This window comes from Toxotes jaculatrix, chromosome 4, assembly GCF_017976425.1.
Source record: "Toxotes jaculatrix isolate fToxJac2 chromosome 4, fToxJac2.pri, whole genome shotgun sequence".
Taxonomy (NCBI): domain Eukaryota; kingdom Metazoa; phylum Chordata; class Actinopteri; family Toxotidae; genus Toxotes; species Toxotes jaculatrix.
This window is the reverse complement of record NC_054397.1, coordinates 8,736,422-8,998,108: the sequence shown is the minus strand read 5'-3', so window position 1 is coordinate 8,998,108 and position 261,687 is coordinate 8,736,422. Positions and strand designations below refer to the sequence as shown.

The window sequence follows — 261,687 nt, the reverse complement described above, 5'->3', positions numbered from 1 at the left end:
ATTCTTTAAATTTGTGGGTTTCAGCAACCTGGGGTTCACATTTCCCCATTAAAGACTTATTGATGGTAATTACCAAGCTGATTACAGTATTTTTAAAGTACATGTTAAAATTACATCACCTTCAGGCCATCAAAATAATAAATTAATAAAAGTTTAATATTCTCTTCTCTTAGAACTTTAACCTGGACAATCTGGCAGTGTGGAAGTTCAATCAGTTAATTTGTATAGCACCTTAGTTCAATTCAAAGTTCTTTTCAGATAACTAACAAGTTGATAATAAGCCCGTATGCATGTAAAAAGTAAAACAACTTGAGACTAATGCAGATGAGATTCTAAAAATTTTATAAAAAATGATCAAAAAAATTTTTTTATAAAATATTAAATAATTTAATATAAAATCATAAAAACCAGAGTTTCAGTTTAAAGATTGTCAAATCACTGGGCAGACTGAGAATCTGCTTAAAGCTGTCTCATCAAAGGTTTTTGTCCTGCTCCTTGATTCCAAGGACTCATGATCTCAGTACTTCTTCCTGGCTATGGCAGTGGCAATAATAATTATCTTGAGAAACTGTGGACCAAGGTAAAAGGAGATAAAGGTTTAGCTTGATCAAGACCAAATTTTTCTTTTACAGACCTAGAACAGTTCATTTCTGTGTCTCACACAAATATGAACAGGTAAAAAAAAAAGAGGATTCACTTCCTTTGCAGTGTTGCAGACAATGCAGAGTGACATGGACAGCGCTGTTTCAAAAGTATCGAGGTCAGAGGTAATGAGTTTCACAAGGAGGATCTTTGTCAAATCTCCATGCAAAGATGCTCGATTGGGTTTTATCAGAATCACCTCCTGGATTCACTTTGGATGTATTCGAATCTGAAGCAGCAATCTGTCTGTCTGTCTCCTTTAACACTTCATTTTTTGAGATAAGGACTTTCCCTCCAATTTCTCTCTGTGACAAAAGGCAGTGATGTAACAAAAGCTGCTTGTCTCCCTACGGGGATGCCGAAGACAGGAAAAACAAATCTTTAGGCAGTATGATGGTCGAAACCTATTGTTTAAGACACTGACACACTATGTCAATATACACAGGATATTGATGTATGTGTATGAGTGCTTCTGTGTCTGTCTGTCTGTGTCTGTCTGTGTCTCTTTCTGTCTCTTTCTCTCTCTCTCTCCCCTCCCCTATTTCTCTGTGTTTCACCTTTATCAGTGCTCAGTTTGTTTTGGATCTTCTCACACCACCAGGGGACCTATGATTTATGGGCACATCTGTCAGCCATAATAAAGCAGTCTCTAATGAAGCCAGGGAAGGTGACCTTTGTGTATATGTATGTGTGTACGTGTGTGCTTTTTTTCCAAACGTGCATCTCTGTTATAAAGGTTAGAAGGGCATGTGTTTGTGAGCTGAATGGTAAGCAATCAATGATGAACTCTAAAATGCTGGATATACGCTTACATGTATGTATGAGAAGACAGAGAGCAAAAAAGAAAGACAAATAAGACAGTGTGTAGCCACAAAACAGTGAATGTTTTAGGAGACAAAAGGGGTACGCTGGAGAAAACTGGAATTGTTTGATAAAGCAACACACTCACACAGCCCAACGCTGCACCACAAACAAATGTAGGCCACATATTCCACTGGGAATGGAGCGGCCATCAGGAGGACGAGCTTCTCTTCCAGCTATCTGGTGAATGCAATACAAGGATAAGTAAGGGAGAGAAGCAGCAGTAGACCGTTTTATGGGAAACATTCTGCAGAGTGGAGGCCAGCAGAAGCTTTAATCACCTCACTGTTACTGGCTTATGCTTCATTATGATATCATCATCGTACAGAGAAAGGAACGTCTGGGACAGAGAGAACTAGAGGCTTAGAGAGAAAATGGGGAGTTGGAGTTGAGGGGGAAGGTGCAGTGAGAGAAAGAGGCACAGAGATGGATGCAGAAGAAGAAAGGTGATTGTGAGAAAACAGCACAGAAACGGTTGAAAATGGAAATATTCAAAGCTTCCACCAGTGAGCAGCCAAATCTCCAGAGCAGTTTCAGATCCTGAGTTATGTAGAATTAAATGGCAACACTATGTTCACCAGGCGCCTCTAATTATCCACTTCACAATCTCAAAATATGATCTGTAAATAGTAATTAACACTCATCCCCATGATAAAAGTGTATCTAATATGCCACAAATGATCTGTGAGTGGATAGATGTTATCCCGACGATGGTCTGGATAATTGTAATGGCATCTGTCCAAGTGCTGTAACATCTGCAGGGCTTTCTATGAGAGTATCTATATGAGCTAAAGAAGCTCATGTGTTTATGAAGCTAACTGGGTCACTGCAAGCAGATCCCAAATCCCAATACCAGGACAGCAACTTATCGTAGGACTTCAATTATAGCTCAAAAATGTTGCTGCTGCTGCCCTGAATTCCCCTTGAATCTGAGGATGCTATTACTGAGTTACACATGGTGGTGTTTACTCTTGGAAATGTTAAAAAAAAAAAAACTGCAGTGATGTTCAAAATAGGCTAAGCCAGGGCAAGAGAGTGTTTAATCTTCTCCACTCAAGAATATCTAATTTGGTATTTCAAATTATTAATGATCCAACTGTAGATACACAGCCTCTCATAAACTGAAACTAGAAATCACTGGAGATCTGTAGGTCGGAGCATATCTCTTTCTACAAATTACAAAATAAATAAATATACAAAATATTTCACATCACACAAACACACATATATGCATTGCACCACAGTTTCCCTTACAGCCCATATGCACGTCCAGAGTACCAAAACCATTAGTCTCAGCATGAGTCAGGGGAGGCCCTTGGGCTGTAACAGGGGGCTCCTGCTTCCACTCATGGACTATCAGTCTTTAATTTTAGCTTCAGACACAGCCTGGGAGTTTCCTTATTAAGTGGTAACACTTGAGAGATTATTATTTCGCTCTCAAGCTGGGTGTCACTGCTGTACTGTCACCGTCATGTTATCAAAGATATGCATGCACCAGTGTTTTTAACAGCACAGTGTTATAAGTTTTGTTATTTAAAACAGAAAAAAAAACAAAAACATATTTGTTGCAAAATGGAGACACAACTCTACACCTTAGTGTTAAGCTGTGACAGATATTATGAAATTATGGCATCACCAATATTTGCATGTTATAGAAAGAAAATATGCAGCATTAATGGTGAGGTGGAGCTAGAGGAATTCTACATAATCACTTCTTGGCTTTAGACATAAAGCTGTTGATTCTATATTTTTCATATTTCAAATAACTCCAATGAAAATACCAAACCCAACAATGAATTGATTCCACTGTCTATCATCTGTGTAGCCAAATCCTGATAGTTACCTTATTCCTCTGCAGAAAAGAACATCATCACATTACCAGTGAACAAAAATATAGAATATCATCCAACTTTATACTTTGACAGTTGACTGCAGACACAGAATCATTAGGAGAGAGTGGGAGGGATATGCCATAGAGGTCCCAGGCAAAATTCAGTCCCAGATTGTTTCTGTTTCGCTGTGATAAACTGTGTGTCCCTTTAACCACTGGGTCAGTGGTAGTGGAGTTTTCCCTTACAAAAATACAGACTGCAGTTATGTGCCCGAGAAGTATGTTCATTAAAATATCCATGGAGGGCAGGGAGTGCACAGTCAGTGAGGTGAATATTGAAAGAAAGCTGAATGCTGTCCTTTGGTAACTATGGCAGTAGGTGTTATATGTACACGTGCCTTTGAAATCCATTTTTAAGTTTTTTCTCATTGGAATGAATCTCCCTCTGTGCCAACCACCGCCTGTGGTCAATTCTAGTTTGCACTTCCAAATGGGAACCAGTCATAACGACATGGTGAGTAGGGAGTTATTAAAAATCGAAACACAGCTGATTAAATCTAGGGTTAGAGAATCAGAATTAAGGTTGGTGATCAGGCTTTCAAAAATCGACAGAGTGGATGTGTGAAGGGGAAACTGACCTAAACTGACAGAGGAGAGGATGGACAGAGGATCTTAAATAACAGAATAAGTATGTAAAGAGGCCACGGGGGCACTGCTATATGCACAAGCTCTTGTTCTTACACAATTCTGGGCAGGTAGGATGGGACAGATTTAAGAAGGACTTGGTGCCAGTGTTCTCTGATCCCAGAGGATCCAAAAAAAAGGTGCAAGGATTAGACATTTCAGTCTGCGTTGTTCTTTACAGGTTGTGACACTTCACAGCACAGCAACTACGAGTACAAAGGACTTTTTTCCCCTGTTATCACTTCCTGACGTTAATAGCAAGTGACATGCTTGTTAAGACAATAACAGCAGTCGCCTGGAATCAGTGTTACACCAGTCAGGACAGTAAATTCACACTGAAAGGAAGTGTCCACCATCATAGAGTGGTTTGCTGAGAATATTCCTTTGTGCATATAGACACAAAAGCCTTTTTAAAATAAGTTGTTATCATGTTATTATACCCTGGCCAAAGCTACCTGGAGGCAGAACTGGTCCTAACTCAGACAGAAGAGCCCTACAATTAACCTCAAATCTTTAATTAAATTAGATGAGCATTAGATGATCTTACACTGAGATTCTACTGAATTACACACTCAGTGTTGTGTCTATAGAGCTGCAACTAACAGTTATTTTCATTATAAGTTACTCATTTTTACCTATACAACATCAGAGGCAGTAAAAATTACCTAGAGCCCGAGTTGAAGTAATCACATGCCTTGTTTTGTCCAAACAATAGTCCAAAAATATCCAATTTGATATGTAATGTAAGACAATTAAAAGAAACACATCTTCATATTTGAGAACCCAAATCAAATGTCTGCCGTATCTGCTTGAACAGTGACCTAAATGTTTCATTGATCATCAAAATCGTTGCCAGTTAGTTTTCACTTGATTAACTAGTTGATCAATTGGCTTATTGTGGCAGGTCTAATTGTCTAAATACAATCAGAAGCATATAATGACAAAACAGCTACAGAAAACTAATTTTCAAGATGTAGAATTTTCCCAAAGATGTGACTTTTGCAGTAAGATCATCTATCCTAAGAGCTGGTGTTGATTTGGAATTTATCCTGAGCTGTTTGAAGGCTCAAAGCCTCATATCCTCAAAGCTGGAACCAGCAAATGTTTAGTTTATCTTTTGCTTGGAAGAAGAATAACGTGAACAAATAACATGAACACATTTACAAGTTGGAAACTTATAATTACCAACCACAGTAATTGAAAACACTTGTGAGGGTGTGTGGGACCTTTATGTTCAGACAAAAATACAGAATCCTCTAGTGCTGCTTTTGAAAACTAGGACCTATGGCATCTTCTCTAGAATTTAGAAAGTCATGGCATTCCCAACATCGTTCTCACACTCATCACTATTTTCATTGTTAGCTGCTCTCATGTCTGCAGGTGACAAGATCTGTTTAGTGTCCCTCAGGTTTAAAGTCTGCCCTGTTTTCTCTGTACCTGCTTCAAAATGGTAAAACCAGGTGCAGTTCTGGCACTCTCTGGTCCCTGGTCTCTTATCCACATGGTGCACACTTTTATATAACAATAAATCCTTGAAATGATACCTCACAGCTGTGTGTAGCTGAGATCACACAGACAACAAAATAAACAATCGACAAAAGACAATTTGTTCTGTTCAGTGCAGATGAAAGTAAAACTGTCCATTCTAGGCCCTAAGCTGCAAATAACCAATTTTCTCTCATGACTCTGCACTTACTGCAAACAATCTGTTCAATATCTTATGTTTAATTCACCACAAGAAAGCAATGTCCGAAACTGTACATCTTGCTCTTGCAAATATCTTCAAGACTGGATCTCTCCTGTCCTTCATTGACCTTTAAAACTCTTTCACACAAATGCATTGATGTTTTTTTCCCCTGACAAACACAACCATGTACTTGGAGATCATTTGTTGACAAAAAACTAAGCAATTCTGACCACTGCATTCATGTAAAACAATGCATTACTTCAAATGCAAGGGTGTGAATCTTTCTGTCAAACCAAAGGAAATAGCTGAGAGTAAATACCTTTACTCTCAGCGGCACCAGGTAACTCCCTTACATCGCCTGTGGACAGCCCTGATGTTTCCTGCTGCTCTCACATCCCTTGATATACTCACTTGGCTTAGAAACATCCACAAACACGATCTCCTTTGAGCTACTGATGTTTTGAGTTACTGATCTGTTTTTCTAATATTTAGGCTTTTATTTCTTTTCATGGCTTTTAATTTCTGTATCGTCCCAATGCCTTCAACCTTTTTCTCTTGAAATAAGCCTGAAAAACATGAACTATTCTTAAAATGACCAAAAAAAAAGTGATATATAGTTGTGTAAAGAATATGTAAAGTTCAACTTAGTTTTTTGTTGTTTTAATAGAAAACCAAAGAAGAACAGAGATTAAACAGTGCATGTATGCATACGGTCCCTTTTTTTTTTTTTTTTTGGACAACATAATCACTCACTAAAAATAAATGTGCATGAAAAGAAAATACAGCAATCTTATTAATACAGGGCCCTAAAACACCTCAAAAACATATACCAAATGCACCAAATGTAATGAGATGTTTGTTTAATATATTTGCACAAATATTCTGACAGTAAGTAATATGTCTATCCCATGATCAGTGCCATGTACTGCGACGGTCTGGACTTCATGTTAGGTCATACAACTGTCATTGTAACTAATATACATGCGTTTCACTATTATTGCCTTTGTTATTTAAAAACTGTTAGAAGTTTTCTCTCTTTTTTTATAATATCTATTTCTAGAAAATAAGTCTTGAGTTGTTCATTTTATATTTCTATTTCCTACCTTCTTTGATCACAAACATCACAAATAGTTTGACTCTTTATGCTACAACATTCCAGTATACTTACTTACAGGGATCGTCGCCCCATTAATGTTTCACTTGGCATTGCAGTCATGATGAGGAGAGGACAAACATTTTGACCTCTAGGAAAAGGGAGGAGTCTGACATTGGCTACCTCTGTGCTGTGCTACTCGAGGACGGAGGAGGGAGGGGGACGCATGCAGCAGTTGGGCCGTCTGACATTTTGCAGCATTGACCTGAAAATGTTCTGCTGCCTCCTTTTGTTCTTCCTGCCATGTCGCGGCGAGTCAACACCAGAGATTGACTTTCGGAAGGAGGTCTGGGCCATCAGTTTCCTCTCTTGCTCCTTGATTTTGCACTGCAAGTGGCTCTGAATGGCAAAACCAAGGGACTCTGGGTCCACAGAAGCCCCATAAACCTCCCAAGTCATCCCTTGTTCGTCCCAGACAACATCATGGACACTCTTTTCTTTCTGCTTCCCTGACTGGTCATCCTCTTCTTCGCTTCTCTTGGGTTCGATCTTCTGTTTGCCAGAATTGGACTCCTTTGACAGGGCTTTACCTCCAGCTTCTTTATTCTTTTCTTTTGAACTCTCAGCTTTGTTTTTAGTTGGATCTGTCTTGGATGTGGTGTTTGCTGCTGATGTTGTTGGCAGGGCCTGGTTGGGCTTGGTTGTAACAGCAGCCTGAGACAGAGCAGCATTGTGACTGTCAGCAGATCCAGACTTGGAAGCGCCGGCTGTCTCGGGGGGTGCTCCTGGTTTGAAAGAGTTGGTTTCAGCAGTGGTTGTTTTTGCTGCAGATGTCTGAGCTCCAGTTTTACATTGGGAGTTACCTGTCTCTCCTCCCTCCTTGTGGTTGCTGTGCTCAATGTTGATTTGATAAACTGGCTGGATGTTGCATAAAGCTGCCCCCGGTTCTTTAGGCTTAGCCCCTAGCCTGGCATCTTGTTGCTGGGATATAGAGTTAAAAACCATGCTTGTGTTTTGGTTGTGGCACATCTCTGCCTCAACAGTGAGCCTCTCTGACCTCGGATCAGTAGAAGTGGATAGAGAAGTCATGTTCATCTGATGGAGACCTATACCCCCGTCCACCTGACATACTACAGCCAGGCTTTGCGCCTCTTCCCTGGAGACTGCACCACCACTCGGCCTACGAGTCATAGCGAAGGGCAGCAGGCTCGGACTTGTTGCCACAGCCTTACTGCAGGTGTTAGCCACAGCCTGAACCTCCATATCATGACACCGCTTGACTGGGGTGGATGATGAGGATGAGGTCATAGTCGAAGCCTCCCTGTATAGTTTGCAGTGCTGCTGCTGCTGCCCTTCAAAGACAGCTGTGTCAGTCTGGCTGGTTTCCTCAGCCACCTGCCCATATGCCGCCATGTTTTGTTTAGCCTGGGGCAGAGTGGAGGAGTCCTTCTGTGAAGACACTGGCTGATGTTTATCTGAGGAGACTTGTGGTTTCTTTGGTGCTTGCAAATCCTTCTCTGTGAGTGTTGAACTTGAATTCTTATGTGTAGACCCGGCCTCTGCTTCTTTGCTCTTAGATGGAGGTATAGTAGAGCTAAGTGGAGTTATAGTTTCCATGCTTTTTTTCGGTTTGGGAGTCTCTTGCACACTGACAGAGCTTTGTGAGGAACTTTGTATATGATCATGCTCTTTAGATTGCTGTGTTATAGCAGTGTCCTTGTTTTTGGGAGCTGATATACTCCCTTTATTATCCTGTTGGGGTGCAGACGCTGTTTGCCTTAATTCAAAGGCACTGTTAAGATTTTTATTACTTGGAGAAACATGTTTATTACTGTCCTCTCGAGCTGTGGCTTTAACTGAGGATGTCGGCTTTGCACACTTCTCCTCAGTTGTACTTGGCCCTTTCATTCTGCAGTCATTGGTTTGCATGTCAACCACTGACGCTGTAACAGCAGACGACAAACCAGCCTTACAGATATCCTTTTCATCGCCCAAACTTAACATTTTCATATTAGCGTTAGAATCCCTCTGGTCAACTCCTGCCTCACCCACACCTTTGCCTGTTGGAGACAGGTCTGGCATCTGTTGGTCTCCACCAGTCACATGCTCAGATTTTGTCTGGTTTCCATTGGCTGAAACTGGCTTGTCTGACACAGTGCTGCTAACTGGTTCACCTCCCTTGGAAGCTGTTTTTTGGGTATTTGGGATGGTGTTAGTGGGAGCAGTAGTCAGAGCTAAGTTATCCTGTTTGTGGTCAGGGGATGTGAGGGTGGGTTTTGGACAAACCTGAGAGAGTTTGAGGTTGGGATCTTTAGTCCAGTTGGCATTAGACTCCTTATTGCCCAGTGTGTCCACCACAGCCAGCTGAGGCACCATCTGGACTGTCACTGTCCTTTTTGGGTTAGTTCCCATGCTTGATTCACTGTTTCAGTCTTTAAATATTGTCGTAATCCAAAGATGAAAACACAATATGCTACCGGTCACGTTGTACAAGTTCCTAAAAGAGGAAAACAGACATATATTTAGTTTGTTTTAAATGGTTGGGCTTCACTTTTCACTACATTTACATCTTAATTTAGACAAAAATAATCAGACCAGACTCATAGTACTCCGAGTTTAGATTATCATTATGTAAATTTCATGTAGTTTCTTTGAATAGTCATTAACATGCATTTAAATAATCATTGTTAGAATAAAGAGCCAAGCCCCACAACAATCAGTGACTCATATTTGCCTAATTTAATCAGTGCTTTGAATTAAGATTTATATATGTCATTTCGAACCTAATTCTCAAATTAATCACAGCATACAATCTTAATAACAATGATGTATGTCTAAATCATGTCAATGTGGAGTGTATGGAACCATGTCTTTTTCAACAAGCTATGTTTCCTTGTGATGTGATTGATTGTTTTTCTATCTTGTTCTGCCCGCCCGCCTGCCCGCCCGCCTGCCTGCCTACCTGCCCGCCCGCCCGCCCGCCCGCCTGCCCGCCCGCCCGCCCGCCCGCCTGCCCGCCCGCCCGCCTGCCCGCCCGCCCGCCTGCCTTGGGTAACCCCTACAGAGCATGCAAAAATGCTGTATCAGACCAGTGCAAAGTTTACAAACTTGGAAGGAAAGTACAGAAAGAAGACTTTGACGTATGTAGGTTGAAAATGCTTACAGATTAAGGATATTTTTGATTGAGAACTGCAGATGTTCCCCATTTAATGGAGTTTCATCTAACCTACCAGTCTTGTCTGGTTTAAGAATGCCTGACATATGTGTTTGCTTGGCAGTATATCATACAAATCCCATCTGAAGTCATCTTAAATACCAAGAATATTGAGTGTTACAGTATACAAAGAGATATGAAGTTAGCCAATGAATGCTTCTATTATTGTTCACGGAGGGGCTAAACCATGTGACTCTGGTGTCTTGTCAGTGGAGTTGAGTTACTGTGCTCACTGATGAAAGGCAAACTGAATCTGAGACACTGTTATTATGTAAATAGCAATCCTCTAAAAAAAAATCTTGTCTAAAAAAATCCTATAAGAATTCAAATATAAAATATCTCAGCGTATTATATACTTATTTGGGACAAAGTAATAACAATTTCAGTTCCTTTTTTAAAAAATAATCCTGAAAGATGCCAGGCGAATTGAAAGTGTACCCTGAAAACAACCACAATCACTCATTTAAAGTTTAACTATCTTTTCTTTGTCACACACCCTTGCGTGAGAAATGAACAGAAAGGCTTTGAAAGCCAGAAAGACGTGTCTTTTGATCCTCTTTTGCCCTGTAATCAATCTAGTCTAAAATCCAAGCAGTGACCTACAGTTTCACAAATCTCTTTATCCTAGGCCTGATGAATGACTCCATCTCAGTCTGTCTCCTAAATGTGTTAAAGCATCTGGGCCAATTCTGCAAGTAATGTGCCAGCACTCAGCAGACGACTGATATATCTGATCCTTTGGAGTCAGACAAATCAATTGCACTGTGATCAAGACTTTCATTATACGTAACACCCTATAAATATAAAGAGGAAGCTCAGACACCAGTGTTTACTTCAGTGCTCCAAGGCGAACACCAGTTGGCCATTTCCATTTCAGTGGCAGTACTGATGATCATCCACTCTGCATAATGTGCACTTCATCTCAGTGAAACTAATGTTAAACTTAGCCTTGTCTTTTGAGTTAATTCCCTTTCTCTCAACAGCAAGTCATCACAAGTCTCCGTGTTGCTCCTCTTTGGGAGGGAAACAACAAGCATAATAGATTTTATACCAATCAGGTCACATTTATGTCTGGATTACCTAAAAAATAAGAAAAATAAGTCCTTCCAGTTACCAGTTCAAACGATAATAATCGATCCCTCATTGTACTTGGATCTTAAAACATATTTCTTGAATGAAGAAAACAGAATAATAGTGTTTTGAGTCATGGACAGGTGTAGCCCATTTGCGTGTGCTCTCCCGCTATGCATCTGCCTGTCTGCTGTCAAAGAGCAAATATTTATGGAAAGCATGTCCTGACCGTAATTAGATATTGTACAATTAAAACGCCCTGGTGTCTGGGCTTTTATGCCTGCGGCAGTTTAGAAATACCAAGAAGAGTGTGTGCAGAATGTGTTTCATGCAAAACGGTAAAACACAACATGCACTGAACTGGTGCACACGACCTATTCGGGCCAATTAAGATCTTTGTCATATACCATAACCTACGTTTGCAGCCCTGTCCCACCCCAACATCTCAGAGGCCACTGATATTTTCTGATTTGATTTGACCTTGCGAACGAATCCGACATCTGACACGAAGGAAAGCACAGTCTAATGAAAAGAGGAGGGTGGCTTACCTTCGGAGACGCTTTATGTCCCGTACCGTGGGGTGCCGTTTGCGCGTCCGTGTCAGTGAGATGAGGCTAAACCCTAGAAATGAATATGGAAAAATCAACCCTGTGTCGGTGACACCAAGCCACGCCTTCCACCAGAATATGGGTCTTGGAGGTATCGATCCTGCACAGCAAAGCGCAAAATTCAAGCACCCTGACTGACGGATCGTGCGCAATGAGTCATCGCTGTCCGACCGATGGATGCTGCCTCTCAGGTCTCTATTAGCGTTGCCTCATGCTTAGAAAAAGTGAACCTTTCACAAAATGGACCTTTCGTGGTGTGTGCTATCCCACACTGAACTGGTCCGGGAAGCGCAGGCAGCGTGGTGCGGCAGAGTAAACCAGATGAATGGATGAATGGGGGAGAGGATGAGAATGGAGGCAGTGCTGTATCAGCCGCAGGCATCTATTGGACGGTCACTTGCACTTGAAATTGATTACTTTTAAATCCTAACACAATTATTTGTCTTTCAAGCAAGCCTATAATATTCCAAGAAGATAGATAGTTTATTTTGCTGTGCCATTTCCTGTCATTCAGAAATGGATTTATGACTGTAGACCCAAGCCTGTGTACTGATTTGTATTTGTTTGGAGGGCTGCATTAAATCAGGCTATGTTTCCAAATAGGATCAGGTACCCTTATCACATGAATCTGAAATATGAATATTAAGAAAATTTCCTCTGTGATTTTAAGTGGTCTTCTGAATAAATGACCTTTATAATCAGGACATTTACAGCAGGCTATTGGCTTGGTGTCACAAAGCGTTCAGTTCTCCCTGAGGTGCAGCTGAGTATCTTTTGACATCTGATAGATACAAAGGAGACATAGCTCACATATTTTGACTTCAGAACAGAAAAGCTGCTATAAAAAAGGTGTTATGTCGTTGGACAGAATTATTTATATATTTAAGCCTTTTCTCTAATCTTTGTTTTTATCTGTCATAAAATACTGATAATTTGTTCCATCAGGCTTCTGAAAATGATTCAAATATAAATACTCACAGACATGCACTCACTGTGATGATGGGTTTGTAAGCAGACATTGCTTTTCTTAAGAAGTCATAAACCCAAAAGGTTTGGATCTACTGACATATACCCGACATGATGATATCCAAGCTTTCATGGGTCACCTTGGGTAGTGATAACAATCTATTTTGTCATTAATTTGCATGACATTGATTTGGTCAGAAAAATTGTATTTACTCATATGAAAGGATCCTTGCTTTGCTTCTCCTACTGAAAAAAAAAAAGTGGTGGTCTGAGGGTCCAGGTAGCCTTTATCAACTCTGGCCACCCCATGGACACACCTCTGTAGGTAGAAAAGCTGGAAGAAAAACAACAACACAACATTTGGGGTCTGTATTAAAGTACAGTGATTAGTTTTAATGTTTCCTGTGGTGCTATAAAAATGATTTGTATCACACCTATCACTGTTATTATAACTGATTTAATACCAGCATTATAGTCTACTTCCTAGCTCATCCTAAGATAATCTCTCTCACTGTTATTATAATCTAAGTGGTTACTTTGGGGATTCAGTTTTCAAATATAGCCTGTGCCTGAGACAGGAGCTTCTCTTGGAATGCAGTAACTGTATGGGATAAACCTCCTGCCTTTAAAAGCCCAGAGGGACTGATTAGGTGAGAAGGTAGACTGTGACTTAATTACAGTCGAGTGCACCATTGGTGAGCAACTCCGCATGGGCTGCATGGCCCATTGCTGATATGCCTGACTTCTGCTTCAGAGTGAGGGCTGGTAGCCAGTTTGGAAAGTGCCACAGTGGAAGGAAATAAATATAATTTAACAGCAAAGATGTTTGGTCCGCTGTCACTATTTTAAGCAGCAGCTAGATGTAATGACACAGAGAGTGTACTATATGATTTCATTTAATGGTATCTATGGAATAATGGAGACATAACGCCAAATATAAGTAACATAATATGACTAGTGTGTTTTAAAAATAGACTTTGAAATCAATTTAATATAACACAGTCATATTGTGGATGTGGGATCATCTTGTGGTTAATTTGGGAAAAGCAAGCACTCTGCTTCTTCTCTGGGTTACATTAGGTGAAACCGACCTGAAACAGACAATGATCAGTTTAAACCTATCAAAACCTATCGCCTATCAAATAATTAAGATACACAACCTTTGAACAGCATGCTGTCTGTATTCCTATGTAGCTGTGAAACACACTCTATGCGTACTAAAGCACTGAATGGATGGGCACCAGGTAACAGCTCAAGCACTCCACATCTCCTGTTCCACCTCCAGACCCCTCAGATCTGAATCCACGGCTGACATTTCATGTTGTTGGCCCCAAATTGCGACATAGTTTACCACTCACTATTAGATTTTCTCCTCTCTCCTCCAGTGATATCTTTAACTATTTAACCGTCACCATGAAGGCATGACTGGTTACTGTTTTTTATTTGTTTGTTTATCTTATGGTTCTCTGTAGAGTGATGTTGGGATTTCATGATTTCATGATTTTATCCACATATTCTATGTATTTATTTACTCACACCCTCTCAAGTTATTGTGTTTTTATTTGATTGTAATCATCAATCAAATAATCTCGCAATTTCAGAATTAATGCACTTTGTCATTTTTTAAACATGCTCTATATTTACTTGTATCTGAGGACAGATAACATTTTTCTCATTAGTCGATGAGGGTTAACAAGTTACAACAGACTGTTAAAATTCATTTCTCAAGAAAAACGCTGTTATGTATGCTTTGTGTTGTATGAAAATAATTCTACTCACATGCAATTGATAGGTAATCCAAACAATTACCAGCGACCTATTTAATTTATGGTTAATTGTCAGCACTCTTTGTATGTTGTTTGTATTTGAGATGCAAAGCGTTGATTATTATTAGATGTTATGGTGTTCGTTGACTGGGATATACCCTGTGTATACATAAGACAGATTCGTAAAAATGTTTTGATGCGAACTAGAAAGGAGAACACTTCCCCTTTCGTTGGAGGGTCCAGTATTGTCGTTGCGTTGGATTTGGCTCTCGGGCCGCCAACTGCCTTCACACTGGTGTATATACTGCAGAGGTGAGCAGACTGCAGTACGCAGTGTGGACAGTAGATGGCGCCACAGCAGCGTCCAAAGCACGCACTATCACTGAAGAGCTGGCGTGTGGTATGTTCAAAGACGTCATGTCATTAAACATTACACTATAAATTCAACCCAAGTTTCTCGGTGTGTGTCCGCCATTTAGGCAGATGTTGAACGACTCGTTCTTAAAAAAAAATCAAGCAAAAATCCACATGTAATGGTTAAGTGTAAGTATACGTGTCATGCTTAGGTAATAAAGTGTTGGCATAGGGACCTCTGTGTGGCCGACGCGAACGTGAACGCATCAGAGCCAGACTGTTGTCAAGAGAAACGTTGCTAATCTCTCCACACGGCTTATAGCTTCAAAGTGAAGCTAAGTTGTGGTTTATCTTTGTCCAGCAGTGTTGTGTTTGCGACAGTACGGTAAGATTGACTTAATCTTCTTGCTAAATACCATCAAGCACATTTTTGCTTGCGACTTAACCTAATCGTGGTTAACGTAATGTAGCTAGCTAACAGTTAGGCGAATACAATGACAACCTGTTGTATGAACGGGTTATCTGTCTGCTCGGAGTTTTGAAGCTAGTTCACTGAATTAGTTTATCAAAATCAGAGAGGACTATCTAGTAGTTAGCTAGCATTAATATATAGTGGTCAGGGCGCTTCCTAAAGCGCCACTAAACTCACCAAACCCTTGTAAACTGAATGGTCACGTTTGTCTGAAGTTAGCATTAGCGTTAATGCTAGCTGCTACAATGCCATTGTTTTGGCATGTTTGAATGTTCGCCAGTTTTCTCCTTTTTTCCCATTGACTCGATGCTGTTTTAGTGTAGGCTTTGTATTTGTATCTTAATGGCAACTTGCTGTATTTTAATTGTTTCAACTGCCCAGAACTGTTGCTATTGTCATTAGAACACAGACAAACCAGTATCAGCCTCATTCATAAAAGTGACAGTGGCGGAAAATAACCAAGTACATTTACTCAAGTACTGCACTAAGTACTTCTTTCAACACTGTACATTTTTGTTGCAGTCCTGTGCATAGTTGTTCAACCTGTATGCAAGCCACAGATATATTCATTGGCTTTGATCACATGCTAACTTATAGTTTATGCCGCTGGGCAGTTTACTGATTCATAGATTGACAGGACATTTCCTGCAACATGGAATAAAAATCGAAGGGGCGTTAACAGTTAGGCCTCTGATGCAGGACCATTCACCAGTGATGCTTTCTAAGTCAAGCACCCCTTTCAGGCATGTTAACAAACTAGCTCATCAGACTGTTAGAATGTTAAAAATACATGTGTATGCATTATTGGACTGTCAGATTTTTCTTCTTGAATTCCTTCAGGTGATTGATGTCTTTTCATTTTTTTGTGTTCTAGAAAATGTTGGGGTATATCTGGCAGTATGTCTACACATCCTTCCTGAGGTACTGGCTGAAGTGGCTCATCAGACAGGCGACAGGGAAATGTGAGCTGCAGAGAATATGCTCTGGATACAAGCCAGGTGCTACAAGGACAACAAAAGCAGGTGAATTAAATCAACTTAAATCTGGTCTCTGGTCTACTTTTGCTGCTTAGTCTACATGTTTTCCCAATCTATTAATCTCCCTCCTGTGTCCTATTGTAGAATACTCCCTCCAATCATCTAAGAATAAGGTAAGAAAATGTTCACATTGTTAACTGTCAGTTTCTTTGGTAGATAATGATTTATAGGTTTAGTTTTGTTTCTGATACACTGGATTGCTACTGGGAAAATGCCAGGGTCAACTTCAGTAGCTGTGGTGAAGAATAGCTTAGAATCGCTTTCAGTTTGACTGTTTATATGATTTTATGAATTCAAGTTCAAGTTTCTTTATATAACTGTTAGACATACATACAATGGCTTTAGAACAGACTTGCTAATCAACAGCACATTTTGAAGAACAACTATGATGATCTGTCAGACGAAATAAGAAATGTTAAAATGTTAAGGCACCACTTGGGGCGCAGGGAATTGGGGAGCATTTTTCTTTTGGCAAATGTGCAAGATAAACTTTGTCTGGAAGTCCTACTTTGATATCAGGCATTCAAACATCACATTAAATATGTCAGGTTTTATCTCTCATGTCTCTCGCGTCTTGTTTTGCTGTGGTATATGTGATTGTTGTAAACGTATGGTGAGTGTTCCCATGTAATTATGTGACACTTATTTTATGTTGCCATTTGAGCCAGGTCTCGCTTGTAAGAGAGACAGTGTATCTCAAGAGACTGTCTGGTTAAATGGATAAAAAATAAAATATTCATTATAAATAATGTAATACTTAATCATACTGGGAAGTAGACATGAGTACTGAGAAGACACACCAGATGCTTTTCTTTTGTCATAGTCTCCCTATGATGTCTGCTGTGGAAAAATATCTTTCACCAGACTGTAGGGTGGCTAGATTGGGTTAACGTGGTCCCATTTTTAAGTCTGGAGCTGCAGCAGATGGGAGATGGAAACCTGATTAAATGGAGGTAATTTTTAAACTACGTGGGCTCACAGAGATGTTTGAAGGAAACACCCTTTGCTTTACTACTGACTTCTTCATTATCTTTTAGGCTGTTCTATATGTGAAGCCCAGTAAAGACATATCATGTGAGCTTAATCAGTCTTTATCTTTCACTGCACTTGCCAAGCTTAGATGAACTGACTCCACTTGTCATGTATGATTATTGCTAGGTAAGCATTTTCTAATCAACAGTCCAGTTGAGTGTGGAAACAGAAGTGCTCGGTCATCTTTTTCATTGTTTCTGAGGTTGCCTTTTTTTTCATTGTGGCTGACAGCATAGATAATATATCAGCTACTCTGCCAGTTTGCTGTCTGGTGGCTTTCTGTATCATTATTTTTCTTTGGCTGCCTCCTCATTCTCCTGTGCTCTCTTCCCCTGTAGGTATTACGAGGGGCTTTGGAAACCAGCAAGGATAAATTAGAACAGTGTGTGGATCAAATTATGAAAGAGAAGAATGTCAAACCCCAGAAAGATCCCCTGTAAGGTTACGCCTTATCTGTTAGTTTGAATTTGTCACTGCAGTTGTTTCATTGTCATCATATTCAGTAAAGAACATTTTTTTGCCACTTTTGTAGGTTTAAGGAGAGCCTGCACGTCTGTCTGTTACAAATAACGGGATACAGCAGTCTGTATATATCTGTGGAAAACTTGAGAAAAGAAGTTTTCAGCTCGGAGAATGCAGATCATGAGGCCAGGCTTTTGAAGGTATGTGTTCCTTCTTCCTTATTAATACATCAGTAAAAATGGAGCAGTATCCTGTATATGTTTTAGCTGCATGGTTACTGTTCCACAGAACAAATAAGAATGTGTTCAAGGTATACAGACACTCACCAAGCATGACCATATAAATGTTTGTATCCTCAGCTGTGGGATCTGTTGATGCCAACAGTCAAGCTGGAATCAAGGATAACCAAACAGTGGGGAGACATTGGATTCCAAGGAGATGATCCCAAGACTGACTTTAGAGGCATGGGCATGCTGGGGCTTATCAACCTTGTGTGAGTACTCAATGAATAGCCATGAGACATACAGAAAAATAAAGAGAACAGTTCATATCAATCCTGTCTTGGCATCCGCTCTGCTCTGCCTCAGTATTGTCAGATGGGAAGCAGCAGAAACACTGTCACCATTAATCTATCATGGAAATGCAGCTGTTGACTTAATTTCATTCATATCAAAGCAATGTAACATTGTGAAGTACAACTGCTGATGTAAATCTGACAAAGGTTAAGTGATAGGGATTAAACTAGCTATGAGAGAATTGATAGTTCTCTGTAAATGTAAATTTATGGGTAGGCTTCTTCTGATCAGTCTTACTTATGGTCCTTTGCTGCAAAGAGGGATAAATAATGGTTTTAAAAAATCAAGACAACTAAAAAAAAAAAAAAAGAAAGAGTGAGACAGCGCGCGCACACAAAAAGCTGTCCAAGCAAGCTAAACTTATTCCCTAGCTATGTGTCAGAAGGGGCCTACAAATACAATCATGAAAAAAATCCACGCAGTCAATTTGACCTGAACATACATTTACCCTACATACAACCAAGCAAAACTGCAGCAAAGGCAATTACGTACATTACATTTCTCTATCACTATCACTATATTGGACTTTAACATTTGCCAAGCCTAAGTATACATCCAAATGCATATTTGCATTGCTTGCTGTTCCATTGTTCCAGGCTCATTGATGATAAAAAATAACTTCTTCTATAAAAAGCAGCATTTTCAAAACTTGTAGGATCATTGTCTAAAAATGAAACTGGACACATAAACAGTGAGGCATCACAGATAATTTACCTGTGTGGAGTCATGCATGTGTGTTTTACGCCTTGTTTTCCAGCTCACAGTCACCTCAGAATATAGGCTAAATATGTCATTTTCCAAACAAACCAAAAATATCAAAAACTTTCCTGAGTTTTCTCACTTTACAAACAAGCGTACGTTGTATTCAATGAAATGACACCTCAGCAACTTGAACAAAAAGTAAGTAGATTTTTCTTTGTAAATGGTTGCAGTTATCTCCTGTGAGTGCATAGACAGTGAGCAATAATGACACTATAATGTTTTTGCTGTTTGCAGTTTTTTCAGTGAAAATTACACAGAAGAGGCTCGTCAGGTTTTGTCTCATGCAAACCATCCTAAACTAGGGTAAGAGACATTCATAAATGAACATCAGTGTATTTTCTGTTAGTATTGTGCGAGTTCAGTCTCTTTTAAATCGCTGCCTTATTATCATACAGAAATAGACTGGAATAATTTCCCCAGTGTACACAATGTACTGTCACTTTTAGCAACCACTTTGTACTCATTTTGGGTACTACATGTTTTAGGTATTCCTATGCTATAGTTGGGATCAACTTGACAGAGATGGCCTACAGCCTCCTGAAGAGTGGTGCTTTGAAACCACATTTCTACAATACAGTCCAGGGCACACCTGAGCTTTTGCACTTCCACCAACTATATTGTGAGTAAACCCAACATCATTATTATTATTATAGAAATCCAGAACAACATTTTGTAGTGGATGGAGAACGTTTTTTCTTGAAAGAACTCTCTAAAGGCATGTTGCTTCTCTTCTAGGTTACCTGGCGTATGAATTTGATAAGTTCTGGGTGGCAGAAGAACCAGAAAGCATAATGCAGTTCAATCAGTACAGAGAAAAATTCCACAACATAGTCAAGGCACATCTACAGGACCCTGATGTGTCTCTCACATTGAATGTCCATTCTAAAAACTAACATACATTAAGGAAGGACTATAAAGGATTAATATGTCCCTGAATTCTCCATAGCCCCTGACATTTTCTGATCAGGTATGGGAAGGCAGCAAGGCTCAGCGTAAGCAATGCTGAATATTAAAAACATAAAGACAGGCTGAAGCTCATCTGCAACTCATTCTCCTCAAAAAGGCAAACAAGTAAATCGTCTTATATTTGGTTTTGTGATTAATTAGTCACATTTTGTTCTTGTCATAGTCATTCATTGTTTTACAGTAGAGCACAAATCTACCGCCCTATACCTCAGAAACCATTCCAGTGGTTAATTGTCCTTCATAAAGGGGAAATGAGACCAGCTGCAGAGGACTGTAGTGATAACAACAGCTCTGTCTTTTGTGAGTGTTGAAGCACTTTCAGTAAGCAAGCAGCCAAATTGTTGCAGTTTACAGACAGCTATTGTAAAATGGTGATTAACTACCAAATTTTTAGCTGTCTTGTTTGTTTTTCTTCTCACAATTGTCCTGCTCAGGAATTTAATATTTATGTCCAGAGACCCAGACCATGGCTGACATTTAATGTAAAAGTAAGTAAGTAATGAATTCCAGTGTGGTGTTCTCATCTAAAAAGTTGTGCATGGTTTAACATGTCCCCGCTGATATTATTAATGTTAACTGTACTATGTAATGGTAATGATGTGGCACTCAAAATAGTTGTTTGCCTGCTTTTCATAAATTTGTATGTCTGGACTGAAATTTGCGTTTTTGTTACCTGCTATTTCTATGCTGTGATTTGCTTTTGAGGAAGTTATGTAATGATTAACACATCTTGCTCAAAGTTAATAAATACACAGTTTGATGTTTTGAAATATGTTTTGTGTCCATGTGTCAAAGGGCGAGTCAAAGAAGCAGGTACAGTGTCTGTATTTACATAAACATATTTTGTTTTTTATTTTTGGCACCAGTCTTATTTTCAATATAAATGTGCACTGGTTTAAGCTGCCTGAAATGTATAACTGGCAGATTTACAGGTCTTAAAGTGCTAACTCAACTTCCCAAAGGAGGTTATTACAAGCTTGTTTTCATATCATGCACTCCCACAATATTTGGAATGGACTCATTATGACAAATTATAAATATAAAATTAGCACTGCATGTCTTCTTAAACACAAGTTCAAAGTCACATACAAGGTGGATTGTCCAGTACTCTTTTTTTTTCAGAAAAGGACTGTCTTCTTTGTTGCCACAGGACAAGAAGATTGTTGAATAAAGTTTAAATAAGAATTGATATTCATTAGGCTTCTTCATCCAGTGGTGGTTCAGGTTTTTCAGTCAAACTTTGAAACGCTAATCTCAATTTGGAACCTCGATGCTCTTCTTGGTGACCATCATGGCCCTCTTGATTTGCTCGAATGAGACAAACATTACAATATTCCATGATCCCAACCTCAGAAATGAGGGTACAAATCTACAAAAAAAAAAAAAAAAAAGATAAGAGGTCAGATGCTTGTGAAGAACAAAGGCTTATGTATATTTATCTGTCATTATGGATTTACCTCAAGTACAGATGTTCCCTAAACAAATGAATGTGTGCTTGGGTCAGACAGAAAGTGCTTACCCTTTGTAGAAAGCCGTTGGCCCCTCTTTAGTCAACATGGTCCAGGCACAGTTCATAGCGCTCTTGTACTGCCCTGGCGGTGAGTTCATGTACCTGGTCTTCACCACATCCACTGGTGAGGCAATCACTGTGGTAACAAAGCCGGCACCAAACGCAGATACAAAGTGGCATGGCAGGTTGTCTGTGGAGAGGGTTGGAAAAGACTGTGACCCAAACAACTGAAAAATGACAACAACTAGGAGGCCTTTGTTCTTAGCTGAGCAGTATAGAAACTGATGTCAGCAGATTATGTAATTGTGTGAAAGGGGCAATATAAACGATCGAGATAAATGTCCTATTAAGTACAAATATACGCCATGTTCTGTACCAGCGTGTGTGCTGTTATCAGCTGTGGAGGACTGGAAGGGGTGAGAGGGTGTGTGGATTTCTGCCCAATCAGCCTTCTCTTAGGGATGGCATTGTATGTGTGTGTGTGTGTGTGTGTGTTTTACTGTAGATCAGACACACGTGCATGAGCGCTCTCCCTCACCTGACATCAGGTTATGTCTAAGGATGGCCTCCTTGATCAGGTCGTATGTAACAAGCTCTGTGCAGTTGACCAGTGCGTTTCTTGTGATGTTGGGTAGTGTGCCTATAGAAACCAAAAAAGAATAAGCACAAGATACTTTACTAAAACAGCTCTGGGTCTTATTTTCATGGCAGATGACACCCAAAAGAACAACATATCTTGAAGCATGCTTTCTAAATGGCACCTTTCCAGAGTCCACGTAAGCCCTCATTCTGGAAGATATGTCTGTAGGCCTGCATGGTGCCACTGTAGCGTCGAGCCATGCCATCCAGGTTCATCTGGGCTTGGAATCGAACCTTGACCACATCAGTGGGTTGTGCAAAGGATACTGCCATAGCACCTGTGGTGCAGCCAGCCAGGATGCGCACCAGTACACCTGGGTCTGGACAAGAGTGGACAAGAAAAACCAGTGACAGACTGTAACCCAGTACATTTACTCAAGTACAGTAATTAAGTAGAATTTTGATGTACTTGTTCTTCACTTGAGTATTTTCATTTTATGCTATTTTACACTTCTACTCCAGGACATTCAAAAGGAAGTTGTACTTTTTTGTAATCATGATAGCAACAAGACTTTTGATTCTTCAAGTGCTTAAACTTTTCAGTTATTTCCCAGATGTGATATTGATACTTAGGTAATCTAACATTTATTGAATGTTACACATTTATTTATTTCTTCACTATTGTAACTGCATCTCAGTAATAGATTGCCTGTAGTGGAGGCACATCTGTGTTGTAGCACATCACAGATGTAGCTTAAAAGGACTGTTATCACTTACTGTCTTTTCCACCAGTGTAGAAATTTTTGACGTTGTCGTAGAGGCCGATTCTGATGGAGGCGAAGCACAGTTGTCTCTGCAGACCAGCTACCAGTCCATTGTACAAAGACCTGGGTCCCTCTGTTCTGATCATGGTGCTGATTGTCCCAAACACCCCTCTGTAACGGATGCCTTCTACTGATTTCTTCTCTCCCTGAATCTGGGGTCACAGATTGTACTCAAGGCTAAAACCAGCTTTACAGAACAAAAGTGGAAAACCTTTAGAGTAAATGGTGCAGCATGTAGCTACAGAAGTGTCAGTGAGTACAACTGATTTAAGGTGTATTGAGGTGGTCAAAGTTGAAAGTCAAACCGGGTCAGTCAATAGTAATTAACATCACACTGTTCTCAAGTAGTTTATAGCTAAATTTGAGTAGCTAAAGATCATTATCGCAGTAGAGTAACTGATGCATTTCAGTTAATGTGAAGAAAAGGTGTTGTTTGTCTTCTGATACCAAAGATTAATGATTTTTTTTCTTTCTTTGTCAGTATTACTGAACAGATACCTGTAATCTGACTTTGGCTGTGTCCAGAGGAAATGTGACAATGTCAGCTATACAGGCTGCGGCTCCAGCACTCGCCATCTTCACCCCCAGAGGAGGAGGAACATCTGAGGGTTTAAGTCCTACCATGTTTCCAGCTGCTGGTGACAGGTACGCACAGAGACACACACGCAAAAATCACATCTACATCACTTGTAGAAAACCACAATTTAAACTTTAAACTCATATACTAAACCTTCACCTTTTAAACTGAAAAGTCAGTGAATGATGATTTTTTTAAATGAGCCAACACTGAAAGAAGATAAATGTATAAAAAATTTAAAAGATACTCACATTGTCTAAAACCTAAGGTTCCTTTTGATCCTTTATTGTTTCTTACTGGGTAGTATTGAATAGGACAGGTTATAATCCATGAAGGGCCCCACGACACAAAAAGGAACGAAGCATCTTTTGCTCTGTATTTATATATTTTCTGGCTGGTTGTTTTATGACATCCACAGAGAGGCGTTACTATATACTCCTGTCTGCCCAGGTCAAACCAAAGTCCACAGACTGTCAGAAAGTCAATGTTCAATTTACCCCACAGTGCAGGCACTTTTCAGAAAAACAACTATTTTACTTGTCCATTCTGTGACTGTAACCTCTGTATATTTTCATCCAAGTTGTGGTATATTTCCAAAGGTCTCTATGAATGTCACTAATATTTCTAAATGTTATTTTCTTGCCTTCAAAAAGAAACGTAATATCAAAATTCACATTTGCAGTCAGTACAGTGGAAAGATTAGCAGATTTTCCTTCTGTCTTGTGTCTGCCACTGACTTAATATTAAGAAATTATTTATTTTAATAGACCAAATGTCTGTGCTTAACAACAGTCATAATAAAACACCATCAGTCTGGTTCATTGGAGGCTTGTCTTTGCTCTGAGCCAATGACAGAACAGATGTGTGAACAACTGGGAAAGTGTTTGGAGCTGATTGGCTAAATGACTTCACAGCCAAACCTCGCGTTGCCCTTTCACTTTTGTAGCAGAGGTGTTGTATCATGCAGTGTGTGCCCGTGTTTTCGTATGAACCTGGTTATATGCTGTTGTTTATTTAAGATAATTCAAATTTACAGTCACAGTCAAACACTTTTCATATTTTTTTAGAAGCGCACACAGATTTAAAGGAAAATAGCTCAGGGGGAATGAAGGTGGGAGAGGTGTGACGTGAACCGGTGACCAAGGGTCATTATGGAGCAGATAAGAGTTTTGCGTCACACCATGTTTGGCCTCTCAGCAGTTTGGCAGCGGTTGTACCGTTTCATAATACCTTGCTCTAAATCTGACCTTAGACTCTATGGGGATTATGGAAAAATCAGATTTTGGGAAAAAGGAAAAGTGAATCAGTTTATCTAGGTGTGTCTTATAGTCTGTGTTAATCTTGCGGTTGAGAAAATTAAAGCACCTTTGCTAAAAGAAGCAGCTCTAGAGCTTCTTAGTGTGCCATAATTTTTTTCATTTTTCATTTGTAATATAACAATATTCTCTAAAAAATTAGAGGACACTGACATCCTTTTAATGTTGCCATGTTGTTGTTCCCTTTAATGTAATTACTAACTACTGGAAAACATAATGAGACAGCATCATGGTTAAACCTGACAAGGGTTTCATTAAGAACACCACAGTCCTTCATTTGAGCTGTAAGATGTGGATTTCTGAAAAAGCAGGGTGTGAGACGAGGGATGCAAGCAATGTTCCATTAATCCTAGTTTGACACACTTCGTTCCTGACTGATTAATCATTGCTAGTTTTCCATGTGTCTGAGAGGGGATGCCTCTGTTTAATCTGCTGAGAGTCCTGTAGTGAATGAGCTCACAACAGGATTGGTCAACTCGAGCCACAACCCCAGTGTGTTTGGTGCAGAGAGAGAAAGAAAGAGACGCCTCATAACCAACTGCAGTTATGTACGGTTGTGTGTAAGGCTCACGTTGTAGTCTTGGTCATAAAGGGCTTAAAACACTGTCTTCTGCACTAGCTAAAATTCTCATTATTATATTAAGAAAGTGAAATGTTTTGAGCCCAAATTTGTCTGAAACAAAGACAGACAAAAAACAAAAAAAAAGATTTGTTACTGTACTTTATCATCATAAAGAGGAAATGTAGTAGAGAAAAAAAAATCCCTTTTAAATGTAGTGGATTGTAAGTGTAAAGTAATATGAGATTGAAATAGTAAAGTACATCAAAATTGTATCTGAGCACATTACTTGAGTAAATGTACTATTCACTGGCACTTATCAGCACTGACACTGGTGGGAAAGAAAGCTCAGCTTTACCTCCCAAAATTGTAAATTATTGCAGGTTAGGCTGAACTAGAATTACAGTAAAGAACTAACTATAAAGCGTGATTTAGTTTAATTAAATTAGAGACATTTTGAAACTAGATGAAACTGAGCAAATGGTAGTTATTTTTTTGCGTCTGTTAAATCATATTTTATTGCAGCTAAAACTCATGTCTTTAGGGAGATTGGTAGCCTAAATGATATTCCACCAGATGGCAGCAATGTTCAGCACTGCCCTTGTTTATAGCAGCACTTAATCTGATTAGGTCAATAAAAAAGGCTTGAGGCAATGTACTGTGCAGCATTGAATCAATCAAACTGTAATTTTAATTAGATGGAGTGATACACAATGCATCAGAATCCAGAGTAATAACACCTGGACATTTAAAATAAAAAAGTGTTCACATTAAAAAAAAAAACAACAACAAATTCAAAACAGCAATGTAAAAAAATTACAGAATAAACAAGTAAAAACGTTAAAAAAAAGAAGAGGAAAAGGGGCAACATTTTAGTTGGAAGAGCAGACGGCAATAGCTAGGCAAAAGGCAAGCAAATACATATTAGTGGATCACATTTTTGTAAACATAAAGAAAGTGCAGGCTCTTCATTTAACAGCATTTTCTTAGTGTAATCATCTTAGAACATACCTACCTGTGAGTTCCTGAACCATCAAAATGATTTTGACAAAACTGTGGTTCTATGATTTTTTTGTGCTCTTCCCATCATTGTTATTATTAGAAAATAAACTGGAGCAATTATTGGGAACATTATTTTGGGAAGCTAATATCCGGGAAATCCTAGGTATGTGTGTGAAAAAGAGTTTCTACCAAAGTGACACACTGCATTAAAGTGATGTAGAGCTAAAGAGAGTTTACACGATAACACATGAAAATTCACTCTACCACTGAATTTTCACAGCCTTGTTTTGTACTTTTCCATTTTTTTCATATTGTCATCCAATGAGAAAGAAAAAAATAGCAGCAAATGGAATCGTAAAGTAAGGAAGCAATAGTTTGACCAGATATAATGTTAGGTGATCGTACACACTGTAGACTATCAACATCCCAGTTTGGAGCCGTATTTGTGGACATTTACATCTACATAGCCTAAGAGTGCTAGAGATTACAATAATAACACCTATGCATAATGTCTTATAAAGTACAGCTACAACATTTACACACTGATTTCAACTGAGCAAACCTTAATACTAATGTCCTGTTCCCTCTTAGCTGGACAGAATCTAGTGATTGTTATAATAAAAGTCTTTCACATCTGGTAAAATACATTGCTAAGAGCAGTTTTTGGTCACATTCATTCAACTATCATACACATACATTTTACATTTACCTTCATTCTCCTGTAAAACTCACTGAGACATTTTTACACCGCCAACAGTAATCATGTTTCCCTTTTAAAACAGTCTTTGTGTGAAATCTTCTGTGAGACTTCAGCCAGACAATGAGATCTCATAGTCACTTGTTGACAGCAGGGGGCGCCCAACTTTACGCACATTCTTGGCATTAGTTATACGTGCTGCCACCTCCACTGGCTTCTCAAAATAATGCACCAGAGCCTGCTCTGTGAGCACAGAGGCGAGGAACTGCTCAAACGTGATGGCCCAGTCTTTGTCAATGCTAGTGCTGTGAGGCAGGCCTGTGTCGAGGGGTCCGCCGCCCGGAGGCCGGTTACTTCTTTCACCGTTGGCACCGTTGTCACTGCGCACCAGCACCGTGTCATCTGCAATGTCTTCGCACTGCAGCTTTTCATCCAGCTCATGGGAGCCTGCACTCAGCACTGAGTAAGATGACATTGAAGTGTCATCTTTGGTTTCATCATCCGAGATGAGCATGGCAGAGGATGTGCCTATGTCTTTGGGAGATGAGTCCTCCAACTTGATGTCTTGCATAGGTGGCAGCTGCTCGCTCCCTTCATCCCCTTTCCCCTCCTCACAGGGGCTTGGCTCCAGACCTGTGTGGACAAGAGCGTCTCCCTGGTCCCTCTGCTGGAATATGCCATCCAGTCTGGCCTCCTGGGTAGTTTTGGGATCTGTGGTGTCTCTCATACACATGCTCGACTCTGATTTACCCTCCATGTTGTGGTCCTTTCTGCCAGAGAAGGAGGAGAAGAGCTTTCCCACCTCTCCCATTTCCAGCAGCAAACTGGTGACTGTGGCTGTGGCGTGATAGAGCTCCTGTTCTGCAACATCCTCACTGAACATGCTGTAGAGGGTCTTGCAAAGCTCAATGAACTGGCTCTGAAGGAAAAAACATTAAGTCAGCTGTGCTCTGTTCTTGACTACTGAGTTTCTTAAAAACAAACTGTGCATACAAATCAGAAGAGGGTGAAATCTCACCTGATTCAGTTTGGGGAGGTCTTTTGTGTTTTCTAGTTTAGGCTTGGTCTCCTGGTTCCATAGTTTCAGGTAATGGCGGTAATCAGGAGTGTTCAGTTTCTTGACTGAAATATGTAAAAAGAATGTGTTATGTATTCCAGTCAGAAGCTAAAATTATGTTTTGTATGTCAGTGCCACCATTGTCTGCCTGAGTCTGTGCAGCCATTTACAACATACGTATATTATATTGGAGCTATACATTCTTTTTTTGTAATCAAAGTAGCTTACCTTTTTCAGTCTTAAATGTAACTCTGACAAAGCCGTCGTCCTTCTCACTTCTGCACTTTGAATCATGACCTGGGGAAAGAGAGAGGGTGACCAAGATCAACATTTGCTCAACTAATTCTATATTTCCAGAAACTAGACTGAACATTCAGCAGCAAACTTCTAGTAGTATTCTGCGTACCTTCTATCTATCTATCTATCTATCTATCTTTAGTGCCTAACTCCCACTCTGATGCCTGACAGATATCACATTTGATCAACACCACCTACAGCCACATTAACACAGATGACACTAGTTCACAGGTTTAATTATCCAAACAACAACTGTCAGATCAACAAAGACATTTATGGCTTTTGAAGTAGTTTCTCTTTCCTCTGCGTATTCAACACAGGACCCTCCTGCAGGCTCCTGCCGTACACACATAATTTAACCTGTGTACACATCAGTTATTGTGACTGTGCTTTCATCACTGTCAGGGTGCACAAAGCAGGCTGCACACAATGTCTGTGGTTTCAAGGTTAATACACCCTCACTTTTCCCCTACAAAGCACCGGACATGCCCACAACCGCAGAAAAACAAAGCAGATTTCACTCATGCAAATTTCGTGATGACAACCTAGAGTCCTCTATATTGTAAAAATCAACATTTGTGTTCTGCACACCATCAGGAAAAAAAAACACAGCAAATGAATAGACATCTGGCAGTGGTCAACAACAAGTAAAGAATAAAAAGGCCTAACACTATGTTGAGAACAGTGGAGATTAATACTCTCAAACACACTGCAGCTGTGCAGTGTCAAAGCAGTCTCGTTTCAATTTATAAAAATGTTTTTTTCTGTCTTCAGGTTTAGGGTGGGGGGTGATGGTGTGGATGGTGTTAGATGAGTTGAGAAGGTGAGTTGAAGGATTAGGGCACACTGTACAGTGTGGAGAAATGAAGTACAGTTCTATTACATAATTTTCCTTCACCTGCATGGTGCATATATGGAAACAAAAACACGAAAAAAAAAAGTTTATCTTAGGTCCTTACCAATTGACGTTTCTGGAGTAATGTCTTCAAAGAAGTACTGAGTGGCTTCAAAAGCAGAGTCAGGCTCCTCCTGTTCATGAGCAATTTCTGGGAGAAAACAGTATTCAGTTTGGATTGTGAATTCACTGAGTGAGCAAAGATTTGTTATATACTTATGCTTTATTTTCATTTAAAATGGATTTTATTGTCAAAATTTTATAATAGTTTTCATCAAGTTCAGAGCTGAATTTAAAATACAGTGAAGAGTTTTTTGTAAGGTTTTCATTTGTCAGTTATCTCATAAAAACATGCTGACAAATGGAGACCTGGGAAAGTTATTTACCCACTGAAGTGAGCACAATACCTAACATTTATTTTCTCAGTTTAAACTGAGTGACTTCTTTTCTGTATGGTTAATAATCCTGCTCCACAGAAGTGAAAGATTTTCTCTAACTCCCTAATGGTGACTCCCCAAGATCACTGAAATGCATCAATGCACACTCACCGGGTAAAACGTGCATCTTGTAGAGGAGCTTCAGCTTCTCTGTGAGGTCCCCGTGACACAAAACACCTACAACACAACAACAAGCTTTAGAGACTGAACATATCTGAACTGTTTCCAAATGTGATACATCATCTTAAATTAGAATCATCACAGCGTAAAACATCCATTTGTCAACTGAACAGTCACTATCATTATGTTACGAACCATTACTTCCAAAGAATATTCCCAAGAACACACACATCATCTTTCTCTGCTTACCCAGGCCGCTGATGAACTCCCTGAAGTTGATGAGAGCATCTCCATTTTGGTCAAGGAGACGGAAGAAACGCACGGCCAGGGGGTCTGAGTGGGCTCCGTTGGCCCAGGGGAACAGCAGGTTGAACAGGCCCTTAAACTGCTCCACATCAATGCGGTACTGCTCAAGGTAGGGCAGGCTGGGGTCATGACGCTCTGTGGGGTTGCTGCTGCCACCCCAGTAACAGCTGGTCAGGTGCTCGGCCTGCGGAGCGGAGGAGAGGGTTAAAGCTGACTGAGACCATCTGAAAATCAGAAAAGAACTCTAAAAGAACATGAGGACTGAGCTGCGTTTTACTGAGTTTGAATTAAGGGACTGATGTGGTTTGACTAGTAAACAACAACAACCATTAGCTGCATTCTGTCATGTTTGTGAAGTACAACACAGACTTTGACAGAGTGTTTGGAAAACAATTTCACTCTTGAATAATCTGAATCATTATGAAAACTGTGCCATTAATAAACTGGCAAATTAATCTCCACAGTGTGTTTATACAGGCTTGTGGCACAAGAATAGCTTATGCTAGAGGAAAATAGCTGTAATGCCAATGCAGAGACTCCAGGGCTATCAGTTATTTTGTCTGTCTGTCTGTAGAGATCAAATAACTGTTTGATTTCCTGTCCATATTTCAGCTTTAGACTTGGCAGCGGGTAAGTGGGAGCTGGGGGGTACACAAAAAGGTGAGTAGGTTCTGTTAGCACCAAAAGTCCCACAACATGAACATGATATAACTCACCTTGAAGAGCACGTAGAGTTCCTCCAATTCATCAATACTGAAGGCAGTCTCTGTTACAATAGTTCTGACCTGAAACATAATACGATTACACTAAGTAAAAATAGAAGATAGAGAATAACATTAAGTGTAAAGGAAGAGCAGAGTATCTAATAATGACTTGAATGTGCTTCTTTCTGCTTCAAACTTTAAATCTAATTTGACCTGGAGAACTGAGAGACCTAAAGAGTTGGCGCGTTGCCTGTTTACTGTTATGCTATTTGCATGACAAGGTTCAGCAATAGCATTCCAGTAAGTGCAGTTGAAATTGACTGACTGACTGACTGACTTCCTTTTTGAGTTTTGTGTCCTTACCACATTGCGTTTAGTTGTGTCTTCAATGGTCTGGATGACCCTCAGTCTCTGTTTGAAACGCATCTGTTCAATCACATCTGCACGGATAGAGCCAAACTTCTGATACGAAAGGAGGAGAAACAGAGCGAGACATAGGTCAACCCGACTGTGCCGTGAGTGAAAGTTAAATTAAAGTTTAATCGTATCATTAATCAAATCATATTAACTGAAAACATACTGCAATTCATCCAAAGCTTTAACATTACAGCTTCCTTAACCCTGTGAGCCCGTACGTATCATATATGATACCCACATTTCTGGGACTCATTGCATCACCATCAAGCATAAACTTTGCATTTAACCCTTTTAGATGAACTCTTATGCTCGTATACTAACTCCTGGTGGACACTCCTCACTTTCCAAATGTTTTGACATGTGTTTTTTCTTTCTTTCAAAATGGCTGCCTCGCACTAGCACACATTTGTGTTTCTCAGGGTCAAGAAAGTTGATCATTTCATGGTTTATGGTGAGAATTTCTTTGAAACACTTACAATATTTTTTAAATGAATAGTTAGTTTGTCCTTAAAACGTTGTATTACTCAGTTTTATAATTACAGTTAGTAGTTATATCGAGCAGAAAATCGGTGTATAAAATATAAAATATACTTAGAATTTATTTTTTTAATTATTTTTTTTTACATTTTGTCAAAGGGACAAATAAAGAGTTCATATCTGAAAAATTAGAATTTTCTGACCATTCTTTCATAGTTCAGGTCTCACAGGGTTAAAATAAAAGTTCAACAAATGAATGGATGAAGACAAATGGTAGGATTTTAAAGAGTCACACACTCATAATCATAAATCTGTCTTTTAATAAATCCAATTAATATATGGGAGAAACTTTATAAATATTAGATTTGTACTTTTTCCTCTGTGTGTCTCAAACCAGAACAAGGCCCAACATGCAGGAAGACTGTGTTCATCACCCTGGTTAAATACCTCGTAGGAACTGCGGACCAGTTTGAAGATGTCGACCTCTGGATGTGGTTCTCCATTGTCTGTCAGTAAGGAGTGCAGGTGGGGGATGGGAGGTAAAGTGCTGTCCTTATTGGTCACACTGTCTAAATACCTACAATACACAAACAATTAATCAGAGAAAATACAGTATAGTACAGACCGTTGAGAATTCATACAAAAATGAAGTGCCTTTTGCTTCTCCTTACCTGCCCAGTACGGTCATGGCCTCGCCGTCGTCCTTGCAGCCGAGCAGCTGGTGAATGTTGGCGTGCAGCACAGAGAGCGCCAGCTGAAAGATAACTTTGATGCCATCGTAGAAAAAGCAGTCCACCACCACCACTGCGCTCTCAAATGGCATGACAGACAGGAAGAGGGTGAGGAACCAGGAGAGAGAAATTGTGGAGATGACCCCCAGGTCCTGCATGCAGTCGTACAGCTGTGGAACGTACTCCCGGGCGAGTTCCTCGAACACACCCTGATCAACTAGGGCTCCTGGAAAAGAGGGGTAAGCAAGTGGTTAAAGATGTTAAACAAGAAACTTTTTCTTTCTTTTCATTTATCAAACCAGGTAAATGTCTCAGTGACATTTAAATCTTTTTTCAAGACAAGACAAACCTGGCCAAGAAGGAAGCAAAAAAAAGCATTATGGAAATAAATACTAATAATATTGTCACACACTACACAAAAGAGCAGATGCAACTATTTTAATTTTTCAAAACTATACAAATGAATGTGAATAACACAAACACACATGAATACACAACAAAATGGACATACTGACCTACAACTCTAGTATTGTAGTAGTCGGGCAGCATCCTCTCACAGAGCGCCACTAGCAGCCAAAAAGCCTCCTCTTCTTTGGCGTAGAGCAGCAACACAGATGTCACAATATTCATGGCCTGTGGAATCAAGGTGGAGAAGAACAAAAAATCTTATACCGTCTTATTGTTTCTGCCAGTTCACGTGGAAACACAAAGAAGAGTTTGCGTACCTGACAGTATCCGATGTTGGGATTTCTGAACGCGTAGGCTGTAAGGACCCTGCGGAGTGCGGCGATGCCCATTTCGTTCTGAAAGGCCGGGTGCTCAGGCAGAGAGCGGTGCAGGTCCCTCTCGATCTCCTCTGTTGCCAAGTTGTACTTGCCCATGGACTTCTCCACCAGGTCTTCATAGTATCCGGGGTGAGTGGCCATCTCATTTATCGCCCCTATGAAAAAACATGAGATTTAAATGTTTAAAGCAACATCTATGTAAAATCCCCTCCAAAAACTATTAAATGTATGGATATTTGAATATTTAAATGTTAAAGCATAAGATAATATAAAAAAAGGCAAGAGAAATTCAAGTGTCACAGCAGCAGTAGTACAACAACAGATAAATAACTAAACTAACTTTTTTATTTTAATTGTATTCCTAAACATTTTATGTGATCATTTAAATCTTTTGGACATGTCTTCTTCTCTGTTGGACCTTTCATCATTATTTACAAAACCTTAAACATGATGCATTAAATGATTAAAACAGTATTAGTGGGATTAAAACACAATTCTTCCACTTGTCTAGGCTGCCCTTACTCCAAATTATTCCAAGTAACATCCAGACACCAAATTAAGTTGCAGGTGTCTTAGCATTTTCATAGCAACCAATCAATGTAAACCTAAACTATTTTTATTTCAGTTTTATTATTATTTTACCTTGTATTTCAAAATGTAAGCGTCAGTGTACACACTTGTCAGCAACCACCTCCCTGAACTGCTGCCTTTACAATCCTTATTGTTACATGTCTTCTAAATTTAGTATTTCTTTATTTATCAGAGCAGTATCTAAAAATAGTAAAAATGTTGCAAATGTTAAAAAAAATGCAAAATGGCTGAGGGGAAATGAAAGTAAACAGTAGACAGTAGTAAATGGGCTGTAACTTGAGTTACATTGGTATTCACACGCCTTGGAGGTTTGTTTGCAGGTTTGGCAAGTTATCAGAATCTGAACTTTTCACAGTAAAATCTGGAGCAGATCTTTTTAAATTAGTCCATGTCCAAGGTTTAAAGGGGGTTCCTTGTTTTACTGAGCACAGATATCCACATACTTCAGCACCCGTGTCTGTTAAAACATGCCCCAACACAGAAGCTCACCGAACTAGTTTTTACAACCTTTGCTCTAAAAGGAGACATCAATCAAGCAACAACTGAATGTTTCAAATAAGCTCTGTAAATACATTTTCTTATTGGACATAAGCAGGAAGGGAAACTCATCTCAGAGGGCACAGGTGAGTGTGGCTAAGGTCAACACAATGTAGCCATGACAACAAGCAGAGTGAGCCGTGAGTCGGTCACTGGAGAGAGGGAGGAGCTGTTTGTAACCTGGCTCTGCTCATGTAAGGATGAGTACGAGCTGCTGCTGGCACATAACACATGACTGTACCTGTAAACAGGAAAGTCTGGAGCCTGTGCATACCTGAATATGTAGCATGCTGTTACAGAGCAAAGGCACATGATACACATGCTTTGAATAGTCAGCACATATCTCCTATTGAGCTACTGTTCAGGCACTCACGGAAAATAATACACGTATATGTTGTCAGCAGGATCATTACTGAATATACTATGCAATACATGTAACTATACATTTACAACAGTTTGAGAGAAACTAAAAAATTTAGCTTTATTTCTGAGTATTTATGTCTCACACTGGCTGTTGAAATTCTTGCTTTGACAGTCTTTGTCTGTAGATGTCTGTAGATAAATTATACCTGCATTAAATAGGCGTCGTAATGTTGTGTTCATGTGTAAGCATGGAGTATGCAGGGTGTGGTCTTGTTGGGAACAGTGTATGACTGAATGAACTGCGGTATTGTATGCTCAAAGTGTGCCGTGCCCGTGTTTATTTCAGGCCTCACTGAACATTTGCTCACCGGAGAAAAGCAGCCAGAGCTCCCCTCTCATGCTCTCAGGAATCCCCTTAAGGACCAGCTCCTTCGTTTTCTCAGTGCGGTACATACACACACCCTGTCCATACTCGGCAAAGTGGTTCTTCCACGCCTGCTCCTTCATGAACTCTTTTGCCTGTGCAAACACGGGAAACAATTTCACAAGGCGAAACACATGTAAACTGAAATTATCTATACTACAGGGTCAAAGTCCCATTGAATTAAGGTTTACAACAGGTACGTCTGTGAAAGAAAGACATCTTGACACGTTGCTGCTAGCATCAATTCTGCATGCAGCGTAATTTCTATCAGTGTGAAAATCCCAATTACAGAAAGAAAAGCAAAAAAATTTACAACTTACAATCCTACAAATAGCCTGTCATGGAAACAAAATGTATTATTAGATTGGAGCAGTATTAGATAAGGAATTAAGGCAAGATTAAATGCTTTTGATTGTATTTGACAGAGTGTAATTGAACTCACCAGCTTGGGGTTGAACTCCTCAGGCGAACGGCGCCGGTACATGGTCATGAGGGCTTGTGTAGCTGTTGGCACACTGCTGTCATTGAGGTTAAATGTTCGCTCACTCTCTGATCCCAAACTGTGCTGTGGGCTGCTGGAGAGCAGGGATCCATGTTGGGAGTAAACCTGGAGGAGACACATGCTATCAAATTATTTCCCAAACCTTGTCTATAGTCAGTGCTACGTATTTTAGAAAAAGAAAAAGAAAACAGAATTAAGGAAATGTCCCAATAACCAAGCATTTAATCTCTCAGGTAAAAATCACTCAATAATTCCCACCTCGTCGTCTGAGCTGTTAAGGCTGCCAGTAAGTTCCCTCTCCAGGTAGATCTTGGAGGTGGTCTGCTGTAGGAAGTCAGAGATCCTCTGCACAAGAAAGTCTCGGTCTTTCAGGTTTGCAAACAGAAAGGTCATGCGATTCTTGGTACTGATGGAGAGGGGGCTGGGCAGCACATTGGAGCTGTCTGCTTTCTCCACAATGGTCACCTGGGGGACATTGAGGAACATTCACAGTCTCAGACACCATGAAATAATAAATGACAAGGAGCCGTAACAATGGAAAAATAAATGCATTGGAAATATTTTTTAACGGGAGTTGGCTGTACCTGCTGTTCATGATAGAGTAGTACTCACTTATCAAGTGAAGATTTACAAATCACCAAAGTAAAAATGGGATGCACCAAACTAGACCTTAAACAGAAATGAGTTATGAGGTAATATATACACCCAGTAACTGCCAGGAAGATGATCAACACTTTTCACCTGACACTTAATCAAAGTGCTGTTTAATAATCATGTAAACTGAAGATGTTAAATTACTTCACAAAAACATAATATACCCAAAGTTACAAACTAAATGATCAAGTAATAATAGGACGTGTGGGCTGGAATCCAGTTTGTTAACATTTACAACTGCTGACTTGATGGATTATTGTAGAACCCTCTATTAATGATTTATCGACATTTATAGGTGAATGACTTTCTCTGGTGGGTTATTATAAATTGAGAAACCATTACCTTTTGTTAATGACTCACTAACATTTAGAACTGCAGACTTGGAGGACTCTCCTTATTGAATTTAAGTGCTAGCAAAGTGTCAAGCAAAAGGAGGATTTTCCACATCCTGACAATCCAAAATGTTTCATAACTGTAACTGCATTATCTGTAAAACATTAGTAAAAAACATATTAACCATTAATGAGGTAATTAATAACAGCTTATAAAGCCTTTATAAATTATACCTTAATCAGAAGTGGTCCTGATATTTAAGCTTAAATGGTTCAACACAATCTAGTAAATCACTAATGTGAAACAATTTGACTACAAGACTTTAGGAAGGACTTTACACACAAACTTGGGAGTGAATATAGAAATAGCTGGTGCAACCTAATCTAAAACAGTCAGTGAATCTAAAATGGATAAATGTGATTTAGAGTGACAGCTGTATTTTGTGTGTTTCCATGTATGGCAGATGGGCAGTGACAACCCCCTATGAGACAACACTATCACGTCTTCGCGATTTACTTCAGCTACTAGTGATTGACTGCTGTTTTGATGGCAGTGCTGTCAGTAAAAATGTGTCTTCCAAGTGTCCAATTTTGTCCAATTTTTTTTTGCGTCTTACAATTTTGTAAAATGCTAATGAACAAAGACACATTTTTAGACTGACTCACCTCACGCAGCGGGATGATAAGGCTACACAGCGTCTCCTCCTTGCTGGTGAAGCAGATGTAGTTGGTGGAAACAAACATCTGTCCCAGGATGTGCATCTTGTTAAAGGGAGTCCACAGGGTGCAGTCTGTGTGTCCGTCCAGTTTTTCATCTTTGGGCAGGCGGAAGAGTGCCCGGTAACGTTCACTCTTAGCTCTCGCATCCAGATCCCTAAAAGAGGCAAAGTTCTATTAGCTGACTTTTGTAAATATAGAAGGTAACAGCTTGGTTTGAGGCAGAAATCCATTAGCATGATGGCATTAACATGATGAAACATATTAATGTTCAATTGACCAAATGTCATAAACATGTATCAACAGCGTTTATTATTGATGGGCATAAGTGTTCCTGCTCCGCTACACATCACTTCTTTCTTACCTCTTGAGCGCCGACACCTTCTTGGGTGACTTCTTCTTGAGCTTGGGCAACGAGCGGTCCTGTTCGAAACCTTTGTTGTCCAGGAGCTGTCGCATGGCGATGTTAGCCAGCTGCTCCGCCAGTTTGAACGTCTCGTTGATGTTGAGGAAGACGGAAAAGACGTGCTCGTTGGCGCGCGTGCTCACCTTAATCACATCAGGCAGCAGGAGGGTGGCGCTCTTCTCCAGCTGGGTGATATCTGCCCAACGCACCACCAGTTTGGCTGATAGGGAGAGAGAGAGAGACCGAGAGACATTAAGATTGATATATCAGCATAAGTTGTAAAGATAAGACAAATCATTGCACAGCTTACTGCACAATGACTAGTCTGGAGTCTCAAATACATATAGCCTGTACAATTATTGTATCAAACCACCCACCAGGATTGGAAATATTACTAAAAGTAGGAATAAGCATAGGTAATACATAAAGATAAGCTAACAGACACATTAATTTGGGTCTTTTGAAGATGAAATGGTCTATAGCCAACCTTCTTTTCCCAGTAAGTAGGAATAGAAGCAGAGGTGGTTGATGCTGAGGTAGAGCCATCCCTGCCGAGGCACCTTGCCCTTCCAGTAGCTGCAGGAGTAATAGTTGACCAGCTTCTCCTCCTCGGGCATCCCAAACAGCTTACGAAACTTGGAGCTGGCCTCCTTGAATTTGTCTGTGTCGTCGTCCTCTTTGACATCGTGGTTCTTGTTGTACTCTGCAATGATACCCTTCAGCGAGATGCAAAGAGAAAGAATGAGGTCATGAGCTGAGACATGAAAAAATAAGGGACTGGAAAGTAAGAAGCAGCAGTAGTTTAGAAAATGTGACTGATGCATCAGATCAGAAACGGGCTCATAGAGTTTTGTCTGAAGTGACTGTAAATGGGCAAAACCTTTTCCAAGAGTAGATCAGTATTGTTTAAGATGCAGACCTGAAGCTTCTTATACCTAACCCTCTCTGAAAGCCATTTTCAGTGCAGTCTGAGAAGTATAATAATATCTGTGACTTTTTTATTTGCTTTGTTTCTTTCTTGAATAATTTATGTGATTTATGTAGTGTATTCTGCTGATTTTTTGTGATGTAGTAGATTCAACATGTTGCTAACTATTTTTTTTATTGGCATACATATCCCCTTAGAAACTATCATCACTGGACGTTGACTGACTATTAATCAAGCAGATCACGGCCACCTGGGTGACGGATGTGTTTAGATGCATTTACTAAATAAGACTGGTTCTGCTCTGCTCTGTTTACCTCATGATATCAGGAACAGATGTCTGTTAGACTGAAATGTTTCTGTCAAATTCAATTTATGGATGTGCAGGCTTCACACTGTGACCAAAAGTAAAAATGTCATGGGAATTACAGATAATGGAACAATTATGACTTGGTTATTTCACACAGGAAATGTAAGAACTTGGAAGTCCAAACATTAAACTACAGTTTTAGTTACCTGGACCTTTCCTTTGACAAAGGTGGTAATATCATTCTCGTTCTCAAAGATGGAGAGAGTCTGCAGCAGGTTATGTTCCAGCCACTCCCAGTGCTCTGTGATCTCTTTACGGGAGGTTCCTGCAGAGGAGGGGAAGTCAGAGCACTCAGACAGTGAGTTCACAGGAGGGGCAGGACGGTGTAATGTTTCAGACACGATGAGAAAACTATTGTGCCACAATGCCACGTGTGAATTTGTCACTTAATGCAACAACTCTGTTTTTTCTTAAAATAAATTTTCAGGGTTTTTTTTTAATTAAAACTCTACAATTGTAGAAGGCAAAATTATTTTTTTGTGGCCAAAGGAGAAATTCATTGCCATAATGGCTGCCATTGTGGACCATTATCCCTCAATACTGCTGCAAACAGCCCTTGAGTGAGTGCACATTCACTGCATTAGCAATGTCTGCCAGACTGCTCCACTCTCTTGCTATCTCTGGGTTGCAGAGTTAAGAACTGGGAGGGGTGGGTAGAGAGGCGAAGAGGGGAGCCAATGCCATTTCAAAGCCTGGCTCGTCTTTAGTAGGCCTCCATTTCAGATAGGGAAGACAAAGATTACATTATGTATTTAGTAGGGGACTGCTGAATCAAATACATGGTTACATATATTCCCAAATAAATTCATATTTCCCTGTGTTTCAATAGCATCCATAGCGTCTTCCTTAAATTAAATTACAGCAGTTTGAGCCTTCCATTTCTAATATAACCTAAGTGTCATCTTGATTTCTGTGCAAAAGATACTTTACATGTCCATATGTAAATGTATAGGAGTTCAGACTCAAATTGTTACACAGACGAGATTGAGGCACTACAAAGCCAAAAATAATAAAAAAACAGGCTTGGCTTGCAAGAATGACTTTTTATTTATATATGTCTTCAAATCTGTCTCAGATTCTTCTCTTTTTAGTCTACAGCATATATTACTGTTATTCTATTTTTAGGCTGGCCCAATGCGGAACACCTTCTTAATCATTCTTCCACTAAATGGTTTATATAGAGACTAAATAATTTGTCAATTTACTGATCAGCCAATCTGAAAATTACTCAGCAACAATTCTGATAATCAGCCTCTCAATTTCTATGACAGTAAATTGAATCCTTCTGGGGTTTCGGACTGCTCATCAGACAAAACAAGCAGTCTGACTATGTCATTGAGGCTTTCATTATAATCTTATTCATCAATAATGAAAATAATTGTTAGCTCAACCTAACATATGGCTGGGATAATTTCACATTAAATGGCAAAGTACAACCGATGCTGCTCTAAATCAGTCCGGAGTATACCTGCTAATTTGCATGATTTACTGCCACAGACTACACAAAAACACTGTAAACAACAGCAGATGACAAGAAATCCTAATGAAACTGCGATGAAATCATAATGAAAGTGATTAGCTGAAAAACATCACATCCACTCATATCTGAGCATCAATTTTTGCACCCGTCCCTGTAATCCTGCCCTTTAAAACCAGCGAGGCATGATGTAATGCTTGGCATTCGGCAGCTAACATGGGAAAAGGCAGGATATTAGAACATCATGTGTTGTGTGGAGACTGGGGGAGGGATGTGTGGAATAACCAAGAATAATATCACTAAATTGGGCTGATAAAACCACCTTTAGTTACCCGAAGTGGTGTAAATCAACCAACTAAATTCAAGTAGTGGCTTTCTTGTGTTTCCTGTGTTACCTTAGTTTTTGAACCAGAAATTAAAATGCACGTACCATGAGCAATGATCCAGTAAACTAAAGAGTCAGGTGTCTGGTAGAGGATCCTATATGGAGCCATTCGCGCACTTGAGTCCAGGACGACATCCAGGGTCCCAACCAGCAAACCTACAAGAACCCAGAAAACTATTATTCAAGACTGAGAAGCAAACACTTAATAGGAAACACACAAGTAAACTTAAGACTTCAGATAGTCTTTTCACGGCGACAAAGAGATCTCATTGTGTTCTTTCAAAAACTCATACAGGTTAGCCATAAATTTGTTGAGCTGTGAAAAAATAGCCCTTACAGACGTGTAACAACTGCAACTGACCATGTGAGATGCAGGAGAAAATAAGTGCATTAACACTTCCAGATCATTTTGTTATGTGTGAGCAAAGAGGAAACCCATGAGGTCTTGTAGCTAAACATCTGAATATATAAAAAAAACATCCTGTGGCTTGACTGTCAGCGTTCTACATTAGATGCATTTTGTTTATTTATTAGCGTTGTTACACGTTAGACTGGTAATCTGCATAGAGTATGTATGACTTTGGGTTAGATTGTTATGAAAGTGTTGTATTGTGGACATGATAACAAAATGTCAGCAATAAACGCAGACAGATTACCATCACAGTGAAACTAACTGATGGGCTGAGAAGGTAATAAAAGACACAAAAGTCACCAGAGAATGGATGAATGGGCTAATGTGATGAAGTAATGAAGCGCAATGGTGCATCTAAAGGTTTAACAGATGTCAGAGTTTCTGAGTCCAGAAAATGACTGCTGTTTGCATAAGCAACAATGAATGAGGCCATATTTAATGCAATTTAAAAAAAAAAAAAAAAAACTATCTTGTCAAGCATGTGGCTCTGGAAATTGACATTGATACTTGACACACTGGAGCTTTATGTTTTGGACCTGTGGCCCTTTCTACATGACTCATCCTTCATAAAGCACTATGAGCTGCAACTAATGGACTTATAGTGAGTAAATCACTAAGTAGTAGTAGGTCAGTTGTAACCTTTTAGCATGAAACTATCTGGTTTGCTAGGTTGTAGAAATGCCTAATATATATTTGCCTAATATCAGCTTTGTCTTTTGAACTTCCAATGCTCTTTAAAGGGGATTTTCCCTTTAACAAGAGGGGGAAGATATCACTCAGCATCTGAAAACAGTTGTATGATTTCTCCTGTGAATCTGAAAGAGCTACTAAATCTAGTCTGAAAAAATGATCCTGTTGATACCATCAGAACTATTTCAGTTTAGGCTTAGAAACCACAATACATTTTTTTTAAACTGAAAGCCTACTTTAGAAACCAGAGGAGTAGAGTTTGAAGGAAGTGGGTGTTTAACGGGAAGGGATACCGTTACCGTCTGCTACCATCATCACTGTAAATGCAGGATTCAGTGTTTTTGAAGGCTGTCCCATGCTACAAACTTTAAGTCTTGACCTCTGTCACATCATTCCACTGATCTACCAGTGGCAGTAACATGGCAAGAAATGCAGAATTGCCAGTAAAGGCAGGAAAACACTAGACAACAACCTGCAAGTAAATATGGACCTAACAACACAGGTTTTAAAATTTTAAGAATTAAATTTTAGAATTAAGATTTTTCAAAGAATTGTGGGGCTTTTGGTAGCAGTGAATATTCTACCCTGGTTCAGAGTAGGTACGTTCAATTGCCATGTGAGACAGGTTATTTTTGTTCTGCAGCTCATCAGGGCAAACACTGTGTGAGTCACACAGAGAGAGAATGGGGGAGGAGGGGAGAGAGAGAAGGCAAGACAAGTGAGGGAAGTTGAGCTTCTTTTTCTTATTTTCAACAAGGAAATAAAGAAAACAAGCCTAAGGAAAGACAAAAATATTATAAGAAGTACATCCGTGTGACTTAAGACTCACCGACCTTGCATCATTTGGACTATAGTTAGAATCTGCTCTAATTGTCTGCCCTCTACTCTCTTTCCTCATGTCATTTCCTCTCTGCCTTTTTTAATATACCTTCCATTTTTCCTCTTACATTCCTTCTTATCCGTATCTCTCCCTGCTTTAAAGCATCTTAGGCCTCAATAAATACGTGGCAGAGCTAATAGATGTCACTAAAATTGACATACTGTTAGATGGTGATTACTGTGCCAAATGTTATTGATTGCCTTCATGCCATGTCAAAAGAAGAAATAAAATATTCACATACAGTATATTTATTACCACTCAACCCTTTTCAAGGGGGCTGAAGAAGTCAATAAACAACAGCAATCAGCTTGTTGACTAGAGCCTTAATCACACTGGAACTAATGAGATAATGCAGCCTGACAGTTTGGTTTAGCCCCTTTGTAAGAAAGAAACAACTGAGTGTGAAGACAACTTCCTCTTTGAAAAAAGAAAATCACAAGGTTAAAAACAGTCTTACCCGAAAAGCGCAATAGTTGCTCGCACATTTACCTCAGAGAGGGCTGTCACGTGTTACCCAAATAGTGTTTAAATCTAAAAGTAGCTGTAAGGATACATAACATAACATACCTAAGCGATACAGCAAATGTAACAACGTCTTGAAGTAAAAATTCATGAAAAGCAATGAATTTGGATCTTAGTTGCACTGCATGTAATGAGTGGTTCAGCCTATGACATGTGAGTTGAGGTTTAACGCAGGAAACTCAGGGGTTATGCACAAGAAAGGAGACCACCGAAGGTGTAAGACCACTTGACATTCACCCTTTCGCTGCTCTTGTCTGGCAGATAGAAGTGAAATCCCAAACAAACAGGAAAAAGGACAGTTTTTGGTCATGACATTGTACATTCAGGTGTTTTTGTAGAAGAGGGTTTTGGCAACATTTTGCTGATGTTTAAATCTGAGAGAGTAGGTATTTATTTGTCTTTCAACATGTGAGTCCAAAACTGGAGTGAAGGTTTGTTGTTTATGCAACGTAACAGGCAACCCCAAACATCACATGTCTGTGCAGGATTAGCTCATCAAACAAGAGTCCATGTTCCAACTCACACCTCTGCTTTTACAGTGATAATTTCCTTCCAACACACTGAATGAGTGGGTGCACCACCTAAAAAACAAAAACAACACACAGCTGGAAAGGCACATGTTCCATTTATTATTTCTTGGTGGCTGGAAAACTCCTCAAAGCAAGCAATCTCCTTCTGAACACAGCCAGAAATAAAATCATGTGATGCTTTGTGCTTCTCTGCTCAGAAACCAAGACACAACCAGAGCTCTCCTTTGTTAAAGCAGAACAAATCACCCCCTCAGAAACATTAGTGTTTTTCACTCAGTGGAAGAATAAGAAGCCAAACCAACAGCATGAGAAAAAAGCAACTTGTTTTCTATTGTTTATGTCCTATCTGTGCCAGAAAAAACAGCTTGGGGGGAGGGTTGCTAGTGTAGGATGTTTGAATAAAGCACACAAAAGAAAACCATCTCCCCCAGACTTAAAATCAATAATGTTTCAGATAACAGAAACCTGAGACAAGCCTGGCTCATCATCATCATCGCATGCAAGTTTCACTGCATCCACTTATGCTATTATATGCTGTTTATTTTACTGCTTTCCCGCCATTTCTCAACATTTCTAGGTGCACTGACATTAAACACTGGCCATAAAGTGCATGATAACTGTGTGGCCTATAAAGAACAGCGTCAGTGTCTGTCTGACATGACACACTTTGAGAAAAAATACAATAATTACCATACAGATTGTGAAATAGTGTGCTGTACTCTGTACCATTGTGCAATTTTATTCTACAAGCACCATTGTGTCACGTTGTGCAACAAGTGACATGATGGCCTGATTCAGAGTTTATTTACCATCTAATGAAAATAGGTTTTGTGCATTTTTCATTTTGCTTCCTGTCTGAAAGATACTGTCAACATATTATTTAGAAAGCATTCGATACTTGTATGTGAGACTTCCTTTACAGTGTCCCTCCAGTTGTGCATCTGCAGTGTCCAACACTTGGTTGTAAAATAGGACAATAAGTGACTGTTAGAAGCTGATAGCCTAACAGGTTTAATGCTTCATGCAAATGACATTAAACACACAACAGAGCAGGCACATCCCATTTTGCAGGCATGTATTTGCAGTGTTGTTAGGTTAAACACTATTTTTATGCATCATTCAAATCAGTGGTTCCAAATCATTTTGGCGTCTGACCTTTTAAAGTGATGCAACGTCAGCTTGTGACCCCTTGCCACAGGTTGTGTATGTCTGCGAGTTGTGGGGATATCCAATGTGATGTTCCCTTCTCCAATTGTTTCATTTTTACAGTTTCAGGAAGTTTTACAAGAGGCAAAAAAAAAGTCTTCATTTCTATGTCGTCAATAACCTTGTGATCCCTTTGTGACCCATTAGAGGGCCCTATTTTGGTAACAACTGACAATTGCATACTACTTTCAACTACTTTTTGAATAAAAAAATATTCTTAACTGATTCAAACACCAGTTATGAGTGCCAATTCATCTAACATCTATTCTAGATTATCTTGCAAAGTTGTTGAGTTTTAAAGGAAAACTAGAGCAGATACTCTTTGAGGCTTTCAAAGATAAAGAAAGATAAGATAAAAAATAAGTTGAGCACATTTGGAGTGTGTAGAGGATGTCGAGTTTGACTTGTCAGGTTCAGAGGTTTTTGGTGGAACTACGGATGGACGGCCACCCAGCCTTCAATTAAAATGTGTTGAAAAACCAAAGTAGCAGTACATCAGATCCTTCACCCTTTCCTCACTTGACAGGTTCACAGTTTCTCGTTGTACACAGTGATTAAGTTCTGCAACTGTCTATCTCTATTCTGGCAGCCATTGTACTGATGTTTTCCAGTGGAACCAGTGAGTATCAAAGCAAACACACATTTGTCACTTTTTACTGAACCTCATTGGCCCTGTGCCAGCTCCAACATCGGAGCTCAAAACTTGTTAAGTGGAATGTGCAGATTTATGCCGAGCTCTGTAAAATGCTGTGTCCTGGTGCTGGTGATGGTTTCCCCTCTCCCTGGAAGAACTGCTTGAGGGCAGTGCCAGTGTCACTGGGCACCGAGCGCCAACTGGCACACAGTACAAGTCAGCAAGCTCAGCATTTACATAACAATGACATCATCCCCTAGCACCACTTAGCACACTTTGTGTTGCCACAGCAAGAACACACCAGAGACCGAGAAAAGGAGACTGTAGGTATAATTGTGAATTATTAGCATCAGAGGGTCAAATGCCCAATATTATATTCACAATTTGTAACCAGTGTATTGTATTAAGTTGTATATCAAGTCTAAAACTGACCAAAAACGTTAATGTTTACTTCATGCTTTTATTAGGCAGACTAGGGCTTGGAAATATAACTAAATACTTAGTGAGGAAATAGAAACTTTTCTATCAGCAGAGAAATTTGACATATGTTTACTATGGAAGATATCCCTTTAACAACCGGAGTGTATTAGGCAACAATTACTTTATGACAGTACTAGATTTAAAAGAACTTTGCTTCAGTTTGTTTAAGTACATTTTTTGTCAGGTACTTTGTTCACTGGATTATTTAGTAAACAGATATCTTCACCTGATTATTTTGTCAGTGAATGGTTTTTCAGTTGTATTTTGGGAAAGTCTGGGTCCTGACCTAGGGGCCGGGAATTGCACAAGGACTAGAGAAGAAAAACAATTTTTAAAAATAATTTTAGCCATTGCTTTGTATTATGTGGTCACAAGTGTAAAAAAGGTTGATAATCACAGCACTATATCACAATGTATGTCTATATTGTGACCAGATTAGAAGATTGGCATTATTCATATTGTCCAATCTTGGGTCAGATTGGTCTTCAGTGGCAGAGATTTTACTCTTGGTAAAGTTACTGGTGTTAAAGCTCAATGAGCAGTTACACTGACTGGCTGACAATGTGAGAATCTGTCAGTGGGGAACTGAAACTGATCTGATCAACACCAATCAATTGGTGATAGAGACATCAGTTTCACTTCACGTCTGAATGAAAAGCAAAAACACCTATTATACTGAAATAAGACTTGTGCTTAGTGCTATAATTTGTGATACTTGACTACAATTACAGCATGTTAATGGCTATCACTGGTTACCAGTTGGAGGGGGTAGGAGGGTGGGTCACTTCCTAAGGGCCCCAGACAACCAGGGAAAGTTGAAGTTGGTCCTGCTTTTTTACTTGATCTTGAAGCCCTGTTTCTAATTTAAAATTAAGACCTTTATAATTTTAAGTGACACTAATCTTATATGAAGCATATTACTAAATTAATTTGTCTTTAAACAAATTAGCACACAGCAAATTTGGGGCCACATAATATTCAACCATGGGCTGTGGCAATAAAGACCCAAACAATCTCATCTTCTAAAGTTGTCGTGAACCAAATTATGAATACTTTCCTGTATTTCTGCAAAGATGTTCAACAGTATCTTATTTGTTATACTTGAGGTAGTGCCACACTTTGTGATAAACTGCAACCAGCTGAATTCAGGTCAAGGAATGGATCAAATTTCACAATTCTGAGAAAAACAAAATCAGGACAGCAAGCTGTTTAACTGTGAACCATAGCCAGTCATTTCCATAACCTGTCCCTCCTCCTCCTCTTCCTGCTTCTCCTGCTGCTGTTTGACCCATTTTGGACGGAATAAGCAAGAGGGAGGAGGAGTGAGAGAAGGAAGAGGGAGAATGATTCAGCATGAGCAAGCAAACAGACCATGTCTCTGGTTGGTGGTCAAACAGACTCAGTGTTGTTGAGGCTCCACAGCCATTAGCAGCTGCACAACTGAAACCACAGTTGTTATTGTTTGTATTGTTGTAATGGCTGAAATCTAATTTGCCTTGCAGGGAGGAACAGCCTAAACCACTTTTACCATAATATCACCTAATCTGGGGGGTACGGTCAGACCAGACAGTAGATACGTGCTGAACTTTGCCCTTTGGTGATTTTGTTTGATGTCAGCACACTTGGCCAAAGGTTTAACCTTTTTGTTTACAGCTGAGAGACAAGAGGTGTGACTCTATTAGTCACGGAAACCCTTAGTCACAGAGACCCGTGCAGGTGGAAGACCTGTGACAGCTGATTGGTCATGTGATCCTCCTCACATTATTCGCACACACTTCATATTTGTGCAATATAGCACAACATATGCCAGCATTTCTTTCAATTCACATATGATGGAACTGATGATGGCGATCATCATCAGTTCCATCATATGTGAATTGAAAGAAATGCTGGCATATGTTGTGCTATATTACAATAAGACAGCACTCACCAGCCAGTCCTCCGCCTCCATCCCCGTGGCCCTTCCGTTTCTGGAGGATGAAATATGGATTTGCTCTCTCGGTGATCCATAAGGCGCCCGCCAGTAACACATCTTCGGGACTGACCCACATAATTGTCCTGTTTTTTTTTAAGGGATCATTGAACAGTCAGGACTGCTGACGCCGACCATCAAACTGGTCCGACCGGGATGTGTGATTGTGTTCAGAGAAGATTATTAAATTATTTAAACACCGATGAGGGCCCGATATGATCCTGAGCGATTCTCGACCCTTAAAATATCGTCTACTATTGGTTGTCCGAGCGAAACTAAGACGCGCATGCAAGTGTTGCTATAATTAAACCTGCCCGCACGGATCGCTTAGGAAGTCCAAGCACCAAATCGCGTGCACACAAACCCTCTCTTGCAGCACCAGTCTCCTGTGTGCAGCGCAGGCTTTCACATAAATGAATTTCTTGGAGGTTTCGTAGGCAGCTTGGCTCGGTTTGCTGCCGCACAGCGCAGTGCTGAGATCAGTCTTTGTTGTCCATTCTGCGTGTCAGGTGCGAACCAGTCTGTGCGGATGTTTGCGTTGTTATTTTGCGGAGAAAACCGCGTTGCGGCCGATCAAAACGAACAGTAAATAGCCTGTAAGGTCTCCCAGCTGCGACATCTATCCGTGTTGTCAAGCACAAAGACGACACCTCTGATGTTAACCCTACAATAACGCTGCGGTCCTCTCCACCTCCTCCTCCTCCTTCCTCCGTTGCCGCACGCCAAATGAGGTGAGCGCGTCAAGGGCTGGCCATCGCGAGACGTCGAGAGAGAGGTGGAGGCGGGGGAGCGTGAGGAAACAAGGAATGAAATAGTTAAAATAAGTTATCCACATTAAAAAAAAAAAAAAAATCTAACATTAATCTCGTCCTTTGTGTTAGGTTGGCTTATTGATGAGGCATTATGGAGCTATGGGCCACTGAAAGTCTACCAACACGGCAGTTTGAAAAATACAAGGTGCGTATTCAGGTGTGTACATATGTCTCCTTTGAGTCTTTAAAATATCACCGGGACCAGATCAGCCCGCAACACACATTTTCCCACCCTATTTTGCCCAGTCTCAAATGAACTAATCACTGTTTCTATGCTGAAATACTGTCCTTTCCTAACTTTGAATTATGTCAGTCAGTTTGTGACTGTTAACACAGATCCGTTTAAAACACTGATAAATAACACACTGACAGGTCAGTCAGTGCAAACCTATGCTCTGCAGCCAAATACTGCTGGAAATCCTGAAGCTTCCGAAGTAGGGAATGGCAATAGTGAGTGATGCAGACCATCACTGATACTGATTTTTGGCATCAATTGAATGAATTTTCCTGACTTCCTCAAGTGTTTAATTCACTGTTTGAGACAAAAACAGAAATTCCCAGCTGTTTTTTTTTTTTTTTTTTTTAAATTTCATGAAACAGTTTCTCAGTTGTTTTAGGGACTAAAAGTAAAGTGAGGATCCTTTAAAAAATAATGGCATGAATAGTTCCATCGCTAAACTACATACAAAGTGCAGTAAACAGGAAAAAAACATATTGGGTGAAGCCAGCCTTTGTCTTTAAAATAGAACCACTTCTACTAAGTACACTAGCTTACAGTTTTTCAAGGTAGGCAGGTTGTTCCAAGCATCTTGGAGTACTTGCCACAGATCTTCTGTGGATTCAGGCTCTATCAGTCTTCTGTCTCTTCATGTAACTCCAGTCTGACTCCCATGATGTAGAGATCAGTCATCTGTAGGGACCAGATCATCTGTTGCAGGACTCCTTGTTCTTCTTGTATGATAGATCGTTTTTAATGACTCTAGCTGTATGTTTGTGGTGACTGTCATGCTGCAGAATGAATCTGAGACTGATCAGATGCCCCACTGATGCCATTGTGTGATGGGTAAGAACTGAAACATCTAAAGTGCCTGAAGCTTTTGTACAGTACTGTAAACTGATTTTGCAACATAAAATTGCATTACTGTGATAGAGGATTTTATCCATGTCACCCACTTCTGCTCCAGAAATACTACATACAGCATGTCAGGCTGAGTTTTGAGTGGTGCAGCCATAAAACAATAGGGACTTGTTTTATATCTACGTGTTGAAAAAAGCCAGTGCTGTGTATATGATACTGTTCTGAATACTAAAATAAATGATGGCTGAATTCCTTCTAGCTACTTTATATTCAGGAGACATCTCAGAGCCTGAAACATTTTAGGAGGAAATAAACTTATATGACTTCTAAATACCACAAACACAATGACATTATGATGCATCTGTGAAAGAGTCTTGTTGGGTTTCCTGCTCTTTTTGTTCTTTCAAAAACAGGATGCAGAACGTGAAGGAGCAGATTGACTCAGCTCAGCTGAAACAAGGCCTCAGGTGGTTGTTTACAAACTTTCCCCTCCGAGAAACCACTGCACACTTACAGGACTGACTCCCCTACACCTGTTGTTATTGCAGATGCAAGGTCAGAAATGACTGTTTACAGTGCCTCCACTCTAACCAGTATGGTTTCCCCTTTGACTTGTACATGAGTAGACTGTACTGCAAGTAGGGGGGGGGGGGTTACTCCATAACCTCTTAAGGGTTAAATGGCTTTATTAATGTCAACCTGTTGTACTAGTCGACACACAAAGATGAGCATGAGATGAAAAACACATTGTGAAAACACAAAAACAGCTTTGGTTACCTTATTACAACTGTTAGAAACATACAAAAAATGTGGTAACTAGTGGAAGAGATAATGATCAATAGGAATGTAATGATAAAGATAATGGTCATTTAGAATGTAAACAGTTACTACACTGTAAGAATATGTCCTGCCGTTTATGAGAAATCTGTAAGCCGGATTTTCCTCTGCCTTCAAGGAAAGAAGATTTATAGCTTCCTCAGTGGCTCTGAAGAGTATTTATTGTATATGAAAAGGGTTATAACATTCCCTTTAAGCCCTCCAGTCCTGTCAAACAATTAGCAGCAGACATCGTGTCTCGGACAATCTGTTCCACTTCTTAGTTCCTGAATCACATCCCCATTCTTTACGTGCATTTTTTCAGTTCTTCCTTTAAAATAAGGGAAGAAGAACACTGCATGTTTGTGTTTTTCCTTTTTTAGGCATTTTACAGACTTGGTTTTCTCTCTCCTCCTGAATAAAAATAATCAAAACAGAGCTTCTTTTAAAATCAAAACAGTTTGGTTTATTTTTTGCTCTTCCAAAAAAAAAAATTTTTCTTAGGAGATAAGCAGCCTTATTAGCAATCATATTGGAAGCTGAACAAACAGACACGTTTCATGAAGTAGGATATTATAAATTAAGGTTTAACTAACCCGTCACAACATCTAAAGAGTTGAATAATGGTTTGAAGTAGCAGGGTGGATACAAAAGCTATTGGATGAAGAAACAATAAAAAAAAAAGATCCACTTTTTACTTTTACACCCAAATCACAGATTCAGAACTGTCAGTTTTCAGTTTTCTGGGGAACTGCAGATAAACAAAATCCAGATCAGTGAAGAGAACACTGTCTGGGTCTCAGACATTAGACTGTATTCGGTACGACATATATGTCAAACAGAACTTTCCACAGGCTCTGTGCGTGTACTGATACATAACAAGCTGACTCATTTCCATCATCTGCCAGCACCAGACTTACACTGAAGAAACACAGAGAACTGTCATTGCAGAACAAAAAACTGACCTTATACGATAAGTAAATTAAGTCCTTCTGAGCTTCATTTTCATACTGTCAGAAGAAAGTAGAACTGTGAAGTGTCCCCCACTTCAAAGGGATTTCTGCACGGTTGAGTTTCATCCAGTTCAGTGGAAATAACAGCTATGTTGTCATGGGAAAACTTTTATATTTTATCAGATACTTCCCAGTTAAACGGGATTCTTCTGAAGAATTTCCATTTCCCATTTCTTTTAACCACGCTTGGTATGAGTGTGTATGTTCTCATGTCTCATTTCAACAAATCCCCAACACACACACACTGTACATTACCATGGGTACTGTACTGCCCTCCTTTGACAAAATTCAGAACTACAGTTTTCATTTTTTTAAAAATGTAACAGTAATGTTCTTATCTGTCCAACAGAGGGTAACATACTCTTCACTATCATTTTCCTTGGCTTTTATTACAAAAGTATGCAGACACTCAAATATAATACCCATGTGATTGTTGGACACCTCACTCCACAACCATGGGCATTAATATGTTGCTACAACAGCCTCCGCTCTTCTGGGAAGGCTTTCCACAACATTTTGGCTGCAGGGATTTACACTGAGCTATTTTGAGCTGTGCCATTAGTTTATTTGATTTCACTGTCGCTCATGGTTTGGGACTTGCAAACTCCCTTGCCGACAACTTCAAAGGCAGCTCCCTTGTAAGTTGCAACACACTGTCCATCCGTGCGAAGGTCCGGCTGAATCTGTTCCCAAATCTTCTTTTTGGGATTCAGCTCTTTATCTGGTTCACCTGAAATAAAGATGTCAGTTTGATACATTAGAGGAAATTCTTCTGTTCTCTACTGCCCCATGACACATGCAGGCTTTATAATGTGAGGACTCATACATTTTTTTGTGATATGTAATGACCTTGCAGAACCTACTCAAAACCACAGGTTGTAATATGCTGCTGTAACAGCTTCACTCTTCTAGAAAAGCCTTCCACAAGATTATGGAAACTGGCTGCAGGGATTTACTCCCATTCAGCCACAAGAGATCAGTGAGGCCAGCAGTGGGCTTCAGTGATGAGGGCTTCTCACAGTGTGCATTCCATTTCATCCCAAAGGTGTGTGATGGAATTGAAGGAACCCATTTCTTTGTGGACTTGGCTTTATGCATGGGGGAAATGTCACGTTGAAAGAAGAAAGGGCCTCTCCTAAACGGTCAGCACAAAGTTGGAAGGACACTATTGTATGCTGTACCACAGAGATTTAGTTCAGTTGGATATTAAAGGCACCTATAAGTATTAACAACAATCTTACAGATGCACCGTATGTCATACTGTGTGAGAAAGTCGCAGTTACAATCTGAGTCAGACTGTATGATATTAACATTGAGGCATGTCAAACTGTGCCATAAATGCCTGATGAATTGTAGTGCTACAGTGCTGAAAAAAAAGACAGAGCATCCATCTGCATCGCTCTCATGTTTTGAAAATGCAGCAAAACAATAAACAAGCTTGCACCTCTGTGTATACAGGGTAGAAAGAGAGCAACATAAAATACCACTTTCGCAGAGCCTGAGGTGAATATGGTTTTGGCAGTAGCATTAAAGTAGCACCTCAGTGTACTCTGTCATTTCATGACACATCCTGATTGGTCAGTTAGTGGGTTGTAGCAGGCACTTTGTGGGATTTTGACACAAATTTCTGGCACTGTCAGAGTGTGGATGCAGTCTGTCTTCAGCCACTGAAGCTCTACAGCCGTTGGTGGAAGTGTCTCATGGTGCGATGTGGGACCACCGCTTCTGACTGAGAACCAAAAATTTCACTGTTTCTCTCATGACGTTCTGAGAAATGAATGCTGAACACCTCTGTTGTCTCTAGTAGCTAAAAGGTTCTTTATTTCCTTAAGGCCGTATTTTGAGGAAAATTTTCTTTGACAAGTCACTCACTGGTGAGCACACATCTCTAGTGTCTGCTTAAGGACTACTGTAACATTTAAGCTAAATATGTATGTGTCTGTGAGCGTACAGTAATAAGGTGATGGTACCTGGAAAGCCCTGGAAAGTAACCCTGTCCCCTGGTACTGCTCCACCTGGAGGCTCAAGGATTTCGACCTTGTCTAGTGAGCTGGCACACATGACCATAGCCTGGGAGACCACTCCTCTCATCTTGACTGGCTTCATGTTACAAAGCAGGACTACCATGCGGTTCTGCATCTGCACGGGTGACATAAGATTAAAAACATTTTTACAGCTTGTATGCCTTACTCAGTAAAGAAAAACAAATTATACCCAATTAAAAAAAAAAAAAAGACACAGCTTCAACTGATGTGGTTTGTTTGGCTTCCAATATAAACAACAGTTCTAATTCTAATCTCTTCATACAGAATTACTGTGTCTGAGGGTTTATGGTTTGAGACCTCTGTGGCTGACCAAAATTCAAAAAGATCAGTGGCAGATTCTGCCAAAAGCTGAGAAGAGGAAATACAGTATTTCATGAGACGATGCAGGCCAGATCCAAGAAAATAACCATACCATCACCTGAAACACATCCCCTCTATAATTATATGTATTTGCTATAAGGATTGAAAATCGCTCATGTTGTGACAGATTTTGGTTGGAATTTTGGGCATTGTCATGTTCAAACGGGAAGGGCCATCCCAAGACTGTTGTTGAAAAGTTTGAAACTTAGACAGGGAAATCTTAATGTTACGATATACAATGATAAATGAAGTTGTATGCTGTAAACAGTAAGCAATCCAAACCATGTAAAACAACCACAGACCAAAAGTTCTCAAAAGTATGTGGACTAATCAACCAGCAAAAAGGCGGCAGTACCAAGAGGAGTGTGCTTTGCCTTTCCAGCTGCAGTTTGATAGCACCTAATATAACTCTGCTACAAAATTCCATCACTGCAACTCCACCAATGTTTAAAGAAGCTAATGTCTAATATTTGTCTTTGTGCATGGATAGATTGTTTCTTCAAATATTTTTTCTTAGGTTTTACAGCTTTTTTGGCAAAATCACACAATGTTTTGCATTTGTGACCTCGGCAGCCATATGTTTCCATTTAAATTACACAATATATGACCAAAAGTATGCATCCACACACTCTTTTTTTCATGGTTTGGGCTAGGCCCATAGCTGAAAAGAAGGGAAATATTACTGCTACACCATACAGTAACATTTTGGACAATAGTGTGCTTCCAACTTTGAGGCAACAGTTTAGGGAGGCCCCCTTTCCTGCTTCAACGTGACAATTCCCTGTGCACAAAGAGTCTGCCTGCACACTGGAACACTGACTGTGAGCCAGGCCTTATCACCTAAAATTGGTGTCTGACCTCACTAAAGGTCTTGTGGTTGAATGGGAGCAAATCCCTGCAGCCAACTTCCAAAATTATGCAGAAAGTCTTTCATGAGAGGAAATGGAAGGAGGGGGTGACAGCGTTCAGCACTCAAACCTAGGTGTAATGTGTGTACATGGCCAAAAATATCTGGGCACCCTAAGTTAAAATAATGATTAGCTGAAGCCCTAATAATTATATTTAAAAATCACATGATATTCCAGAAATTATTTAATCCCAATACACAGATTATGTAATGGTATAATAATGTACCTGGTCCACTGGTATGTGCTTGGCCAGTTCGCTGACCACTGTCCTGGGTGAAGCCTCTCCCACATCGACCTGCTCCACATACAAACTATCAGTGTCTGGAAGCTGCAGGGCTGTGATAATATGTCCAACACGCAAGTCCAGACGAGACACATCTACATTGGCATCCTCCTGGCTGGGAGATGCCTGTTTTTTTTCCACCTTTTCCCCTCCTGGCATCAAAGAAAGACAGATACTGCCATGTCAGTTGGGTTACATAATCACACTGTGGATTGAATCTCTAAATGATTTATCATTATAGTGTTTGTTCGCAACAAATTTGCTTGATGTAATGTGAGTCAGATGTATCGATGTGCTAGGTATTTGCTTGCAGCTCCGTGAGGCTGTACTTGCATACAAACAGGCTCTCAATGACAAGGATAGCATGTTGTTTAACATCTGTAATGTTTACCATGTTAGATTATCTTGTTAGCATGCTAACATTAGCTAATTAGGACTAAACACAAAGTACAATTGAGCCTGAAACATCATAGATCTGATGGTACTTGGTCATAAACCAAATTACTGAACAAATTAATAATTTGACTTGATGATGGTGCCAGAAGAGAAGTCAAGATGGCACAAAAGTTATTCTGAGTAATGCTGAGGGAAATGTGGTACCAAATCTTGAGACAACTGTTGTTGAGACATTTCACTTAAAACCACAAATGTATGAGACCCTGATGATGGCTCTAGGTCCATAAAGAAATGGTCTTGTTAGTTTGGTGTGGGAGAACTTGACTTGTCTGCAGAGAGCCGAGACCCAAGTCGACAACTGGGATGAACTGGAATGCAGAATGTGAGCCAGGGCTTATCACCCAAAAATCAGTGTTGGACCTTACTAAAGCTCTTGTGGCTGGATGGGAAAAAGTCCCTGCAGTCAGGTTCCAAAATCCTGTGGAAAGCCTTCCGGTGTATTAATGTGCAAGGTTTTGGCTGAGACTGAGATTTCTGAGGTACTGTAATTATAATGGAAAACACAGAGTGAAAGAAGTCTGTCTTTCTCCTAGTTTACCCCTTTTCTCCCACTACAGACAGTACACTACAAGTGCTGCTTCACACTTCTGATTGCAGCCTTGGGAAACCAAACATATTTATGTCCTCACATCTGCGTGGAAAAGAAGGTGACACACAGCAGACAATCAGTACAGCTCTTTGTGTCCAGGTCCGTTTCTCCTTAAAATACTGTTTCCGGTACCATTGTCCTGAGTTCAGAACTACCAACCAGGTAAGGTGACCCAAGTTCATTAATCCACAACTTATTTCAGCTCTACAGTACTGGCTGGTTTCTGGGTGTTGGTGGGCGTCAGTTCGAGCCCAAGAACAGATTTTCAACCAGGGGCCCCTCAGGAGGTTAATCTGACCATTCAGCCATGCAAAGCAACCTCAAAACAAAGTCACCATGAAACAACAATCTACTTTGACAGTTTCTCTTATACTCTGAGGAGATTTAGAGAAGTTCGGTTTGAGTTTTGAATTACAGCTGAAAAGAGATGGGTCAATTCTAAAACTCTCAAAAGCTCCTGTGGCTGAACGGGAGTAAATTCAGTAAGAAGCCAGGTCCCAACATCTCTCACATGAGAGGACTTTCACAGGAGCAAATAGAGGGAGGGGGTGTCACTGTTCAGCACTCACACCCTAACACTCATATGTGATTGCTGCACTTCTCATTCCCACACCTCCTGAACGCACCTTTAGGCTTGTTGTATGTGGACACTCGTCCACGGAAACCCATCTCATGGAGCTCCCGGCGCACGGTCCTGGAGCTCACACTGGCTCCAGAGGCTGTCTGAAACTCGGTGGTGAGAGCTTCCACCGAGGGCAAACACTTCTCCAGCGCTACTCTCTCCAGCACTTGACGGTCCTCCTCTTTGAGCTTGTGTGGCCGGCCGCTCCGGGGCAGAGCCGTCGTTATTCCTCCACGTTTCCACTTCAAAATCACAGCGCTCACAGTGGATCGAGGCAGGTTTAACAGGGCGGAAATCTCACGCACGGACTTTTTACACAGGTGGCATCCAACAACAGTGCCCCGCTGAAAGTCACTGAGCTCCTCGCCACGACCCATTCTCTCAGGAGTGTTTCGAGATTGCATCCCGCATTGATCCCTATCCTCCTCCTCCTCCTCCTCTTTTCCTTTTTCTTCTTTGGTTTTTGGCCTTTTAAATGCTACCGGGATTATTACTGCCATCTACAGGAAAAACAAAATACTACAACAACAATTTATTGAAAGCATGTTACTGGCTTTTATATCGGCTAAGACTACAACATCAACAATCACAATCATAATCATAATCATAATGAATACAACTAAAAAAAATCCTAGATTTAAAATTCTCATGCAATACTGGTCCGTGTATCTTTTTGAATTTGAATTTTCCTTCAAATGCTGATATTAAAAAAGTTAAAAAAGAGTGCTTATTTGATTTTTGTTTTAAAATGCAAGAAACAAAATTGAAATACGAAGCATTTTACTTTTTTGTGGGTCTCAAGGGAGTCCTTGAAATTTAAAAATTTACTTAGATTTTCTTTCTAACAAAATACAAAATTATATAATTTCAAAGGTGGTTTGTGTGCTGATGCTTCCTGTTTGTTTCTCTTGCAGGATGGCAGAGCTTATTTGGAGGGTCATGAGAGACCAGGCGAGATGTTGCCTGTTGGTAACATTGTTTAGTGTTTCTACACATATGCATGCATTTGATCTCTCTCTCTCTCTCTCTCTCTCTCTCTCTCTCTCTCTCTCTCTCTCTGTGTGTGTGTGTGTGTGTGTGTGTGTGTGTGTTGGAAGTGCAGGCTTGTCTTCAACTCAGTTTAGATGGGCTTTGTTCTGTATCCAGGTGCATTGGAGTTTGGGTCTGGCTGAATAGAGTAGAAGGTTTTGCAAGATGCAAGGTTAGACTTTTTGTTTCTTCCTGTGGCTCATGTTTAGTTTCTTTGTGCATTGTGCAGGATGGAGCAGCTGATCAAGAGGACCACAAGAGACAAAGTAAAAGCAAGCATGTTGGTCAACATCGCTGTCTTTCTTTTCTTTTCTTTTCTTTTCTTTTCTTTTCTTTTTTTGTCTGTGCTTATTCTGTGATGTATGAACTGATTTCAAGGCTGCATGGAGTTTGGAGAATGTGCCATGTTTAAACTTATTGACTGGCTCCACACTTTAGGTTAACATTTCAACCTTAGGTTTAGGACTTTTAGTTAATTCTTTGTTTACATGGCTAGAGTCATCTGTGAGGACTGTTAGAGTGTAAATGTAGTTTACACTAAAAGACTTAAAAGACTTTTTGAGTTGTACGTAACAAAATTTTTAGAAATCTAGTTAATATGCAGATGAAACGGTGCAGGCTGTGCTGTGTGGATGCCAGATTCTCAGGCTTTAAACTGTGAGATGTTAGATGTGCCACTTAGGCTTGACAGTTTTACAAGCTCTGTTTAAACAGACCAAACCTATGTTAGAGAGCTGTATGCTTTGGCTGTTGGCCTGTGGTATCTGGGTGCCATAGTGTAAGAGTTTAAACTGAGGTGTTGGATGCAATAGTAAGACCTATGGGTAACCGATAGCTGTACCACTTTGACTTTAGACATGAATTAAATAAGTAGGTGTGTGTAATAGTTTGCTTTATATATCTGACTTGTTTGGTATGACCACATGTATGTTAAAGTTTTTGAATTTTAGACTGTGGTGTGTGGATGCCAGGCTGAGTTTAAACCGATATCTGATAGTGACAAATGTTCAGTGTTTTTACAGATATCCATGAATGTGTCTCTCTTTCCAGTTGTATGTGGCTGAGTGGGGCTCCGGCTTGGATGAGGCCATATCCAGGGTGGAGCTCAGGTACGCCCCCTGCTGAATGTGGAAGTGTAGCAGAATTTTAGAATAGGTTTGACTGTTTGTACCTGTATCTGATGTAGAGTGTGTTTGTCCTGTGTGGGTGGACGAGGTGACCCAGAGGACCACGAGAAACAAGGTGAGAGCAAGTATGTTTGTCAGTATTTCTACAGATATGCATGCATTAATTTCTCTGTGTGTGTGAGCGTGCAAGCGTTGGATGTGCAGGCTTGTCTTCAGCTCAGTTTAGATGGGCTTTGTTCTGTATCCAGGTGCATTGGAGTTTGAGTCTGGCTGAGTATTGTCAAGGCTTAGTTATGGATGGATTCAGTGCGTGCGAAAAGCATTGGGGTTGGTGTAGGTTTAGAGTGTTTATGGTTGTCAGTGTTGTCTGTAGGTGGAAGCATATATGCTGTTGTGATCCGGACACAACTGTGTATATGTGGAAGCCTATGGGCTGATTGTGTTGGAAGTGCTGGCTGAAGTGTATAGCTGAGTATTGTCAGGCTTATTTGTGGTTATTTGTCAGTGTAGGTTTAGTGTGTGTTTATTAGATGTAGTTGGCTCTTGATGTTGAAGCTGTCAATAGTTGTATATTGTTGATGTAGGTGTGAGTTTGTGTGTGGCTGTGTTTAGCAGGTTGATGAAGATTGACTGACCTCCTCCATGACCTTCATGCCAAAGTGGAGCTCAGGTAGGCCTCCTGCTGCAAAATGTTTAAAAATGCAAGGTTAGACTTTTGCTTTCTCCCTGTGGCTCATGTTTAGTTTCTTTGTGCATTGTGCAGGATGGAGCAGCTGATGTTGGTCAACATCGCTCAGTCTTTTGTTTTTTTACATTTAAGGGTTCATTTGTGTCTCACTGTCTCTGTTTCTGTTTTCAATTCAGGAAGCGTCCGGTCAGAGGCAGTTGGGGTGTCCCCTGGGCCATGAAGAGGAAGAATTGCATCTGGGGTTGTGGAGGGCGTTGGCAAATTAAAGGCTCAATTTCTACCCAACTGCAGTTGTCTACTTGTTGGCTGTGCTTATTTTGCAATGCACAAACTGATTTCGAGGCTGCGCCAAGACTGTGCCGTAGGACTTTTCCTTGTTTAGGCTCATCTGTGAGCAGTGGCAGTTCTACATTGAATTAGGTGAGAGCCCCTCCGAGCCCCCCCCCCAAGCCTAACCCTAACTCCTAACCCACAAACACCCCCGTTTTATTATAACAATATTTATATTATAACAATCTCCAACTCCGAACATTGCCAAAACAATTTAGAAATAAAGTTATCAGAAATTAAATAAACTCTATATACATAAAAGTGGCAAAAATATACACTATCACAGCAGAGAATAACAATAATACAAAATAAAAATATATAATTTTATTATTTTAGAATAATGAAAAAAGGAGTAGTATACATTTAAAATATAGAATAAATATTCTGAATAGCACAAATCCATCCCACAAATGAAAACACAGTAAAGGAAATCTAATTATAACACTATTGCACTAAGAGCAGCAAACAAAAACTAAAACTAAAACCTGACCTTTCTGACCTTCCTTGATGCAAAATCATCAATAATATCATCATACGAAACCTGCTCCCCTATTGAGTGATTGATACTGATGACAGCAAGGCCAGTGAGTCCTTCCTGAGACATGGTTGACCTCAGGTACGACTTGATCTGGGAGAGACCCAGAGGTGAACTGTACCCCGTGCCCCCCTCCCCTTTCCCCTCCTCACACAGCTTCTGAGCACGGCACCTTCTCAGCAAGCAGGTGCTCATTCCCCACACAGTAATATGACAGCTAACAGAAAATTGCTTAGCGGCGCAGATTATTAATTCTCACGGTTGTGCCGCCCCCCATGTGATGCCGCCCTGGGCGGCTGCCCGGTTCGCCCGTGCCAAAAACCTCCACTGTCTGTGAGGACTGCTAGAGTGTAAATGTAGTTGTAATAATTTGAGTTTTTTGAGTCAATTTTTAGACAAATAGTTAAGATGGAGATGAAATAGCGCAGGCTGTGCTGTGCGGATGCCAGATTCTTAGGCTTTAAACTGTGAGGTGTTAGGTGACTAGGTTGAGTTTTAAAAACTCTGTTCTTTTTTCATTTGTTTAAAGAGACCAAACCAATGATTTTTGTTGTTGCAATAAAGTGGATTTGTGTTTGCGTTGTCTTTTTTGTCTCAAGCTTTACATGTACCAAATAGGAGGAAGAAAAAAAAAAGAAAATATAAAAAAGATGACTTGAGTCGCCATACAGGTGTCACACTTTACAACTGAAAAACTTACACTCTGGCATCTGGACCCCACACTCAAAGTCAAAGTGTCACTCTCCATAACACTCATTTGGTCTTGTGTTGCACTGTGTGGGCTGATGTACGCAATTACACATTAACAGTATAGTGGACTTTCACTGTCGAAAATGTACACCCTGTTTAAATAACTCATGTGGTATTTAGAATTGATTGTCCGATTTTGAAGCCTTACTATACTATGACGTTTTTTATGACATTTTGAGGTCAAAAAAAATTTTGACTTTTTTTGTCCGATTTTGACGCCTTACTATACTATGACGTTTTTTATGACATTTTGAGGTCAAAATTTTTTTTGACTTTTTCTGTCCGATTTTGACGCCTTACTATACTATGACATTTTTTATGACATTTTGAGGTAAAAAAAAATGTTGACTTTTTTTGGCTGAAAAAAACGACATACTATACTATGACGTTTTTATGACATTTTGAGGTCCAAAAAAAATTTCGACTTTTTTTGGCCGAAAAAAACGACATACTATACTATGACGTTTTTTATGACATTTTGAGGTCCAAAAAAATTTTGACTTTTTTGTCCGATTTTGACGCCTTACTATACTATGACGTTTTTTATGACATTTTGAGGTCAAAAAAAATTTTGACTTTTTTTGTCCGAAAAAAATGACATACTATACTATGACGTTTTTTATGACATTTTGAGGTCAAAAAAAATTTCGACTTTTTTTGGCCGAAAAAAACGACATACTATACTATGACGTTTTTTTATGACATTTTGAGGTCAAAAATTTTTTTGACTTTTTTTGTCCGATTTTGACGCCTTACTATACTATGACGTTTTTTATGACATTTTGAGGTCAAAAAAAATTTCGACTTTTTTTGGCCGAAAAATACGACATACTATACTATGACGTTTTTTATGACATTTTGAGGTCAAAAATTTTTTTGACTTTTTTTGGCCGAAAAAACGACATACTATACTATGACGTTTTTTATGACATTTTGAGGTCAAAAAAAATTTTGACTTTTTTTGGCCGAAAAAAACGTCATACTATACTATGAAGTTTTTTATGACATTTAGAGGTCAAAAAAAATTTTGACTTTTTTTGGCCGAAAAAAACAACATACTATACTATGACGTTTTTTATGACATTTTGAGGTCAAAAAATTTTTTGACTTTTTTTGTCTGATTTTGACGCCTTACTATACTATGACGTTTTTTATGACATTTTGAGGTCAAAAAAATTTTTGACTTTTTTTGGCCGAAAAAAACGACATACTATACTATGACGTTTTTTATGACATTTTGAGGTCAAAAAAAAATTTGACTTTTTTTGTCCGATTTTGACGCCTTACTATACTATGACGTTTTTTATGACATTTTGAGGTCAAAAAAAATTTCGACTTTTTTTGGCCGAAAAAAACGACATACTATACTATGACGTTTTTTTAGGACATTTTGAGGTCAAAAAATTTTTTGACTTTTTTTGTCCGATTTTGACGCCTTACTATACTATGACGTTTTTTATGACATTTTGAGGTCAAAAAAAATTTCGACTTTTTTTGGCCGAAAAATACGACATACTATACTATGACGTTTTTTATGACATTTTGAGGTCAAAAATTTTTTTGACTTTTTTTGGCCGAAAAAACGACATACTATACTATGACGTTTTTTATGACATTTTGAGGTCAAAAAAAATTTTGACTTTTTTTGTCTGATTTTGACGCCTTACTATACTATGACGTTTTTTATGACATTTTGAGGTCAAAAATTTTTTTGACTTTTTCTGTCCGATTTTGACGCCTTACTATACTATGACGTTTTTTATGACATTTTGAGGTCAAAAAAAATTTTGACTTTTTTTGGCCGAAAAAAACGTCATACTATACTATGAAGTTTTTTATGACATTTAGAGGTCAAAAAAAATTTTGACTTTTTTTGGCCGAAAAAAACAACATACTATACTATGACGTTTTTTATGACATTTTGAGGTCAAAAATTTTTTTGACTTTTTTTGTCTGATTTTGACGCCTTACTATACTATGACGTTTTTTATGACATTTTGAGGTAAAAAAAAATTTCGACTTTTTTTGACCGAAAAAAACGACATACTATACTATGACGTTTTTTATGACATTTTGAGGTCAAAAAATTTTTTGACTTTTTTTGTCCGATTTTGACGCCTTACTATACTATGACGTTTTTTATGACATTTTGAGGTCAAAAAAATTTTTGACTTTTTTTGTCCGATTTTGACGCCTTACTATACTATGACGTTTTTTATGACATTTTGAGGTAAAAAAAAATTTCGACTTTTTTTGGCCGAAAAAAACGACATACTATACTATGACGTTTTTTATGACATTTTGAGGTCAAAAACATTTTTGACTTTTTTTGTCCGATTTTGACGCCTTACTATACTATGACGTTTTTTATGACATTTTGAGGTCAAAAAAATTTTTGACTTTTTTTGGCCGATTTTGATGCCTTACTATACTATGACGTTTTTTATGACATTTTGAGGTCAAAAAAATTTTTGACTTTTTTTGTCCGATTTTGACGCCTTACTATACTATGACGTTTTTTATGACATTTTGAGGTCAAAAAAAATTTTGACTTTTTTTGTCCGATTTTGAAGCCTTACTATACTATGACGTTTTTTATGACCTTTTGAGGTCAAAATAATTTTTGACTTTTTTTTGGCCGAAAAAAACGACATACTATACTATGACGTTTTTTATGACATTTTGAGGTCCAAAAAAATTTTGACTTTTTTGTCCGATTTTGACGCCTTACTATACTATGACGTTTTTTATGACATTTTGAGGTCAAAAAAAATTTTGACTTTTTTTTGTCCGAAAAAAATGACATACTATACTATGACATTTTTTATGACATTTTGAGGTCAAAAAAATTTTTGACTTTTTTTGGCCGATTTTGACGCCTTACTATGCTATGACGTTTATTATGACATTTTGAGGTCAAAAAATTTTTTGACTTTTTTTGGCCGATTCTGACGCCTTACTATACTATGACGTTTATTATGACATTTTGAGGTCAAAAAATTTTTTGACTTTTTTTGGCCGAAAAAAACGACATACTATACTATGACGTTTTTTATGACATTTTGAAGTCAAAAAGTTTTTTGACTTTTTTTGGCCGAAAAAAACGACATACTATACTATGACGTTTTTTATGACATTTTGAGGTCAAAAAAATTTTTGACTTTTTTTGTCCGATTTTGACGCCTTACTATACTATGACGTTTTTTATGACATTTTGAGGTCAAAAAAAATTTCGACTTTTTTTGGCCGAAAAAAACGACATACTATACTATGACGTTTTTTATGACATTTTGAGGTCAAAAAATTTTTTGACTTTTTTTGTCCGATTTTGACGCCTTACTATACTATGACATTTTTTATGACATTTTGAGGTCAAAAAAAATTTTGACTTTTTTTGTCCGATTTTGACGCCTTACTATACTATGACGTTTTTTATGACATTTTGAGGTAAAAAAAAATTTCGACTTTTTTTGGCCGAAAAATACGCCTTACTATACTATGACGTTTTTTATGACATTTTGAGGTCAAAAAATTTTTTGACTTTTTTTGGCCGAAAAAAACGACATACTATACTATGACGTTTTTTATGACATTTTGAGGTCAAAAATTTTTTTGACTTTTTTTGTCCGATTTTGACGCCTTACTATACTATGACGTTTTTTATGACATTTTGAGGTCAAAAAAAATTTTGACTTTTTTTGGCCGAAAAAAACGACATACTATACTATGACGTTTTTTATGACATTTTGAGGTAAAAAAAATTTTCGACTTTTTTTGGCCGAAAAAAACGACATACTATACTATGACGTTTTTTATGACATTTTGAGGTCAAAAAATTTTTTGACTTTTTTTGTCCGATTTTGACGCCTTACTATACTATGACGTTTTTTTATGACATTTTGAGGCCAAAAAAATTTTGACTTTTTTTGGCAAAAAAAAACGACATACTATACTATGACGTTTTTTATGACATTTTGAGGTCAAAAAATTTTTAGACTTTTTTTGTCTGATTTTGACGCCTTACTATACTATGATGTTTTTTATGACATTTTGAGGTCAAAAAAAATTTCGACTTTTTTTGTCCGATTTTGACACCTTACTATACTATGACGTTTTTTATGACATTTTGAGGTCAAAAAAAATTTCGACTTTTTTTGGCCGAAAAAAACGACGTACTATACTATGACGTTTTTTATGACATTTTGAGGTCAAAAAATTTTTTGACTTTTTTTGTCCGATTTTGACGCCTTACTATACTATGACGTTTTTTATGACATTTTGAGGTCAAAAAATTTTTTGACTTTTTTTGGCCACAAAAAAACGCCTTACCATACTATGACGTTTTTTATGACATTTTGAGGTCAAAAAATTTTTTGACTTTTTTTGGCCGATTTTGAAGCCTTACTATACTATGACGTTTTTTATGACATTTTGAGGTCAAAAAATTTTTTGACTTTTTTTGTCCGATTTTGACGCCTTACTATACTATGACGTTTTTTATGACATTTTGAGGTAAAAAAAAATTGTGACTTTTTTTGTCCGATTTTGAAGCCTTACTATACTATGACGTTTTTTATGACATTTTGAGGTCAAAAAAAATTTTGACTTTTTTTGTCCGATTTTGACGCCTTACTATACTATGACGTTTTTTATGACATTTTGAGGTCAAAAAAAATTTTGACTTTTTTTGTCCGATTTTGAAGCCTTACTATACTATGACGTTTTTTATGACATTTTGAGTTCAAAAAAATTTTTGACTTTTTTTTGGCCGAAAAAAACGACATACTATACTATGACGTTTTTTATGACATTTTGAGGTCAAAAAAATTTTGACTTTTTTTGTCCGATTTTGACGCCTTACTATACTATGACGTTTATTATGACATTTTGAGGTCAAAAAAAATTTTGACTTTTTTTGGCCGAAAAAAACGTCATACTATACTATGAAGTTTTTTATGACATTTAGAGGTCAAAAAAAATTTTGACTTTTTTTGGCCGAAAAAAACAACATACTATAATATGACGTTTTTTATGACATTTTGAGGTCAAAAAATTTTTTGACTTTTTTTGTCCGATTTTGACGCCTTACTATACTATGACGTTTTTTATGACATTTTGAGGTCAAAAAAATTTTTGACTTTTTTTGGCCGAAAAAAACGACATACTATACTATGACGTTTTTTATGACATTTTGAGGTAAAAAAAATTTTCGACTTTTTTTGGCCGAAAAAAACGACATACTATACTATGACGTTTTTTATGACATTTTGAGGTCAAAAAATTTTTTGACTTTTTTTGTCCGATTTTGACGCCTTACTATACTATGACGTTTTTTTATGACATTTTGAGGTCAAAAAAATTTTGACTTTTTTTGGCAAAAAAAAACGACATACTATACTATGACGTTTTTTATGACATTTTGAGGTCAAAAAATTTTTAGACTTTTTTTGTCTGATTTTGACGCCTTACTATACTATGATGTTTTTTATGACATTTTGAGGTCAAAAAAAATTTCGACTTTTTTTGTCCGATTTTGACACCTTACTATACTATGACGTTTTTTATGACATTTTGAGGTCAAAAAAAATTTCGACTTTTTTTGGCCGAAAAAAACGACGTACTATACTATGACGTTTTTTATGACATTTTGAGGTCAAAAAATTTTTTGACTTTTTTTGTCCGATTTTGACGCCTTACTATACTATGACGTTTTTTATGACATTTTGAGGTCAAAAAAATTTTTGACTTTTTTTGTCCGATTTTGACGCCTTACTATACTATGACGTTTTTTATGACATTTTGAGGTAAAAAAAAATTGTGACTTTTTTTGTCCGATTTTGAAGCCTTACTATACTATGACGTTTTTTATGACATTTTGAGGTCAAAAAAAATTTTGACTTTTTTTGTCCGATTTTGACGCCTTACTATACTATGACGTTTTTTATGACATTTTGAGGTCAAAAAAAATTTTGACTTTTTTTGTCCGATTTTGAAGCCTTACTATACTATGACGTTTTTTATGACATTTTGAGTTCAAAAAAATTTTTGACTTTTTTTTGGCCGAAAAAAACGACATACTATACTATGACGTTTTTTATGACATTTTGAGGTCAAAAAAATTTTTGACTTTTTTTGGCCGAAAAAAACACCTTACTATACTATGACGTTTTTTATGACATTTTGAGGTCAAAAAAAATTTCGACTTTTTTTGGCCGAAAAAAACGACATACTATACTATGACGTTTTTTATGACATTTTGAGGTCAAAAAATTTTTTGACTTTTTTTGTCCGATTTTGACGCCTTACTATACTATGACGTTTTTTAGGACATTTTGAGGTCAAAAAAAATTTTGACTTTTTTTGGCCGAAAAAAACGACATACTATACTATGACGTTTTTTATGACATTTTGAGGTCAAAAAATTTTTTGACTTTTTTTGTCCGATTTTGACGCCTTACTATACTATGACGTTTTTTAGGACATTTTGAGGTCAAAAAATTTTTTGACTTTTTTTGGCCGAAAAAACGACATACTATACTATGACGTTTTTTATGACATTTTGAGGTCAAAAAAATTTTTGACTTTTTTTGTCTGATTTTGACGCCTTACTATACTATGACCTTTTTTATGACATTTTGAGGTCAAAAAAAATTTCGACTTTTTTTGGCCGAAAAAAACGACATACTATACTATGACGTTTTTTATGACATTTTGAGGTCAAAAAATTTTTTGACTTTTTTTGTCCGATTTTGACGCCTTACTATACTATGACGTTTTTTAGGACATTTTGAGGTCAAAAAATTTTTTGACTTTTTTTGGCCGAAAAAACGACATACTATACTATGACGTTTTTTATGACATTTTGAGGTCAAAAAAATTTTTGACTTTTTTTGTCTGATTTTGACGCCTTACTATACTATGACCTTTTTTATGACATTTTGAGGTCAAAAAATTTTTTGACTTTTTTTGGCCGAAAAAAACGACATACTATACTATGACGTTTTTTATGACATTTTGAGGTCAAAAAAATTTTTGACGTTTTTTAGCCGAAAAAAACAACATACTATACTATGACGTTTTTTATGACATTTTGAGGTCAAAAAAATTTTTGACTTTTTTTGTCCGATTTTGACGCCTTACTATACTATGACATTTTTTATGACATTTTGAGGTAAAAAAAAATTTCGACTTTTTTTGGCTGAAAAAAACGACATACTATACTATGACGTTTTTTATGACATTTTGAGGTCAAAAAAATTTTTGACTTTTTTTGGCCGAAAAAAACGCCTTACTATACTATGACGTTTTTTATGACATTTTGAGGTCAAAAAAAATTTCGACTTTTTTTGGCCGAAAAAAACGACATACTATACTATGACGTTTTTTATGACATTTTGAGGTCAAAAATATTTTTGACTTTTTTTGTCCGATTTTGACGCCTTACTATACTATGACGTTTTTTATGACATTTTGAGGTCAAAAAAAATTTCGACTTTTTTTGGCCGAAAAAAACGACATACTATACTATGACGTTTTTTATGACATTTTGAGGTCAAAAACATTTTTGACTTTTTTTGTCCGATTTTGACGCCTTACTATACTATGACGTTTTTTATGACATTTTGAGGTCAAAAAAATTTTTGACTTTTTTTGTCCGATTTTGACGCCTTACTATACTATGACATTTTTTATGACATTTTGAGGTAAAAAAAATTTCGACTTTTTTTGGCTGAAAAAAACGACATACTATACTATGATGTTTTTTATGACATTTTGAGGTCAAAAAAATTTTTGACTTTTTTTGGCCGAAAAAAACGCCTTACTATACTATGAAGTTTTTTATGACATTTAGAGGTCAAAAAAAATGTTGACTTTTTTTGGCCGAAAAAAACGACATACTATACTATGACGTTTTTTATGACATTTTGAGGTCAAAAAAAATTTTGATGTTTTTTTAGCCGAAAAAACAACATACTATACTATGACGTTTTTTATGACATTTTGAGGTCAAAAATTTTTTTGACTTTTTTTGTCCGATTTTTAAGCCTTACTATACTATGACATTTTTTATGACATTTTGAGGTCAAAAAAATTTCGACTTTTTTTGGCTGAAAAAAACAACATACTATACTATGACGTTTTTTATGACATTTTGAGGTCAAAAAAATTTTTGACTTTTTTTGGCCGAAAAAAACACCTTACTATACTATGACGTTTTTTATGACATTTTGAGGTCAAAAAAAATTTCGACTTTTTTTGGCCGAAAAAAACGACATACTATACTATGACGTTTTTTATGACATTTTGAGGTCAAAAAATTTTTTGACTTTTTTTGTCCGATTTTGACGCCTTACTATACTATGACGTTTTTTAGGACATTTTGAGGTCAAAAAATTTTTTGACTTTTTTTGGCCGAAAAAACGACATACTATACTATGACGTTTTTTATGACATTTTGAGGTCAAAAAAATTTTTGACTTTTTTTGTCTGATTTTGACGCCTTACTATACTATGACCTTTTTTATGACATTTTGAGGTCAAAAAAAATTTCGACTTTTTTTGGCCGAAAAAAACGACATACTATACTATGACGTTTTTTATGACATTTTGAGGTCAAAAAATTTTTTGACTTTTTTTGTCCGATTTTGACGCCTTACTATACTATGACGTTTTTTAGGACATTTTGAGGTCAAAAAATTTTTTGACTTTTTTTGGCCGAAAAAACGACATACTATACTATGACGTTTTTTATGACATTTTGAGGTCAAAAAAATTTTTGACTTTTTTTGTCTGATTTTGACGCCTTACTATACTATGACCTTTTTTATGACATTTTGAGGTCAAAAAAAATTTCGACTTTTTTTGGCCGAAAAAAACGACATACTATACTATGACATTTTTTATGACATTTTGAGGTCAAAAAATTTTTTGACTTTTTTTGGCCGAAAAAAACGACATACTATACTATGACGTTTTTTATGACATTTTGAGGTCAAAAAAATTTTTGACGTTTTTTAGCCGAAAAAAACAACATACTATACTATGACGTTTTTTATGACATTTTGAGGTCAAAAAAATTTTTGACTTTTTTTGTCCGATTTTGACGCCTTACTATACTATGACATTTTTTATGACATTTTGAGGTAAAAAAAAATTTCGACTTTTTTTGGCTGAAAAAAACGACATACTATACTATGACGTTTTTTATGACATTTTGAGGTCAAAAAAATTTTTGACTTTTTTTGGCCGAAAAAAACGCCTTACTATACTATGACGTTTTTTATGACATTTTGAGGTCAAAAAAAATTTCGACTTTTTTTGGCCGAAAAAAACGACATACTATACTATGACGTTTTTTATGACATTTTGAGGTCAAAAATATTTTTGACTTTTTTTGTCCGATTTTGACGCCTTACTATACTATGACGTTTTTTATGACATTTTGAGGTCAAAAAAAATTTCGACTTTTTTTGGCCGAAAAAAACGACATACTATACTATGACGTTTTTTATGACATTTTGAGGTCAAAAATATTTTTGACTTTTTTTGTCCGATTTTGACGCCTTACTATACTATGACGTTTTTTATGACATTTTGAGGTCAAAAAAAATTTCGACTTTTTTTGGCTGAAAAAAACGACATACTATACTATGACGTTTTTTATGACATTTTGAGGTCAAAAATATTTTTGACTTTTTTTGTCCGATTTTGACGCCTTACTATACTATGACGTTTTTTATGACATTTTGAGGTAAAAAAAAATTTCGACTTTTTTTGGCTGAAAAAAACGACATACTATACTATGACGTTTTTTATGACATTTTGAGGTCAAAAAAATTTTTTGACTTTTTTTGGCCGAAAAAAACGACATACTATATACTATGACGTTTTTTATGACATTTTGAGGTCAAAAAAAATTTTTGACTTTTTTTGTCTGATTTTGACGCCTTACTATACTATGACCTTTTTTATGACATTTTGAGGTCAAAAAAAATTTCGACTTTTTTTGGCCGAAAAAAACGACATACTATACTATGACGTTTTTTATGACATTTTGAGGTCAAAAAATTTTTTGACTTTTTTTGGCCGAAAAAAACGACATACTATACTATGACGTTTTTTATGACATTTTGAGGTCAAAAAAAATTTTGACGTTTTTTAGCCGAAAAAAACAACATACTATACTATGACGTTTTTTATGACATTTTGAGGTCAAAAAAATTTTTGACTTTTTTTGTCCGATTTTGACGCCTTACTATACTATGACATTTTTTATGACATTTTGAGGTAAAAAAAAATTTCGACTTTTTTTGGCTGAAAAAAACGACATACTATACTATGACGTTTTTTATGACATTTTGAGGTCAAAAAAATTTTTGACTTTTTTTGGCCGAAAAAAACGCCTTACTATACTATGACGTTTTTTATGACATTTTGAGTTCAAAAAAATTTTGACTTTTTTTGGCCGAAAAAAACGACATACTATACTATGACGTTTTTTATGACATTTTGAGGTCAAAAACATTTTTGACTTTTTTTGTCCGATTTTGACGCCTTACTATACTATGACGTTTTTTATGACATTTTGAGGTCAAAAAATTTTTTGACTTTTTTTGGCCGAAAAAAACGACATACTATACTATGACGTTTTTTATGACATTTTGAGGTCAAAAACATTTTTGACTTTTTTTGTCCGATTTTGACGCCTTACTATACTATGATGTTTTTTAGGACATTTTGAGGTCAAAAAAAATTTCGACTTTTTTTGGCCGAAAAAAACGACATACTATACTATGACGTTTTTTATGACATTTTGAGGTCAAAAAAAATTTTGACTTTTTTTGTCCGATTTTGACGCCTTACTATACTATGACGTTTTTTATGACATTTTGAGGTCAAAAAAAATTTCGACTTTTTTTGGCCGAAAAAAAACGACATACTATACTATGACGTTTTTTATGACATTTTGAGGTCAAAAAATTTTTGACTTTTTTTGGCCGAAAAAAACGACATACTATACTATGACGTTTTTTATGACATTTTGAGGTCAAAAAAATTTTTGACTTTTTTTGTCCGATTTTGACGCCTTACTATACTATGACGTTTTTTATGACATTTTGAGGTCAAAAAAATTTTCGACTTTTTTTGGCCGAAAAAAACGACATACTATACTATGACGTTTTTTATGACATTTTGAGGTCAAAAACATTTTTGACTTTTTTTGTCCGATTTTGACGCCTTACTATACTATGACATTTTTTATGACATTTTGAGGTAAAAAAAAATTTCGACTTTTTTTGGCTGAAAAAAACGACATACTATACTATGACGTTTTTTATGACATTTTGAGGTCAAAAAAATTTTTGACTTTTTTTGGCCGAAAAAAACGCCTTACTATACTATGACGTTTTTTATGACATTTTGAGTTCAAAAAAATTTTGACTTTTTTTGGCCGAAAAAAACGACATACTATACTATGACGTTTTTTATGACATTTTGAGGTCAAAAACATTTTTGACTTTTTTTGTCCGATTTTGACGCCTTACTATACTATGACGTTTTTTATGACATTTTGAGGTCAAAAAATTTTTTGACTTTTTTTGGCCGAAAAAAACGACATACTATACTATGACGTTTTTTATGACATTTTGAGGTCAAAAACATTTTTGACTTTTTTTGTCCGATTTTGACGCCTTACTATACTATGATGTTTTTTAGGACATTTTGAGGTCAAAAAAAATTTCGACTTTTTTTGGCCGAAAAAAACGACATACTATACTATGACGTTTTTTATGACATTTTGAGGTCAAAAAAAATTTTGACTTTTTTTGTCCGATTTTGACGCCTTACTATACTATGACGTTTTTTATGACATTTTGAGGTCAAAAAAAATTTCGACTTTTTTTGGCCGAAAAAAAACGACATACTATACTATGACGTTTTTTATGACATTTTAAGGTCAAAAAAATTTTTGACTTTTTTTGGCCGAAAAAAACGACATACTATACTATGACATTTTTTATGACATTTTGAGGTAAAAAAAAATTTCGACTTTTTTTGGCCGAAAAAAACGACATACTATACTATGACGTTTTTTATGACATTTTGAGGTCAAAAAAAATTTTGACTTTTTTTGTCCGATTTTGACGCCTTACTATACTATGACGTTTTTTATGACATTTTGAGGTCAAAAAAAATTTCGACTTTTTTTGGCCGAAAAAAAAACGACATACTATACTATGACGTTTTTTATGACATTTTGAGGTTAAAAAATGTTTTGACTTTTTTTGGCCGATTTTGACGCCTTACTATACTATGACGTTTTTTATGACATTTTGAGGTCAAAAAAAATTTTGACTTTTTTTGGCCGAAAAAAACGACATACTATACTATGACGTTTTTTATGACATTTTAAGGTCAAAAAAATTTTTGACTTTTTTTGGCCGAAAAAAACGACATACTATACTATGACGTTTTTTATGACATTTTGAGGTAAAAAAAAATTTCGACTTTTTTTGGCCGAAAAAAACGACATACTATACTATGACGTTTTTTATGACATTTTGAGGTAAAAAAAAATTTCGACTTTTTTTGGCCGAAAAAAACGACATACTATACTATGACGTTTTTTATGACATTTTGAGGTCAAAAAAAATTTTGACTTTTTTTGTCCGATTTTGACGCCTTACTATACTATGACGTTTTTTATGACATTTTGAGGTCAAAAAAAATTTTGCCTTTTTTTGGCCGAAAAAAAAACGACATACTATACTATGACGTTTTTTATGACATTTTGAGGTCAAAAAATTTTTGACTTTTTTTGGCCGAAAAAAACGACATACTATACTATGACGTTTTTTATGACATTTTGAGGTCAAAAAATTTTTTGACTTTTTTTGTCCGATTTTGACGCCTTACAATACTATGACGTTTTTTATGACATTTTGAGGTCAAAAAAAATTTCGACTTTTTTTGGCCGAAAAAAACGACATACTATACTATGATGTTTTTTATGACATTTTGAGGTCAAAAAATTTTTTGACTTTTTTTGTCCGAAAAAAACGCCTTACTATACTATGACGTTTTTTATGACATTTTGAGGTCAAAAAATTTTTTGACTTTTTTTGGCCGATTTTGACGCCTTACTATACTATGACGTTTTTTATGACATTTTGAGGTCAAAAAAAATTTTGACTTTTTTTGGCCGGAAAAAACGACATACTATACTATGACGTTTTTTATGACATTTTGAGGTAAAAAAAAAATTTGCCTTTTTTTTGGCCGAAAAAAAACGACATACTATACTATGACGTTTTTTATGACATTTTGAGGTCAAAAAAAATTTTGCCTTTTTTTGGCCGAAAAAAACGACATACTATACTATGACGTTTTTTATGACATTTTGAGGTCAAAAAATGTTTTGATTTTTTTTGGCCAAAAAAAACGACATACTATACTATGACGTTTTTTATGACATTTTGAGGTCAAAAAATTGTTAGACTTTTTTTGTCCGATTTTGACGCCTTACTATACTATGACGTTTTTTATGACATTTTGAGGTCAAAAAATTTTTTTACTTTTTTTGTCCGATTTTGACGCCTTACTATACTATGACGTTTTTTATGACATTTTGAGGTCAAAAAAATTTTTGATTTTTTTTGGCAAAAAAAAACGACATACTATACTATGACGTTTTTTATGACATTTTGAGGTCAAAAAATTTTTAGACTTTTTTTGTCTGATTTTGACGCCTTACTATACTATGATGTTTTTTATGACATTTTGAGGTCAAAAAAAATTTCGACTTTTTTTGGCCGATTTTGACACCTTACTATACTATGACGTTTTTTTATGACATTTTGAGGTCAAAAAAAATTTCGACTTTTTTTGGCCGAAAAAAACGACATACTATACTATGACGTTTTTTATGACATTTTGAGGTCAAAAAATTTTTTGACTTTTTTTGTCCGATTTTGACGCCTTACTATACTATGACGTTTTTTATGACATTTTGAGGTCAAAAAAATTTTTGATTTTTTTTGGCAAAAAAAAACGACATACTATACTATGACGTTTTTTATGACATTTTGAGGTCAAAAAATTTTTTGACTTTTTTTGTCCGATTTTGACGCCTTACTATACTATGACGTTTTTTATGACATTTTGAGGTCAAAAAATTTTTTGACTTTTTTTGTCCGATTTTGACGCCTTACTATACTATGACGTTTTTTATGACATTTTGAGGTCAAAAAATTTTTTGACTTTTTTTGGCCACAAAAAAACGCCTTACCATACTATGACGTTTTTTATGACATTTTGAGGTCAAAAAATTTTTTGACTTTTTTTGGCCGATTTTGATGCCTTACTATACTATGACGTTTTTTATGACATTTTGAGGTCAAAAAAAATTTTGACTTTTTTTGTCCGATTTTGACGCCTTACTATACTATGACGTTTTTTATGACATTTTGAGGTCAAAAAAAATTTTGACTTTTTTTGTCCGATTTTGAAGCCTTACTATACTATGACGTTTTTTATGACCTTTTGAGGTCAAAATAATTTTTGACTTTTTTTTGGCCGAAAAAAACGACATACTATACTATGACGTTTTTTATGACATTTTGAGGTCAAAAAAAATTTTGACTTTTTTTGGCCCAAAAAAACGACATACTATACTATGACGTTTTTTATGACATTTTGAGGTCAAAAAAAATTTTGACTTTTTTTGGCCGGAAAAAACGACATACTATACTATGACGTTTTTTATGACATTTTGAGGTCAAAAACAATTTTGACTTTTTTTGTCCGATTTTGACGCCTTACTATACTATGACGTTTTTTATGACATTTTGAGGTCAAAAAAATTTTGACTTTTTTTGGCCGAAAAAAACGACATACTATACTATGACGTATTTTATGACATTTTGAGGTCAAAAAAAATGTTGACTTTTTTTGTCCGATTTTGACGCCTTACTATACTATTTTTTTTATGACATTTTGAGGTCTTACAAAAATATTAATTTTTTTGGCCAATCGTGACGCTTTACTATACTATGACGTTTTTTATGACACAAAAAATTGTTTCAGTATGATTTATCTAAGGCCTTTAGCTTTAACAAAACCCTCTTTGTTTGAATCTACAAAGCTTTCTCATATCCTTTATCACAGACAACACATCAACATCATCATCATAAAGAGGAGGAATCCAGTTGGGTTTTCAACATCTGACAGAAGACAAGTCTCAGCCAGAGAGGCCATCTGGTGTGTGATTGATCTATCAATAGACAATGAGGCTTCTAATGCAGGGAATAATACAACATCCAATCAGACTGAACATGCTTGCACCAATAAGGATACCAGTGATTCCTTGCAGTAGTGATGAAGGTCAGAACTGTATATCAGCCTGTATGATGCATATTGTTAGAACTCTGTACCGCTGATGTGGGTGATGCTGACTTTAATGTGGTATTACACTGATGCAAATGGTAAAATGCATATTTCACAAACTCTGATAAAGGTCATTACCAGTGTTTTTATGTAGCAAAACATACTTTTTATTGAGTTAATATAAAACAAACAGGTTTACCAAAGTTGGAAAAACCTGATTCAAATATATTATGAGTCAAAATCATGAACATTCCTACACGTGCATCATGGTACAAGAAAAGGACAGAGACACCACTAATCATACATACAATTGTTTTTATATTACAAAATAGCAATGCTGTTTTTTCTGCTGGGTATAGTGTACAATATATTGGTAACCCTGACACCCCCCAACCCCCCACCACACATACACAATAGTACAGATAAAAGAACAACATTATACATTAAGCAACAACTGACTCATGGGCTGTGTTCAATACTGTAGCCCTCTTTCTTAAAAGCTCTACATAAAAAAGGCTTTCTCAAGTCATTCAGTATAGCCACTCCCCATTCACTGGAGGGATAAAGTGCAGTATAGGAAGGCTTACACAATCAGGAAAAAAAGAAATGTGACCATGAGAGGGGAAAAAAGGGATAACTACCTAGAGTAAAACAATGTTGGGAATGCTTAATCTTAAAATTATTCTAATATAAGACATTTCCTGGAAAGAACTATGTCATTTGTTACTAGATATAGGGAGAATTGAGACAGTATTAAAATTGGAACATTAAGTTCAATTAACTAATTCCAATTAATTGAAAAATGTGTCTGGCATTTAAGTTTTTTTTTCTTACTTATTTAGTATGGATTGTACTGTACCATGTATTAAACTGTGGCATTATGTGTGATATGTTGTTTTATTCATTTTTTTAGGCTGAAACATAAACATGCACAACTGATGAAAACCAGCCTTTTCTCATTTACTGTTTCTTTTCCCCTACTAAGTGAGCACAGTCCCTGTCATATAATAAATTAAATGAACAGAAAATAAAATTAACAAATAAGAAGAATAAATTTTATACTAATATATGAATAATGTTTTATGAATATTTTAGTTAAGTTTAAATGGAGCTTTTCTTTTAAGTACAATTCTGTTTTCCCCAAAATTAGTAGAGAATTACAAAGTTCTTTCCAGGAAACTTGTTGGAAATTATTAGGAAATCACAAAATGCATAAATTAAATGTTATAAATTGTTGCAGGTAGAATTAGGGAGAACAATCTTTCTTCATAAGTGCATTGAATGTCATTACATCGAGTACACTCATGTCTTTTGTGTCTTAAAACTCTTTGAACTGTAGAGAGTTGTTATTGAACTGAACACTGTAAAAAGACAAAACTGTAAGATGACCTAACAGCTTAATCGCATATTTCTTAAGTTGCTCTGTAAAAAGAAGGCCTTAATCCACCTTTAGACAAACTCGTTTCATTAGGCAGTACAGCCAGAACGGAGCAATCTGGCACTGAAAACGCATGTGCTTTGCTTTATCTTGTTGCTTGGCCGGCCATCAGATGATCAGATGGAGACAGTGTTTATGTTTGTGTGTGAATGAGAGAACAAGAAGAACCCGTTAATTTGAAGCACGGGAGGGAGAGAACAAGCCAGAGAGAGGTGAGGAGAACAACAGACACTGATGCTGTTGGGTGTTTGTGGGTTATCTCATGTATTGTGCTGTTAGATTATAATGTGAGCTGATGTAACATACAGAGGCTTAAAGGTCCAGATTAGGAAGGTGGAGACTTAAGCATCTGCATCTATACTGAGCTGGCAAGAATCACACTCTTTCTCCTCCTTCATATCCACAAAAATGACACATAACTCGAAGTAAACTAGGTTTTCTAAAAAAAAAAAAAAAAAAACTACTATTTTACCACCACATTGTCTAAAAGTATATGAAAATGAAGAATTCCTCCATAATGCCACCACACATTTCAGTCATGCTAAAATTGTAGGTTACATGCTGTCAGTGTGTGCTAGTAACTGAAAGTAAAGTGAGGTAATCTAAAACCTGTCAAGCTGTTTCTCAGATAATGAACGGCAGACAGTATCTCACAGTGAAACACTGCCGTCAGAACAAAATATTCTAACCTTTTATTTTAGGGTCTAATAATGCCTACAATGTAGCCTCTATGGGCTACAGCTTAGAACATACGATCTCATGACACACTTACAGAAATAAAAAAAAAATACAGTCTACCCCTCTTAATACCTAAGCTTTCATAAAACACCAAAGCATTTTCCCCATACACCCAATGATCCTTCAGTGGCTGACACAAACAAGGGGATTGTGGACATGTGTGTGTTACATAAGAGAGTCCCGGGTGGCTCCAGGACATGATGGAAACAGTGACTGGTGGAGGAAAACCACCAGTTAAATTCCACTGGCTCCATCGATTGAGTCAGTGGTTCTGTGCTTCATTAGTGTGCAAGTCAACAGGAATGTGAGAGAAAACGGGTCCAGTCATTGAGTATTAGATTGTGCTGATCTTGTTCAGCATGACATTACTGAAAAAGTAATGAAAAGGTGATCGACAGGACAGTAACAGACCAGTGAGAGTGAAAGAATGATTTCTACAGAAGATTGCAGCAGTTTAGAAATGTTAATTAACAGTCAGAATCACCTTGGGAGTCTGTAGCTGTGTCCCAGTTCCATACTACATACTATCTGCACACATTATGTACTTCACACTTACCATTATAGTATACGGTTTTTCGTAAACAAGAAATGAACATACAGTATTTTATCATTTTATACTAACAGGAAATGATGGATTCATGATGTGGTGACAGGCACCATACTGTGACTACACAATGTCACTGCCAATTAAACTTCACAAAGAGAAAACAAAATGTCTTTGTAAAGATTTAGTAATTATCTTTTGATTTTCGCAAATATTTTGCAGGTACTTCACCGTCATTCATTTTTTTCAGCTGTGTGCTTTTTTCAGTTCTTTACTGCAATCAGAGAGAGACAATACACTCAAAATCAAGTGCACTTGATGTTGTTACATTTCCAATGTAAACACACCACATACTAAAACCTGTTAGGATTAGATTATAGTATGAAATTGGGACGGCATCAAATTTCAAAATGTATCTTTTTCTCTCTGTTTCAGCCATCCATCCACATTAAGCTGGCATTTTCTTGCCCCAAAACTGAGTTTTCAAAACCCAGAAATTACAGAAACAACACAGATAGTCTGTGTGGGAGCAAATTAAGAAGCCAGCTTTCAGCTGCCTCTGTCTCTGTGCTCACTCATTTTAAATGTCATTACAGATCAAACAAATAGATGTTGCCTTGTGAGCATAAACACTCTAGGGTGAGTGCACATTTTCCAAAATTTGCCAGCTTAGTGTAGACGTAGTCCAAAAAAATCTTTTCAATTTTCCATTACTGTAAACATTTTCATGCTGTAAGCTTTTCATGCCATAAAAAAAATCCTGTGCTTGGAGCATCAAATCTCTTAAATGAAATCCCTCCTCTGACCAATGAAATGAAAAAGTTCCTTCTTTCAAATAACAAATTCTATGTCCTCTTGTTATTTCTTCAGTGTCACATGAACAGATTTAGTGCCATTCGAGCTTGACTGACAGCCAAGGGAATCAGTGTACACAAACAACAGCAATGTTTAAAATACAACTGATTAAACTTGGCACAAAGACTTGTTGAAAATATTTATATTGGCTGGCTTGACAAGACTAGGAAGTTTGTCTACTGTATGCACACACTGCCAGAATTTGGTAGTAACAACCACTATAGCCAGCTGTACTCAGCAGCAGTGTGAAAATGAGTATTTCCTTCCTGACAGACAGCAGGGGCCAGCATCATGTGTTGTGATAACTTGTGAATCAGCAGCAGTTTCAGTAGGGCAGTGGGTGACATCACTTCAAACTGCTTGTGGCAAGCTATGATTGTCAAATGTGAGGACAGAAATATCTACCATGTGTTTGGTTATTTCCTCTCTACTACAGGAATATTCAGTTGGTAAAATAGTAGTTAAAGGTGAAGGTCTCCTCACAATAATAACAGAAACACTTACAGTTAGAAATTACAGCATATTGTGTGCATACATATTTCAACTCCATAATGCCACATGGCGGCATAAACTTAAAGACCTATGCTTCAAGTTTTCAGGGGATAATAACATGTTATCAAAGTCTGAAGTTGAAAAGTTGCTGGTGAGAATTCACACCAACTGTTAGGGACTCCTAAGAGATTGATGATATAGGCTCTATATGTGCTATGTATCCATCACAATACGTTGGCAGTGATCTCATACCACGAAATCCAACAATCTGCTCATAGTTTCATACAATTAAAGCTGCAATCAGGTGTTAAAGAGGCTCGGCTGCCCCCATGCTCATACTATGTGCAGCAGCAGGTTCAGCTTGCCAGAGTGAGGAGAAAAAATATTTTGCCTTCTTAGTACTGTGAAGGCCGCCAACATCTCACTTACTGTGTGTGTATTTCAACTGCTAGGTTTAGGGATGTGAAAAAATTACGTGGACAGAAACTGGACCACCACAATATGAGAGCTGTGTTCACCAACAAAATGGTGACGTGTGACTGCAAGAAAACGAGCAAGCAACATGTCCACAGACACAGGGACAAGTCTGTTTTTCAGGTAGTACAGACAGAACAGGGTGCTTTGTGCTGCTATGGGTTGTATTGCTCATTTGCCCATCTCACGTCCTCCAGGGGCCAAAGACAAATCTCTGGCAGCCCCCCGATCACTCTGTCCTGCTCTCGTCGTCCCTTTCCTGGCGATTCATGCTTTTTTCCTCAGCTCTAACTGGCTCAGGATTTGGCCTGGTCACATTCCTGCTCCGTGGACAGGTCTATCTCAGACATACCCACCTCCATGCCCGTGATGATAGAAGTGTCTGAATCACTGCTGAGCGGGGGCTGGTGCTCACCTGATGGGGGAGAGAGGGAGGTAATTCATTATTTAACGGGTCACTGTGGGATGAAGTCACACCAATACCTCCAAACAGGTACAGTCATGTCATGTCCGGAAGCTTTAATTCTTTGGGTTAGTGCTACTGTCACATAAAGACATAGTGTATAGTGGTTGTGGATGGAAATGCTCAATCATTTGCATTTTCTAATGCAGATCTTTTGGTAGGTTATTTAAAATGTGCGCTACCCCACCTTTCAGTATTGCTGTTCTGAAAAACCAGAGTCAAATTCCTTGTTTGTATGCACAAACTTGGCCAATAAAAATTGACACCTTTATACTGCTGAAGCCTCATATGAGCTTTGATTCAACTTTATCTTTTACTAAATGGATTGCGTTCCCCTTCTCTTTTACTAAGAAGTTATCTTTTCTTGACAGTAGAATATTTACAGCAACTGATAATTCTTTCAGAAAGACAGACAGACAGACAGACAGAGAGATAGACAGATAGATAGATAGACAGACAGACAGACAGACATATATAGATAGATAGATTGATAGATAGATAGATAGATAGATAGATAGATAGATAGATAGATAGATAGATAAATAGACGAAAACAACATGCAACATTCACATTCCAGCAACAACTCTGTCTTTCTCTGGGACCCCGACTGCAACACACACCCAGTAGATGGTTGACTCTGGAAAGAATGATAGCTGCAATACCATTAATGACAGCGTCCATTATTCAGGGCAAAGAAGTAACACGACTGGCACTCTACCACCGTCAGAAATCCTGACAGATCGGCTTGTTCAGGTCATGCTACCTGCCTGTCAGTGACATTGTCTGTGGAAGCTCATTAGTGTGCGACATACGACAAATCATCTCTAATTTACATTCTAATTAGTCTCAAGGAGAATACCTGCTTGTGGCGAGCTGATTTACTGCTTGTCAAGCGCACAAAAGTAAACATAACTCTTTGTTCTAGCAGCTTCTGAATGCCTGGAAGCAGAGTCCCCTCAAGGGAAACTGGAGAGTACAATGGTATAGATGGGGATTTGTGGCCAGCAAAAAAAAACCCAACAAAACAAAAGTGAGTCTGTGAGAGTACACACAAACACTCTATACATTTGTAATAGCTAGCAGGTGTTTAACAGTCATTAGTTAAAGCAATAGCCGTTAGGCATTTGCACAAGGTGCTAAAACGTGTAACTTCAGCAAACAGGGTATTTGAGTGTATGTAGGTTAGGTTGTGACTTTCTGGAACACTGTTCTTTTCCCCCTGCATCACCCAAGAGGATCTGAATTGGGGAACATTGGGCAGGTGGATGCTGGCCTGGTTTAGGCCTTAGAATAAAACACACAACCCTGGACTCAAAAACTGACAGAAAACAGTAAATAACAGCGTTACCACGCTGTAAGAAAACTGATTCCTAACAACAGAGTCCTGCATTCAAAATCATAATTAAGTAGAGGCAGAAAAGTTTATATCTTAATCTGAATTGTAACATGTAACTTATAGCTGCAAAATAAAGGTTGTGGAGTAAAAAGACTAAATTAAAATGTAGTAAAGTACAAGTATAAAGTAGCAGGAAATGGAAAGTACTGTACAAGTACCCTTAAGCTGCACTTTAAAATATTACTTGCATAAATGTACTTGCACAAGTTCGACCACTGGCACAGACTGCTGTCAGTGTGATGCCTGTACTTACTGCTGGCAATGATGTGGCTCTCCATTGCATGAAGTGCGGTTTCTGTACCAGGATGGAGCTGCTGCAGGCCTATGGCTCTGTCTGCAGGATCCAGCGCCACAGAGCTCTCGTTAACTGTGATTTCACTCGCCCCACTGATGGGGTTGGTGGGTGGCCCTCCGACAGACATGTCATAGTCTGGAGGAATCTCATCTGAGCAGTCTGCATTGAGCTGGAACATGCCAAAGGTGTCTTTAGAGTTGTGTTTTAATCACTTCCATGTTTTGCACTTTTAAGTTAGATGTAAACAAGAGCAGTTATATAATCATCTTTTAAAAATATGTGTACAAGTTGACAAACAAAACCAAAATAAGTTAAAAGGAACTTACTGGGACCCCTAAGGCTTTTAGGATGTTCATTTTACACATGGGACACGTCCGGTGGTCTTGTAGCCATGGGTCTACACAGTGTTTATGGAAGACATGCCTGACAAAACAAAAAATGGCACAGCACAATATAATTACAAATAATTAATTTCACACCACAAACAATATCTTCAAACATGGAACATAGCAAAAGGTCTAGTATACAGGATATAGAGATACCATCAGTTATGGTAAATGTTCTTTCTTTCTGCCAAGTAATAATAATCTAACAGACAAATGGAAATGCCTCATTTTTAACTTATGTACAGCAGTGATCAAACAAACCTTACCTGCATGGTAATATTCTTACAACGTCATTAGGCTTATAACCTTCAATGCAAACTGCACAGTTGTCAAAGTCTGATTCAGTCTCCTAAAACCGAAAAGTACAAAAATGGAAAGAAAAGTAAAATGACAAACCAAAGAATTTTCATATATATAGTAAATTCTTACATGCTTTCGAAGTCACTATTTGGCTAGTGTGGGGAACATCATTTACCTTGTCTCCTTTCTTAATGGTGCGTACTTGAAGCTTGCTGATGGCTTTTTTGGCAGCATCTCCAAGACGTCTCTGTAAGACACACAAAAAAAAACAACAAATAAAAATCTGACTTTATTACTGAAAAGATCAGCAGGCTTTTAATAGTGGACAAAACCAGTGGATGACTCGGCAGTATGAGGGTATGGAATTAGTATGTTCATATTTAAAAACTGCTGGTTTTAGTCTACGCCAGCTGAAAGTTATTTCTGAAGTCTGTTTTGCCTTTTTTGTCAGGCTGCCTTGGACATAAATTGAAAGCAGATTTGTTCTATATGGCCGAATTCTTTGTGCAACATAAATCAACATAATTCAAAGTGAAAAAGCAAACACTGGTTGTCACGGCACCAGCTCCTATCATAACAGGCACGGTGATGTATCGTCATTACAGACGTCACAAGAACGTCAGAGGCGGCCATTCTTAATAAAGAGATGGCAAAAGCAAGTATTTGCACTACCGGCTCAAAGGGCCAGAAAGCTGAGCTGGTTGATGGTTCACCGGTTTGCCACGTCTCTGTTCGGCCAGCTGTCAGGCTAATTCTGCCCTCGCCTTACAGCCTTTCAGGGCCCATACCAGATGGTAAGATACACAGACCAGTTTCAAAGAGTGAGACCACAGCACCACTGCACTATCACTGTCCCTTTTAGACAGATATGCATCATTTCAGAGAGCTATACATTGATTTAACAAAGCGCACACATCCGTACCTGGTTGCGGTCTCGTGCGTTTGCGTAGCGGAACCTCTGGATGTAGTAGAAGACGAGCCAAGCAAGAGAGATGATCATGAGCACGATGAAGGAGATGGAGACAAACACTACCGATGTCCTGCTCACGTACTTCTGCAGGTTGCGGGTTCCTATAGTGATGTGCAACATGACCACAATGTGCTGGTCCAGCAAGGCCACAATCTCACGACCTTTAGGCTCTGGGATCATGATGGCCACAATCTCACCTGTGCCTGCGCACACACACACACACAACACAGGAAGCACCAGTTTAGATATTCAGAGCAGAATCAGGCCTGCCACCATGGTCACAGAGGGTACACAGAATTGTGTGTTGGATTTCAGGATTTTTTTTTTTGACAAGAAGAGGAACTTAAATTCTAAGGGTGGTTTTGATTTTCTTTTTTAGACTAAACATCTTTTAATTAGATGTTTTTAACCATAAAATATTAAATTAAAACATGTAAAAGATATGGAGTTTTTCCTTCTCTGGCTAATATCCTGTGTGAAGAAGGCTTTGAAACAGCATTTGATATAATTTACAGGAAATAAAACAGTTTAAACAGTTTAGTGAGTAAAATGTTTGTGATGTATTTCTGCCCATCAGCGGTGCAAATCTATTCACCATCAAAAGTAATCAAAAGCTGATTATCCTTTCCTTACCAGTGCCTACGATTTAATACAGCTTTGGTTTCTTTATAATTACAGAAATATGCAAATACAAAAATTTAAGGTCAAAACCCTGATGCAGGCATGAAAACTTCAGACTCAGGTGAATAGTAATGAGGGAACTTGGGCAGGTTGCTGGGATCTTAGAGGGAACGGAACATCAAAAGCCTCACTCTCAGTGTCAGAGGCTTCCTGCCAGCAACCATCTGTTGCTTTGCTCGATGTGCATGATAAAGGAATTTATACAACAGAGTCACCATGCATCTTTCAACTTCTGCACCTGAATGATGTTGAGGAGGAATGCCAAGTTTTATAGTATGCGACTGCATGATGTATAAAGAAAATAGGGGCTCCTAGCATCAGCATTATCTGAGAGAGTGTTTGTTTTCACTCTCTCAGCTACTCCCTCTCCTCTCTTTGCCTTCTGCCTCTAGGGCTAATAGACACACATCTCTTAATACAGACACTGCTGCAACTACTATATATTTACCTTTAGAAGAAGTTTAAAATCCTTATACACTGTGACACAATGCCCATATCATATGGATGGTACAGGTACAGTAAGCTCCTTACAATGAGAGGTGGCTGCACAGCAGTTTTGGTTATTGCAGACTTCTGTGCTGTTTTGTCTGTGCTTTTCTCTCCACTGGTTTGATGCAGATGGGACTCAGCTGGGAAAAGGAGAGGTGACATACTTCCAGTTGTGGCGTTGTTTGCAGTTCAAATATGATTACACCACACCCACACAGTTCTGATGAAGCACATCGGCAGAGTTTTTGAATATTAAACCCTTATAAAAATAATAAACCTATGGATTTTTCCCCCAAGTATATATTAGATTGTTGCTTATCTAGTTATGAATATTATATGAATATTGTTGTAGAGGAATTCTTAAGCTTTAAAACCAAAGTTTCAGAGGCTTTAAACTCAAATACTAACATAACAGTCTCAAAAATGTCGGGCTCTAGCATTTATCCAAAGTTGCCAGCCTAAACATGTCAATAGTTTCTAGACACATAAGGAAATAACAACTCTCTCATCTGTGCAGGCAATGGTTGATGATTCCCAGAACTGCATCAACAGTCTGAGCACTGTTACATCATATTCCCTCTGTTGCCTGTTTATGGCTGTGGCAGCATGGAGTCAGGGTGGCTCCCTGTGGTGCTTTACTCCCTCTATCAGCTACCATAAACAGCGCCTTTATTCAACCTGCCATCGCCAACAGCAGCTCCTGTGCAGTCTGCCAGATACACAATACTGTGACAAATATTTGTGCACTAAATAGAGCTATTTTAACATCATAGACTGGGGTGATTCTGTCACAGAGGTACTAACACTGACAGAAAAGACAGTGTTTTGTGTTTTCTAGGGGAGTTAAAGGCTTTGAATCCAACAGATACACTACATTTTCAGAGTGTAGCTGCAATGCATTATTGCTGTCATGCTCATAAATCCCTTTATGTAACAGGTCTGTTGTAAAATCTGCACAGCTGCTATGTTTTATATGACCAAGGCCTAGGAGTAAGACCAAAATTATGGCTTACTGTCGTGCACATGCAAGAATCAGTATAGACAGAGTGTCTTGGCTAAAAAAAAAAATATTAGTGTATAATAAAGATTTAAAATCTCCTAGGAATGGTATCCACGAGTAAGGTGGTTATTTTTATTCAATAATACATGAATAAAAAAAGTATTTCAAGGCAACAGCAGCCTTTTAAACAATGAAACCCCTCAATTAGAGGTAGCAATGCATCGTGGGTAAGGTAGAACTGGATAAAAAGCTTGTGTTTGGACAGCAAACAGATTGTAATACACCGCTGAACACAACATCTATTTAGACTCTGGCCGCCACGTCTTTTTTCATGTTTGTACCGTCAGTTACACACAGTTGTGACACGCCGATTTATGGTTTTATTGAGTGTGACCATATGGTGCAGAGGGCAAATCGCAGTGATATAACAACTGGCTTTGTAAACACACAATAAAACCACACCACATCACGTCAAAAGTCAAATGAGTTCAAGAGTAAAACTGTTGCGTCTAGACTTTAAAAATTGCCTGTGTATGGCCAACCTCAACTTCATAGCCAACAGAAATAAGGAAAGGGCAAAATGAGGCATGTAAGATTTCCCTAAGCTTGACTCTTATCTCCTTCTGTTCACTGTGACGCAGTCAGAGTGGACAAAAATAGCTGCTTCTAAAACAGGAGGGCAATGTCTGAGACTGAGGCTGATCTTGTGAAGAGATCCATGTCTTCAGACCCACTAGGCCAAAAGTAAATCAGTAGAAAACAGCCCATTCAGTTTCATCTGGATAATGCTGTGGCACAGATTACCACAGAATGAAATAGTAGCCACTTTATTAACAACGGTGCCTGACAGCTACACAAAGCTGGCAACACTGTGGTTTAATATACAAGTATTAATGTTTCAGAATATTTGATTAAAGGAATAGTTTGACATTTTGGGAAACATGCTTATTCACTCTCTTATCCAGAGTTAGATGAGAAGATTGATACCACTCATATGACTGTGTGTAAATATAAAGCTGAAGCCAGGAACTAATTAGCCTTGCGTAATGAATGGAAACGGGGTGAAACAGCTAGCCCAGCTCTGTCCAGCAGTAATAAAATTAATCCACCGGCACCTCTAAAGCTCACTAATTAACATGTTTTATCTCATTTGATTAAACCATATAATCTGAAAGTGGAACACTCCCTTGTCCAAAAACTTAATGTGCCAGACTATTTCTTAACACTGAACAGTCGCCAGACAACCAGTGAAAGTTACTGGTCCTTTGGACAAAGTCAGGCTAGCTGTTTCCCCCTGTTTCCAGTCTTTATGCTAAGCTAAGCTAACTGGCTGGTGTGCTGATATGAGAGTGGTGTCTATATTCTAACGTAACTCTTGGCAAGAAAGCAAATAGCGTATTTCCCAAAATGTTGAACTGTTTCTTTCATTCTATTCGACTCATCAAGGAGATTCAATCTGATTCAGTATTTAAGTTTTACTAAGTTCACTGGAGCTTTGACAGGAAAAGGGCTCTGCAGTTTAAAGCCTCATCGAGACCAACAGGGTGATTCAGGATAAACCCACACTTTCAGAACTGATAAACCCAAATTATCTGACCTGGGTTTATGGAAACATGAGTCTGTTCAGCCTTGTGAAAGAAGGATTAAATTAAGACAAGCCATGAGAGGTTTCTGGCTCTGATAACTGTGGATTCTGCTGCCCAGCTGTGTTGGTTCTGGAAAGGGAAGCGCTCCATTCTTTCTTTGGCAGCCTCACATTCAATCTACACATTAAGACCTTTTTCCTCTATGACTGCACCCTCTGTTACCTTCTTCCCCTTTACCGGCTTTGCCATCACACCTCTCCTGACTGCATTTTCTGACTCTGTAAGTATCTCAGTTTATATCATGGCTCCAAGCAGGGGAAGTCTTTTAAAATAGCCTGGTGTCTTTTATTGCAGGTAAACCAGGGATCTGCATTGGAGCTTTTGTTTGCTACTCCAAGAGCAGAGGAATAGAGGAAGATTATTGGTCAAATACTGTGGATCCCTCAGCAAATACACTGGCAGACCCTTCACTCAAATGAAAATAGCAATACATTAATGGAAAATCTTAAATTCATTTTAAAGTCGTGTTTTGGATAACCTCATGAATTTAAGTTCAATATTCACTCTCCTTTTTAACCTATTTTCATCTCCACCAACTCCTGAGGAAAAAATCATCTTTAACTGCTAAATGCTCCTGTGTTCACTTTGTTGGTCTGCTGTTGGTGCTGAGAAGGTAGCATACACTGGGTTTTAAAAACTTATTTGCTGCAGCAGAAAACAAGATTTATGTAAGCGGTGAGAGTGAAATTGCAGGCCACAAAGAGACCTGAGAGCAACAACTGACTCGTCTGACTCATTTGAGGTGTCAGACGAGTGAAAGTTTTAAAGGCTTTGCATAGAATTCAAATCACCTGCTTATCTTGACACTATTATACAAAAGGACCTTTTGGTTGAAAACAGATTTGACTATTGTGTCGACTATGTGTATTATGTCGACAGATGTTCAAACACTTCATGTTTGAACATCTGTTTTTGTGCAGATCCTTTTGTCAAACACACTTCAAGCATTGTGCTGTTGTCCGGCACAGATGTGTTGGTCAGGTCAGCCACGCCTTTATGAAAACTAGCAACAGACTGAGAGCACATTCCCAATGGAAATACAAGTCAAGCGGAAAAGGAGGCTTTGCTCTGAGCTACTGCAGAAACCCTAAATGTCAGCTTTTATTCTCACAAATAATACATCTCATCATATTTTTAAAAATGTGCTTAAGATAGAAAACAGGTCTGAAACATCTCAGATTAAACTTTAAACTAGCAAGCTTGAAAGAAAAAAAGGTTTATTCCAACTCAAGGAGAGCTGTAGAGTTATAACAACACTAGATGAAACAAAGGTACTGAATCTATTCATGATAGCCTGCTCTGTTATGAGAAACAACACAATATTAAATGGTAAATCGACTGCACTTATATAGTTCTTTTCTACTTTAAAGGACAATTTGACACCAATGGCGTCAGAACTGTCATGCAAGGCGCTGGCCTTGAAAAGGCAGACCACCTTAAACAACAGAACAGGTATTCAAGCGCCTGTGTCAGAGAGTACCTGTGCCGATGAAGAGCATATGAACAAAAAACTGATTATCTATGAGCTCTGGGCTCAACAAACCAATAAAAAACTCCCCAGGAAGATCAATCAGACATCACATCACTCATAAAAACATCTCCCAACATCTTACAGCAGGGTCATGGACGTGTACACCACACATCCTTCTACCTCAACAGTTCTTACAGTTCATTTGAAGAGGAATCTCCCCAGTAACATATGGAATCTGTGAAAAGCCTTTTTATAAGCCTTCTAGTTAAATAACCTACGCCCCATCTTTGTCTATGATCAATTTTTAAATAAGATTTCTAGATGTAGCACATCAAAACATGACCATGGTTTTAGTTGACCCGAACAGGTAGAAAACTCTGCCTTATGTTATTTAAACAGTAAAGTGTTTGTCCAATTATCTATGCATCAGCCTACACTGCCTTCAGTAAACAAGGAAAGGAAATGTGACTCTCTGTGGAAGAACTTCAGGTTTAATCCAGAGTCTGTGTTTTCAGGACATTTTTGATGGATTATCTCAAGATGTTTGTTGGGTGTATTGTTTATACAGTAAGTATTTACTCATTTCACTTACTAAAAAAGTTTTTTTGTTCTCTTTTTCAGCTTTGTCTTGAGGAGTCATTTACTTGTGAGTCTTCAGCAGGTGCTAGGCTGCAGCGGTTCCTCTCTTCACTCATAAATTCATCTCTTTAAAGAAAACATGTAGTTGTGAAGGGGAGACTTTCTGTTTCACTCTATGCTCAACAACTGAGTGATGTTTAGCTGTAGTTACTTATTTGCAGTCTGGCACAAATCATTTCCCTGTCTGTAATAATTACAGACAACACTTTCATTTGGCAGAGTTCTGTACTGAACAGCATTTACCGTTTTACATTTCAATTACAGTACTTAAGCTCTATAATCGTTAAAATAATTTGTACTTATCGTCTTCAGTGACTGGAAACACAGAACGATTTATTGCTTCATAATAAATCAGGACAAGTACTGACAGAACAGTCGCTTTGACAACTGCATCTGCACTGTCACAGAATAAAAGGTAAATCACACCAGTGGGTACTAGACACATGGTAAGACTGCAATGAAATGAAAAATATTTGGTATTCTTATTTATCAGTTACTGGGAAAATTGGCACTGTGCATAGCTGTCAGCATTTGTGAGTGATTTCATTAGGGTTGTGTTAAAGACTCATTCACTCAGTCTGCTACAGTCTTTGTTCTTCACCTTTGTAGTTGTTCTTCTTCAAAAGAAGGTGATTATTCTTCTTTACATTTTTTTGTTTGTTTTTTATATTAAAAATTTACAAAATGTTTATTCCATTGTGTTGTTAGAGGTAATATTTTGGGTCGTCAAACATGCAGTGTAGGCATGGGAAATAAACTCAGTGAAAAAAGTTTCAACAGGACTGGGAAGTTGTGTGTTCAGAGATATGAGGATTTAAGAAATTATTAGAAAAGGTATCCTTGAGTGTACACAGTAGGGCTGGATATCAAACGTTTGTGGAACGTTTGTGGTATTAACCAATAGGTGCCTGTAGCACCATGTATCAAACACTGTCAAGTAATGGAGGCTGAAAGAGACCATTTGTGGTCAAAACGTTGTCATGGCCATGGCCAGAATCAAGAATGAAGTAGCAGAGTACAGGTATTTTTTTCATACTTCTGTGCAGATAATAGCTGGATGTGTCTGCAACAACACTGCAACACTGGCTTTTTATATTTCCCAAAGCAAGGCATCCAAAATAGTACTGTGTTGACGTGTACTTGAACTTTGCATGATAATGACAAAAAAACTTAATCCCACCCTAGTAGTATATTATCTCAGAGCCTATAAAGGTTTTACCTACAAACACACTTCAATAAAGATCTGCAACCAATCCAACAGCCGCAAAATTCAGCAGCTCTGTCCAGTGAATATCAGTACATCTGCTTAGGGGGTCAGCTACTACCGGTTTTCTACTTTACCAAGAAGCCAATTGATTGTTCAGGTGATTACACAGTTGCCTAGGACCCCTGAGGCTTCAGCAGGGGTAATGAAAACCATTCATCTTGGACAGTGGCGTCCAACACTTAAGAAGCAACTGATTAGTGACATTTGTCCTCACAGGCCTCGGTGGCACATGACTGGACACCTGTGGTGGGATGAATGCCCTGCTTGCAGGAATAAACACAGCCAGTCAACTATTTTGAGAGCGATGTCAGGACAGAGAATAAAAATAGAAAAAAGGGGGTAAAAACAGGTTGTGTCTTACCTGGATGGGGCATTGTTATGGTGTCGTTGGCACTGCTGGAGCCCACATTGTATATGACAACTGCAGAGGCATTGAGGTTTGCAACGTTACGGATTTTCTCTCTGTATGTACAATTTCCCGCAGCCACCAACGCCACCCAGGCGGTGTTGTGAGAGACAGGAGGGAACCTTACGTGGGGGTCGCACGCCTGTCTGTCCTGCAGGAGGGACGGCACCAGAACCAGACCCCTGGCTTCCTTCTTAGGCGAGTGCTCACCGTACCGACCGCACTCGGTTTTCTCTGTCTTGACCTCCGAAGTGACGGGGTCCAGATAGGTGATGTTGACAAAAGCTGTGTACCACTCCTCCTTCTCTGCGACCGTGAAGTCCAGACACAGCAAGTGAACGAAGCAGAACGACAGCAGCCACGTCGAGAGAGCCAGACTGCGGCAAGCTCGGATGAGGGACGGTGCCATTGTGCGACTGGATGGGGATGGGATGACGAGCACCGGGCGTCCTCCTCGCAGGAAAACCTCGCAAGCACGTCCCTCTTTGAAAAGGAGCTACACGTTAAACATGCATTAATCTTGCAGAAAGGCCAGGGCCAGACAACAGGACCTCACAGGTGAGGTGCCCAAAGAGTTTGTGAGCTACGTGCAGGAGCCCACTACACACCGCCACCTGCAAGAAACGACGACGCTGTATGTTGTTGTTCACCGTCAGCTGTTTCCCGTCCTCGCTCAGGATTGGCTGCCCGCTCATCGACACGTGACCTGGGCGTGGACAAGGTTCCTCTGACGCCCCGTGGCATGTGGAAAAACTAAAACAGCCATAAATCATGTAAACCACTGGCACACACACAATACAATCATTACAATTGCAAATTATAGCATACGAAAGCGATCATAAAACTGGTTACTGGATGTTTGATTTAGAGACAAAAGCCAAGAAGAAATTGGTTAATTTTATTTTATTGTATTTATTTTTAAATCAAAAGTAGCCTGGGGTTTGCCACCGCAGTGACTGGTTTGTACAATGTTCGAATATAATTACTGATGCATTTTAAAAAATAACCTCTTATTTTATACGTTACATAATGCAATTAGCATTTAACGTTATTGAGCACAAGCAACAATAAAAAAACATCAGTGAAAATGTCACTAAATTTTAATCAATCAATTAATCAGTATAATTAATTTTTGTTTTTACATATAGAATGAATAATTGAATTTTACAATAGAACTGTAAAATTATTTCTGCAGAAAGCAGCAGAAATCGTTATGAATCCAGTAAACACCATGCAGGTATGATGCCATAGATGCTTGTACACCTAAAGTTGGAAGTTGTTTTCAGTGTTTACGAAAAAACGCCTATGCGTGGTTATGTTTGTTTGTAATTTCTTGTTGCACTGATTGTATGCCAGTGTCACTAACGATGCTCACATCTAGGGTAACAAAAGTAGTTATTTAATAGAGACAGTAGATCTACCAACTTCCCCACAAATAGCTGCAAGACCCGATCTGCATTTGATTGAAATTAATTCCATTGTTAAGTTCAGAAAAAAAAAATGTATCGTTACAAATAGAATCAGTTAAGGCTCTTCTTTTCAGCGCATGGACAACTTAAGGTTAGCAGGTTTATACAAAAAGTTATAGTGAAAAAAGAAAATCATCAGAAATTACCTGTTATATATAGTCTTTCTATCTGAATTTGACTTGCATAACAGGTTCCCTGTCTTTAGCTATTAAATTAAAGGCGTATTAACATTTATAACTTACTTACAAAGCAATCCTAAATGAATATTTATTTAGGTACCGTTACTGATTCGCATTTAGAGAGCACGGAACTCAGATGTGGGAACGAATCGTTCAGCAGTGTGTTTCAGTCCGTTCACTTTTTCAGATCGGACTCAACCGCTGTCGCAGTGCTGATCTTTTCGGTAAAAATGTTGCCAGTCATACTCATAAATGTGTTGTGACTCTCAGGACCATTAATGTAACTGCCAGGCAGCCTAAATGTTATATATAAACTGTTATTACTAAAGTCAGTTTCATTACTTCACCATGTGTCTCTGCGTGTTTTAGTAACTGGCTGAACAGCTAACCAGCAGTAACACAAACGTTCTAAACTTTTCTTTGCCGTGAACGCCTCATAATACACCACACACACCACAATCTACTTTGCTACCTACCTAAACGCAACGTGTACTTAATAAAGACAGAAGTCAACTTAACAACAAAAAAAATAAATAACTTGAATCCATTCTTGGTTAGCTGAATCGCTTACTGATTAGCTTTCAGCGTGTCCACCATCGGTAGTTTGTGTTGTGCGTTTGCAGGTAACCTGAAGTAAAACCTGCCGTCAGCTCAGTGGACGTCGACCCGCTGAACCAGAGATGCCCAAGAAGAAAACCGGTGCACGGAAAAAGGCCGAGAGCCGTAAAGAGCGAGAGAAACAGGTCCGAGCCAGCCGGGAGCATGTTGATGTGGCCAAACACCCCTGCAACTCCAACATGGTGAGTCGATGTATAATACATAATAGATAATGTCAATGCGACTGTTTCATATCTTCAATACTGACATAGTTTATTTCTGTGCAAATATATTTACTGTGATCTGTTTTGTAGGAATGTGAGAAATGTCAGAGGTAAGTCATTTTATTGGTTCTTCTAAAGCCGTTCAGATGCAAGAACAAGTAGACTGTTACTGGTGAACCAGTTAACAAACATATTTTTCTTTGTATTGTCACCGGTTAGAAAACAGAAGAACAGAGCTTTCTGCTACTTCTGTAACTCAGTGCAGAAACTGCCTGTCTGCGCCCAATGCGGTGAGTAACCTGTGTGAAGTTCATATGTGTGTTAATGGATGTACTTTCTCTTATCTGTCTGTCATCTGTGTGGCACTCAGCCCCAAACCCATGCATTCATCCTGAAGATGTAAACCTTTACAAACATGTTAAAGATATATTCATTAATTTACTTTTTAAAAAAGGCTTAGTAATTCCTTTAACAGCTGGGCAAATTCAGCCGGGTACTGTAGTAAGTATTCATTTATTATAATAAGGGAAGATGTCAGTCAGTGCAACTGTGTGGCTCTCTGATGTTCTGTTAATAAGTTTTGCACAACAATGGAGGTCTGTGATGAAATTATGCTGTTGAAAGATCAATGGTGAAAATTTGCTGCAGCAGAGGTCAAAGTGTCTTTACTATTACACCCTAAGAACAGGTCAAGTTTGAAAAATGCTGGATCCTGCACTTCCCGTAGTGCTTCCTGACCTAGTCTTTTGTTAGACCCTCTCTGACAGGTCTTGTAAATAGCCATGTCTTTTGATATCCATGCCTGCAGTTTGTAATCCAGCTTCTCTATTATAAATTTGAAGCCTCAAGGCCAAGCTAAGTTAACTCTGATGGCATCATCAGGGGATTTATTTTCTCCAACACTCCACTAAACACATTGTACATCTGTTCTCACAGACAGTAGTATTAACCGTGACAAGTAAGCTGATCCTTGTGTAATATCTGTGCCTGCATAAACTTTTATCATCATAATTAAATGAAAGATACTATAATCACATCAGAATTTAACATATAATGACATTAAAATATGCTGACACCTTATTAAACTGTGAAATGTTCAAATGTTCATGTTGTTAGGCAAAACCAAGTGCATGAAGTCATCAGATTGTGTCATCAAACATCCTGGGATCCACAGCACTGGAATGGCCATGGTGGTAAGGTTGCAACATTTCTGAACTGATATACTCACGCAGCAAGTTTTCCTCTTTGGTTATTGTAGCAATGCAAGACCAGGTTTTTTATGCCTTCGCTCCAGCGACTGCCATGGCTGAACTGAGGAACAGAAGGGCAGATTGTTACCATAGTTCCTTCAACTTGACTAGTTGCATTTGTTGTGCAAATACAATCGGGACCTAATAAGTAAGGCCATCATAATAATCATCTGTGAAAAGGAAGGAACACATTGTCCAAGTAGTATCAGATAATGCACCAGAGTAATGATATGAAACATATTCAAGATGTAAGTGATGAATGATCTGTGCACGTCTTACTTCAGCATTTTGCTTTCATAATTCAGCATGAATTAAAAAGCTCTTTGCAAAGTTTTAAATTAGCTGCAAAACAATCCTTTCTTGTTTAAGGTCAGTTTATTTATGCTTTCACAGAGGCCCTTGAAAAAATGTGTTTAAACTGTCTAATTTTTGTCTTTATAATTCTCATCTTGGCCATAAGGGAGCAGTATGTGACTTCTGTGAAGCTTGGGTGTGCCACAGTAGGAAATGTCTGAGCACTCACGCCTGTACATGTCCCCTGACTGATGCAGACTGTATTGAATGTGAGCGTGGTGTATGGGATCATGGTAAGAACCCACCTGATTAAATTCACCAAGTCACATCAGCGCCACACCAGAAATCCCCACGGCTGTTTTAACTTTTTGAACAGGAGGACGAATCTTCCGTTGCTCCTTTTGTCAGAACTTCTTGTGTGAGGATGATCAGTTTGAGCACCAGGCAAGCTGCCAAGTCCTTCAGGCAGAAACATTCAAATGTGAGTCATTGAGTTTTACTTTCACATAGTAATTCATTGACCTTTTGTGGTTAATGGGGAAAGTAGTGTATGTATGCTGGAGAATGATATCTAGAGGGTATGTGTGCAGCAAAGAAAACTTGATTGTTTACATTTTCTTTTGCCTTGTCTCACATTCCGCTTTAGGTGTTTCATGTAATAGACTGGGACAGCACTCCTGCCTGCGCTGTAAGGTGAGGGAAACATACTCAGTTGGCAGTTTTCTAAGCCTAAATAAAGTTTACTCTTACATTTGCCTTCAGTTTTCCTGATCATGGAAAATGTTTCTGGAACACAGGAAATGAAGAAGAAATTAAGCAATTATGTCTGAGGAAACACAAACATTAACAAACAGTTTAGTAAAAATAGAATACATTTACATAACACTTTTCACATCATAAAATAGGGATCTGTTAAATAAAAGAAACAGATAATCCACTGCCAGTTTCATTGAATGGGTAAGGTTTGATTTTTTGAAACTCTGTCTTAATACAATGTTTAAAAGTTTATTTTTTGGGTATAATCACTCCTCCTCTATATACTGGCCACAAAGAAATCTCTACCTAACATGACCGTACCATAAGAGACAGAAGACAAAATTTCCTTTATCTGTGTAAACATGGATTTAAAGTTCAGCTGAAACTAATTTAAAATTCCCCTGAGACAGCTAAAACTATTGAGAATCTCTGTGTGGTGTCACTGCTGTTTTGTGTTCGGAAAAAAAATATTAAATGACAACCAGTATCCCCCTGACACTGCTCTTAATGGAAAACACCGGGACTAACTTTTTTCTATAAATACCCTGAAAGCAGTGAGGCGCTCTGTAGGTGATGCAAGCAAAAGGGAAGAATGAATGAGTGGGTTTTTCTTGTAAGATATGGATGCATGACAATGACTTACTTGTCTACACAAGCCTGAAGTCCTTAAAATGTATCTGTGCATTCATTAGAGTCAGGGAGAGAACTTCATGTTTGCACACTTCACTGTGATGTATATTTCATTGTTAAATAAACTTTCCTTTTTGCTCGTCAGACTTCACTAATGACAAAGTGAAGTTTTTAGAAGTTCATTGAAAATGATAAACTGAATTCTCTTGTTTACAAAAGTATTCAGACCTTCAGTATTCAGTACTTTGGCAGCACTATGAGGTTTGCGCATCTGAATCTGGGCAGTTTATCCCACTTTTCCTGGCATATCCTCTCAAGCAATGGGATTTGAGACTGGGCTTTGGCTGGACCACTCCAGTGTTGTCTTGGCTGTGTGCTTTGGGTCATAGTCGTACTCAGGTGTCGCCCCCAGTCTCAGGTCTCGTGCACTCTGGAGCAGATTTTCTTCAAGGACCGCTCTGTATTTGGCTGCACTCATCCTTCCCTCAGCACTCCACCAGTAAGTGGAGTGCTGAGGGAAGGATGAGTGCAGTCAGTTTAGCAAACAATCAGTTTAGTTTACCACAGGTGGACTCTCGTCAAGGGACAGACACATATCAATGATAATTAAAGTAAACAGGATGGACCTCACCACAGTTTGAAGCACCACAGCAAAGCGCCTGAATACTTCTATAAATAAGAAATTTCAGTTTTTGACTTTTAATAAATTTGCAAAAAACATTTTTCCACTGTGGCTTAGTGAGTATAGATTGTTGGGTAAAAATGGCAGTTTTATCCATTTAAATGAAATCTACCACATGAAGTTCTCAAAAAGTGAAGGGGTCTGAATGCTTTCTGGAGCCACTGTATGTGCTGATTATTTTCCATGTGATGATTTTGACTCTGTCCTTTCAGGCCTGTTACTGTGATGACCATGCCAAGAGTAAGGTCTTCAAACAGGAGAAGGGCAAAGCTCCACCATGTCCCAAGTGTGGCCACAAGACGCAGGAGACCAAAGACCTCAGCATGTCCAGTGAGTCTTATACAAACCTTAAATACACCCAGAGTTGTTCTTGTTCCAGTAAAGCTGTTATTTGGAGGAAGTTGCATTAGCCTCAGCATACGTGCTGAGTCATGATTTTGAAAATGAAACTTACAGTTACACAGAAAGTGTGAAAACAGGGACATTTAGGAGAAATGAATTTATTTCCCATAAAAGAATTTCCTCAGAAAGTTTTTCGTCTATTTTAATACAATGTATGCTAATTACATTTCTCTTGTTTCTTGGCTTTGTGTCCTATTTTCCTCATTTCAGTTTTTTTCAGTTTATTGTTATTTATTATATATGTTATAAAATATAGATATTTTTATAGTTTATAGTTTTTATAGTTATTTTGACACATTTTTCTTACTAAATAAAAGAGGTGCATCTGCACCAAATGGCACTGGTCAGATACATGTAGATCTTGTGTGATTACTTCAGTTATAGCATTGTATTATAGCAGTGTAACCAGTGTAATGGGTAATGTGATATAAGTGGTAGGGCTTGATGGTTCTTCCTCTATCAATAGTAATCAACACACAGTGAAATGTTACAAATCACAGACTCTGTTGGCTGCATGATAACACAGATATTCTCTCAAATGCATCATTTTCATTTGATTGATATCAGTTTGGACTTGTCTGCACAGGAGAGTGTAACAAGAGTTGAGACAAAAATGAGTCACACAAAATTCCTCTGACAATTCCTGACTTCCTGTCTCAAGGAGCTTTACCAATGAATTTGTAGTGACTTGCAAAGTTACTTTTTTAATTATCTGAATATTGAGTACCAGAGTTAAAATAACAGTCAAAACAGGAAAAAAAAATGTAGTTTGATGATGATTAAATGCTTTGTAGTTTAAATGCTTTCTACAGTAAGCTGCTACTCAGCAGCTTCACATGTTCAGTGTACCAAAAATCACATCATTCAAATCAGTAATTTGTTGTAGTAGTATTCATTTCATTTTTTCTTTCTGTTGAAGTCACTCTATAACCAATTTGAGTGCGTGAACAGCCATAATAACAAAGTTTCAATGATTTACAACCATGTGTGTCTGAACCAATTTGTGTCTCTTGTAATGTGTGAGTATTACTATTACATTCAAATCACAGAGGTAAATGTTTGATTTACCAAATAAATAAATAAATAAATAAATGATCTTTTAAAAAACAAACCTAGAAGGTAATTTAACAACACTGGTCGAGGTTATGAAGATATTTACAGAATCCTCAAGGACTCTTCAAGCATTTGGATGAAAAAAATATTGTCCTCTGAATGATTAAAAAAAAAAAAAGATTTTTGACCTATTGTCAATTCTCAATTTGCATAATGTGAAAGAAAAATTAAAAGGTTATACTGTCAGTATCAGCAACAGGAAATGTAATTTCCAGCTTCCTGAATAAGAGGGAGAGTCACAACTCGAGAAATGGGTTTAAAATGTTTTTCTGTCATGCAATGGATGGAATATTTTTTTCATTCAGATGGTTCAGAAACCCTTTTAGGATTCTGGAAATACCTTTAGAAATGCAGTAAATGTTGTTAAATAACCTTCTGGGTTTCTTCCCGGGTGATCTCCGGGTGTTTATTTCACAGGAAAACAGAGACTTTGTGACTCATCCTATGATAATACATAAAAAGCCCAAGTGGGCTTTTTATCCTAAAATAGGTTTGTGTCTCGTGACTTTTGTATCACTGTTCCAGTAAACAAATCCAGAGCTAATTACAAGTCTGTGTTTTCTGCAGCTCGCACGTTGAAATTTGGCCGTCAGGCTGGCGCCGATGATGATGACGATTATTACGATGGAGCATCAGGGTACGACTCCTATTGGAAGAACATAGCATCTGGCGGCCGAGACCAACAGGATGACTACGGAGAGGATGATGACTGCGAGGAAGACGAGTATGAGGAGGATGAGGATGAGGAGGAGGAGGAGGAAGACGAGGAGGAGGAGGAGGAAGGGGAAGAGGAAGGGGGTGAAGAGGAAACAGCTGCTGATTCCCTGGCTGGTCTTAAATTAGACGGAACTGCTGCCTGAACTAAGACAGAAACTGGAGAGCTTGTTGGTGGAAAGCCCAGTCCCATAGATCCAAATGATCCTCAGTGGATGTTCTCAATTGTTAACTGTGGAATTAAGGGACGTCCATGTAAAATGAAAATTCCACAAGAATTTAGCTGGTATAACTAAGGATGGGTATCAAGACTAGAGTTGGAACAGTACCTGAATTTCTGCTCAAATGTTTATTCTTATACCTAATATAAATGTTTTTCAACACAACCCACACAAACCACTGTGCAAGGAAGTAAAAGAATAAAATAAGTTGCCATGTTTCCATTCAAATCAGAAAGTCTGTTTGTTTTTTTTTTAAACAAAATTGTGAATATGACCAGACCTTCACTGTAAACTGTTGCTACTTCACAGATTTTTTTAAATATTAAATGCTTATGACACATTTACTTGACAAAAACAAAATTGAGGTTTCTATATCCAGGTCAAGAGACAGCTTTCCCCCTTTCATTGTCACAGTCGGGGATGAGTTAAAGCACTCGGAATTCCTGGGGCTAAAATTAGCTGTGAGACTTTTTTGCTTTTCTTTCTTTTCTTTTTTTTTTTTTTTTGTGGTAATTTGGTAAATACTCTGGGGTCCCTTCTATCAGACAAGTAGCCCTGGTCTTTGTAAGGAGTTGCATTTGTTGAGACCTGTTTGTGTTAAATATACCATTAAATAATAAAATCTTTTTTTGACTGAGCTTTTTGAAAAGACAGAACAGTTTTGGTTACTATAACTCGAGAGCTTAATGTGTGCAGTTAGAGGGAAAAAAAACATCCCTCTGTAGCTGCCCTAACGCTACTGGTGTGCAACAAAGTGACGAATCAAAGGAGGAGTGAACTTCAGCTCAGCAAGACGATAGACGATAACGCATGTGTGAGAGTCGATCTCTGGGGCGAAATCTGGACGTCAGTCACGCCCGACTCATGTATCAGTAGCGCTGGACACGGGCCAATGAGGCACAACAGCTTCGTTATTTTCATTATCATAGCTGAAATGCAAAAATGTGATCTTGGCCTGTTGCTCCACTGGCTGGGAGACGAAACGCTGCCGCTGCGCAGATGACAGACTTCGTGACGACGTTCCTAATGATCTTCGTCCAGGTCACATGCCCCGGAGACCAGCGAGCGGTAGGCTGTGTGTGTGTGTGCGCGTGTGTGTACGTGTGTGGCACAGGTGAAGCCAACTACTAACCTACCTCGGGTTTGGACTTGTAGCAGGAGTAGGCTCCAAGTAGCGTTTTCATTTAAGAAGCTTCAAAGGTGTCAAAGTTCACACCGGTAGGAAATAAATAGAACGGAATGATCGGAGGTGTGTCACCTCATGGATCCACGTGGGCCCGGGGGAGACATTTCAGTTGTTGTCGGTGAAGCTTTTACTATCACGGTAATTTGGTCAAAACCACACGAATCACTTCTGTCAGTGATGTAGTTTCACTTTCAGTTCGAGTCGGGACGCGGTCTGCTCCAACAAGCTCCTCCTCCTGTTTGTGCAAAAAAACAAAAACCTCTGCACGGAACAGTGGAAAGTCGATTATAGTACTATGAGTTACTTCAACTTTTATTCCATTGCCTCTCAGAGCTGAAGGAAGAACTCAGACTGTACTGCAGTAAAAGTACTAATACCGAAATATAGAAATACTCTATTAGAGGGATGAGGCGAATATTGAAAATCTCAAGCAAAAGTACATGCTGTAAGTATTGTTATTATTATTATTATTATTATTCTTGTGTTGTAGAGTTAAATTGAGGACATTGCCATTTTGCTCATCAATCTACACTCAGCATGTACCCACAATGACAAGTGAGTTTTTGATTTATTTATTTTCAGTTTATTGAAAATCCAAAACGGGAATTTCAGTAAAAGTACACGAGTATTATCAGCAAAATTACTTAAAGTATCAACAGTAAACGGGGTTATCATGCAGAAAGATTTTTTCAGAGTAATATTATTAATAATACATTGCATTATTTGATATTATTACATAATTAAGAAATTACATAATTTCTTAATATGGAGTCACTTTTTAGGTACTTTACACATGGTTTGCTCTAACAAATTTGTATAATCATCAGCCTTAAAATATGAGCAGCTAAGAGATGAGTACTGAAGTGTTAAAAAGAAATTTGGAATTATGCTTATAGTTAAAGATTAAGCGAGAAAAATATGCCTAGCATGTGGCCAGGCTACTTCATATCTGAAAGAGCCGATAGTACCATGTTATCCCAACAGATTGCTTCGTTCCCAGAATGCAGGTTTGCTTATGGTTCCCAGAATCTCTAATAGTAGAATGGGAGCCTGAGCCTTTAGCTATCAGGCCCCTCTCCTGTGGAACCAACTGCCAGTTTGGGTTCAGGAAGCTGACACCCTCTCTAATTTTAAAATTAGGCTTAAAACCTTTTTTTTTTCTCGACAAAGCTTATAATTAGTTGTAGTTACAGTTTATAGATACTGTTACAGTTAAGGATAAAGCCCATAGTAGGGCTGGGTCAGGCAACCTAACCATCCCTCAGTTATGCTGCTATAGGCCTAGGCTGCTGGGGGACTTCCCATGATCCTCTGTGCACGTCTCTTCTCTCTTTCTCTCCTCAGACCCACTCTCACATGTATTAGCCTTTATTCCATGTCATTAACCCTGTGTCCTCTCTCTCCCGTAGTCCTGTGCTTGTCTCTCTCTGGTCTTTCTCTGTACCTTTCTGCAGGTATCTCTGGCTCCGGAGCTGCATGTTCTCTGTTTGTGGTCCTGGCTCCACCCACTTGCTGCTGTTTATTGTCTACAATTATTCATTTCTAACACATTACTATGTTTAATGTTCCACTCTGCTACAGATACATTTTGGAATAATATTTTATGCCAACTGTTATGGAAATAATTACTATCATAACTGTCATCTGCTGAGCACACAGTATCCACTAACTGCTCTGTAATCCGAATGCTGGCCCTCTAACATTGTCCACTGCTAACCCTGTTGTTATCATGTTTTATATGCTGCATGTCCTTCTCCTCCTCTCCTCCATTCCCAGCTGTCCTACCTTCCTCCTTTTCCTCCTTTCACCCAGCCCGGCCATCAGCAGGAGGGTCCCCCATATGAGCCAGGTTCTGCTCGAGTTTTCTTCCTGTTAAAAGGGAGTCTTTCTTGCTAATGTTGCCTTAAGTGCTTGCTCTGGGGTCAGGCTGTGGGTCTCTGTAAAGCGCTTTTGCTTGTGGAAGGCGCTATATAAATAAAATTGAATAATATTTAGGGTTGGAAAGTCAATCAGATGGCCAAAAAAGAGATTCAAAACAGTTCTTCCTCCAGAATGGATTTGCATCATCATCTTTCCTCTGCCAGTTAAAATAAAGAAAAAGCCTCTCTGGGCATGAGACAGATGGAAACACTGTGACAGAGATGGATAACAGGAGCAAATGTGGTAACCAGATGTGCGTTACAGCAACATGATCAAAATAAATCAGTCAAACAAATTAGTCAGGGGGCTACCTATGTAGTTATAATGTACTCCAATAAGAACACATGTCAGCCAGAGCCAAGTTTCATTCAGTGCTTAGCAACTACACAAAGCACAGAATGGAGGACATAATTTTGAATTGTTTGGGAGTTGAAATGATCAGTTGATTATTAATTTAGGTGATAACAAAACATTAAATGACAAATTATTTTGATAGTGTTTTCGTAATTTGTCACTGCTTATGGCCTCTCAAATCTGAGGATCTTATGTGTTTCCATATGACACTAAACAGAATATTTCTGGGATTTGACCTGTTAAGTCTGGATAAAACTAACAGTTTGAATACATCACCTTGATCTCTTTGGAAATGGGCATTTTTCTGACACGGGGGGGTAACTGATGGTCTGGCCTGCAAGTGACATGAGAGAGCACATAAGATCTATCTATTAAATGTTGAAGATGTCTATGTCCACCTTTTGTAGAGGCTTAAAATGTTGTCGTGATAACCAATCAAAAACTCTTTTTTTTTAGCACCCACTTCTTAACCATTGGGTGGTTTATATCCATAATGTGGTCATATTAGCCAGACATGGTCACCAACTCTACAAACTAGGTCTAAAAAAGGTGTGCGAGGGCTTTAAAATAACCCCTGGCCACAGTCAGCTGCCAGTGAGTACTATGTGCCATTGAGGTTGACAGGATTCATGCCCTCTGACTAGTTGGCCACGCTGAGACCTGGCATCCCAAGCAGACAGCTCTAAGTCATGTCACACCTGGCTTTAAATTGTGTCTCCACATGCTTCTTGAGTGACTAGCTGTGATCGGATCTCACTTCCTTACTAACAGTGTCTAGCCTACTGGAAATTAAAAGAGGAAGAAGAAATCAAAACATCACAGACTGGGCCTGTTCCTTGGCATGTTCCAGGCAAATCAATTTGCCCAGGGGTTTGACACACCTGTATCTTTATGCGCTTTTTGAAATTTTTAGACATCAAAAGCCAGTTTTTACACAATTTGTATAACTTGTATTTGCTTATGAAAGAGTATGTACATGTGGTACTTCAGTGTGGCGCAGAACACATTTGCTTTCACATTCCTTAAAGACTGTGACCCTGTGCTGCCCAGACCACCTCCAAATATGGTCTGAGTGCCTGAATGCGTCTCAGCACATCTTGGGTGCATTCAAACATACTTAGAGCTGTCCACTTGTGACTGGACGCATGTTAATGCCTGGACTGAGCAGGGCCTCTGAGACACTGCAGAGTCCACAGAGAGCAGCAACAGTGGTTCTTTGTGTGCAGAGCAGTGGGATTTAATATTCCAGTACTTAAAACTGCTTACTCTTATATAATGTTGTAGCAATTTGAGAGAGTGGGACTGAGATGCAGTAAGAATAACTGAAGAGGGAAGGCAGAGAACACTTTATGTATTCATAGGACCGAGACAGCCTGTCTGGAGAGTGATGCAGCCTAATCAGAGTCAGAGAGAAGCAACTGATGGTAAGCTCAGACGAAAACTGATGTGAAGTGAGATGGAGTTTAGATTTAAAATATTTGGCCAGAACAAGGCAAATTGCAGCAAGAGCAGAACTTAAACCTGAATTAAGCACAAAATATAAGGTTCGTTAGTGGGAAATCTAGTAACCTCAAGACTGATTTTCAAAATTCACAGTGAATTTCACTGATCTTCACTGTGATCACTGTGATCACAGTGATGCACACTGTTTGTTGAAGTCAGGAAACAGTGTGTGGGTTGTAAATCAAAATGAATAAAGTAAAAAGGATTTTTTATCACTTCATTTTTTACCTTAGGTCTTGAGTGTGTCTGTTTCAGATTTAAATGGTGTTTGTATATAATACTGTATAACCTGAGGCGTGACATTAACCAACACTAACATTCCCTTGAATTATTTCTAGAAAGGCGTCCAGTTCCAGTCGACCTGTAACCTGTGCCAAGAGAGCCACAAAACTCAGGTGTGGCTTTGTTTCTTAGTTCTGAGGTAGGCATACAGTGTGCAGCTTGTTTCTCTACAGTTAAATATTGGTATTGGTTATCATACTTAAAACAATGACAAAGAAATTGTTTCTGTAATCCACAATGTAGCTACATTTTTCATTTGAGAAAATGTTGAGACATTAACAACAGAACATTTTATTTCTAGTTACAAGAAATGGAGTGTGTCATGTATGGTTCATTATATCAATTTGAAACTGAGAAATTACCTTTCATCCAAAAACTCTTCTTGATATCTTGATGTTACTCATCCATACCATCATAAATAGTTTAACACTAGAACTGCTTCCAACATAATTTCCTTGTATCTGTAGATCAGCTGCATTTTTACACAACACCAACAGACAAGCAACGTGCCAATTCCATGGACTGTTGAGAATAGCATAGTATACAAAACACAATCATTTCTAAACACTGACATTAACATACTAATTTCTAACTAAAGCTGAACGCTGTGACATTCAATATAGAAGAGACCCAAAACATCAAACAAGATGTCCACATTCTCATAATTATGTATAATAATCACTGTCTCTTCGTTCTCTTAAAGCTCCCTGAGTATTTCCACCTGTGCTGCTTCGGCAGACAATACACGTCCTTTACAGTTTTGCTTGAAGGCGCTACAAAACAGGATTGAGGTGAGAGAAGGTATCAAATAAAATAAAATTTAGGTTATGTAAATTTTTTCTACCACTTGTGAGAAAAGCATTTGTTTATACCGTAGGAACTGTCATATTTTTTATGTTCACTGATGCTTTGTTGACACGTTCCTGTAGTGTATCCCTGTTACACTGTAACTGTAGTAGATAATTTTCAATTTCTTTCTTTCCCCTTTTCAGAAATCTGATGCTATGCTGTATGCGCCATCGGTTAATGACATTAAAGTAAGTTGTAAAAGTAAATATTAAAATTTCAGTACTTAATTTAGGAAAAAAAAAACATCAGAGGACATAAACGTAAAAGTCCATCCTTGACCCTGGAAACAGTAGATTGACACAACAATCCAAACTCAAGCTTAATGCTAAATGTCGAGCTGGGACAGCAGTAGCAAGTAAGTAAATAATTAAATTTATTCATTTGTGACGTGATCACGATCAACTGACTGTCTTGGAGCTAACACAGCTAGATAGACATGGGGATCCTTATTTATACCTGTTAATGAGATAAACCTGAAACTGTACGTGTCCATACTGATCCACCTCTTTGTCTTCTAGGAGAACTGTGAAAATGTGTCACTCAAATGTTACATGTTGGAGTTGATAATGGTCCTCAATGAAGAAGAAGTTAACGATACTATAGCAAACTGCATCTTTAACTTCAATGACATTCTGCGTCCCAACACTGTAAGTCCTGTTTACAAAATCCTTCAGGGAGTGTCTGCACATCGCAGAAAAATGCTTCTTTTTTATCAACCTGTCATTCTTACATAACCACTGATAAAGCAAGTATTTAAAACAGTCTACAGTGTATCTATGCAGCTTTTCATGGCTCATTATCCTTCCTATACAACATACTATATTACAAATTGTCAGTATCATCTTAGCTTTTATTTGTAAGTCTTTTTTAGTATTTTATTTGCATTTTATTAAACATGTTAAATTAATATGTTTAACTGTGTCTGTCTTAATTTTAGGTCGGCTGTCCGCCATGTGAAGCTTACTCACTTAAAAATATTACAATATTCCTGGACCGCCTAAATAACCTTTTGGAAAAAATGACTGCACAGAAGAACAAGTAATATGATGTAAATAATGTAAGGTACAAATGTGTATTTGTATATATCTTTGAAGAATTGTGGCACTGTTTTTATTTTATACATATCACAGTGCGTCTGTCAGCCTGTAACAAACCATGCCATCCATAAGCCCATATGAAAGGTTGTATATTATTTTAGAATGCATACAGACCAAACTAAATTTGATATCTAAAACATAACAGTTTAAATGTAAAAGATGATAGTACTACATTACAGGCCACTGTTTTTTTGTTTTTTTTTTCTGTACAGATTTTTCTGTCACCGTGTGTCACAATTTGCCCTTCAGTCGTACTGTTTTGAGAAATGTATTAGGCAGCATAAAGTAGCGGCATGCACTGTACATAGAGAATGTATAACATTATAAAGCTCATTACTTAACACTACCGAATGTAATACCTATGATACAGTATCTGCTCACGCCAGTAAATGATCTATACAGTCTTCAATTTTCTTATATCTTTATTTTTTTTCTTACCATATTCTCAAGTCGTTGCTCTGTGCTCTATGAGTGTTTTTTGTCAAAAAGACAAAGTTATGCTTAGACCATTGTGTTAAAACAATGCCAGCAGAGAAGGAGTGTTCCCCCAGAGGCTGGAGGCATGAAAGGAAAGCCAGGAAATCCAGTTTGATCTCTAGGTTTGTGTTATTAATTTGTATGACAGGCCTTATTTTGGAGGATGTAGTTTTTGGTGCTGTTGAACTGTGATTGAATAATACTGAAAGGTCTTTCTGCTTTAGCGTACTTTTGTTGATACAAAGATAATGAAAGGTCAACTCCCCCATCTGGAGGAGAAGAGGTCATCCTTCCTGAGGCCATGAGACAAGGCCGGATATTCTGGTCCTGCAAATAAGATGAATAGTACAACATGCATTTAAAACTAGAAACTACAGGTGTAAAATACAGAAAAAACCCCCCAAAAAACTGTACATTCTGCTCAGTATGTGAGGAGTATGCTAACTGTAATCTGTGATCTGATCAGTTTTAACCCAAGCATCAAGTCCTTGAATATGAAAATGACTTTACACCAACATGCAAATCAATATTTAGACAAGACATTCGATTTGCCAGAAAAATCTTGCCCTTGCAGAGAAGAGCCCCAGTACGGAGCTTGGGTTCTGCATGGTTACAATGAGCGACTTGTCTATAACAATTTCAAAAATCGCTCTAGCAACATAATAAATCCCTCTGTTGTCAGAGTATGCTTGGCATGTGCAAAACATTCCTAGTTTTTCCACAGCCCAGCCAAGATGCACATACTCACTGCACTATCACCACCTCTGGGAAGCTCTGCCTTAAGTGCTATCTTATCATCCTTCCTTGTTATTTAATGATTGAGGGAAGATTGTGTGGAACACACACAGATTAAAAGCTGCAGAGTAACTTCAGATGTTTGTTTTGAAATTTTGACTCTTTTTAGCACATATGTTTTTTGCCTTGACTGTTCCATTGGCGGGAACATAAGCTAAAGCTGCTAGTGTCCTCCGCATACTTCGCAGTCACCTTTTACAACTACAGGGGATAAGTATTTGATACTTATCCCCTGTAGTTGTATTTTGATTTGAAGTATGGGGTTCGAGGGTTTTAAGTCATTATACAAAATGTAAAAGTTCATTTTCATTCTATTCAGACAAAAAAGTGCTTAGTTTGTCTTTGTCTGTTTTACTTGAATATATCTTGCTTGACCAAATTGAGCCCAAAAATAGATGTTCTGTTTTTCACTGAATATGGATTAAATTATTTACTGTTGTAGTTTACTTATAATTCAGTTCAATTCAATTCAACTTATATAGCACCTTCCACAATCAAAATCGTCTCAAAGTGCTTTACAGAGACCCAGAGCCTGACCCCAGAGCAAGCACGTAAGGCAACAGTTTTCAAGGAAAAACTCCCTTTTAACAGGAAGAAAACTCGAGCAGAACCTGGCTCATATGGGGGACCCTCCTGCTGATGGCCGGGCTGGGTGAAAGGAGGAAAAGGAGGAAGATAGGACAGCTGGGAATGGAGGAGAGGAGGAGAAGGACATGCAGCATAATTTACCATAATTACCTGTTCAATTAAATGTACGCCTGTAATTGACCAGTATGAAAACTATTACACAAATATAATTTATACAATCACAATTTGCCCACATCAAACCAGTTTTTTATTTCATTTTAAATAGACAAATGTAAATTTTAAACATGCGTTACAGTCCAAGGTATCAACCCTTAGAATATAAAAATCATTTTAAAATACAAAAATAAATAATGGCATTCGTTTTACAGCATACAGAAATGGTGGTCCACTATCCTCATTCTATTCTAATTTCTAGCTGTGCTTCATGTGGTGTCACTGGGTTGTACCTTGAGATATAAATATACTACAGAAAAAGCTCAAGTGCAATCAGTGAGAGAATGGGCTGAGTGATCAAAAGGCAACAAGATTCTGGTTTTGAAATACTGGCATGTCCCCGAGGATAGTAGCTGAGGGCCAACATTATGAAAATACTAAATCTGCAGTCAAAAACAGCACATGGAAAGTTTGGACCTGAATATGCAATACCATAAAAATGTACTGATCCATTGCTGAAGAACAGCAGATATACATAAGCTCCCGTACAGAAGGTCATACTTTTAGTTTTTAAAACTTGCACTTTCGTCTTGTAAATCTCAGTAGATCCAAACATGGAATGAGGCCAAAAAAAAGTTCATTTACGTTGTGGATTATGTGACACAAGAGTCTCAACTCAAAGGTCCACTGAAATTTCTGAAGAAGAGAAATTCTTTGTGCCGACAAATGCAGGCTGAGGTCAGAAAAACATCATAAACGAACTGCACAAACGCTATGGAAAATAAAGAAGGTGAAAAAGGGAAAGTGCATTAATTTTGCAAGTAATACGAATCTGCTAAACAGGATGAGGGACTGAATAAACAGACCCCCATCAAATAGAAGCGCAACCAAGAACCAAACAAAACTAAATGAAACATCCGGCAAGTTGTTTTGGTTACAAACAACAAACAAGTTACACTTTCACTATCATTTCTAAACTTTCATACCTTCTACTTGGATGACACAGAACGACTGATTTTGTAGTACATGGCTTATGTTCTTAAGAGTCAACTTTGCCGTACGTCCCCTCTGGTGGTCGGTAGCACTTGGGAAAGGCCATCAGCTGCAACATGTTGAAGGCATATTTCCTGCATCTAATGTTCTTTTGAACGTTCTCAATCCGACATCCTTCTCTGATGGCCAAATAAAGAGGGTGAAGAGGAATGAGGGAACAGAAAGGAAAACAAAAAAGTAAACATGAGTGAGTTTTTAAATGATAATGATAGACACAAAAGAGGTTTCTCTCCCAAAATATAGTGGAATTTTGCCTGCAAACATGATGATTCCCCAGAATATTAATTTATGTTCTTACTGAATATAGAAGTATTAAGTACTTGTGTGATTATTATTGCATCATCATTTTTTTAATTGTTAAAAATTTACTTAAAAATGTCTTTTTTTTAATAAAAGTGTAATGGTATGGAGAAGATTTTGGAACATTATTATAGACTGTGGCAACATTCAGGATAATAGCATTTTCAGAATAGGTGTGGTGCAAATCCAACACACTGATAAAAATAAACTAGGTGATGGTAAAGGGTTCAGAATTTGGCTAAATGTCCCGCTGCAGCGCAGATCCACACACCCACAACATTTAAAACCGTCGGCTAAACAATAAGGCACTTAGGCATAAAATATGTAAATCACATTTTGTCCTAAATAGTTCTATGCTCACAAAACGCTCTTTACAGAGGAGCCTGTGTGTCCTGTTGCAGCTTGCTAGTCAAAAATAATTGCAGAGCAACCTAAAGTGCTCAGAAGCTGCAAAAAAAAGCTGGAGAAAACTGAGAGAAGAGGCTCAGAAATGAGAAGGAGTGTGAGCAGGACTGAACACTCAAACCTGATGCTGCTCTTGCAAATCTGTGCCTTTGCTCTTTCAAATGCGGAGTTACAGAGTGAGTATTGCTCAGAATTTGTTTTGTGTTATGTTTTGTTGTCAGTGTACATGTGCACCGCTCTGTCCCTCCTCTGCCTCAGACCTTGCTCCCTCCCTCTCACTCCATCACTCTTCCCCTGCAGCTACGCATCAGACTCTGGCGACCAGCATCACCATAGCCAGCGTTACTTGGACCCTCTAAGTCACCTTTCCTCTTCCTAGCATTAGCTGATTTGAACTTCTAGACTCATGATAGAATCACAGATAAGCTAAATATCCGTTTTGGGGTTTTTTTTCAGTTGTTGTTAGCGGTTAAACAAAGATGCTTCCTTCCAGCCTCCTTAGCTGAGGTTCACCTGGTGCTGTCTTTACCTACAGGTTAAAACTGACACATTCATTTAGACCTGCAAACAAACATGTACGTCACAGGTATGTGGTTAAACCATCCAGTTACAAAGCAGACTTGTTAATCGGCCAAAACTAAAGTTTGTATTTTATCAGGTTCTAGTGGGAAGACCTTTCCTGTTTGTCTTTTTTATACTTCAGGGGATTGTGTGAGACCATCAGATCACTTTACATTTTAAAAATTAGTAAATTGGTACAATAATCACATGACCAACATTCAATGTCAGTCCCAAGAACTCTTCCCAGGAATCCCAAGAATTATCTTTCAGCCAAGGCCGGGCTCATTTATTCAGGCTTCAGCACCTTAAAGTGCATTGACAGTGCATTAACTCATGCCTGCTAATGCTTCAGTCATATATCAGAGATCATATTTCTATTTAAAAGCTTAATGTGGTTTGGAACCAAAGCCAAATGGTTAGATTTCGAGACACGACAGGAGGGCGTTAACCTGATGTGCCCTCGAAAAAGGAAGTGATTCTGTCCATTCTACAGAGGCTGCTTCTGGGTGCACAGTGCTACAGTTCACTGAAAGGTACAACAGCTGCTTGTTCCTCCAGAGTGTATAAAGTTTATTATAGTTTAGAATTGTGCAAAAGGACAACCAATCGAGCCTTTATGCTAAAAGTAGCCAGATGGAAGCCATTCCTCATTAAAAGGTACACAACAACCCATGGGGAGTACAGGCACCTAACTGATACTCAATCCATGAGAAGCAAGAAGAAACGATTTCACTACTTTCAAAAGATTTCACTGTTTTGGCAAAACTCCCTGCGATGTGTATGAAGGAAGTTTTATTACTTTGTAGCATTTAAAAATGCTTTCTATGTGTTGTCAAACTGGTGAAGCTGGTTTTTTCATTTGTTTGTGTTTTTTGGAGTTGCAGTGTTGAGCCCTCTAAGCCACTGTAGTGACAAGTAGGTAGCTGCAGGTAGCACACACTAGTGACAATACAGACAGAAAAAAAATCCCTGAAGACAGACAGGGAGAGACTGTCTGCCCCTGAAAGACTGAGAAGGACCAACAGTCTAAAGATCTTTTTAATAACTGTAGTTTGGAGTAAAATAAATTTGCCTCTATAAAGCAAAATACCAAAAGTGGTTCACTCCTCTTCAGCTGACAATACATTAGCTGTTTTAGGCAGACTGAGAAAACTCTAATGTGATGTTTGTGTGTGAGCTGTACTGCAGAAAATGACAAAATCATGTTCAGCAAAACACAAACATTTGAATATTTTAGTATATTTTGGCACATACACTTTAGCACAATCTAAATGTGAACGTGTTTTTCTGTTATGTGCCAACATAATTTTCTAAAAATAAAACTTGACTCATCAGCTTCATATAGCTTCTGTTCGTTAACTCCACGTCACATCCGTAGTGATCTGTTTTTTGGGATTTTTGGGGGGGGGGGTTTAGGCAGGGAAGTCAGACAGTACTCAGACTATAATGTTGTTAATAAGAAAAACAGAGAATAACACCAGGCTTATCTTAAAATAGAGATGTCTGATAGTCAAAATTAACTATGTATATTGTATATGTATTTAGTATTCAGTTAGTGTGAACTTTATATTAATGTTAGTCTTAGGAAAGTTTGTTCTAGTCAGATATTAAGAGTTAACAATTTATCAGAAAAGACTCCTGGTAAAGGAGGAAAGGGTAAACTTTTAATTGCAGGTCAAGTTACATAATACTATCTGACTGAAATCAATTTCTCCCAAGTACTCAGTAACTACACAGGGATTAATGCCCTACAGCAATCGCAATTATCCTAACACGAGAAGACCACTATCACCACTCATTAAAGAATAATCAGCAAAGACAGAAAAAAAGGAGTGAGTAGACATGGCACTGTCAGCAATTTATTGATATTTTGCAAGCAGAAAAACAAGACTTAAAATGAGCCACACAACCAGTAAGTGGGAGCTAACAAGCAGCAGGGCAATGGGGTAAAAGTGTCGTGACGCTGGTTTGTTCTCTGTCACGGCGCCAGCCTCAGGGTCCTCCCACTGCCCAATGTCCCCCTGGCTCAGCCGACTGCAGGGGCGCCCATCAGAGTGAAACAGAATGACCAGAGATAGATCAAAACACTGTGGTGTTAGTACAGTCTAGATGATGTCTAAGTGGGCCTTCTACCACAGATTGATCACTTGAGAGCCCATTCAGGCTGGTGCCAGAAGGCCCACTTAGACACCGAGCCATTAGCAAAGACTTTGCCTCAAAAAGCCACAGACAAGCAGGCAGGGATGGACAGAGGAGAACTGTGAGAAACAGGCCGATGAAAAGCTGCATGATAAAGCATGTACTGAAATGATTTGATTGGCTGAGGATGGAGGAAGGAGGCATGCAGCTTGACGAAAAAATAAAAGTTCCACCCAGAATGTAATTTCATGACATCTAATCACGCCGATACGCATTCACTAAAGTGTAGAGAGGATTAATCATGCTTATGGTTGTGGTTGAACAGGTTTTTTTTATGGAATGTGACACTTGTTTATTTTTCTGCATCGATTTCCTTTTGGATAGAATTTCAGATCATTCTCCCTTCATGACTGACTTGACTCACTGTTTGCGATACTGAAAAAAAAAAAGATCATTATCAAACTGGAAACTGTTTCCTCGAGACAATCTGCACCTTGTGTGAGTGCAGAAGTTTAGTTACAGAGAAACAAATTGAGTTCTGAGTGAGTAAATATCACATTGATGCATTTTCCGACTTTTCAGACTCACTTTGTATAACAAACTGGACTGAAAGGCCTACATGGCATTTTGCAGGCTCTTTGACAAAGAAAAGGCAGACAAGTACATGCCTGGAGGTTTTAGTTGAGTCACAGAAACGGCATACGCGAAATACCTAATGGCTATTTTAAAAGAAGAAAAGACTGACTAAGAGATACTGTATGTACAGGCTAGTTGTACAACTCTGCATTTGTTGTTGCATGAACGGAACAGCAGGTTGTGTAATTGACAACTGTACACTATGTACAATAAAACACAGCTGTTAAAATGCTGCTGTAGTTGGCCACAACCAGTTATTCATATCACTGTTGGGTGAACAAATATAGTCCCAGAATAACCGTGGAGTCAACTGGTTGAGCCTGTCTAATCACCACCATGAAAGCCTTCCTTATTTGGTTCAAAGCAAATAACAAACCAATTCTGGCAAAGCAATTAATTGACAAAGATGAGAAAAAGCTCTCTTCTTCCTTTAACTACAACTTAGCACTGTCACCTCACAGCAAGAGGGTTTGAACCCCGGTCTGGGCTCTTCTGTGCTGCACTCCAGCTTCCTCCCACAATCCCAAAACATTGGGTTAATTGGCTACTCTAAATTGTCTCTTGTACATAAAATATTCTATGAATTGTTTATGCATATTACTGTATGTGAGAAGATCTGATGTAATATATTTTCTTCACAATAACTTTTTGAAAATGACCACAACGAAAAAAAGACGGGAGACTAATCTATTCATAAATATATCACGCAACGCATGTAATGTAACACTGTGCTGACAGTGCCAGTGGCTCGCGCGCATAAGAAGGTGAAAGGTCAAAGTTGTAGAAAGTGATCAGGGTTTTTTAGTTTATTTTTGTCCTGACTACCTGACGTCATGTTCATCAAATCAGCTGGAGACTGAGTAAACAAACATAAATATTACTTCAAGCTGTTGCGGCGGTTGACTGATAAACAAGATTATTTTATGAAAACTGGTTATTTCGCAACTGTAAGTTGGGGCAATTGAATTTGCTAATTTATACTAAATGTGAATTAATCAGGCTAGTTGTACAATATGTTAAAGATGCCATCAGCTGGACTGCACAGGTCATTACTGTAGGGATTTCAGCTATGCACTTCACCAGCAGCTGTGACAAAGTTCTAAAATTAGACCTTATCAGTTTTAGACAGATGCAAATGTAGATATTTAACCTGCTGGCAAACACAAACATTAAAGGTGGCAGTGTCCCTGCAGCCCTGATAGGGACATGCATGGTTGCTTTTGAAAGTGTGAGGGAAGGTTGTGATGATGACGGGAACACATGAACACATGATGATGTTTATACTGGCACATCTGATGGTGATAAGCCGGGACGACAAGGTGCACACAAAATGCCTTTGGTGTGTGTGATGATGGTGTCAGCTTTTGCTCATAGAAACAATTTGAGGGTGCAGGTTATTACTTTATCCACACATCTGTAATATTATTGTCTCATATTAAGGTTTACAGAAATCAACAACTACCACTAAATGTTTGGCATTGGTTAAAGGGTCGGTTCACTGAAGTTACAAAATATATATATATATATATATATATATATATATATATATATATATATATATATATATATATATATATATATATATTTCCACATTTTCAGGGCAAGGTAGAAAAAAAAAATTCTGGTGATCCATTTTTTAAGTCTGATCTAAACACTTGTCTCTCTTTTTTTCATGACTTAAAAACATGAAAAATAGGTTTTGTCAGGATAATCTTTTATAAATTACCTTTTTTTCCTGTGAAAACAGGTGATTTTGCTCTTCATTACCTCACCTGACTTCCTAATGTCTTTCTGTCAGAGAACCATCACCAATTCACCAAGACATTAAAAATCACCTGGAAGAAACCATGAGTGCTTTAAGTCGTATTTAGACTGGGGTACGGGGGTAGTGGTGAACTTCAGGGTCTTGTGGCCAAAATGACAACTGACAATATTACAACAATAAAACACTTCCGGACAAATCTGGACCCCAAAACAAAACTTCACTTGATTTTACAGCTTTTTTTTCCACAAAAGTAAATTTAAAAAGATGATCCTGATAAAAGCTTTGTTTTTCATCTTCTAAAGTCATAGGAGAGAAAACAATTGAGATCACATTTAGAAAACAGATCAACAGAATTTTTTTTCTTCCTTACTTAACCCTGTTTAACCTTGCATATAGTTTCAGTTTTATGAGCTGAGATTTTGTTTTTGTCCACACAGGACTGCTGTAGAAACAATATCCTGGTTACTGTAGACACACTATTGTTTTTTATTGTTTTCACTGGAAACATTTGCTCTGTGGAAAGTTGTAAAACTGTACACAGTGTCATTTGTGGACATATCTAGAGTAACCGAGGGACTGAGCATTAAAGTTTATTCTTGAACTTGAATAGTAGTTTGACAAAGTTATCTTTTCACATGGTGGACTCATTAGCTTTTCCTGAGCTTTCAACCACAGGGCGTTCACCTACAAAGCACCAGGTCCAAGTAGAAGTGTATGTCTTTTTGCAATTTGATTCAACTGACTTTTTAAATTCAGAAGAACAGGGAATGGCTGGAGCAATAACTTGCACCCATGCCATGTTTTAAATATCTTTCATTACTATCTTACCTCCGCATACAGTCCAGGGCACGGATGAAGAAATCCTTGCTGAGCTGGTGTTCATCACGTAGGAGGGCACACTGCTCTAATGTGACAGACATGGATGTCCGGTCTTTGGCACTTTTGCAGCTGGTGAACCTGATGCCATTTAACCTTCGGCAGATCTGAAGGGAAGAGCAGAAAAAGATACATGCAATGTTTATTTGCACTATTGATTGAGAGTTAAATGTTTCCACAACTGTTGGATGGATTGTCACAAAACTCAGTGCAGACATTCATGTTACTTTCAGGATGGATTGTAATAACTGTAGTGATCCTTTAACTTTTCCTCTAGTGCCATCAGCTAGAGGCAAAATTTGATTTGTTCAACACTTTATTTAAACACCAACAGCATGTAAAATTAATGCAATTTCCATCAGCCTCAGCAGGACTTTGTGTTATACCTATGCTATACCTCAACATCAACATGTTAGCTTCGTTATTGTGTGCATATTAGCATGCCGATTGTACCATTCAGTGTCACAGAAAGAGCAGCTAGTATAGCCGCAGACTCTTTGGCCTGTTGTATCAGATTTTTTCTGTGACTTCAGTCAATCTGATGCAATGTAGGAACTATAATAATTCACTAAGAGCCAGTGAATTTCATGTAAAAGGCTTGCTTCTATACAGTATCACCTTATTACACACAAGCACCTTAGAGGGAAGTGCCACTGTAATTTTGTTGAACATTGTTCAGTGTCAATAAAGGCTATTTTATTCTATTCTATTCCCAAGACATGGTCAGGCAGTTTCTTTTTGCACTGTTCAGTGTTTCCATTAAAACTTAGCAATATGTCAAATATGTTTTGATTACATTTACTTTGTTTATTCAAGATTTTTTTTATGTTTGTGGTTCAATGAAAACTGTTGTCCTTGGAAAGTGCAACAGTTTTCAATAAAAACACTGCTCACCGTTCCAGCAATCCATAGTATCTCCACATTCTTCCTCTTCTTTGTGACTACATTCTGGCCCAGGGTTTCAAGTAATTCCTTTATGTCTGTCTGTGTTTGAAAACATGGCAGACCTGTCCACAGAAAAAAATAAAACACATTGCCAATGACTGGGGTCCATTTCTTCTTCTGGTTGAGTTAAAAGTACAACTTATGAAGGATGTTCAGAAGTAGCTGCAGCTCTGACGAACTCAGTAACAACTATTTGTCAATACTCTTTTTCCCAGATCTTGGGGTGGGATTACTGCTGAAAGGAGCTGCTTTACACTCACATTCTAGCGGCACCTTTTCACTTAATGATTTGTAATAGGCTTCTAACATCTCAAAGTTCCTCTGGTTTATTCTTTCTTGTAGGGAGATATCTCCAAACCTGCGAGGATAACAGAGGGAATAAGGGCAGTTATGGTGGAGCATCAAGACACTTACTAAAAACAGTAAAAACAGTTTATCATTCAATGTCACAATGCAGAACAGTAAATGTTGCATTTACACAGTTACATATTAAACAATTCTTTATCAGTCAGGGAATATGAGTATGCTTCCAGCTGTGAAGGATTGCAAACTGTGTGCAGTTTGGGATATAAATACACTTTCTTCAAGACTAAAGTAAAAACAATAAGCTGCGGACCTGGCCTTGGTTAACATGTTCACATAAAGAGTGGTTTTCTTTAAGTACATCAGATTTTCTTGAGAATTCTTCAGAGTGAACAAAGAGTGTCTGCTGTACCTCTCTGCTATAGTTTGCTGTTCATTGATGCCCACGTTAAACAGCACCGGGAATACTCGTAGAGGTTTGCCCTCCTTGATCTCCTCTGGCAAGGTCTGGAAAACCAGTCTTGGTAATGGCACTTCTACGGTGAAGTGGTCTCTGTACGCAAAGAGAGAAAAAACAAAATGGTAGGTGAAAGACAGAGAACGATCTTCAGTACGTTTTGCTAATTCTGTAGAATACGATGCGTTCAGGAAGTCGTACAATTTGACACCAAAGACAGGCTAGAACAAGCTGCAAAAAGACAGCGTGAAGGCATTGGAGAAAATGTAGTTACATGGAAGTGGGTTGGACAAGTGGGGTGTAACGTCTTGGCAAAATGAATGCAGTAATCAGCTAAAATACAACTTCACCTGGTAGAAGCGGATGTCCCTTCAAGTGAACTATAATGTTACTTAACAGCATTTATGATCCAAGTTACCCAACAGTTCCACTTGCCATGACAAGTTGCTGATAAGAAAATCCCTGAACACATCATTTTATTATTCTATTTTATTATGGTCATTTTATTTAAATTCACCATGATTCACAAGACAGACCTACTTCTTCATAATTGGCTATACAGTGCAGCTGTACTGCTTGGCCATAACTCCCCTCAGCCAATACCAATAGTAGGGGCATTATTCTGACACACTGCACATACAGAGTACCCGCTCCTCTGAGTATATGAGAACTAGCAGGTCAGGTACCAGTTACTATAAAGGTTTACTGACAGGTGCATTAGATTAACAATTAAAAACAAACAAAAAACTGTTTGTAGTCTTAATGGGACTTGTGCTGGCAACTTATTGCAACAGGCATTTATCTGTACTTGCTCATTATAATGTATTGCACTTCTACTATGCTACAACAGGTTATATTTCGCAACAGCCTTGTCTCCAGGTTGTGCCATCATCTCACAAAGAGACTGACTGAACATGTCAAAGCACAAAAGAAAACAGAGAAGGGGATAATGACTCACCGTTGGCCACACACTAAAGGCTGGAGGTCACTGAGGTCATCTGTCTTGGCCTCTGTGATCTTGAACAAGACTCTTTGCAGGTCTGAGATTCCAATTTCCATGTCCTCCAGCATTCCAATCTCTTCACCTTAAAACAGTTTGACAGAACAAGATTGTCTTCTTAGTTACTCAAAATAAGGAGAGTTCAGCTCAAATTTTAAAATGTCACAGGGCTAAATTGGATGATGAATATAATTCAGAAATGGCCAAAGCTTGATACTGCAGAGGCATTATTTGGTGGAGACATGAAGGATACATGGAATCTTGAAAATAGGTTCAGGTACTAGCTGTCCTTATCTCTCAACTACCTGAAAGCTCCTTGTCTTCAACATTAAGCGAGTATGCCAATAAAAACACTGCAGTGACTCATCACCCTGCCACATGTTGTGATTTGCCTGTAATACGCTATTCATCATCGTAGCCAGGCTCGCCGAATCCAAACTATTATTCTATTATGGAAAAAACGAGTGAAAAGCTGTGTCTTTGCGGTTGCCAGCTTTTATTTAACTCTTACAAATTTACTCACTGTAGGTGCTGAGCAGGCTCTCAAACTGGGCCACCAGGCCAACCAGGTGGAGCTGCCTCAGGAATCCTTTGTCCTGCATTCCTGCATACAGCCTCATGACAAAACCACAGGCTAAGGCTGCCAGCTGAAAAAACAAACAAAAAAAAAAACCCCCACACACACATATACATTTGAGACATATCTGCTGCAAGCTGTTCTTGGCACAAATGGCTAAGCAGCCAACAGCATGCATGTAAAATGAATATGCATGGTCTAAAATGATTCAGATGCACTACAAGGGCAACCAGGTAAAACAGCCTCACAGTCGTATTTATACCACAGTGTTTGAGCTGTCATATTCTAATCATAAAGAACGTTGTCACTGTTTTGGTAGCTGTGTGTTTTGAGTTTGTTGAAGTAAACCATGTCTTCTGGCTTATGTACGTTAGATTTTACTGTAAAGATACACCACACTTCAAAGACAACACGCTCTCAAATTAACTGATTAATTAGTTATTTTATAGCCTTAAAAATAGAGGTTTCAAGAGGTATTTTGACTTGACAGCTTCAGTATCAATGTAAACATTTCATAATGTGAGGGGAAAGGTTTACATGCTGTTTGATGTGCTACATACAGGTTTGGACTGGTAAAGCGCAGCATTAAATGTACTGAACTTTGGACCACAAAGGATAATTAGATAATAAACTGTTTGCTACGGTTATTTTAACAGTGTTGCCACCTACTGCCTGACTGAAGACCACATCTCGCCTTTGTTGAAAGAGGAAGCCCTGTGGTATGCTGCAGGCTGCCTCTTGTAGGAGCACAAAAGTCATGGCTTTCTTAGCCTTCTCCACCACCTCCCTCACACAGTCCTTTAACCTGGTCACCAGAGGACACAGCTGCTCCCTCCAATCACCTGGGGAGAAAGATGGGATGGGGATAGGGGCGGAGGTGTTGACAGAGATAGAATGTCAGCGAGGATGTGGGTGTAGATTACAACTCTTGTGTTCTCTGCCAGAATCTGTGAGCTGGAACCAGTTCAACTGTTTATGTTTTCTTGACAATCAAGACAGAGTCAAAAATTTTGACTGCCTGCATGTCTGATAACCTTCACTGAACCTTCACTGTCTTACATGACGATATGGCAAACAATTTAGTTCTGTGTTGACTCCAAGCATACCTACTGTTTTGGCTCATGTAGGCACTGCAGTGCAAACTGCCAGTGGGCTGGGTGAAGTAGAAATATTGATTGAAGGGTGTGGTCAGAATAAACATTAGGAATACACACACAGCTGAGTCAGTCAGTGAAGTATGATAGCAATGTCTATGCTCCTCCAGGAAATCATAGTGTTGTGCAGATGATACTTGAGTGTCAAGACATGAACCCACATCACAACCAATCCAAGAAGCCGAAAGCAAATGGTGTTGAAGCCTTTTATATGATCACGCCAATCTGATGCTACTTCAGTCAGTTACACACTATGTAACGCCCTAAATAGTCACATCACAGCTGATGTGACACAACTGCACGCAATTGCACAATTTTTTGTGATAAAAAAAAGTTGGAACGGAGATGGTGATGCACAGAGTTAATATCCTCTTGTCATCCGATGTCTCGAAGTACTATGGTGTTATTACTACGCATTTGCCAAAAATATTTTGTTTGTAGAAACAGACGTGGTTCCGAGACATCTATTCTCAGCGCAACGTCTACAAGCCAATTTCAGTAAGAGTAGTTAAGTTATTTCGAAGAGCTAATTAGTTCAGGGTTCCATGTATCCCCTTTCAAAAACAGAAGTACCCCTTGAAGCACATGTGCCACTGGCTGGGTATCACAAGCATCATTTTACCATATACTATTTGTCAAAATATACTGATTTAACATTTAACTCAAATTAACTGTCGCACCTGTAATAAGCTCCTCTACTTTGTTCAATATTCCATTACTGTATACCAAAGGCTCACTCAAAGATCAAGCCGGTTAAGTATGCATAACGACCTCTTTGCGTAACTTTGTCACACTACACACTGAAAGCCTGTTTGGAAATAATATTTAGGAACTGGGACAAAGCTACAATGTGTTTCCATGGTGTTCAATGCATTTCCTCCATATAAGACAGGTTTCTTATGATCCCTTCACTAGCCAACAGGGGGCAGTGCTGGATAAGTAATGTTGAAATTGAGTTTTCCCACAACACATTCTGCTCAGCTTCAACAAATTTAAAAGTTATTGGGGGGAAGTGGGGATCAGTGTGGACACATTTATAAAGACACACATACACACACACATACAGCAACACAGCTGCATACGGCCAAGACTGTATAGCACATCAGCCTTGCCCTTGTCTTGTCAGGGAAATCATGTCTTATCTCATTCTGCAAATACTGCCTCTGAACAGAGGAGGAGGAAACAGGACTCCAGCTGTCATCTCTTCGCCAGCCCACCTGTCCAAACATCTAAACCCCCACAACGTCTTGTCATCAGAAGCCTGGGCTTCAACGTTCTCCGCTAGGAGATAAAGCCTCTCTCATTATTCCATCCATGTTTGTATTTAGACAAGCAGATGACCACTTGCTCTGAGCCTGTTCAACGTCTTAATAAAGGTGCTCGGGGGGGTTAAGCTTATCTGTCAGGCTGAACACCGGCGGATGGCCTTGTTCTTACCTGCCAGCTCACTTGGACAGACAGAGGCACGCAGACACACATGCACACACAGGCACAAAATGATACGAATGTACCAACACTTGCGCAAATGCCTGAAAGTTCATTTGACTGTGACACACACACACACACAAACAGAGCCTCTCCTTGTCGCCTGGTTAGACTAATGCCGCTGCTGTGTGTGCCAGCTGGAAGCTGTAAAAGGCTGGGCACTTGTCTGGACACAAGCTTGAGGCAGGACTTCACTGGACGTAAGGGAAGACTGGGCAGCTTGTGGTCAACAGTGAATGGTTCTGCATATCAAATATTGCTTTCATCCACTTCTCTGGCAACAGCTGAAGTTTCTCTTTTGCTAATACTTAAACAACAGGGAGCCTCAAAGTTGGACCAGAGTCTTGTGTCACTCTTTTCAAATGAGGCTGCAGATACACTGAAAAACACTGACTATTCAGAGCCATTTCTCTCAGAGGCAGGATGTGTATTTGATTTAGTTTACTAATACATGTTTTTGGCGAAAAAAGCTCTTCTTGAGCTAAAATTAGTTCTCCAAAGAAAATGATGGATTAGTATTGTTCTACATGCATATATACAAAGTTAATAACCTATGATGCATCACAATATCTGTTTAACTGAAGAGAAAAAACAACTGGCATCTGGGATCATTTGTAGTCATGAACTATATTTATTTACTGTATTCTACAGCGCTTCCAGTTTTGAAGACGTTTATAGATAACTGAGATGAAACATTTGATGTCTAAATCACTGCTGAGTCTGAGCCTTCTTACACACAGCAGGCAGTCTGCAGATATCAAAGAGTTTCATTTAATAGCTATTATTACCACATATGGAGAAATTTAAGACCAATTTTGGGACCAATCATGCAGGAAAAAACTACAACAATCACCTTGTTGTGCCACCTGTTTGTGCTGCTGTATGATATTTTACTCTGCATATTTTAGACTGAGCTCCAGAAAGGTGTTCAGATTACTCTCTGCAGGTATAAAGGGAGCAAGGTTTTCCAAGAACAGGTCTTTGCCCAAATGTCAGTATATTTGACTCAACATAACCATTAGGCTGGCTTTGGGGTCTGATTCAGTAGCTGAAGAAACTGACCAACAATGACATCAACAAAAAACATCAAAAGAAAAAGTGAACCATGTTCATAGACCTCATAAAATTTAAATGCAAACAATGACAAAGCAGCTGACTTCCCATTCTAGTATAAATAAAAGCATATCAATTCTTAATCAAATATAAGAAAAGTGGTTTAGAGGGAGGGATGGATGAATGTTCATTAGAGTAAAATAAAACAGTCATGTTGTTGAGGTACAATCAAGACACGTCTGTCTAATGTTTTTGTCCAGTGGAAAGGATTGCAAATTCCATTACCTGTCAGTGTGCAAAATCACAACCATTAATGCCAGATACTTAACCACATATAATAGATGTTTCTCACCAAAGCTGACTGATAATCATGCTTCACAAAAGCAAAAACAGTTATTTACCAGGGTTGTGTGAGGTGATGACATCAGCTAGCTGCTGCTCAGGGACTGGCTCCTGTTTGCTGTTGTCTTCCTCCTGGAGTTTATCCACCATGGCAATCACACTGTTGAGACATTTGGCCACGTTGGCCCACACCCTGTCCTGAAAGAGCCGAATACACAATCAGCAGTCAGATGAGCCTCACTGAGTAGATCACTCTCTCTCTGTATCTCTCTGAGATAGTGAGACTGAAATAAAAATGTGTCACGAAAACTAAAACAGGAAAACTGTTGCATCAGTTATATCAACACGCAGTTCCCTCATGTTAAACAAAGCATAAAGGTGTTGTTTCCCTTTATAGTCTAAACTGACTTTGTGTCCAAAAGGTCAAAAGGAAATTGCTGTCTGGATATTTTTAGATTACACTCAAAGAGCTCCTACTATTCACTGATGAATAGTACTTGTGTGTGTGTGTGTGTGTGTGTATACAAATATGACAATGTCATGTGTGTGTGCGCCTGTACTGTATCGTGGTGGTGTGTATTTTGGTCTTTGTTGCTCCAAAAATACAGTTTGAACGTGTTATAACGATGAGGAATATTTTGAGAGATAATTAGGCACTGTGTGCAGAAATCATGATAAACTCCTGCTGTCAGTGTGGCAGACACTGTCCTCACATGAAAACAAACCAGCAGTCATACACACTTCAGTGAAAAGAAACAGCATGGCTTAGATTCAGTGACAAGGACACCACACAATAAATTTCTGCAGCCAGTCTGTCGAGATGAAATGTTTACACTCATTTAAGAAAAGCGCTCATTAAAATGAAAAAGTAACGTTTGGTATACAATCTGATTTTGCAAGTAACTGAAATAATTTCCCATAAAAATTTGTTCACGTGTAATACAGTTTATTTCCCAATGCGTGCACTACAGTGAGGCCCAGCAGTAAAAATCACAGTTTGTCATACTGTACTTAAATAAACTAAAACATCAAAAGTAAAACGTAAAAAGTCACAGCTTTGAAAGATCTCTTAATGACTTAAAAGTCGGACTCACCCATTCCTCCTCATCATACTCTTTATGGTGTGGTATGGAGTCTTGGTGCTTCAGAGGCCCACCTTCTCCTCTGGTTGTGGTTTGTGATCCTTCCACATTATTACACACCACCGTGCTCTCAGTTACAGACGTGGCTGGACTGTGGCCTGGAAGTCCCTGGACCGGACTCTGATTCTGGTCACTGCACTGGTGAATGTGGCCTTGATGTTGACCAGCCTGTGCCGGGGTTTGCTTCTGGTTCTTGGAAACGTACCCGGGCTGAGCTGCATGCAGTGCTAGTAGTGCACTCTTGACCAATTCATCCTTAAGTGTGTGAACAAACTGTTCAGTCTGTAGCAGAGAAGAGAAAGAGAAATTGGAAAAAAGACAGATACTGAAAGTTAGTGTGGGACAGCAAGACAAATGAAAATTTAAGCACTGAAAAAGCAAAAGAGACATAGTAAGAGAGAGAGAGATAGAAAGAGACACTCACACTGGTGGGAGGAAGAAAAACAGGTGGAAGCGGGTAACTATTTACAGAGCAAAGTGAAAAGAAACAAGGAGAATGAACATTCTCCTTCACCATAAAGTAGCTGCTCTCCATTACCGCAGCACAGCCAGTGAGCAACAAAAACAGCAACAAACAACAAACAATTCAATTACTCCTCCTCCAGCCAGCTTCTCCAGGAGCACACCTCCTTTGATCTCAAATTCACCAGCTACTGTAAGTTGATGATGATCCCGGTACCAAGGAGCCTCGCGGTGGCTGCCGCCACTGCGTAAAAAATGATAAGGGCTCTCAAGAGTAATTGAGTTAGCACTGCAATAAGCAATTCTATTACCACAGCAAAATGCAGTCCAACAAAACGCATGAGCCATGCCTCCATGAAGAGAAACGTGTGAGGTCATTATATACATTGTATTTGCCACACAAATATCTAGATCCCTGATGTGGACGGAATAGTGAATGAGTTGGTTGAGACTGCCAGAAGTTGTGGAGACGGCTTGGAGATAAGCATGGAAAAGAAACCCAGGCCTGTCCTGTCCTGGTACTAGAGACACTTTCTAAACTTTCTAAACTTTTTTCTTGCCTTTTTTGCCCTTAAAATGAAGCAGTGTCAACTTGACCCTTCTAATAGGCTGCGTGTGTAAATGAGCTGTCAGCATTTAAACAAAGGAGTGATTTTCACTTCTTATTGTGGCATTTGCACAATTATCCATAACACAGCCAAGTATCCAGTATAGAATAATAAGAACAAGGCAGACAATTTAAAAATGTTTGGATAAGAAACACAGTTTTCTGTAGCTGAAAGAACTTTTTTCTTCTCTCATATAATCACATCTTAAGTCCTTGAGCTTATCTTTTAGTGCCTCCTGGGAATCTCTACAAAAAGGTTTGAGGCCACTGACAGTCTGCAATCCACTCTGTTGAAGTGAAGCTTTGACAGTTCAACATGGAGAATCTTTTCTCTCACGTTTTAGCATTTAATCCTCTATCGGTGAATTCCTGCTATGTCTTACCAATCTAATCTTCTCCATCTCTTCTAGTCACACGTCACGGACAACACCACATCTGACCAGTGATCAAAATGTTTCATTCAGTGCATTTCAAAGACTCGTAATCGCTGAGTATGTAGTCCGATCACTTTTTTTTTCCAAGCTAAGTGACTGCATCATAAGTACATCAGTAAGTGAGGAGAAACTGCTGACTTGCTTAAAGAGTCTATCTTCCACAGTGTTCCTCTTATGATGCAGCTACAGTCTGTTGCAGTCATTAAAAAAACAACACAATTATTGGTCCATCCGAGTCTGGTTTATCTGTTCTGTTCTTGATTCAAAAGCTATAAAGGCTGTTACCCACACTGAATGGGCCATTTGATGAATGTTTAAGCAGAGAAAGCAAACGATGACTACACTTAAAACACCATTGTATTTAATTCATATCCATTTTAATTGCCTTGCATGGATCCAAATGAGTTCCATTACTGTAAGTCAATGATGTGAGAGCTAAAATCTGTGGATAAGAAGAAATGTGTAATTGCCTGGGAACAGGCATTCCTGCAGGAATACTATTCTGTGATTCACACATTAATATACCAAGAAGTAAACATTATTTTAAAGATGAAACTGTCCAAATGATTAAAAAAAAAAGATCCATGTTTGATTCAGTAACCAAAACACTTACCAGGAGCTGGGAATTCAAAATGTAAATTCATATTCAAATTGAACTCTGCTTATCTGACCTCAATGTTAATTTGCAATCTATGAGACCATGTATTATTCATTATCTTTCCTGAGACGAGTGAGCAAAAACACACTGTATTTAAAATAATCTGGGCCATATTTGCACTTCTTAACCACAGGGTCACAGAACTTATGTATCTGCCTATGCCAGTGCTTATACAACTTTTTCTGCTGGTGAACTTACTGCTATTCATGCATTGTTATTATGGATAAACGTTAACCAATTAGAAATCAACTGTATAAATCAACTCTTCAGTTAGTTATATTCCTAAATATTCAGTCAGTACCAGGCTTGTATGCTTTAAGATTAGGATTTACAGAGACTTTCAGAAAACATTCTAAAGATATCCTGTACTGCAGGATCCATATAGATATTGTGTTCAAAGTGAAATATCAGAGGTGCACTCCTGTGGGCAAAGGAGAAAAGCATTGCTGCTTCATTTTCTTAACAAGGCTAAACCAAAGCAACTTTGCTCCTCCACGTGCAAAAACTACTCCTCGGTGCAGCTCTTCCACACCTACCTGTTTTAGAGATCTGAAACACTCTAAATCCCTTGAGAAAAATTCTGTTGCTACTCTTTCTTCAATATATCTGCTGATGTGATCTTGACTGAGCAGAAGTGCAAGTCAGAAAATGCCTCTGTGGACTCCGACTGTGAAAAAGTAAGTTACGTTTGATCTAAAAAAGAAGAAAACTGAAGGAATCTGTTCACCCCGAATGGTTTTGAATTGTTTTATCCTGAAGGATGAGCGAATTTTGACTGAGTTGAAAATAGAGCTTTTTCACTCAGTGTAACTTCAAAGCAGAGGTGAGTGGAGGCTGAATAGACAGAGCTGGTCAGATTCCAACAGCACTTGGCTGTGAGGACACTCGCTCACTATTGCGTATACGACCTCTACACACCATATAATTTAACATAATCATGCATAGACGATCGAACCCATGGCTCTTCCCAGGTAACCGTTATTGGGGAGACATATAACTTGTCCTAGGACACAGCTGGAGGGAGGGGAGATGCGTGGCAATTGCCTTTTCACTGTGATTATCATCAGACTGAAATTACTATTATCTTCATCAACAGGATCATCGTCATATATAGAGAAGCAACAGCACATTTGCGGTGTCCAACGCTAATCAGAATGTACCCAGGAGGAGAAGTATTCTGGACTGAAATATTGAATTAGGCCTGTGGTCAGGTGATCTGAATCAGGAAAGAGAAAGTCAGCTGGAGTGAATACATAGCAATAAAAAACACAAAAAAAGAGGTTATTACTTCCTCCTGATTTTTGGCTGGAGTGCAACAGCGGGTACAGGCCTATAATTGTGAATGTGTATCACTGACTGGCAGATGAGTGATGAAGTTAAACCATTCGTCGGCCAGCTGAGCGTTGGAGTTTGTCAACTGGCCGGTGCTCTTTCAAAACTGGTGTGAACAGTTTCTATTACGTCATCAGGAGATGTGAACAACTTCTCACCTTTGTTTCTAGATTTAGAGACTTTTCAGATCCCTTTAGTACCTTTAAAAAAAAAAAAAAAAAAAAAAAAAAGCACCTAGCGACAAATCTAGCAACTTTTTGGACAAAGCTTAGCTACTTTCAGTACAAGAGAATCACCAGTATTGCCCCGCCAGCACGAGGTCAGGCTTTTCCTCCGCAGGCACAACTCTCCATGCATCTCATTCAACTGACCGCATTGCAGCTGACACAGACGTGAATGAGCTTCTAATTTTCTCTCTGAGTGATCATTTTACAAGTAAATATAGTCAAAATCGCACCACAGCCGTTGTCTAACAATTTCTATATATATATGAAATTACTGTATATGTGAGTACAGAGGGTAGGAGAGAGGCAAATAGGAAAAGGGCTGAAACTGGCAGAATGCAAACATGACACAATAGTGTCATGAATATGCTAATTAGTATGTTATGTCATTTAGCAGGTTCAGCTACGTCCCCAATTTCGTACATATGGTACAGCCATATACCAGGTTTTCACCTAGTCTTGTTTCTGGAGGTGTCCAGTCCGGTCTTTTCATTTAACTCTAGGAAATTTGTGATTTTGGGCTATACAAATGAAATTGACTTGACCTGACTTGCGATTCCACAACTGTGTGAATGTGCCTACAAGTGACCGCAAGTCTGTGTGTGAATGCAAACACACAGGTATTTGTGTGTGTCTGTTTTTTTTAAAAAAAAAAAAAAAAAAGAAAAAAAAAAGAAAAGAAGAAGAAGAAAAAGATGAGTTTTGTGATAGATGACCAGATGTGCAGGAGGAAATATTGATATAAGTTATGTGATGTTGTTCATGATTGGATGCTTTGGGGCTTGAAAGAGTGATATCACTTGAAAATCAGCTTTGAAACACACACAGTTTCACACCTCCACTGTCCTCAACACACACCTACACACACACAAACACATCTTGAGATTTTAATCAGAGAGCAGCCCTGCTTGTGTTGACCAGGCCAGGGGTTTACTTGGCCAGCGTGTGCGTGTCTAATCAAGGATGAGAGGAAGTGGTGACAGCGCGAATGTACCAATTAAGCAGGCTGATTGGGCTCTATTCCACTGTGGCAAAAACAATCTCTCCCACAACAGATTGCAATCTGACAGCACCAGATGTAATTCATTAATTATACTGATAAAAACGCCTCAACTCCATAAACGTCCATGCTGCTATTCACTTTTGTTAGTTTGGCGTTTTTATGATGAGTTATGGATTTTTCCTGAGATTGTCTCTTCAGTGTGTGCAGGCATGTGTGCAGCTGTGTCGATTCAACTGCTGGGTTTAACGTTTTAAAAGTTATTTTGAGAATTTGTTAATTTTTTTCAGCTTCTATTTGCAATGAAACTAGCAGAGGAATACTACCAGAGCTGGTACCAAATCACTCTTATAGGGTAACTCCTCTGAGAGTGTAAACATTTAGTGTTGCAATCAGTTTAAGCCAATATATCCACCTGAGCAGTCCTCAGATTTCAGCTCCACCAGGAAAACTATTGCTTACAGGCTCAGAAGCAGAAACCCTGAGCAAATAATTAAGTAGTTTTTGGATGAATATGGGTTTAAATGAACTTATCGCCACAGTTAAAGATTAAACTAAAAGGTTTTTCAGGCTGAGGTATTACCTGTCAATGTTTGGTGATGTGTCCAAGAATAAAAGTGGTGCTTTGCGTATTGCAGCAGAGAGGAATAAAGGGATAGTTGAGATGAAAGGGAGGGTGGGTGGAGGATTTGGGTGCTGTCTCACCTTGTCAGAAAGGTTCTTGAGTGCATCCTTTAGTCCAGTTGAAGAGTGCTCCTGGGCAGCCTGGAGGAGCTGGTCCGCTAAACTTGTGATGAGGGGCTGGAGGATGCTCATGGTGCTGAGTACCTCCTGAGCTTTGGCTGTGTGCTCTGGAGAGTAGTAGATACACTGGTAGGCAGTGCTGAAGCTGTGGTGGAGGGAAAAAAAAAACACAAATTCAGATGTGACAGATTTTGCTGCACTTGCATGGTCAATAGGCTGGATACAGTGCTGTATATCAGGTTTAAGAACAGAAACGAGTGGCCCGAATCTGATTTGAAAACTGGGCCACACTTGCTTGTAATGAGATTTTAGCTGTGCTGGACAGAAGCTCAAACCATTTGCTTTGTTTAGATCAATGTTGCTGGTTTTCTTAGTGTCCACTTGCCACTGGCAAGTGCCAAAACTAGCAGAGCAGAAAGAGACAGTATTTGATATCAAACAAGCCACAAGCTACACTGCAGCATGTGATGGTTGACCATCCTCCATCTGGAGGCAAGATCAGTCCAGAGACTAAAAATCCAAACACACACAGCTGATCCAAAAAAAAAAAAAAGGTTTTGTGTTTTTTCTACAATGTGTAATTTGAGTAAATGTTAATGCTTTCCTCCCCTTGTACAAATATGTTCTGTGATAAGACTATGCATCTTTAATAAAGATGTGTGATAACCCTAAGATCGCATTGTAAAATGGCATTACTGATACTGAACAATCAAATATATATTAACAGAAAATGATGTTTTCGCTCAGTGCCTTTAGTTGCTCCTCACAGCCAGAACATCTACATTAAGCGCTTGGCTGTGAATAACAAGCGGAACCATTCCTCACAGCAAGGAATGACACCTACTTCTGTTTACCTTGAATCACACGTATAAATCAAATTCAGTGTATTCAAAGAGATATTCATTATGTTGGCATAGAGTATTGACAAACAGCCAAATAATGTGAATTTACTGACTATACACATTACATTATTGGGCACTAATTTTCTGAGCTGATGTCATTCTTCTGCTGCCTTGAAAATGTTCAGCAGCAGAGCTTTCCAGGTACTCAGTGTGAACTGTTAAATTGGACCTGCAGTCCAATGTCAACCCTTTTTTGCTTCATGAATAATTAATCCCTTCTTCATTTCTAGGGAGCTATTTAATCTCAGACAAAAACACCTTTTGTCAGTTCCTAGATTCAGGGCAAATCACTCCAATCAAACATTCTCCTCGGGTAAAGTTCCAGTGACTTTCAATGAGTTTCCACTGACTTCCTGCCATCAGATGTAGCGTGGAGAGAGGCAGTCATTTGCAACCCTCCCAGCTAGTTTAGAGTCAGCTCTGCAAGCCTCTATGTAGGCCAGACCCCAGAGCCTGATCCTAAGGCATAATTGACATAAGAGAGAGAGAGTGAGAAAAAGGAAGGGAGGGGCACACACAAAGGACTGGCATAATACAGTATTCTCTGCAGTGCTCCGAATATTTTGCAGTGAGGCAAAGAAAGTGCTTCTTTAGAAGTTGCCCTGCGTGGAACAGCACTACCTGATGTATCAATAAGCGTGAAAATCTGAGGGCCTTAAGAAATTAGGCGTAGTAGGTACGAGCCACTAACCACGTCTTTGACTGGCTAACTTTAAAATCTTGGACTTGTCATTACAGCTAATGAGACCCCTGGAGGACTACCACCCACACGCTCAAAGCTAATCAAAGGAATCACTAAGTGAGAGGGAGACACAGGGCAAACTGTGTGAAATACTCAACCACACAGAACACCACCATTTCCACTTGCAAACTTCTGTTATCCCCACTTCCAGAACCATACCTTCAAATGCTCAGATTTCAGCCACAGAGAAGTCTAAATTGAATAATCTACTGCAACAAAGTAAAGTCTGTAAAACCCTTTCATCCCCTGTGAGCTTACATTCGTCTTACTACATTATGCAGAACTAAAGAGAAAAAAATCCTAAGGGACTGCAACAATAGATATACTCCAGAAAAGAGGCAAAGGAGAAAGTTGTTGGAGGAGGACAATTGCTTCAGCAACTGAGATTCAATAACAGCCCTGTTGACTCATAAGTACAAATCCAATCCCATTAGGGAGACTATGCAGGCAATAATGAATGTAGGGACCTGCCACCTGATGCTGGAGGACAGAATTGATCCCCTCTAAGGCTGGCTAAAGCAAGGCACTTTAATTGCCTCATCAGCATTGCTGTCAGTCCAAACAGGGTCAACCAAGACGGCAAACCATGAAAAGGTAAAACAGCATAAATCTGTGAATGCAAACTTGATGAAAAACCAAAGGCGATGTGGCACTTAAGGATCTGCTTATCATTTCAAACCCTGGGTATGCTTCCCATCCCTGATGTAATTTGGGGGAGCTGCGTGCCAAGTTTTTAAAATACGGTGCCAGTATAACAAGGGGTAGACACACAAATGCCCAGTATTATCCAATGCCAACAGTGCTGAGTTAAAAATATATATTTATATTTTAAAAATATAATATCGAGAAGTCCTCTCATCTGTCTAGGTCTAAGGTTGGAGGAACTTAGCCTCAAGCGGACTCACAGAACACCTGAACTGATAAAAGCCCTTATAGATCAGACCATTCTGAGTGTATGAACTATTAATTTTGTTTGCCTTGCAGCGCTACATTATCTATGCCTATCACAAAGAAAGTAGAAAATTCCTTTGACCTTAGGTGATAAGTTTGCTGTTTCCTAATAACAGCACTTGCATGGAATTCTCTTTTTTCTTTCTTTTTTTTTCTTTTTTTTACAACAGATGCTGCTTTCATTGTGTACAACCAATGTATACAGTATTTGAATGTTTACTGATATTCATGATATGAATAGACACATGCAGTAAAGGTTAATTTGTGGCTGTGATGAACAGCATGATATGGAACTGTAGAGGGAATTATGACTGGTCATATAACCACACTGGTTAAATTGAAGTGGTATGACTGGAAAAAAAAGACTGAATCTTCTAAAGATTCCACAGTTACCGTATTTGTGGCTCGCATCCAGTTTGATTACAGTAATTTTCAGTTTAAAGGCCTACGAAGACGACCATTTTGCTCCTGTTTGGCATCAGCGACATTATTGGTGCATGTAAGCTAAGTGAATGCAGCCACGGGGATTTCAAATAAAACTGAGCATCATCACAGAAAACAATGGAGACTTCTGGATTTTCCATATGTTCTGAAACAATAATTCAATTCATCTGGCCGTGGAGGCATATTTGGGCTGGCACTGTATTTTCACTTGCAACTTTCCACATCCAGTGAAAGAGTATTAGTTTCCTCTTAGGTGAAGCTCCTCCAGACTCCATTACATGACGTCAGTACATCATTGCTGGGAGAGCAATGCTTTTAGAAAGAATGGCTGCCAGACTCCAACACACTCGCTGATAATGTATGATAATGAATTCTTCTTAATGCCACCTCATTTCTAATGTGCGCCCTGAGTGAGCCACGCGCCTCCAGCCATAAAAACAGAGGTGTGCTGCCAGTCCCTCTGCACCCATATGCACAATGCACCTGACTGAGCTTTGCACCTGCACTTTGAGTCATGAAATTATTGTCCTTCATCTTCTTATAATTCAAGTTTCATACAGACAAACAACAATGGATCTCCTGGAAAAAGGAACCATCCATATGCTCAGACACTAGCGGGACACGACTTCATCAGGTAAACATGAGCCTAGGAGGAGACCGGAGTGTCTCTTATTAGATTACTAAAACTAGAAGCGTGTCCAGGAACTTCCTCCATGGTTTTCCTAAATGATCAATAGAAATTGGTTATAACAGTAATGACAGGGACAAAACTGCTGGGCCCAGAGGTCTAATTAAGCCAACATCTCCGGCGCATGGCTAATTAATAGTGGAGAGAAAATTAATGAAGAGCTTGTGGCCTGCCGCTGACAGCCAGCAGGAGTAAAATGCAGCTACGTCAGCAGAGTGCCCTGCAGCACTCCAGGTGACTGCCAAAGCCTCCTTCGTCATTAAGACAGTGCATTCTATTTATAGTTTTTACACTAGGCCACTGCCACATGACCACAGCAAAATATACAGTTAGCTATAGATATATGTTGGAAGATCTGATCTCCAACCAGATTCTTTTAACTGCAAATCCCCATCTGTTGTTGAATCTTCCACAGGGCATTGATCTCACATCAGTTTTCAGTGTAACAGCCAAACCTTTCCTCAGTGATTCAGACACAAGTTTGAAACCCTGATCTGAGACCAGATAAGCCTCCAGGCTCCTGCCAGCATCCCTCTCCATCACCCACACAACCTGGTGCAGACTGATTCTAGAGCAGGCAAGGACAACAAAAAAAAAAAAAAAAAAAAACTAACAAGCTGCTGTCCATCAGCATGGAGTCCCAGCCACTGCCAAAGTCCTGCCCCTTCAAACACACATAGTAGAACTGGGAGGAAGTTATTTTGTTGGACAACATACTGCTAGTCATATTAAATCTGAACATCAGCCCCAAGAGACTCTATTAAATGCGTGCAATGTACTTTCAACCACTCTCTGTGCCCCAGAAATGTGTCATTCGGCAGTTCTGCTTGACCAGGAGGCCTGGCGAAATGACAGTGCTCCCTTCCTCTGTGTACGCAATTCAAAGACACATGTAGAGAGGAGATCTACTGCACAGCTTCTGCACCAACTAAGTACAGCTGACCTCACAAAAAGGCCTCAGCTGGAGAACTGTACACAAGTCAAAAGCATATACTATATCCTCTGCTCCCAGACACCTACACATCATCAGGTTAAAAAAAAAAATTAAAAAAAAGCAATGTTGAAGTTCCATAAACTCTGTCTCCAAAAAAAAAGTGTGTTGCATCGTTATGCAGATTAGCTGAATAATTCAAAAGAGGCTGTTAATGAAAGATTAGACCACCTCAGCAAATCCACAGCTATGTCTATAGGGTTCAATTAAAAACGGATAAAAATCCAGTGACTTTTAAAACAGCCATTTAAGTGGGACTGTACGCATTAATGAAAGATAAATGCTCTTGCCCTGTGTGTACATGTGCAGGGTATCTGGAGGAATACTAAGTGTAGCTATTGATTAAACTCTTTCCTGGCCCATCCTGAGAGACAAACTACATTGCATACTCTGGTCATTGCCAAGTTTGGCCTATGCAGGTTTTTAATAGATATGGAAAGAACCCCCCCTCTCTCTCTTCTGGTGTCCAGGGAACAAAGACGAATAGCTCTTTTATTGCCCTCCTGGTAACACCTCTGTGCTCAGGTTTTCTTTTTTTTCCTTTCTCAATCCTTTTCCATCTTCTCTTTGATGAATTAATATCACATTGAATAGCCAAGTCTCACATCTTGCCGATTGTTCCCTTTTTAATCAAATGTGATTACAAAAGGCTGCTTCTGAAAGGCGAGGAGGCATACTGGGAAAAGTATGAGTGTGTGTGTAAGTGTGTGTGTGCACGAGCACATGAACCTTTGCTGGGCTGAAATAGGCTGACTTGCAGAGCAATTAAGTGACTCTCAACTCGACTTGTGCATATGACTACAGTGCTTCACATTCACGGACAACAAAAAAAAAACCTCAGGTCCTTCTGGGCTAAATATCTGGTCAGACGTTTAGTGCATGTACAAAAAAAAGCACATTAAACTGTGAAATAATGAAAGTGTTTAATTTAAAGTAAATACAGGGCGTCTTTACAATAGCCACTGTGAATTCACAGCAACGCCGAGTTTATTCCTATTTCTGACGGTGACTGACAAATGACTGCATTCCAGGTCAAACATGGATAAGGCTCCGCGCAGGCCGTAGTCAGTTAGCCAGGCGGAAAATTGGAAAATTTAAGCTACAGTGAGTCATTAGCTAAGTCAAATATGAAACAAAAAGCTCCGTCTCCCCGGTGAATTCTTCCTGAAGTCTAATCTCTCATTCAAAGAAAATGATTTCACTTCAGTGGATTCTCAAAAATATGCTAACCTTATCATAGCTCACTCTAGCAGATAAAACTGACCATCTTCAGCAAATTTACTTGTGCACTTTAGCGTAAAGAAGTTCTTTCTTTATTTTTCATTATCAGCAAAGGCCCCCAACTATTTTCCCATCAACTTATCCATTTTACACCCTCACCTCACTCCTCTCCATCTTGCCTCTCTTCCCCTCTTTCTTGAGCTGCAAACTCTGTAACTAATTGGATCTGGCATGGTCTGTAATGACTTTGCACTCTATGGGGAGCTTTGGGAAAAATCACCCTTCATTTCTTCTGGCATCACTCAAGTGACCACATACTCAACTCCAGTGACATATACCTCATCCCGGATCCAAAGGGCAAAGACAGCAAAATTTACAGAATACTGCTGATCTAAGGTTTTAAGAAGTCATATGGATATGTTGCCCCACAGTACACCTGCAGTCACTGCACGTGCGTGTACATGCATACATAGCTCAGACTTCTTGGTACATTACTCAGTTTTTCTTCTCAGAATTTGTAGTTTTTCTGGTTAAGAACTTGAGAAATATTTCGTAGAAATCATGACTGATTATTGCTGTACCTGTTGTCGGGTACCTATTGTTATCTGGGTGAACTCTGCACATCTCGTACTTTTGAGAATTTTTCCCTTCCTTAAAACTGGAGTCTGACCATTTGGTCTTGAATTCAAGTGTATTTTAACTGTGATATCCAGCTGGCATGGGGAATTGGTATAAAATAATGGGTGGCTCTTCAGTGCGAAGTTAACATACAACTTCAAGAGGGAGAAGAAAAAAGCTTGCCTTGCCAGGGAACCAGTGCAGAGCAACGTCTGACTCAACAAACCTTTTCAATCATGCCTGTTGCCTCCAGTCAGACTGCGTTGTTAGAGGCAGTAGAGTTCCAGTCTAAATTCAGCATGGCTTGGTTATAAGTAACTGTATGGGGCTTGGAAAATCAAGTCCATAGGCCAGGGACAAATTTATCTGTCACTATCAATTATGCCCAAGTTAAATTTTTTTGTCAATACAAGCCCGTTTCCACCTCAGCACGTGCCCTGTATTAAATCCCCCGGTCCTTCAAAACAGCACACCTGCATGTTGTTGAGGTTTGCCGGGTGATTTTTCCTACCTCTTTTTCTCTGCTTCATATCTGCTTAGGAGACGCTGGAGACCACCACACTTAAAGCCCTGGAAGTGGGCTGCAGGGGCACCGACAGTGACAATGTCATAGAATGCATCTGTAAAGAGAGAAAATAGAGTTATAGATGTTAATTAAAATACTGAGATGTATAACACAGCACCCCACTCTGAGGTGAGAAAAATGCGATTCAAGCAAATAAATGATCAAAGTTAGTTTTCCAATCTAAAATAAGTAAAAGTATTGTATGAGTCTGTATTTTAAGAGTCTTATAATGTTTTTGTATTGGTTTTATATTATTACTAACTTTTATATTCCTGCATGTTCAAGTATTTTGTATTATTAGTTGCTTTTTTCCAGCATGAGTATATTAAACAGGTCAGATATAGGTGAGTGGTGCTATACCTGACACAAGGATTGATGCAGTATTTATGAATGCACCATGCAGCTGTTTCAAGGCTTCAATTCACATCAAAATGTAAAAGTTGTGAGGCTCTGCTCCAACCAAATGTTACCTTCCTTAAAATATAGAATATACACACACAAATGGTTTTTATGCACCAACAGCTATGCCTTATGAATGCACAGAAAAGAAGTATGACATTATTCTGCACTTTGCCTTTATGTTTTCTTTTAGGCATAAGCACTTGTGGTTGATTTATGTGTTTTTATTGTTATATTACTAGTCCTCGCTCTGCAGCCGTCTTTTGGTCTTAATGTAGAGCTGGTCCCAAGTTGAACCACAAGGACGGCCAATGTCACAGCGCTTCATTCCAATTTGCACACTGCCGTCAAAAGTAAATAAACACTTCACAGACGGCTAGGCGGGCACAGAGGTGCTTACAACAGGCCTTGTTTTGAATGAGTAATGGATGAGGCTGACAATTAAATCAGAAAAACAGGGAAGAGGGATAGGGGATTATGGGGGTGAATATTTTGGTGTGGTTTGGTGCCAGGTCAGTTAATGAACACCTCCGGGAAAAGCAACAGTGAACAGCTCCAACCATAGGAAAACACTGCTTGAAAAGTGGTTGAAAATAGAAATTAATGATATGACACAGCTCCAAGTGTTGCCACAGAGACGTGAATGATGTGACCAACAGCCTCCCATCCCTTAACAACACCACAATAGACCAATAGTGGTTTGATGTTGGGGCTTTGCCACTACCCACTGCTTCTTCCATTAATTATCCCTGTGCCTCGCCATGAGGCTCCCTGTCCACCACACGTTTGGCCTCTGGAGTTTTCAGATGTCCAAGTTCCCTTAATTGGTTCTCCCACCACAGAAGTACAATGGAATACAATGGCGGGTCTCAGAACATCAAGCACAATGACCAATTTGTGCTTGATTTGCCTGCTCTTCCTCTCGCACCATGCTTTTCTCAATAAATCAGCAACAGAACAAGTACGCAGAGGACAGTTGCTTTCTAAAAGAAATTGATTGTGGCAGTCAACATGAGTGGTTGTAATTCATACTTAACCCATTACACAATCCCGTTAAACAATGACAAAACATCCTTTTGCTTGACCCAAATGAGTGCTGAACAATGCTCTCAGTTTAGCTTTGACAAGCTGAGATTTTTAAGCTGGAAATATTTTTCAGTTGTCATTTCAGAGACAGAAGATGGCCATCCCCAGCCAAACAAATGAACACTGTTTTGAGCTCGGAGTGTGTTTTTTTTTCCTCCCCGATTTCCATTCCTTGCTGGATGATCAATAGACAAAATGAAAATGAATGGTTTAGTGTTGTTGAGTGGATTGCATAGCCAAACTCAAGCAAATGCATCACTTCAGAAAATCAAATGGAACAATAGAGCAATTGACTACGGCTGGAAACTGAGACTCAGCTCCATTAATGAGCGGGTTCATGTTTCCTGTGCCTGACTGATTGCAATCATTTATTCCATGTGTTTTTCCTTTTCAAATCGAACAAACTGTGCAATTTAATAGTAATTCACTATCAGACAAGATTATTATAGTAAATTAAAACTAGAGGGTAGCCTGATATTCAGAGTGAATTGCCATTGTACAACCATAGTTTATTTTTTTTATTTATTATTTTTTTAGTGCTTTTCACAGAGGTGTTTCTGTTATTTAGCCTTTTAACCCCTTATTGATATAAATAAGGTGGACAAAATAACAGAAACCTCTCTCAGTATAAAGTAATACAGTTCAACAGCATCATAAACTGCAGCCCCAAAATGACCATACAGCAGAATGAAAACCTCCCTAAAACAGTTTCAACAAAAACTGAACATTACAACCTTCATGCATGTAGGTTTATTGCAGGCCTGCATTAGGCTGCGTTAGTTTTAGTTAAGTCTACATAATAAAAAAAAGCAATAACACTGCATATATGTGTATATGTGGTGCAAGAGCAAAACATTCAGGGACTCCAGTTAAATCCTCCATCTTTTCCAGTAGAACAGATTTGATAGTGTTTGCAAGTGGGAGGAGGCAGGTGAGGGACTGAATCCTTTTCTACTGCAATAAAGACTCCTACTGGTTGGTTATGGTATCTGCAAGGAGGAAATGGGATCTTAGGGAATAGTCTGAGCTTCTGTTCATGTTGCACCTTTTCATGAAGATGTGCCAGTGTTGCCCTGGACAACGTTTGGACAGTACATTACAAAACAACTAGGAGCCAATGCCTGCCTTTGTTAAAGGGCTAAAATTCAGGTTGCATTCAAGACTGTAAGTGCACTTCAATTGTGTGTTCTTTTAAGATTACGCCTTCGTTTGTTACAGTAAATGAGTCGAGATGCAGAAAGGAAATATAAGCAGAAAAGGAGAGGGGCAAATGACATGCAATAAAGGTCCCTGCCAAAGGGGGATGTTGAACATATACGGTATGAATGTCAACCACCAGGCCACCTGGACGCTCTGTGTGTTCTTACGACTGATGAAGTAAAAATGCTTTTTTAAAAATATGAGTAACACATAAAACAATCTGCTCCTTATGCATTTCTGACACAGCTCTGCCTTTAAAGACCACAAACCATTAATCTGGGTATGTTTAAAAAGATGGTACACAGTGGGGAAAGATAATACACTTCATCTAATTAGAATAATGCTATTCTGTAGGAAATCAAATTAATTTTTATATATATAAAACTTAATTGTATATACAAAGATAAGTTTTTAATTGCATTATCTGCACACTGCTGCAAAACTGTAACATATTTTACAATTATATTTTTTTAAAAATTATAATAATATAGCTTAATTATGTACAAAACAACTTGCATGTTCATGGAATTTTGTTTACCTGTTACTATTAATATACTGATCAAACATATATATGCAGTACATTAATATAAATGTGGGTATGGATTACAGTTTATAATTTATGACATGGATATGTAATTCTCATTCAAGAGGAAACTTGAGTTGCTGAGTTCTGCACCACTAAATAAAGAATGACACTTGCACAGGGTTTTAAAGATCACACTTGTATGAATTTCTGCACAATGCGAGTGTCTAGCAATGTCTCTATTCACCTCAACCTCAATGACATTTATTTGACATGTATGATGAGAATATGCACAGAATGTCTAAATGGCAGGAGGGAAAAGAGACAGCTTATTCAATAAAACATTTAGTGGACTGAGGTTGATATTTTTTGAAAGATTTACTTGATTTGTATGACACAAACATTACGTGAGATAAGGTTTGAATTGGGGCAACAGAGGGTTCTTATCAGTGTGTCAATCAATTAATTGACAAACTCCTCTAAGATTTATCTTGATGTTTGCCCTTTTTCTGCCTCGACAGTGCAAGACAGCAGAGGGATTGTATGATGACTTGATTTGACTTATTTTATCTGTCATTCCTGATGTCTTCACTGAAAGAACTAGAGCTTATGTCAGGGTTTGTCTGTCTATAACTTTCCATCAATCACTGAGTGCAGAGTTGAAATGGAGCCCGCTCACAGATAGTCAGGCCACAGTTAGTCGCCTTAATACACTGAAACAGTTCCAGGGCAATAACAGGCTCTGCCAGCCAGAGAGCTGCGGTGGAGGAGACAGCCTAGTCTTTCTCTCCAGAAAAACGCAAAGGGCTTAATTAGTGTTTTGCCTATCTCTCCCAGGCCAAGTTAATGCTCACCTTTCAGCCTGGGTGAGGATGAACCACCCCACTGAGTATCCCTGACAGATGGAGAAGTCAGGCACAGAAAGACAACAGTAGGTGACAACCACAGCAGCTTCAGCTTAAAGAAATGTGTGTCATATGTTGTGGAGGCTGTGTTTTAGGTCACAAGCAGACCACCAGTTCAGCTCGGACAGCTCTTCTCTATTGACCCAAGGTGCTTTTGAGCAGGTCTTGAAATAGTATAAAGTCAGTAAGTGTAATATTAAGGATAAGACGGTAGTGTAATACCTGTTTTTCTGGGGCATGTCACCCTCATCCTCTGGGTGTGCAAGTTTATTGGGATGAACTCCAGAGATTTCTGGGCTTTGCAGCAGCTTGGCTTGAATGACTGACCTGAGAAAACAGAGACACAAGTAAAAGGTAAAAACATCACTATGACAGCCTCTTGTATTACAGAAAGCCCTTACCATCTGCTATAGCAATACTATAATAATTCCAACATGACTTCTTTATATGGTTTTTCTCTTTAATATTTTTTTAATGTGCTTAAGAGGAGCGGAACAAAGGCACAGGAACAGATTAGCAAACATTAGATAAAAATTGATTGATGTTCAAATGTTTTCTTTGATTTTTCCATGAAAAAGAAAACCTGTGTGCAACTGAATGACTGGAAATCTATTTAATGAACAACTAAGTGACAAAAGGGAACACACTGCCCCAAATTAAAATCCATTTAAGTTAAAGATTACAGTTGTGGCTGTAGAGCAAATTCAATTATACATTGTATGGGTGCGGAGATGTTAACAACTTATTCACAATATTCAAAGTAAAATGGTGGTAAAAATGTATGAAGTCCAATGATGATTTTCATCATTGTCTCAAGTGAGTGGCTGCTTAATAAGTACATACTGAATACCCCACAACAAAGTATAGTACAGCGATAGTTTCAAAGCAGTGAAATCCAATTTACACAGCTATTTTCCCAAAGAAAGCATAACTGTAACATAAAATGTCACAGATTACATAAACGCTGTTTAAAACAGTAAAGTAGAAATTATTCTTTGCTGGACACTGGGTTATGATTAAATTAAATTAAAAGTTCAAGCCATTCCACTTTAAATGGCCAAAGCAATATAATTTAACACACATCTACATGCATGAAAACAGAGAATGTATCAATTAAAGATGAACAGGCATCTCATACACAGCTCATTTTCAATCAGCTGCTTATAACATCCCCTAATGTTCAGTGTAATCCTTTAAGCGCAGGATTTTATGCCCTTTGCAGCCACTGCTTTGCTCAAAACATCCAATTAAAAATTTCTGTCAAATGATACTCTTTGTTTGTGGCTTACAGTTAAGCTCAAAATCACAATCTGACTCTCCATGTTGGCTGCTCAGATCTCAAATATGTAAATGGGGTTGACGAGCCTCTTTGAGATGAAGCTAAGCTTTCAAGAACAATCACACAACAGAGGAAATTTTAAACGTGCTGTAGATGTAATTCACTTGAAATAAAAGCGTTCAGGGCAGGTAAAGAAGACCAAAAAGAGGAAACAAAACTTATCACATCATATCACAAAGTTTCATCTAGTTTGGCACTGAAACTTTTAATTAAATTCTCTTTTAAGACACATGACTTTGAATTTCCTATTGAAGCTATTCAGCTCAAGTTACAAACAAGTTCCAAAACCAGCAAAAAACGCTCTAGGGTAAGTTGCATGTTTTCCAGCTTGTATGTGACAAGTTATGTCATAGAGGATATTGATGGTACGTATGCTAAACAACATTGATGTAATTCATTAATTGCAATGTAGCAACTACTGGAAATTTTGTAGTTTACAATAGTAAACTACAAATAAGTGTGCTTGAGGAGGTGCATCTGTTTATTTTGATTATGAGTGTTTTTTTTAAAATAGCTTACTGTATTAGACCTATCTGTCATGTTTGTCTAATAAAGCACTGCACAGACTTTATTATTGTTATATTTCAATGTTTTTTTTTCTTTTTATCTTTCTATAACAGTGGAAATCAACAAGAATTTCATTCCTTTGTTTTTCAAATCTTTTGTGATATACTGTTATATAACCCGTTCTGGAATCACAGAGATTATTTGACACTCACTATCTTTGCCAGTGGTGTGACATCTTCCCCTTAAACTGTATTGATAAAGTTCATTTTTTTTGGTTTCCAGTGGTTCTCTGTCATCGGTCTGCCTACAAAGCCTGTGGTTTATCATGGCTTACTGTAATATCCACCCAGTGTTCTTTTCATTAAGTGAAAAACACATCTTCATATTCCTTTGAACCACAGGAAGTTATTTTTTCCTCACAAAAGCCCTGCCCAATAGCAGGTACTCAGAACAACTACAGAACAAATGGGAGAACACTGACTTATTAGCACAGATAAAGACATATTTATTATATATGCCTGATAGTCATTATTCATATGTCAAATAAAATAATGTAATACAGAGCTTTGATACAACACTTAAGAATAAAGCTTGTGCCAAAGACATAAATGTAACAATGAAGCCTTTCTAATCTTATGTTTTGAAGACATTTATAGTACCAGTCTGTAGTCTTGATAAAACTGCTACCGTTTGTAAATATTACGACTAACCCTAACCCTAGCAATATTGTTATAAACAGCTCACATGCCACAGACTGAGTTGCTGGACATATTTATTTGTGTATCTGAGTGGTAGTGCAGTATGGTGTGGAGGAGCAAAGTGTGTTCCTTGTACTGTAGCTCATACCGTCTGTTCACTGCAGCATAATGACGAAAAGAAAATGTAAAGCAAACCCTTTAAGCATCCACACCTTCAGGCTTGTCTGTCTGACATGAGCCAACTTAACTGGGCTATGCACACTCTTACCCCCGGTTCAGTAATTACTTTCGAGGAAACAAACCAGTACACACCCATCACAGCCCCAGTAATTTACAAAATTACATTCTGTTCACACAGAATGTAGATGGGAAGACCTGTTACCTGCCACAGATTTTTAACAGCATTTGACGGGTTGGCCAAACATGAAAACAAATCCCTTGTACCTCCTTTACTGTATATAATGCTGAATCTGCTGACCCACTCAGGCTGAAATGTGTTACCTCAGAAATGGATAACACTTATGACTCAGCTGGAGCTGACACAAATATGGCTTACTATTTTCAAGCACTGGAAATCAATCATGTCTTCTTACTATGGTGGCAACAGATTTGCTGTAAACAATGTAAACAGATGCCTTTTCTAACCACTGAATACACAGTCTGTTGAGTCATTATAGTGAAGACCAGCACACAGTATTGTATTGAAACATCCTTGCTTTTAATCGGTTTGGATGTGATGTACTACTGTGTGTAACTTTGTATTGTGTGCCTTGTCTTGTTTGTCTACTTTGTTTAGTGTTGTTCTGTTACTGTGCATATGTTTAAATTGTGACCTGCCAGGGGACTCCTTACAAAACACGTCAAATAGAGAAAATGAATAAGCTCCACATGTAGAAATGTGCAGTCTAGGAAACTAAATGTACTCAGTATGACGTACTGACAAACATTAGGACATTCAATAATTCATACAGTACCAAGTATACATTTCTGCTACTAGCATATCTGATGTCCACTAGATGTCGACAACTTTACTGCCAAGGCCAAGACATGCATACTGTGAGAGGTCCCAAGGGTCATCAGCTCAACGAGGCAAGGAGTCTACAGCCATGCTAGCAGCAGGCTAATAAAAACACTGTTTGTACAAATTTCTTCACCCAGTTAGAATTAAAGTGTCTCCTCAGTGTACGAGCTGTTTCCAAAGGCTAATATTGCAGTCAGTGTCTAAGCTGTCATACCTGCTCAGTGGGCACTCACTGTTGCCTGTAGAGCTCTGGGGACCAGTCTAATCAAGCTAGTGACTGTTGTAGGTTAGATGAATTAGCCATATCAGATCCCCATCTGTCTGCCCAGGTGGGCTGGCTCTGTGACAAAAGGGCTGGATGCCAGCAGTACTGACCAACATCTGGTCAGTATCTATTCTTTTAATCTTATCTGTCGTTTCTTTGCTCTTAGCCACTTATCTGTACTCCTTTGATTCCTTCAGAAGATGAACAACCAATATCCTATGCTTTTAGAAATGTCTGTGCGGGTGCCTGAGGACACGCTGAGAAGAAAAAAAACACAAGATCACAAACTGTACCAACCACCACTGGAAAAACTGAGGCTTCTAAGTGTCTGGTCTGTCAGATCAATGTAGGTCTGTTTAAGCATGTTAAGGATTTCATCTTCATGGTCCTGTGGTGCTGAGAGCACAGCAGGCTTTTTTAATCAATCCACAGTTAGATATGTTGTAGACACAGAGGAGGAATGGACACAAGCTGTGGGGATGTTAGACTCAGTCTGATAGATGTGGGAATTAGGTCAGTCATGTCTGACAGTACAATTTTTTTTTCTCTTTTTTTTTTTAGCTTTTATCTAATTTATGCCTTTAACAGTTTGGTGTTTTCATTTTAAGCACCTCTCTTCATTGTTACTATTTTTTGTTAAAGGTCCATTTTGTGAAATTTTTGTGTGTTTTGTGCTTTTTATAAACTCGGAGGTGTAAAATAAGAGTTGTGAAAATATGAAGTCGGTTACTATTGCCATGCCTCTAGCCCCCCCACATCAAGGTGGCCCCTCAAGTTTTACAAGCCAGTGAGAATTTGATCCGGTTTCGACCTAAAGGCGGTCAGCAGCTGAGCTGTCTGCAGGAGGGTCAGACAGTGTAAACAAACTTGTGTTGGTAACTGTAACAAATCAGAAAGTTTTATTAGCAGCTGTGTTGAAGAACAAAGTTAACAGAAAACTAGCAGAGGGAATGAGTGGATGAGTGAGAGAAAGGGTGTGGCGGTGTGTCTGCCATCAGGGTGGACAGAGGTGTGCTGATTGGTGCAGAGATGGGTGAGCAGTATAAACTATGAATGTAGCTGAGCATGTATATTATGTTCCACATTTTACATCTTGCCGATCTTGCAGCCATGTTTACATTAGCCCTCTGCCAAATCTGATCTCAGGCTGCCTTGTGAGATTATCTCTGCTTAGCCAATCAGAGCGTTCGCTGATGAATAGTGGGCAGTTGCTTCCTCTTTGCAACAAAATCGGACCATGTGTGGCTGGGACAGAAAGAGGCCCAGGAAGGAAAGCAGGGGTAACACCATTACAGAAGTGGTGAACAGACACACATAAATGGCACAGATATAAGTGTTAAAATACCAGGCCTTTAACTGTAGTAACCTGAAAAATAGCAAATGTCTGTGCACTCCACAGCAGAATGTCTTTACCTGGAGGCAACAGGCTGCAGAGACTACTGTTTTAATACAGATATTACAGAGAGAAAGTAAGATATGAGATGTCGTGTCCATCTGTCTTGCTATCTGTACAATAACTAGCTTTACTGCCAGCCACACAGATATATGACACCGCCTTAATCTACAATAGGTAGCTTTGGGCCTTAAGCTGGAGTCTAAGAAAAACTGGCAGATTTGTTCCGGCAGTACTGGAGGTCCAACAAACACCGTGCTGACGGGATTATGCATGTGCCTTTAATTTGCTCGGCTCGTAAACAATAGATGCGGGGATGATTCATTTATGAATGGAGTACAGTTATTAGAGCATCTGAAGTATTCGCTGAGGTCAGCTCATCATTAAATATGGATATGGTGCTGAACCCGAACATGGGGACTCTGCCTCAACCTCCCAGAGGAGTGCTTCCCTTCTTCCTCTTCTTATTTTATTACCTGCAGGTTTACGAACTTCCTGTTTTTGTTTTCTTTCTGACAAATAAAAATTAAATGAGAGAAACATAAGCAAAACTCCACCTGACCCATGAAATGCACACAAATCACTGATTCTTCTTTGAAATCCTCCTGACGTAGTACTGACTTTAAATTATATGTGCACTAGAATCAGTCTCTATTTAATGCACAAATAATCCTATATAAGAAAATACTAATACATCCCTTGAAATTTCTTAATTTGTATGGACATACAAGTAATAGAAAACTGAGGCCAATCCTTAGATTTGTCACTATTTGTTTAGTTTTGGTAATTATCTTTTCATTCCTTGTTTCCCTTGTCTCTGCTCATCCACTGGTCTTCACATTCAGCCTCCTCCATACTGTCTCTTTTTGTCTCTACTCTCCACCTTTTTTAATCATCTTAGTTATCAATAATTAATCTGCAGCAGTTTGCCCACCCAGCTTGTTTATTAATGTCTGTCATCCTGTTAAGTTAATGCAGCACCGGATTAGAGTGGTGAGTTGGGCGAGAGCTCCTCTGTGTATTGCAACATCTGGCCCACACAAGGGACCTGTCAGGAACCATAATGACCAACGCCACATTATCCATTCCCTTCGCCCTCAACTCCCTCCCTCAGAGCACAGGCAGGCGGTGCAGAGGCTTAACCACCATCATCTCTTATCAGCTAGGCAAAGCAAAAAGCAACAGAGACAAATATCTCATTATGAGGATGAGAGTAAAATTCATCACCCGCCATAATGTTTCCATGTCCACAGCAAGCTAAGCTATCCATAGGAGGAGATTATGAAGAAGAAGGAAAGAAATGAAAGGGGACGAATCCAGAGAGACTGATCAGTCCATGAACTTTACAATGTCTGTTCTGATTTTCCCATTAAAAGTTTCATTAATAATAATTCAACGACTTTGGCTGAGGACAGAGACAGATAATGTGTTACGAACACCTAACAGCTGTTGTTTTGTACAGTGAAATGAGCCTGTGTCTTTGAGGGCTTGTGTATGTATAAGTGCAACGTCTGCCACACTGTTCATAGGTAGCATGAGTTTTCATCCTGCTTCCAAGTATTTAAACCAAACACAACAAATACACCACCTAGATATTTCCAATTACATTTTGAACACCCCATCATCATTGGCATTCTATGGCATTATCACATTTTCAATGTTTCCTTGCTAAATGTCAGGGGCAAATGAAAAACACCCTAATTACTTTCTGTGTTCACATTAAAGCTAACTGTGTGGATTAATTTTATTATGTAAAACATTTGCAAAAAGTCTGCAAAAATATTTGCATACTAAGTAGAACACTGAGTATTTGTAAATGAGATGCAAGACTCGTGTTTTCTTTTGCACATGGCAGAGATTTGTACCAGTTTTTATGTGCACTGCAAACACTTTAACAAAACACAGAAGAGCACATGGGCACACACATTTCCATTGGCCCTGATGAAACCTGTGTTGCTATGGAAACTCTTTGACAGCAAGTAGATAAATGGAACAACTTCTTACTAAGCTTTCCATCAACATAAATCATCCAGAATCCATCCTTCATGTCAAAGTTGTCCTCTCTTTCTAGACTTAACCGGACAGGTTTGGGGCCGTTGCAGTGTTTTCAGCTGTGATCAGGTTATGACAGAACAGGCTGGGCCAGATTACACACATTATATACCTCACTCTTCTAATTACTCCCACAGTGTCTCTATATTTAGGGACCACACATTACAGTAAAAGCATACTCTCACCACTTCCAACACTGATTTTTTTTTTCTTTTCTTTTCTAATTTTAATTGTATTTCTGAAAAGAAAACTGTTGATTGATTTACCATCTGCAAACTATGGTCTATAGCTCTGCTTCCACTTTTTCAAATATAGCTGTAATGATTAACATAAGAAACATGGACCGTCACATAGCTCATGTTGTAACCTTGTAAGGCATCCCTGAGCAAAGAATCTTACCAAGGGCTCTCCAAACATCTTTGAATTATTTCATAACCAAGTATGTTTGTGTAACACCATTGTATGAGTGTGCATGAATACATGTGTGGACACTGGTATGAATGGAATACTTAAAAATGAGTACAGTCATACCAGTAATCTTGTCCAGTTCAGCCAAAGTCTCCTGGTAGGAGCTGATGACTCCACCATAGCGCGTCATCACCTCCTTCCTTAAGTTGTCCCAGTGAGGAGAAAGCTCCCCCAGCTCCCTCAGATCCTGCACCCTACAGATAAACACAGATTTAAAAGGATTTTAGTGGTTTTCACAGAAATGAAACAGCTAATCAACAAATTGCCGAAATCTTGGCTTGCTTTGTGTTCCTTCTCATCTTCTGCGCTAATTATAAAGAGACACAGACATTAGACATAATATAAATATAATTTAAGTGAGAAAAAGCAGTACTGAACAATACTGTAATGCTAAATCTGTGTCTCTGCTGTTTGCCAAACTCCTTTCAAATCAAAATTTTCCATTTAGGGTACAAAAAATGATTAACAATCCTGGTAAAACACAAGTTTGCACAAAACTGAATCAGGCACACATGCACACACACTAACGTCCCAAAGCACCCTGTGCAGAGCCAGATAAACACATTTCTGAACCTCGGGCTAGTAGCTGGTGCCCACTTATCCACTCTGCCCTATCAAATTCATCCCCTGCTCCTACAATTCTTTTACCATTACTTACATAACAAACCCATCTGGTCTTTACTGGTGTCACTGTAGTGATCGGTCGCCTGTCTTTCAAGTAGCTGCGGCTGCAGCCGAAGGCCAAAATCATCTGAGCTCCTTCTTTAGGAAATAAGAGTGGCCAGGCGTGAGTGTGTGCATGTGCATCTGTGTTTGTGGAGTGGGGGCTTATTTCCTACTAGGAAATACAGCCTCATTCACTGGCTCATCATTTGCATCTGAAAGGCGACATCAGATGGACAGATATCATTCAGAAACCAGCCCTCCAGCATCCATTGAAAAGTAAATTGCTGGGATATTGTAGAAATTCGAGGTTGAAGGAGGTTCCATATAGTATTCAGGATAACAAATACACAGTCATATGCATTACTTTCATGATAACGAGACCAATTTTCAGTGATTACACCTCATGCATTTTGTATACCGTATGTCTTTAAATGAAAGGCTGCATGTATAAATGCTCATTGGTTTTGCTTATTGTTAAGACCAGACATAATTGCTTGAATGCATAATATAGCAGTTATTTCTTTATTGCAGTTCAACAACTACAACAACGTATTAGGTCCTGATAAGCTTTCCAGACTATTTCTTGGCTTCCTCCAGGTAAAGAAGTTAATTTTAGATTACTTTGAAGTATTTCAATACACAGCAGAGGGTGATGGAAATGATGCCAGAGCGAGAGAGAGAGAGAGAGAGAGAGAGAGAGAGAGAGAGAGAGAGAGAAACCCACAATATTTAAAGCCTCAGTTCACCCAAATTTCAAAAGACAAAACAAGAAAACAAACAAAATATGATTTCTCATGCACTTCTACTGGTATGTAGCCAAAACTGTTTTCATGGGAAATATGAATTTGTTATGAAGTAGTTAGGAGAAAAAAAAACTTCAGTTAACTCCATAGCAATTTTTAACCTAAGCCAAAGTTGTATTGTTTTGTGAGTCGCTCTGTGTGTCACATCATGGCAAAATGTGGCCCTGGAGACACCTACTGCTACCACAAAGGTGGTTTTGTGTAATTTCTGCGGTGTTCATACGTCTGCCTGCCTGTGTGTCTGTGGACAGATTTTGTCACCACAACAGCATCACAACCGTGCAGTCATGATACTTCACAGGTGTGTAGCTGAAATCAAAATTAAGGCTGAGTTCGAGGATGGGTGTGGTCAGACCCATAAGTAGTGAGTACTCATGTAATGATGTAGTAATGACAACTGAGTACACTGGTGTGATCCTAACGCAAGATGTTTAGATTCTCAGTCATCCAGGTTATCCAAGAAGAGTTGATTTGAGTATGTGATCACTGGACAACTGGACTTTAGATTTTGAATTTTGAATTTCGGATTTCATCCGAAAGGCATCTTAAGTTCTCAATCTTTTATATGCATTAATGTCACTGAGTAGTGTGGTGACCTGGCTTCCCAGTCTGCTGTGTTTAGGACCATTGTGCATCTTCCCCATATTCCATGGATGGCGAGCTTTGAAGGGGATGGCTTTGCATTGGAAAGGACTGTTGACACCTTCAACCTGAGCTGTTCTGCCTCAGTTTCTGTTTAAATTGCTTTTCCTCATGGCTGACTCTGTTGCTGTCATGAGGTGAACTATTGGTAAATGCTGTGGTGCGTTGGTAAAGTTTAATCCTTTGTCTAGAACATCTTTCTTTGGTTGGGTAAGTTCCCTGTCTGTCAGATTCTTCACTCATCTGGCAAATGTCTGATCCTGCGTGGAATTACCTCTCTTTTCCCTCCAGATGAGTTCCTCTGTTCTTCTGGTTTTTCTGGCTGTAAGGTTTGGAATTTCTGTGCCCGTATTTCCTTGCTGTTGGCGTGTTGAGATACAAGGGGTGATCGATAAGCTTGTGGCCTAAGGTAGAAGTCAGAGTCTTGGACCTCCAGAAAGTGGTCCACAGCAGAGGTGACACCATCATCACTGTCAAAATGGCGAGCACTGTGCTCCTTCTTCACCTTGGGGAAGAGGTAGTAGTCTGAGGGTACCAAATCAGGTCAAATAAAGCCAAGGACCTCCTTCGGTCACAGGCACTTGAGACTGAGGTAGTGGATGACTGAAAGGAGGGCAGTTTTGTCAATTTTCTCAGATACCGCTGACTTGCAATTTTCAGCTACCAGAAACAGAAATTTCACAAAAGTTATTAACTTCAGACTTTCTGCATAATCACTCCAAGAGCTGAACTGTACGTGCCTTTAACAAGAAGTGTATAACTTATCTCCTTTTACATTAGGCCACAAACTTATCTATCACTCCTCATGGTTGTGCCCTCTCAATGAAATCAGTGACCCTCTCCACACTGCACTGGGCAGACGTGATGTCAGTTTCTGGAATAACCAATGAGCCATTTCATTCAAACCTTCAGTGGTGAATTGGAACCTATACTTAAGCCGTTTGGCGTGAATCTGTTGTTGGGATCTCAGGTTGAACCATAGGTGGTTTCTGTAGTCTGCAATTTTCCTGACTGCCCTTTCATACTCCTCTGCTGTACTAAGGGTGTCCATCCCAAAATGCTTAGTGTCTGTGAAAATTCTCAGTAATCCAGGTCATGGTTTTCCAAGAAGAGACACAAACACACACACACATACTATCAGGTCAATATATTATTATCTGTTTTATAAACTCCTAAATAACGTCAGCACTGGCTTTAAAAATCTTGCATCGGTGTGTCTATGAGCACCATAAAGGCATTTTATTCATCTCAACTGTATCGTGGTGGCAGCAGGGATCCCATGGAGGGATATTTCAAAACCTTGCAAAATTAAAGTTAAATTAACTGTATAGATGGATGCCACCAGTTTTTTTGTAATTTGGGTGAATTGACTCCTTAAATACAAACCCCAGTGTACTGTGCTATCAGCTCACCACACACACATATATATATATATATATATATATATACAGTAAACATTTGCAAATGATATAAGACAATGTTGTTTTCTAGCCTGTCTAAAAACAACAGAGCTGGCTGTAGAACAAATGGCAGATCACATATGAGAGATTTTCCCCATCTCTTGTCTCTTTCTAGTTCTGAACAAACCTGCAGCTTGAAACAACCTCTAGGCATCGAGGTGCCACATGCTGGGCAACTCTGCCAACACGCTCTGCAGGTGATTGTAAGGAAGTTATGCTTATGGCATAGGAAGATAGATAGGAGGTTTGCGCACAAAGTAAGTACATTCCAGATTAGCATGAGCAAAGGAAGCTCACAGTACCATGGGCAGCAGCACAGGCATGCATGGGAGTTTAGATCATTCAAAGGAAGCATTATTTTTACATTTGGCATAACATTTGTGCCACCACTCTTAATTATAAAGGGATTTAAACAAAGACTAGTGATGAATGTACATGTTTATTCAAAAGGTGTTGTGTGCAATATTCCCTGGGATGAGATTAGTATCTTTGTAAATCAAAACCCCTATTTTTGAAATGAGAACAAAAGAAATAAAAATCCAGGTTTAGTTTGTTAAAGGAAAAAAAAAACAACCTACTGAGATAAAAAAAAAAAGATGCATGCTAATAGAAGTCTGGGGCTGAACAAGATAATATATTGGGACCCTTGTGGTGTCAAGACGACAGCACTGAGGTAGATTTCTCAGCTGGTGATGTCTGAGTAGGGCCACTCCACATTTCTCCATGGTTTCAATCAAATATATTGTTTCCAGCATACCCACTTAAGTTGAAGTGGTCCCTAATACCATAAATGGGCCATTTTAACCAATCAAGGGGCAATGTTCTCTGAATTTCAGGTTTATATAGCAAATGTTACATGGCATGGCACAGATCGGTACAATGCTCTTTAACAGATTGTAGCCTTTCACAGTAATCTATATCCTCTAACTATACCTCTCAGCCACTGCTATTTGTGCTTCACAGTGTCAAACTGCAACGTGTCGCTCTGATCTGTTATAGTGTGACGGGAAGTCTGGAGTGGAGGTCAGGGTGGATGATCCTGGTGTAAATAATAGAGAATGGATAAAATAATAGATAAACATATCTGCTTGCTTAATGAGGGTGATAAGGCTGTGGGATGGCAGAGAGACAGATATAGCATCACCTCTTTAATCAGAGTGCTATTGTCTGAAAAGAGCAAAGGTGTGATCGAGGAAAAGTGTGATAAGAAGTTCAGGCTGATTAAGTAAAAAGGGTCACAATGTCAGTCAGGTCTTTTGTTATTACAAAAAAAAAAATGAATTTAAGGGAAAGTGTTCTAATAAACAAGTTTATGCATAAAGGCATAAAATATGCATCTAAAACAGAAATTGAAAATGGATACATGAGAATGGATGGACAGACTACACTGTCCTACAGTACAAGAGAAGGAAGAGGAGAAGGGAGAAATGAGAGAAAGATGCTAAGAATGAAAAAAAAACTACAATACAATAGTTGCTGAGATTTAATATTAAGACATATTGAAGCTGATGCAGTTTAGTCATTTATTTTGACTAAAACATGTTGCAGATATTAGAAAATGAAATGAAATACAAACATCAAGCAGAACGTGTTAAAATTTACTTGGACAGATGACTGAGATAACAGAATACATTTCCCAAAGAGAAAAGACCTGTCATGTGGGCACCTTTATTTCATGGTGCGTGATAGTGCCTCTTCAATTTAATCACAGAGGGCATTGTTTGTGGGGTCAATAAAACGTGCGTGAGAGGACTGAAAAGCAAACCTTTCACAATACATGCAGCTCCTTCCAGCAAGCACAGTCATTAATATGATCCTGAATGTACAAAACAATTGGAAACGGTGAAGCCTGACGTTAAAATGTCACCTATATGATCTTGATACACGATCACTTTGCTTGTTTATTAAGAGGAAAAGAAGGGGCCATGTTTTTTTTTTCTCCATTAATGAGAAACCAGACAGCTCTTAATGAATGGGGTTTAATCGACACCCACACACTGACACTTTACTACACATGCATTCATTATCTTTGAGCACGCATGCACACGTGTACACACACGCGCGCACACACACACACACACACACACACACACACACGCAAGGAGCTGCAGCGTCCTTACTGGAGGAATGAAGAAAAATCAGGCACCTCTGTGTTCACAGAGTTAGATTAGAACATGACTGTAGACATCAAAGTAAGCAAACAGAAGGAAGAAACATCCAAGATTATCACAGAGTGGTAAAGCAAACTAAGCCACCCACCATCCGCCGCTGCACTCACAACTTTGCAGCACTAACTGAATCATTAAAAACACTGAGCTAGCACCAGTGAGAAGCTGGCTGACAGAATCAGCTAAATGGAGAGGCACCGTGGAGAAAGACAACATTTAAAGAGGATTATAGGAGAGGTGCTTAAGCGACCAAGCTGGAAATACGGTACACATGCCTGTTAATAAACAAACATTGTATAAGGTAGTCATGGTTTGGAGCCTGCTGAGCACTCATGAGCTGCATTATACAGATAAGACATTTAATAAATATTCTATAATTGTCTTCTAAATTTAGCTGTGATTTAAATTATCAGTTTGCAGAGCTGATCATCTTCTATTTAAACAGAAAGAAGGGTTACACATACTGAGGGAGGACATGGAGGGAACCATGGTGGAGCATGTGAACAGATTCCATTACATCTGTTTGACTGTTAAACTCATGATAAAGCTTGTCTAGCCAATCGATCAATAATGGCTCTGTGATTGTTTCTGTGTGTATGTGTGTGTTGGAGGGTGCGATTGCAGTCGCGTGTATGTTTCTGCATGTGAATGTGTCCTTGAACTCTGTGTGATCCTAGAAATCAAAGTCTCCACCCCCTACCAAGCTCATCAAATTCTGATTGCATCTTTGATTTTTGTGTCTATTCCTTGCATTAAAGCTAGCATAAAGAAATCATCTGAAGCTGTGTGCACGTGTGCGTGCGTGTGTGTGTATGTATGGATGCGTTTGAGCGTTATGTATGAGAAGGGGTTGCCAGGGACAACAGGCCAGTTGAGAAATGATCTGTCCTGACAAACATTAGTCGAGCCTGAGGGAAGGGACTCTTTGATCTACTTACAGGCGCACACTGAGAGACTGGTGAAACACTACCACCCTCTGTCCTTGCTCTAACCTGTTCTCATTCTCACACAGTATTCACTGAACTGGACATTAATGGCAGTAACGTTCTGCTTAATGTTCCACATTTATTCAAAACTGAATTTTAATTAGTTACAACCCCAAACAGGAAAATAATCATTTTTGGCATTTTCTTGACAGTGGATCAGTTTTAAATGTCGGAGGGTGTAATGAAACTAGAAGATGCCATATTGAGCTGTTAAATGAAGAGTTGCAGGCGACAGACTGCGCACCTCCATCTCCCCAGTAAGGTAACTAGTTTTACTCTGACCTACCGTTGTGTGGAAAACTACTTGCACTACTGCTCATGGCATGATGGAAAAAAGCCAATTACTGACTTTATTAAAACAAAGTGACTTTGTTTGGATGCACAGTGAGCAGGAAAAAAACAGCTGTTCTTGTGTTGCATTTCTGACAAAATAGCTGCTGAAGGAGTATGTGCCGCCACCAGAATTTAAAGACCCATAGTATTAGCCCACACTTGCTGTTATTACCTGCGAGCACGATTTCAGCACCGGTGGCAGGATGTTCAACGATTCATGAGCAGACTGGGAGATGGTGGGCATGTGTGTGTGTTTGAAAGAGACAATGTTTGTCGTTTTCTGGATGCACAGGCATAGAAGCCTCTTTTGAAGTGTTAAGCAGATCTGAATAATTAACTCCTCTCCAAATATAGGTGGAATTTTTAAATAATCCTTTACATCGGTGTCTAGAAATTACATATGCATACTGTACACATAATGAGGTAGCACCTGATTGGAGTTTTACTTTGAACTTTTGACTGTTCCCTATTGGCTGATAATGATGCCTGCACAGAAAGGAAATAAGCTATCTGATGCAATGAGAAATGTGCCAGTGACATCTTAGGATCAACAGAACAATTTCACAGAGGCTTACCTGTTCATGTCCTCCTGAATGTACAGTGAGAGCAGCTGTTTGGGGATGCTAAAGGACAACGTACACTCCTCCATTTGTTCCCGAACAAGCATCCACTTGCTGTCCACGGTTTGAAATCTGTACACCTTGCATACCGGATTCTTGAATACTGCAGGAAAGGAGACAAAGGGAGGGAAGAAAGGTATAGTAAAAGATCTGGCACAGCAGAAAAAGCATCAGGTTCTCTAACTTCCCCAGTTTCACAAAAGAGAAGCACAGGATCTAAAACAGCTTTGACAGCTGGCAACCTCAAGGACGCCACAGACAGAAACTCTTCAAAAGTCACATGAGGTATGAAGCACAAATTAAATTCTATAATCAATAACTGTGTCTGCCATAGATAAGGTGTTTCTCATCTTCAAGGCCCTCTCTCTCTTTCAACTTCAGTGGCAACACAGCAGACTAGAATACAGACTGAAATACAGAAACCTTGTCCTGTTCATCTCTGCCCTATTATTTCCTCAATTTCCATTTTAATTGCTTGTTTATTATACAGCGGGGTGCAGACAGTTGCGTATTTCTGAAACTTTGCTTGCTAACCCCACCACCCAACTGTTCCTTTAGAACCGTTTCAAATTCAGCCCCATCTTCTTCATTTTTGCAAAGAGTGGCTAATAGCAGCAATCGAAGGCTGGAAACGAAAAACAGCTCTAATGCTCTTATCTGCATGCTGGCAGCAGAGGGCAAGAAAGCTGTGCCTTGAACAGTGTTTATTACTCCTTTTCGTTTCCAGAGCTGCAGTCAGAAAGGAAGTCACTCAATAAGTCGGAGCTGAAGCACCCCAGGTGAAACATTGACAATCTCGTTCTAGGCAGTCAAACATGCGTGGCACCAGTAAAATGCTTTTCCTTGAATTCAAAAGTGGGAGCCACACTTTTGGTCCTACTGACAGTACAGAGAATGCTCCTGTTACCAACTCCGTCATAATGTTCTGTACCCTGGTCTGGCCCCAGATTGTCCTTTTTTCAAAGTCATCTGTCTAACCGTCCAAGTCATTAATCCTGGTGGTGCTACGTCATTTGTCCTCGAGTGTTAAAGTTCAGTAATGCCCTTCAAAGCAGATGGGTTCAAGAAAGTGCACTACAGTGGACGTTATTATGTAGCAAGAGGATATTAATTTAGGAAGCAATATCAGGAAGTGTCCTAGCTGGCTGGTTTTAACCCTTGTTTCAATAAAAGTTTTTTTCAAAGTGAATTTGAAACAAAAACAACTAATTGGTCAAAAAACTTGCCAAAACAACATCCACGACACTGATTTGTAATGTGCAAATCATTTCTCTAACATCAGCTAATACTACTGCATGGCTTCTTGGTAGTATTGTTTATTTTCATCCTCTACAAATCTGAGGAAAAGACCAGATCTAATAATGAACTGAGTCTACTAACAAGGAATGTATGTGTATCCAAATCCTGATGCAGCTTACAGCTCAGTGCCACTGATCTTCACCACTGTCGAATAACTATTAAAAAAAACATCCAGCAACATTACTGCACCATGTGAGAACGAAGCAAATGTTTTGGCATGACCTTATGGTGGAAATGTCTTTATTTGTGTAAAGGAAAACACATAATTCAGGAACCAGGTGAAACAGGATTCATTTTGTATTTAAGAAAAAAAAAAAAAAAGCAACCGCAGTTGAATCCTTTTTTATTCTGATTTGATCCGCTATGGACATGTATGCCCTTTTCCATTCATACCATCCCCAAGCCTGGAAAACACTTTTTAAAATGTCAAGCTGTTTCCATGACCATGGGAATCCCGACTATAGTGTATGAGCTCTTAACTGTTTGCCTGCCATTGCACCGCTCTCTCTCCCTCTCTCTGACTCAATGACTGGTGCTTCCTGCATTATGTTCACATTTTAGCACGATTTAAACTGCCATTATTCATGAGATCATTATATCCCTGAGTAGCAGTTTAATGGAACCCATGGACAAATCAAAGGAGAAAGAACTGCTTCACTCACTTCAGCTGCACTCTCCCTGCCCCCTGTCATATCCTAAAGGAAGGAATTATGAATTACCTGACAAATAACTACAATTTCATCAGTGGTGTTTGTGCTAATTTCAGACTGCAAAAAAATGCCTCATGTTGAAAAGTTGAAAACCTCTATTATTTAACAGTCGTATGAATTTATAATATGTAAATAAGTTCCAGTTGATGAAATTAAAATTCATATGTCCCATGCCCTTCATTTGACTGTCTTTGGACAGCTGCTATCTTAGCAAGCTTTTATTGGCAGGCAACGTTAGTTAGAAAACTAGGAAACAACACTTTTAAAAGTAAGCTCGAAAGAAAGTACCAAGTGGCTCACAACTTAGTTGGTTTTCAGACTTTTTGTGAAAAAATGCCCTAATATCAGACCTCCTCCTCCTTCTTTTCCCTTATGGCTCCTCCATGGTTAACAACCTGCCTGTGTGCGCACAGTGCCAGAGGATACATGGAGATGCTGTGCCACTGCTGACTGAGACCGTGTGTGTGTGTGTGTGTGTGTGTGTGAGGGATAATTGCGTCTGGCACATAAGATTCAGTGACTGTATGATCTCATAATTCATTTTCATATTTGGGGAGTAAAAAAAGACAGTACTGAAGAAAAAGACTTGTCCTTTGTTGGAAGCATTGTTGTGTCTATGAGTAACATTATATCGTTTTTTCAAAAAAAAAGTCCCCTCTCTTTTCCCCCTCCCTCTCTTTTATTGAAACGGCCAATTTAAACTTGCTTTGTTTTGCAAATTTCTTTCATCATAAATTCCTGTGGATAAACACCCATATAAATACAGAAAACAGAGATCCTCTGAAGGACAACACCTGTGAGCCAAATAAGCTGTGGTGATGCTTATTCTTTGTTTTTGTTTTCTTTTTAGACAATGCTAAAGTTGATGTTAAAATTAATGATGATTACGGTTTAGGGCAGCCCTAAAATGACCCCAGAAAAGATTCGGATTGCATCTAAAGGAAATGGGATATTCAGACATAGTTGGCGTGGGGATCTGAGTGAAGTGAAATGGATGACAAAAATAAATGGGGAGTGAGGGACACATGGAGAGAATGGGGTGAAGGCACAACCTTAATCGGAAGAGCGACAGTTGCCGACTTCCACCTCCGTCAGAGAAGAGGATTAACCCCTGAACCCCCCTGCCACCACACTAATCTGACCACCAATAAGATGCTTCCTTTTCCCTTCCTGACACCTCTTAAGAAAATGACTTCCTGAGACGTGCTGTGCGTGGGCTCCCCTATCTCCCCGCTCTCTGTATGCTCATTTTGAAAGGTAATAAAAGTGGAAGACTAAATTGCATTACTCAATCTGGTGGGGTCTGCCGGGAGGGGTATTGTTTTGACGGGCTGCAGATGTGCACCTGCAAACATGGCTGCAGTTCACAAGCTAATCACAGCTGAAACAGTAAGCGACAGTGACACCACGACTACAGGCGTGGGGCTGCTGGGGGGCTTAGGGAGGTGGTGGGAACCTGGATAAAAGAGAAAATGGATGTGTGGAACAAATGAATTCATGGGATGAAAAACGGAAACAAGTTTCCTAAGTCTCCTCTGAACAAGGGCTGTGAAGTTTCAACACAGCAGGAGTCGTGACCTTTTCAAGTCTATCCTTTTTCTGTCTACATGTCTTTCATTTTCTCTCTCGTTTGCTACCAGTGAGAGGGCTAGATTTCTGTGCTGCCGCTAAATTAGATTCACGCAGCAAGTATGGCATCTTTTGCTTGTCTTCAGTTAGTCCACAAAGAACCAAGTAGGTTTATCTCATTGTAAGATACCTCTTGTTATCCTTTCTAGCTGTCTAAAAATCCCAAACGTTCTGTCAAATCAGTAAAACAATAAATTCTGTAATCAAACAGGATACTTCAGAGAAACCTCAAACCTCGTTAGTGGAGAGGTTATTCAAGGGCAGTTCAGTGTTATTTAGATGCATATCCACATTAAATGACTTCTGGATAAAGGAAGATGTAATATGATGTTAACTAATGGAATGCTTTGTTAAAATAGAGTCTAAATGAATTATTTCAATTGCTCCCCTGAAACCATTCCAAGGTAAGTTCTTGCCATTGTTTCTTGCAAAACAAACACTGTTTATTAAAAAACTAAAAAGAAACAAAATATGAAGATATAGGAAGAAAGGTGACTTAGAGAAGAAATGTTTTAATGGTGACATTTCAGCTGTTCAGCAGGGTGTGAATCTTACCTGGTCCTGTGAGGGGGTTGTTTTCTCTGTCGACGCAGGCATGGGATGCAGACTCCCAAACCATGGGACACTGGAAAAGAAAAGAGTAGACAGAGAGACACGGAGAGGAAATATTACTTGACATCAAATTTTTCTTTTTGAAACCACAGCAGTGATGGTGAGGTATTTCTCTGAGGAGCTGGCAGGCTTTGATGATGAGTGTTACATGTGAGCTACAATGGAGATGACCAAACCCATATGCCAGTGCAGCCTGAGACCGTATTTCATCTGACAGACACTGTAGTTTAGTTGGGTTTGAAAAATCCCAAGTTAGCACTGTCAGTCAGATGCAATATATTAGTGTCAAAACTAGTCAGCAGCTCCCGTACGTACTCTGTTACATTCAACTAGGTTGATCCAATCTGGCTGTACAACAACAACATTGAGTGGTTCAGATTCTGAACTGTCAGACTGAAATGAAACATGAAATTTCAAACATGTTCACATTAGTGCAATTTAAATTACTTTTGAATGTAGATGTGCTGATATGAATGGTTTAATATGCGATTGAATATTTTTGCTTTTGGTTTCCATTTGTTTGATATGGATTTCTAATACTGCAGTAATGTAATGTAGTGTCAGTAACACAACCTGTTACGCAGATCGAAACAGTGGGTCCTGTATGTGCTGTATGCACATTGCCAATACTACATTTAAAGACTAGACCCATAGGGAACCAACACAGAGCAAACATCTGCTGCTGCACTGCTCTGTTTTTAGTTCAAATGTTCAAGCATGTTGCACTTCTGCCTTCACTGCAATCAGTGATATCACAGCAGGTGACAGCTGAAGAAACACCTGCTGCGCTGTCACTGATTGGGTGGTGGGTTGGTAATGTGTTACCTAAACTGCCATTTCAGGCTTTATCATACTATAGTTTCCTCCCTGATAGCTGATTTCAAATGACTATGCACTGACATACATGTTATGCTTCATACACAGAATAACTACAGGTTAAGTAGCAAATGAGATAATATAACAACCAACAGCAGTAGTTTTCCTAATCCCATTTTGCCTTTTTTCTTTTTTTTATGGTATTAAAAAAAATGGTGTTTACACAAGGACTAATGAAACACATATGACTGTTAGCTAAGCCTGTTCCAGCACATTTACAGATTACAATACAGAGTGGCAGATTTACTACTGGGCCCTTGATTTCAGACAGAAGTAGACAAAAGCAGACTTGTCATTTCCAACCACTGATTTTGCCAGTTGAAATGACTTTCACTAGCAGATTTCATCCGCTGTAGCCAGGTAAGTAAGCTAATGTTAGGTCCATGAGTTTGACTTTTTTCATGTTCGTTTCCGGCTGGCTTGTTTTAAAAGGAGAATCTTTTAAGGGTGTCTTAATTTTGCACTAGACAGCTACACACAATACTGATATTAAACCTGCATGTCCGAGGTAAAAACATCTGTATCCTCAAAAGCTGATTATCCATGTAGAAGACACAGTAATAATGAAACAGCATTATTCTTGTATTGCAGCGTAAAGATGGTCAAGTAAGAGAAGGAAAAATTAAGATCAGACTGTTATTTTGTTCTGACATAACCATGTTTGGCTGCTTAGCTTACATCCCTGTTCGTATTTTCAGACAGAATGTTTTCACTTTTAATGTTAAAAGAGAAAAGGCTTTAAGGATGAGGGCTAACCAACGGCTAACCAAAACAAATTACAGATTAAAGTAAATCAAAAATAAAATTACTTTGACAAATAGTGTAAAACTATACCTTTCTGGCTATGCATTCTACTCCTCATAAATCCCAAATATGTCCAAGTTAAACTGCTGCCTCTGCTAGGCCTTTGATACTGAAAGCCTTCATTGACTCTTGATGTATTAAGTCTGGGACTCCTCATCAAAACAATACTGACAACTAGCAATCTTTCTTGCTCACTGTATGTCAGCTCTGCCCTGTCTGATGAACCATTTAACACAGCTAGACAGCCAAACCTGTCTCCAGAAAAGGACTTTAATGACTGCTAGGAACAATCTATCAACTCTCCTAGCTCAGAGACCTGATCCTGAATAAAACAGACTCCCAACCAAGAGCCATGCTCACACACAAACTCCCCAATAAAATGTGCCCGTTGAACAGAACAGACAGAAACAACTAGCATCTGGAAATTTCAGCAAGCATACAAGTAAGGCCTCTGATAATGAAAAGTATTAACAATGAGCCAAGGGCCACAGCTGTGAAAGGAGTCCCATTTTAATTGTAGGCAGGAGACAGCGTGTGTTCGATGGCTCTTTGATGACTAAAATATGTAAAGAGATCAGATCAAAGGTGACTGGAGTCTCTTTCTAGTTTCAGCTGACTGTTTTTGCAGGGTCAGTGGGATATTCATGAGCAGCAGCCACCCAAGCAAAGACAGGGAAAGATGAAACAAGTGCCTCCAACCCACCCCGCCCCCACCCCCACAGACACACAAATGCACACACGTACAGGACATTCAGGTTGCCAGACACGCACACGGCTAAGGTAAACTCAACAAGAACTTCCCCACAAGTGAGTCTTGAGTCTCAAGTGAGCCCTCCCTAATATTTGCCATATTCCTTCCCTCTTTCCTCCCCTCATCTTCTTCAACAGAAACAACACACAAGGGGAAATATGCTGTGACAAAGCCCTCACACACGCACACAGACGCACACACGCAGGGCAACACATTCATCAAGGCGACATGGGCAGATTGTCAGTGACACTCTGGAGCCTAGCAGGGAACCTCCCTGCACCAGCAACAGGGGTGGGCAGAACCGAAAGCCAGTCAGCCATGTAGGAGCCCTTGGTCAATTATATAAGACAGTGATTCAGACACACACACACACACAAAATACACGCAACTACACACACATACACACAACAACAACAAATCAACAGTAGGCAAGGACTGCAAGTCTCCATGCTACCTTGCAGAGCTGTGCTCCGGTGAAAGAAAATCTGAATGTTCCTTTTACAAAACAAAAACATCATTAAAGCTCTTCCTTCTTTACTTTTAAAAAGACTGGACTACTGCAGCACACATTTGCTTGAAAAATGCTCAACAAATCTGTCTCCATTAGGAATGTGCAGAACATTAAGTGAAATCAGAGTACATACAACTTCATTCCTGGTGTGGTGGCAACCCATTTGGATGACACAATCTTCGGTTTACTGTCAAACTCTGAGGGAGAATACTCTTTCTTCCTCTTTCTCTCCCCTGATTATATGAGTCACTTCAGAGCCTAGTTAAGCGGTATGTATTGTACGAGATTAGAGTGGAGAAGGGGGATGGCAGCAGTGGCGAGGAAGCCACATCCAGGAAATATCTTGGTCAAAAAAAAAAAAAGGTTTAGGGCCGGCAACCAAAATCCAACATAAACAGAATTAAGCGTGTCAGAATGGTAATTTGGCCAGCCCTGTCTTTAATCTTTCTTATATCTGACAAAGAGACAACACAAATGTACTCACAGACACAGACATTACACGCGCACACATCCTGTAAATCCCCATTAGGGTTTACTGAAGTTTATTTAATCTCATTGGAGGACTTGAGTAGTGCCAGTCTAATCCTAGCATTAGCACGAGGCATCTGGAGCAAGGAGCCTCTTGCTTCGTCTAGTCACTCTGCTTTTTTTTTTTCTTTTTACCTTCTGTGATGGTACGTCGCTGGTGATGTGGTCTACATCAACCTCCTCCATCTCTCCCATCTTCAGACGACTCACCACCACTGTTCCTGCTGTGCACACACCATCAGATGACCTAAAGGGAGACAGGGAGAGAAAAAAAAAGAAACATTTAGCATTAACCTCTTGATTTAATCTGTTGAATAAAAAAGTCTGCTCAGTGAAATGATCTTTTCCTCTGGCTACTATCCCTCTATGAGCCTCAGAAATACTCATCTCCGTGTTCCCCCCCCTCCCCCGCCCAACTACCCAAGCCTAATAAGCTTATTCCCAGCCTTGAACAGGTTGTGAAATTATAAAGCTGTTCGACTAAAAAAGTGAAATCAGGACATAGACGCTTGCACTGTGGTGATTTCTTTTCCTGACAGGTTTTGCAGAGGAGTCTGCATGCAGATTAAAGCTGAGACTGCTCCAGAGGGAAGTTGATGGGAGTGAAGGAAGGAACATTTCATATAACTGTTCCAATGGTCATCTAATAACCCAGGATATGTGCCCTGACAGACACGAAATTGATACTAGAGTTTTCATATCATGGAGCCCAACCAATCACTTTCCCAATCATGGAGCCATGATTAAGGAGCTGATAGAAAATCTATAGTATTGGCAGCAAGACAGACGCTCTCAAATGAAGAAAAATGGTCCCCGGGCATCGCACAAGCAAGTCTGAACACCTTAACAGACCCATCCCTAATGTGCTCAGTTCCACTCCAGCTGGAGAAAATATTGGATGTTGTGTGCCAGCCAATTGTCTAGGGAGACTGGGGGAAAGGATGACACACCCCTGCCTGAGGAGGAGAAAACACAAGGATGGTGATGGAAGCAGAAAGGATGTTTTCAAGGCCAATCCATCTTGGTCGGATACAAGAAAGAAAATCTAATCGCACCCAAGAGAAAAGAGGAAAGGGAAGAAGACATGCTGCACAGTGGTAGGGAGGAATGTGAGGGAATACATGAGAGCAGGAATGGGAGCGCAAGGAGGGAAACGGAGGGAAAAGCATCTCTGTGGTGGGACACTGGGAGCTTCAGTTAGCGCTTAATGTCTCACAGCAGTCCCCAAGCAGAGAAAATAACATTGGTTGGTTGATAAATCTAATCATTGTCCCTTGCCAGACACCTGTCTCAATGTTTACTCCTATGCTCATCTTCCTGTTTCCCCCCATTCCTCATCACCTCTCTCTCCCTCTGTTTTTCTGTGCAACAGCAGAGTGAAGCGAGGTAAAAGAAAGTCACCCTGACTTTGAAAAAGCAGTATGTACTGACAGTGTCCCACAAATAATCGAGGAAATGGAGATTAACATGCATCACATTCAGTGATAGCCCTCCCGAGGCAAACCTTAGGGGTTACAGTGGCCCTCTACTCTTCAGATTGCTATGCCTCAATCCACTAATGAAACCCTCCATTTAAACCGACCAGGGAGATTTTTTTTTTTTTTTTAGAATTGCTTTAAAATAATTGATTTATGACTTTGAGAGATATTTAGGTCAACAGATATGTGATTGTATTTGTATCCAAAGGTAAACTCAGCACCTGCTCAAATTCAATCTTTATATATTATTATCTGTGGGGAAAAGAACTCTTCTGCAGCTTATTCCAGGGAGCAGAGATGATTTGATTTAGCTCTGTCATCACACTGATGGTTTACTGTACAAATTCTGCAAAAATCAAGCAAAGAAAAGGGCAGAGACGTTAACATCCTGACAGGATGTCTGGTCTGCAGTGACACACCTTTATTTTTTTTTTTTTAGGTAACTACAGTCATTTAGAATGCACACAAACTGACCTCAAATTAACTTTGAAGGTTTTGATGAGAGCTGTGGATGAAAAAGAAGCCTGCCTCCCTTCCACTCCCCTCCCCTCCCAGATCCCATCCTTTTCCATTCCTCTCTTTCCGTCTGTTAGAGCTGGCATGGAAACAAATCTGCAGATTGTTCTTTGCCTGCGAGCCCATCTTTTTTTTTTTTTTTTTTTATAAATCTAATTGGCCCAGGATCTCTTTTATGACAACACTTAATCAGACAGCTTTGTTAAAGTGACAAAAATAATGTGCTTAAAATGTCTGCTGTGAATTGGCACAATTCAAAAAATAATTAGTTATCAGGGAAGTGCCTTAACAGTTTTTGATAGCCTCTCTTGCAATTTCCAAACACATTTTCCCACATAGGAACATACAACGCAATTTATTTCAAATAACTGAACTGTACCCTGCCGGTCTAAGAGGCTTTTGATGCATGCACCACATATGTTAAGTATGTATACACAGTACTTACACAGCAATTTACAGTCTATACTGTAAGTTATCTGTAGGAAATAAAAGTCCCCAGCTAAGTGTCAAATCCTACATTTACTTCCAGTTCCACTGAATAATAACTGGAATAAATGAATTCTCTCTTTATAGACATAGTTATGGAAAATGTACAGTTTATTGTCCACTAATGATGGCAAAAAATCCCAAACTTCACACCAAGGGTCAATGAATTAGTATATTATTCACTGCAGAAGCTGCTGTACTTTGCTTGTTTAGTTGTGAAGCTATGTGTAACCATTTTTATTCCAGGGATAAAAATAAACATGCTAGAAAAGCTAATTTGTCCAATAAACACTGACTGCAATGGCTGTTCAAAGCATGACGACAGACAAATTAAGTGCAGTGACACTCAGTAACTTATGAACAATGAATTTAACAGTCTGTCACACTGCAGTTTGTGATCTGAAGATTTCTGACAGGCTTTAAAGTAAGGATGGATGTATTCAGTTAAATGGGAAACATATCCACCAGGGCTAAAAAAAAATGTTGTCACAATTTGTCTTAAAACTGAAAAAATTCTCTGAGCAGCTCTGAGCAGAATGGACGTGGGAAGGGTCGTATGGATTTGTACATAATAATGATGATGATGTGAAAAATCTTAGGAAGTCGACAGTCAAATAGAGAAAGACAGACAACAAGAGGACTAAAAGTGGACAATCAAATGCTCTCTTTTTGATGCTTTGTTGAGGCTCAAAGATGGAAACTGAGTGACGTCAAGTGAAGGACAATTCATACAGAGAATTCAGAATTTTCAAAGGTGTGAATGTAAATGCTTGTGGGTGGGGAAAGTTCATCAAAAAACTTCAAAGCAACAATACTTCTGTGGCTGTCAGGCGCATTTCTCTGTGGGAAACCTCACAGAGGAAAACACCTGACACCCACAGAAAAGGAACAAAACACCACTGGCTTTTCCTCTCACATGGGCTCGCTTCAACTGTAGGAAACTAAAAATTCACAGCAGGACCTGGAAAAACTATTTTGGTTTTTGCTCTGTGTTTTGCCCACAGAAGATTTGGTCTTGGAGTCCTCCAGGACACCTAAAAGCTGTACATGTGGATCGTGAGTGGTCAAAGAAAACTAATGGCCAAGATCCTACACTGGCATCGAGAAAGCTATAGCCTTGAAGTGAAGCAGTGAAAGTGTAGATGGGATTCTTGACCCATATAAAGCTGGATGGGTGGGCTAAATATAGCGCTGGCTAGTTTTCACTGAGGACAGATGTTAGGACACGGGATTGTAATAATGGGGAATGCCAGCTTTCGAAGTAATGCTGCTGGTCCAGACTTTCATTGGGGATGAATGACATTATCATGTGACTCAGCAGTAATTGCACATTTTGAAACTGGAGGACTGACTCTATCAATAAGACTACACTGCAGGCATTCTTCACAGAACTGTCCAGAATCACCAGGGGACCCTATACTGAGCACATACTCTCTGGCTTGTCTGGACCACTTGAAGCATATTCCCAAAGAAAAAAACTGCCCTGGTTTTCTCATGATGAAAGAGGCTTGCACGAAAATATATATATTCACTCTGAATCCAAATGAATGCAAAACACCCTGTTTATCTTGTATTTAAGTTTTGTAAAAATCTGGTTGGTACTAATGCTAACTATTTTTTTGTGGAAGTGGCATGCTCAGAACTTTTTATGCTTGAAAGGTTGAACAGGCATCAAAATTTCAATCAAAACAACCTGATTTATCCAGAATAAACCTGTGTGATCAATCTCTACAACATGCAAATTTATGCAATGAAAAAAAAACAAACTGTTTGTCTGCTGCAATACATCTGTAATACGCAGAATAGGAGCGATGCCAGGGCAAAATGCATACTTGCACAAGATTTGTGAGTTTTAATGCATCCTATTTGTTCCAGTTCCATCACACACATGCTACTGTACCCCTGCATGATGAGAACTGTGATCACTCTACATTTACTTTTATGTTAGCGCTTAACCGCTGCCAGAAGCAGTCTGATATAAGCTGTTTTCACAGAAGAAGCAAGGTGGAAAAAAAATATGCAGAAAGGATGCTGTTTCTTTAACCAGTGACATCAATGCAGACTGGGATTCAAGAGCAGGCAGTTGTGTGCATTGTCTATATATTTCAGAGAATTTCAAGAATGACGGGAGAGATATGATGTTGTAGCAAAAGAACTAAGAAAACTCAATGGGAAAACCCCTTGTCCCATACTAACATGCAAGCTACTATGGGGTAGAGTGACAATCTTTGCCAATATAATGTTTCTAGACAGTAATTTCTGAGAAAAATAAATGTTTGAATATTGTGCTGTAAACTCAGAGAAACATATTGTATGTTTCCATGTGATAATGGTTTGCAATGCATGTTACAGCTCTGTGAAGCAGCTAGTGCATGTCAATCTGTGAATAGCTGTAATGATGCAATGCAGCAGCATGCATCATTACCACCTCACTTACTGAGGTACTTAAAAACAGTCTGTTTTAAATCTCAAAATATTTATGTTTGAAAAATAAAGAAACATGTTAAAGGTATCCTGTTTAGTCAACCACACTGTTACCTGCCATGGGAGAAAGGACTAACAAGACAGTGTTAGAATAGAAAAGAATAAAATTCAACATTGTAGAACACGCCTGTCTAGATTTGGGGCTGTGGTTTAGACGAGAAGAGGTCAAGAAACTGTTCTCACTTGTACTTCCAGTTGTTTTTACCACAGGCCTATGGAAACCTATAGAAACAATGTGAGAAGATTATAAATTAGCTTTATTTCATGCCGAGGAGCATGGCTACACAACGTTACAACAGGTCATAGTGTTCATGGTGGTATGGGCTGGCAGAGAGACTAGCGGCAGTAATGAGACTGAAAAGGTGGGTCTATTTAAAAAATAATGAGCTGCATTGGTTGCCCCTCTATCAGCATACTTTCAGCCTACTGATATCTTGTTCACCACTGAGATATACTCTAATATAACATTTCAGTTGCCAATTTTGCATCAATAACTATCCACACTGATCTTATTTTTTTGTTTTAGTTTATTATACAGTAACAGATGTTCTGTTGTAGCTACTCAACAGTGACTCTTTACTGTCCTATTACCCAGGTTAACAGTATTACATTAAAAGGGCTGTTTTCCAGTTGTCTGCCACAGGTGCTACTGCACTCAAGATGTTAACACATACACGCTCACAGGCAAATGCATTGCACAGTTCGTCTGTTGAGTGAGTAAAATGAATCAAGTCAGTATCTTTTTTATTATGAAATTTTCTCTTTGTGCTTCCATGGACACTCCTTTCTTGCTGAGCCACAGCAGGGGGACAGTAAAGCATGCAGGAATTTTGTACTTAAAAGACTTTGAAAGATATTTAACTTGCTGAACTCAGACTGCTGAAGTCTCTTATTAGCTTAGCTTAGTAATGCATTTGTGCACAAAACAAGGACTGTGGATTTTGTCCTGCATCACCAACGCTGCTCTTGGAAGGGATCTCTTCATGGCCAGTATGAAGAGAATAAATTCTAACTTTTTCAATGTTCACATGGGCATGTGAGTGCAGTTTTGAGATAGACTTGGAAAAAATGTGAACCTATCCTTTAATGTGCATGACAGTTGTTGAAAAATTGGATTTAAGGCCAGACATAACATAGAAACTGGGTAAGGGCGAGCACCAAGTGTCAATCACAAGGAGAAATGTAATTACATACACAGAGTCCCTCATTCCTCACCTCACCAAACCAACAGACACACATACAAATCATCATTTGGCTGCTTCCAGCATGCTACGAACAACAGTTCTCATTATTTCTACAGCAGAATTCAATCCAAAGCTTTTTTTTTTTGTAAAGGCATACAGTGTTACAGATGATGAGAGTGATCAAAAGATGCATGTATTCTTGTTCAAAACTGTGTGCATTCACAGATGTGTGAGTACATGGCATACATTCAGTGTGAAGTCCTTGAAAAGCTAAGTGCAGATCAATGACAATTGAATGAGGGTGGGTGGAGGCGATGGCTGAGTGGGAGAGGGCAGGTGGTGCAGCGACACAGAGCGGCGTACTGTATGCCCAGATGATGACCTTCGTCACCACTTACTCAATGAATACTACATTATCAACACTTCAGTGGTAGGGGGTCAAACCAAGCTATCACACTGCACTGCAAAAGAAGAAAACCCCTAAATATCATTCCCACACATGCATCAGGATCTGAAAAAAAAAAACTGAGGAGAAAATCACATAGTCTTTTCATGTGTAATGACTTGGAAACAGGGAGAGAGAGTAGATGCCCCCACAGAGAGCCACCAAGGCTTCATAATTATTTTTCAACAAACTGTAAGAAAGCTGACAAAACAGAGTCTCCTCTCATCTGTGTCAAACAGATGGTTTTTGTCCTGTAAATTGCACTTGAAAAAGACGCCAACCAACAGTATCTAGACTGCCAATAACTCTGACAAGCATGCACTGACTGAAGGATGGGAGATGAATTTTTTTTTTTTTCTCAGCTAAAGGTAGTGAACATTGGCTTGATGAAGAAATGAAATGTTAATGCTTAAAGGAATAGTACAGAAGACACTCAGTACACTGGAAACTGTCTTCTCTCTGTATAAAGGCAATAAAATAGGACCAACTTGGATTAATAATGGATTAAGAAAGGGGGAAAAAAGGAAACATTTTTAAAGGTTTTTGCTGGAAGCATGCTGTATAAAGGTCAAGAGCATGGATGTGCCCCCTGCTTTTATTCATTCAAGTTAAAGTAAGATAATTGCTTGACAAAATCAGTCAACCAACAGAGTAAAAGAGAAAGTTTGATTGCTAAGAAGTACAGTGCAGGTCTATAAATGGCCACCAAGCTTTGACATGCATGAAATGGTATTTTGATCATAGGTTCAGTAATTTAACACACAGCAACAAAGGTGAGCTAAAAATGTCCTGAGTGTGTCTGTTAACACTTTCAGTGTGTTGCACTTCTTTAATTGACTGCCTTTTCTGTGTGTATTTCTCTGTAAGTTAAGCTGTAAGGTGCGGGAAACAGACTTGAAACTGTCAACTGCTTTTCTGCTGGTGTGAAGTTGCGCTTGCAGTCATTTGTGCTGCTGTTTGCTGCCGCTAATAACCGTTACCACTGCAAACGCTCACTGACCGCTGCATTTTAAACTGATTCATGAAGTATTTCTCAATAAAGTGTTACTCAACACCACTAAACATTTTAACATGTATTTCATCATCTAGTATAAAAAGAAGAAATGGTGGCATTTATACAGCCTCTCATTCACCCTTGTACGTTGACCCAAAGTGTAAAACAACAGGTTGTGGTTTTACATAGGGTTAAGTACAAGACTAGCTCTTGGTCAGAAATAGCGACTTCCTGGAGTCACTGCATGAGGACTTCAGGTCTTCAATATAAGCTAACAGGCTTTATATTTAGTGTGAAGATATGACAATGGTATTTAACGACCAAATAGAACCAGTTTGTCAGATTTTGCGCTGCTCACTTCCACAAAAGACTGTGTACATTTTTTTTTCACATATGCAGTAGTTACTCCCCGAGACCTGTAAACAGACTTTGATATGTAAAATGTGTGGCATTCTTTTTAAAGTCTAAAAGTCTACTGAAGACTTTTAGACTTAAACATCCAAGAACACACTCCTCACTCATTCAATCATTTGCTCACTCACTCACCAAGGCTACACTGCCCATTTTTTGCTGTTTACCTGCTGCTAAATACTGATGAATAGTGTAGAGTGCTTCTCGATTGTCTTGTTGTTTAATTGACACTGAATATTCCTAAGACAATTTTTGGACTGTATTCTGTCAGCTCTAAACCCTAAAATTTTATCTTCTTCCTCTTTAAGTTGTTCCTCTCCACCCCAAACTGATTAGGCAACGGCCTGTTAAGACAAGGAGCCACAGAGCACTTGCAAGACAGCACCTTGTAGGCTGATAAATAGATTATGTAAGTCATTTGATCAATATGCCTTCCACTTGTGACCTTGATGGCACATTTAAAGGCATCAAAGCTCAGGACATCTACAAAAGAAAGCACTAGATCTAGACACATATACATACAAATGGCACACACACAAAATGAGATCGAAGAAAGAGAAAGAACAGAGACAGGGAAAGAGTAAGAGCAGGAGAGCAATTCCTTGCTCTATGTGGCATGTGATTGTTCCTTGCTACATCATTACTAAACTGTTACTGGGAAAGCTGCAACGGGATTGTGTCAGGGTGATCTATGTCGAGGTCCTGGGACACCTAATAGGGCTAAGCCACAAGGAATAGTAGGTTTCATTAACAACAACGTCAGGGGAGGAAGAACTAACAAACCTTTATCTGTGTGCCTACATAGCTTTGATCGGGGGATTGAAGGGGATACTGCATGCAAATGACACTTACACACACATACATGTGCATGTATGTGTGTGTTAAGAGAGGAAGATAGAGGACAGACAGTGTGTGTGTGTGTGGTAGCTAAAGGAAAGCAGATGAAGTGTGAGAGCTACTGTTGCTACTGGTGATTGCACTGGCTTGTTGACATAGGCACGCAGTAAATGATAGGTGTTCTGTGCTCTGGCAAAGGAACTGAATGGGGACGTGGTAGGAAGGCCATGTATCTGCAGGGAGTTTTAGGTGGTAATGCAACACGAATACACCTGCACGCCCACACCTTCCTTCTCTGTCACACACACATACACACACACTGAGACAGATGGGAATGGGTGAGTGAATGTCTGCAGAAAAGCAGGTTAACACACTCAGCAGGACCCATAATCCATAGGGACTTTCCAGAGATGAAGGTAAAGAAACAGAGACAGCAGAGGAGTTGAGAATGCTAATGAATAGGAAGCAAAGTGAAGCCTTGTCCTGGCATTTGCCTCTTCAATCTTCAGCAATGCTGCATCTTTGCAACTGCCATATGTTAGCACTAATATAAAGATCATCGCTAACACAGCAGATTTTGTGTTTTCTTCATTGCCTCCCCTCTACCTTTAGGATGCAATTTAAATTTTGACCAGTGTTAAAGTGCAACAATTACCTTTGGCTGTTTCCTAACATTAAACATTAGTGAAGGTGCCATTTAACTTGTAATCAGCCATTTAACTTATAAGCCAGCAGCTACTGAGACTGCTGAGCCTATAGGCGTTGACAATATCAACGTCACATGTGCAAAGACGAAAAAAGTCAAAGTGTATTGTCCATTATGTTTTTTCAGTTGTTTCGTATTATCAGACTGACTGTAATCCAAAGACGGTAGAGTCTGTGTGTATGGTTTGTTTAATATTAAGATAAAGCTCTATTGTAGCCGTCAAAAGTAACAATATGAAAGTCTTCAGCGGATGTGCCAAGGACGGGTTGATGTCTGCTACTTCAAAATGAATGATCAACTGCTTATCAGACTGTGCGTGTGTGTGGAGGGATCTAAGTGAATTAAATTACATGTAAAAATGTTTGTGTGCATGCTGAAAAGCTCACAGCTAGATCCTGTTTGTAAAAAGCTTAACAGGCAGTAAATACATTTGCAAAGAAAGAAAATGCCACCATTTCATAATAAACAGTTCATATAAAAGTGTGTAGATTGAGATCATAACAACCAGGTGAGTCTCAGGTTAATATTCCCCAAGGGACTCAAAGTCACTTTCAAAAAACAATAAGAAAGGTCAGAAGTAACTCTGCTATCAAAACTAGCCTTTGAAATCGGGTCATGGCAAGCAGCCTAGAGCTCTCTTCTCCTTCCTGATGAATGAGAGGGATTTAAGAGCTGTGTTGATGCAGGTCATTGGTATAGACAAGGCAGGTAGTTAGCATTCTGCATAGGCTCCTTCTCACAGTGTTAAAAAGACAAGGGGATCAGGTTCTGCAAAGTTGTGTGTGTGTCCCTGAAAAACGTCAGACAAACATGGAGCAGCATACTATTGTGACCTTTATGCAAACAAAGTAGCGTATGTAAGCTGTAATAGCAAAAGATCCTCTGTGCGTCTTCTATTCCTGGACAGAAAAAGATAAGTGCAAAGAAGCCAAAACTTAAGGCAAGAACTATTTTCTCTATTTCTCTATTTTATCATCATCTCTCTCCCACTCACCCTCTCCTTCAAATAAAAACTATATAGCTTAGGTATTTAACTAAGACACAATTCCAGGGTGCAGATTACTATTACTGGGCTATGGCAACAAGAAAAATATCTGACCTTGACCCTAAATGAAGTCTGGACTGAGACTCCCTTTAAGTCCAAACTGAAGGACTGAAGGTTGTCTCAGTCCTTCAGCCCTCATTACAAAAACATGAAAGCTATTTAATAGAGGATTTGGCCACACATTCACAAGCCCCTGTGGTGTATGTGTGTGTTGTGTTTCTGTATGTGTGGGTGCGTATGTCCACACAAACCAATATCTGAAACAACAAATTTATGCACACATCCCAACTCCTTTTGCTCACACACACTGAATGACCAGACCTGAGTGACCATTTATGTAAATGCGGGTGAACAAAATAATAGAAAAGCGCCCGAGCAGCGTATCCCTGCAGTGTACACAGTTTACTCCAAACAGTGTCAACATTATGAGTCAACATGAGCTTCTTGTTATGCAAATGTAAGATACATGTCACCGTGGATATGCAGCATGCATGATTGGACAAACACAAGTAGAATAGATTCAAGTTATTCTTGTTTGCTGATATGCTCTAAACAGCAATGAGCGGGTGACTCTTGAGATTTCCCAAGGTTAGTGGAATCAGACACAAAAACAAATACAGCACATGCAGCTTTTCTTGGTGGCGACACAAACAAGTTTCACAACCTATTTCATTCCTGATAAAGAATGAATGCACTACAACACTGTGCACTGCTAAAATACAGAATTTGTAAGATCCTGGAGATGTCAGTCAAGCTCTGTTTGTACATGCCGACACAGTTGTGAGAAGTGGTCTAACACCTGTGTGGATGAACTGTAAGTTTTTAAGACATTTAAAAATTTCAAAAGTTCAATAAAAACAAGGCAAATATGAATATTAAAAAAACACCTATTTATAAACTGGTGCAAATAACATTATCCAGAAACCATAAAACGCAGACACTTATGGTACACTCCCACTGGTGATTTTAATTGTCTTGGATGATTAAACCTCTTCTCGTGGCTGTGTAGGGGTTTACAATCTGTGCTTATCTGACATCTCCCTCGCTCTCATGTAAACTTTGTTGCACCTGTTGTTTAGGCTGACCATTATCATCCTTATGAATACATGGAGTCTGGTCACATCACTTAATTCCCTGCCCACCTTCAATCTGACCCAAAGTGTAATAAGCCAGAACAAGTGAAAGCTTGTCAAGTGAAAAATGCGGTGAAAAATCTGACGCTTAAAATAGCTAAAGTGGCCACAAAGCTGGGTTGTAAAAGTTACTACTAAAGCTACAGTATGATCAATAGCTTCCATAAAACAAAGAAGTTAATTACAAAATAAAGAAAACTATTTTAAATTATTACAATGCACAGTGCACGAAACGCAAACATCTGAATATTTAAAGGCATTATATGCCTATAACTGGACACTGCATTGCATGATTGTGGATGATATTAAACAGCAAGTCAGACAGGATATTATGCATGACCCTCACCTTCTCTGGTGCACATATTGGAGCTGGAGCAAGAGGAAAGATTGCATTGCTCCCTGCCCCAATCTTCCCAGCAGGGTGCTTGAACGATGGAAAACCACAATTTAATCTCAGAGCAAAAATAGAGGATGGCATATAAATATATAAATAAATGAAACACAAACCTTTGAGACATGATTTTACACACCTTCTACCCTCCCTCCCTTTTCCTCTCTCCATTTTGTCCTCATTATCATCCTCTCATCACTTAGACAAGGACTTGGCATGAGCTGTGCCCCTAGCATGCCTCAGCACCATGTCGGGCCAGATTTATTAAATCTCTCTTCTCCATCTTTGGCTCCTAAGACCAGACTCATTTTCTCATCTCTTCGACCTATACATCTTTTGTTGCAAACACATGAGCTATGGAAAGAACCTGATCAATGACCGACCTGCACTAACAGATCTTACCAGAGCTCTATTACCTTGTTTAATGTGGATGTTAAGTTAACAGCTCTATACCTATGCTGGGAGTTATCCCTGATGTTCCTTCTCAGTTTATTGGAATAGTAATTACTCATGGCAGGTAATTAAGGCCGCTTGTCAATGGAATATGTCCTTTTCCCCCCCATTTTTCTCTCCGAGTTGCATTTTCAAGCCAAGGTGCAGTATTGGCCGAATTAGTTATTTTCATATTCTGCCCATGAGCCCTAATGCCTGGGGGATCTTACAGATTATGCAGAGGAACTGTGCGAAAAAGAAGCATTTTCAGTATTGAAGGAGGAAAATGAGGAGGCCATGTGCCATTAATTTCCAGGCCATATGTGCATTTATTTCAGCCCATCTGAGTGCCTTTTTTCCAGCTTTTACATACATATGCGGTGTGTGTGGTTGTGTGTGTGTTAGGATTATCATATATCCTGTGCAGAGTGTAAAGCAACTCTATGTGTGCACATATGTAATGTGTGTGCGTGCATAGTTAACCTTGTGTACACTTTCATGCAAGCAAGGTAATGTGAGTGTAAACTCATTCCACATGCATTAAATGCAATTTATTTAATTATTTCTCTCTCTCATACACACACAAACCTGTTTCCAACATTCCCCTCCATGTGCAAGCTACAGATAAAACATTTCCCACCAGCCATACGCTCAAACGCGGTAGCTTTAAGTGTCCTTTAGACTCCCCTGAGTGCTTTGGTACATATGTTACTGTATTCACTGCTACACTGATAAAACAAGAAGGCACCGTAAATGAAGACATTCATATGTTTAATAATTATCCTCATTTCATTTTCATTTTTTTCCAGACTAAATAGTCCTGCGGTTCAAATTCAGCAGCTAATGACTTCGCAGTGAAAAATGGTGACATATGTGAGAGCGTGTGTGTCTGTCACAAGGGAGCGAAGAAGAATCACTCCTCTGAGAAGTGTAATTAGCGATGCTGCTTTACATTTGGCGCAGACATGAACAATCAAATGTTTACATTAAAATACTGTCTGGCATTTTTGTGACATGCCATTTACGACAAAGAGATCCCTAATTTTGAATTCCCCTGCGAGATGAAGAGCCTGAAGATATATGAAGATATATTAGCCTTACCATAACCTCAATCTACCCTACCTAACCAGAATCAACCCTCAGCAACTTCCTGTAATGTGACTGTGTGATAAGATTAATGTCCCCACAGCATGAAAGATACAAGCACACACACAACTATGCCCACAATCACAGTGACACACACACACACACACAAACAGTTTTTCTGCAGTATAACTGGATCAGATAGTTGATGTTTAGGCTTTTAGGTCAGGCTCAGATAAAATCAGTCCCACGGGGTGCAGTGTAAGGGACAGTTGGCTGTCTGTGGATGACTGTGAGAATTGGGAAAGGGCGATAGTGCGAGCTCTGGGGTGGTAAAATGGTATTATCATGATAGCAGGCTGAACTTTTACTGGTGGGACAGTAAAAAGAAGCTCGATCCAATGGGACTGGATGAATAAGCCATGAAACCATGCAGCACAGCCACTGGTCTGTGATAATGTTGCCTTGCCATAGAAAATCTCTCAGACACACACGTGCACACAGACACATGCACACACACACACACACACACACCCACAAACACAAGCATACAAATTCCTATCAAAATCAAATCTCAAACTGTGCTGTAGAACTGGGTCATAGAGTGCCTCTCCTACTGAGTGTATAAAGTTTTAGAGATAACAAGAGGCGCAAAAGGAAACTACAGTTTGAGAGACTGAGAGGGCAACAGAATGAGTGCAGAGGACAAAGCAGGGCTGAAACAGCAATATGAAAACCGGGGAGTGAGCCACTAATTTGCCAAACACATACTTACACTATATAACCTTTATTGGCACCTGTGCACTCTTCTTTATATGGTGTCCACACATTTTGCCATCACGCTTGTACCACTTATACAACACTATCGATGATGTGGCGCGGTGAAGGAGGCTCACTTCCCTTTTTGGAGATTATAATCTTTCCTCCCATGTGTATACATAACATGCATTATTGAGAGACCGCTGTAGCACTGACATCTTTGCAGCTCCTTTAGCACTTGGGCTATGCTGCTCCTTCTCAGGTCCCCATTTAAACTATGCTAGATTTAGAATGTGCATGTCTGCAAAGCAAGCCAAACTCTGCACTGGAGGGAGAAACAGGAACAACCCTTTGCAAGTCATTCAGCACAAAAAATGTCAACAGAGCTTGCAGAGAGGAAGGATAAAAACTTGCAAATGTATGCAAATGGATTTCTCACTTGAGTTTGAAATAAAATGCAACAAAATCCAGAACAAATGACATTTCATGAATAAACCAAAGGTAAACAGCTCACCATTTAAATCACTTGTTACATTGCTATAAGTGGCTGTAATAGTTAAATACAAACCCTAAGACCATTAGTCAGCATGAGCCTACAGTAAATAATACAAGTCATGTACTGTATGTACCTACTCTATGTGCGCATCCAGCAGACAATTAAGAACCAAGTTGCAATAGTGATTAGTTACTGCATCATAAATAAAAATCTTCCGACTTAGTGTGAATATATGATACATTACTCAGCTGAGATATGGAAGCATTTCTAAAGGTACAGTGGCTCCTTCATTTTGTGTGACTGATGGCTACAAGAGAATCAGGCAAGGAGTCCAAGTCCATATAACACACAACCAGAGAGAGTTTTACAACAAGCTCTGAGCAGGTAACAGGGCAAAGCAGGAGGATTAACAATAACTGCAGATAAAGACTATAGGTTTAATTATCGAACAATACATGACTAAGGTTAAAACTACACTAATAACGGGTAAAATTATTATGTAACGTGCAAAAGCCTCGCTCATATTGCCAGCTCCACAGATAATATCAGTTCTTCTCAGCTCTGTGGTGTGCTTTAGCATCTTTCAGCTCAACCAGCTGTGATAAACCAGCTGTACACAACCCGCCCCCATCTCCAAACAGCAGACAGACAAGGTTAGAGACTGGCTGGTGAACATGCTGGAAAATTTAGCAGCTCAAGCCAGATATTTTGCTCAGGAGTAAGTGGTGGTGTAAATATTGGACTTCCAGTCAACAGGCAGACAGACACAAAACTCCAAATGAATGCTAATGTTGCTCCATATCTTTTGGATGTGGAACCAGGCAAGTGAATAACTGTGTATCTTGATAATATGTCAATACTGTGTTAAAGTTTGTTCTACAGCGCCTAAGTGGCCAAGAAAAGATATATTGCAGAACAGAAACAAACACATACCTTAAAAACTCTGGACATGAGGCTGCTCTTGTGTTACAACAAAGTTACAAGAAGTACGCTGGCTGTGGTGTCTGTGGAGGTTGTATCTGAGTTCACAGTAGTATAACCTCAGGCAAGTAAACACAGGACATGCTTCTCTGACACAACTATATCTATATCTAACTCATCAAATGCATACACATGTAGCCACGCAGGCATGCACACTCACCTGCATACAGATGTACATATCTTTACCATCATGGCCGCTATCTCAAACCTGCCCTCAGGTGACACAGTGACCTTGCTGCCAAATAATTTCCTTTTCGATGACTTCAGTATTGAGCACTTATCCTCTGTTCATCTCAATCAGAAGAGATACTTCCATACAAACAGTGATAAATTCCTTCTATTCAGCTTCCAGCTTCCAATTTAGACTGACTTTGTTTCCATCTTTAATAAGAGATTCAAACAGACTCTAAATAAGACATCCAACATATAGTTTTGGGATTTTTTTTTGCAGGTAGATCATAAAATTACCGTCGGACAAACTTTGGTTGAATTTGTGAGCTGACCAAACATTTCATCAATAATTCCCTTTAAATCAGATATCTGCTCTTTGATTAAGAAAGGTCCAGACTTCAAAGAAACAACTCAATTCTCCAACTAGCCTTTTTTGCTGTTGTAACTTTGTGTCTGTGCTTTATATAGGCATGTGTGTCTGCACTGTATCTGTTTGTATGCTGGTGAGTGTCTGGAGCACCTCTTTTTGGTTGTGTGAGAGCTGCAGGAAGGAAAAATTTTCTCATCATCACTTCAATGGCTTCTGGTGCCCACAAAAGAAACAGATCCTCACAAGGTCTGAGTCCATGTACCCACCACTCCCACTCATTCAACACGACACTGTCAGGAACCTTCAAAAAAAAAAAAAAAGTGACCCAAATCAAACCCGTCGTGCCTTACAGGAAACAAAAACAATCCGTGACAAACATCCTAACCAGCCACACATGAAAGTGGGTGTGAGACCTGAGAGAGGAGCTGAGATGCGGAGTGAATTCATGGAAATAAGGAATGAGCTTTGAGGTGGACAGCCCTGTAGCAGAGTGAACTTTACTGAGGGGCCAAAGTGAAAGCAAAAGTCACACACACACACACACAGGCGCTGGTCAAATACCAATTTCCTTTCTACATATGCTCAGCACCAATGTAAATCTAAAGCTTATGAAGAGAAGTTGGTCAAAGTCATATTGGTTTTAAGATTCACTGAAGGGAACCAATCCTTCCCTCATGGAGATAAAGCAGTCCCGCTTTCCCTCTGCTGAGCGAAGTCAACTTAAATTAACTGACTGAGTGGGGATTAGAACATTGTATTAAAATGAAGCATCTGTTCCTTAGAGGGCAGAATGAGTTGCACTCCTGTCCGTGTCAGTCCTGCAGCATCTGAGCTGCTTGGCCAGCAGAACTAATCTGAACTGTGAATCATAGGCTCGTCCACAGGTCAAACAGCCCAGAATGAATCATACATGCTCATGAAAAGCTGCTCATCTTTGAAATGTTTTCTCACTGGATGAACCAACAAGCAAACAGCAAATCGAATCAAGACAGTCTCCTCTGTGTGTCTGTATGTGTTACGCATGCATCGCTGACTGTCAGTGTAACACATTCGAGCTCCAACACCACACCAGCAACAGCTCCTCAGGCCATACTAACTGTGTGTGTGTGTGTGTGAGTTTATATAAAGATTTTAAATATGTTATCTGTCATTATTAAGCACAATGCAGGTGGCTCCCTGTGACCTTTTAAACTACATTACTATATTATCATCCTACACTTGGATAATCTTTTGTTGTAAAATAGCATCATACCATTGTATTACAAAGTAATGTAATGTGCTTTTGTCGGTGCAGCCACTTTACTTAAAACATCTTCAACACTCAATTCAATAAAATAAATAATGATTTTTAATCATCTCTAAAGCAGGGATTTCCAGCATTTCAGGTTTTTACTACCTCAAAACGAAGTAACGTCTTCTGCCAGTCATTGGTGATGACCAGCTAAACTGTAGATTTTTTTTTTCTCCTGGTTTTATCTGAATAATTTCATAGGCTTGAAGAGGTAAGATTGTGGCAGCACACTCAGTATCATGGGAGTGCCTCATGTTATCTTCGGGAATAACAAATACACTGCCACACAACAAAATGAACCTGAAACACAACAGTACAGTGTGACTACCAGGGAGAAAAATGGCACTTGCGCTATTCAACAGCCAGAACAACACCTGCACAAAAGTGTGCAAGTACATACACAAATGTGCAAACACACAGAAGGGGGGGCTGTAATCTCTATTCTTGCTGCAGCTCATATAGTCAATCGTGCAAGATATAATTATACCCAGTGACCTGGGATCACCTACAGGAAATGAAAAGCATAACAAAAGAAAGCAAAAGCGAAGGCAAAAAAGAGAGAGGACTGCCAAAGGGGCATATTTTCAGACACAACTATGAGTGCAAAGGAAAAAGGAAATTCAGTCTGACAATACAAACAGCGGAGATAGAGACAATTTCATCTTAACAGTTTACAGGTGGAGGGAAAACATCCCGACCACTGAATCACGCACGATAAGCTATAAGGTATTGTGCATATTTTATATTATTCTGACTGACAAAGGCAATTTCAAAAGCTTTAGCCACAGACACGGGGAAGAGGCCTGGATCTATAAACCAAAGCAAAATCAAATTCATGTTTCACACACTCACACACAGACACAAGCAAATGCTCACATGCAACACTTTCTTGCATGCACATTTACACAATGGCATATGATCCAGCAAATGGAATCTAGTCCCTGGTCCCCGTGGTAAACTTTCACCCCTCTCCGTGTAGCCTGTGCAACAAGGCTCTTCAGTCAAGAGCGCCACGTGTGATAACTGTGCCTGGAACAAAACGGTCTCTTAGCCTTCATAACGTCTTTGTTAAGGGTAAGGTATCTGTGTCCTAACAGGAGCCATCTCATAGCGGGCACAGCAAAGAAACATACTCTGGGGTAACAGTCAATAGAGACAATACATATTCGCATACATCACTACATACAAGGGTGAATGAGAGGCAGATCGTGAAATGCTTCGGATAAAAGAGCTGTATAAATGCCACCATTTCATCTTTTTATACTAGATGATGAAATACATGTAAAAATGTTTAGTGGTGTTGAGTAACACTTTATTGAGAAATACTTTATGAATCAGTTTAAAATGCAGCGGTCAGTGAACGTTTGCAGTGGTAACGGTTATTAGCGGCAGCAAACAGCAGCACAAATGGCTGCAAGCGCAACTTCACACCAGCAGAAAAGCAGTTGACAGTTTCAAGTCTGTTTCCCGCACCTTACAGCTTAACTTACAGAGAAATACACACAGAAAAGGCAGTCAATTAAAGAAGTGCAACACACTGAAAGTATTAACAGACACACTCAGGACATTTTTAGCTCACCTTTGTTGCTGTGTGTTAAATTACTGAACCTATGATCAAAACACCATTTCATGCATGTCAAAGCTTGGTGGCCATTTATAGACCTGCATTGTACTTCTTAGCAATCAACCTTTCCCTTTTTCTCTGTTGGTTGACTGATTTTGTCAAGCAATTATCTTACTTTAACTTGAATGAATAAAAGCAGGAGGCACATCCATGCTTTTGACCTTTATACAGCATGCTTCCAGCAAAAACCTTTAAAAATGTTAGCCCCCCCTTTCTAAATCCATTATTAATCCAAGTTGGTCCTATTTTGGCTCCATGTGTATTCCAAAGTATACTGAAATGTCTTCGAAACAAGACACGGGTGTTCCTTTTCATTCCTTTCATTTAACCACTTTTCAAAAAAGACACTTATTCCCACCCCCATCTACCACAAAAAACAACAACACAAAAAGCAGATCAGAGCGCTATATTCCCACACGCTAACACAACACCCCTGATACAAACAACCCTGCCCGCTACTGCAACAGTCCTGAAACTGCTGCTGCAACATCTGTGGCTCGGTTTCTTTTCACAACTCATCTCAGTTTGATGTTTAAGTTGATCTGTCAGTTCTTGTGTGAAGAAACGTAATCTTTGGACTCTAAAGTCGGAATTTTATTTAGCCTGGAGGAACAGAGAAAGCAATGGATAGAGTATGACAGAAACAGCACACTTACCTGAGACTCAAGGTCAGTCGTTCATCTTTAGCTCTCAGCAGATCACCCACTGAAAATGTGGCACTACCGAGGAAGCTGCTCTGTAGAGTCAGAGAGAGAACATAAAAGCTGGTTAACACGAGTATTTCAGCCGCAAGTAAACAGTCAAAAAATAAAACAACAGAAAAACACCACTGAACAACTCTTTTCTTCTCTTGGTCATATCCTAGAGGTGTTGAAAATAGGTAAGTGTGAGACACAATGTGTCAGAAATCACTTTAAGCCCCGTGATCTGAAAAAGCAAAAATGTGAGATCTTGTTGACACGAGGCACAGGGACAACATACAATCTACTCCCCCTGTCTGTCTCCTTTTCACCCTCTTTCTCCCTTTTCTCACTGCTCTGACAACATGTGTTTGCTGCAGGCATGATGTGAACAGGGGGTGTCAGCACACCAGAACTGGGTCATGGAGAGAGAAGTAGGGGACGAGCCCATTAGTAACGAAGAGAGATGATCCACATTCAAAGAAAAAAAAAAAAAAAAGACAAAGAAAAAAACACACACACACTCACTCACATTCCCGCACAGGCACACACACACAAGTACAGACAAGTCCTGCACCTGCAAGTAACATTATTAACATGCTAGCTTGTGCTGGAGGAGGGGAGGGCTAAGACCGTGCCAAGGACACTCAGAACAAAACTAAAACAAAATGTAGGTAATTAACAACAGGTACAAAGGGGACTCCACATATTTCATCATACTGGGAAAGACAGATCTTAATTAAACCATCTGCAGCCTTCAAACAATCTTCGGTGAGATACTGAAATGATACACAACTGTGTAGCCTGTGAAAATAGACTGTACCAATACACCAAATCAGTGTTGCCCCAAGTACCTTATCAAACAGACTGGGAATCAGCCATAGGGCTAGGGCCCTGTATTTTTCATTATTGGTTAATCAGCTGACTGTTTCTTCAATTAATTCATGCAAGTTACATTTATTCACCCACAGAGGACCACCAACTCATTTTTAGTGTTACAGCAGTCCCTGGCCTCATGTTATTTCACATAAAAATGATTCTAATGAGTTCCACACATTGAGGTATACAGATTCTAGATGGGAAAATCAGGACTGGTACCATCACAAACCCTGAGTTGAGCTATCAGGAGAAAAAAGTCACAGTAACAGTGTCATAGAGCTGGGGTCAACTGTGGTTAAGTGGGCATGACTGATGAGAGCAAGCACCCTGAAACCCAGGTCTCACGACAGTGGCTTTCCCCATTATAAAGTCATCACAGACATGACCCTCTGATTTTTTAGCTTCATGAGATTAGATTTTGTCTCTGGCTGAAAATATTTTGCATTGCTGTTTCAAGTTTGCTGTACGAATGTTCTTCTTCTTCACCTTTCTTCTTTCTTTAATTGTTTGGCTGTCTAGCTACACATTTACCTCTAATCTTGCTTCCTCCTTTTTCCTACCACAGCACTGCTTCTTTTGGTCTCTCTGCAGTCTCCTGTAGATAAAAAAAGGGCATCCTGTCTACTGACCTTTTCTCTCAATCATTTTCTGCCCGAGCATTTTTCTGCTACCCCATACGAAGCCCAAAAAGCTCACGGCAAAACATTGCCCCAAACACATTCCCTTGTCCCAGCCCGCTCACAAGTGGGCAAACACTTACACACAAGCATGTGTGCACCCACAGAAAAAGGAGGAGGAAGAGGCCGAAACACAAGGTCAGTCAACAGCACCATGAAAAAAATGCATAATATATATTATTGAAGCACAGTGAAAGGTTTAAAAAGCAGCTCAAATTCACTAAGAAAGACACACAACCCCAAGAATCATATTCAGTTACAAGTTCATGCAGCACAGTGCCATGTCCTTATGAATTAAGCAGAGCCAGGATTCCCAGTAGGCTCCACTTAATATGCACGACGTCATTTTCCTCAGCACTGACGTATCATGGCCAATCCCAGTTTGCCCCGATAACCCAGAGCATAAGGCACAGAAGGCCATTACACACCGTGGAGGAACATTATATCCCTATGTAGCCATTACTCGCAAGCCGGTACAGAACGTCTGGTAAATGGTCTTAAAAATCCATTCCTTAGCATCTTTTTATGGCCCCTCACGATGAAGGCTTTAAAAGTAATGAAGCTCTGGAGACCGTCTTCTTGCGCAAGATCAAAGTAGCTATACCACAGAAAATGAGAGAAAGATGGGGGCAAGAGGAGGAGTGGAGTGAGAAAAGAAGATAAATGATGCTCTTCCAGGATCATGGAGGATTGATTATGATGGTCTCGCTCTGTTCCCTTCTCACATGCTTGGGCTCTCTCTTTCTTCTATCCATCTTTCCGCCCGCTCTTGCTCGTTCCTTCGAATAGTTCTATTGGCCATGCCCGTTGCGGGCTACAAGAGAAACTTTTGATCTATGATCTCCTTCACTAGTTTTCCAAAAAAAAAAAAAAAAAGGTGACAGTTTCTTGCTGGCGAGACATTTTTACATGAGCTCAGAGACAAATACACATATCTAATCCAAACACACACACACACACACACACACACACACACACACACGCACAACAAATCAATCATGGACCAAAAATGAAAGTCACTTGTGCAGGAGCAGGCAGTGCTGGCATACTGTACATCTGCAGACAACTTGTCTGTGGACCTTTGAAGGCCACAGTGTCTGCCCATCACTTGGCAGAGGTAAACGGTCCAACTCAAGCTGTAGATCTATTGATTTTCTCCATGCCCTGGGTGACAGAGTGACACACACACACATGGACACGCACTAACTCACTCTCAATCATTCCCTCTCTCCCTATCTGTTTCTCACTCACACACACACACACACACACACACACACACACAGAATGCAGAGAATACCTGGAGGAGAGGACATTCATTCAGATGCTACGCCAACAAATGACATTTTATATAAATGGCAGCAGTGACAGTTTTGGCACTCGTTGAATAATATGCATCTGGCAAACATTTATGAATATGAGCGGATTTATACCAGGAAGGTCAGTAGTGTCTACATGAATACGCTGCTCCTCCACTACAAATGGGGCTTTACAAATTGGCCTAATTAAGTCATTAGAGATGTCATGACATGCCATTTATACTAACATGCAAATGTGTGCACTCAGGCACACACAAATTATGGCCACAGTAAGTTCAAATTGACAAACAGCGAGATCACACATAAAACAAGCGCACAGTTCATAACAACACACACAAGGAAGTCCACTTACAGTTATGTTGCACACAGTCCTAGCAGCAGCAAGCCAGTAAAGAAAAGAGCTATAGAAACAAGGAGAGGCCGACAGAAAGAGAGACAGACTGAAATAAAGTAGACAGAGAGAGAAAAGAGATGTTGTCTTCCTTCTTCCTCCTAATGAGCTCCAGGACGGTCTTCCTACATAGCTTCCTCCAGTCCTCAGTTAGAGTAACTCCATGTATATTCGCTCTTTAGAGTGCTGCAGGAACAGTGCCCGATATATACATTGTAGATACACAAACACATATAACACACATGTACACACACACTGCAGCCTACGCCGTTACTGAGAACTGGCTAGAGTGAGCTACTGGCGCTACCGCTGTTGCTGCTGTGGCTGGCTTGACAGTAAGTGAGACCAGCGAGAGAATGAGAGAGAGAGAGAGAGAGGGGGGGAGAGAGAGAGAGAGGAGGAGGGAGCCACAAGACGGGAGGGAGGGAGTCGACAAATACAAGCAGTTGAGCCAGAGAAGGGGAAGAAGGAGGAGGGCAGAACAACACAGAAGAGGAAGAGACAGAAAGGAAGGAAGACAGACAATTAATGGGTCGAAAACCAAGAAAAGGGGAGAGAGACATAGAAAGAATACAGAGGGAAGAAAGAGGGAGAGGGGGGAGACAGAGACAGAAATGTGTGTCACACCTCGGCTGCAGCCTATGACTCAGATGGCCAACAGGAAAAGAAACACTTGTTATGGCTACTTGAATTAACATGAATTCCAAGCACATGGTGCAAGGTATATGTGTAAGGGTATGTGTTTGCATACAACACAGATAAACACTTCAGAACACACACCGACATACTTAAGGACCATATAAGAGGCTTGCTGAAACACTCATACTCTCTTAACATTTTAACTAACTCACATATTTATCAACACATGAAGCTCTTTCTCAGAGGGGAAAAAAAAGAAAGAAACAAAAAAACCCATCAATCCATTTGAGACACCATGACAATGATGGACAAACCCGCACATCAACACCAGTGACACCAAGCTTAGGTTTTAACTATCTGGGCTTGAACCTTGGATTAAGCAGGGTTTAATTTACCCATGCTGACACAGGGGGATGAGTAATTCTGGCAGAACAAAGGACACGCTCTGCACTGGCCCTTATCACCCCGAGCAGGTACACAAGCAAACACAATGAGACGCGCACACACACACTTAAGCACACATGTACACACCCACCCAGACACCTAACATTTGTAAGAGCACACACGAACAATTCGGTACAAATGCACTGAGCTCTGGAGGTCATGGTGATGAGTAGTCAACCTCTCTTAATATGGGAAGTGGGGTGTGGGATTAGGGAGTGTAGGTGGAAACATTGGATTCTGAAGTGCTCTTTCTGCCTTCATTACAATGAGGATTGCAGATCGCACAGCCAGAGACTGTGTATAAAATCATACCTGCCGAAAGATTACCCAAGATGCTTCCTAGATTGCTAACAAACTGCTTACTCTAACTGTCCAACAGTATTTATGTGCGTCTGTGCTGTTGCCAAACGTATTTGTTACATTTTTGGTTGGATACTGCTCATTTCTTGTCAGTGATTACTGATGTGTTTTGTGGCCCTTTTTGTGTGCGCACTCCCACTCTAAATTTCAGCGTACAGTAGGAGTTAGTTTGAATCTTACAGCAACAGAAATGCAAGTGGAATAACGACGTGCATGGAGAATCCAAGATCAAAGCTCGTTCAAAATATGAATCAAGCACAGTGAAAATGGGCATTTTTTTAATGCCCTACTTTGAAGTTCAAAATGTTTGACATATTTTAGAGCATTCAAACTGTGAGTTCCTGAAAAGCACACTGAGACTGGCAGGGATTGGTCTTACATTCAGAATGGGGAGCACAAGCCACCTACCGCAGTGAAAATGTGTGAGGCTCCTGGCTGTAAAAGGAAAAGCTTAAGTCCTCCTTAATTCCTACTTTTTAGCATTTTTTTAACCAGCACTCACAGCTGGCTGAACACTATCACAGCTGTACATGCACACTCACATTATTCATGGGCCTTACATGACTCTGTAGGCAGTGTGTTAGTCCATGTAAGGATCACAGAAAATGCCCCTGGCAGCCAAAGTTTTCCCATAGATGGAGGCAAGGGATCTGAGACAACCAGTCACCCCCAAACCGAGACAAGCACAGACAAAAGCAGGCGGTTGTGTTTCCTCGGGTGAGCTGATGTTCTCATTCTTAGCTGTCTACCCTCGACATTGTCCTCACATTCTCCCTGACTTATTCTTTTCATGGTTCTCTACCTTGACCTCATTCCCCTGCTTTTGATCTGTTAAAATGAAAAAAAAAAAAATGCAGACAGACAAAGATGCAGCCAGAGCTGAGCTCACCCTTCTGCCCTTCTCCATCTATTTCTTCATTGCTTTACCAACAGGTTACATGAGAGGGACGACCAAGCAACAGCAATGGTGTCCCTCATTTTCCCAAAGACAAATGATATTGCTATATTGGCTTAAATACTATATTTTTCTGGAAATTATATTTTAAAATGTGAAGGTGGCATTATATAAGAGGGTAGCATTATCGACTGTTCGTAGCCTTACTGTAGCTAGGCTAACAAGCGTTTCTTCAGGTATGTTCATGGCATGTCTTTCATAGTTCACCCCTGTTTTAATGGAAGCTTCTGGTGTTTCAATTTTACAAGAGAAAAGGTTGGACTAACTGGACTAGTCTGAAAGTTTTTCATATCCTCAAAAAGAGTCAAATCAGGTAGTGGAAAAGGGGGTCACCTTATAATAACTGCTGTCTTTTATTCGGGCCAATATGACAGGTTCTGCTTTTGAGATTTGATGCAGTGGTCTGCTGGATATAATCTGTTGTTAAGGGATTTTTACATTGTCCTAGTCTGACCTGTGTAGGGAAAGCATAGCAGGCTCTGTATTTCTTGTTATATTACCCATGCTGGTCCTTAGGCAGTGTATGAGCTCCAAGCAACGTGAGGCGGTGTAATAATACTGATTTGTATTTAGATACAAAATACTTTGATCTGTTCTTCTAGTGTTTTTTTATTTTGCCATTACATGCCTTATTAATCGTTTGTACTATTTTTGTCTGCTTTATGAATAACTTTTGAAATGTATCAAAGGCACCAAATGCACCTACTGTAAAACAAAATCTCTGTCTCGTTGTGAAAACATGAAACTGAGACAGGAGAGGCGAATGCCTTCTGGGTCTGGTTTTGATAAAAAAAAAAAAAAAGAAAGCAAAACTTTAATCTTTTTCAACTCTAGTAAGATTAGTGAGTGTAAAATCATGGAAGTGGGCTTGTAATTGGCATAGCTTTCCATGACTTAACTTCTGTGCTCACATAATTCAGTGATAATTCTTATCTCTCTTTGGAGTCAGACAAGTGAAAATTACCATGAGAACACATGGAGGAAAAATCCATATCTAAACTAAATTATGAAGTTGACTATAAAGAAAAACAACAAGGGATGTATTGCTTTGTACTATGATCAAGTGTTATGTGTATTGTTATGTGATTATGATAAATTACTATTATAATATCTGAGTGATGTTAAGCTACAGTGGTGCAGTTGTGTCAATACTAAATGCATTTGGTAGTTTAATTAGCCAGCTGTTTGAGGAATATGGCTTGCTGTGCTGAAATATGGGCTACAATGACAAACAAACTCAATCATTATCCCAGCCTATTACGCCATCTTTGATAGTGTTGCACTGAATATCAAGTCTCTGTATTTTGAGGGGCTGGAGATTTTCCATTGAATGAATTTACCAGTCTCTCTACTGTGCTATTTTTACCATTGTATATCTGCAGTATGGCAGAGCAGGATATTTTCTGGGACTGTGAAATTTGCTTTTCAATCAGATAATGTCACAATTCACGTGTGCTACCGCTGACAATTCAACAAAAATCATACATCACTCAAATGCTGAACTGAACTGAAGGAGGAAGCTGAATATGTTTAGTAAACTGAAAACAGTTCTGTGGATCTGTGATGCAATATCTTCTTCTTCTCAAAAACATTTAAAGTGACATACTTGCTGCGCTAAAACCATAGGATCCAAGAGGTTATTTTTGCATTTGACTCAGAGACTTCATAAGCCTGCTTGGGGAGCTGGACTTTTTCAGCCTGAAAAGTGAACTCTCACTAAAGCTGACTGCTGAGAGACAATGGTTTCCTCTGGGGGGAAACTCCTTTTTTTTTTAGGATTCCTTCTCCTGCAGTTACTGTAACTACAGAGAAATCTATAGAGCTGTGCATGATAAACACAGGAGAGAGGCAGACAAGTTAATATCCATCTTCTTCTCAAAACAGTTCCCTAAGATCTGTGATTCTCTCTCACAGATGACGTAAGAAAAAAAACAGCAGTGTTCATACCTGCACAGGCACATTCTTGAGGTTGTCAAAGCTTGCCCCCAAACAAGAAGCCCTTCCTCCCACTCTATTAGTTTTTCACATCTCACTCCCTCTGTATGTGCTCTTGCTTATGCAGTCATGCTTTGGCTTTGTCCTTTTTGGTGCTGGCCAACTATCAGCCTCCAAGTACTACACAGGGTTCCAAGAATGATAAGGATGTGCTTGAGTAACATTAAATAGAAAATCAGATTGCCATGTCCATGTCTATCTATCTCACAGGTACCATGTCTTCAGGTAGGAGAAAAAGAAACTCAAGTTGTGGCAAATGCAGCTTGCCCTTGGTACATTGGAAGCACACCGCCAGCGCCTTCCCCCACACACTCAGCTTTGGTCCATAAACTTTAATAGCTAACCCCACTGCAGACTAGGTGATAAAAATCAAGGCTCCCTTCACTCACAGTCTGTAAACATGACTTGGTAGCAGGTCCAAAGACTCTACAGCCCCATTCAAATCCCCACTGCTGGTACTATATATAAGTACTACATTTAAATTACAGCACTGCAAACTTGAACCTGTTTTGAGTTTGCCTCTGTTAGCAGATGAGGCTGATCCATATGACCATACACTTACAATATGCAAGTGTTTATTATCAGCTACTTACTGAGAGCTGCTATCAGCTAGACCTGATGGAGGCTGTGGTTAACAGCTTCCCCTTCTCTGACTCTGTGGTTCAAGCTAAGGGCCACAATTGCAGCAGTGGAAATATGTTGCACTCAGAGTGGAGAAAGGATGCACTTTTTTTTAAAAATCATTTTCTAAAGCACACATGTTGCTAAACCCTGCATCCTGTTTGTCATAGCATCGCTGTTATCTATGTCGTGTCATTATTAGTATCAAGTTTTTGATGTTTGGCATCAAGAAAACATCTCTTAAACAAACGTTCTGAATGAGGCCTGTCATTTTGTGCACAGCAAAATCATAACATAGGTTTTTCTTGTGCAGTAATTTCCTTACATACCCATGGATAGACAACAGGAATTGTGCAGGTTGCAATTCCCTGCCTTTATGTAACAGTAAAAAGCTGCTAGCTCACCCCCAGGCCTGTAAGGCTACAGGCAATGCTGGGTTGCACTCTCTACCTCCCTTTCGTTCTCGTACACACACACACGCACGCACACTAGTAATAGTACTATAATATGCTAGCTCATGCCTGAAGTGGTTGATAGCTCTCTTCTTCAGAGAGCAGGGCTATAGGGGCTGTGAAAGTAAACAGCTCGGATCAAACCAACTCTCAGCTCCCTTTGAAGAGTTGGAGACAATTACGGAGATCAATGGTGCAGCCCAGAGGTGGTTAACAGCCTAGACAGGCAGACAGACAGGGATTGATGCCCCATAAGATATAGAGAGGCTGCTCCTCAGTGACTTCACTGTACAGTCAAATCCAGGGCGTGCTGCATCCTTGCTGAACATACATGTTGGAACACAATGAGCTCTGCCCCGAGGCCAAGATACACGCCGTGTACCTGGGAGCATTTATCCCCCAGTACGCTGGATTCAGAGACTATTATTGTGTGGATTTCACTGCAATACATTTCAAGTCGGAGGAGATGGGGGTCAAAGCTTTGTGTGGGTGGACACTTCTTCCAGCAATCTTTCTCTAATAAACTGGTAGCGTTTTCATACTATTCTTCACCTTCACTATAGGTAAATACAATATAATATTTGCTTCTATTTTGAGATACTGAGAGCTGTATGTAATCTCTGTGCTTATGGGTGAGTGTGGTGGGTGACATTTTCCTGTGTGTCATAAAGTTTGTTTCAATATGTGTGTTGCATTCTACTTTTACTTGTACAATGATAAAAATGGCAACAACAGACTAGAACTAACCACTAACCAGTGTCAAGTGTACGTGTCTGTGTCACTCATGGTGCAAGACGTGAAACGCAAACTGTAGCTTAAAAGCTCTGGCAGCACACTCGCCTTTACTGTGTAGGAGTTTCAGAACAAGTTCTCCTGCCCCTTCCTTTCCCTGTGGGATAACGTAAAGCTAAGTCCATATAGAAGATGCAATTTCAAACTGCTCGCTCCACCTTGACTTAGTAAACAACAATATGCAGGAAAGAGTGGGAGAAGTGCAACAGCCACCAGCTATTTTTGTTCCTCAGCACACCACAGCCGTATTAGTTGCCTAAATGACATATTTGCCAGTTGATGTGGAACAACACCAACAAAAGAGCCTTTTGAACTAAATATACTGCTTATGTGAAAGTAGAATTTGTCCTTGGTGACTGTGAGATAGCAGATGAATAGATACAGAAACGGTGGGGTTTTTTTTTTGTTGTTGTGTACACTCATGAATAGCGCATAAGATTCTTCAAAAAAAAAAAAAAAAAGATAAGATCAAAACAAATATATTTGTATTTCCTGGGGAGGGAAAAATGGTTAATGGCTTCCCACCCTCTTTGGGTGTGCAGAGGGGAAACAATGTTGGCTGATTTCTGATTATCATATAATTCCATCTGTGCTAACAGAACGGAACAACAAAGCAGCGACAAGAACCCTTCTGCCCCACTCTCATTTACTTTTCAGTCCTCCTGGGTGAGGGGAGGAGGAGAAAAGCAACGTGTCATTATCTCCATCAACTAACTTAGAAGGCTGACTGCTGTACAAGAGGCGATGTGCTTTAATGTTTGCACACAGTGCCGCTCGGACAGATAGGGAAAGTTCTGAATTACTGTCATAAAATGCTGTAATACATCTATCTCAATTGACCAACTGCAGGGTTTTAATTGCACCCACCCAGCATGACTGTATGGTACGCTGACAACCACACACACAATTACAAAACCTTCTTGCCCAGAGCCTTGCATGTGCAGACACACAAAAACTTACACACTGTACAAGACCCCGGCCTGGCTGGCAAGCTCATCAATGGCTCAGTTAGCCATGGAAAATAGCTGCCTTAACACACACACACACACACACACACACACACACACACACACACACACACACACACACACACACACACACACACACACACACACACACACACACACACACACACACACACACACACACACACAGAGCCAACAAGCATCAGCACTTTCCACCAGTGTCTCTCTCAAAGGAAACCATTACACTGCAGAAAGCTGCGGGAAGCCAGGCAGAAAGGGGATTTTCTTGAGCACTTTTTCTCTCTCCCCATCTCCCCCTCTCTTTATCAAAAAAAAAAGAAAAAAATAAATAAAGAAAAAAAACTAACTTACACTAAGCTACTTTTCCCTGAGAAGAAAAGATTAGAGTCAGTCAAGCGTCTAATTCACCTGTGACCCAGTAATTCATTTGGCTGATAATCTGCTATTGCAGGTGACACTAACAATCACCAATATGAAGGGTAGAGAGGCAAGGGAGGGCTAGGGGAAGTGTGGGTTGGGCTGATTGGTGGAAGAGATATTTGATTAAATTCTCAAATGAATAATGCATTATGAAATTGATCCAGACAAATCCCACCTTGAGGAGATTGGAGTAGGGTGATACAGGGATGGGTTTGGGAAAGGTTATGACAAAGAGGAGGTTTCCTGGAAAGGTACACTTCAGCATCAAGTGCTCACCTGGTGCTTGATAAAGCAATTTGTCACGCTCCATTCATATGCATGTCAGTCGCATGCAGACAGAACATACTGTGAGCTGCATGCACAGCAGCAGATTTTGTGAGATACAGCCCCAATAGTATGTTGAACAGGTCCAAAACCTTTTCTGTCTGATGGCCGAGGCAGAGTACAAGCAGTTTGCTTCTTCCTCACAAGAATCTAATAGTGAAAACAAAGCAAACCATCAGAGGTTTTAAGTCTCTCGGTTACTCGATGTGAAAACAAGGATTAAAGCACTTTTCTTAAAAAATCACAACCATCAGTTAACCTGTAAATCAGTGAGCTCTATCTTTATTTTTTTTTTGTCTTTGTTCTACTTATTATATTTTCTAAGTTAAAAGGAATGTCAGCTTTATTCTGCTCAAAGTAAATTCCAAGTTATAGGTTATGTGAATATCATTAATACAAATTTATTTATGTACCCCTTCTTTAAAAGAATAGTTTGATATTTTGGGAAATGTTTAATATTTACGTTTTCACATGAATGTTTGGTATCCATTATCTTTTTTTTTTCCTAAACTCTCTGTAAATGCAGTGTCTTTTGTTCTCTGTTACAAAATGCACCACCCTAGACACTAATGAAAATGTACTTATTCATTGGCACTAAACTCACTGTCTCCAGTAAGGCTTCCTTGTAATACTTGAGTATAAATAGACTGTCACTTGTGTTAACTTGTGGCTTTACCCAGGGAAGAAAGGGCGTCTCCTCATGGCAACAGCACCAGACATCTGCTCAGCAGTTTTTATAAGTAATTAGCTTCTCTGCTTAGACTTGGATGGTTGCTTTTAATGAGCGTGCACTATTCCAACAACTATTTTCACGAATGAATGCATATACCCTCACAACAAAACCTAGAGTGCACTTAATTTCCAACAATTGTAAATATTCATTGGCACCACGAGTCACTTTATTGAAGTGCGTGTCAACACAGTGGGGTGAACAATGTGGGAAAACAAAGTAATTATCTGGTGCCTTCCTAAATATAGTAAACAGGAGTTTGAAGTATTGTGAGCCAATGAAAATGATACCATTACAGTGAGAAAGCACTTCAGAAGCTCAGGCTTTGAAAATGTCTGAAATGTTTTCTAGCACATCACTCGAATGTGACATGTTGCACTGCTAACAGCCTGTCCACGGGGCTTTTCAGGAGCCATGAGAGACATATGTAGTGTTAACCTGACATGGCAGTGTGAGTGCTCAGTTGTCAATAAAAATGCTTTAGAGTGTTTAAACTTTCTATTCTCTAGGGTCAGGGACCATTTATTCCCCCTCAATTGTCATCCGTCTGGCTCCAGCACTTTTACAAGTGTGCTAAAGTTAACAGGATTTTCTTTTTAATAAGAAAAGGCAGACAGAGCCGTGCTCTCAGAGCTTGGAGGACAATCTCGCACCATCTGTATTGTACATGTTGAAGAAGCACTTTTATTCATCATTATGTGAAACGTATTTGTCTTATGAAAGGCAAATCCCATTCAAGTTTTGGAGACCTGCCATAAAGTATATACTCTGCATCCATAATATTAAAAGCTGCTGCAGATTCTTTAATGATGTGCTTGATTTACAGGCAGTGTCTACAAACAAGACAGACTTCACCCCAGAAAGACCAGTTATATTTTTTGCCATTCATGTGGCCTCTACTAATTAATTAGTAGAGGCCACATATAAGTAATTTCCAGTTTCTTTAATGTGACACAAGAACTGAAAGCAAAATTCTCATCTGGAGGTGTTTTATTTCTGCCAAAGAGCAAGTTTCATCATACAAGGCAAAACAGGAAGCTGTCTCCTTTCCTGCCCGATGTTTTAGCCTCTCACTTTGCTTGTAATGGGGCATGAAATGCTGAGGCCATTGGTAACAGTAATGGAAGCAGCGTTACAAACAGAATCAGAGGTTCAATAATCAAGTGAATAATTAGCAAGGCTGCCAGAGCCACTGAAATTTTAAATTGAAAAATAAGTTGAAATTAAGGAGAATTCATGAAAGAGGATCTCCGAAGATACTCTGTTATGCCTGATGGGTAATGGGCAGATAAAAAGAGAGGCACTTCCCCGGTTTGGAGAGGCAAGCAGTAGTTCACAGAAGTGTAATTGTGCATTCCATCGAATGCACTCTTTGTTGCCTGCCTGGGTGGAATGTGAAATTAAATGCACATAAATGAGAATAATTTATGGCGGCTTGGAATGGGCAGAATGTGAGACTAGCAGAAATGGAACTTGTGTGTACAGTATATCATATTATAATCACTGAAACTACTGCACTTTTCCGTGGCAAAAGTGAGTGCATTACCACACCTCATCGCTGTACACTGAAAGCTAAGAGTTTCTCACACACACACACCCACAAGTGACGTCTGTAGCCACCCCTGAAATTACCAAAGTTGTCCCCATCTGTGCGGTTCACTTGCCATTGCCATGATTGACAAGTGTAATGATCTGTCACCAACCGCAGAGCTCTGTTGTGACTGGCAGAAGTCACACCTCTGCTAACTTCACAGTTACTTTCACAATTTTCTGATTCTCTTACAGATCAGGGAACTCAACCATTTCACTACTGAAAGCCCAGGTAGAATTTACTACACTTTGATCGACCTCTTTGTACAGAAACTATTTTTGACTCACTTTATTTCTTCATAACTGTGCAGCCACTACAAGTCTCAGCCGGGCATGCCATACACTGTTTTCCTTATATTGTATATTGTTAAGGATGGTCGCTGGCTTGATCCTTGAACCCAACAGAATAAAACTTTGGAAAATTAGAAAAGCAGTGCTTCTCCCTTCTCTCAGTTTCACCACTGTGTTGCCCTTGGGCAAGACCCCTGTACCCCAACCACAACAAAGAAGCTTTTCAGTAACTAACATTTCAGACTATCAAACTTATTTGGGCAACTGTGGCCCCGGGAGACAGAGAGGGTCATCCATTAATTGCAGGACTGGCAGTTCAATCCTCTTGATCGAGACAGTAAACATAAAGTTAATGCTAACTGTCATTGTGCTGGGTGTATGAGAAGCCGATTGAAAAGTGATTTGTCCATTAAATCTACGTTATGTAGCTTTTTTCTGATATTTGTTAGTTGAAATGTGATCCAAAACATATCTTAGCTGTCAAAGACTGTTGTCTGTGACCCAGACTCATTAATCAGCCTGGCAGCAGTGCAGAGATATTCCCTTCTAAAGTTCCTGAGAAAGCCTTGTCCTTCTAACCAATCAGAGAAGGCCAAAGTCAGGTGTGAGAGCTCACAATTGTCAATAAATACATGAAGGAGCTTTTGGTCAACTATTCCTCCTGCACTGAGGTTTCAAGCTCAATATGGCTGACTCACAGGCTAGCAAGCTCCCGTTTCCTGCAACAGCTGACGAGGGAGTACTAGCTCGATGTCCAGAAGTTAGCATATTGTAGCTTTTATTTACCATTTACTATTGTTGCATTGGACAGCTTCCAGGTGTGCAGTAGTTTGACTATAACGAGAACATTAGATAAAACAAGATCGGCTTTCACTGACCACCCATCATGAATAACAGTTAAAACAAATAATGCTTATTTTTCTGATACTTTACATGAAACAATATTATGATAAAAGTAAGGTGTTAAACATTAATGTTACACAGATTGATAGGAATGATCTTGCTCTGAGTTGACAAAAGACAATGTGTAAACACTGGAGGAGGCTCTACATAGAGTATATCTACATTTGGCAGAAGAAAAATACCACAGGAACAGACCTAGTTTATTAAGGCAGGTCATGTTGTTATGTATTGATTATCTTTGGGACATTTTAATGTACTGTGTTGACACACGCTAATTGGACAAGTAAGTAAGCATCCATTGGCATGGCATACATCCATTAAAGCTGTAGACCTAACACTAAAACAGAGCAAAAATGGTTTTATTTTGCTCATAGCCAAAGTAATAGTACTATTAAACCATCTTCAATTTTCTGCTTGGCAGGACTGCCAGTAAGTGAGCAAGCAAGAAAGAGAGAGAGGTCACAAGTTTGAGTAATTTTAGTATTGCTGACTTGAACAGCAGTACTTTTCAGCACTTGTGACATTGGCTGACATTGCCACAATGACGGTGAGGGAAGCAAAGTGGCCATCAGACAAGAGACAGTCCTTATCTGAGGACTGTTACTCTCGTAGGTTATCACTGCTCAGCTGTCCACCCAATCACTACCAAGACCTTTCTTGGATATCTCTAAGATTGGTTCTTGTAAAAGTGTGTTTGTGTGTTTCTGTGTGTGCACGTCCCCTCCAGCTCTCTCGCTGTCTCCTCCGTCTCCCTGTGTGCTTCCATTCCCCCCCCCCCCCCCCCCCCCCCTCCTCTCTTTCTCTGGCAGTAAACTCGTGCACTTACAGAACATTCCCACCACATTGACACTCATCCAGCTAAAAGCAACGGGCCATGCCAAAAATATGTCAAGTCACCGCTTTTTACACATCATGATTATTGACAGGGCAGGATTAACCGAGGCCGGGATTCTCCGTACTTCAGCAGTTCATAATTGGAGCGACAATTCACCACGGAACAGTGGCTGCTCAAACTGCCTCCTGAGATGTGGCTAATATCTGCCAGTCAAACAGTCCTCAAATCAGGTAGACAGCAGAATAAGAGAATGTGCAACAATCACAATAATGCAATAGTATGTATAGTATTGAGTGACTGAAAGCTGGCACAACTGTGTACCAAGTAATGTCAAATTTATTTATGTGTACAAGAGTTATTTTTTATTTTAGTATAAACTTATGTAGAGTTCAGAGATTTGTCTACCCCAAGGCCTTACATTCCTGAGAAATCTGGCAATTAGCTTCACAATTCAAAACACACAATGGAAAGTATGTATGATATGATGATAATGATAATGATAATGATAATTCAGTACAACTCCATGAAAGTGAGTTGTTTAAATAGACCTGTGAAAGCAACCCAAAGGTAACAGATATCTAAGTGAAGGACAAATAGATTAACATATTTCTCAGGCAAATTTTGCCAGAGTGCTGCTTGTCTAAAACGTCAATGTTTTCACAGTGAATGTTTAACTTAGACTGTGCTAGCAAAAGAGGTTTTTTGAGAGTAACACTCACTTACAGTTTATAAAATTCTCAAGTGCGATATTAATGTTCGATATTAGCAAAGAGGAATATCTCAGAAATATTTAAGTTTAAGCTGGTTTTTGTATGAGACATTTGAAATTCAACAACACATAGGCCTGATTCACTTCACATTGAGTGGTACGTCGTTCCACTGACCAGATTCTAACTAGAATGTGTATTTTAATTGCAGCTGATTTCAAAAGTGAGAAAACATTTTTTTCTGGTAAATACTTCAGTTACAACTTCCTTGGTTTTTGCACACACTATCTGTAGTAAAATATATATTTGTAACTGGGTTGCTAATCTTTGAGAATAAAGATATTTACAATATTAGTGGTTAATATTTAACTAACTTTGCTGGGTATAGTGGATACATCTTTCGTTACAATGCATCAGGTGAGAGTGGTGGTAATTCAGATTAGTAGAGAGCTGTCATAACTTCCCCATCAGAATCTTGCTCTACTCCATGTGGACTCTGTGTATTTGCTCACAAATAATAAAATGCTTTCTGTGTACGAACAACCAGACCTCTTTACAGTTTGCACACTTTATTGTGATGTAGATTTAATAACAAATTGATATAATGAGGGATGTGTCTACAAGTTGACTAATGTCCACCTGTGCAAAAATGTCAGGACCAAAACCAAGCCATGAAATCCAAGCAATTCTTTGTAGACCTGTGCAATAAAATTGTAGTGAGCCATAGATCAGAGCAAGGGTATAAAACCATTTCCAAAGCTTTGAGTGTTCCCAGGAGAACAGTGGCCTCAATAATTGCAGAACTGAAAAAGTCTTTAACCACTGGGACTCTTCTTAGAGTTGGCCATCCAGCAGAACAGAGTAACCAGGCAAGAAGGGCCTCAATCAGAAAGGTGACCCAGGACCCAACAGTCACTCCAGAAATCCACTGCAGAGATGGGGGGACCTGCTGAAAGGATGACCATTTCGGCAGCTCTCCATGAATTAGGACTTTAAGGTAGAAAGGCTAGATGGACACCACTTTGAGTAAAATGCATATGCCAGTCCGAGTTTGCCAAATGCCACTTAATGACATGAGAGGATGAGGAAAAAAAGATTATCTGGTAAGAAAAATTGAACTCTTTGGGCAAAACTCCAAACACTATTTCTGATGAGGGGGGGGGGGGGGTTGTGTAGCAGGGACAGGGAGACTGGTCAGAATTGAGGGAAGGATGAATGAAGCCAAGTACAAAGAGGGCCTTCTTCAGAGTGAATGTGACCTGAGACTGAGGCGGCAGTTCACGTTTCAGTATGACAAAGATCCGAATGATACAGTGTAGAATGATTTAAAAGTAAATCTACAACCCAAGAAATCATGCAGACAGGAAGGGGTATGAATACCTTCCAATGCCACTGTATGTGCAGATGTTTGATGTCAAAATAAACTGGGTGATGACATAATTAGAGCCAATTTTTAATATGCAGGGCTTGAAAACTTTAAGACATCACAATATTTACATCTGAAAGAAATAACAGTGTCAAATTCCTACCCTGAGATCTCAGTGTAGTCAGAATTTGTACAGAAAGTTAACTGGGAATAGTCTAATATGATTTCAACAAAATAGAATGTTATTTTAACACACTGAAAAGAGTTCTTCCCACCAGGGAAATGCTTGAAAATCATATTTGAACTGGTATGAAAAGTCGAACAGGGGACCCACTGAAAAAAATCAAACAATACCTCATCCTTCCCATGCTTTGGGACTCCTCTCACACAACCTATATCCAATTTTCTGGATGTGTGTGTGTGTGTGTGGGCAACGGGCAAGCAATTTGAGATGGAACTTTGATCAGTTCTTTCTCCATTGTCCTCTGAATCAAAGATATCTTGCTCTATCCCTTTAGTGCAGATGGTGCGTGTGTGTGTGTATGTGTTCATCAGGCTGCTTGTGGTGGCCAGAGGAAGAAATGGCCAATGCGGTAACACAGTAAAACCCCTCTGCTTGTGTTTTATTTGATTGAATACATTTTATGGTGGCTTTATGGAAATGACTGGACACGCTCCATTTTCCTGTTTTACTCAAATGGGGTCTTTTGTTTGTCACACTACGGTGCACATAAAAATTCCTCACCATGGCCAGTAATAGGAATGCAAACTGAAAACTGCATTACACGTTCATTCCAGATTGCAGAGAGCAAAGGCAGGATAAATGAGGCTGTGATTAAAGAGAAGAGCTCTTACACAGGCAGCTGTCCTATTCCTTTATACCACGAGAACACTCAGTAATAGGTTTGCACTGACAACAAACCACAGGTCTGTCATTAGCCGTGTGTCTTCGAACCTCTTCACAGAGGTAAGTGAGCACAAACGTGATGCACCCAACACACACAAATAATCTTATCTGCCTCTTTCATATGCTTTTAACTCAAGGCTCTCTATTTATCTTGCCTCTCTAAGATGAACCTTGCTCTGATTTCTGATGAACTTTGAAGATAATGACTGGCTACTGAGATTTAATCCAAGAGCCTTAAATGGTTCAGCTGACCACATCTTCCAATCTCCAGTACAGGTAAAAGCTGTTTCATTTGGCTTACTGAAAAGAAAATTCAATGAGCTCTTCTCTTACCTGCATTCCCAAGGCAAATATCATTTTCTTGCTTAGTATGGTGACAGCTAGATATAATTTTCACTCATTTATAAACCACGTTCGAGACAAGATGCAGCAAATTAGTTACATTTTGAGCCACCTTTAAGTCATTATATTCAAGCCTGAGATAAAACGGCTTTAAATGAAGTGATCTCTGTGAAGTATATCTCTTTTCAGCCACAGTGAATATTTCTTGATTCGGTGATCAGAATGTGGGCTGAAAGGGAATTTATTGCCCATCGGAGCCATTCAAAGTGCAGTTGCAGGTAAGACATCAGTGACAAAGTAAGGCTAGCTTGTCATCCTTTGACAACTAGAGCTTGAGGGGGATCACTTACACCTGAGAGATATCTGACCCGGTCGTACTCCTTCTCACACCTCCACTCCCTCACTTGTCGTTCTCTCAGCCCTGTTCATGTTCTCAAATATTCATGGCCATGCAGCCAGTGTCATCTTAGAATATCTAAATGGGAAGCCCAAGGCAGAGGGAAATCATCCTACTATGAAATTCTCCAGTCCTCTACGAATGTTAAAGCAGTCGTCTATAAACCACGCTCCATCAGTTTCCTCCCCCTCAGTGTTTCAATTTCATCTCCTCTTATTTCCACTCCAAAACTCATATGGTGAATAGACAACATGGCATATCAGCCAAAATGGCAAATTTGCAAAGTTTATATATATATATATACACACACACACACACACACACAGTATATATTTATGTTTATCTGTATGCTATCAGCTTTCCATTATAGAGAATCAGCTCGTGGCACATCTGTTACTGAAGCTGAAAGTGATATGTAAAACTTTTGACAGCTGATTTGTAAAACACATACAGAGACACAAACACACCAAATTGCTCGCTCATGCTTGCTCTTGAAAAAGGTAAAATTAAATGACTGAGCCTTGGCTGAGTGATTCCCGATCTGCCACTTAAGCGGCTGGGGGCTGACGCATTGTGCCAGCTCATGTTCAGGGTCATGCCTGTGTCACTTAAAAACTCTCTAATGAGACCGAGACAAGCACGCTGTGCCCAGTGGAGCGGAGCCGAAAATCTAAAAGCCAACCACAGCACGAGAACACTAGGGCCAGAGAGAAAAAAAAAAAAAAAAAACGAGGAAAGAAAGATCTTGCAAGGCCACTACATGAGGTCTACTAAGAGAAAGGAAGACACAATTTTGTGCGATTTTTTTAACATGGCTACAAAAAAATCATGATCTAACTCTGTTTTCTTTTTTTTTTGAGACACAAAGTTGTGTTGCAGCTCATCATTCAAAACTTTTTTTTCCTTTTAATGCAGTGGGGGGTGTGAAGATAACTGAAGAGTTTGAAAGGCTCAACAGGACCTGTCCTGTAAGTCTGTTGGTTCAGCCTTGAGCTCTAAAAGCCAAGCTTGAGTGAAGTATTCTGTTGTATATCAGTGATATTCTTGACAGACTGACAGGAGCTACTGTGAAATCTCACTCACAGAGACAGTGTGAGGGACAGCATGAAAGACAGAGAGACAGAGAGGCATTCAAAAGTCCAAGAGTTATTAAATAAAATATCTTCTCCAGTGCCTGTATATTAAACTACCCTTGGGCAGCACCTGCCTAAGAAAATTTCCAGTTTTTTAACAAAGCCGTTCTTATAAACTGAATTTAAGTGGTAAACATTTTTACCAGGCGTCAGTAAAATATCTTTCTATCCAGGCATCTAGCTTTCCTGACCATGTGTTTTGTTAAACCTCTGATGGGAGGACACAGCAGAACACAAGAAATACTCCAAGGAAGGAGATGGGGAATGAATGGAAAGTTTATACAGTGTTAAGCTCACATGGGCGTTGTTCAATATGAATATTCAGTACGTACCATGTAATAAACCACTGTATTCCCATTCCCTAGAAAATTCCATCTGGGCTTGTGTTTCAAGGCTGAATTCTAAGCGGCAAAAGATTATAATGCTGGAAAAACAGGTTGATGTCATTATAGTACACATACATGAAAATACAAATACATTTTGTACTATGTTAAAATTAAAATAAGAGTTGATGTACTGCACAATTTTTATGTTTCAACACTACATTTTTACTGTATAAAAGTAGCTACATGTACTTTTAAAGTGCATATGTTTGAGTTTCTCAAACTTCAACAATGTGTGTGTCATCAATTTCAAAGAGTTAATGAACAATCTAAACCTTTAGGCTTTGGGGACATACTCAGAACCGATTTTGCAAATTTTGCGAACAAAGGTATGCTGGCGCAGCGTGACAGAATCGGGGAAGAATCGGGAGCAGGATGAATACATTACTAGCTGGACGAATTATCAGCAGGTTGAGTTTGTATTAGCCTCAAATCAACACCCCTCTTTGCCTTTATTACCAGGAAATGGGAGTCCAGGTTCGCTCCTCTGAGGAGAACACTGTCTCCTGGAGGTGCTGAGTTTCACGGCACAAATATATACTGTCCCAATTCTTATAATATGGCGCACCAAATACGCACGCAAGACCAGATGAAGTCCCCATTTCAGCTGAATGTATTTCTCAGGAGACAGAAATCCCTGTGCACACATAATGGAAGCAAGGACAGAACCTCGTACCAGTAGGCTACAACAACATAAACTATAGGACAATAAAATGCATTTACATTTTATACTGTCTATTGCCTTTATGTTTTTTTCCTACCTAAGTAATTAAAAGTATATACTGAATAAGTCAAATTGTATAGCCAGTACTGTGTATTCTGTAGGAAAATGAATAGTTGATAAATGTTGACGTGACTGCATGAACTGACAACTACCAGTTAATGAAAATTATGAATGAAATAAAATATGATTTCAATTATCCAGAGGAATCAGTATTTGGAGCTGCTTCAAGTAAAAATGTCCCAAGATGTTTAATGTTTGGAGCTCAGGACACATTCTGAGGATGCTTCCTCTATCCCAAATGACTTCTCTGTATAAACAAGGAGAATGTGCAGAGAGGCACACCAGTCTGGTGTCTACAAAAACACAGAAACCCATCTACCTATTTTAATAAAGCTTGGTGTGAAATTCAGAGGATTAAAGTAATGAATGCTGATAGCCACACACTTTGACTTGTGCATAACTAAAACCACCAAACCACTCAAATAATGTCCTCATAATCATATTAAATTGGCACATAGATGTGCATGTGCACGCATTCAAATGTGTGTAATATGAAAAGTGGAAATAAAAACAGAGTACATAAAACTGAACATGCATGAAAAGGTTTAAGAGTTTTTGGAGAGCATCGTATGGCATCAATAGGTGGAACAACACCACACGACTTTAGGTCAACACAAGCAACGAACTGCACAACCCAACTAGTGCAACTAGATTTGTTTCAAGCAAAAAAACTATGCAACAGTCAAAATGAAATGCAACAACAAAAAACCTGACTCGCACTAAACAAAAATGACACCATGCGACTGTTGACTTTGTGCTAGCGCAAAATCAGAGGTCTTAATGTGAATCATTTGCAAATACTAACTACTGCAATAATCCAGGGCTCTACACTTACATTTATTTTTAGGGCCATTGTTAACCCTGAATGAAAAAGGGGCACAGATATTTTTTTAAAGAAATAAAATGAATGCATCTCTTTTTTGAACGTTACACACACAGTATGCATAAACGGCAAAATGACTTAACTAGGAGATTATTAAAGAAATGTGACGCATAAGAGTCTAGAACCGGCTTCCCAAGGAACCCATTCACACTAGTGTGCCCAAATAATGCGAGCAAAATGCTAGCACCGTAGAGCCCTGAAATGGAGTCTTTATTCATCATAATGCTCATTAATGTTTCATAGTAAGTTATGACAAATTAAGATCTTGGCACCCACGGCTGAGTGGGGTACTTGATTAAGATCATGCGTACACCAACACTGAAAACCCACCTATAAAGTCTGTTTAAAATATCTGAATCAGAGGGTCCAGTTCATTCAGGAGGCTATGTCTGCCTCTCTTTCCCATTCCCACTGAAGTACCGGCTGGTTTTCCCAGGGGATCATTGCCAAAGGACGGGCTGCCATGCTCAGATACTCATCGAAGGCTACACACCCTTCTCCTTCAAAACTCAAGGCAAAGGTCTTAGTCTGAGAAATGACTCAAATGATTACTAAGATAGTGCAGTAATTCACTGCCTGCTATAATTCAGCACACAACTCTCGCACCTCCGGATCTGTTAGATAAATTTAAACATAATGAGATTCAGCAGCAGATTTCTCACAGCTTTTCATGTTCATCCCCTGTAAAGTTTAAAGCTCAGTGCTGCACAACCAGCACTTGAAAGATGACTGCTAGACAACTGGCTTTGAACACATTCTCATCATTACGGCGCTCTCTCACACACTGGATTTTCAATATGCAATCATACAACAAATGCACACACACAAATAAAACAACAACTGTTTACTCACTGATTCCTGGCTCTTGTCCTTTGCATCATACACAGTTAGCTTGACAAGTGTCTCTGGGCTTGCAGGATACTCTGAAGGGAAGGTCACCCCCGTCAGAAATAGTGGGTCTTTGTTTGCCTGTCAGAAAGAGGGACAACACAGAAAAAGGTTGAGATACTGTATGTGTGTTTGTGTGTGCACACGTGTGATAGTGTGTATCCTCGCATTGGTACTGCAACACACATGTACATGAAAAAGCAGGAAGCCAAAGGGAGAAAAGGGGGGGAGGGGGCTTGGGTGGGTAAATGAGCCAACAGCTGGGCTCAGTCTGTCCTCCTCCTCCTCCCGGCATTTCTTCCCCCTCCCCACGCCTCTCCTGCTCCTTCTCCAAGGAATGGAAAAAAGGAGAAGATAGAGCTCTCCCTGGTGGGTCTACCTGGAGCTCTGGCATAACTACAGTCTCCCAACAGAGACCGCGGGCCAGGAGCAACAAATGATGACAGGTAAACTGGCACATTGGCACTGTTGCAATGGGATTAGACCAGCTACAGCAGCCAGTGTTGGGTTTTCAAACATTACAAAAGGCTGCATAACTTAAACTAATATTCACTCACAAACTCCCTGAAATCATAATACCCAGTCATGACCTTTAACCATCACCTTTGTGTAGTTTCACCTGCTTGAAGGAATTGTCCTCAAAAAAGAGAGCATTGTGAAATAAGGCAGTTTTCTCTGCAATAGTCTGAGAACAAACTTCTTGAAACACAGGAAACGTTTTATGTTTTTGCAAAGCAACAAAGTAGGATTTTACAGTCATTTCACTTCACACCTAATGCATCACCAGGAGATTTAACACGATTTGCTGCGATTTTAAGTGTAGTTGGGACACATATGTTGTAGCGTTCTGGAGATTCGGCTGGTTCAGGTGCAAACCTCATCACACACTCATCTCTCTCACAATCATTCTGTCCTTTGAATTTAGTTCCATAAGGGCAAAGTACACCAAAATAAACTCTTAGAAATGATGGATTCTGCAATAAATTGTAAAATAAATGAATTTTAGCAGGAGCTGAGGGGCTTTCCTGGGAAGACTCAAGGATTGTTTAGCCATTTGTTGTTGTCTATTACAACCAATTCAAAGGACTTTGTGTTTACACTGGGAACTTCCTCTTCCTGTGCTCCACTCTGATGGGCGTCTCTAGAACGCAACCCTTTGGGACTATGTGGGGACAGGCTGGGGAGTGGTAATGAGACTGACACAGACAGACTGGCAGACATGTATGGTCACACCCTTGAGTTAAAAAAAAAAAACATTGGCAAAGAAACTATGGCTGGTGAGTGTGGCTGAAATCAATATGATAAATATCATGGCAAATATTTTTCCAATATTTACTGACTTACTGCACAGACTTTAAACATTAGAAAGAGTGTAGTTATATGCACATCACTTGTTGGGGCAAGGTTACATAACATCAGCACTGATAGAAAGAGTTAATGCCTGCACCCCGAGTCCAAACAACAAATTTATTTAAATAGACGTTTTGACCCTAGTTAGATTTTTGTCAGGTCAAGATGTTTAAAAATAAATATATTGCCCCTTTTATTACTTTATTACTCTAATCAAATAAACGTGTGGTTTAGAGTCAGTGTGCAGCTGTTACTCTTATTTACAAAGCTTAAGGTTAACAAGACCACACAATGGTTGATGATTGCCTCAAAAATCCCAAAACACTGTGTTATATTCATAAACACGACAAATGCTAAATGAATGCCTAATCAGCTGACCTGCAGCTCAGGCAGGACTGACTAACTAGCCCTGGCTCTCAGCTACAATAAGGGGTGTCGGAGCATTGAAAGCTGTGTACTTTCACACACAAAAAGACAGAATTGTGTTCAACTGCACACACACACAAACACAGAGGGAACACACAGACCCACCCCCTCACCGCACCACTAACCCCACTGATCCTTCAGAAATCTCCAATGCGCTGACAGAGGGGAAATAAAACAAGTCTATCGCCTCTTGTTTCAGCCTTTCTAGACATAGTAATACCTGTCTTGATGCCCGGTGCCATTCTGCCGCTCAGCCATGAAGCTTTGCGGTTTGTGTACATCCTAAACACACAGCCCTATTCAGCACAGTGGGTGCATACACAGAGGAACCCGTGCACTGCTTTGAGCTCAGTGTAAATCTGGATATGTATCAGTACTGTACACTGACAAAAAGACAGACAGAGCCATTTTACTCAAGAACGTGAAGGTACACACACACATATAACCCCATGCACCTCCCTCACTGGCACACTGAATAGGCCTCATTCAGACTTACCAGCATGCTTGGCAGCCTCAGCTGTGGCTGAATCTTCTTAGTGCTGCTGATGGGCTAAGATGAGCTGAAGTGGTAAGCCTGTCTCCATTTACACAGAGAAGTAAGCCAGTCTGTCATACAAGTGGTCAACGTATGCTATGGAAGACAGCTGCCCCTCCCCTCTCTTGTCTTTTTGTTCGTTTGTGTAGCAAACCTCCATGGAATGGCCAATTTAGGCCGGAGGGGGGTGTGTGTGTGTGTGTGTTTGACTGTGATTGGGTTGGAGGGGGGGGAAGTAGGAGTATGCTGGCTTGAGTTTCCCTACACTGGAGGTTTTTCTCCCTCCCTTGACCACTCATAATTACACACACAGACTAGACTTTTTGGACTTGTTCCAGGCAGGGGGTTCTTCGCTTGACTAGCATGACATCAAAGGCCGTTTTATCCCGTGGCTTTGTGTGACGTCAAGTCCCCACGAGTACCACCACTCCTGGACCTATTGCCCACGTTTTAGGAACGGGATTTTTCCTACACAGGCATATTAGGGTTTGGCAAAAAAAAAAAAAAAAATCTCACTCTTTCCAACCCAATTTCTTCTCTCCTGTGTCACGCTAAACATACTGAGAAAGCATGCACATATGGAAAACAAAGCACTTACAATTTTTACAAAAAAAACAGAAGCCAGCCCTCAGTAAGAGACAGCAGACAGCATTTTGTTTGTCGGCAGCTTCAAATACAATTTGTTGAAGATGTTTCCTACTGCACTTTAAAAAGATTTAGTGGGCTTTAGATTTTCTACTTAAGTTGTCACTGGTTCTTTCTGTTTTACCAACAGTAGATTAAGATACATTACCCACACTGGGACATATACTTTCTCTGTGAGATAAAAGGGGTCTGCCTATTGTGGAAATATGGCACAGTGTCTCAGTTCCATAGTGCGCAGTGTATTAATACTACTGTGTATGAACTATGTGTTAATGTGATGGTGGACTATTTTGTAAATTTGTATAAAAGTAATACAGCTGAAGACAAGTAAAGTCCAGATCCAGCATGATTAAATGCCATTCTGTTCTTTTCAACTAAATCCTGTGTGGTGATTTATGGGTAAGACCAGAGAGGGCTATGTAGCAGCTGGCATGTTCCATCATTTATCTTCTAAATTAAACCCTTATATCATATACCATGGATTCCTGATAATACGCCTATCACATGAGCAGGACTGATACTCAAGCGCTCATGCAGCCAAGACTCCAATCATTGTCCAGCAATGCTGGCAGCAGCTGTTGAGAGCAGGCATCCCGGGAATGTGACAAACAGGAGAAACACAAGTGGCAGTTGGGCTGTCTTCAAATTCATACTACACACACACACACACAGTGCGGCTGCCGCACACAAGAACACAAACACACATGCACAGGTCCTCCTTCGGCCACACAGGTTAATGAACATCTGCTGTTGTTCATGCTGGATAGCAGTGTAAGGAGGAAACCCTACTGGTTACCACAGTCCTGACAAGTAACCTCTGCTACTCTTAACAACACACAACAATTTCACTCAGTACTGAATTTTTACAATGCTGTGCTGCTTCTGAGTCAAGATAACATGGATATTACTGATCTGATCGATCTGATTTCAGTGTGAAGTGCTAAATACACTGGGACACACAAAAGTAGTGATGTTCACTTTTATAACACTTTTCAGACTAATAAAATGAATATATAGCACAGAAGACTCCTTAGTCTACCTTAAACACCTCTTATAAGGCTGCAAATCTCTCTTTTAAAACAGAATTGTAAAATCACACAGAATGTGCACGTACCCTGTTTTTGTGAAGTCGAAAGCAGTCCATATCCTCAGATCCTACTGCATATCCTGAACATTACAGCCATGAAATCAAAACTCCAGCGGCACTCAGTGTGTCTACAGAGCTGGCTGAGCCAGCATACAGTATCCTACCACATCCTGTGTTTCCACTCACACACACACAGACACACACACAGACACTGCTGTTCCCTTGACAGGACTGAGGGGAAAAGCAGTTGAAATGCAGTATGTGAAAGGCACAGTTATGCTAATTCAGCTTTACTGGATTAGCAGGAAAATAAAAGCGTCTCCTTTTTATGCATCAGGAAACTTTGCCCTCATATGAGGGAAGAAAAAAAATGTTCGTGTGCGTGTGTGTATGTACATGTGTGTAAGTGGGTGTTCCATAGTGGGACAGGGGGCAGTTGTTACCGCCCAAAAAACACTTGAGTGGCTGTTGCCTTAGAAATAGCACTGGAGGTAATAAAAGAAGCCTTTAAGGAGGTTAAAAAAAACACGAAGACACTCTCACTGTAAGGAACTCCTACACATACTGTACAAACTGAGAGATGATACTGATTAAAAGCCACACACAAACTCTCACAGATGTCTGGACTCACTGGAAATAGAAACTTAATGCTCATTGTCTGTTCCAGTTCGGTGAGTCAGATGGAGAAAAAAAAAAGGTTGAGGGGAAAGCAGGGCAGACAGAGACGGAGAGAACACCAACCAAGACCCAGTGACCCAGAGACACAGCAAAACAACAAACATCAAAGGTCAGAGAGAGGCGGTGAGAGGATGATGCGCATGTGTGCACGTTTGTTTGTGTGTGTGTTGACTTACCTCCACTATCTCTGTGCAGGCGTGAGTGACGAGGTGCTGCTTGTGGGGATCTATGACAGCCACCTGGACCAAAGCATTGGGCTTCCTGTCTCTGCCTGAGGCCACCAGATCATTACAGGCTACAGAAAGAGGAGAGAGAGGGAGGGAGCGAAGGAGAAAGGGAGCGCCAGTGGAAGGAGGAGAGGATGGAGAGAAAACAGGAGGACAGAGGAGAGCAGGGAAGAGAAGAAGAGAACGAAAATAAAGATGAGAAGGAAAGCAAATCTTTTAGAATGGACACGAGCGACACAAATCATATGACACTATCACAAATGAAGAACATCACAATAGATGACAAGAGAAACACGATAAACAAACATCAGAGAAGAAAAAGGAAACAGCTAAAGTAGAAGATTTATGAAATATCTTCTGTCAGATCTGAAGTCACATGCTAGAGCACTAAAGAACAGCATCACCACAAACGAGTTAAATCCACTGTCCTCACTCTTTGAGGCCACAACCTCAAAACACAATAAAAGTTTGAGGAAATAAAATGTATATACACTGAGATATAAAATTGTTGCCTCAGCAGTTGATTAAAATGGCAGCAAGGCAAGTAGAACTCCCTCTGGCAGTGAGATACCAGTTTTATTAGGGCTTTCATTTCCGACAACAAAAGCAGATTGTCACTCAGCCCTGATGGCAACCAAGGGCAGGAAGAGTGTGCATTCCACAATTCCTTTATAGGAAACCTGGTGCTTCCTGGTTACGAATATCAGCTGCCCCTAAAAAGATAACACCTAAGCTGATGCATCTATCCTTATCCTATCCCTATCCTATCCTAACACCAAAGTATACCATGATGTCCTCGTTATCTCTTTGTACAAGTCAGGGCAAGTCAGGGATACACTTTTGACCATGGGAACTAAATCACACAGCAACATGACAGGCCGATTTTTCCCGAACCTTTCAAAATGTGTTGTGTACAACCTTGGGCAAGGGAAAAATGCTTATTTCTGTGGATGCAGTTTTTTGAAACACTGAATAAAAGCTGAAGTTCTTTTTGCATCTACCTCACAAGTAGGCCTATAAACACGTCCTGTCTGATAACCAGTAAATTACACCATATGGCTCAGATTTTATGTATTAATGAACATTTGTATTCACTCGACAAATTTGTGTTCAGCAACCTCCTTGGATTCTGTCCAAGAAATGCATTTTATCTACCCAGCACAATTCTGGCATGTAAACAGCAATTGATCTGCTTGCAATGCCTGGTCAGTTTCACACATTACTTGCAAAAAAAAAAATGTCTGGATAATATCACTCGCTAGGTGAAATTCCATTAAAAAACTGCAAGGATATTGTTTCTTTGTGTTCTGTTCCATCTTCATGGGCTTGATTTTAATGTTTAAGCAACTGAACAGCAGGTGAAGATGAAAGGGGTTCTTGCAGGAGGCTTTTTAAAGGGAGTGAAGAGCAAGAATGAAGCTGGCGAAAGAAATGAAGGGTTCAGTAGCAGGGCATCAAAAGCTCTGACATATGTGGACCTTTCTCTTCTCAGGTTTAGAGGTGGTTTATCCAACTCTCTGATGTCTTTGGCAAAGAGATGAGAAAAAGTTACACAGTAAAATGTTTCATTTCCAATCAGCAACTGTAGAAAAGTTTGAAAATTGTACATTTTTGCAAGATGACACATATAAAATATGGTCTATCATTTACTTTATTTATTTATTTACACAAAATGCAAACAGCCGAAGTGATATTCACTTACTGTAAAACTAGAACTGACATTTTCCAACAATGCTTAAATGCTAAGTATATCGTCAAGGTGACTGTCCTTGGATTAACACAAATAAAGCTGGGACTTAATGAGCATTTGTCACATACTTGTCAGCAAGTCCCAGAATACACAAGTCAAAACATTTTTGTAATTTGTGGCTTTACTATTCCTTTTCACTGTATTCTATTTAGTTTAACTGTACACAAGTCACTGAGTACAGCAGAGCAATATCTGGTTGAAGGTTGACAGTAAAATATCCAAAAGGGTTCAGTCAAAGGGAGGGTTTATATTTAGGAACTTGTCACTTTTTGTTTTCATTTATACGATAAAGCTCATGGAAAGGAGGAGCGTCAACTGGCTCAGGATGAAACATGAGCAGAGGTGGAGGAAGAATGCTGCAGCAAGATGGTCAGCATGTAAACAAAAAACAAGGCGCCTGGACCAGATGGCAGAATGCAGAACTTTGCAAGATCACCTGGACCAAGTTCTAGAGAGCCCCTGGGGAGACCGATTTGAATAAAACAACGAGCACAGAAACAGCTAGATACGCATTTTGTTACAGAGTGCCAGTGAAATGACTGGAGAGCATGCTGTGAGCCAATCAATGCTGGATACCAGGATTTTGCTGGCCATTTATTACAGTGAACTCTCAAACTCCTTGGAGTAAAAGGACTGCAGTGCAGAAAAGCCACCAAGACCACTCTGCAGGCAGCTGAAAAGGCCTCAGTGGCTGTGGCTCCGGAGAGGGAATCTGTGGATTAGTGCGACACAAGTCGGGGTGATCACCCCTGGCTGGGTCACCTAGGCAAGGGTGTCTGATGATTAAAGACCCAACACACCCTGTGACCCAGGGTTCATCACTGAAGATGTGTAATAGCACCAGAAGGTAAATTCTAGAATTATAGGTTGTGATCGTTTCCTTTTAGAACCACTTTATCCACGTACACATGTACATTAAAGGTTATAGTTGTTGCTATAATTTTTCCTTGTCCATTTGGACAAATGGTCTTTATAGTCCCAAATTCCTGCTGTTTCCACAGACAATATGAACCATTCCATTAAACACTGGTGTGGCTAAAATGTGAATATGTATGTTTTAACTGAACTTCAGTGGCTGACTTAAGGTGTCTATTCTAAAAAGGGTCCTACATATCAGATATTAAGCTTAGATTATAAGGTACCTGCTACAAATTTAGCATTTACTAAAAGGGAATGGTATAAAACTGGAAACTCGCACACACTCAACATTTAGGGGAAGCCTAAATGTTTGATCTCTTTTTCAAAATTTTCAAATGCACATGAGTCAAAATCTAAACTAGATATGAGTCTGAAAGACTGATTGATGGAAAGTAATAAAAACTTCCATCTATTACATTCAAATGATGTGACATCAATTCTGACAGACCTTTGATTACATCAGACTAAACCACAATTGCTAATTCCTCACCACTGAGACTCACTTAAGAATATTCAAAGTACAACATCTCATTTTGTGATATTAAATTGAAAAGTGCTTTATTGAAGCCATTAACAACTCTGTTTCCACATTCTCAAGCTGACACAATTAGTCTGAGTTAGGTCTGAAGGCTGGTAAAAGAGTCTGGGAGCAGGGGCACTGCCACAGCAGAGCTGCATAAAGCAAATCATGAAGGGAAAAACTTGGTCTAAATGGACTTGAAAGTCCAAATGCTGTTGAAAGAAAACAGAGAATGCAGAGAGCTGGACAGATTATAGTTTTATCTCACCATGTTTTTCAACATTTCTGCAAGGCTAAAAAGTTTAATTTTCACACTATATAGGTCAATTAATTCACTAACTAGGTCCCAGAACTGCTTAAACCACTGACTTTCTGACATGCGATTGTCCAAAGATCTTTACTCATTGTACCACTGTAGTATGGATGATAATAACTATCAGAGCCTCTGATTCTCTTAGTTGTTGAGAAAAGGCTATAAGGCAGGGTTGTAGAGGATCTTGCAGTGCAGCAGAGCTCATGCATGTCTTATCTCTTAAAGGTTCAGATTCCACATTCCCTTTCTCTTTACAAGATCTAAATGCCAGGTCTTTTTGACTCTCATTTAAGGAGGTCTCACATTTACTTATGCAGGAGGCAGTCTAACGCACAGGAGTTTGTGTGCACAAAAAAAAACAAAACTTTTGAAGTCAAAAATATTTTCACATGCGCTGATACTGATACAAAGAATCTGTGTCCCTGTGATTGGTGGGCTATTGGCAAAAAAAAAACTGTTTGTAGTGACAAGCATATAACCGCAAAGGTTTCTTTTTTTATCATATCGTCTTCCTCAAACATCTCCGATTTGTTGCTTTCACTTACTCTGAATTACAATAGCTCTCTCTTCTTGACATGATTCTAACATTATTTTCATTTTTTTCTCTGCAACACTCACATTCCCACAAGACCTAAGATGGGATACTGCAGATAAGTTGCTGACTGCTCCCATCAGTCGCCTCAGGGGACATATATTTGACTGGTCAGAGGGATCTTCACCACCGCTCTGCACAGTAAACCACAGCCAGTCTGGTGATTGAAATTGGACTCAGTGCCCAACCATGCATCACCAGACTGGCTCTCTTATAGGGATATGACACTTCAACTGACCCTCTAAGGTCAGAGCTATTATGATGCTGGGAGGGGGTGGCAGGAAAGGGAAAGAGAGAGGGTGACAGAGGGAGAGGACAACTGAGTCCCATAGAGAGACATTTAGAGTTTGAGGAAGGAAGCCTGAGTGAGAGGGGAGATAATGACGGAGTGACATGGAAGGAAGAAAAGAAAACTATGGCCTATTATAGAGAGTGAGAATCAAATAATGGACTGAAAAGCAGGGACAAAAAAAAAAAAAAACAGTGATCAAGTTTGGAGAGCCTTTAAGAAAAAAATTATTTGTATTATTTATTAGTGGATTACCTGCTTTAGCTTAGGTGCATACATACATTTACTCATTTGGCACATGCTTTTATCTAAAGCAACTTGCAAGTGAGGAACAACACTGAAGGTTCAGTACATTAGGAGACCTTTGAGCAAGGGCTAAGTTCAAAATCTAAGTTAGGCATGTTAGGGTGTTGAAGGTGTAAGGAAAGGAGGTGCTCTCAGTAGAGATGAGTCTTCAAGAGATTCTTAATTCTTGCTCCACCATCGGGGAACCACAAATGAGAACAGTCTTGTCTGAGACTGCCTTGTGTGTAGGGAGGCAATGCCTACACATGCGTGCATGTATAGTGCAAAGAAGTACGACACAACCCTCTCTGACACAACATGGTCAGAGAAGGTCATCAGTCATGGCCTGCAGGTTTCTCACAACTTTGGCTGGGGTGAGAGATAAAGAGGTGATTTTATATAAGGAAGTGAAGCGCCAGTTACTGGGGGAGACAGATAGAGACATGTAGTTGGACTGCTACATGTTAAACCTTTTTGGTGCCTTGCCCTCAGTGAGAGGGCTGACCATGGAGAGTGATTCACCCTTAACTGTGGAGGACTGGTTGTCTCTGAGTGGTTCAGAGAATTGGCTACTGATGGCCTCTATCAGGCTTCTGTGTGGTGAAGGACTGAGTAATGTTTTGAAGGTGGAAAATAATTTCCAAGTGTCTGAGCTACTCCTGATCTTATCATTGTAGAAAGCAGTTTTGGCAGCACTGATGCTGGATGCGAAGGAAGATAGGAGCGACTGATAACCCTTGAGATTAGCGGGGTCACTGGATTTACACCATTTTCTCTCAGCAGCTCTGAGATCAGTCTGCAGCTTCCAGATGGTATTGGTCAGCCATGGGTGAGGCTGATTAGACTGAGCGGATTTGGTGGAGAGAGAACACAAGCTATCCAGAAATGATTTCAGTGTGGAGCAGAGAGGCTCTGTGGCATCATTGACCTCTAGTGAGAAAAAGGTGCTAAGAGGAGGTAGAGCGGAAGCAACCACAGAAGAAAAGTGGGTGGGAGACAGATTGCGGAGGTTGCAGGGGAACGATACCAGATGTAGTGGAACAGAGGGTTGTTCCGGGAGACATACAGTGAAGCTAATTAAGTAATGGTCAGAAAGGTGCAGAGGTGCGACCATTAGGCTGTCTGTGGCACTGTTTTGAATGAGAATGAGGTCGAGTTCTTTGCCAGCTTTGTGGGTGGGAGGACTGCAAATTTGTTTTAGGTCCAACGAGTACATCAGGGACACAAGTCTGCAGAGCTTAAATTGTCTGAGTGGATATTCGTATCACCTAGGATGACTAACAGACATCCATGCTTGGGAATGGAGGACAAGAGTGTGTCTAACTCATCCACAAAATCACCCATTTGACCCGATGGAAGGTAAATGATAACTACAGAGACTTTTATTGGAGCGGTTACCATAACAGCACGGTACTCGAAAGAGGTGTATTTGTCTGAAGGAAACAACTGAGCGAATTCCCATTTGTTGAAAATTTAGAAAGCCAGTCACACCTCCTCAACTGGACAGAAAGGGAGGTATGGGAGAATGAGTAGTCAATGAAGAGCACAGATGGGGCAGCAGTATTTTCTGGTTTGATCCAAGTCTCAGCGAGACCTAGAAGCTCAAGGGATAACTGGTTAGCATAGGCAGGAGTGAAATCAGCTTTGTTAACTGCAGACTGGCAGTTCCATATTCCAACTGGGAAGGAGGCACATGTGGGTGAGGTCTGTTACAAAGACCGGAGGTTGGCCAGATTTCCAGCTTAGGTGAAAATTAATTCAATAATGATGTGACTTGCAATTTCAGTCAAGCGACTCAACTACCAAAGTATACGAAGGCTGATTCCTAAATTACCATAACAATTGAGCAATTGGAGTAATAATGTTTGCCCATCCTTGGAGGCTTCAATTACTATGCTGTATTTATTTTGTGTGATTGGAATATGCTGAGCTCTTTCAAGATGAATTTGCTGGAAATGAGTTTTAATGCAGTGGGCCTCTGTGACCCCACAATGAATCTAAATTCCATTTAATCGAGAGGGGAGCCCTGGGAGTTGCCACAGGAGACAAATATATGCTCATCTCCAGAAGACACTTATTCATCATGATAATTATTTCAACACTTCAATTAATTTGACAACATTATTTGCATGTGCCGCCATTTTGCACACCTGTTTGCCAGTGGGTCTGGGGAAAACAGAGGGAAAATAAGGGCTGTCATGTTGAGATAAATATGTCCTTCAACCGCTGCACAGTGCCGCTTATCACTCATGTAAATTTATAAGCTATTGACAAGCATATGATGTTAAATCAGTAAAAGGCTTTAATGTGATGCCTGTAATTTGCTGTTTCATATGTGAATGGAGCCTTAAGTTCGAAGCGCATTTGTAGGGCTGCCATCCTCGACAAATTTGTACCTGCTACTTCTTGATATGTATAGAAAAAATACAATTTTACAAGGGGATGTGATGATGTTTGAATAATGACAGTGTATTTTTTTAAACCACCTGTGTTGTAACACTGCAGGTCAAACGCTGCTGAAGAGTATGATAGATTTTTTTAAAGCTTCGCTGTCATTACGGTAAAAAATCAAGAACACTTGAAAAAGAACAAAAACCTCAAGTCTTCATAGGAAAAAAAAGGCAGCTTTTGCTTTTACTGCAGTTAATCATGGCAGAAAACTGACCTGATATTCAGCATGTCACAGCCATTAATTACACATAAAAGATAAAGGAATAAAAAAAAAGGATAGATAAGTGTATGAGATACTCAAAATGATAACAGGTTGCTGTAAAGTTCTTGTCTGTGCAGCCATTAGTGTAGGAATGATCGTAAATGTATATACACTAACACACTTGCTTGAGACCTTAGTTATTGTTACTTGTTTGAGTTTTAGTAGCTAGTAGTTACTGTACAAGACAATGGACAACATAGCTGAAGTCACATCACAGCATCTCTCACTTTATCAGTATCTAAGAGCTGCCATGTCTAATTCAAGTGTTCAAATTGTGGGGGAGCAATTCCCAAAAACAGACCTGTTTTCGCACGTAAGCAAGTTTCTGAGGGGGAGGAGGGTGATAAATAATTAACCATTAATTTTTCCAGTGGTAGTCAAATGTCTCCACGAAGGCAGAGAAGTCACAGTTTCAAATAGGTTGGCATCTTAAGTGACAGAAACCTGCACATCATTTAAATTTCTCTGGTGAGCTTAATTATTTCTTACATTCTGGATAGAAAAGACTCCTCACACCAGATTTAATGACACACTGTCAAAAAAGAGGCAAACATCAAGATACATGAATATCCATATTATTTTTGTTTTGAAAAAAACAAAGGTCCAAAGCTGCAATAGTCAAATTAACAGAGTGATGTGCCTGATAAACAGGTAACCACTCTATTCTGTGGGATCTGTGCACAGTTTTTATATCAAAGCTTTAATCAGAGTAAAGCCACAGAAAAAATTTAACAACTGTCTTCACAGGCTTAGTGGTGAAGACAGTTGTCTTCAGATGAGTAAACTGAACTTCATGTGTAAAAGAGAGTGCCCCTTTAATCATTACCATCTAAGGGCGGCCTTAATCCCCTAAATGCCATGTTTGTCTACAGTGATATAATTAAATACTAATTAGCTGCAACATTAATTGCAAAGGTTGGGCACCCCTCCTAAACACAAACCACACGCAGACACACACAGACATATGCACACAATTAAAAATCAACAATTGCTCATTATACCCAGTATACATTTTCACCTCTGTGGAATGTCGGGCAGCTGCAGCTAATTCACAAAACAGCAACCCCAGAGTTTTGACAGGGGCTAAAAGAGGAAGTACATACACCTCTCCACAAATTGCTGCACTGGCTTCCAGTACACGCTAGAGTTTACTTTAAGGTTGTCTTGCTTATCCGCATGGCCTTGCTTTACAACAGAGCTGTCCAAACTGTTCCACAAAGGGCCGTGTGGCTGCAGGTTTTTTGTTCCAACCAAGCAGCAGCACACCGGACTTGACTAATTTAATCAACTGATCTCAATCCTCAGACAGTTGATTGGTCAAATTGTGTGCTTTTCAAACCTGCAGCCACACGCCCCTTTGTGGAACAGTTTGGACACCCCTGCTTTACAATGTGTGTTATGCTTAAAAGCTACTAACCCCTCAGACCTCCCCCATCATGCAGCACTGGTCTGTACTCCATTGTCCATTGAAGCTGCCAATGATATTTGTGTTTCTAGTTGATGGAATAACTTTCCAGAGGAATTGAGATTTGCCCTGACTGTCACTTCTTTCAAAAGCAGAATCAAAATATGTCTTTTTTTTCTGTTGCCTTTCAATAATTAGTATTGTAAGTTTGCCCCTGAATGGTTTGTGTGGGCTTTCAGATTCAGGTTCAGTTTCTTTCCCGTCTGCTTGTTGTGACAGAGCAGCTTGTGAATGGATCTTTCTTTTCACCTTCCTTTTTTAAAAATTAATTTTTATTTAAACCATTTCCCTTTGTGTATAAAATCGGCTACATGTTTTAAGTTTAGCTTGCTTTGATTTGGAGCTAGCAGCGGCCGAGCCCTGTAAGAGGCAGGGGGCATGTAGGATGAGTGCTCGTGTTACTATGCCCCACTATCCTTACTAATGAGTCTGATACCATTTTATTCTTCTTTGAAAATACATTTGTATGCATATGTCCATTATATATCAAACAGGTCACCTCCTGCCAGAGCTTAAAAGTAATTCAACGTTTTCTATATTACTTTTATCAAGACCAATAAATGTTAGAAATAAAATATGCATACATCTTGTAGAAAAACACAACTGTCATTGTGGGTTCGACAGATCTCAGAAAACTTGGACAGATGTACTGTACATTGAGCACACATTCAACCAGGGCAATTAAAGCAGGACGTGGCATTTCTCTGTGTCAGCTGTCAGCTGTATTTTCTACCATGACAGAGAATTTACATTCAGATCGTTTTCTAACCAAGTGCAAACCCTCAACCCACAGTATCATTTGAGCATTAATTCAAATAGAACAAACATTTAGAAACCAAATCAAACATTACAAAAGCTTTATTCCTTTTTTGTTTTGCAAAATGTATTGGTATGCCTGTATATATTAATGCGCACATACACACAGTTGGGTGACATGACATTCACTCCCACTGAGCTGCACGCAATCTCTCTTTAAGTGATCACATGCATTTATGGTACACTGTCATTTTGACCTTTATGTGATGGCAAAGTGGCCATCGGGAGTGTTAGGAATCATGAGGTCTCAACATGCAGTTGTTGTTTAAACACAATGTAAACTGTTTTATTGGTCAGGTGACTTGTACGGGCCACACAGTCATAAGGTGACTTAAACAAAGATTGTTGCCAGTTTATTGTGAATGGAACAGTGGGAAGCTTTTGTTGCCGTCACCTCAAAAGATGGGCTCTGCTCAGGTGTGAAAACACCCAAGACCCGTTGAGGACGAAATGAGATCCAGTCACTCAGACCACATAAGGATACATTGCTTTAGGAGTGTGTACGCAAATGTGTCCTGAGCCATAGTTAAGAACTGCCTATTCAATCAATGACCTTTGTGTAAGAGGTAGTACATACTCAGTCATGCACCAACACTCAAATTAAAGGGCAGCAACAGGCATAAACAACAACAAATGGATTCTCAAGGATGTCAACGTAAACGATATACATGTTTAGTGAGTGAGTGAGATCCAATCACAAGTGGTCACTTGAGACATGTCAATATCAGTGGTGAACAGGGCCATAGAAAAAAGTGAGCAAAGACCCCAGTCAAAGACCAAAAGAATAATATTTCAGCTTTAGGAAACTTGACCTGAGCCACAATGAACTGTCTAGAAATAGAATCCCAGCGTCTTGGTTGTATAAAAAATGAATGAGGCCATCTTGACGAAAGTTCAAAAGGACCCTTTCACTATTCTGTCTAATGTTTTCTCTGTGCCTTGTTTCTGTTGTCCCTTCAAACCAGACCTGAGCTGTGTGTGTGTGTCAGAATTGAGAAAAGATTATGGATGTCTGTAGATATGCCACTAATTTTGACTGACTTCTGTATTAGTGTAACTGTCAGCGTGTGACTGTTTCTTGATGTGTGTTTACCAAGTGTTACATCTGGATTTATGTTCACCAAGAGGACTGATTGTCCTCTTGGTTGTGTTTCTAGGTCAAGGGAAGAGGGATTTGACATAACTGAAAGTGTGCAACCATGAAAATGAGTCCATATGTCATCTATCTCATGTGCTTGCATAGATATCAAGAAAGTATGGGACAGCTTCATTTTCAGTACTTCCCTATAAAGTAAAACTACTCTAGAATCACAAAGTAAACACAGGACTTACCAAGGCTGAACTCCACCTGAGGCAGCTTGGGTGTTCGGATAACACCTGAGAGACAGAGAAAGAAAAATAGAGGGGAGTGGAGGTAAAAGCAGAGGGAGTGGGAGATAAAGGGAAGAAAGGGGAAAACTTTAGCACAATGGAAGAGACAAAGAAAATAACACACATAAACCATTGTCAGAACCTAAACTGTTGTACCCCAACACAATTTTCCAGAGCCCAAGTTGACGTTTACAGATGTTTTATGTATGTGCAGTGTGACCAGTCCTAAATTCAGGAATGTTCAATTTAGAATTAAATAAAACCAAAAAAGCAGAAAGTCCTTAAATTTTAAAAGCAGGAAATTGTTTTTTTGTTTAGAATGTTTTCCATCCCTAAATGATTACTTATCAAAATTGTCTATTCAATAAAACTGACCTTTGATTGATCAACAAATCACTTCAGCTCTAAAGAGGTGTTCCTCTGTTTGAAATTAAAAGGGGCAATCGCATAGCCCACAGACACAGAATATAAAGTGGGTATAAAGAAGACTTAGGAGTTGAAATCTGATCCATTTTCACCAAAGTAGAAACACTGTGGAGACAGAAACTACATTCATCAGAAAAAGAGCAAAGTCTGTGACACTCCTAGCATGTTAAGGTACAATGTCCAAAGAATTTTAACATGCAGACATGGAGTATGGCAGACACCCAAAAACGCCACAGCGATTAGTGTAACTGTTCATTTTACATTATGCAAACACACTGCAATCCTTGTGAGTGCAATCTTCGTGAACAAGAGTTTCTAGGTATCCATTGTCCTTGAGGGATTATGCCACTATGATGAGTAGAGGACTGACTGCCTGTATCATCTGTCACCAACACTGTTTCTCATTCATCACTTTCCCAGTCCAACAGACAACCATTCAAACACCAAACAGATGAAACACCTGCATGATGGTGTAACACGTGGAGGGCCCTAAACCATTAAATGGCATTTTCCTCTTGCTGGGGTGCTTGCTTGGACACAATTGGCCTCGCTAAGGCTCATCAACCTCACTAATGGGCCATGGATACTCGATGCTTACAGGAACCTCACGACTTTAGCTAATAGTCATCTTATTTATAATGAGGATACTTCACACAGACTGAAAATGATTTACTCTATTTTATAATTACTTCTCCACACTTTCTTGGCAGCTTTTATGTCAAGTAAGGTTAGTATGGTCAGGTTAGTTTATTTGTAATTAGTGAGGTTAGCTTATTTTGTAAAGCCTTTCATCACAGAGGCATTCCAGGACTTCACAGAAAAGAGACTTAGATCTGACTAATCAGCAGTAATGCAACAAAATGATGCAGTATTAAGGAAAGTGCAAGACAAAATTGCATGTTGGAAAGACATTAATAGCTCCACATATCCTGCCCATCCTAAGCTTAAACCACCAACCACTGTCCCTGTGTAAAGAGAAGAAAGAACCCGCCAAGAAAACATTATTAAAGAAAGTATTGAGGAAACCTGCTGGTGGGAAAAATCAAACTAACCATCTAATTAATAGATAACAGTCACTTCCAACAATGTTCCATTCTCATTCCATGGGAATGTTAATAGTTAAATGCAGAACAAAATCCCTTATCCCTGATAAATCCCCATGGGTAATGTCACAGTATTGAGAGGGTTAGTTTCCTTTGACTGACAAGGAAAGATTAAAGGTGTTTCTTGACAACATCACAGATTTACTATATGTTTTAGGGCTTTTCTATCTTTTGGATCTAAATGTGGAGCTGTCCAAGCTCACAGGCATGTTATGAATCACGTTTGAGGTGGATCAACCAATTAAATATGGCATTTTCCTTTTAAATGTATTCTTTGAAATTAATTTCAATACACTGAAAAGGAACAAGGCTACGGAGATTGCTAATGAATAACATTGTAAATTACTGAAATCATTAGCATTACCCTCTGTGACTTTTCTACTAAAGCCAATGTACAGAAAACACAAGCAACGTACACTTGCATTTTGAAATTCGGCAAATATGTTGACAAAACTGAATAAAATCTCAATTTGCCAGTCAAGTTGAATTGGGCTCTGTCAGCTGCACTAGTTGTCAGAATGGGCTACATTTGAATAAACAGGCTTACGCAAACTTAGTGCAATATGTGTTATGCACACAAGTACAGTAAATGTCTTATTAATCAGGTGCACAAATAGCTGAAGTATGTGGGCAAGTAAACACACACACAGTTGCACAAATAGGCCAATTAGGTATGTAAATAAACTTTCTGCGTCGCTATCTGGTTTTCACATTGCTCTCATCATCATTCCATTCCTCAGGGGTCATGTCTCCTCATGTTGTCACCACTAAGGCTTCCTTGTGAGTGCTGATGAAACTTTAATAAGCGTAGATGACATGTTGTGTGGTGGCAACAGAGAGCCCTTTAGCTAGGTGGGCTGAGACAGTGCCAGCTGTTGGGTCCTGTCTCTGATGCCAGGTTATCATAAGGGACTGTCACTTGAACAGTCCAGTTACTTCGGAGGACTCCATCTGTGCTACACACCAACTTATCTAGAGTGGTTGGAAGGCAGTGGAAAATATCTGTCATTGCAAAAATAACTGAATAAAGATAAGAAGTAAAGTTAGGTCTAGGTCTGATATGGGTTGGGGACACAGATCATGAGACATACACACATGGCAACTGGATATGCTTGATAGTGAAGGAGGACTGAAGTTAAAAGATATCGGAAATTTAGAGCACAGCGTGTAGGTAGGAGTGTCAAGTATTTATAGAAGAATCATGCCAGATGCTTTGATTATAAGACAGGCAACACACCGGTTATGCTGCGTCTGTGAGACGAATTCTGACTGCATAACATTTTAACAGTGTTCCTGCACAGGTCTGGAAACTGTTGTTCACATGTTCACAGTGAGCCAGTCTCCACAGTTCTTAAAATCATGGACTAATTATGCATACACAACCTGAGGACAGAACACCTGTTATGTACACTGTGACACCATTCTTGTCTTTGAGCACTGAACACACCGCATGTCATTAACCCCTTGGTGAGAACCAGGTTGACCAAAACAAATTCAGAAAGTCTAATTACAATAATTACCCATTACATGGGGGGAGGTCAACTACCTGTACTGTCCATCTGAATCACATCTCCTTTAGCATATGAAGTTCATCATTGATCCAGCCCTGATGTGTGGATAAGTGTGTGGAGAAAAGTGGCACAGGTGTGGTATTTATAATCGATATCCGCTGGCATTATGAATATGGTAATAAGCTCAGCAAGGCGGCAGGCAGCAAGCAGGCGGGCGGCGGCACATGCAGATGTAACTCCCAGAGGGGCCCAAAGCAAATGAGGTGTGCCCGCCCGCTATACTGCAGTTTCATCTGGCTCTAGAAATAACAGCACAGCCCCACTGTACCTCCAATCTATCACCCTCCTGTCTGCGGGTGGTATCAGTGGGGGAAAAGGCACGCTGAAGAGAGAAGAGAGGGTAATTTATTAGGATGTGAGCAGACTAGGTGATTTCTCTGGAATGACAAAGTTAATTAATGTACAGGGACTTAAATTGTCCGTCTTGCAGATGATCATTTAACCCTCTTCCCTTCTCATTGCCCTGCTTCCTCACCCACTGCACAGTGTGATAACCACTCGCTAGCTTATAGCAGATACTGTGAAAGGAGGAATGAAATGTGGGGGAGTGCACGCACAGATTTCACATGGGATTGCTGCTGATTCCTGACTCCGCAAAAAATAATTGTGGAAAAGCCCCAAAATACAGCTTGTCGCTGCTCCGGTCCCCATCATATGCTACCAGCTCAAATAAGAAAACCAAGCAATTTCCAAAAAGCGCTTTGACAAACCCTGACACAGTGCGTATAGTACACATCCCTAATCACTCCTGCTTATCCCCTTCATGAATAGATATTACATGTAAGAGTCTGTGCCTAAAACAAATCCTGTTTATATTTTGAATATTATTTACCCAGGATTTTGAGGTGATATAAATAATTCACTTATATGGCTGGCTCACCATGGGACTTGATATTTTGGGGCTCTAACCGGCTGTCTCTCAATAAACCGTTCCAATCCGACCAACAAATTAAACCACCAATTCTACTCATCGTCACTTCACATGAACACAGACACACGCACACTAATTGCAGTCTTCCTTTCGTCTAACTACTTTTGTCCAACCTCACTCTCCTTGCTTGCTCTCTTTTCTGCAGTTTAAATTGCCTAAATGACACCTGCACATCCTTTCTGAAGATTCAGTCATCAGGCAGGCTAACATACCTCTAACTCGATTGATGTTTGCAAAAACAGGCATCCCATTAGGACAAGTGGTGCTGAATGGGAGAGTGAGTTATCGTCACATTACTGCCCTGGGAGATTGAGGGGGGACAGATGGTTTTGTTGCCAGCGTTTAATGAAGTGTTGTGAATCAGTTGGGTGTGCTGAGGAGGTCTTGACTGTCGTGTGGATGAGAGATGGAGGGTGGAGGGTTAAAAAGGGCACGGAGTGAGACATTTTGGTTCACAATAGTTTTGTGATGTCAAGCAGTGTGCACTGGAAATCAATTGTGCTGCAGCTTTCATTGAAAACTCAGGTGGCTGTATGCAAATTCTGGTACGAATAGTTAATAGTTAAAATAAGATAATTTTACCCCTTGTGTTTGTAAAATGCCAATTCAGCCCCACCTTAATAAGTACTGAGCAGCACCCAGTTTGGTCCCACTTCTCTCTCCTGTCATGAAGGAGGAGATAAACTATTTCACCTTGCGACTGATAATGTGGGGTTGTCAAACTGTCTTTCGTGCCAAACATGGTAATTATGTGCTTTGCTCTTCCCTTTTGTCTCCCAGGATGCTTAGGGAAAACAAAACAGAGGTACAGTGAGGTGTTTGTCATTACTGTTATACTCCCACACCTGTCAGATGTCATCTCCACTCTGTGACTGTGTAATTTTATAGTAACGCATATCTAGGGTTCGCGATCAGGTCAGAACTGTAAGAGTATTAGCATGTGTGTAGCTGTGTGTGTGCACATGCATGATTCAGTGCATGTATGTGTGGATGTACTCGTGTGTACAAGCTTCGTTACATACTTGTATGTATCTGTGTTTGCATGTGTGTAATTATGTATGTAAGCTGATTCAGTGTGTATCTGTGTGGCTGGAGGCAAAGCAGACAAGGCATCATGAAATGCACTTTCATTCCTCTTTGTACGGCTCCATTTACTTATCCCCATGGGGAAGCTGATGGTGTTGAGCTTGCATGCCAATGCAAATGCTTAGCGGCGCTGCATGCAGTGTCTGTCCTTTTGGTAAGCAAAGGTATTAAACTTGGAAAGCAGGCTTTGTGGCATCATTGATATGGCTAATCTCTTTAGCACTCTCCTGTTGTGATGGGCACTGAGACATCTAGTTTGCCTCTGACAGTGCTCATTAGTGACTACACGTTCAGGCTATATGGAATATGACTGCAGCAAAAAAGGAAAGCACACACACAGGAACATATCCACACATGCACAAACAGACATGAGAATATGTAGACGTTACATGTCAACAAACTGTTTTTCAAAAATGTGCTCTGCTGAGCCGCTAAATCAATTTCAGTGTTTAACCAAGACCAGGTAAAGCAGAATTTTCTGATATAATACCGAGACAAACAATTTCAACAATTTTAATTCAGCCGCGCTGCAGCAACCAAATACATAACAGGAAACCTGCAGAAAGGCAGCCAGCAAGTTTTAAAATCAATTCTCAAGCATAATTTGTAGAGACACTCGACTACCAAGGGATCAAAATGATATGGCCAAAAAAAAAAATTAGCACTCCAATATCAACTGGCTGGTAAGACAGTGTGTGTTCATTTTACTTTTGAAAATTTCAAATCATTTTCAGCTATCACCTCGATACACATCATGTTAATGGAAAGTATAATTAACATTCTTCTGTGATAAGTGCAACAATATGACCCTGAGGTGTGAGTTACCAAGATAAGACAATCAAATTACATTGAATTCAATCATTTGATTATTGATCATAGTGCATTTAAAATTGTTCCCATCTCTCACTCTCACTGGTACCTCCACCCTTCGCTCACTCCCTCTCTAACGCACTCACTCTCTCTCCAACACACAAATTCTCTCTATGTACGTGTTATAGAAAGAAAACCACTGCAAACACAAATTTAGGGAAAATATGCAAAAACTAGATGTCGCTGAGAGAAGCATTTATAGAAACAGTGGCATATTATGCAGGAGACAGACTTAACTGAAATAACACGTAAGGTGTTTCAGAGTTAAACTGTATGAGGAAGGACAGAGGAGAGAGGTGGAGGGGACAGATTAAGGGACAAACAGACAACACAGTGCAGTCAGCTCACCGGCAGCAGTCAGTCCTTCAGGGTTGGCGCTCAGCTCCTTCATGTCTACCATGCAGTGTCCCAGGTGTTGGGTGCCGTCCTCCATCTGTCCAGCTTGCCCCTCAGTTCTCCCTCCTCCACCTCCTCTCCCACCTCCTCCACGAAACACCACAGTCCAGTCCAGTTCCCCGGCTCACACACAGCCTGCCAAGTGGAAAAGCTGTCACAAAGATAGCAATCCGCTCGCCTCGCTTTCTTGCTGCCTCACAGCGCGCTCCCTGGCAGCATTAAAGATGCCTTTTGGAAACTAATACGGAAGAGAGGGACCACGAGGGACCTGAAACAGTGGAGGGAGGGAGGGAGGGAGAGGGAGAGCAGTAGAGAGAGGGGAAGGGAGGAGTGATGAGGGAGTGAGACTCAGAATGAAAGAGAGAGCAGGACAGAATTGATGTTATGTGCGATACACAGCTCTATCCATCAATCTTGGGCTGTCAGTGGGGCACCTAGACCAGACTGCACAGCGCAACACAGCCAGAAAGACACAACTCTGCCCACTCTCTCCTGTTCTCCCTCCTTTTCTCTTCTCACTGCGCAGCCACTGCTGCATCCAGACATGGCAGCAGGGGTTCCTCTGATTTCTGACATCCGTCTCCCTCCCCTTCTCCAGCCCCCTACTCCCATTTCCTTTTCTAGCAGCAAAACAATTAACAAGGATCTGACTGCTGTGCTCCATACAGCGAAGCCAGCATCATGCAGCATGTGATTTTGGAAGTTACATATGGTAGACAGGGGGGGTGGGGGGTGAGTAGGGAGAAAAGGCGAGAGTGAATTTACAGTACAGTGACAGCTTTTAGTGCAGTGTAATGTCAACGCTGAGTATAATCCAACGTTAAATCAACAGGTTAAACAAAGAAAGTGACAGAGATAATAAATGTTTTTTGTGTTATTTAGACAAAATGTCTGCATCGCAGTGTACATCTGGACTGGGCATCTGCATACTTGGAGGAAGAGGCAACAAAAGATTTTGCTTTAATCTGCAATTATGTGTAATGAAGAGATACACTGGCAGAATAATGCAGCTCTCTTCCTCTTTCTTCCCCTGTGTCTTTATTTGTTGCCCTCGCCGCCTCTCCACCCACTCATACTGTGAAGGTTATTGTTAGTTATTTGGCCACCAAGGCCATGATGCTACAGTAAGACCATATCTAAAATCAATGTTAATTTATACCCTGCTGAATGGAGAGGGTCTTGTGGTCTGAGCTAAAGCTCTACAAAGACACGGAGAAAGCAGAAGCCTTAAACTCCTGAAGGAGAAATATACCTCCAAAATGCATTATAGAATCCTAAGGCATGAAGCATCACAGTGAAATGTAAACACTGAAATGTCAAGATGATAAACATATAAACAAAGCTACTAAATAGTAGCTTTAATCCGTCAAAAAATAAGGCTTTAAAATAAGTAGTTACAACTATCTTTGTTCTATTTATTTTGTTCCTTTTATCAGCATCTCTGTGGTACATGAGCTACACAGAAACTTTGTGCAATCTTCAATGGACATAACCATCAAACTATTAGCATGACCCAAAAAAAGAGCACAATCTGTTCATTTCAGTGTGAGGGATTTTTTAAAATACACAAGATATCTGGAACAGTGTAACAGGACTTATTATGAAAAGAACCCCTTTAATAAACCCTTTGTGGTTATTGCATAGTTCTGGACCTGCAAGATAATCTTATTTATGTGGGTTGTAAAAGATTGTGTTCCCTTTAATAGAATAAATTCAATATATGCTCTCTTTATCTGTTAATACATACAATTTGGGGACAACGCTTCATATTTCTTTCTTTGTGATTTAATTTAAAGATACTGTTAAGATTGTTAGAAATTCTTTTAACTCAAAACAATACAGTCAGCTTTAAAAAAAAACAAAAAAAACAATACTGGTCAAACCCCAGATGCAGGCCACATGGGCTAAAGAGCCATGTTGAGTTCATGTGCTTTCTTGAGGCAAGCGGTCTGGGTTGGTGTTGGTGCCAAAAAACCTAAATGAAGATAAATTGGTCCCTGCAGGAGCAATAAGACAGAAGATGAATCCACTCTGCACGAGGAGGTTTCTTCTTCACTTTCTACTACTCCCTCCATCCTTATCCCCTCATCCCTCTATTGTCACATTCTCCTTGTTTTCCACCCCCTTTACTCCCTAAAACTGTCAAGATGAATGTTGTCTTCTTCTGTTTTAATGAAAATGTGGTGGCACACACGTACACATAAACACATCTGTGAGCATGGGCGCGCACAAACATTCACACAACACCGCAGAGAGGCAAACAGGTCTGTGGTGTAATCCATTAACATTCTAATACGTTTCTTTTTAAAGGCGACATGTGTTGTCTTATTAAAGCCTGACTGATAGAGGGGGCTGGAGAAAATCAATAGACAATGCACTACAGATGGAGAATAGTACAAGTACACTGAGGAGACGACAAGAAAATAAACATGCCCTTTTTAGCTATTCGGCCCCAAAGCCTGGATAACAGAGCCTCACATTTACCCATTCCAATAGCACTTGAGGCCCATTTGAATTTGTGATACACTCATTCACAGTATTAACCTGAGGAAAACCAATAGCTTGGTTCAGAGAAGCGTCTGGGGGTGCGGGTTGACTCCACTAGGGTTACACATGTGTAGCGTAGTAAAGACAGAGGGAGATATCCCATTCTCATGGTGTAAATACACACTGTGACCAAAATGAGCAGGGAAGATAATTGCTCAGGGCACAATCTGGCCTCACGTAAATCAGTATCTTAATCCCTGCACATGAAATTATGGATCTATTGGTTTACATGTGCCCAATACCACATAGATTTTCAGCTTGTTTTGTTGTATTTTTTAAACATCTATTGGGCATTAATGTTTTCTTTGTGGTTAGAGAAATCAGCATGCTGCATGTGGCAAACACAAGAACAATAACATCATCAAAGTATTCATCTTCTAGACTAGCTACCCCTGCTGGGTGCCCTTTCTTTGATTTTAACATGTTTGTGCCATAAATTTATGAAACAGCAAAGAAAGAAAGCCCCTGCACACATCGAGTGACAGCACAAGTAAAAACACTGAGAATTTGGTGAGCAAACAGTGGAGACTGAAAGATGAAAAATATTACAATGTTTAGTAGATTTTGGTTTTAAATTAATGAGTAAAACTGACAGTGTCAAAAAAACAGACAAATACAAGAATACGCATAGTTCTTAGAGTTGTTTGTTAAATAATGAAACATCCCTGATCCTGCAGGCAGCAGTTCTCTCACAAACACACACACACACACACACACACACACACACACACACACACACACACACACACACACACACACACATATATATATATATATATATATATATATATAAACATATATTCAGTGTCTCATTGGACATTCAGTCTCTTTGGTAACCACTTTACACACTGAACACAGTTGGCTGAATCAAAGCGAACCGTATCATACTGTAAGGATTACAGCTCATGAAACACTAAACAACCCTCTGAGAACAGGTCAAAATTTCAATTGGATCAACAGCACTGACAAGTTCATATGCATGTTGAAAAGTGTTTTTAGTTGCTGCAGTTGTACGTGCTGTCCATACTGGCTGGAAAGAAATTCCTTCCTATAGCAATGTCAGTATAAATGATGTACAACAAAATCCAGGGAGGAGTGGGTGGTAACTGAAAGTGGGAATTTGGTACTAAAAAGACTATTACTTGGGAGGATATCAACTTGATTAATCTAACACAGACTGCTTAAAGCTCATATGGCTTTAGCTTAACTTTAGAATTAATTTATGCACAAAACAAGGACTGTGGACTTTGTCCCTCATCACATTAACTGAAATTGCTTTAAGAATTGATCTCTGTGTGGCCAGTGTGGGCAGGAGGATCAACAGTGACCACTAAGCCTTTTAATGAACCCATGGAAATCCAAGCACTTAAATAGACCTGAAAACAACAAGCTAAAACTAGCATGCGCAGTTATATGTAAAGTGTACACCATATATAGCGCATGTAAACTATACAGTATACATATATGAAAAAATGCAGTATTTCTGTCCTTACATTATCTGTCCTCAGCTGTGTCATCTAGTCTAATGGGATCAACAGTCGATGTCTGTCAAGGTCCACATGAATCCTCTTCACATTAAAAATGAACTGACACCCACCCCCAACCCGGCCTTTCCTTTTCACTCCTTCTCCTTTCAGAGAATGTGGAGAGATGAGGCTATTGATTTCTCATCATGTGTTGTCATGTCAGGTTACAACATCCTCTTTTACTTCACCACTGCTGACATCCCAGTTGTTGACTTCCAGTGTCTTGTATAAAGGATCCACTCAGTTTCTTGGGGAATTTTTTTTTTTAATTCATTCGGAGGAGGTGGATTTAACAGGTTCATCAGCTGAAGCTAACGTGAGATTTTAGAAGTTTGAGGTAGCCAAATTAAGTGGGTATCTTTCAAAAGACAGTCTCCTGAGTACAAAGTTCCTCTTTCTTCAGAACAAAGACTTGATCTCGCCGTCCTTCTCTTATACTGAAGTTGCACTACGAAAAGATGACTTCATGGCCAATATTGACAGAAGGAATGATAAAAGCAAACAATAACTCTTTCAATGTACTGCTCATGCAGATATGTGAGAATTGTGTGAAGACAGACTTGGGGAAAAAAAATATTTATGTTCTGACACAATTTAGAACATCTTGTATTGTACACCCTTAGCAACAACATTGAAGAAGATGCATTCATTAGGTGTAAAAGACACACTTAAAGGTCACCTTTAAGTCTTGTCACATAATGGCTATTATGTCGCTTTTAAATGTTTATCTTGTTGAACAAATAGACTTTCTTTTACCAATGCGATTTTGCTGGGGGAAAAATAGTTTGTACACAAACTGTCCATCCTACACCATCCTCATTATTTCCGAACCAAATATACAAATATTCTCCAGAAATCACTGGGTCATAATATACTCACTGATGTATCTCTAGCTGCATCACTTGTCAAACTTGTCAATGCCTTTTCAGTGAGAATTCTGCCGCTCAGTATTTAGTTGGGTTTTTTTTTTTGATGAGAAAATAAAGAGGGAAAATGTATTTTACTCCCTCACAGACAAAAACGATTTAATGCTCTATTCACTATTGCCCATCTGTGTATATCAAACTCTCACTCCAAACTATCACTGTGCTGTCACTGTGGCACCTGCTCATGCACTTAGCCTGGGTAGCTAGGCTAATTTCTAATCGCCAATTGTGGTTTGATTACAAATAAACTTCCCTAAATGAGCCTTTGTAGCAAAGGTGCTGCCGGAAAGGCTGTACAGCGATACGTTTTCTTTAGTAACAATGGTCTCTGTCACAAAGAAGAAAGAGAAGGACTGCAGCTATGCTAGCAGTGGCTCTGACACAGTGGAAATAAAATAGCTTTGGGCACTCAATCTCCCCTTGAGGACCAGCAATGTTGAAAGTACAGGATAGATATGGATTAGCTGTTTCTACTATGTTTCTGAATTACTTGGCTGCCAGAGACACACACCACAGTGCCAACATCCATGTATCATTCTTACTGAAGCAGCGGGAGTATTTTCATTACCCACGGTTGAGTCTCTGGATATTTCTTTATCAGGATTGTTCCTCTAAAAAGTAACATTACGTTCATCAAGAAAGGTCAATACTGATCCAGCCCCCAACTGTTACACAATTCTCTTTACAGCCAAGTGTTCTTTGTACTTGAACTGCTTTTATTCCATCTTCTTCTTGACTTGCAAGACACAAAAAAAAACAACTCATCCCATGATCACAGGAATCCACTAAACAGTTGTGAGGTGTGATGCCCTTCTTCTCTAACGTAATCAGCAAAGTAATGTAGCTCTAAATCACTTCTGGCGTGGGCAAACCTTCTTAAATACAACAATATTAGTGTTGGGCAGAGGTTTTAACTCTAAGGAAATATTCCACATCAATTTAAGATGTTACTTGAGAGCTGGGACACATATAAGCCAAGACAGGCCTAGGCTGAACACAAACCATGTCAGATGCATAATCGTGCATTTTTTATGACTCCTCCGTGTTTCCCACCTACTAGGTCTGTCAGAGAAGGTGATAACACTGAGGACAGTTGGCAAGCAACACAACCCTTTACTCTGTCAGCTGCAGACAAATTAGAATGAATTTCATAAGTGTTAAGTGTAATTTGCACCTGTGTACACATCACATCTACCATACACAGTCCTAAGAAGAAAATGTGCCTTGCAGAACATGCAACTCCTGACTGAGGTGTTTACTGTGTGTAACCTACATTTTAAACCGAACTACTGCCAAACACCGAGCTACCAAGCCAAACAGCGCGCCAGTGTTTTTAATAGGAAAACAAGTCCATATAGCCAGCAAAGCAGACCAGTGAGGTTGTAATGCTCTTTGTCCAAAAAGGAATTATCTTTTGTACAGTGGCAATTTTCTGACAACTTAGCACGTCAAGATCAGCTATTATCAGCTTGTGAAGTGTTTGACATGTAAAAATAGTTTCCCTTCCGGGAACAATGATTGTCTGTACGAGATTTCATGGCTATAGATTCAATAGCTTCACTCTAGAAGGATGGACTGACAGACCAACTGACCAACACTTTGACCATGCCAAAAATGTATTCTGTTTTATATATTTTTAAAAAATGTTCAAAGCGAGAAACAACTAATTTCCTGTCCAGACTCAAAATCTACATCTTCAGCTCAAGTGGCCAAATAATAAAGAAATAATTCAGGATCAAGAATCTAGAGGATCAAATCTTAAGAGTAATGCCATTTTCAAATCTCCCATTGGACCACTGCATTATAAATCATATGTTATATAACATATATACTGTCACCTGGTAATGTGCACAGTGTTAAATCAGCCACAAACCATAAATCTCACACCTGCTCCCTGAAATCTTCTGCCTCCGCTCATTTTACACACTGGCTCATGTGTCAACCGGCTCAAAGGAGCTCCTGCATGTTTAAATAGACAAACCTCGTCTTTTAGGCTCCTTTCAAACAGCCTCTTGCAGCATTGTTCAGTAACAGTGTCGGGCTAAAGCAGATTAGCAGAGTGATCCATCAACAAAACATTCTGATGCAGAAAAATTTCTACATGCAGTAGATAACAGATTTTAAAAAAAGCTTGTCATTGTGTGTCCAAGCCACAAAACACACCGCTACATGAAAGAGTTCTGTGGAAAGGTGAGGCCTCCTGCAGGACGGGGAGGACAGAGAGAATAAGGTGAGGAGTAACGATATTGTAAGTGGAAACATGGGTTTATTTCAATTCTTAGCTGTCATCCGGTATCTGAGGCACAGTAGTGATGCTGCAATGTGAGAGCCTCAAACCAGGCCAGCAGGATGTCTTCCAAATATACACAAATATAAACACACACAAATAACAAAAAGCATGTGTCAGTGCAGTCTTCTTTCCCTACATTCCTTTACAAATTTAAAAAAAAAAAAAAAAAAAAAAAATCTATTTAAATTCATGGCACCAATTCACGGGAGATTAGTCAACTCTTAGCTCATGCCAGGCTGGTGTTGAGGGTAGGGCACAGAGACAGCTGAGAGGAGTAGCCTCCTGATCCTGCACTCTGTCAGCTGTGTATGCCTGCTGTCACTCTCTGACAGCAGGCATACACAGCTCCATGTGCTCCTGTTGTTTGTCTGGCCCATTCTTAGGGTAGGGCATGTCTCTCACTGCAGCTAGCTCACAGAAGCATTACACACTGCAGTCCAGATTAGTCAGGCCACTGATGGGTAATTACAGACTGGCAGCAGGTTTGCCCCTGCTAGGCTGCATGAGGATAAAATTGTTGATTAATTCTTCTGGAGTCCTTGGTACTGTACAAATGGACTGACTTATGAATGCTAATGCTAATAGAAGTGGTGGCAGATGGGCTGATGATACTGGCCAGTGTTTTCCTATTGATCACACTGGTAAAAGAGCAAAAACATGCAGACAAAGAAGCCCAGAAGTATCTCACTGTGACCAAATTTCAGAGAGTTTTTCAGTACATAATCAGTGTGCCTATAAAATGTCGTGGGAATCATCGACAATTAACAAAATCAGAAAAAGATTTTTAAACTCAGCAGTCACGCAGAGAGAGATGTACTCGCAACACAACTTGTAATTAAATTGTACTTCAGAAAATAAGTTATCTGTCTGTTATTTATAAAAATTAATATTACTTTTTATAGAGTGGTTAGTGAAACTAATTTACTGAGTAATTAAACAAAGAAATGCTCAATAACAGATTACTTCTGAAAAAAAAAAAAGAAAAAAAAATCCAAACCATCACAAATGTAAAAATACTGCTGTCACCACAAAAATTCAACAGCTTCATTACCTATCCTTCTAGTCTATCCATTATTGCAATGATTTTTCTTAGTTTTTTCAGAGAAACTTTTTTGAACAATTTTAGAACGTTGTTTTTTACAGCAGTCGTATGCTCACCTTTTGCCTGCTGACCCGTTTTTACAGAGAACGGGTTAATAAAGAACTTCTTCCTCTAAACCGTCCTTTAATTATATATCATACCTGTGCAAATTTGCACCTGCTTTTCAGAAGAACATTTCCCCTACAAACTGGCCCACGCAAAGTTAACACCACATTCTGTATCTCCGATTATTTAGGCAGTCCCTCCTGAAATGCATATGAAGGAAATTTCACAGCTTTCCTCAATGTCTAAGGGTCAGAGCTAACCATTTTGGTTGTGTATTAGATGGTGACTTGTGGGTTATACAATATACAGAATAAAATTGAACTTGTAACAGTCACCAGTTTTGTTAGCTTCTGGAGGTTCAACTCAACTTGGTGCGACACAACTAAAAATTTGGAAAAATGTTAGTGAACTTGCCTTGCCTTTGTTATCATTGTTTGCCTGTTTAAAAATCGCTTGATTGTTTTAGGGCTTGCTTTAACAGTGAGAAGAGATTTTCTCTATGTGCATGTGATGGTTGGCGGGCTAAGGCTTAGTGAGAGGTCTATTAATCACTTTGTGTGTCTTCACTATCTGAATGTCATGATCTCAGAAACCTGGACAAGCTAGCCTGCCTCCAAGGCAAATTAGGTTACTGTGTCATATAGATGTGTGTCCTCAGCCAGAGTGACTCAAAAGTTAATCGATAAGACAAAAAAAAAAAAAATTAGGATAATGTAATGATGACCGACACAGTGAAATGACAGTGATAATCTGGTACTGGCAATGCAGAGGATGCATTTTATTGCCACCTCTGTCTTCCATTACTGGATATCAGATGGAGAAGCTACATTCAGCAGAGTAGTAGATGCTGCAGAGGCCAGGCAGCTCATCCTCAACTGATGAGGTAAACTCAGCTGGTACAAAAATGACAGATTCACTGGATGCTGAAAAATTCTGTCTAAAGGGACGAACCAGGTTGGTCCAAGATATATTTATATCCATGTAACCATATCCTGAATATGATCAAGGCCACAATCAGACTCAAAACCAAATACCAGAGTGCATGTAAACATACTCATAGTTAATCTAAATCTACAATCACAGCTAAGCCCTTTAATGAGTTAAAATGAGCAAAATCTTAGCCGGTGACAAGTAGTCCTCTCCTGTGGTGTGAAGAGGTCTGGCCTGCTGTGTATTCACTGGTGACCTGTGATACTGTGCAATTATTCAAGCTAGCACTCAGCCACTACTACTCACACTTAGGTGTCAATGTAACTGAAAGCTACAAAACATAGAGACCGAACACAAATTTTTCATAAACAAACAGTCATAAAAATGAAAAGTTTAGCTCTGCTCATGGAAAGTTTGTTTTTTACAAACACAATTTTAAGTCAGTAAAAATAACTGGACTTTTTTTTTCCCTGTTAAACCCAGTCCTTCAACATGACATGACAAGCATCTATTCTTCAAATTCCAAAAAGATTTCAAGCAGGACTGAATAAATCTGAGCCAGAGAACAGAAGAATAATAATTTATTATGAACATATCCTGTGGTGTTACATCCCCTCAGTGAATAAGATGATATTTAATTTACCGTTTCTGTTCTGATGTTGCTGTATGCTGTGTTGTCTCAGGGTGCAGATGTCTCATTCTTCAAACCGTCTGCTGAGGAGGAAGTGTAGTAATTATGACTAAGCTACTTTACCACTGTCAATTAAGCCAGAACATGAAACTGCTTTCATTATGATGTGTCATATTCAGACATAATGGCAAGCAGTGAGTCATGTGGCCCTAATAGAAGACAAGGACAGAGTTAGGAAAGATTGTCTCTCTTCGGTGTGTACTCTTCAAAAACTTTACAATGGTCAAAAACTAAATTTCAAGTATAATACAGTTATATCCTGTATTTTTTTTTTTAATGTATGAAGAATTAATATATTTTTAATACATTTTGCAAATACAAAAATTCAAACTTTAAAACATCCCAAAAACACTCTGAAAAACATCCATCTATAAATGCCTTTTGACTGAAGTAGGAATAAAGAGCTGCTGTAGATTCCAATCGATAACATTTGAAATCTTTTTGGAGTTTGAAAAAATGCTTGTTGTGTCACGTTGAAGGACTGCGTATAAAAGAAATAATTCCAGATAATTTTACTGTCTTAAAATTGGATTGGAACTGTTGTTACAGTGGCTTTTTTAAAAACAAGTTGCATGCAGATCATCCTCAAAGTAGCAGCAACCTTTGTTCACTGCCAAAATTCAGCAGAGACCCTTCACTTCTGTGGCACAGATGTACATGATTTATTAGGTATCCTGCTCTATAGAACTTAATGCTGTTTCCTCTTCGGTGAAGAACAAACTACGAGTTTGGTACCTGGGTTAAATGCAGGAAGAAGTATGACTCCTACCATGGACGTATACCCTCAGTGCCTCATTTACTAAGCTTCAGCATCAGAATGCAGAGCTTCTGATGCATTCTTGATTAAGAGTAATGTCAAGCCACAGTGATACAGTTTAAAATGTATGAGGATGAATGTTTGCCCCATAAAGATTAAGCTGAGCCAAGAACAAGGACATGAACTCTCAGTGTAAGCAATGAATCACCATGTTTGGGTAGCACATTTTGTCTATGCCTACTAGTGTTGAGGCTGATGTATAGAGATGGCAATTAACTACTGTGTGTCTGCATCAGCCTGTGGTAAATGGCATGGCGAGCTTAGTGGCCATTAAAGCAATTCATAGTAATATGCAAATCATTGGGAGTCAACCAAACAAATGTCCTGCTCAGCCTTTTGAATCTTAAGTAAAGAAAATCCTCTCTTACATTTAATTCTCTACTGGCTCATAAAATGCTGCCTTTGGAGGGTGGACGAGGACTGGATGGACTTTTGAGTGCCAGTGCAAGGCTGTGAGGCCCCCTCTTAAAAAGCAGTCATTCATATGTTTATACAAAGATTTCACTTACATTGACACCTAAGTGTGAACAGTAATGGCTGAGTGCTAGCTTGAATATTTGAGCAATATCACAGGTCTCCAATACAGACAGAGCAGCCCAGACCCCCACTAATCTTTTCATCTCTGCTTCCTGCTGGAAAAGTGAGACTGTCATGCATGCTGGGAGGGACAGATCTCACATAAAAAGGCAAGAGAAGACCACTTGTCACTGGCTAAGCATTTCACATTTTGTTAGATTGCAGGGGAACTCGTTAAAGGGCTAAGTAGTGATTGTAGAATAAGATTTACAATGAATGAAGACTGAAAAAAAAAACGTTTTCAGTTTTTATTTTTGTGCCGGTTAGAATTGACATCAATAGAGCTGCTCTTTGAGTTTTTTGCAGGTACCATGTAGTGTAAGTTAAGGACTAACAATTGAGAACTGACACCGAAAAAGCCTTTTTTCCCCCCTTTTCTTCATGATTGTAAAAACCTACGTGACCCCTCTCCTTTTGATGGGATAAGTGGAATAATTAACTCAAGAAGAGCATGGCAGGGCTCATTTTGTTGTATTAATTTAAAAATATGTCTTTGTAAAGAGAAATATTGTTTTAAACGTGCTATGAGGGTCAGAAAATCACTAGTTTCAAATCATTTCTCCAAGAGATTTTTACAGCTATTACTGAGAGAGATTTACAAATATCAACATCCAATTTCCAGTACACATAAATATACAAACAGAAGGGCCAATGCTTGGACTTCATCACTGCACAAACAGCAAGATTTATCAATCATAGTGGAGCAACAAAAATTGCTTTGTGCATGTCTTTTCCTTTTTTTAACTGGAAGTTAAATATTCAATATTCAATTATAATCTAACACGGCCTCTATTTTGTTTGTTTTATAAGATAGAAAGTAGATGTACATATATGTTTATATTCAAACAACTGACAGAAGAAGCAAGCAGGAATTGAAAAGTGTGAGTGTTGCAAGACAGTGGATGTGATCCATGAATATTTTCAGCACAAATTTTGTCTTAAAAATCTACACACACTAAGAACATTTATGGAATTCATTAGAACTTTTTTTTAAATGTTTGTTCATAAATATCTTTTTACTTGTGATCAGGGGAGCTCAAAAACTAACACACTGGAATATTTTTCATGTTTTAAGGCAAGTTCTAGTTCATAAGCTTGACCCATAGTCGGGTCAAGCAAATGTTTTTTGTTTTGTTTTTTTAAAATCTGGCTTTAGTTATAAGTTATGATTTATCATTTTAAGGTTCAGAATTTTCAGAAAAAAAAGCCATACTAATTTCTAGTTCATTTTTAATTGTGGCATAAAACCACAGGCAGTGTTCACAAAGTAGTAGTTATAGTACTGAACTCCTATGTGTATGTAGTACACTGTGGCCTGCGCATACATGAGCACAGGACCAGAGGGTGAAGGGAACACCTTCACAATAAAAGAGGACGTGCATGCAAAAGGTGATTATACCCTAATCCACTAATAGCAATCCCATTGTAAACTGGTGGGCCTACATAATTCTACAATGTTAAATCCTTTGGCTAAAGGTCCAAAGAGCCCAAATAAGCCCCCAGTACCCCGGTCTGCAGGTGAGAAGCTGGGTGAAGGTTCTCCTGTCACTGCAACTGCCTGGAAACGGTACATGCGCAGTGATGTGTTTGTAATTTTAGGGGTTAGCATTATGCACTTACAGTGAAAGTAATAGGTGGTATGTGAAAAGAAATGGCTGAGGTTATTGCAGTGCATAGGAAATTGCACAATCACAATAGGGAAAAAACGGGGCAGCAAAATGAGGAAATTGAAATAATTTAAAGAAACAAGGGCCTTCCATTTAGATTTATTCAAATATTCCTGTATGAAAAAAAAATGTGTGTGGGTCTTTAATATTAAACATTTTAGAGTTTCCAGGTGTAATACATAACAAAAGTGTAGCATAACAAAGATGGAAGATAATGTGTCATTTTAACAACTACAGCACTAAAACATGTTGAATAAAATATGTTGTGAATATTTCAAATCCCACAAAGACACTGCTCTTGGCTTTGACTGCTGTAAGGAGTCTCACTGAGATGTTGTCTGGAACACTGCGCACTAAACTCAAAAAACGGATGCATCAATACTCACATAAAGGGTATAAAATGTTACTGTGGCAGCTGTTCTCAATTTTCACAAAGTTTTGAAACTTAGACAAATCTTCACCTTACATGTTTAAGGTGTGAAATCTCAAAACTCGGCACCACCAACAGAGAACAAGCGATCATTTAGTGCTCTGCCACGTTAAAGGAAAACTTATTCAATTATTCATTCAGTCCTTCAGAATCTGGAGTTTTTATTCAGTGTTCTTATTTATCCATCCTGATATTACCTTGTGGGAATTACTGTCAGTGTCAAGCCATTATCTGCGTACACCAATACCTTCTTCTTACTAACAAAACGTAAATGCTTTGCCAGATTTGTCTACAAACACAGGACATCATGGCATCCTCTCCCTGTTACCATTTTAGCTGCTTTTATTATAAGTGAGCAACATTTGGCCCATTGTTAGACCAGCATGCTGAGATGCACGGTGAACATCTCTCCTCTATCATTCCATCCTCTACATTGCCAGCTCCAGCTCTGAACCTTTGGCTCTGCCTGATAAAATATTTAAGATCTGCCATGATTAAAGTGCATCCTCCTCACCTTGGCAGCAAAATCCATTAACCCCAGGAGAATCAATTCCATTGATTTCAATGATAGAGGCTGGAAATGTGCGTCTGGAGGGTTGAGCATGAGGTGAAGGTAGAGGGTGTGAGGAGGTGAAAGATACGGTATGGTGGTGAGAAGGAGGGAGACAGTGGGAAGGAAAAAACTTTTTACTCATTGCTCACTCAGTCAAGCTCCGGCATGAAAAATACATGGGACATCAGTCAGGAACAAAATTATTTGCATGGCTCAGAGGACTGAAGCAATGCGTGCAGGCCTCCTTGACACAAGCACTCAGGATGCACCAAAGGTACAATACAGCTTATCACAACAGAGCTTAGTGCAAAAGAAAGTCAGGCAAGAAAGACACGCTTGAACAAACTTAGAGAGAGGGTATATGTGTGTGTGTCGAATAATTTATGTCATTGTCAGCTTCACCATCATCACAATCATCACATTAATGTAGAACACAGACGACATCACTTCCACACTCACAGTGCTGCAGAAATTTGTGACGGCGAGCATCATCTAGCACTCTGCTTCACCTGCAGAGCTCATAATTTCCGTCGCGGCCAATAAATTTTTTTTTAATGTACTTGATAACATGTAGGAATGCATTTCAGTCTGCGGTGAGTGGGGATAATTACACTGGTGGAGTCAGTGAGTGTTTTCAACAATGACAGTTCTGTATATAGTGAACATTATTAGAGATAAAGCCGCCCAAGTGTGGTGCTAAATTGCCATGTCCCTACTCAGAGGCAGGGGGCCAAAACTTTTCAAATATGTTTTAATCCAGAGCTGTCAAACCAAATAATAAGAGCCAGGTCCACGTGGGCTTTCACTGCTCCTTTTTAATCAGCCCAGAAGACGCAGAGGGCAAATCATCAACTTGAATTCAGTTTTATAGACACCAGACTGAGATATAATTACAAGTCTTAACCATTCCACTGTCTGCATGTACAAAATGTTTCAGTCAAGGCAACACTGTGTATTCGTCTTTTGTGCCATTAACAGAAAGTTACAAAAATATTCTAGCAATAGCAAGGTCTTGACATATAATGACATATATATATGACTTATAAATCAGTCAAAATAATGTTTTTACTTTGTCTACACAATCTGGAATGTCCAGGTCCGTATGTACTGCAGTCCAACCACAGCTAACTCTACTACTGGCCTGGGGACTGAGCAGACATTCATGTGCTGCCTCCATGAGTCATAGTGTCACCAGGCTTTTCTTTTCACATGCCAGCAATGAGCTACACCTGGAGAGAACACGAGAAGGAGCCATATCCATCTTGTAGTAGGAGTTGCTAGTGAAGCAATACGGACAATACCCCTCACCAGCTTTTCTTCACCCTTTTTGTCTATAGAACTATCTATTATCGTGCTAATTTCCAAATTTTAAAATCACGTTTTTATGTACCTAACACTGACTGTGAAAAGACTCTCAAATATTTTCAAAACTTGCATTGTGTGTAGTTTCATGCAGCCCCTGAAACACTGAGCAGAATGAACTTCTTGTTAAATTGAAACAGAAAAAGAACAGCTTCTTTAAACTGTTCTTAATCATATATATATATTTATATATATATATATAAAACAAATTTATATTAATTTAGACACTGATTAATAATGTATTTCTCTCTTCTGCTACTACCACCTTCTTTACATTATACCTGTATATGCATTGCTACTCAGGAGTAAAAAAGGAGACAGAATTAGCCAGGATTTCAAAATCTTTACCAAATCTGTTTCCATGACTGAGCAACAGTGGGGCAGATATACACAGTAGGGGTCTTTTTCCAAGCTGCTAACTCTCCTGCCAATGTGGTGGCTGGGTGTTGTAATGAAGGACGACCACCGGGTTTCCCCAGCTAACCACAGAATGAGGTCCGTCTTCCATGAAAGAGCTTAGCTGTGGCTTCCCAGACTTCAATCACAGCCTTAGCTGGAGAACTCTTGTGAAATGCAGTGCAGCAAAATACAAAAGGTTGATTAAGTTCAGCTTTTACTTGCTATTCAACTCATTAAATCTGTAATTATATTTTAATTAAATTCTTGCTTAACAAATCTGTGTGTGATCACTCTGAAAAATAAGACAAGAAGTCTAAAGCCTCACTAGCAACAAAACCACAAAAAAAAATGTACCAAAGAGGAAGGCGAATGGTGTCTAAAACGGAAATCGGTTGTTGTCCCAGGAAGTATGCATCTGTTTAGTAAATATTAGTCTCTTTATTATATTTTGCTATTTCTTTTGTAGAAGTGGAAATTTTAGCCAGCAGTGCTATAGTTAGTCAGGAGTCATCGAAGACATTAAGGTTTGTCCTCTGTGAGTCTCCTACAGCTCGTCAGACTCCTCAGTTCCCTTTAAAACACACACGCATACTACCAGACTGTCAGAACTGTCACACACTGGACTGACTAAATACATATATTCAGCTCTAAAAGCTGATGCTATTGTTTTATATACTGTTTGTTGTCTTCTGAGCTAAATTTATCCCCCCACCCCTCATATTGCACAGAACAATCACAGACTAAAAAGAAGCATATCACTACTGTAAGCTTCAATTTGGTAAAGTCAAATCCTTCAGAGCATATTTAACTCTGAACAGAGAAACTGTAATTTGCTAGATTAAGGTACGGTAAAGGCGAACATTATATAAGCACAAGTTGCTGTATCCACAGATCAAGGATATCAAAGTCAATTAGCATCTGTTAGGACATGACAAGCACCAGTCAAGTACACACAGTGCCAATTAAGCTGCCTAGACTTCCTAATTAAGTCTATAATTAGGTAAGCAACTTTGTTCCACACAAGCTATTTTTAATATTGTTTGGTCATTCATTAGAAACAAAATATACCCTACATGTAAACACAAACACACATATGCATGCACCTACCTCTCTTTCACAAACATGGCCTGTTTATTTAATGTAATATATAGCCAACATAGGGTTAAGAGGTTATTGTAAGCTACATAAGAGGTAAAGTAGCAAGAGAAGATTCTCTTACTTTCAACTGAAGGTAGTATGGTGGTATTTGTGTCTCTACCAGTAACAGTTTCTTATGTGGGAGAAAAACTATAACAACAAAATCTGAAAAACATAAAAAACAAGTCAATATGCACCATAAATAAACCAGGTTCCTTCGGTCATACTTTGTACTGCACTCTGTAATGCTTTTTTTTTTTTTTTTTTTTTAATCAGGTCTACAACTCAGCAGTGTACTTAAATAAAACACTCACAGAAACCCATCACCAATAAGGCCTTTACCCCCTAATTGTCTGCTAAGCAACAACAATGAGGAATCAAAGCCTTTGAAGATAAAGAGAAGCCATTAAGCTTACACTGCTGCACCAATCATTATCAGCCAAATCCCAGCGACAAGGCTCATCACAGGGGTAAAATAAAGAGTAGATAAGGCGGGAGCTAATGATGATTTTTCTCCCAGCATCCAGAATGAAAAGCAACAAATGGGCGATAAAAAGCCCGAAGAGGTGTCACAGAAAGACTTGAGGGAGCTGACAGAGGCTAATCACAGAGGTTAAAAGCTTTCCGAAAAGACAAGCCGGAGACAGCCCAATCACTTTTATGACTTGTTCAGAATGCCGGTACGTGGATTATATTTTTCTCATGGACAAAACTGAGGAGAAATATCTAGTATGTTCTGCTTCATGGTAACAAATTCAATCTGGTGATAATGTTGAAATTATCTTTCAAAGGGAGGTGATGCAAATGAAAAAGCATGCTTCCTGCAATCATATCTGCTTTCCATAACGTCGTCGTAACTAGACAGCAGTACCCCCAACTCTCAGGCAGTTCAAATAAGGACAGTTTCTCAAAGGAGTTGTCTCATTTCAATCTAATGACATAACGTGTATAACCCTGATTTAATTAGCCACATTGATTTATGAAGCTGTCAGACTCCACCACAACAGACGTATTTCTGTGATATACAACACAGTTCTCATTTACCAGACCTATTTAGAGCCCTTTTTAATGAGTTTTCCCTGCCTATTGTCTTTATTTGTGTTAAATTCAATCTACTGCCACAAAGTGAATTCAATATAGAGCTTGGGGACTCCCTAAACAGGGCCAACATGCACAAGACATAATTAGGCTCTAACAAAGGATCTATCATCAAAGATTTACAATGGAATCAGGCAAGTCAAAAGACTGAGTTCATTCAACTCATAGCCAATATGCTTTTAATGCTACCTTATGTGAAGCTACTGATGTCCTGTAACATGTCATAAAATGCGCTTATCTGTACATGCACTCACACAAAAAAAAAACACACACAAACACAACACTGTGAGGTTTAACCATGTCCAGTTCAAATGCTCTATAACTGTAACAGTGTTTAAGTGCATAGAGCATTACTTACACCACAGATGCTGAGCATATGTGTGTATGCACAGGTGTATGTTTGTAAAGTACGTGTGCACTAAATTATTTTCATGTTATTTAACAGTCTGTTTACCTATTGGAGAATAATCGTGACTGCAAAGTTATTTCCTCACAATCTCAGTCTTGTTATAGGTGGTGGAGAGAGGATCTGGCCCTGCTGCGTTGAGCCTTATTCTGCTGAAGCTTTGATCAGGAGGTTCACACAGGCGACAGACTATACCACCTAACAGGGGAAGTGCTGCAGTGCTTGCACAGTGGGTGGGGGTTGATGCAGGGACTTTCCATGGCAAGGAAACTCTGCAACTTAAGAACAGTAGCACTACCTCGTGTGTTTTTGCTCCCCATGAATATTTGTGCAGCCAAACTTTTTAAGATAGAATTCTGACAAAGAAAGTCTGACTATTATTACTATTATTAGCATTTTATATAAGAGTTCTATATCCAATCAAATGATGTCATTAGAATATCTAAAGTGGCTATAATAAATATTTTCACATCAACTCTGAATGACATGTCTTCTTGTATGTGAAAGAGGTGGCTCACCAAATTCTGAAAAATCCCCGCAGCTTTACAGTTTTGGTTCACTTACAATGCTGTCCTTTCCCACCAGCAGCAGGGAACTGTTGTAACCAAATATAAACTACCTGCCCAACACCAAACAGCATGCAGACAAAGTTAGAGACTAGCTGGTGAGCATAGTGGGGTATTTAGCAGTTAAAGAGCCAGATACAGATATAGATATAGATATAGATATAGATATAGATATCTATATCTATGTGTGTGTGTGTTTGTGTGTAGATGCAGGTATATGTAGAAAGAGAGAAAGAGAGAGTAATATTGGCTTATATGAGAATCAGTGGATTAAAAGGAAACATGACTTCAAATGAATGCTAAGTTTGCCACATAAACTTTGTGGGTGATGGTACGTCAAGGTTCTGTTCACAGCTTGTGTTCCAGCAGTGGAAAAAAAAAAAAAAAAAGAAAGCTGTGGTTTTTTGCAAGTCTAAATTTATGTGTAACAGCCCTGAGTTTTATGAAGTTAAATTTGATGTCATAAAAGTTTACAATGTACTTTATCGCAACCAATACACAAAACATGTTGCCTTGGGTAATACACCAGAATTTCTGTCAAGTATATTTTGTTCACAATGAGAACAGCATGCCCAGTGGACACTGGTGTTAAAGAGTAGATGCTCAATAACTTCGACATCCTTGGGTTATGTTTTTGAATTAATAAAAACGTCCTAATCGTGCTGACAACTAATATACAGTACCTAGACAAGGGTACAAAATACCTGCCCTTGCACTCGCTGCTCTTAACACCAAATCTAATTGATTCTCAGTAATATCCTTTAACAGCATTAAACCAACAAACACTACAGCCAACAGCGGTGTCACAGTAGACCGCATTTATTGAATAATAATGGCTTGTGCTGTTGTTTTGGTGCTGTTAACCTTCATGGCTTCAGATAATGGGAACAGAGGCTTGTGGGACAGTGGAAAAGCTGTCTCCTGAAGCTCTTGCTGCTTCACTGCATGCTGTACCTCAAACCGTATCAGCTACCTCCATAATTGATGAACCACTTGGAGGGGGGGGGGGGGGGGGGGGGGGGGCTGTTCTCACAGATATTTCTAAGTTCATTTGAAATTTTTATTTGTGCTGTGGACATTTCCTCCTACATCAAAATCCATACACAGATGATCAGTGGCAGTTTGTGTATGTCCTGGCCCAACGCAAAAACAACGGTTTGAATAAGGTTTTTTTATTTAAAGATAAACGTCATTCTGTGTTGACAAGAGCAACAGTTAAGTGAGCTGAAATCCTTCAACACGAGAACATGAATGTTAACATGAGCCAACAATGATATGATATTTACACAAAAGGGCCGTTGATATTTCTTTCCTGTTGCAAAGGTGCAAAGCAGCTTTAATGTGAAATCTCTACAGCTTCAGTTTCGTCTTTGATGTTCCAACATATCCTGCTGTAAGTCACTCTGCTTCTCATTCGATATCTGGAGGCAATGATAGTGTGTGCGTTTGCAAATGCGAGTAGATGATATCTGCATGACTACTGAGCCTATACAATACATGCTGTGAGCAGTAGTGGGTTTTGGAGCTGTCCTATTATTACTACTTGCCAACCTAGCAAAAGAGAAGAGTAGATGAAAGTGGATGGGGGAGGGAATAGCTGCCTGAAGGCATCAAATCGTGTTAAAAGAACCTCAGGTCCAAGTGGAGAACAAGTAACTCCCTAACAGTCATAACTACTGGGACACATGGATGACATGCCTTAGTGCTACACGATATTAAAATGCTGAGTTTTAGGGAGCTGTTAATGTTAAGGGCAACTCACAGCACAGCGGGATGAATTGCAACAACTCAGGTTACAACACAAGGATTTCTAAGAAACCAATTTATTGTTGTAACAACCACTGGCACTACAGTACACAATGTGTGGCTTGTAAGTTGCAGCCACTGTTTTGAGGTTCTACCTCATTTCCCCCAGACTTCACCTTTTGAAGTAACATTTACAACTCAACTGTCTATTTAACCGTCTGGGGGAATTTATATTCATGGGTAATTAAGTGCAAGAACTAAAATGGTTCAAGCAAGAATCACAAAGGAGGTAATCTATCAATCCTTCTACTTATCCACCTATCTAATGTTATCACAGCTAATCTCACACTCATAATGTTACATAATCTCAATTTATTACCCAGACATATGGAAAGGATAGGGCTGGTGATATAGTCTACATTTTTTTCGTGGTCAACAAATCCCATGAAAAGACCAAAACAAACAATAACTCCTACTAACGAGTACTGCCTGTGCAGCCAAAGCCTGATGTACTGTAGTTTCTTCCTCTATGTCATAGACCTCTACTGAAATCTAAAAACTACTAAAAGCACAACAATGAGCCAATCAGTTCAATCTTTCATTACGATGAACATTAGCAACGTAGTTTAGACTCAGTCCTACACATACTGTGTTGCTGCCATAATACCCACTAGCATGGGTTTTTTTCTTTTCATAGGATTTGGTGACTAAGAGAAAAATAAAGAGCATTAACAGCCTCATTCCTTAAAGCTCATGGTTTCAGCAACTTAGATCTGGATTGTCATTTAATTTGATTACTTTGACTTACAACTAAAACAGAACCTTTCTGTCCCATTAACAAAACTTTCAGACACCCAGGGGCTCCAAAGGACCCGAGTACTGCATGTGAATTGGTTTTTGATAATGTAATTAATTGTATTTTTGTTAAAGAATGTGAACTACTAATACACTCATAGGGGCCCAACAGCCCCTAAAATGTTCATCTGTCCATGAATCTAGCAAAATGATACTGTAAAAGTATAAAATAAAAAAATAAAATTATCACCAAAAACTATGGATATCCTCCCCCAAATTTAGCCTTCCTAAATGATTTTAAGATTTTATTAACAACCTTAAAAGCTGTACTTTGTTTTCATCCAGGCCCATATGCCCATATACTGAAAAGAATAAAATTTTTCACTCAGCTCAACCAAGCTGGCTCTTTTCACACCTTCCAACTCCAGACTGAAGTCAAAGGAAGACAAAGCAGTTGTGGTCAGACACCTGCAGTTGTAAAACTACTTTGAAGCTGATGAATCATCTTTTTCAAGAGCCTGTTTTTATAAACTTGATTTTAATTAACTTTATTTGACTTATTTAGAAACTTTGTAAACTTTATATACTATTTTATTGTTCTTGCACAAACTTTATATTGTCACTTCCAAAGCTTTAGAACTATATACAGTTGTTTTATTGCTCCCTTTTCTGTAACTGTTCTTAAGATGGTTTTCACAGTTCTCCTTTTCCCTGCAGCTTTACAGTCTCTCTGTTTAGCTGTTAAGTACTTACTGGCTGTAAAATACTTTGCACATTATTTTTAGAAACTGCAATAAATCCAAAAAGTATCTTTATTAGATGCAAGCAGCATGCAATGTATCACTGTAAGTCCAACATCCACATTTGTGAACATCAGTTGTAACGTAAAGGCCTAACTGAATGCAGCTTCAGGATACAATATACTTCCCAAAGTTTTTTGTTTTGTTTTGTTTTGTTTTTGTAACTTTCATATCGCCATTTTAACAGTGGATTATGCGACACTACCTGACAACTTTTTTTTTGTAACAACTTTCTTTATTTAAAAACTCATTATCAAGGTTCTTCTAAAACTCAGAAGTATATCTAGCTCTATAACTGGTATATTTAATACTGGTATTTTTGGGAAAATTCTATGACTCATAAACAAATTCAGTAACTTACCCATTTACATCTCATTGGCACTCAGTGCTGACTGCTGGTCAACTGGCTCCAGCACCATTCACCCACTTTATCAAGATCTGGTTTCTTGAACATCATTTGTCCTGTGACAAATTTAATGTTTCAGTAAATTTCAACAAAGTTACACACAGAAAACATGAACACTGGATGATATGAACATCTGTTTGGACTTCTGTCTTGTTATGTTACACCACTACAATGAAGGGCATATGCCGCACACATCCTCCAAATATGGTGACTGCTAATTACTGCAGAGACAGAGCAGGCAGTACTTTGCATGTTTAGAGAGTTTCCAAACCGTGGTTACTTATACTACTTTAATACAAGGAATAAAAATGAGGTAAGTTGTTTTACATGTTGTGGCTACATTTAAAAAGTTCAGTACACAGTATTAGTGATCTGAATTTAAACTGAGGAAGCAAATGTGTTAAGTGTGGAGGGACTGAACTCCAAATGAAAGCTTTAAGGCATTGGCTTTGGCTTCATTAAGAATGGCTGGCTCTTCAAAAACAATCGTTAAAATCAGCATGTAATTATCAGGCAAGTGAGACGAATTCCTAATCTGAGAAGCTGCCGGGTTTCCAGCACCTACAGCCAAAGCTGTACAGCAGTCCAGATATACAGTATGACTTGTTTAAATATGACCAGAAAGTCATTTGAAGAGGACACACACATCCAGAGTTGCTCTGCAAGTGTTGGGGTGTGACACATAATCACAGGAAAGAGAATTACAGTGTGAATTACAGACTTTAGATGGGCTTCATCATATACTGGTGCCAATGTGAACACTAAGGTGTTAAAGCTTTGAAATAAATGAATCAGTAATACTGCACGCTAAGCACCAATATATATATATATATATATATATACATATATACAAACACAAATTTTCAATCCACTACGGAAAGCTGAAATTAAGATGGCTGGCTCCCTGCCAGGCCGACAAGCATAGTCAAGTGAGGGATGTGTTTGTCAAAGCAGGGATCTACAGTCAGTCCATGTTCACTCAGATGTCAAATACTCTATGTTTAAAGCTCAAACTGGCATCCTCTCTCCACCTTCCAATCCTCATGCTTACTGCATTATTCATAAAACTTCCACAGACGACTGCTTGGGAAAAAGGTCTTCAGCTTTTCCTGTTTTACTGTGCAGCCAACAGCAGCAGAGTTTCCATCCTTGTATTGCAAAAATGCCAGTTGTTTGGATTTATATTCAAATGGAGTAGAGGCACAAGGTCGTAACAAATATCACAAAACAGCCTGACCACAATCTGCATACATTAGACTTATAAATGTGGCAATCATCAGTGCTCATTATGGCATTTGTTCTCACACAGAAGCTGGTGTTGTCGGTTCAGCACGCCATTGCCATGATTCAGCTTGATACTTTTCATTGGTAACAAGTACCACTGAATTCTTAACAAGTAGAGCTGAATTCTTACAGACAAATCTGGGTTGAAGGAGAAAGCAAACAAGCCGCCATTACAACAGGGACATCTCACTTTTAAAGCCATGCAGTTACACTGCAGTGCTCTTTCGTGCTGAAAACAGCTGTCAAAATGTTATTAAAATAATGGTTATGATCTAAAACGCTCAAGCTTTTCAACAAATCAACTAGTTGGAAGTCTTTTCACCTGCAAATCACCAAAATTACATTCACTGGGCTGTGTTGTAATCAGCTAAGGCAAAACCCATAATCCCCAGGTCATTTAAATTAATTTAATTTTAATTTATCTCCATATATCCCCATGTTGGCATTTGGCAAAATGCCAACAACAAACCAACCAGGGCCCAGTGTGAGGCTGGAGTGTAATGTAGACTCCTCACTAATTGCGTCAGGCACTGAACAACCTTACAGTTCTGTCTGTTTCAGGTTTTTTAAATGTCATATTTCATCTGATTACAATACAAAAAAATCAAGGACTACAAGCTTGTTACACAATTTTTTCCCCAAAACGTTAAATTTTGAACGTTAGATTTCTACTAGTGTTCTGAGATTGAAAAACATCAACATTAATATGGGCATCATCCCTAAAGAGCACAACACATACATGAAGTGCCACCAAAATTTGGTAAGGTATAACAGAGGGCATGTAGAAGAGGGCAAACATCAGTCATACAATAATTATAAAATTAAAACGATCATTATGATGACCTTCTCTCCTAAATTGCCAAATGGCTTTCCAGCTTTAAGGCTGCATGAAAGTCAACTGATTCTGAATTCAGCCAAATCGACCACATTTAGAGACTGCTGATACGGCATAGAAAAATTAAAGATAAATTGTGTGTTGGTAGAGATGTATCAGCATCTACCCTCTCTCTCCCCCTCATTTACTAAACCCCTCTCTCAGACTAGGTGGTTGTGGATTAAATGGAGATGCTATCAGTGCTCAGGGCAGGTCAGTGTTGCACTTGCACGTGTGTGAGTCTGATAGGGACCATAAATAGATAGCCAGAGGTCCCAGAGGAAATCCAGCTTGACCAGCACTTAGAGAGAAGCTTGCCAGATGAGGGGCAACCAGAAGGTGGCTGAAGAGCGAAACAAAAACCTGAAAATCCCAGAGTGAGATGGTCAGTGCTAGTTGTAGAAAAGCAGAAGAGGGTTTAGTAAGAAACCTACCATCATCAAAAATGCAGAAGGCCACCTTTGATTTGGACAATATCGGGGGTGAGGTACAAACCTCATTCTCTGAATAAATGTCAGGTGTTCAGGATTTCTGCATCTCCCATCATGAACGCAAACAGCTATAAAAACAGTCGAATGAAGATTGCTTGGGCTCGTTGTCTCGTCATGATAGAACCCAGTAAACTGCAGGTACCATTAGTTTCCCATTTACTGGTTTTAATTATTTAAAAGCCTTGTTAAATATTGCGAATACACACTTGCAGAAGCACAAAACTGCATGGAGACCATGCACACACACACACTGTACCATCATCTGTTTATGGGCTATAACAGACAGCCAGGGGGCTCCTGAAATATCCTTCCTTGCCTTTGAAGAAGATTGATTTCAATGTGAGGTGGACGTTTTTATTCCCCTTAACACAGATGGCTGTTGCTTCCAGTGTCTGATATCTCTGTGCCCCATCTTGGCATCTTATCTGTTGCATCAAACAGGAATGAAAGCCATAACACAAAAAAAGGTGAATGTTGTGAGAAGCTGTAAATGAATTTAATGAAGACAATGCGTTTGCGGCATTTATCATTTAAATTAAAAAACGGCACCATTAACTCAAGCAGTTCCTTCCCTCCTTTGAGCATTGATTTTATATCACACAGACACATTGCACTGAGTTCACTCAAGGATTTAGTGCACGTTACACTGTAGCTCAAATAAATGTTATTTAATCAATAGGGAAGTATAGTGCCATAATAAAAATCGTGAGGTTCTCACATATATGGGGCCTTAAATCATTTTTCTATTTGCTGTGTTCAGTGTTTTCTGCCAGTAGAAACACAGAATTTTAAGTATGTGATGTGAGTGAGTTAACCTTCTTAAGACTCAAGCTGCTAGTCTGAGAAGTTGTTTATCAAAGTTTTATTTTGTTCCACATCAAGCAACATGTTCGACTAGTTCACCCTCAAATGTGCATGTGTGTAAGATATGTGGTAAACATTTGAGTGATTTAAGCTCAGACTCAACCTGCAGAATGATCTGCTGCCAGAAACACGGGAAAACAGGGTCTTAGGGAAATGCTTTAAGTGCGCTACTGCCCTGTCTGTGACCTCCCCTGCAGATATGGTCAATAAAACCTGTTGGATGTTGCCCCACTGTGCCCCTTCTCTGTTCCACATGAAAACCTATACACTCTCTCTGGGTGGGAGAATCCTTAGTGACTGGAGTTTATAGGTTTACTGAAAACACACAGCATCCTACGACAAGAGTTGCCAAAATATTTGCATTATTTCTTATCATGCCACAGCAGGAAGGCAACATACTTTCTGACTGTGTATCGTTGCTGCCACAAAGTGAACAGATTCCCTATAAGGAACTCTGCCTGCTGGCAGCATTCTCAGTTGTTATTATCCCCCTCCAACCTGAAGACAGACAGGACCAGCTGCAACCAAGTCACCTGACCATGCATCATTTTCACTGCCTTTCTTTCTCCTCTGACAGGAATTGTGCAGTCCAGGAGCAAATGCAAGGCATCTCCATATTAAGGCAGGCAAAGGATTATCCTTGTATAGTCTGTGTACCGCTGCAGTCTGCCACTCTCGCTACCCCCCCCCCCCCCCCCCCCCCGCGCCCCCACCAATGTCTTAAAAATGTAAATGTGTTTGCAATCAGATTACAGTAATTTATAGATGAGTACCGACCAACGCACTGAGCAGTGGTGTAGTGCAGGGTATGATGCAGACATGCGACGTATACCTACTTATTTTTCAGTCGGTGTTGCGTATCCCCAAGTCTAATTCCCCTCTGACGCACATCATTCAGTAGTGTGCTGAAGCCAGCTTTTTTTTTTTTTTTCCTGGGATAGCGAAGGCATGACCCACCCCTCTCTGCCTCTGACTGGCTAGTACTTCTTTGTTGGTTGGGTTGCTTAGGTTTAGGCATGAGGAGAGATGATTGGTTAGGATAAGCATATCAGGGTAAACCAGTCAGAGGCTGCTTAAACAAAAACATTCTATCAGAATCATGAACGACCTCGTCATTGTTGGCCAGCAGCTCAGGTAACAATAGCCCAGCGCCTGAACACGCTCCATCCCCCACCCCAGTTGCCTCTTTGATCACAATTTTGAACGAAGACATCAACCACAACGAGTGCTTCTTAATAGCAAGACCTTGTAAACTATGTTAGTAACAAACTGTACGTTAGAGCTTGACATCACCATTTGCTCATTACTGTATATCACAAGAGAAAGTAATTTAATCACTCGTGTTATGACCTTGTTCAAAACACATCCTTTGCTGGATGGGCTGCTTTCAAAAAAAAAATATTGGGGCATAAATTAAGAGTATACCCACTTTTCCATGTAGCACTACACCACTGGCATCAAGGCCTGAAACGATCAGTGATTTTTCTGCAGCTGGTGGGAATTAGTTGCTACAAAGATGGATAAGAGACATTTCATAATTAGACCAAAATTTATGAAAACAGCAAATATTCCTATAGTTTTGACATATATGACTTACTCAGATCGAGAGGGATTTGTGGCTTTAATTAAGTAAAAATATCTACTATGTAGTTCCCTTGTTTTATTATATTTCTCTAATAAACCAACATTTAGACAGGAAAGCCATTAGAATGATTCTGATCATGCAAAAACATAACTTAATCAAATTAAAATATGACTTGGCCTGCAAGTCACATCACATTTAAGCGGCGTAGAGATTTAAAAAAAAAAAGTGAGCAAAGCATTTAAAGTGACAAAGCCAGAAAAAACTTGGTACTGATTTAAACCTGTTAAAAGGACAGGATCATTTCTTGTGCCATATTTTTATATTTATCTTAACATGCAATGTACATCAATACTTAACTGTACTTACAGTGTACAATAATTCAGTGTTTGACCATACTGCACAAAGGTCGGTTTACAGTGGAAGACAATAATCTCCTTTATTGGAGGCATCAGAAGCAAGTTGTACAGTCACAGCAGAGTGACCTCACACTTTCGCCCGGAAACTCTTCAAACGTTTACATTCAATCTATGAGATGTTTCAGCAATTGCTGCTTCTCTGTCAGAGTTCAACAATGTAAATGCAATTACACAAATCCCCAGTGGGCCAAATTAATATTGCCAGCTTTTTAAATTACATAACTTTAAGTGCTTTTCCCAAATAAATTTCTTGTCTAACACATCATCAGAAGAAGACAAAGATAGATTAAAAAAAAGAAAAAAGGAAAAAACAACACAAGCTATATGCAGAACTTATCTCTTGGGTCTGAAGACTGGGGGATTTTTTTAGCTGAGAATGGCAGCAGAATCAGGTTGAAGCCAAGTTGTACTAACCAGAGGACCCTATAGGTGCCATACAGTATCTGCTACTCATCCAAAAACTGGACAAGATTGAAACTAGGACTAACAGATGGTAATGATAAAGCCAAACTAAGTAGCACCTTGGCAACGGTGGCTATGATGTGGAAAAACATTTAACTGAGAAAAATGACAGTATCAGTAAGAAATACAAAGATCAGGGCAGAACAACCAGCTGGTTCACAGAACGCATGAAGTGAGCTGATTTGTGAGACATGGTGACATGAAAGTGAAAAGTGTCAACA

At 39.3% G+C, this 261,687-nt stretch overlaps 9 protein-coding genes across 20 annotated transcripts; 3 read left to right on the top strand and 6 right to left on the bottom strand.

The window, feature by feature from the left end:
* Positions 1–6,993: 6,993 nt before the first annotated feature.
* Positions 6,994–9,210, bottom strand: gprin3b (GPRIN family member 3b). The gene has a single exon (XM_041036904.1). The coding sequence runs from the start codon at positions 9,208–9,210 to the stop codon at positions 6,994–6,996; it is 2,217 nt and encodes a 738-aa protein (XP_040892838.1).
* Positions 9,211–15,044: 5,834 nt separating this feature from the next.
* elmod2 (ELMO/CED-12 domain containing 2) lies at positions 15,045–21,313 on the top strand. The gene is made up of 9 exons (XM_041035960.1): positions 15,045–15,162; positions 16,124–16,271; positions 16,371–16,399; positions 17,657–17,754; positions 17,851–17,980; positions 18,140–18,273; positions 19,352–19,420; positions 19,603–19,736; positions 19,853–21,313. Exons 2-9 carry the CDS (start codon positions 16,127–16,129, stop codon positions 20,008–20,010), a joined length of 897 nt encoding a protein of 298 aa, XP_040891894.1. The 5' UTR covers positions 15,045–15,162; positions 16,124–16,126; the 3' UTR covers positions 20,011–21,313.
* On the bottom strand, positions 20,911–23,985 carry ucp1 (uncoupling protein 1). Of its 3 annotated transcripts, none has more exons than XM_041035957.1 (7): positions 23,825–23,985; positions 23,495–23,631; positions 22,950–23,148; positions 22,355–22,552; positions 22,132–22,233; positions 21,603–21,783; positions 20,911–21,452 (listed from the first exon to the last, which is right to left on the bottom strand). In XM_041035957.1, exons 2-7 carry the CDS (start codon positions 23,618–23,620, stop codon positions 21,338–21,340), a joined length of 921 nt encoding a protein of 306 aa, XP_040891891.1. In that variant the 5' UTR covers positions 23,621–23,631; positions 23,825–23,985; the 3' UTR covers positions 20,911–21,337. The 3 variants fall into 3 exon arrangements, with proteins under 3 accessions (XP_040891891.1, XP_040891892.1, XP_040891893.1); XM_041035958.1 differs by having other exon boundaries at positions 23,495–23,628; positions 23,825–23,983; XM_041035959.1 differs by lacking the exon at positions 20,911–21,452 and having other exon boundaries at positions 21,599–21,783.
* Positions 23,986–26,104: 2,119 nt separating this feature from the next.
* tbc1d9 (TBC1 domain family, member 9 (with GRAM domain)) lies at positions 26,105–49,090 on the bottom strand. Of its 2 annotated transcripts, none has more exons than XM_041035936.1 (21): positions 48,341–49,090; positions 41,102–41,212; positions 39,341–39,459; positions 38,387–38,615; positions 37,858–38,119; positions 37,443–37,650; positions 36,049–36,255; positions 35,731–35,895; positions 35,233–35,383; positions 33,314–33,528; positions 33,104–33,221; positions 32,529–32,814; positions 32,305–32,434; positions 31,327–31,425; positions 30,976–31,044; positions 30,203–30,443; positions 29,945–30,010; positions 29,461–29,547; positions 28,433–28,501; positions 28,166–28,269; positions 26,105–28,066 (listed from the first exon to the last, which is right to left on the bottom strand). In XM_041035936.1, the coding sequence occupies exons 1-21, from the start codon at positions 48,459–48,461 to the stop codon at positions 27,260–27,262; spliced, it is 3,864 nt and encodes a 1,287-aa protein (XP_040891870.1). In that variant the 5' UTR covers positions 48,462–49,090; the 3' UTR covers positions 26,105–27,259. The 2 variants fall into 2 exon arrangements, with proteins under 2 accessions (XP_040891870.1, XP_040891871.1); XM_041035937.1 differs by having other exon boundaries at positions 31,327–31,422.
* A 2,474-nt stretch (positions 49,091–51,564) lies between these two features.
* LOC121180770 (aminoacyl tRNA synthase complex-interacting multifunctional protein 1-like) lies at positions 51,565–57,768 on the bottom strand. Its single transcript, XM_041036412.1, has 4 exons — positions 57,369–57,768; positions 55,641–55,849; positions 54,072–54,240; positions 51,565–52,831 (listed from the first exon to the last, which is right to left on the bottom strand). The coding sequence occupies exons 1-4, from the start codon at positions 57,766–57,768 to the stop codon at positions 52,665–52,667; spliced, it is 945 nt and encodes a 314-aa protein (XP_040892346.1). The 3' UTR covers positions 51,565–52,664.
* Positions 57,769–77,417: 19,649 nt separating this feature from the next.
* On the bottom strand, positions 77,418–93,765 carry rnf150a (ring finger protein 150a). The gene is made up of 7 exons (XM_041037346.1): positions 93,116–93,765; positions 85,514–85,764; positions 84,767–84,838; positions 84,558–84,640; positions 84,232–84,328; positions 83,864–84,074; positions 77,418–82,166 (listed from the first exon to the last, which is right to left on the bottom strand). Exons 1-7 carry the CDS (start codon positions 93,567–93,569, stop codon positions 82,048–82,050), a joined length of 1,287 nt encoding a protein of 428 aa, XP_040893280.1. The 5' UTR covers positions 93,570–93,765; the 3' UTR covers positions 77,418–82,047.
* Positions 93,766–94,959: 1,194 nt separating this feature from the next.
* On the top strand, positions 94,960–102,263 carry znf330 (zinc finger protein 330). The gene is made up of 10 exons (XM_041037263.1): positions 94,960–95,032; positions 95,432–95,608; positions 95,720–95,739; positions 95,849–95,919; positions 96,746–96,822; positions 97,340–97,466; positions 97,550–97,654; positions 97,820–97,866; positions 99,454–99,571; positions 101,324–102,263. Exons 2-10 carry the CDS (start codon positions 95,489–95,491, stop codon positions 101,614–101,616), a joined length of 978 nt encoding a protein of 325 aa, XP_040893197.1. The 5' UTR covers positions 94,960–95,032; positions 95,432–95,488; the 3' UTR covers positions 101,617–102,263.
* Positions 102,264–102,464: 201 nt separating this feature from the next.
* Positions 102,465–109,286, top strand: il15 (interleukin 15). 5 transcript variants are annotated; one of them, XM_041037265.1, is made up of 6 exons: positions 102,465–102,759; positions 106,997–107,049; positions 107,640–107,727; positions 107,929–107,973; positions 108,304–108,432; positions 108,723–109,286. In XM_041037265.1, exons 1-6 carry the CDS (start codon positions 102,691–102,693, stop codon positions 108,825–108,827), a joined length of 489 nt encoding a protein of 162 aa, XP_040893199.1. In that variant the 5' UTR covers positions 102,465–102,690; the 3' UTR covers positions 108,828–109,286. The 5 variants fall into 5 exon arrangements, with proteins under 5 accessions (XP_040893199.1, XP_040893202.1, XP_040893198.1 ...); XM_041037268.1 differs by having other exon boundaries at positions 106,997–107,075; XM_041037264.1 differs by having other exon boundaries at positions 106,993–107,075.
* A 368-nt stretch (positions 109,287–109,654) lies between these two features.
* inpp4b (inositol polyphosphate-4-phosphatase type II B) lies at positions 109,655–212,719 on the bottom strand. 5 transcript variants are annotated; one of them, XR_005894007.1, is made up of 20 exons: positions 210,277–210,393; positions 186,899–186,978; positions 167,061–167,172; positions 163,399–163,468; positions 159,161–159,308; positions 151,591–151,721; positions 144,007–144,111; positions 139,618–139,726; positions 132,511–132,694; positions 127,041–127,370; positions 126,006–126,144; positions 122,582–122,754; positions 121,859–121,982; positions 121,294–121,420; positions 120,291–120,431; positions 119,836–119,933; positions 119,525–119,637; positions 118,583–118,737; positions 111,882–112,067; positions 109,655–109,686 (listed from the first exon to the last, which is right to left on the bottom strand). XR_005894007.1 is itself a non-coding variant. In XM_041037259.1 (20 exons), the coding sequence occupies exons 1-20, from the start codon at positions 212,588–212,590 to the stop codon at positions 111,935–111,937; spliced, it is 2,595 nt and encodes an 864-aa protein (XP_040893193.1). In that variant the 5' UTR covers positions 212,591–212,719; the 3' UTR covers positions 110,972–111,934. The 5 variants fall into 5 exon arrangements, 3 of the variants coding, with proteins under 3 accessions (XP_040893193.1, XP_040893194.1, XP_040893195.1); XR_005894006.1 differs by lacking the exon at positions 109,655–109,686 and adding an exon at positions 110,972–111,667; XM_041037259.1 differs by lacking the exon at positions 109,655–109,686 and adding an exon at positions 212,585–212,719 and having other exon boundaries at positions 110,972–112,067.
* Positions 212,720–261,687: the final 48,968 nt, after the last annotated feature.

Excerpts from the sequence above, each read along its gene's own strand:
- ucp1 (XM_041035957.1), bottom strand. The coding sequence starts at position 23,620 with ATGGTAGGACTTAAACCCTCAGATGTTCCTCCTCCTCTGGGGGTGAAG. Across the intron at positions 23,149-23,494 it reads CAGCCAAAGTCAGATTACAG|ATTCAGGGAGAGAAGAAATC; the intron begins GTATCTGTTCAG and ends CTGTGACCCCAG. Across the intron at positions 22,553-22,949 it reads CTACACTGGTGGAAAAGACA|ACCCAGGTGTACTGGTGCGC; the intron begins GTAAGTGATAAC and ends ACTCTTGTCCAG.
- rnf150a (XM_041037346.1), bottom strand. The coding sequence starts at position 93,569 with ATGGCACCGTCCCTCATCCGAGCTTGCCGCAGTCTGGCTCTCTCGACG. Across the intron at positions 84,075-84,231 it reads TAAAAGCCTTAGGGGTCCCA|CTCAATGCAGACTGCTCAGA; the intron begins GTAAGTTCCTTT and ends GGCATGTTCCAG. Across the intron at positions 82,167-83,863 it reads GAGCCACATCATTGCCAGCA|GTGAGCACCAGCCCCCGCTC; the intron begins GTAAGTACAGGC and ends CTCCCCCATCAG.
- elmod2 (XM_041035960.1), top strand. The coding sequence starts at position 16,127 with ATGTTGGGGTATATCTGGCAGTATGTCTACACATCCTTCCTGAGGTAC. Across the intron at positions 19,421-19,602 it reads GCAAACCATCCTAAACTAGG|GTATTCCTATGCTATAGTTG; the intron begins GTAAGAGACATT and ends TACATGTTTTAG. Across the intron at positions 19,737-19,852 it reads GCACTTCCACCAACTATATT|GTTACCTGGCGTATGAATTT; the intron begins GTGAGTAAACCC and ends CTTCTCTTCTAG.
- LOC121180770 (XM_041036412.1), bottom strand. The coding sequence starts at position 57,768 with ATGCAATCTCGAAACACTCCTGAGAGAATGGGTCGTGGCGAGGAGCTC. Across the intron at positions 55,850-57,368 it reads CACATACAACAAGCCTAAAG|GAGGGGAAAAGGTGGAAAAA; the intron begins GTGCGTTCAGGA and ends CTTTGATGCCAG. Across the intron at positions 52,832-54,071 it reads TACTTTCCAGGGCTTTCCAG|GTGAACCAGATAAAGAGCTG; the intron begins GTACCATCACCT and ends TCTTTATTTCAG.
- inpp4b (XM_041037259.1), bottom strand. Across the intron at positions 163,469-167,060 it reads GCGACGTACCATCACAGAAG|TGTCCCATGGTTTGGGAGTC; the intron begins GTAAAAAGAAAA and ends TTTCTTTTCCAG. Across the intron at positions 121,983-122,581 it reads ATGTGGTCTTCAGTCAGGCA|CTGGCAGCCTTAGCCTGTGG; the intron begins GTAGGTGGCAAC and ends TTGTTTTTTCAG.
- gprin3b (XM_041036904.1), bottom strand. The coding sequence starts at position 9,210 with ATGGGAACTAACCCAAAAAGGACAGTGACAGTCCAGATGGTGCCTCAG.
- tbc1d9 (XM_041035936.1), bottom strand. The coding sequence starts at position 48,461 with ATGTGGGTCAGTCCCGAAGATGTGTTACTGGCGGGCGCCTTATGGATC. Across the intron at positions 41,213-48,340 it reads TGGAGGCGGAGGACTGGCTG|GTTTGCTGGTTGGGACCCTG; the intron begins GTGAGTGCTGTC and ends GGGTTCTTGTAG. Across the intron at positions 32,815-33,103 it reads CTACAATACTAGAGTTGTAG|GAGCCCTAGTTGATCAGGGT; the intron begins GTCAGTATGTCC and ends CCTCTTTTCCAG.
- znf330 (XM_041037263.1), top strand. The coding sequence starts at position 95,489 with ATGCCCAAGAAGAAAACCGGTGCACGGAAAAAGGCCGAGAGCCGTAAA. Across the intron at positions 96,823-97,339 it reads GCACTGGAATGGCCATGGTG|GGAGCAGTATGTGACTTCTG; the intron begins GTAAGGTTGCAA and ends CTTGGCCATAAG. Across the intron at positions 97,467-97,549 it reads GCGTGGTGTATGGGATCATG|GAGGACGAATCTTCCGTTGC; the intron begins GTAAGAACCCAC and ends CTTTTTGAACAG.
- il15 (XM_041037264.1), top strand. The coding sequence starts at position 102,691 with ATGACAGACTTCGTGACGACGTTCCTAATGATCTTCGTCCAGGTCACA. Across the intron at positions 102,760-106,992 it reads GCCCCGGAGACCAGCGAGCG|AAAGGCGTCCAGTTCCAGTC; the intron begins GTAGGCTGTGTG and ends AATTATTTCTAG. Across the intron at positions 108,433-108,722 it reads ACATTCTGCGTCCCAACACT|GTCGGCTGTCCGCCATGTGA; the intron begins GTAAGTCCTGTT and ends TCTTAATTTTAG.